Genomic DNA, 288,358 nt, shown 5'->3' on the forward strand with positions numbered 1-288,358 from the left:
GAAAACGAATTTTTTTATCTAACTCTCCATGTTTCTCCATAGCATCTCCTTTGGTAACAAGGATGAGACTATATCATTGAAAAAAATAGTTACATTACCCCATTTGGAAAAAGCTAAAATATCCACGAGTTTGGTAAAGAACAAAAAAAAATTAATACACACACCTTCATCTAAAATATGAATATCAATTGATAATAATTGGCTTGCCACATTATTGAATGCATTCAAATTATCTATCACTAATTCTCCATCCTTCATGCTTAGGTTATATAGAATTTTTTGTAGGAAAATGTTGTTGACTAAGGACTTAAAATTATACAAAGCCCCTAACTTGTTACATAATTCACCTATTATACATGCTCCTGAAACATTCAATAATAATGAATCTAAGAGACAAATTTTGTTGTTCTCTTTTACTTTTGATCCAAATTGATCAAGTCTTGTATCAAAATCTCCATTGGTTAGTACCTAGGTCCATAGTGAATTGTTTATCTTTTTTCATCAAAATATCTTCAATTTTGATATTTCACAGCTGAAAGGTCTTCCCACTAAATTTTAAAATATTTATGTTTGAATTTCTTACCATTTCTATTAACTACAAGAATAAATTATAGTGATATCCCTCTAGAATAGGATCCACCATAGGCCCAAGAAAAACCCCTTAGTTATAAAATCATCCCCTTGAATCCAAAAATAACTCTAATACCAAATGTAGGTCTTAACCCAATATAGTTACTTGCTACAAATAAATTCTTGATAATACAAAAAAAAATGCAATGACATGCACACACATTAACACAAATATTTTACCCTAGAAACTCAAATCAAGAAAATTATAAATAGTTTTCAATATATTATATATATATAGACACACCACTAGGTGGCACATAAATGCTAAAAGAAAAAACTAATCTCTCTCTCTCTCTCTATATATGTGTGTGTGTGTGTGTGTGTGTGTGTGTGTGTGTGTAAAAAGATACAAACACACCACCATGTGCCAGAAAAATGCTAAAAAAACCATGTGTTGAAAGCTAGAAAAAAAAAGGATGCAAAAAAAAAACCAAAACAATTCTCTAGGGGGAATTTTCCCTGAGCCTCTATGTAACAGATTCGACCCCCTACAACACCACAAATTAAGGGGAATGGAAGAACCTCTTTTTCCCTATAGAAAATTACAATGTGTGGAGACAACCATGAAAATAATATAATATATACCCACTAAAATGTGTTATGATTCTTCCAAATCAATAGCCAATTGATCATATTTACATGCACAAATTAATTCATTTTCAACATTTTTTATAGTACACTCATGCATCAGCAACAAATTAAGAAATCTCAATCTAATGTTGATTCACAATTCATGCCTTTTAATTCTAAAGAATTCCTAATAGACAATACACAAATTAATATCAAGGAAAAAATTCTCTTGATATTTATGGATAACTTGAGGATTCCATAGCTCAATTATTTACATCATCCTATCAGCCCAATCAATCCCTCCTTGGATAATTTATATCTACTCATTATTCCCTCTTAATACAATTCTACATTCAAATCAATAAGGGGAAAGTTCCAAATTCGTCAAGGGCTCTAGCATATTACGCATATGCGACAACTTTTAATATAGTTGTCTTTATAATTCTCAATAGGCTTAGTGGCACAAATATCTCTTTTAAAAACCCAATCCCTCCTCTTTTTCGCTCCTATACATGTAGTATGTCTCAACATATATTATACTATTATATTTGTATTTTTTATACTATTTAATATTAAATTTCTTTCATTAAAGCAGACACTATTGTTATTATTTGCACAAATCTTTCCATCCTTCTTTGTAGCCTTTCATGTTGCATTCAACTTGATTATATCATAATCAAAAGTTTTAATTTCCTTGACTAGGACAAAAATACTCATTTGGATTTCATAATCATCCTTATGAAACCCTTGCACTTAAAATGAGACTTAGTTGAATTTACGTTTCAAGTCATCCTTTTTTCACAAGGAGAGAAATAACATGTTGATTTTTCCTTTACAACTGGAAATAAATATTTACAACCTCGCCATAGTCTTATAAAATTTCATCTCACCATTAAGAGAATTTCCCTTGCTCTAAAAAATATTAGGTTATTCATCCCTCTCATGACCAACAATGACTCAATTGGTTCCTTCAACACTAATGTGCAACTCTTGCACACGTGAAAGAACCCTTCTCACCTTAATATTTTAATTTAGCTTTAACATATCAAGGAAAACACCCATGTTATGGCCCTTCTGCTCTATAGTAATGACTTAATAAGAATTCATTATTAGTTTAATTTTTCATATTAGTAGTTTAGCTAGAACCTTCCATGATCCCATTTTATTATAATTTTACCCTTTGTATCTCTCTCTCTCACACACTATGGAGACCTAGTGTTAGGATAATAAAATATTTTCTTGAACATTGTATTTATTTTAAAACGAGGTTTCCCCTTCAAATGTATATCTTACACACACACATCGTCACAAACCAAGGAGGCCTAGTCTTAGGATAATAAAATATTTTCTTGAACATTGTATTTATTTTACAACGAGGTTTCCCCTTCAAATTGGAATGTAGTTATTGGTTTATCATCATTTTTTGGGTGGAAGGTTCAAAACATTTGGTATTAGATGATATGATCCTAGCCTTTTGCTGCTTCAAATGACTCATATTGGCATTTTTTCTATAACTTTTATGAGACATTTCAGATACTGAAAATTTTAGAGTATCGAAAAGAAATATTCAGGAACATATGGTTAAAATTTTAGATATTTTTTCTTCTATAATTTCAGATATATTCTATAAATATGTTAGGGTTCCTGAATGCTCCTAAAATCAATTTCAAATAGGTCAATTTGGAATTTTCACTATATCTGTTTCTTTGGGATTTTTCCAATAGTGAAATTTGGAACATAATGAAGGAATATCTCATAAAACATATGGTTAAAATTTAAGATATTGGTTCATTATACTTCAACAGATATGTTCTAAGGAAGTTATAATTAATGAATGCTCTTGAACTCAGTTTTGAACAGGTCAATTACACATTTTCACTATGATTTCTTTTTCTAAGACAATATATATATATATATATATATATATATATATATATATATATATATATATATATATATATATATATATATATATACATATACATACTTTATGTGATATAATCTATGGAATTTAAAGTTTGTGAAGGATCTTGAAATCGGTTTCAAACTAATGAGCTTAGTTTTTTTGCAACAAATATCTTTCTATGATATGCCATACTATGAAATTTTTAGAGATATGAGGATACATAATGAAGTACCTCGGATAAAAAATTCATAATTATATTTGAATAGTAGACAAGTGGTAAGCCATATAAGTTTTCTCTTGGGAAAAGGCTAAAAATTAGCAAGGGAAAGTTGTTATAACTTCACTTTGCGCGTCAAATTTTGGTTAAGCCTATGAAATTGTAGAGAACAAAAAACTAAGTATTATAGAAAAACATAGAATAAGATGGATTATAATCTCATATATATATATATATATATATATATATATATATAGATAACGAGAGAGAGAGAGAGAGAGAGAGAGAGAGAGAGAAGGCCATACATTTAGATATTCTCCACATTAAGTTTTTAATATATGTAACTTACAATTAGCCTAGAGGGTTAGCTCAATTGGTTAATTCCACATCCTTAATGAACATTTGCTATTGAGAGGTCATGGGTTCAATTATCTAAACACTCTTAGGGTCAAGGTTCCTGATTGAGCTAACATGAAGTGATCCCTTTGAGTGGATCTTCCTAGTACAAATATTTCATGGACATAGTGGTCACCGATTTCTGTAGTCTATTAACCACATAGAAAAAAAATGTATGTAAATTACAAGTAACATAAGTTTTAATTAGAAGATCCATTTTATTTTAAGTGATTGAATGTTGTGATAAAGAGCATTTTATTATTATTATTATTATTATTATTATTATTATTATTATTATTATTATTATTATTATTTCCCCACATGCCTCCAAAGAAATATCCAAAATTTACTACATAAGTTAGAGCTCATGAAGTCTCATCCACGACTCATGAAGAAATAGAAAATGTCAACTACTAAGTAACCAAGTTAGAAATTTAATTGTCATAATTGAAAGAACTAATTAGAAGATATTTCAAACAAAAAATGGAGGAAAATAAGGAAGAAATGGATAAGAATTTGAAACAAATGGAACATAATATTATAGACTCTAAAAATGGGAGGTTCCTTAAAATTGATAACGTGTCTAAAGAAACTAATTAAAATAAAGGTAATATTCAAGTTGAACAAGTTTCCAACAATAAGATATTTTCAAGTGGATTTGACTCTAATTGTGGAGATACTCATGGATGTCTTCCTAAAGGAGTGACCTTTCCAATGTTTGAATTAAATGAGTTTGATGTCACAAATGTATTTACTTGGGTGCACCAAGTAGAAAAATATTTTTAATTGCATAATATTATGGATGATAAGTGAATGATTCAAATAGGAACCTTGAACTTTGAGGGGAAACCTATCAATGGTATTAATGGGTAGTTAAAATAAAGCCCCATTATTATCCTTAAAATTATGGATTGTTTACAGGAGACATAGAAGAAGGATATGGAGAAGCTTGGGAATAAGCCTATTTCAATCAATTGACATGAATCAAGGAGCATGCTGATATTGAAGGCTATAATTCAAAGTTTCAAGTTTTGGTCACAAGGGAGGATAACACAAGTGATGAAAAATTATTGGAATCTTACATGTTTGGATTAAAATAACACATTCAACATGAATTTTTTGTAAAAAAAACCAAAAAATGTTATGGAAGCTCTGTAGTTTTCTTTTCATAATCAATCCAAGAATAACACTACACACAAGTTTTCCATGGGAGCATACAAAGGAATTAAATATCATTTATGGTTTCATAAGAGAAACCTACCTCGATGTATTAGAATATCACATAAGAAAATGGAGTTAAGAAGAGAGAAAGATATATCCTTTGGTTGTAACAACAAATGGTCATAAAGGCATACATGTAAAGAAAAAAAATATTCACATTGGGAAATAACAATGAAGAGGAAACGGAGGAATCCACAAATATAAGTGAGGATTGTTACAGATCCATTTGGGCACATCAATCCCATCATCCAGATCAGTGTTTTAGGGCTCATCAAACCCTAATTTTAGTTGCTAAATGCCCTAAACAAGTCACCCATTTTAATGCCTCCTTCCTAGACAATTTCATGACTTGAAGACATCTAGAAATGGCCTCCAAAGGGACCAGCACAGGTAGGCCCATGTAAAGGTGCACTACAAAGGCATTAAGTCCATCCCATGGTGATATTCAATGCATTTAGGCTTCCTTTCACCTGAGCTGGGCGAGTTTTAGTGAAATTCACATAGGGTTTGGGGAATATTCTTATCATTTGGAGTCATCTAGAAGGTTCCATCACTTATCAACTCCTATGAGCTCGAAAATGGATGAAGAATGAGTTGAGATACATCCTATCCTCTCATCCCTTTCCCCCTGGAACTAATTCTAAGTATGGAAGGCCATTCAATACCACCATTTATGACAAAAACTCCAACTCCCTATATATTGACCACTCATTTAAGTGATCAGGGGTTGGAATATGTTGAATTGTAAGGAGATAATTTTACTATGAGAATTGGCTTTGAAGCAAGTATTGTAATGCTACAAGTTTTTCATGATTTTGATGTGATGTGGATGGCATCCAAGCTGGAGGAATGACTTTGAATTAGACACAATGGTTTTAATTCCTTCTTTTATTCAAAAAAGTATTTGAACATTTCTCCCATATGTTTGTATTATCTTATAATTCTTATATGTTTGAAATGTGTCGGATTCCATTCACTTATATTCAATAGATCTTTTGCTTTGATTGATTCTTTGTTTTCTATTATTTTTACAAGTAATTCTCAAGCGTATTAAGTACGGGAAGGAGCAACAGGATAGATACAAAGGAGACGAGAGGAAAGTGGAACTACAAGTAGGTCTTCTCATCTTCTCATCTTATCTATTGCTTAGAGGAAAAGACTAAAATACTTTAAACTGTTGTTCTAGATATGGCTACTTATCTAGGGAAGTAGTATTTATTTGTAGATACCAAATTCTCCAAAATAAATTGTTGACTCCGTTGGGGAAGATCCTCTTTCCTAGTAGCTTATCCACCTCCTAGGACATACTTGCAAACCCTACTTGTGTTCATTGATTGTAATTCAGCTCTTTGCATTGAAAATTTAGTCAAAACTATGTCAAATTGCCTTTTGAAATGGATCACTGTCCCCAGCGCAGGATTGTGAGAGAAACAGTGCACTGATGAGCACTCCTGGCTTAGGGACATTGCTCTGAAGTGCACTGTCTCCCATTTAGGGCCGCGCTAAGCCTCCTAGGGCCATTTTCCCACCTCTGGAATGATTTTTTGCCAACTTTTCTCTGTTTGTTTATTTGCTGATTGATCAATGAATTTCATGTCTCAGAGAACACGTTTCTATCTCATTTACTAGCCCTCCTTTGACTTAGTTGATTAATGTTTCTTAAATGTTTTCTTTGTCATTTTGATTTATAGTCAAAATTAGAATATAGGTAATTAGTCTTTGTTCGAAAGAAAGTGTTGTAAAAGTCTTCTTTTCCTTCGAAACTAAACTGTCATAAAGTCTTCGTTCTTATAAAAAGATTGATTAATTGTATGTGCATTAGTTTCCTATTTTTTAATCATAAAATTAAGGGATTTGAAAAGAAAAACTTACATCGTTCATATTGTAGTTTGTGAATGCTTGAAAGGAATAGCTAGGGAAATTGTATTAAATGTGCTCTTTGCTCTTTGCTCTATCCATAATAGCTAAGGTTTTCATTATTCAATTAAATGAAATAATGCTTATCATATTAGTTGCATTTTAGGAATTGAAAACATACATCACGTGGTGAACCTTGAAAGAAAAATTCTAAAGAAGACAAACTTAAAATTTATCTTAATTTATCTAATGGAGCATTGTCACCTAACGAAAAACATTTAGTGGTTCTAGGCTAGAGACGTGTTCTGACGTCGTAAAACAAAGAAGTTGTCGCTAGCTTGTCTGCAATACATCTCGAGTGTGATACCTCATTCCACATACGTGATTATATCATAGCTCGTCCACGTACCTTTGGGTATATAGGGCAGTGTTACAGTACGTAAAGTATATGGGAATGTTCTCACTGTGTCGTTTTGCACTGGACAACGATTATATGGATTGGGCCTCCACATGCTTTCGGGTATATATGAAAGGACACCACTAGGTTTCTATCCATCCTTAGGTAATCGAGTTGGCCGCCTTGTACACTATGATACAATGAACACAACATTCAGCGAGATTTCCTGCCCGTACTTCTTGGTTCGCCAAGAGGTATTATGCAATTCATAGTTGCTTGGTAAACCCTTTGCCTAGATTATCCCTCTTTTCTTTTGTTATGTTACTTTGATTAAAATAAAATTAGTTGACCATGGATAATATCCTCCATTCACACTCCTTAGTTTATCTTAGGTTGAGACATATGGCGGCAGATTTGGAGTCCACCGATCAAGGAATTCCTTTTGATGGGAATCCTAGTCTTTTTCCTCCTTTCAGAAATATTGGTTCTCCTTATATCACTAAATTATCCCAACCGGGATTTACCATTGGCTTACCAGTATGGTTGTTTTTATCCCTACTGGGATTTACCATTAACTTACCAATATGGGAATTAGTATTTATCCATAGATACCAAATTCTCCAAAACAAGGATGAACTTGTAAACTCAAAATAGCAGGAAATACAGATGGAAATGGTGAACAACATTGATATAGATAGGTGTGAGATATCTATTCATGCATTGGAAAGTGTGTCAACTCCATATAACCTAAATATTGTTGGTTAAATTAAGAAGAAAAGGGTCAAAGTAGTTATTCACTCAAGTAGTACCCATAACTTCATTGGCGAAATATTGGTAGAGAACCTTAATTTTTTTGTATATCTAGTGACAAAATTTCACGTTTTAGTCATTAATGGAGGGAGTATTGATTATGTGGGAAATTCTATGAAATTTAAATACAGGATAAGATAAATTGGAAGTATTGATGTATTCCATTCCAATTGGAGGTGTAGATGATGTTCTATGGATGTAGTGGTTGAGAGCATTGGGTACAACTTCCACAAATTATAATAATTTATTCATGTGATTTGAATTAAAAGGAGTTAAATATGAGCATGAAGAATTGAAATTTGGATCTTTCCAAACCATCATCCCTCATAGAATGGAAAAGCTCCTTAAAAATGTTAACGATGAATTTGTTGTTAAACTATATTCTATAAAAGTTAAGAAGGAAGATGAAAATATTCCCAAGGAAATAAAAGGAACCTTGGAAAATCACTATATGGTCTTCCAAGAAATTCTAAAAGGTCTAGCTCCATTTATATATCATGAACATCAGGTTGAATTAAGACCTGGAAGACCTCTTAATTCTATTTTTGTGGTCATTGATAGACTTAAAAAATATCCACATTTTTGTGGAATTTAAATCAAATACATAGCAATAAAAGTAGTATAATTTTTCATGAAGGAAATTCACAAACTTCATGGTCTTTGTAAGGTCACATTAATGGAAAAAGATCTGAAATTCACAAGTAAGTTTTGGAAAGGAATATGGAAGATGATTGGAACAACAATAGAAATGAATTATGTATATCATCCAAAAACATATGGAAAAAAATATATATAAAATAAAAATTTTACAGCATCATCTATGATGTTATTATTCAAATAAGAAATTTCAATGCATGAAGTGGCTTCCTCTACAAAAATGGTGGTATAATAATACCTATCATACATCTATTAAAATGGCCCCATTCGAGGATCCTTATCGATAATTGGCTCCTAGTATCTCATATTTTCCACAAGATAACTCCAAAGTACAAGAAATAAAATTTAACAGTTCTTAATGAAAACCTTCAAATGGCATAAAACATGACAAAGAGACAAATAGATCCCATTAAAGTGAAAGACAAATCAAGGATGGCGATTGGGTATTTCTGAGACTACAAATTTATATGTGACATGAACTCAAGAAAAATAAGAATTAAAAATTAACACCAAAAGTTTATAGGTCCTACAAGATTCTTCATAGCATTGGAAAAGTGGTATATGAGTCAGTTTTTTCTTCTTCTTGCATTCATAAGTTTTTTCGTGTATGTTTCCAAAAAATGGTTATGAGATAAAATGTACCAGTGCAAACAGGTATTCCATAATTAGATGAATAAGCAATGTTGAATCTTGAGCCAGAAAACATTATGGATCAACATTTTCTATCTCTTTAAAATAGAACCATTATGCAGTACCTAGTCAAATGGAATAACATGCATCTAGAATAAGCTACTTGGAAAAATGAGTAATTCATAAAGAAACACCCTCAACTAAAATCTTTGAGTGAAGAGGTTATTTAAAATAGGGGGCTATGTTATGGCCCTTGATCTCTATATTTAGGGACTTATAATCACTCATTATTATTTTAATTGTTATATTAGGAGTTTGTATAGAAACTTTCATGTTCCCATTTTAGTATAATTGTACCCTTTATTTCCTATATATATACTAAGGAAACCTAGTCTTAGGATCATAAATATTTTCTTCTACATTGTATGCATTGTAAAGGGAAGTTTTATCCTTGAAGTGGCCTATAATTATTCATTTCTTATCATTTTTAAGGTGTACAATTCATAACAATCCATCTATCCATATTTTCCTTCTAGTCTTTTGGTGATCCGGATTTAAACAGGAACGCAACAAATTACAGAGATAACCATATACACAAAGATGCAGCGGAAATAATACTTCATTTCATTAATGGAAAATACTGAAATATGCTTACAAACAGAAATGGCAATAAACTAGCTAGGGCGATGGTAGCTTATCTCTGAGAAGAGATGTGATGGCTACATGCCTGTGAACTGTGTTACAATGAGGCTCGAAGGTCTATTTATTGTTGAGAAACAATGGAAAGACCCTTAACATTCCAAAACCTAACCCTAGGAGATGAAACGCCAAACTGTGGGCCCCGTTTCGGGGTAAGTTGGTACATCAACTTCCCGGGGTCGTAACTTTGGCATATGATCTCCGTTTGACGCGTACAATAGCTCATTAGAAAGATCTATCCGAGCACTATCATTGTTGGAACGGGCAACACCAGTCCATTCCATGGACTCGTGTTGCCCCCTGATTCCCAAAAAAACGTCGTTTAGGGCCTCAAAACGGCTCCGGAAGTTCAGGACCCGGAAAACTGCTAAAAATAGTAAGTTGTGCTACAATTAAGGAAACTGAAAATGCTGATAAAGACAATGGTGGGGGTCCAGGTGGACTTGGCAGGTGGCCACCAATATCCACCTGGATCATTCCTCCCCCCTTAGGAAGCAATGGTCCCCATTGCGTTGAGCTCCTCCATGAGATGTGGAAACTTCTGCTGAACTTGTTCCCTGGTGAGCCACTTGCCCTGCTGAAGAAGTTGGCCCGCTTTGACAACTCGATACAGTTGGATATTCTGTTGGCGAGTGTTCTTGATCTGTGTGTCCATGATCCGATCAGTTGCAGCTTGTTCCATGCAATCTGGATTTAATTCTGTGGGTTTGAGCTGTTCTGCAATGTCAGATGTGTCTAGCAATGGTGGAAAGTATGGCCGAAGGCGGTCCACATTAAATACTGGGTGCAGGCCAAGGAATGGGGGAATGCTGAGCTCAAATGCATTGTCTCCCATAGCCTTAGTAATGGTGTAAGGACCATATTGGAGTGGTCTCAATTTCTGATAGGCTCCAGTAAGGCGTTCCTTTTGCAAATGCAACCAGACTTTGTCGCCCACCTGAAACTTGTGTGGCACCCGATGTTGATCATGTCGCTGCTTGTACTTGGCATTTGATTTCTCAAGAATGTCATGGACCTGCTGGCGAATATGTTGGATGTGCTCAATGAAGCTGGTGGCCTTATCTGTTTCGGACTGGACATGAGCTGAATTCATGTGAGTAGCTGCAAGTGGCATGGCCACATCAATGGGGCATAGTGGTTGGAATCCCAAACCCACCTGAAAAGGGCTATGGCCAGTGGAGCTGTGAAGAGCTCGGCTGTAGCTGTGCTGAACGTAGGGGAGGCTCTCGTCCCATGTGCGTGGATGCTTTGAGTTATACATGCGCAGAATGTGCACAATCATCCTATTGACAACCTCTGTCTGGCCATCAGTTTGAGGATGGAAGGCTATGGACTTCGTGAGTTTGGTGTCCAGCATTGACCAGAGACTGGACCAAAAAGTGCTGAGAAACCGACTGTCCCGATCTGAGATGATAGACTGTGGTATCCCAAAGTGCACCCACACTCGTTCAAAGAAGAGTTTAGCAGTGGCTTCTGTTGTGATATTCTTCTTGCAGGCCATCATAATGGCCATCTTTGAGAACCTGTCGACGACCACAAAAACACAGTCATTTCCATGCTTAGTGGAAGGAAGGCCTGACATGTAATCCATGGAGATGGATTCCCAAGGTCGACTAGGGGTAGGCAACGGGGTATAGAGGCCTTGCTTCTTAATGGTCGGTTTGGCAATGGCACAGGCAGTACATGATCGGATGTACTTCCCAACATCCTGTCGAAGATTCGGCCAATAGAAATAGTTTTGCAGTACTGCCACTGTTTTCTCGACCCCGAAATTCCCAGCAGCCCGACTGTAGTGTGCTTCCCAAATCATCTTGGCACACTCGCTTGAAGGAACACAAAGGTGACCGAGGTGGCATAATAGGGCATCCTGGAGGTGAAAATCTGCAACCTGCCGACCCTCCAAGAGTGTCTGGTATGTGTGGCCGAATTCTGGATCGCTTTTGTAGAGAAGTGGCCAATCAGAAGTCTCGTGCCTGTAAGAGTTGAGCACGGTGGTTAGCGCCATGATCGGTGGTCGACTGAGGCAATCTGCAACATTATTGGTGCTGCCCTTTTTATACTTGATATTCAAGTGAAACTGTTGCAGGTATGTAGACCACTTCTGATGGCGATCATTCTGCAATTTCCCTTGGGTCTGTATGAATTGCAGAGGTCGGTGGTCTGTGTGGATGACCGTTTCCTTCCCCAAAATGTAATGCTTCCATTGTCGGTAGGCCTGTACAATGGAATACATCTCTTTATCATAAGTGGGGTACTTCCGAACTGTGTCTGAAAGTGTTTCACTGTGATATGCCACTGGATGTCCATGTTGAGTAAGGACTGCCCCAATAGCATAGTCAGAGGCATCTGTCTCGACCTCAAATGGTTGTTGTAAATCTAGTAACGTGAGCACTGGTGTCGTGCAGAGGCGATCCTTCAACTCCCTGAATGCCTTCTGTTGAGATTCAGACCAAAAGAATTTTGCTTTCACCCCGCCCTTGGTGACTTGACTCAAGGGCCAAGAAATATGAGAAAATCCCAACACAAACCTGCGGTAGAAGTTGGCAAGACCTAGAAAGCTGCGGAAATCTGTTAGAGTGGTTGGAGAGGGCCAATCCCGAATGACTTGGACCTTGGCTGGATCGACATGCACCCCCTGTTCATCAATGATGTATCCCAGATACTGAACCTGGGTCATTCCAAAAGTGCATTTCTCCAAATTGGCACATAGCTTGTGTTGCCGCAGTGTTTGGAGAACCTGTCGGATGTGGTGGAGGTGCTCTTCCCAACTCTGGCTAAAGATCAGAATGTCATCCAAGTATACTACTACAAAGGAGTTGGTGAATGGCCGCAAGATGTCATCCATTAGCCTCATAAAGGTTGCAGGAGGATTCGTCAATCCGAAAGGCATGACCAACCATTCGAAGAGGCCCTCCTTGGATTTGAAGGCAGTCTTCCACACATCTGAGGGTTCAATTGGTACCTGGTGATATCCTGACTTCAGATCGATCTTGCTGAAATATTTCGCCCCCTTTAGTTGGTCTAGGAGGTCATCAATCCGCGGGATCAGGTACCTATTACAGACAGTAATCTTGTTCAGCGCCTTATAGTCAATACAGAGTCTCCACATCCCATCCTTCTTCTGTACCAACACTATCGGGCTCCCACAGGGCGAAGAACTCGGACGGATGTGACCTTTCTGTAGGAGCTCCTGAATCTGCCTCTTGATTTCATTGTTCTCCAGAACGGAGCGCCGATAAATTGGTCCATTGGGTAGCGGCGCACCTGGGGTCAGATCGATGGAGTGCTTGACTTGACAGTGCAGAGGAACCCCTGCCAGGGAGGTGAAGATGTCTTCGTACTCCTCCACAATCTTGTCCATCTGTAGCTGCCGTGCAGAGGGACCCCATTTGGAGGCCGCAGCCACTGTCTTCTTCTTCCCTTGAGGGCGTATCATCAGGAAAACAAATTTCCTGGTTTTGGAAATGATCTTACTGCATTGTTTTGCAGTAATCAAAGAGATGGCGGCAGGTGGTGCTACCTCTGTTATCCTGAACAACTTATTTCCCAATGTAATAATAACAGCACGGGGTCTTGATTCATACACAGCATGTCGCTTCCACAAGTATGGTTGTCCTAGTAATACATCACAAACTTCAAGGGGAGCAATGTCACACAATACCTCATCCGTGAAGGGCTTGATGTTGTATGGAAGGCGACACTGCTGGCTCACGCGAAGATCTCGCCCTTGGTGAAGCCACCCAATGGTGTATGGTTGTGGATGTGTTGTGGTCGATAAGCCCAACCGCTTCACGACCTCTGCCGAAATGAGGTTCTTTTGACTCCCGCTATCAACAATGAACTGTATCGGGGAGCCCTTTACCCACATCTGGGAGTGGAAGAGACGCTCCTCCTCCTCTGGATCTTCGGGTTCATTTTTCTGGATCTTTGCGGTAGCAACAGTGGCGCTAGGATCCGCATCAATGATCTGCTTCCCTTTTTCATACCCCTTATCAGGTTCTGACTCAGAGTCGGAACATGAATCTGATTCTGAAACCTTTAGCTCAGCCACCAGTGACTGCTTGGCCCGACACTCACTTGTGTTGTGAGTGGAGCTCTTATGGAACTCGCACCATTTTCCAGTGTCCTTTCTTGGCTTCGCGGCGTTGCTCTTTGCTTGCAGCTTCGGCTGGTTGTCTTGGGCTGTCCCGCCTTGGCTTTGTCCTTTGTTCTATGGTTTAGGGGCACCTTTCCCCTGCTTTGGATTCGCAGATCCAAAGTCTCGCTTCTTTTGTTTAAACTTCTGCTCGACCTTGACGGCATACCGGTATGCTGCGCCGAGTGAGGGGATGTTTAGGAACTGTATTTCTTCCTGGATGTACTTGTGCAGGCAGCCACGGTATTTGAGTATCAAATGTTGCTCCGAATCCTTGATACCCAACTTTGTGCGAAGGGTATGGAAAAGATTGGTGAACTCCGGCACGTCTTGGTCCCTTCCCTGCCGCAGCGTGGTCCACTTTATGTATTCATCCTCATAGCTTCCGACAGGGTAGTACTTCTCCTTGATGGCATCCCAGAACGAATCCCAGGTGGGTGCGGCTGAAAGTAGTGAGCCAGTACTTTCATCCTTCTGCTCGCAGTAGGTTTCCCACCAGTCCTTGACGTGGGGGGCTGCTTTGAGAAGAGCAAAAACAATCTTTTCCCGACTCGAAAATTCATGAACAGAAAAATAACCCTCTAGCAGATTTAACCATTTATCTACGGCATCGGCGTCTATCTGACCCTCGAATATGGGGATTTCAAAATTAACTTGTACCTTAAAGGGTGTGGCGTTTCCAGAGGAGCTGCTGGAAGCCGATGTGTCGCTTTTGGGTAGCCGCTGAAGGATTTGCGCAAATCTATCCATCATCACGTTCCGTTGTCGCTCGAGCACTTCTTCGAGCAAGATTTTGATGGGATCTCCTGCCCCCTCATCTTTCTTCTCGTCCGCCATGGGAGGCCGTCGGGATTTGCGAGGCTGGTCTTGCAAAGGTTCAACCAGTTCAAGCCCTAACTCCTTATATCCCGACCTTGTTGGGGACATGCAAAGAAAAACAGAGAAAAAGCAGACCGCTCTGATACCACTGATCCAGATTTAAATAGGAACGCAACAAATTACAGAGATAACCATATACACAAAGATGCAGCGGAAATAATACTTCATTTCATTAATGGAAAATACTGAAATATGCTTACAAACAGAAATGGCAATAAACTAGCTAGGACGATGGTAGCTTATCTCTGAGAAGAGATGTGATGGCTACATGCCTCTGAACTGTGTTACAATGAGGCTCGAAGGCCTATTTATTGTTGAGAAACAATGGAAAAACCCTTAACATTCCAAAACCTAACCCTAGGAGATGAAACGCCAAACTGTGGGCCCTGTTTGGGGGTAAGTTGGTACATCAACTTCCCGGGGTTGTAACTTTGGCATATGATCTCCGTTTGACGCGTACAATAGCTCATTAGAAAGATCTATATGAGCACTATCATTGTTGGAACGGGCAACACCAGTCCATTCCATGGACTCGTGTTGCCCCCGGATTCCCCAAAAAACATTGTTTAGGGCCTCAAAACGGCTCCGGAAGTTCAGGACCCAGAAAACTGCTAAAAATAGTAAGTTGTGCTACAATTAAGGAAACTGAAAATGATGAGAAAGACAATGGTGGGGGTCCAGGTGGACTTGGCAGGTGGCCACCAATATCCACCTGGATCATTTGGGGTAACATGTCCGACATCCCCATCATTGGATTTTCTCTTTGAAGAACAATGCATCTTAAATATCCTTTCCGTTTCTCCCATGGTAGACTATATAGGCACACTTACCAACATCATTTCCTCTTCCATGAGGAAACACTATCACAACTTAATTGCAAAGTTACTACTTATATGATCTTTATCAAAGGATGTCTTTATATGAATCAAAAATATATCCGCATTTTTGTTAGCATAATTTAATTTGACCATACTGGTAGTATTTTAACCTCCTAATCCTCACTTGCGTTAGCATTAAATCCATTTACCATGTATTCGTACCGTGCATAATAAAAGATATTCAAGGTTAATTAGGTATCCTTTGCATGCCTTCATATTCTCAAACACCAGCATACTCTTGCATATCACCTCAGAAATGATTATTCCACATATATTTCTAGAAAATATAATTTATATGGTACTATTTCCCAACTTGTTCATTCCAGAATTCTCAAAAATACATTTCAATCATTATGCCTCTCTTCTCCAAGAAATAGTTTTTCTTGTCCAATTACATCTATGAATCCTAAACAAGTGGCCCATTTAGCTTGTAACTTTTCATTTTTTCACATAGTGTAAAGAAAATTCCTTATCCTAGAATAATATCTCTAGCCATCAAGGATTTTTACGTCTATCATACTTCCCATTCTCAGGGGAATTTTCATCATAAAATATATATCATCTAACTAAGGATGAAATCATTTTAAGGTTATTTAGGTATGGCCATAACCATACCATTCATTCCAACAATGCACTCCAATATTTTCTTCATCCAAGGAATCCAAACTATCCACATACACATCCAACATGCATGCAAGTGAATTAATTACACTTCATATTTAATTATAAATGTTTGATTTCCATATCAACATCGTTCATAGGAGATGGAATCCTTAAAGTAGCCTTATTCAATGTACCTTTTTTAGGCAGGAATCTCTTTTCTCATAGAGAGGTCTTTATTTTGTGAAATTTCTCCAGTCAAACCAAGATAATGCTGTATCCTAAGTCAAATATAGGTAATAATATTGATTTTATATATAACTGTAAAGCTCTCTATATTTATTTAGTCTTGTTCCAAAGTCATTTCTATGGTATAATTTTGACCCTCCCAACCTAGTCTATAAACTATGGCACTGATACAACTCTATAACATACCCACCCTTAAGGTCACTTTATGTAGGTGGGGTGTCCATTTTTTTCTTATTTTGACCATATCAAACCTCCTCTATAAGGTCATCAACATCTTCTACTTGTCGAAATCTTGAAAATGATATAAATTTCATCAAACTCTAACAACTAGACATGTAGACATAGCCCACACAAATTTTACCCCTCTTAGTGCCATGTTAGCAACCATATCACTACCACATGGAATTCCTATGTCTACATGTTGCCACCAAATTATGGAACATACATGAGCTTGACATGTGACCTGCTAGGTCATATCTAGACCCTAGTGTACTTTGATCAATTATTTATACCTTTAGATATCTACATCTCCATATACCTACAACATTTGTTGTCCAATAGTTTCTTAAAATTCCATTTAATAGAAAGGGAGATGTAGATATTTAGATTCCCATATATCTATAATCCTATTATATATAATACATTATAAACCCATCCAATTTTAATTGACACGTCTAGATATTTGAATTCTCAGATATTCATAATATGGTTATTAGAAAATTCTTATAAAATTATTTTGATACAAATTCAAATATTTGAGTTCCTAGACTCCATATCATAATCCACCATGTAATCCACTATGAAAAACCATTTCATTGTCCACGTTAATGAGTTGACCTCTACAATTTTGGATATCCATATCTTTGGATTCCTAGGCTATCCAATATCTAGAAAAAAACCCAAAAATCCAATTTTTGGAAATTACAGATCTTGGAGTTCTAGTCTCCATGTCACCTTCCACAAAGTACACCACCTTGACCTTCACTTTATCCATAACACGTCGAATGCAATTTCTAAACTAACATGTCAACATTCCACATAAACCTAACTTGTCATTGTGATATGTGAGTAGTGATGCATTAAAATTCCATGTCAGCAACAACATGTTAGAATGTCATTTTAGCCTAACCTATCAGCATGCCTCATTAGTAGTGACACATCATAATCCTACTCACCTATATAGTATGTGGTTTACTTAAGTGGAATCCATGTATTTACCACATGCTCTACCCTACTAGCTTTCAAACATGGTATTATACTTTTAACCAAGAACTAATATTTTCAAATGTTTTGGAGTTTTAGATAGACCATGTAACCCTGTCATCAGGGTTCCTTTAGATGCTAAGTTTCACTACCATGAGTTCCCACCTATATAGCCATCCATAATTTCAATATTTATTTAATCACATTTTTATGTTTTCCCTAATGATTGGATATATGGATAATTGCACCTTGGCACATACAACAAAGTTATAAATTCCTAGATATCTAGGTATCCAAAACATCCGATCTTTATTGGTCATGTCTATCCTACCAAAATTTACAAATCTCAGGATATACAAATATCTATATGTTTATAACATCCTCTTCTCATTAAACATCCAACAACCATTTTTAGCCATTTTTCCCAAGTTCTAGGCCTCAATCAAATCCACTTCCAGGCCATGTGACTAGGGGTTAGGGCTAGTTCCTTAATCACCAAAAAAATTGAAATAAAATTTTTAACTTATTTGTCAATTGAATCAAATTTAAAAAGGGCTCAAATATTAATCCAAATTAATTTTAATGATGCCTATGATGAGCATTAGCATTGTAGCAAGAATGCTACAACTCCTAGAGCTACCAACTTTACTTTATCAACTCAAGGTTCGTACAAACTTGAGGGTGATAGCGTTGTATACACAAGTAAAAGTGATGGTTCTGCCTTTTGTCACTGTTCAGCTGGCGAGAGACCACTAGGTTTTTCAACCCAGACTTCTATGGATTCAGAAGAAGCTTTATTACTGATGAAAGAAAGAGAAATCTACTCTAGGAAGAAAGCTTGTCTATTGCAAATAAGGAAAACGACTGAAATCCTATGCTAAAAACACACCATTCTATAACTAACTGCTAATAAACTACGCTTTACAATAATTCCAAGCCAACACGTTTTAAATTCTACTATCTAAAGCATGGAAATTCAACAACCCAAACATAACTACTGTGCATGTAAAGGACCAACATAAATATGTTTTGTTCTTGTTATTCTTTTCTTAGAAAATAAATTGTAAACCCTAATCTCTTTTGGTGATGTGGCAGCTAGCTTAGTGATGCTGGTGGATGGTTGGAAGGTTTGGGACACCCTTGGGCGACCTGGTGTGGCTTCCTAAAGGTTTTCCCTCAATTCAGCCTAAAACAGGTCACTATAAGAAAACCTATAGGATTCCCTGTATTTCTACAAGATATAGCCAAGAGAAAAACGATGGTTGTTGGAGGTGATGGAAGGCTTAGGGAAGGTGGTGGATGGGTGGAATGGATTTAGAAAATTCCTAGGATCACTCGGAACTCAAAACCAAGGTTAGCAGATGGTTAGATTCGCTCAACATGCTTGGAGGAATTTCTATGTAAAATGATGATATTGGTGAAGATCTTGGTGAAAGCAAGGAATGATTATGGATGGATGACGATGGAGGGTGGTTACCTACTATGAAATTCCTTTATATTTCTGAAGCACCTACTCTGCATCAAACATTTTCCAAAAACATATGTAAACAAGAAGAATTATAACAAGCTAGAAAAGCAGAATGTAATGAACTGGCTGTCTACTGCATGCATGAGGAAAATTGCTGAATAAAATGGAATCATGGATGGGATCTACAGAAAGACTTAAGATGGAAGAGATGGAAATTGAATTCTACACTTGCAAAAAAATGATCAAAAGCTGGTTCAAGTATAGTAAACTCTAAATCTTATGAGGAAATGGAAATTTGTCTTTTTGGGGCCGCATAAGGCTCTTTTCATCAAATCATGATCCTTGAGGGAAGATGTGAAGCCAAGACACCTACTGACAACTTTGTGGTGCTCCTTTTATCTCTTTTAACCGGCTACTGAAGTAAAGCACAAATGGAAGCAAACTAATAAATAACTAATCAAATCCACAGTACCTGTAATGAGATACTTATAGAGACAATTTAACCATGAATATATGAAACTAATATAAGCATAAAGATACAAGAAGAGGAGCCTTTGCTGCTAGGGTTGGGCACTAACCCAAGAGATTCATCCCTTTGAGTTAACTCAGTGCTGGACCAAGAAAAATCTCATTTTCATTATCAAAACAAAAAATTACATCAATGTCTTCCACCAGTCTTGATCTCAAAAATAACTAGTGGTTTTACAACAAAAAATCAAATCATAATGAGGATCTAGGGCTCCTTACTTATTCAAATGAAGTCCCCAAAGACTTCCTTAAATCTAGCGAGGCTCAACTCCCAAACTCAAGATGAACTAACTCTTTGTCTATCACTTGCTCGGCTGCCTTTTGATCTTCATGACTTGGTTGACTGCACTCCAAGCTAGTGTGATTAATGGAGGAATATTCAAATGGGGAAGGAGTAAATGAGGAGGATTTACCTCCTACAATATCTCTCCCTTGTCCCATTCGAGTTTCAAACCTTAGTCTTGCCAAAATACCTTGATTTTCTCTTCCAAAGCTACATTCAATGCATATTAGTCCACCAGGAATAATATCTCACTTTAACTCATATCATTAAAATAAAATAAAATAAAAACATGTAATAAAGTGTGAGAAGAGTTGATTTAACTAGCTAGGAGGTGAATTAAGTCTCATGTAATTACCCAATGATGAGGCTCATCAACCTAAATCCCCATCAACCTATAAATAAAACCATGGGACTCCAAGTCACTATAAACAAGTATACATTCTCTCAAATAGATTCAAAAAGGCCCTAAAGAAAAATCCTCAAACTTGGACTAACTGAGTGAGATTATTCTCCCTTATTTGACTTTAATAACTTCATGTGTATATATAATTACGATTAGGGACACCAACAATATGCCTTATTTCTTTAGGAACACAATGTCCTCATAAAATCTTATTAGCTGAAAGTTCTTTATCTCTTAGCAGTGGGTCACCCCCAAGGTGGGGCTCTAACTCCACCAAAGAAAAGGGTCACTCAAAGCCAATTATAGTCTTGTAAATAGTAACAAATGAGTACTATGCCAAGTTTTGACTTTAGTATCCTCCATAACTATAGCCTCAGATCCACCAACATGTACAACCTAATATGTTTCTGTAAAACCTATCAGGCCTGGCGCAAACACTCACTGAGAGAGGTCTAAACCTTATGGAAGTAAAGGAAAAGTCTTTTCACTATCACCTCAAGAACATTTATGCTACTAATTATTGAGCTTAAACCAAAATCAATGCTTCCCTAAATCACCTAAAGAGATACTTTGATACTAAGGCTCAAGATGATGAGTTAAAGGTCAAAATTTGAATAGAGTAATGGAAATGCCTATGATAGCCTAGGTTTTATAAGCCATGGTTCAATTACTCTAATCCTAGACCACTAAATATGTTTCTATAAGCTATGGTTTGGGTGATATTTAGTAATATGAAATTAAATCTCATATAGAAGCCTTACAAAGGGCCTAAAAATGTCATTCAACAACTAAGGAGAAAGACCTTCCAAAAGAGGCTTGGTTTAGGCTATGGTAGATAATTCTATGGTTATTAGGTATGCATAAATAACCAAAAATGAGTGGTTTTCACTTTATTTACATGGTAAACATCATGCAATATGATCTAATTTTCCTTTGTATAATATTTTGATTAATTCCTAAATTTAAAAGTCATAAACATACACACAAATTTCACATTTATGTAGTTTCCCTAGCCATCTAGGATAAATAGAAAAAAATAAATTTGAATACATTTTATGTGTGATCAACACACTCTAGATAAACACCTTATCCTACTAGGGATTAATGAATCCTTTAGGAAAATTTTCAAGGGAAGTATATATCAATGTAGTAAGGGGGAGCGTGCCTACAAAATCCACTTCTAAAACCCTATCTATTTCACTTGAGAGGGGGGAAATTAAATATAGAGTTTGAACATGAACAATTTCCTTATAGGACTTAGAGGGGACAATTTTACATGCAATATTGAATCAAACTTTAAGAAATAATGAGAAACACTATTTATTTTTTTAACTCAAATGGGTAGATTTTTATTTGGAAAAGTGAAACCAATTACATGATGAGCTAAGCATATTATGTGACAGAACAAAAAAACTAATTACATGATGAGCTTAGCATATTCTGTGAGAGAACCAAACTTCATATAGAGTGGTGAGGCCAATAGATGCAGATCTTCCTGTTGTAGCTTGGTTAACGTAGAGGATGAAGTGAGCAGGGTCCTCCATTGAGACTAAAGTTTCCTTGAGGCAGCAGACAAACTTTGTTTGCCAAAGAGTTATCTTGCTTGTTTAAATCCCGCAGAATGTGGTAATAGTCAACTATGTCAAAATCTTTCAAAGTGCTTTAGATTCGTTGCAAAGTTTTGTTTAATGAAGGATTACTGTTGGCTTGTTGGGGCCTAACCCAGGTTCATTTTAATTAGCCAAAAAAATCCTTGTACTACTTTCCCTTTTGGCAGTAGTCCGCGGAGCGCGGACTGAGGTCTCGCCAAAAGTAGTATGGGAGGGTGCTGGAACTAGGTTTCCGCACCCTTGAAATGTCTGAGAGGTTCGATTGGTCCAACTATTTGTCCCTGCGCGTAGGTCACTTCGCACACTTCCTTGTTCCTCATGCCCTGATACAATGCCTTCGCGCAACCCTAACTAGGGGTTGTGGAGCTTCCGTGGTGCTAGAGTAGTGCTCTTACTTATCTTCCTATACCAGTTAATTACCTTCACGTACTTGGATGTCCTATGTTATATTTATTTATACAAAACCTTCATATGAGTTCGCGTAGAAAATAAATAGTATACTTGCAATTTATACCCAATCATACATTAAAACAGGAAAAGATACATAGAAATATGGTAAACCTCTTTTTATTGATTCTTCCAATGGTTACAGATTCGACCTGCCCTACGCACACAGCTGCAGGGGTCGGCACAATCAGCTGTGGACTACTAGGCCTCTGCTCACTCAATTGCAGAGCCTTCTCCTACTCTACAACCCAAAGGCACGCTTTACACTTCGACTTGATCACTTAAACTTATCATAACCCTATTTATTTTTCTCTTTTTTTCTACTTAGAGCCTCACTCTATTTATACAATCCCATGGTCCATGGACCATGGGTAGGACTATCCAGCTGACATTACATTGCCAAAACTAGGGCGGATAACCCTGTGACTCTATTATGATTTCACGCTCTGCGCCCACAATTCGCGGAGCTTTTACAAAAGGATTTGGTCAAAACTTAGGCTTTAAGCCCCAAAACATGCCTTGGGCAGGTTCCATGCCCAATAGGCCCCCAACACAAACATCGTGACTCACCCTCGAGTCACTCTGTCAGTGCAGAGATCTCCGCACGGAGTCCCTTCAACTCTGCTCGAACTGCTGCAAGGTCGACAACGCACTGAGTTGCTGCCTGTTGGATCTGTTGTATGCATTGCTCTAAGACCACGGTGTCAAAATTACTTCTGTACATCTGTGCATGTATCCCCTGCATCTATTTATAGTCCTGCACCTTCTTCTAGATCCTTGGATCATGAAGACTGTGCTTCTGCCAGTTAGTTATATAGTCGGGCCAGCCGTGTAGGGCTTCAATCAGTTGCCATTCACTTTGCCTGGGAAAGGCTCTCCATTTAGCTTGAATAGATTTACCACACCTCCATTTGTAACCTCCTTGACAACGTATGATCCTAGCCAAAGCATTCAAAACTTTCCCGAGAATTTATCAAACTTACTGTCATACAACAACACTAAATCATTTACCTTGAAGGTGTGCAACTTAATATGGTGATCATGCCAGGCCTTCTCATGCTGCTTTTGCACATGTTGATGGAAGCCAGCCAGGAATCATTCCTCCTTAAGTTCTTCCAATCATGTTAGCCTCTATTACAGGGCTTCGTGGTTTGTCATACCTATGAACACTGTTATGTGTAGACTAGGTACAATATACTCCATTGGCATGACAGCTTCCATGCCATAAACCAACCGGAAAGGTGTTTTTCCCATCAATTTCATGCATGTTGTCCTGTAAGCCCATAGTACTCCAGGTACGTATAGGTCCCAATCACTCTGTTTCACGTTGCATACTTTAATCAGTGCAATCTCTAGTATTTTTTTGAAATATTCTACTATCCCATTAGGTTGTGGGTGTTACAGTGTGCTTTTCTGATGGTACACCTGAAACTCTTTTATTAGTGCACTGATGCTTTTATTCAGGAAATGTGTACTGTGATCGCTCATCAAGATTTTCAGACATCCAAATCGAGTCAACACTTGTTCAAACAAAAACTTTACAATTGTGGCATCCATGCAATCTTTGACCGTTGCGCTTCTGGCCACTGAGTCAGGTACTCTGTTGCGGTGATAATGTATCTCGTGCCCATTTTTCCTTGAGATTTGATAGGTCCTACAAAGTTGATTGCCCACTTTTTGAAGGGTTGCGGGTCATTTGTCGATTCAAATGCATCTCATCCATCCGTGATGCTTTACTTGTCCTTTGACATATATCACAGGTCTTACAATGTGCTTTTCAATCTTAATGAAGGGTTGGCCACCATAACCCTACGCAGAGAATCTTTTGTGTGGTTGCTCATCCTACATAGTGTTCTCCTGTAGTGCCCTCATGCATTTTCGTGAGGATCTGACTTCGTTCAAATTTAGGTACATACCTTCATAGTATCTCATCATTACCCATTTTCTATAGGTGGTCTATGATGACAGAAAAATCAATTGCGCACACTACCAGTTTCTTCTTCTGTTGGACAGAGTATTCCTTTGGCACAATCCCCATTGTTGGAAAGTGGATTATATCTTCAAAGTGTTCATCTGCTACACACATAACAAAGAGTTGTGCATCAGGTAATCCTTCCTCCAAATTAGTAGGTTCCTCGCCTGTCCCAATTTGCAACAAGTGATCCAGTCCTGGGTTCAGTCGTCCAAGCTTCACAATGACCTCAAAATCATATTCTTGGAATAATAAAAGGCACCTACATATGCGCCCCCAAAACACATGCTTATTAACCAAGTATTTTAGCATGGAATGGTCTATATACATCTTAAAATGTCCTCCTGGCAAATAATGTTGGTATTTTTGGAGTGCGTACACCATAACCAACCCCTCATGTTTGGTTGTGGAATAGTTCTTTTCCACTTTAGACAACCTGTGACTTACGAATGTGATAGGGTGATCTAAGCCCTCTCCACCCTCTTGTGTGAGTATTGCTCCCAATGCTATACATGACATGCCAACATGGACATGAAATTCCACATCCCATTTTGGGAAGACCACCATGGGTGCGAAGGTCAATTTCTCTTTTAGTACATCTAGGCTCTTCATGCAATCATCATTCCAGTAGAATGTGACATCCATTTTCAACAGTTTCTCCTTTGGCGTGGTGATTTGAGCATAGCTTTTGATGAACTTCTTGTAGTACCCTGTATGCCCCAAGGTAGTGCGCAACTGTTTAACACTTCGTGGTGCTTCCAAATTGAGAATTACTACAATCCTCGCGGGGTATACCATTAGTCCCTATTTGCAGAGCACATGTACCAACAAGTTCCCAAAGGGAACAAGGAATGTATACTTCTTGAAGTTCAACACGATTTGGTATCGTTGACAAGTATCTAGAATCAAGTGTAAGCTCGCTACATTGTACTTAACCAATCCAAATACAGTCTAATCATCCAGATAGACCTCCAGGAATTTGTGGATATAGTCTTTGAATACTGCAATAACTATGCGGGAAAAGATGGTTGGAGCGTTCTTCAACCCAAATGGCATAATGGTGTATTGAAAGAAGCCCCAACCAATCGTGAAGGTGGTCTTTCTCCTGTCTTCTGGCATGATTTTGATCTGGTGGTACCCTCAGAACCCATCAATAAAAGAGTATGTTTCCTCTCCTCCAACATTTTCCAATACTTCATTTATGAACTGAGTTGGGAATGGGTTGTGCACACATGCGTCATTCAAATTCCTAAGGTCCACACATATTCTTATCTCCTTTTGCTTCTTTTCCTGTACTACCATAGGGCTTACCCAATCGGATTCTTCCATTGGCTCAATGATTCTAGCTACTAGCATTTTGTCTAGTTCAATGCAAACATTTCCCTTGTACTTTGGATTCAAGCGATAAGACCTCTACTTAATTGGCTTCGCGTTGGGTTTTAAGATGATCTTCATCATCCCTAAATCACCAATGATCCCCTTTAAGTCCACGTTCGTGGTTAGGAATAGGTCCTAGTACTCGCGGAGTAACTCAACCACCTTATCCACTGTCACATCATCAAAGTAGTCACTGATTGTTGCATACTTAGGTTTGACCTCCATACCAATGCTTACCTGCTTTGTCTTTACCGGCGTAGTTAGGTCAGGTTCTTGAATCAATGGCCCTTGAACCTCGCAATAGCCTTCAGTTTCTAGAGTATTAACTTTTCGTGGATCTTCATCATCTTCTTCAGTAGTCATGTTGTAACACTCCAGTGCGCAGCTTAGTTGGGTCACCCATTCTAGCTGAAGCACTTCCATTGGCTCCTAGGGTATCTTAAAGATAGCTACTTTTACTGCTTGTAGCACATCATCATCACTATCCCACCAGCGATCCTCAAATGTGAAGGTTAACAGGAATCCTTCACGCAAGATATCCCATTCGTTCATTCCATGGTGTAGCTTCGTCTCTATATACCAATTCATGGGTATAGTATCCAGGGTATGGCAGAACAGGTGCACCCACTCAGGTTGTGTCTCTTCCCCGTATACCTTTATCCATTTGGCGAGGTGTGCATGCAGATCATCCCGCCCATCATACTTGTCTTTGAGCCACATCTGAGGCTTCCCAAATCGCATGCACATCATTCCTCTGCAGTCGCACCAGTCCTCAAAACATCTTTTGTGTGTACCCCACCACCTTGCGAACGTAGCTCGTAGTACCCATTTTAGAGCATCGAAGCATTGCTATTCTGAAACTTCTCTTTCAAATTTGCTCAGGAAGTCATCCACCTCACTTAACCCATCATATGTAGGTAGGTCTCTCACCTCTCTCAATACGCAGTAGTGATCTTGTCATCATGTTACAATTTAGCGTGGTTACCTCGTGTAACCAGTTCTGCGATCATTCTATATCCTCATCAAAATCCAATGTGCAGGAGATTTCGCACTCCCATGAGATTCGACCATTCATGGTTGGATTTACCCAGTCTTGCTCGCACGCGATTATCTTGTAGATGCAGTCCAGATCATCGTTGCTGTCGTAGTCGTGCACTGGCTCAGTGTAGCGTGATCCTTCTGTAGGGTCTAAAGGTACAACTATGTGTAGAGACTTTTTCTCAAAAATCATCTTGCGCTTCTTTATATTTATCACTCCATTAATGTCAGTGGCCCAATATATTCCCAATAGTATGGGGTAGGGTTTTCTATCATCAACAATCTCTATCACTTCGAAATATGCTAGCGCACTTGCTCCTTCTATATCTACTAGGATTCCCTACAATCTCCCCATAGGTAGTACCTTTTACTGGTTCTCCATTCACAGTTGGATAGGAGACCATTACAGCACAGACCTGCCCATGCGCTCTCATGTCTGCCTTAGCAGGACGTTCATGTCCGATCCTAGATCCAGAATCACTTGGTCCATCTCATATTCCCTAATCTTCACGGTCAATCTCATATCCCTTCCTGTTCACGTTGTGTGCTTCCCGAGCTTCCAGACTACCCACAATTCTCCTGGCACGGTCCAATGCATCTATTTATGATTTCTTAGCTTCCATGAAGGTCTCCTTAGCGTGCTCCAAATCAAATTCTGGTTCCTTCATTGGAGCCTTGCGAACACAAGTACTTTCTTCAGGCTTCTTTCCTTTGACATCCCCTATTGTAATTCCACTTGAGAGCATGATATTTACATTAGGGTCTTTCTCACACAACTCAGACTTCATCATTTGCAAGTTCTGAGTCGGGGGAGGTTGGAGTGCTCCTTTATCGCAAAACCTCGCTATCAGTATGGGACAATCCTCAGTCTCATGATAAAGCAACATATAATACAAGCATGATGGTCATGTTGGATTTGTACAATCACGGGAATAATGTCATGGCCCTCCACAATTATAACATATCAGTTGTCTGCGACCCCTTCCTGGTCCCCCTCCACCTCGGTCTCATCTGCGCCCCTGAAATCGGGTGGACGCCATTCCTCCATTCTGATCAAGGGGCTGTGTTTTGACCTGAACTCTATAGGTAGGAGTTCGATCCATCATCATCTCATAACTTCTACAGTTGCACTCATCATGTCCGACTGACCTATAGACATTTCACAACAACTATATACTTCTGTAATGGATGGCAGTTATCTGTAGCATGCTTTCCGCCTATCTGACAAATCGCACACCATAGTGTAGGCACTACGTTTGGTCCTGCTTGTGCCTCTGGTCTCAATGGAATTGGCCCTCCTCCCGCAAGGTAATTTGCGAACACCAGGTAGTGGTCCTTGTCATGCCCCTGGCCCTTGCATTTTATGCAACATAGCTCATCGTGCATCTCAGGGTGGGTTGTCTTGTCTTGTTTCAAACTCTACATCTCAAGGCACAAGTTTTTCAATTGCACGTGAATCTGCCAAGCTCCCAGGTTGGGATCCTATATCAGGGTCTCGCACAATCTCATTACGACCTCCAAGGCCTCGGCCTGAGTAGTTAATTTCTTTTGTGATAAGTGAAGGGATGTTTGACAAAAAATCAGTAGCGAGAACATCATCAGAAGAACCATCCTCCTAAAACAGTTGCTGAAAATGACATGTGGCAGCCTGTTTTAAAAGAGGGTGACCTTTGATGACTTCCCCCTCCCTGGTGGATATTTCTGAGATGTGAAGATGAGCTTTGCATTGTCTATGAAAGAATGAACTATTTCTATCTCCAGCTTGTAGCCAGAGGCTGCGAAACTTGAGGTGCCAGTATTCCTCTTCCTGGTGAAAGGAGAGAAAAGAGTTGAACTGGGCATTTTGTTTGATGACCAACTGAGCTTTGGTGGTTTTAGTTTCTTCCATGCCTAACTGGATCTCGACTAAATTCTACACAGTCTTTTGTCTATTTCTCATTAGGGTGGTGAGGGGTTTTTTTGCCCAGCTTTTTTAAGGCATACTTAGTGTACTTAAGTTTTTGCTCCCACACAAGGCTAGGGGATCCTTAACTAGTTGCAACCAAGCTTGAGGAGATTAAATGCTTCCCCTCCATCAATGTACTTTGAACTAGAAATCGGTCTAGACAACCAGCAATGTTGGCATTACCTACTCTATTGTTGGTCCAGGTATAATGACCTTCTTAGGTTTGAAGTCAAGGAGGTCCCAAGCAAGAATCGGAGACTCCATCAAATCATGAAATGGATCTTTACCCCGAACTCCACCTTTTTTCTCTTTCAGATCTAAAATGATATTAAGATCCCCTACAAGTATGATGTTTGGGGGAGTTTAGATTTCTAGGAACTCTGAGAGAGAATTCCAGCAGTCCTTCTTTTCCAGGAAATTAACTGGGACATAAAGATTGAAAAGAGCCAAATAAATCTTACTTGAAAGATGTTGAAGTTCTGTGTATATCCAGTGTTGGGTTGTGAAAGGGCTTTTCAACTAAAATGTATCCTCTGGCCATAAGTTTGCAAGACCCCATGAAGCACCTCGAGCACTAACTGCTTTGCCTACATTCTTCTTCCAGTTGATTCAACTTAAGGATAGAAGAGAATCCTCTTCTATCTTTGTCTCTTGGAGCAGGAGGATATCTGAGGGTTCCATTCTTGATAGATTTTTAATTGTTTTTTCTTTCAATGGGTTCCCCGAACCCCTGCAATTCCAAGAGACAATCTGCATTATTTACTGAATTAAGAAGGAGTAGGGCCTCCTTTTGGGGGTATAGCCCTCCTATTCCCACCTAATGACATTTCAATTGTAGACTGGCATCCTTGAATATTTAATATCTCCTCCTCTTCTTCTCTGATCTCCTTACAAGACTTCCTTCCTGCTTTTTTGGTGGATCACTCAAAAAATCCTTCTTCAAAAGAACCAGAGCTATCTATCAACTTTTTATTTTTCATCATTTCTACATAAGGGGGTGGGGATATGATGCCTGCTGGAGAGTCGTAGGTTTCCTGTGGGGTTGCATCTACGTAAGGGATTTCTAAAGTGGTTGTTTCGATTTTTTCCTATGATATTGAGTTATTTTAGTGTCTGCAATCTGCTCAATATGCTAGTGCAACTCACTCTCTTCAACAACAGGTGGGGTCTAATCTTCTGGAGGGTTTAGAATAGTAAAAGGATTTGTTAAAGTGGTGGCATTTGCTATGGCATGAGCTTTAGGTAGTCTCTTCCCAGCAGTTGGTCCTCCAATCCTTTTATTCCCTCCTTTCCCTTTCGCTTTGTTGGCCTGCTTGGATGTGCCTGCTTTTTGGGCTTGTGTCCATTATTTTCCCTTCTCTTTTTCAGATTCTTCCTTAGATTTCTTCTTACAGTTTCGAGCAAAAAAGCCATAGCCGTGGCAATGTCGACACTTGAAGGGGAGTTATTCCTAGTCGAGTTTTTGTATGTGAGACCAACCAACTATGATTAACTTGATTTCCTCGGGCAACCCTATCTCCAAGTTGACTTCAACATAAATTCTGGGACACAAATATTTTTCTCTCCTTTCAACCCTATCGATGTATTTTCCTAGATTGTTCTCGATGGTTTCCATAGATTCTGGGTTCCAGTAATGAAGAGGAAGGTGGGGTAATCTTACCCAGATAGGAATGGCCGAAGGAATATCCTGGGAAGGATCAAAGTCTGACATCCATTTATTCAGATAGAGCCCCTGTGGACCCATGAAATATGGACCACTTTGGAAAATGAGATCTCAATCTTTAGTTGAGTCAAAAACAAAAACATAATAGCCTCTGCCTACCAGATGATTTTGGATTCCTTTAGAGAAGAGGGGACTCCAATTTCGCTGGACCCAACCATTGATAGCTTTGGGAGAGGGCCAAAGGCTCGTAAATTATCCAATGAGCTCACGTTTTGCTAGATTTAGTGCAATCTGGCATGAGCATTCCACAGGATGTTCAACAGAGGGGATGGAATCGACCTCCTTTACAAAATTATGTAGGTTTAGATTAGCTTTCCTCTTGCTGTAGGAGGCAACCAACTACTTGAAGGTGTCAATCTCAGGAGGTAGAGGAAGGGGAGGGCCCCCTCCAATGTCCATGGGGCTAGAACCTTGTAACAATATCGAAAATCTAGATTTCCAGATCCAAAGCTCCATCATTCTAGTTATGAAACCCTAATTTAAACACAATGCATGAAAACTATTAATACTAAGACAATAAACTTAAAAAATCCTCCACAAAAAGCATTTCTTGGAATCCTAGAACAATGTTTTCATGTAAAAATCACATCTCTAAGAAATATGAAACAAGAATGATCAGTTCTTGACCATACTAGTGAAAAAAACTAGCTCTCACTCTAGAGGGGAAAAAAATTGGATATGAGATTATGAGAAACTAAAATGAGTGTGAGCTATATTTATATGGGACATGGCCCATGCACTTGTAAAATAATTCAACTAAGGAGCCCTATTGATAAGTTTTCTTTAAGTGTTCCATAAGAAAGAGGTTACAAGCCAACCTCATATCTTAAAAATAATAACAAAGAGTGCCACAAATTCCAACAAGTGTGGGAGATAATCCTCCTCTAGCATGATGTCATCCTATAAATTAGCTCCATATGCCATAAAAGGATTTCATGTGGGATAAAAAGTGTTACATACTCTAAGACATATATCCTCGATCATGTGCAAGTATCCAAATTGCCTCTATACTAACATGCCATCTCCATGGTGCCTAATGTCACACTCTAAAGGGAAATAGGAATGACATGAACTCTCTCTCTTAGGCATTATGGTTCCAAATTGATGCGTAAGACCTCCATTTTGATCTCAAGGATTGTTGGGTGTGGAGCCTGATTATATTATGTATTCAAAGGTATCGTCATATTGGACCCCAGTTCAAAATGGGGGCGGCAACACCATCGGTAAATTTTTCGCTACAAGGGGGGTATAGGGGGGCGACGATGACCTTTAGGGAGCACCCCCCCTGGTAGAGGGGTTTCGGGGGTAGCACCCCCGAAGCTAAGAATAAATGTAAAATTTCCTTGTAAAAGTATAGTAATTTCTAGTCAATCTGGGTCATTCATTAGGCGGAGATCTGATGGTAGAAGTTATGTTTAATTTATGGTTTTTTCCCTAGAAGGCAACCCCTCACTATATATGAGGGAATTGTAGTGCATCTATGTAGATCTGTATTCTAAGTGAGAAAGAGAGAGGAGATTGAGAGCGAATAGGGTGTTACAGAAGATCTGTTGTAGGTTGTATCTCTTCAGTTTCCTGGATAATATAAAACGAAGGACTGGTTGTTTCTCCGTGGACATAGCCAGAACTGGGTGAAACACATATATCTGTGTCTCTCTTGTTTTATACGCTCTTTTTGTGTTTATATTTCTGCAATATTTTATGTGTTCCATTGCTCTGTAATATATAATTTACTAACAAGCATGACTGTTATTAGAATATTTATGAACAAGTGGGTCAAAGAGATTATTTTATAAGGTTGGTGATGATCTGGCTAACAAAAAGGAAACACAAAGAAAAATATCTTACAAACCCCTTTATCTTTAGCATTATCTTCATATATGCAAAAAAAACTGTGAGAAACTCTACAAAAACACCTATAAATACTGAAAATTATATGCTTAAAACAAAGATAATGAACCGAGTGGAATGAAATAATTATTTTTATTATTAGGAAAACAAATGTTAGACAAGTACATGCACATGGGTCTATATACTCTTCCGTGGGATGGGTCCTTTAGGTCCATACACTTGTTGTTTATTTTTCTCTCTCTTCCTAGTTGCAATGGAAAATATAGAGAACAATGGTGGAACTTGATATTGAGAGCCCATGAGTAATGTAGAATGACAATGATTACAATCATGTGTAGAGAGTGAAAGAAAACCTCTCTATTTATAATAAAATTCTAGGATACATCTAAATCTACGCAAACAGTAAAATATTATTATACCAAATCAAGATCTAACTGTTAAGAGTATTTTATTATATTTAATAGAGAAAAAGATTAATGAAATGTTAAATAATGTTTATTTAGTGAAAAAACTCAAAAAATAATGCTGAATTGAGTTAATTAAGAAAAAAGGTTAAATTAATTAAGAAATAAAAATGATTTATTAATTACTTTAAGGAAATATAATCAAAGTGAGTTAGAAATAATTACTAAATAATGGTTTAATAATCATTTTATAGGAGGAATTTGTGATGATCAAAGAATAATAAATAAATAATGATTTATTTAATTATTCCTCGGTAAGGTGGTTAGAAATATTTTTTTCTTTGGGTAGGTAAGCACCCACAGGGGATTTGAACCAGTGAACTATCACAAGGAGTGCCTTAACAGTGCACCCATTCACTGTCAATCCGAAGTCCCGTGGGCTAGGTGGTTAGAAATAATTAATAAAGAGTGATTTAATGATTATTTCAGGGGAATAATTAATAAATAGTGATTTAATGTTTATTTCAAGGGAATAATAAATAAATAGTGATTTATTTAATTATTCTTATGGGTTTTAGGTTATTTGGAGAAATAATTTAAGAAAAATGGTTCTCTAAATTATTTCCTAAGGTAAAAGTGGGTTTTAATGTGTAAAAACCCATACTACATGGCATATTTCAATCATCTAGTGGCAAATGTCTGGGTGATCACTTTTTAGGTTATAACAATTACCATTATTATCTGAACTCCAGAACAATTGATGCCCATCAAACAGTGTCATGGCTATCCTTGGGGTATCCTAGGTCCACTAGGAATATCATCAATATTTCTAACACCCAGCTTCATGGAAGCAAAAATTTAGCATCTTGGGGTCCCTTGGAATGTCAATCATCATGTGAGGTCATCAAGTAGCCAATGACTTTTCCCTAAGTAGGAAATATTGCAAAAATAAGGCCATGCTCTCTCTATATAATAGATAAAATGACCTCGACCACTCTATTCAGAAAGTAAGCCTCAAAAGGCCTCTATTTTTGTGATTGAAACACCGTGAAAATATTTTGGAAAGGATAAGTGAAAATAAAAAATCATTACATAAAATATGTTAGAAACTGGAAATATTGAGAGGGGGGTGAGCCAGTATTTCACAAGTATTAAATTATTTCTACAAATAATAAATTTTCATAATTAAACTTCAATAGAACAAGGAGAGAATCATGCACATTGTAAATCATAAATAACATCACTTGAAGACGCCAAGATTTCTTGATGGAAAACCCCTATGGTAAAAACCACCAAACTATTTTCTTCTTCCTCTTCTCTATTGATTAAAAATATTATCATTTACATTCTTCAACTTTCCTCTAAAAAAGGAGCCCCCAATCCTTATAAATGAGATATGTTGGCCACCAGCAACTTGGAGGCACCACTCCCACAATGGAAATATCAACATGCACTGAGCATGAGGCCACAACCTCAATACACAAATAGTTATGGAGAAACAATGAAATTTTTAGAGTGAATCACAAATGAAAATACAAATGATATCTTCAACGAGTAGATATCCAACTTCCATTAAGCCACTTCTCTAAAAGATAGATAAATTCTACACAGACTCCGTTCAAAGCAAGTCTTCAATCCATGCACAAAAGTTTGATTCACGCAAGATATTTGATATTTAAAGAGTTTTCAAGTTCTGCACAATCTGCTACAACCACTGAAAAATGAAGAATTATCTCCTTAGCACACCATGCACTCACACTCTCTCACACAAAAAGTAAGAAACAAAACATTCTCATAGCCTTCTCTAATTTTAAATTTTCTAAGATGGTTAAATTAGTAAATGCACTAGGTGAGTCAGCACTCAACAACTCTTTTCATATAATGCAATTGGTTCATATCGTTGAAATTTTATCCTTGACCTAATATTCCCTTATATTTATTTAATGAGAAGGATTCTTCACTTTAACTACCTTCTAGATGATAGACAAACCTTCTCAATTTTTGTTATCAGAAGTCGCAAACAAAAACCTTCATAAAAACCAATAAATATATCCAGAGTGCACAGTTAAAGTGGATAAATTCACCAAAATAAGGTAATGCATCATTCCTTCTCATCTTGTGCATTGTAACAAAGGTTCCTAATACATTACCTACATTACTAATGGTCTATAAGAAATAGGTAATTTGTGTTACTCCACTTAAGGCCTCCTTCCTCAAGGACTTTGGTAGCTCAGCTTCAGGGGGATGTTTGAGACATTATGATAGCCTTCTCCAAGTATTTTGACACCATGGAACACAATGAAAACCTTCAAAAAATGTACTTATTACTCAATACAAGGGATAAAACTCATGATTATAGGGAATGCATAAAATTGCATCAAACTTGTAACTAAACTTCAATAGTGAGCTTTATACATCACAAAAACCTTTTACAAACAATTTGACATCATGAAAACCTTCTGAAAGACATATGTAGGAATCATTACATGACATAAGACTCATGGATACAAGGAATTCATCAAGTGACATCAATGGAAGCACCAACAAGCCAACATTAGTACCTAACATAAGACTCATGGATACAAGGCATCCATCAAGTGACATTAAAGGCAACACCAACATTCCAACAAACTCCCATTTTGTCGATGATCTCAACTTTAAACTTCCCTCTTAAAGTTAACTTATGAAGTTGAGCACACACAAAACACTCTCCCCCTTTAGCATCAATGGAAATGAGCTATACATGGAAAGACGAGATACATAGAGAAGAAAGGATACATGGCCATTATTAACATACTTCCCTTGAGGGGTTATTTTTGGGTTGTGTTATATTCTTTCCGCAACTAGCCCACGTATTTAACCGGGGACTTAGAGGGGGTGCGGAGCACCCCACTTCGTTGCATCGATTTTGTAGCGAGGGGGGGGTCACTGGGGGTTTGAGGTGTACCTGTAACCCCACTTTATGGGGATTTTGGTTTTGGACCGTATGTTAGGTTGGGCAGACCCACTTATGGTTTTGTGCATGATTTTCGCACGTGTTTTTTTTTTTGGACACGATGGTTTTTGGTCCATGGTATTGGACGCGATTGTTTTTCGAACCATGGTATTGGATGCTTCGGCATGTATAAATATGTATTATAACATTGAAAGGAACATAATAAAAATCAAGCTGGTAGTCCCGGTTTTGGGATCCAAGGGAAAATCTTTGTGTATATGTGTTTTATGTGTTATGCTCTCGCATTGTTTATTTTTTGTGTTTTAGAATTCATATGCAAGTAATTTATGTATGGGGTAAAAACCTACAGTTGCATCATACACTCCTTCTGATTGTTGAATACTCTATAGGTTTTAACCCCGTACAGAAATTACCTGCTTACGAATTTTGCATACGAATTTTAAAACACAGAAAATAAATAATGCAAGAGGAGAACACATAAAACACATATACACAGATATTTTCCCCTAGATCCCAAAACCGGGACTACCAGCTTAATTTTTCATTATTTTTCCTTTCAATGTCATAATTCATATTTATACATGTCGAAGCATCCAATACCATGGACCGAAAACCATCGCATCCAATACCATGGACCGAAAACCATCGCGCCCAAAAAAATGTGCGAAAATCATGCACAAAACCATAGGTGGGTCCGCCCAACCTAACATAGGGTCCAAAACCAAAATTTTCCATGGCGCTGCCCTGGACCCCATAAATTGGGGTTACAGGTGCCCCTCAAACCCCCTGTTAACTATGTGGAAGGAATATAACACAACCCAACATTCTCCCACTTGTTGCTTTCTTTCCACAGGGGGTCACAAGAGAGCTTAGTCATTTTTCCAGCCCCAAAATGCCCATTGTCTCTCTACACTAAGAGAACTTCTCAGAGCTCACAAATTTTGTCAATGCATCTGTAGTATTCTTCAAAGTGTCCACCTTTACCAGCAACACCTTTTTGTCTTCTATCATATCCCTCATAAAGTGATACTGAACAGCAATGTGCTTTGTCTATGAATGATATGCAGGGTTATTTGCCAAGAAAATTACACTTTTTCTATCACAGTCTATCCTTGTAGCTTCTTGTACTAACCCCATACTTGAACACAATCTCTGCAACCAAACTACTTCCCTACGTGCATGAGTGGCTACCATGTATTTTGCCTTTGTAGTTAATAGTGCCACTATAGATTGTTTCTTACTCATCCAACTGACTGCACCTCCAAATAGGTTAAATGCATACCCACTTGTAGATATTCTCTGATCCAGATCTCCATCCCAGTCTGCATCAACAAAACCATGAATATCCAACACTCTGTCCAATCCTGGTCTTCCTTGGTAGCACAAACCATAATCACTAGTGCCATGCAAATACCTAAAAACCCGCTTCACTGTTGTTCAGTGCTCCTTCCCTTGTCTTGACATAAACCTTCTCAATACTCCTACTGCATGTGCAATGTCTGGTCTAGTACAGACCATTGCATACATCAGGCTACCGACTACACTTGCATATGGAACACAGGACATGTCCTCTTCCTCTTCTTGTGTCTTGGGACATTGTTTAGCAAATAACATCACACCTACAGGAATAGGAACCTTCACCGATTTACTATCTTGCATATTAAACCTCTGCAATATTGTCTCAACATACGTCCTCTGGTTTAACTAGAGCTTCCTCTTTGCTCGATCTCTTTTAATTTCCATGCCCAAAATATAGTTTGTAGCACCAAGATATTTCATGTCGAATTTGGACAATTGGATCTTTAAATCCTGGATAACTTCTCTTTCATTCCCAACCAACAACATATCATCCACATATAAGACCAGATAAATAACACGGGCACCAATTAATTTAAAATACACACAGTGATATGCTTTTCTTCTGGTGAAGCCAAGTCCCCATATAAATGTATCAAATTTCTGAGACCACATTCTTGGTGACTGTTTTAACCCATATAGAGACTTCTTTAATTTACATACTATTTCTTTCTTACCCTTCACCGCAAATACTTCAGGTTGCTTCATGTAGATCTCCTCTTCCAGATCCCCATCAAGAAATGTTGTCTTCACATCCATCTACTCTACCTCAAAATAAAAAGCAGTAGCAACAGATAAAAGTAATCTAATAGAAGTTACCTTGGCAACAGGAGAAAAAATATCACCAAAATCAATTCCTGGCACCTAGAAATAACCTTTTGCTACCAACAGAGCTTTGTACTTCTCCATTTTCCTTATGCATTTGTCTTCTTTTTGAACACCCATTTACTGCCAATGGGTTTCCTTCCAGCTGGCAACTCCACCAGATCCCAAGCCTCATTTTTGTGCAAAGATGCCATTTCATCAACCATGGCCTCTTTCGAGAGGTTTCCATCCTTTGAATCCACTACTTCCTTCATAGTTCTGGGATCATCATCAGTAACAGACAAAGCAAAATTTGAATAGAAAACAGATGGACTATACCTTTCTGGCTGCCTTCTTTCTCAAACTAATCTTCTCACAGCCGAAGTTTGTGGCTCTTCATCTTCTGATTCCTCCTCTACTCTAGAGTCTGATTCTTCCTCCTTTAGCTCAAACTCTCTCTTCTCAGGTTCCTTTGGTTGGACTTCATGTTTAATAACATCTTTCACCTCTCTGAACACCACATCTTGGTTGTACACAACCTTCCTTGTTACTGGGTTCCAAAGCTTATAACGCTTTAAACCATCCTTATACCCAATAAAGATGCACTTTTCATATTTACTATCCAACTTGGTTCTTTTCTCCTTTGGAACATGTACATATGCATCACATCCAAATACCCACAAATGTGAAAGAGAGGGTTTCTTACCTGTCCATACCTCTTGTGGAGTCTTATCCTCCAACGCTGATGAAGGTGACTTGTTGACTAGGTAACATGCAGTATCCACCTCCTCTGCCCAGAATTCCTGTCCTAAACCGGCACCACTGAGCATGCTTCTTGCCCTTTCCATCAATGCTTTATTCACTCTTTCTGCAACTCCATTTTGCTGAGGTGTATATGGAGTAGTATTTTGTCATGCTATACCATACTTCTGATAGAATTCTTCAATTTCCTTGTTGCAAAACTCTCCACCATTATCTGTCCTTAGCACCTTTATCTTCTTCTCTATCTGATTTTCCACGAGATCCTTAAATTCTTTAAACCTGTCAAAGGCTTTAGATTTCTTCTTAAGGAAATATATGCATGTATTCCTTGAGAAGTCATCTATAAATGATACATAGTACACAGAATTACCTAGTGATGGAACCTTCACAGGTCCAAACACATCACTATGCACAAGTTCTAATATATGTTTCGCCCTCTTACTACCGGAGGGGAAACTCACCCGATTCTGCTTCCCATATACACAATTTTCATAGAAATCAAAATCCAGAGAGCTATTATTCATACCTTCACCATGAAGTATTCGAAGGCCCTTCTCTCCAATATGTTTAAGCGTTTGATGCCACAACATGGTCTTTTCTCCAGAGACCACTAGATTTTCTACTCCACTTTCAGGAACCATGGAACTGTTGCACCCATCAACAACAGTGATACGTTTGCAACTTGTACAGAGTTCCAATCCAAGCTTCCCACATTAATACCAATGTTCCCCGAACCATCTTGCAGGTATCCTTCTCGAACACTATTTTTACACCTACATCATCCAACTTACTAACAGAAATCAGATTTCTGGCTAATGTAGGAATATGCAGAACACCTGGAAGTGTTCTAACCCTTCCACCTTGCAACTTCAACTTTACTTTTCCACAACCAATGATTCTAGCCTTCTTGTCATCCCCTAGGAAGACATCACCACCATCATATTTCTCATACTCGCAGAACCACTCTCTATGGGGAGTGAAGTGAAAGGATGCACTTGAGTCAATCAACCATGCCTCATGATCTACATGTGTACATGAAGAAGCCAAGTACACATCCCCACCTTCATTTGAGGTGGTTTTATCCTCTATAGAAGGAGCCTCATCAGATCCCTTTCCTTTGTCAAGAGCTTTAGATTTACAGTCCCTTTTGAAGTGGCCTTCCTTTTTGCATTTCTAGCACACCACCTTTATAGGTTTTCTTGGAGATTTAGATCTCCCTCTAGATTTAGATCCCCCACTCTATGACTTATTTTTGTTTCTGTTCTGGGACCGTCCTCGTACAGACAAGGCATCGCCATTTTGGCTCTCCATATTTTTCTGTCTCATCTCCTCCGTCAGCAAGGCTGAGACTATTTCATCAAACTGCAAGGCAGTTGCATTGTTACCTATTACAATAACCAGACTATCCCACGAATCTGGTAGAGAACACAACAAACTAATGCACTTGTCTTCATCTGAAATTTTAATATCAACAGATGCTAACTAACTTATCATAGTATTAAATGCATTTAGATGCTCTGTCACTAAGTCTCCATCTTTCATCCTTAGGTTATATAGCTTTTTCCACAGGAACAGTTTATTCACCATAGACTTAGATTGGCACAAAGTCCCTAACTTGTCCAACAAAGCCTTTGTTGTAGCTTCCCCTGATACATTCAGCAATATTGAATCTGAGACACACAATCGTATTGTGCTCTTTTCCTTCTGATCCAACTTGTTCCATTCTTCATTAGACACTCCCGTTGGTTTAGTACCCAGATCTACTACGATTCACCGATCTTTATCCACCAACAGATCCTCCACCTTGAGTTTCCACAACTAAAAACTCTGACCATTAAATTTCTCGATCTCTATCTTTCTACTGCTTGCCATCTTCTTTCACCACTAGAATCGATCTCGCGGATATCCCACTGAACAGGGTCTACCACAGGCTCGAGCGAAAGCCCTCAACAACAAAGGCGTCCCCTTAAAGCCAAATCTACTGTGATACCAAATGTAGGTTTGAACCCCGTACAGAAATTACCTGCATACGAATTCTAAAACACAGAAAATAAATAATGCAAGAGGAGAACACATAAAACACATATACACAGAGATTTTCCCCTGGATCCCAAAATTGGGACTATCAGCTTAATTCTTCATTATTGTTCCTTTCAATGTTATAATACATATTTATACATGCTGAAGCATCCAATACCATGGAATGAAAACCATCGCATCTAATACCATGGACCGAAAACCATCGCGTCCAAAAAACATGTGCAAAAATCATGCACAAAACCATAGGTGGGTCCGCCCAACCTAACATAGGGTCGAAAACCAAAATTTTCCGAGGCGCTGCCCCGAACCCCATAAAGTGGGGTTACGGGTGCCCCTCAAACCCCTTGTTAACAACGTGGAAAGAATATAACACAACCCAACACACTCTCCCCTTACATACATGAGAAGCTATACATATTGGAGAAATGAGAAATAAGAAGCAAGAAAAGCAGTTCATAATGCAATATTATACATGTGGCTAGGAAATCACTAGCATCTCTCCAAACTTCTTGTAGCTAATTTTTCCTCTTGAGCCAGCCTTGATATGGAAGCTACCTTCATGGAAAAAATCCTCAATGCCTCCAAAATGGCACCACACCTTGAAAGTATCTTAGTGATTTGGATTTTTTGTAACATGTCCCATATCCCCATCATTGGATTTTATCTTTGAAGATCGATGCATCTTCAATATCCTTTCCATTTCTCCCATGGTAGACTATATATGCACACTTACCAAAATCCTTTCCTCTTCCATGAGTAAATACAATATACACACTATCACAATTTGATTCCAAAGTGAGTGCTTATATGATCTTTATCCAAGTATATCTTCATATTCATCAAGCATATATCCTCATTTTTGTCAGCATACTTTAATTTGACCTTGCTTGTAGTATGCTAACCTACTGCTCCTCACTTACGTTAGCATTAAATCCATTTTCAATGTATTTATACCATGCATAAAAAAATATATTCAAGGTTGATTAGGTATGCTTTGCATGCCTTCATATGCTCATACACAAGCATACTCTTGCATATCACCTCACAAATTATTCTTTCACATATATTATAAGAAAATATAATTTATATGGTACTATTTCCCAAATTGTTCATTCTATAACTCTCAAAAATACATTTCAATCATTATGTCTCTATTTTCCAAGAAATATATTTTATTGTACACTTGCATCCATGAATCCTAAACAAGTGGCCCATTTTAACTTAGGCCTTTTCATTTTTTCACATAGTGCAAAGAGAAATCCTTATCCTAGCATAAGACCTCTAGCCATCAAGGCTTTTTACATCTATAATACTTCCCATCCTCACAGGAATTAAAATCATAACATATATATCATCCAACTGAGGATGAAATCATTTTAAGGTTATTTGGGTATGGCCATAACCATACCATTCATTCCAACAATGCAATCCAAGATTTTCTTCATCCAAGGAATCCAAAATACCCACATACACATATCCATACACATCCAACATGCATGCAAGTGAATTAATTACTCTTCATATTTAATTATAAATGTTTTATTTCCATTTTTTTGAAATTATAGGTCTTGGAGTTCTAGTCTCCATATAACGTTCCACAAAGTACGCCAGATCGACCACCACTTTATCCTTAACATGTCCGATGCAATGTCTAAACTAACATATCAACATTCCACATAAACTTAACTTGTCATTTTTCCATGTGAGTAGTGATGCATTAAAATTCCACATCATAAATGACATGTTAGAATGTCATTTTAGTCTGACCTAACAACATGCCTCATTAGTAGTGACACATCACACTCCTACTAACATGTACGGTATGGGGTTTACTTAAGTGGACTCCATGTATTTCCCACATGCTCTACCCTACTAGATTTCAAACTTTCTATTATACGATTAACCAGAAACTCATATTTTCAAAAGTTTTGTAGTCTTACATAGACCATGTAACCCTGTCATTAGGGTTCCTTTCGATGCTAAATTCAACTGCCATGAGGTTCCACCCATATAGCCATCCATAATTTTAATGTTTATTTAATATCATTTTTATCTTTTCCCTAATGATTGGATATATGGATATCTTCACCTTGGCACATATAACAAAGTTATAAATGCATAGATATCTAGATATCCAGAACATCCAATCTTTATTAGTGTTGTCTACGCTACCAAAACTTACAAATGTTAGGGTATATAAATATATATGTGTTAATAACATACTCTTTGTATCAAACATCCAACAACGATTTTTAGCCCTTTTTCCCAAGTTCTATGCCTCAATCAATTCCACTTCTTGGCCATGTGACTAGGGGTTAGGGCTAGTTCCTTAATTACAAAAAAAAATGACATTTTTACTTAAAAAATGAAATAAAAGTTTTCCCTTATCTATCAATTGAATCCAATTTAAAAAAGGCTCAAATATTAACCCAAATTACTTTTAATGATACCTAAATCCCCATCATCCTATAAAGAAAACCATAGGATTCCAAGTCACTATTAACAAGTATGCAATCTCTCAAATGGAGTAAAAAAGAGCCCCTAAAGAAAAATCCACAAAATTGGCCTCACTGAGTGAGATCCTTCTCCCTTATTTGAATTTTATAACTTCGTGCATATATATAATTACAATTAGGGACACCAACATTATACCTTATTTATTTAGGAACACAATGTCCTCATAAACTCTTATCAGTTGGAATTTCTTTATCTCTTAGCAATGGGTCACCCACAAGGTGGGGCTCTAACTCCACCAAAGAAAAGGCTCACTCAGAGCCAATTATCATCTTGTAAATAGTACAAAACAAGTACTATGCCAGGTTTCGAATTTCGTATCCTCCATAACTATAACCTTAGAGCCAATTATCATCTTGTAAATAGTACAAAACAAGTACTATGCCAGGTTTCAAATTTCGTATCCTCCATAACTATAACCTCACATCAAACGTGTACAACCTAATATGTTTTTGTAAAACCTAGTAGGCCTGGTGAAAACACTCACTGATATAGTCTTAAACCTTCTGGAAATAAAGGGAAAGCGTTGTCACTATCACCTCAAGAACCTTTCTCCTACTCATTAATGGGCTTAAACAAAAATCAATGATTCCCTAAATGACCTTTAAAGATGCTTTTATACTAAGGCTCAAGGTGATGGATTAAAGGTCAAAGTTTGAATAGAGTAATGGAAATTCCTAAGATGGCCTAGGTTTTATAAGCCATGGTTCAAGTACTCTAAGTCTAGACCACTAAATATGTTGCTATAAATTATGGCTTGGATGATATTTAATAATATGGAATTTAGTGTCATATAGAAGCCTTAGAAAAGGCCTCAAAATTATATCCAACAACTAAGGAGCAAGACCTTCGAAAAAAGGCTTGGTTTAGGCTATGGTAGATAATTTTATGGTTGTTAGGTATGCATAAATAACCAACAAATGAGTGGTTTTGGCCCTATTTGGGCGTTAAATAACATGCAATATAATCTATTTTTCCTTTAGATGTTTTTTGTATTAATTCGTAAATTTAAAAGCCATAAACATACACACAAATTTCACATTTATGTAGTTTCCCTAGCCATCTAGGATAGAGAAAAAGAGATAAATTTTAATAAGTTTTATGCGTGATCAATACAGTCTAGATCAACACCTTATACTACTAGGTATTAATGATCCTTTAGGGAAAAAATTCAATGTAAGTATATCAATGTAGTAAGGGGGAGGGTGCCTATGAAATCCACTTCTAAAACCTGAGTTATTTCTCTTGAGAGCGGAAAAATTAAATATACAGTTTGAACATGAACAAATTCCTTATAGGACTTAGAGGGGACAATTTTACATGCACTAATGAATCAAAATTTTAGAAATAATGAAGCATTTAGTCATGCCATGGTTGAAACCCTAATTTAAACACAAATCATGAGACATATTAATAATAAGACAATAAACATAAATAATCCTCCATTAAAAAGAACTTCCTCTAATCCTAGAACAATGCTTCCATGTAAAAAATACATTGACAAGAAATATCCACCAAGATTGATCACATCTTGACCATACTAGTGACAAGTACTAGCTCTCACTCTCTTGGAGAGGAAAACAATTGGATATGAGGAGTCCTATTGATAAGTTTACTCTAAGTGTTCCATAAGAAAGAGGTTACAAGCCAACCTCATAGATTAAAAATAATAACAAAGAGTGCCACAAATTCCCACGTGTGCGAGATAATCATCCTCTGGCATGATGTCATCGTCCAAATTAGCTCTAGATTACATAAAAGGATTTCATATGAGATAACAAGTGTTACATACTCTAATATGTATCTCCTCAATCATGTGCAAGCCTCCAAAGTGCAGTTATACTAACAAGCCATCTCCATGGTATCCAATGTCACACTCTAGAGGGAAATAGGGATGACATTGAACTCTCTATCTTATGCATTATGGCTCCAAAGTGAAGTGTAAGACCTCCCCTGTGATCTCAAGGATGACTATTAGTAGAATATTTATAAACAAGTGGGTGAAAGAGCTTATTTTATATGGTTGGTGATGATCTACCTAGCAGAAAAGAAACAAAGAGAAAAACATCTTACAAAACCATCTATCTTTAGCATTATCTTCGAATATGAAAAAAAAATGTAAGAAACTCTGCAACAACACCAAGAACACCTATAAATATTGAAAATAATATGCTGAAAACAAAGATAATGAACCCAATGGAATGAAATAATTCTTTTTATTATTGAGGGAAACACGTGTTAGATATGGACATGCACATGGGTCTATATACTCTTCCTTGGGATGGGTCCTTTAAGTCCCTACACTTGTCGTTGCTTCTTCTCTCTCTTCCTAGTTGCAATAGAAAAGATAGAGAACAATGGTGGAAGTCAATATTGAGAGGTCATGAGTAATGTAGACAAAATGATGGCAATGATTATGATCATGTGTAGAGAGCGAGAGAAAACCTCTCTATTTACAATAAAATTCTAGGATGCGTCCAAATCTAGCCAAACAATAAAATATTATTAAACCAAATCAAGATCTGAATGTTATGATTATTTTATTATATTTAAGAGAGAAAAAGATTAATGAAATGGTTAATAATATTTATTTAGTGGAAAAACTCAGAAAATAATTATCAATTGAGTTAATTAAGAAAAAAAGTTAAATTAATTAATAAATGAAAATGATTTATTAATTACTTTTAGGAAAAATAATCAAGGTGAGTTAGAAATATTTACTAAATAAAGATTTAATAATTAGTTTATAGGAGGAATGTGTGCTGATTAAGGAATAATAAATAAATAATGATTTATTTAATTATTCCTCAGTAAGGTGGTTAGAAATAAATAATAAATAGTGATTTTGTTAGAAAATTATTACAGAGCAATGGAACACAAAAAATATATTGCAAAAATTTAAACACAGAAAATACATAAAACAAGAGAGACACAGATATACGTGGTTCACCCAATTTGGAATCTATCCATGGAGAAACAAAAATTCCTTCATTTTATATTATCCAGCAAACTGAAGAGATACAACCTACAGTAGAGCTATTGTAATTCCCTCTTCGCTCTCACACAATCTCCTCTGTCTTTCTCACATAGAATACAGATCTACATAGACGCAATACAATTCCCTCATATATAGTGAGGGGTTTCCTTCTAGGGAAGAAAACCCTAAATTAAACATAACTTCAACCGTAAGATCTTTGCCTAATGAACGGCCCAGATAGACTACAAAATTATAACATTTTACAACACACTTATACATTTATTTTTAGCTTTAGGGGTGCTGCTCCCGATCTCCCGCCAGGGGGGTTATCTAAATAATCATCGTCACCCCCCTGGATTCCTTGGTGGCATACATTTACAAGTGGAGTTGCCACCACATTACGAACCAGGGTCCAATGAGATGATACCTCTGAATAAAGGAGATAATCAAGCTCCACACCCAACCAAATTAATGATTATTTCAAGTGAATAATAAATAAATAGTGAATTATTTAATTATTCTTATGGGTTTTCGGTTATTTGTAGAAATAATTTAGGAAACGTGGTTCTCTAAATTATTTCATAAGATAAAAGTGGGGTAATGTGTAAAAACCCATACTACACGATGTGTTTCAATCATATAGTGAAAAATGTCTAGTTGATCACTTTTTAGGTTATAACAATTACCATTATTGTCCAAGCTCCATAGCAATTGATGCCCATCAAATAGTGTCATGGCCATCCTTGGGGCATCCTAGGTCCACTAGGAATATCATCAATATCTCCAATACTAAGCTTCATGGAATCAAAACTTTAGCATCTTGGGGTCCCTTGGAGTGTCAATTATCATGTGAGGTCATCAAGTAGCCAATGACTTTTCCACAAGTAGGAAATGTTGCAAAAGTAAGCTCATGCTCTCTCTCTATAATAGATAAAATGACCTTGAATACTCTAATGAGAAAGTGGGAAAATCACCTCAACAGGCCTCTATTGTTGTGATGAAACCACCCTAAAAATACCTTATCAATATTAAGTGAAAATCAACAATCATTACATAAAATTTATTAGAAACTGGAAATATTGAGAGGGCGGTGAACTAGTATTGCAAAAATATTATTTTTTTTCTAAATAACAAATTTTCATAACTAAACTTCAATAGAACAAGGATATAATCATGCACATAGTAAAGCATAAATAACATCACATGAAGACGCAAAAATATTTAGGTGGAAAAACCCTAACGTAAAAAACCACTAAACTATTTTCTTCTCCCTCTTCTCTATTGATTAAAAATATTATCATTTACATTCTTCAACTCGTCTCTACTAGAAAGGAATCCCCACACATTATAAATGAATCATTTGGCCACCACCAACTTGGAGCCACAACTCCTACAATGGAAATATCAACATGCACTTAGCGTGAGGCCAAAACCTCAATTCACAAATAGTTATGGAGCTACAATGATAATTTTTGCAGTAAATCAGAACTAAAAATATAAATGATGTCTTCAATGGATAAATATCAATCTGCCATTAAGTCACTTCTCTGACAGATAGATAAATTCTCCACACACTCCCTTCAAAAAAATTCTTCAATCCATGCACAAAAGTTTGATTCAAACCTGATATTTGATCTTTGAAGAATTTTCAAGTTTTACACAATCTGCTACAACCACTGAAAACAAAGAATTATCTCCTTAGCGCACCATGCACGCACTCTCTCTCTCTCACAAAATAAGAAAAAAATATTCTCATAGCCTTCTCTAATTTGTACAATTTTCTCAGATGGTTAAATTAGTAAATGCACTAGTGATGGATCACTCAGCAACTCTTTTCATACAATGGATTGGTTTATATCATTGAACTTTTACCCTTGACCTGATCTTCCACTATATTTATTTAATGAGAAATATTATTCACTTTAACTACCTTCTAGATTATAGACAAACGTTCTCAAGCTTTGTTATCATAACTCACAACAAAAACCTTCATAAAAACTAATAAATATATTTGAAGTGCACGCGTAAAGTAGAGAAATTCACCAAATAAAGTAATGCACCATTCCTTCTCATATTGTGCATTATAACACAAGTTCCTAAGCCATTACCTACATTACATATGGTCTGTGAAAAATAGGTAGTGTGTGTTACTCCACTTAAGGCCTCCTTCCTCAAGGACGTTGGTAGCTCAGCTTCAGGAGGATGTTTGGGACATTATAACAACCTTCTCCAAGTAGTTTAACACCATGGAACACCATGAAAACCTTAAAAAAACATACTTATGACTCAATACAAGGCATAAAACTCAGAATTATAGGGATAGGGAATGCGTAACATTGCATCAAACTTGTAACTCAACTTTAGGAGTGAGTTTATACATGATGAAAACATTTCAAAAAAAAATTGACATCGTGAAAACCTTATGAAAGACATATGTAGGACTCAGTACACAAAATAAGACTCATGGATACAAGGAATTCATCAAGTGACATCAATGGAGACAAAAACATGTAAACATTAGTACCTAACATAAGACTTATGGATACAAGACATTCATGAGGTGACATTAATGGAAACACCCACATGCCAACAAGCTCCCACTTTGTCGATGATGTCAACTTTAAACTTCCCTCCTAAAGTTAATTACCAAAGCCAAGCACACACAAAACACTCTCCCCCTTTGACATCAATGACAACGAGCTATACATGGAAAGACAATATACATTGAGAAGAAAACATACATGGACATTGTTAACATACTCCCTGTGTGGGGTTGCGTCATACACTCCTCCTGATTTTTTGAACACTCTCCCCCTACATACATGAGAATTTATACATCTTGGAGAAATGAGAAACAAGAAGCAAGCAAAATATTTCATAATGCAATACTATACATGTGGCCAAGAAACCACCAGCATCTATCCAAACTTCTTACAGATGATTTTTTCTCTTGAACCATCCTTGATATGGAAGCTACCTCCATTGAAAAAACTCCTCAGTGCCTCCATAATGGCACCACACGAATAAACCATACCCATGTGTTTTTCTTCTCAATATGATCCAACTCCTCATTCATTTCCTTGATCCAATTCTTGTCTTCACTAGACTAGCTAAAAATCTTGGGTTGTATTTGAGACAATAAATAAATTGCACTTTGTCTAAGTTGTTCAACAATTTTCTCCTTGTTTGCACTACTAGTTATTTGTTCCCAAGGATATAAATTTTATGATTCTTCTTTCTAATGTGACTTGGTGGAGGCTTCTTTGTAGAGGAGGTATTGTCCTCCTCTTCCTCTTCCTCATCCTTTTCTAATACTTCTTGGTCCCCATAATGTATAAAATGATAATTAGCTTAAACCGCTTTGGAATCATTGGGAAATGCCTTGCCCAAACAACATCAATGCATTTTCTGGGCGTGGAATCCTCCCAAGGCGTGTTCTGGAGCTTAAAGCCCAAGTTTTGACCAAGTCCATTATAAAGACTCCACGATTTTTGGGCACGGAGTGCGAAGTCATAATAGAGTCACAAGGTCATCTACCCTTATTTTTTGTAATGTAATGTCTGCTTGAAAGATCTACCCATGGTAGGTGGACCATGGGATTGTATAAATAGAGAGAGGCTCTAAGTGTAAAGAACAACTAATCAAGAAAAGAGATAGATGCATGATGAGTCTAAGAGATTGAGTCGAAGTGGAGGTTGTGTATTGGGTCATAGAGTAGGAGAAGGCTCTGTAGCTATGTGGACAGAGGCCTAGTAATCTGCAGCTAAGTGCGTTGACCCTTGCAACCGAGTGCGCAGTGCAGGTCGAGTCTGTAACCATTGGAAGCATTAATAAATAGAATTTTTATCATATTTTTTTGTATCATTTCCTGTTTTATGTACTATTGGGTATAATCTGCAAGTTTATTATTTATTTGTTGCACGAACTGATATGAATGTGCTATATAAATAAATATAACGTAAGGCATCCATTTACGTGAAGATAACTAACTAGTGTAGGAAGATAAGTAAGATCTCAAGTATGACTTAGGGGAATAGTGCAAAGCACTGCTCCAGTAGCGTGGAATCCCCACAGCCCCTAGTTAGGGTTGCGTGAAGGCAAGTATATCAGCGCACAAGGGATAGGGAAGTGTGTGAAGTAACCTGCATGAAGGGACTAACTGTTGGACCTAATCAAACCCTCAGACATCTCAAGGGTGCAGAAACCCGATTATAGCACCCCCACATACTACTTCGGTTGAGACCTCAGTTTGCCTCCATAGACTGCTACCGAAAGGGCCAGTAGTATAGGGATTTGTTTGGCTAATTAACTCTAAACCTGGGTCAGGCCCCAACAAGTCAACAAATGGTTCCATTGTCAGGAGAAGGATTTGCATAGAGATGTTTGATGTTGTATCACTAGAATCCAAGTAAGAATGGAATTGAGGCTTGGTTGGATAGGAATATTCACGAGTTCGCGACGCAGGAGAACAAGAATCCACGACTATCAAAGGAAGAGTGGTTAGACTACTACTTATACACAATGATCCATGAAATTTTCTTTGCATATTTCCCTACTAAGCTATATGAGTGGATCGTGAAGCTAGCAGATATCTAAGGAAGGTGCAAGCTCGATAGACCTATTGTGTGGACTCTAGAATTGGTGTGCAGACTGGAAGCATCGAAGGATAAGATCATGCATGTTTATGTTCACTGGCTTGATTGAATTATAGGTGGATTCATCACTGAGTTCGCGGTAGATACTTCAGTCAGAGACTACGAGGTAGAGCGACGCTTCCTCAAAGGACCACTAGGTAAGTGCGTTAAGTCTTTGGACACTTGGAGTAAAATGCTAATGTGTGAAAAGCGAGTTATCCAAATAAATTGATGTTTGGGGCTACACGAAGTGGGAGAATTTACAGAAACGAAGGTAGTTCCGAAATAGAAACTAGCCCCTTGATTTCACCTCCATGAGGGGACAAGGAAAAGCTCGTGAAGGTCTAACCAAGAAGTGTGATCAATTTCATAAGGTAGAGGATTCTCCACATACCACCCCCACCCACACCACTGTTGGTTTCACCATCTTCACCCCCATCTTTTCCCATACCACCTCTGCCACCACTACAAGTAAATATGTCCAACGCGAGAAAGTTGCTAGTGTTTAAGGGAGTAGGAAATGAAGATTCAGACAAGATTTGGTTTGTGATAAAAGATATATGGGAAGTGCAGGGAATTACGAATGACAATATAAAGAAAGAAACGTTGGTCAGCGCTCTACAGGATCACACACTGACGTGGTACATTAAGCATTCTAGTGACAATCCAAATGTAGGGATTGCAGATATCCAAACTGCGCTAAACAAAGAATTTAGCAGGTTCAAGCCAGAGGCGTAGGAGATCATTAGGTTCAAGGAAATCACAATGCTACTAGGAGAGACCCTTTGGGAGTTGGATCAGAGATTGAAGTGCACAATTCATGAAGCTAATGTGACATTGATGGATGGACAACACCGTGAAAGGTTTTCGTTAATGCCGCATCTAAGGAACGCGCTATCACAACAGAGGCTAATAACTCAAGCCAAGGCCTTGAAGATCGTGATGAGACTGCACAAGACCCCGATATAGGATCCCAACCTAGGAGTTCAGTAGATTCATGCGCAGCTGAAAACTTTTTCCTTGTGATGCAGAGTCTAAAATAAGACAGGACAACTCGCCGAAAAGTGCACGACAAGGTATGGTGTGTAAAGTGCAAGGGACAAGGACATGATAAGGACCACTCCCTGGTGTTCATGAATTACCTCGAGGGAGGAGGACCAATGTTGTTGAGAACATAGGCACAAGCAGGACCTAGTGCGGTGCCTACATTATGGTGCGTGATTTGTCAAATAGGGGGAAGGCATGTTACATCAACTACCATCTGTTGCATAAGTACACACAGAATTCACAACAATTGTTCTATAATTTTTGTAGGTCAGTGGGACATGATGAGCATACCTATAGAAGTTATGAGCTAATGATGGATAGGACTCCCACCTATAGAGTTTAGGCTAGAAAGCGACCCATTGACTAGAACACAGGAATGGCACGAATTGGATTTCAGGGGCATAGATGAGGCCGATGTGGAGGAGGACCTAGAAGAGGTCGCGAATAGATGATATGTTACAATTGCGAAAGGCCAGAACATTATGCATGTGATTGTATGAATTCGATGCATCCCTCATGCCTATATTGTACATTGTTTGATCATGAGACGGAGGATGCTCCACACTAATAGTAAGGCTACGCAAGAAGGGAGTGCTCCAACCTCCCTTGACGTAAAACCTTCAAATGATGAGGTCTGAGCTGAGTGAGGAAGACCCTAATGTGAATATTGTGCTCCAAAGTGGAATTATGACAAGGGATAACAAAGGCAAGCAGCATGAAGAAAGTACTTGGGTTCACAAGGTTCCGACAAAAAAACCATAATTTGATTTGGAGCGTGTTAAGGAAACCTTCATGGAAGCTAGGAAGAGCTTCACTGGTGCGTCCAAGTCAACAAGTAGAGATAGACCGGAGCCAAAAATGGACCCATCGATGCTCACGACATTCCTCGAAACATGCATGAAGTTGCTATGCAATAGAAAGGCTATAAAGGGATTGCAGGAAGTCATAAATAGATGTGCTGCGACCGCGCCAGGGAGAACCACGCATAGTCCGAAAGCTTGGAAAGCACATGACGTGAATGGGAAGGGAGATGAGATTGACTGCACAGACTGGAGAATTTGAGATGGACCAATTGATTCTGGACCTAGGATCATACACAAACGTTATGCCGAAGCAAACATGGGAATGCATGGGAAGGCCTACGCTGAAATGGTCTCCTATCCAGTTGCGAATGGATAACCAGCAAAAGATCCTACCTATGGGAAGATTACAGGCGATCACAGTGGATTTTGAAGGGGTGAGTGTGCTGGCAGATTTCGAAGTGATAGATATTTTTGATGACAACAATCCCTACCCCACGCTATTAGGAATAGATTGCACCACTGACATGAATGGGGTGATAAATCTAAAGAAGCGCAAGATGATTTTTGAGAAAAAGTCTCTGAGTGTAGTTGTACCTTTGGACCCTGCAGAACGATCACGCTACAAGGATTTAATGCATGACTATGACAATGAAGATGATTTGGACTGCATGTACAAGATAACTGCATGAGAACAATACTGGGTGAATACAACCATGGATGGATGAATCTCATGGGAGCGTGAAAGCTCCTGCACATCAGATTCAGATGAGGAAATAGAACGATGGTAGAATCGATTACACGAGGTAACCATGCTGAACTGTAACATGATGACGAAATCATTGTGTTGCGTATCAATGGAGGTAAGGTATCTGCCTATGTATGATGGGTTAAGTGAGGTAGATGAATTCCTAAATTGATTTGAAAGAGAGGTGTCAGAACAACAACATTTCGAAGCCTTGAAATGGGTACTGCATGCTATGCCCGTGAGGCGGTGGGGTACGCACCAAGGAAGCTTTCAGAACTCGCACAAATGTAGGAGAATGATGCGCATATGGTTTGGGAAGCCTTAGATGTGATTGAAAGAAAAATATGACAGACAGGATGATTTGCGCACACACCTTGCCAAGTGGACAAAGGTCTATGGGGAAGAGCTACAACCTAAGTGGGTACACCTATTCTGTCATACCGTAGATGTTATACCTATGAACTAGAATATAGAGACAAAGCTTCACCATGGGACGAGTGAATGGGATATCTTATGCAAAGGTTTCTTGCTAACCTTCATGTTTGAGGATTGGTGTGGGATACTATTGATGATGTGCTACAAGCGGTAAAAATAGCTATCTTTAAAATACCCCTGGAGCCAATAGAAGTGATTTAGCTTGAATGGGTGGCCTAGCTAAGCTACACACTGGAGTGTTACAATGTGAATACTGAAGAAGATGACGAAGATCCACGAAAATTTAACATTCCAGAAGCTGAAGGCTATCGCAAGGTTCCAAGGCCATTGATTGAAGACCCTGACATAACCACGTTGATAAAGACAAAGCAGGTGAACATTGGCACGGATGCGAAACCTAATTATGCAACACTTGGCGACTATTGGGATGATGTGATGGTGGATAAGGTCGCTGGGTTACTCCATGAGAACCAGGACTTATTCCTGAACAAGATCACAGATTTAAAGGGAATCGTAGGTGATTTAGGGATGATGAATATCGCCTTAAAACCCAACATGAAGCTAGTTAAGCAGGGGCCTTACCACTTGAATCTGAAGTACAAAGGAAAGGTCCACATAGAACTAGACAAATTTCTCACATCTGGAATCATTGAGCCGGTAGAAGAATGCGACTGGCTAAGCGCTATGGTAGTGCATGAAAAGAAGCAAAAGGGTGAGATAAGAATATGTGTGGTGCTTAGAAAATTGAATGACGCATGTGTGTATGACCCATTCCCAACACCGTTCACAGATGAAGTACTAGAAAATGTCGAGGAGCAAGAAGCATATTCCTTCATTGATGGATTCTCGAGGTACCACCAAATCAAACTCATGCCGGAAGATAGGAGTAAGACAGCCTTCATGATTGAATGGGGCTACTTTCAATACACCATTATGTTGTTCAGATTGAAGAACATGCCCACCATCTTTTCACACATAGTTGTTGTAGCATTCAAAGAATATATCCACAAGTCCCTGGAGGTTTATCTCGATGATTGGACTATATTTGGATTGGTTAAGCACCATGTAGCAAGCTTACGCTTAATGTTAGATACTTGTCGATGACACCATCACGCTGAATCTCAAGAAGTGGACATTCCTCGTTCCCTTTGGGAACCTGTTGGGACATTTGGTTTGTAAACAGGGACTATTGGTACACCCTGTGAATATTTCAGTGATTCTAAATTTGGAAGTGTCGCGAAGTGTCAAACAGCTATGCACTACCCTGGGACATACAGGGTACTACAAGAAGTTCATCAAAAGCTATGCCTAGATCATCACACCAATGGAGAAACTGTTGAAAAAGGATCTCACATTCTGCTGGAATGATGATTGCATGAAGAGCTTGGATGTACTAAAAGAGAAATTGGCCTCCACACCAATCCTAGTCTTCCCAAAATGGTATGTGGAGTTTCATGTCCATGTCGACGCATCTTGTATAGGTCTGGGAGCGGTACTAACACAGGAGGGTGGAGAGGGCTTAGATCACCCTATCATGTTCACAAGTCGTAGGTTGTCTAAAGCAGAAAAGAACTATTCCACAACTAAATGCGAGGGGTTGGCTATGGTGTACGCGCTCCAAAAATACTGGTACTATTTGCTAGGGGGACACTTCAAGATGTATATAGTCCATTCTGTGCTAAAATACTTTCTCAATAAGCATGTGTTGGGGAGGACCGTATGCAAGTACCTCTTATTGTTCAAAGATTATGATTTTGAGGTCGTTAGGAAGCCTGGATGCCTGAACGTGGGACCGGATCACTTGTCGTGAATTAGGACGAGAGAAGAACCTACTAGTTTGGAGGAAGGATTACCTGATGCATAGATATTTGTTGTGTGCATAGCGGATGGACATTTTGAAGATATTATCCACTTTCTAGAAACAAGGATGGCACCAAAAGAATGCTCCGTCCGGCAGAAGAAGGAAATGGTGGTGTGTGCGGCTAATTTTTTTGTCATCATGGGGTACCTATATAAGATAGGAAATGATGAGATACTGCAAAGGTATGTACTTTAATTTGAACGAAGTCAGATCCTCACATAAGCACATAGGGGAACTGCAGGAGGACACTATGCAGGGTGAGCGACTGCACAAAGATTCTCTGCACCAGGTTTTGGTGGCCGACCCTTCATCAGGACTCAAAAGCACCCTGTAAGGCCTGTGATATATGTTAAATAATAGGTAAACTGTCGTGGAGGGACGAGATGTCTTTGAATCCACAAATGATGCTACAACCCTTTGAAAAGTGGGTAATCGATTTTGTAGGACCTATCAAACTTCAAGGAATGATGGGTGTAAGATACATTATCACCACGACAAAGTAATTGACTCGTTGGACTGAAGCGGAGCTGGTAAAATATTGCACGACCACCATGGTTGCAAAGTTTCTATTCGAACACGTATTGACTCAATTTGGATGTCCGAAGATCTTGATGAGTGATCATGGTACACATTTCCTGAACAAATCAATTAGTGTGTTGACAAAAGAGTTTTAGGTGTATCATCAAAAAATCACATTGTATCACCCCTAAGCCAATGGGGCAGTAGAAGAATTTAATAAAATACTGGAGACTGTGCTGACCAAATTCTACAATGTGTAGCGGAGTGATTTATACCTGCACGTACCTATAGTACTATGGGCTTATAGGACAATGTGCAAGAAATTGACAGCACAAACACCTTTTCGGCTGGTTTATGGCATGGAAGTTGTCATCCCAATGGAGTATATGATGCCTAGCCTAAGCATAATGGTGCTCATAGGTATGAAGGACCACAAAGCCCTGGAAGAGAGGCTCGCGTAGTTGGAAGAACTTGAAGAGGAATGGTTCCTGGCTAGCTTCCATCAGCAAGTACAAAATCAGCATGAGAAGGCCTAGCACAATCGCCATATTAAGTTGCGCACCTTCAAGATAAATGATTTAGTGTCATTGTATGACAGTAAGCTTGATAAATTCATAGGAAAGCTTAGAATGAATTTCCTGGGACCATACGTTGTTAAGGAGGTGACAGATGAAGGCGCGGTATAGGTGGTAAAGCTAAATGGAGAACCTTTCGTAGGCAAAGTGAATGGCAGTTGGTTGAAGCCCTACACGGGTGGCCCGACTATCTGAATAGCCAGCAGAAGCACAGTCTTCGTGCTCCAAGTAGCCGGATGAAGGCGCGGGACTATAAATAGAGGTTGGGGATATAGGAACAGATGCAGGGAATCAGTTCTAACACCACGGTCTTAGAACAACAGGTACAAGAGATTCAGCACGTAGCCACTCGGTGCGTTGCCGAACTTGTAGCGGTTTAAGTAGAGTTGGAGAGACATTGCGCAAAGATCTTTGCACTGACAAAGAGACTTGAGGGTGAGTCACGATGTTTTTGTTGGGGGTGTATTGGGCATGGAATCCCCCCAAGGCATGTCTTGGAGCTTAAAGCCCAAGTTTTGACCAAGTCCATTGTAAAGACTCAACGATTTGTGGGCACAGAGCACGAAGTCATAATAAAGTGACAGGGTCATCAAACCTTGTTTTATACCCATGAGATTATATAAATAGAGTGAGGCTCTATGTGTGGAAAACATCTAATCAAGAAAAGAGATAGAAGCATGATGATTCTAAGAGATTGAGTCAAAGTGGAGGTTGTGTCTTTGGGTTGTAGAGTAGGAGAAGGCTCTACAGCTGTGTTCACAGAGGCCTAGTAGTCCATAGTTGAGTGCGCAGACCCCTGCAGCTGAGTGCGCAGGGCAGGTCGAGTCTGTAACCATTGGAAGCATTAATAAACATAATTTTTATCATATTTTTGTGTATATTTTCATGTTTTATGTATTATTTGGTATAAATTGCAAGTTTACTATTTATTTGTTGAACAAACTCATATGAATGTTTTGTATAAATAAATATAACATAAGGCATCCATTTACATGAAGATAACTAACTGGTGTACGAAGATAAGTAATATCTCAGGTGTGACTTAGGGGAATAGTGCAGAGTGCTACTCCAGCAGTGCGGAAGCCCCACAACCCCTAGTTAGGGCTATGCAAAGGCAAGTATATTAGGGCACGAGGGATAGGGAACTGCACAAAGTAACCTACATGAAGGGACTAACGGTTGGACCCTATGAAACCCTCAGACATCCTAAGGGTGCAGAAACCTAGTTCTGACACCCCCCCATACTACTTCGGGTGAGACCTCAGTCTGCACTCAGTAGACTACTACCGAAAGGGCCAGTAGTATAGGGATTTGTTTGGCTAATTAACTCTAAACCTCGGTCAGTCCCCAACAAACTAAGTTCCCAAGGATATAACTTTTATGATGCTTCTTTTTAATGTGACTTGGAAGAGTCTTCTTTGTAGAGGAGGTATTGTCTTCATCTTCCTCTTCCTCATCCTTTTCTAATACTTCTTGGTCCTCATATTGTATAAAATCATAATTAGCTTAAACCTCTTTGGAATCATTAGATTTGGGAAATGCCTTGCCCACAAGAACATCAATGCATTAAACTACCTTTTTGGTCCTCTTGTTGTAGCATCTTTACACCTTACCCTTAATGAACAACCAAGGAATATAACTTCATCATCTGTTGACTCAAATTTTCCAAGCTTGTCTTCAGTTCTCTATATGTAGCACTTTCTCCTAAAAACTTTCAAGAGATCTACTCTTGTCGGTATCCCTTTCCACAACTCATGAGTTTTGTAATTATTAAACCTAAGGATATTTTTTTAGCCAAATATACTGCTACTTGAGAAAATTCTCCCTCAAAGGTATCTTCTACACCAATATCATCCATCATATATCTTTCCATCTCTTGGAATAACATTTTCTCCTCTCTACCACATAATCTTGTTAAGGTGTTCTAGATATGGAGTATTGCCTCTTGATCCGATGCTCCTCATATACCTCCTAAAATTATTTATACATGTAATCACCACCAATGTCAAATATAAATCACTTTATCTTTAAGTCCTTCTCTTTCACAACTAGTGCCTTAAAATACTTAAAATAAAAGCTTCAGAATTCTCCTTCATGAGCATGATCCACGTGGCCCTTCTATAGTCATCAATAAAGAAAATGAAATACCTTTCACCACTTTGGAGTTTCTTCCTTGAACATACAAAAAAAATTAGTATGCACCAACTTCAATGATCTAGAAGTCAAATAATCTTTAGTCTTGAATTGCACTCTAGTTTGTTTCCTAAGATGACAAGATTTACATATGGTTTTTTTCTAGGTTGGACAATTTTGGCAAGTTCTTAAATACTCAAATTTTTCTAATTCTGAATAGGTTATCAAAATTGACATGACCCAATATTTGATGTCATATCCATTACTCATATATATTGCTCGTGAAATGTGTATGTCTAGTGTCATGAAATATATATATATATATATATATATATATATATATATATATATATATATATATATATATATATATATATATATATATATATATATATATAGATATATAAATGTTGCTATCATTTTTTATTTCTTTTTCCACCAACCTTCTTGATTTTGAATTTCTGATTTCACACTCTTTGGATCTATATATCACATCATGAAAATTATCACACATATTGCTCACATTGATAAGATTGTGTTTCAATCCATCAAGATAGCGCACATTCTGAGCCTTTGTCTTTTTATCCAACCTGGTAGTTCCTTTGCCTTTGATGGGGACTGTAGAATCATTTCCAATGCTAATATTTCCTTTCTTGCACTCCTTTAATTGCAAGAAATTTATCTTATCACCTTTCATGTGCTTGGATAATCCACTATCAATAAGCCACTACTCATGTTAATCATGAGTGATCAATGCTAACTCACAATTTTTATAATTTTCAAACTTCTCTTTCCATCTTCTCACCACTTTTTGCTAACTGGGTCTCTCTTGAGTATGTTGCATGAAGGAACTTGAGAAGCTAGATCTACATTCACTTTCTTTATGACCAAAGTTGTTATATATGAAACACTTGATCTATTTCATTAGTCGAGCACAAGGATTTATACCATTATCATGCACCATATCAAATTCTTGAACAACTATTTATTTATCAACATCTCTTTTTTAAAACAAATTCATTCTAGAATTGATGGCCTTGTGTCTAAAATTATGACATGCAAAGCACTAACCATAAAATAGAGTAGGATACCTAAATTTGTGCTGCCACTGAGGGGCAGTAGATTTAGAGGACATTGGTTTCTTTACTTGTTGAATCTTGAAGTTTCCACGATGATTTTCTATTGAGTTGATTGGAGCATCATTGTCTTATTTCCCTTGTTGCTAGTTGAAGTATTTTCTTGAATATATTTTCTTTTCAGAACATATGCTAACTAGAGATTGGTTGAATTTTAGCATCTTATTGAGGATATTTGAACCCTAATCCATTATTTTCTTCTGGTGACATTTTCAAATTGAGAATGTTCTTGAAGGTTTCATACATCTTCACGAATATATAATTTAGAAATGTTTGAGATTTTTCCTTTGATAGATCAAATCTTAAGACGATTTCCTCTTCAATTTTGTGGCAATTTTTCTCCCAATCTCCTATCTAGTTGGAGAGCACATGTTCCATCCATTTCACCTCCTCTAGCTATGTTTTTAGAAAAAATGTATCTTCTTCATGAGAACATGCACTTTAAACCCCATAAATCTTTAGTTTCAGTGACTCATTCTCTAGCTCCACCTTGGCCAAGTTTTTTTGCCAAACCATTACCTATTGAAGTAAGGATTTCTTAAACATTTATAGTTATCCTACTTGTGTCTTCAAGGACTCATCAGAAATATGAGTCATGTTTTCATTCATTTTGCGTGTTTCCTGCTTCCACAACTTCTACTTGTTTCTTTCATTTCTTAACTCATCTAAAGCACTAATGAGCTCCCCTTCATAATCTATATTTGCATCTTCAAGATAAAATCTATATCTATATTCAATGTCCATGAGAATACATTCATTGTGATCCTCTTCCGATAATGATGACTCATTGTTATCTTTTCAAGAGTAACTTTCTTCTTTGGAGTAAAAGCTCTTTTTTTTTAGATTTCCCTTCCTAGTAGCCATGAAATATATTCTTGATATTCATCTCCTTTTGATTCTCTTCATTTCCTCCTCTTGTGAATGGATACTTTGCAGAAAAACTTCCAACCCTTAAATAATAAAAACACTTGAAGGGATGTTTTCCTTTGTATTTTCCGAGTCCCCTTCTAACTTCCTATCAAACTGAGAAAATTCTTGATATAATTTTCTCGTGGAGTAGTTTTCCTCTTCCTTGAAATTCTTGGAGGGTTTCTTGACCTTCTTCAAAGCTTTGAATGTTGCTTCAGTAGATTTTGATTTCTCCTCTCAAATTTTCATCGCATATGTTGTAAGTGTCCCAAGTAGTTTCTCCATGGTGACAATGCTCATGGCAGTTGTTTCCTCAATTGTAGAGACATTTGGATTGAACCTTGATGGAAAGGACGTCAAAATTTTCTAAATAATGACATCATCTTCAAAGTTCTCATCTATACCCTTTATCAATTTAGTTATGTCCTCAACCCTGCAAAGATACTCACCAATGCTTTCTTCTTCCTTCATCTTTAGGCTCTCAAACCTTATTTTGTAGGTTTGGATCTTCCCCTTCTTCACCTTCTCATTTCCTTCATATTTATTATGTAGCTTGTCCCATACCTGCTTCATTTATTTACACTACATTACCTTGATAAGATCATTCTCATTCAATCCTACCAAAATATAATTTGTTGCCTTGGTATTGTTTTGATAAAATCTCTTCTCATTGACATCCATAGGAAAAGTATTAGGTATTATGTATCCTAACACCACAGTGGAATAGACATCAATACCTAGGCTCATCAAGTTCCCTTGCATCCTCATATTCCATAGAATTTTGTTCTCTCCATCAAAAACAAGAATTTTAATGTCTTGATCATCCATGATCACCTCTCAGTTTTTCCTTTCAGTGGTTAAGCTACAAACAAAGGAGTCGACTATGATACCACTTCTTAGAAACTAGAAATATTGAGAGGGGGAAAATCAGTATTGAAAAAATATACAAGTTTTCTACAAATAACAACTTTAAAACTTCAAACTTCAATAGAACAAGGAGAGAATCATGCACACATAAAGAATAAATAACATAATGTGAATACACCAAGATTCTTCGGTGGAAAACCATAGGGTTCAAAACCACCATAATTTTTCTTACTTCTTCATCTCTATTGATTGAAAATATTCTCATTTACATTCTTCATATAGCCTCAACTACCAGGGATCCCCTACTCCTCATAAATGAAATCAATTGGCCACCACCAACTTGGAGCCACCATTCCCACAATAAAATGATCAACGCGCACTTAGCTTGAGCCCACAACCTCAATGCACAAAAAATTTTGGAGCTAGAATGAAATTTTAGAATGAACCAAAATTGAAAATATAAATTATGTCTTCAATGAATAAATATTCAACTACCATTAAGGCACTTCTCTAAAATATAGATCAATTATCCACATACCCCCTTCAAAAAAGTCTCCAATCCCTACAAAAAAGTCTGATTCACAATTGATATTTGATCTCTGATGAATTCTGATGTTATAAACATCATACTGCAACCATTGAAATGAGAGAATTATCTCCTTAGAGCACCATGAACACAATCTCTCACACACAAAATAAACAACCAAACATTCTCATAGCCTTCTCCTCTTTTTAACTTTCTGAGGTAATTAAATTAGTAAATGCACTAAGTGATGGAGCACTCAACAACTCTTTTCATACAATGGAATTGGTTTGGATCATTACAACTTTCTCCTTAAACTTATGGACCAGTATCTTCATTTAATGAGAAATATTCTTCACTTTAACCACCTTCTAAAATATAAACAAACCATGTCAAATTTTCTTATCAGAAGTCATGAACAAAAACCATCAGAAAAAACTAATAAAAATATCCAAAGTGCACACATAAAGCAGATAAATTCATCAAATCAGGGTAATGCACCCTTCCTTCTAATCTCTTGCATTATAACGTAGGTTCCTAACCCGTTACCTATGTTACTAATGATTTTTTATCAATTGGTAGCATTTTTTACTCGACTTAAAGCCTCCTTCCTCAAGTACTTTGGAAGCTCAACTTCAAGAGGTTGTTTGGGACATTATGATAGCCTTCCCCAAGCACTTTGATACCATGAAACATCATGTAAACCTTTAGAAAACATACTTTTGACTTAGTACAAGGAATACAACTCAGGATTACAAGGCATGAATCAAACAACATCAAATTTATAGCTTATCTTCAAGAGTGAACTTGATGCATCATGACAACCATCTTAAAAACATATATATGATTTAATACATGACATGAGTTTCATGGATACAAGGAATTCATCAAGTGAAATCAATGGAAACATCAACATGCCAACAAAATAACCATGGATGCATCATGGTGGACCATACTTAATGCTAGTGGCACAATAATGCTTCACACAAAGATCATCTTCAAATATCTAACTAGATTGAGTCTCATATAAATGTTCCCATCTTATGTTAAGGATGGTTATATGGATAACCCTATTTAGTGTTTCCAACCTGTTGTAGCAGCTATAACCACTCTCCAACATTTTTCCTTAGCTTCATTTTGGAGCCACCAACCTTTCACAACACCTTGTCTTGCTTCATCAAGTACACAAGCTTCAGTGTTTTGCTTGCACAAAGCTAGCTTGTTGATCATAGCTTGATGCATTCCCCTCACAAGTCGATCACCCAGACTTAGTGTATTTGTAGGCTGATCAAATCCCCCAAGAATTTACACATTTCAAGAGGGCAACCATCCTTCCCTCCAGAAATTGGGCAATCTTTTCTCGTAGCCTGCTAGGCTTTAGAATTGAGCAATTATGCCAGTCAACACTCCTAGTGAAAATTGCACAATTTTCCCCAGCTAGGCTGCTCAGCCAAGAGTTTGCGCAAATATGGGTGGCAGTCAGTTTCTCTGCCCAAAAATTGCACAAACCTCCTGGGCAGCCAGCCCAGCTCCCAGCCAAAAATGCACATTTCCTTCAAGCAGTTGAGCAACTACATGCATGAGCAGTTTGGTTGACGAATTCCACCCAAGACCAAGGAAACTTAACTTGCATGCATAGCTTTCTTTTCCCTAGAATAGCAAAAGGCATGCCATGATTCAGGAAGCTATTTTTAGCAGCTGGAGGTTACATGCAAAGTTATTTTAGAAACTTCCCTCCAAGTGTTGCTTTCTCCTAGATTTGTGGCATGTGTGTCATGAGCTCAAAACTTATTTATTCGATGCATAAAATAACGTTCCTTCACATCAATGTTGGAGCATTGACTTCCCACAGCACATCTAGGACTCTTCAACATGTTCGACTCAACTATTCACGGGTAAGTGGCCTCAACTTATCTCTTTCAGTATTTCTGTCACTTTTTGTGTATTTGCTTGTGTGAGTGTTGTTTTCTTGATTTACTTGAATGCTTGTTGTCTCTTACATGTGTACTAGCTTGTCCTAGCTCTGTTTCTGGTTTCATTGCTATCTCATGTTGTCACATGCATGAAACTGTTTTGCACAAACGGTCGCTGATTCGGTGACTCGCTTCACTCACATGCATGTTGATCTGTTTACTGAAACTTTAACTCATGTTGGGATGCACTATCAATCACTTCTAATTTCACTTAGTGTCACCATGCATTCACTGTCATATTTGTTTTTAGTTCTCCATCGGTGAATCGAGCCAACCTTGGCCCAGACTCTTCCTTCACTAAGATAGCATTGTGCAGTATGGGGAAGGAAGGCTCTGTCCTCCTCTCAAGAAATGCACATTTATTCCCAACACTATCCTCCATGATTGTTTTTCACATTTCTGATGGACAGTGACTACTGGTCCAAAAAGTTACACAATGCAGTCCCAGAGCATGCAGTCACTCCCAACTGGAATTGCACATTGTACAATCCCAACAGCCAACAGCCAGTCTTGGTTGCGCATTGAAAAAATCCAGTAGCCATCCTTGCCTCCCAGATAACCCTGAATTCCTTTTGCATAGTTTTGGTATTCAGTCATCCAGCCTCCTAGAATAAATTGTGCAGTCTTGCCCATTGGTTTCCCAGGTATGTGTTATATCATTCCCCAAATTTGCTTTGGTTTTCATTGATATATTCCTTGCCATGCATGTTACTTGTCTCCAGATATTTTAGGTGTTCATCCATCTCTTAGGAGTACCAGATCAATGGCCTCTAAGAGAGCGGGATCACAGGGGACTGATGGAAATGCAACTGGAGCAACAATTGAACGAATGTCCTCTAGTTTACTGATCTATTGAAGATACGAAGTTGTATCTAGAGAGGGACATCAAACTGAAGTGGCAAGAGGTCAATGAAGAATTTGCAGGTACTTTTGAGGAAGAATTCGAAGACCATCATGTGTACGTCAACATTCACAACTCTAGCTTGTACCGGGTTACATGCAGATACCCTGTGTTCCCATGTGTAAACATGATACGCTCAATTGTGTCTCACACTGATCTCAAGACAATGACCTTGAGCATTGTTAGTGGGAAAAATCTTCTGACCTTCTATGGCATGAAATTATGATGAGATTTATTAGATGTCAGAGCCCGTGACTACCATGAAGACTCCCTTAAGCTTACCCTACAACAGTGCTAACTCCAGAGACATTCTAAAGCACTGGGTAAAGGAGCCAGCTCGATTTAGGTTGACACCCAACCAAATCTACAAGACGAAGATATTGAGGAAGGCGTACCAATATTTGGTCATATTTTCATGTTGATTGTATGGAAAAGCAAGCACAAAACCCTTCCCAAAGAGTTGGGTGATCACACTTGACCAACTGGTTAGAGAAGGAAAACCATGTAACTGGTCTAGCATATTGGCTCATCAGTTGAAGGAACAAGTAACAAAGGCTCAACAGTCACCCATAGGTATGCATGCAGAGATTTACATGTCCACCTACATATTATATGTAGTCTGTACCCGAAAAGAGTTCCTAGGTTTGGAGTGGGCATGTTCATCGACGCAGAATGTTGTGAACACATATTTCAAGTTGTCGTCTGAATGTAGCTTCAAAGGAGTAATCACATGGTTGTCCAATCATTTTTTCACCCCAATGTACAAGAAGATATTCAAATAGGATCCACCCTACATGTCAAAGGAAGAAATGGATGCATTAATAGGGGTTGTAGATTGGTATGCCTCGCTGTCATTTACTTTCATCCTAATTTTCAGTGTGGAGAAGCCTCCGCATGTTCTACAAAAGTTTTCCTTGGACGTACTCTTCATGCTGGAAGTAGCATATAACATCTCATTAGGATTGACACCTAGACTGCATCGAAAGAATAAGACACCTTGGCCCTCTCTTCTATTGTGGATTGGGTTATATGAGATCTGGAGCATCAAGCAAGCAGATGTCGTAGGATAACAGATGAAGAAGTACCCACTCGACCTCCGAAGCTACAATCTGTATGATCCACATTGCATTGTGAAAGATCACTGCTCGAAAGTTCAGTTCAACTAGATCCACAAGGCATTTGATTGGGTTGAGGAGGAACCATGGAGATATTGCTATAGTTTCTCTAGACCCAATGAACAGGCCAGCTTCGCTATGGAGAGGTTAGTGAAGCAACCTGAAGCAGCATCACGGAGAGCACCAGCAATAGTAGTAGAAGCAACCAATTTTGGTAGAAGAAGCAAGCATACCAGTGCATGACAAAGGTAATAGTAATATTGTCAATTGCATGGAGGAGGAGAAAAGATGCAAGTTTTGAGTAGATCCACTTGTACAGAAAGCAGGTATGGATATAGAGGCAAAGAGGTACCAGTGCAACAAGTGAATCACGTTAAGGAAAAGGGATAAGAAGAGAATGGAAGAAGCAAGAAAGGAGTTGCATGATCTGAGAGAGAAACTCTGAAAGGAACAAGAGCTGTGCAAACAGGAGAGGGAAGCACAACAACAGAAGATACAAGAGGGCATGCAACATGTGCAAACAGACGAAGCAGCGCTCGTATAAGTAGTGGATTCACTAGAATAGATGGCATCAGGCAAACAGGGTGAACCATTGTGAGAGTAAGACTTTGCTCATGAGATAGAACGACCACTTCAACAGTTGGATGAAGACATGGAGCAACAAGAGCTGGAACAGAACACCGACCTCATGCCCCACCATAAATAGGTCTACTCACCCAATTCAATGTTTCCAAATGATGAGGAAGTCTCGAATTACCAAGGAGGCACTGAGATGCTTAGTGATAAACCGGAAGGAGAGATTCACAACATCTCATTTGATGAATCCCAACATATAGTTATGTAGTCTCGTAGAGTGTCAACTCCAAGGATCATACATCTCCTACGCAACTTGATGAACACGTGATTGTGACTGTTCTGCACAAACATCCATCTACCTTGGCCAATGCAACTAGAGTGTATGTTGAAGCCACTAGCTCAAGTGTTCACTTTCGAATAGCTGAGAATAAGTGAATGGCAAAGGGACTACATACGGCCATGTATGGAGGAGACATGGTGACAATCTCCACCCGAGCTGAAGTGAAGAAGGAAATATTAGATGAAATATTTTCCCTTGATACAGTTATGAGAGCATTGTACTCCAAGTTTGGTACCATGCAAAAGGCAGTCATCAATCTCAATGGATGGCAGCAGCGATGTGCTAGAAGAGCACATATCTTGATGAACTTGCATGTTGTTGTTGATGACATGCAAACATGGATGATGAAGTACAAGGGAGCCCCACTTCACTTGCCTTAGATGATGAGGGCCAATGCGATTGAGCTAAAGGCATGTATCGAGAGTCATACCTGGAACTATGATGAGCTCCCGCAACTCATCACTAGCATACGTGCTTCCCATGCATGAGTATTCAAGAGTATCGATGTTGTGGTGCACACAAATGCGATCCCATTACTTGGTGTTAATGGATAAAGTCCCCTAGGGCTTTGGGTCAGAACCCTAGCAGAGCAGGAGTAATCTATAGCAAGAAACAAGCATATAACTCAGGAAAAATGCTTAAATGAGAAAACTGTGTGAGGATGTGCATACCCAGGGGTCCTTCGTTCGGGTAGTTCCAGCCAGGCTTCAAACCCTTTGCAACTCCTCACGTTCTTTGAACCTACAAAACAACCAACTAAAAGACGCACAACAGCATATATATAAAGAATTATAGTGAAATCAACTTTATAACATATAAGTAGATGATTAGTTATACATTGAAATAGTCATTCATATATAAACCATAACAATAACATCAAATGCATGAACAAAGTTGATATCAGGAACAAGACAATGTTTCTTTTATTGCAGACAACTATAATAAAACATAGAAAGAGTTCACCTGAGTCTTCCTATTCTGGCTCCAAGTAGAACCATCCTCCAGGTCCGTCCAATCCTGGTCTTCAAAAGGCTCCTTCCATAACCAATACAAGGATATCTCCAACAAGTGAAAGGATATCAACTCTCAAGGAAACAAGGGTTTCTTGACCTTGGGGAAGTGCTTGAAGCACAGGGATCTTCAAACTTGATCAGGGGATAATCTCAGTAGAGTAATTCTCTATTTTCTCTCCTCCTTAAGGCCTTCCCATTGAAGTCTTTTTATACTTTTCCCAAAGTAGTTTTTTAGTTGGGAACAGTTGGGCCACGGGCACTAATAGGTAATCAATAGATAAAACTCGTGATCTCTGCCCATAATTAAAGAAATTTATTTTTTTATTTTTTTTAAGACATATACATGGGTTGATATATACTGACCTATGTATACACGCGTTTAATACAGTGCAAAGTCGCGTACAGGGAGTAAAACACTACTTTTTTAATATTTTGACCAAGTCTAGAAGGAGGGGTTGCCCTAGGCCATAAACCAAGCATCACAAATACATAAGGTGATATTTGGAGCTATAACAAATGCCCCCTAATATATGAGGTCAGAAGGGGAACATGATGGCCGAAATTTATTAAGTATATGGAAAGGAAACCTGTCAAAAACTGAGACGGACATCACCAGATTTCAGCCTGCCAAGCCAGCAAAAGAAGATCAGAAAGAAACAACTGTCTGAGGCGGGCATACCCATGCTTAGAGAAAGTAATGCATCTCTGCATATCAAGTACAAGTGGATCCACTATGTATACAAGTATAAAGAACTGAAAGTACATAACGGATCATCTAATCACGATCGAATAAGTACATGTCTGAATATCACATATAAGAAGATGATCAATGAAGCTGAAATATGAAGTTGATCACTGACGTCAGAAAATGATCCCAATAGTACCAAATGAACATGATGGAATAATATGATACTACATCGTAACTCGGATGCCAGTATATAGGATGTGACTGTGAAGGACTGCAACATATAAGGTGGAATGGTATCAACTAGCAGCAACAGGAGAAACTAACAAGTGAACCAAAGAATGTTGATGCAACCTGAGGTCTTCACCCACTGCCATGGTACATTTCTACACAATGGTAATAAATGATCTGAAGTCAACCATGTGAGAAATCGTTTGATTACCAGTCATTAATGTATACCATTAACAAACGCAAGACTACTCACCGATAATGATAATGAGAGTCAAGGTACCCAGTACAATCTAACAAGTGTGAATAGATGAGCTAAAGTCAAACTCTTGTAAGAATCTATCAATTAGGAGACAATGATGATTTCCCACTATCAATAGTGAAGGATCTGACATTGATGACTGCAAACCCCAAGGTACTTCCAAATGGACTCTATACCTTCACCCCAGAGCAATGAGTCGTAGTTGATAGGGAAAGATCCACTAGAAGGAAGGCATCAAGGCATACTTCATCAATCTAGCACGAGTGTAACCTGTAGGCCAATAATGTGGAAGGAATCGGATGAAAAAGGATGTAGTAACCCGACCGAAGCACATTTCCGACGTACACAAGATGTATCTAGTGCACGACAGAAACCCTCTAAACCAACCAATAATGAAAGCTGACACAGAGGTGACGTATCCACCAATAGGTTCAAATGGAAACCAAGGTACTGCATGAATCCCAATGTGTCATAATGAAAGCTGATGTCGAACACAAGGGAAACAACTTAGCCAAAGACCCATGATACTAATTGATGCTGAGCATAAGGAGACCTATTAATAATGAAAATAGGGTCAGGGTGCGGCTCTAGGCTTGTCCTAAGAGCAAGATGTCATCCTCGATAAGGACAAGACCGGCCAGTAAGAAGTCAATGGGGACCTTCTCAAACCTACACAAGTAAAGGACCAATATAACTAATCTGATGATTGACAAGACACTCACAACCAAGGATGGCTGACTGAAAAATAGGTCAAGAGACACCGCAGAGAGGCCAACTCAGGCTTACTTCCCTTGAACAAAAGCACGACTCAATAATGACCATGTGGAAACATATGATGACTCTGTATAAGTTCTTCATGCAGGAGGCACGAACGAACTCTCCATATGATTGGAAGAGATAGCCAACTGGAGGAGAACTGACTCAATAACAAGGTTAAGGCATACCTAAGTCAAACTAAATCCCGCCCAAATGGAGGAGAGACTTTCCTTTGAATGCTTTGTTCAAGGGTGACAAAACTAACTCCAGCTACCAACAATATATGAAAATGTTGTCATGTTCCCACTCTTTTTTGGAATATGTAATTTTTTTGTCTTTTTCTTTAAGCTCGAAAAAGAATAAAAGAATGTTATAGTACAGTGGAAAGAACGAGTGTCAGTGAAACATATTATCTAGTTCCTAGGATGGGAACTTTCCTGTGCTCAATGTAGGGAGGTGAAGCTAGTCAAGGACACTCAAAGGGATGTTCCTTCCATGGGTCTGAAGGTGTGTCAAGTTGCAAAAGCTAAGGGATTGCAGGTTCTTTTTATAGAAGACATGGTAAAAAATTGGCTTAAACACGAGTCCAAGTGAAGCCAGCTCAAGGCCAAAATGTGCAAATGGTCAAAATGCAATGCGGTAGTACAACTCAACACAAAGGATCCTCTAGGGTATAAGGCCATAACGAAGTGAAGAAGAAAAGAGGAATGAGCCTTCAATGCACAAGTCATGGTGGGACTAGAGAGGACTCCCGAGCCTACTCGATGAAGCAGCATAGGCGACCAATGTCAGTGAGGTGCTAAATATGATGCCCATGAAAAGGATGGCTCTACCATCATGTCATGGTTTAAAATTTTAGTGAGTGAAGATGGTTTACGAACCATAACACGATGGGATCAACCCTATGGCAAGTGTATTGACAAATGGAGGCTAGTATGCAAAATGCAACGGAAAGAATGGTTTCCCTAACCTATATGCCAGTGAGTAAACGATACCTACCATGATGGGTCAGTAGTCATGGAACTAACATGAAATTTCTAAAAAAGCATCCAAAATGTCCTGAAAAACAACCTATTCTCGACAATCCAAGCTCCCAATTTAAGAGATTCATGAGACGAAACAAAATCAAATTTTGAAAAAATTTGACATTTTCAAAGCTTAAAAAATGATTTTTGACTCACCATTTTTACCATTTGTGTTGAGAGCAAAAGCTATGGAGAAAAGGAATCAGACGTGCCCCTCAAAGAACTCGACTGATCAAATTGGCTCAAAATCATCAGGCAACCCCCAAATCTAGCTTGCATCAATTTGTGATTGTTTTTAGAAATTTTAATTGAGGTTTTACCATTGGAAATTATGTTAAAAATTTCAACGCGGTGTATATGTGGGTTGGTTATGAGAAACCTGCGTATACGCAAGCCCTACACATGACTGTGTATGAAATGGACCCGTGTATACATGGTTTGAAATTAAAACATAAAAATCTAACAGTTAAAATTGATTTTCTTTCAGGATGACAATCACCTAGAGGGAAAGGGAGCATGCTACTATTGATGATGAAGTTATGAATGATCAATAGGCCTTAGGTGCATTGAGGCAATGCGGTTTATTAAAAAAATTCAAAATGCTAAATATGAAGGCAAACACCTGCTTGCATGAAATGTTAATCCACTGTTGGAGTATCGAAGATGATGCATTCATGATTGATCGAATGCCTTTAAGGATAGAGATAGAAGATATTTACTTTATCACTGGTCTCTCCCGGAGAGGAGAAGTTGCACATTCAACAGGCCAGTCATGAGGTAGTCTTTCAGTGGAAGACTATGTACACATATACTATCGGGGGCATTTGGAGAAGATTGGAAGCCAAATTCTAATCAAACATGTAGAGAGTTTGTCATTGAGAATCATATTGTTCACCATAGCTAGGGTAAACAGATCAGCCTCATTGCACCAAGCATCACAAATATCCATGAGGTAGGCCATAGATTGTCTCACTACTGTGTTTGACTGGTGTTCACCTCTTCTGACCAATATGAAGAGTCATCTATCCTCCATTCAGAAAGGGCAGACTAAGAACTTCATATATCGGACCATTTTGTGCTCCTTCTTCTTCGAGAAGGTTTCAGGGTTACGTCCTAGAGTATTAGTTCCTATCAGTAGCCCCCAAGATCCTCGGATGGGTAGCTAGGCCAACCTGTTGAAACGCCTTGGAGGCGAAGACGTATCAAGGACTACTTTTGATAATGATTTCTTCTCCCGGTGGGAGCAGCAAGTCATCATTGTGGACGACTATCCCTATGCTGGCATGGATTTCAGGGGAGATCCATATTTGGTGCTGTCACTAGACACAACATGGGGAGAGATAGGTAACCATTTTTTAAAGTTTTATTATTTTTTATGATTCTTAAGTTTTTCAAATATGAAAATGAACTTAAAGATATTTTTTATGGGATTAAATGATTGATATAATGATCATGTTCCAAATGTGGGTCCGGTATGACTAGACGGATTTTAGCGGCACAAGTGTCGCAGAAGAGGTGCCAAAGAGGCAGCTATAGAGACTAAGAGAGTCTTATACACAGTCCAACAAAACTTGGTGAGGTTGACCCACTGGGTACCAATGGAGGCCGTAGAAGATCTACCAGAAGATATGCACCGTCGCGTGGTAGGAATGCCATTTGACTGGGTTCACCTTTTTCGGCGTGTGGCCAAAGCAGTGGTCACCTACTTAGCCATTTATCCTGAGCCAAGTCATTAGATGTACTGGACATGATTATGGGCATTTTAATCCCGATTTTGTATATTATTTTTGAAACACTTTATGTACACACAGGCGATTTTATGATATATATATATATATATATATATATATATATATATATATATAGTTCTCACTTTTTGATGTTTATTTTTATCTTGATGAATGAGTGATGTGCCAATCTAAATATTGATTTGTGATAGAATCTGCTAATGAATTATCAAATCGTGGAATGTACAAATAATTAATATAAACAAATTATCTTTGCAACACCCTCACTCTCAAATATTGGCGATATAAATAAGGATATTGAACCTGATAAATGTTATTTAATTGTGACACTATGAGTTGTGAATCAAGATAGACTACCAACGAATTGATTCGATAAGAAATAGCTTCGAATAGTAAATTAATGATGCCAGTATACTCGGCCATATTATTTGACGCAGGACTAATACATACTCCCATTGATACCATCAACTAACTAGTTGGATAATAGATCACCTAAGCTGCCGAAGCGAGGTTCCGAGTGTGCTGACTAGAACCATCACCGAATCCAAAATAGACCAAGTCATCCATCAACACCTGCCAAAGTAGATCAAAAAAGTGTTGATATCACAAAAACTCCCAATAAGATATGAACAAACATACAAAATATACAAAGAATCCATTGCTTGGCAGTAGCCAAGGCAAAGTACTTCTTGAGGTAGAGCCCATCAGGGGCCTCCACCAGCTTGCTCCTAGAGATGTTTATAGGTACAGTCATTGAGCCAATCAATATATTACCTTTGGCAGAAAACTGTGTTGGAGGCAAAGGAATCATACAAACATCGCTAGTAGGCTGGTTTGAGGACCTAGACTCGACTTCATGCAAAGGAGGACAGAAATATGAACGATGATGTAAATCTTCCAATGGTCAATCTACAGTTGTCATTGCTTTGAATATCACTTCGTCAGATGAAAAAATTGTATCTAAGCAATCCAAAGAAAAGGTGGAATCAAGGGTCCAAGTAGGAGCCACATCACCATCTAACTCCTTTCACAAAGAAAGAGTGGGATGGTCGTCTATAGAGTTATCGATAGATTCATATCTAAGCTCTATTGCATACATAGGAGATTCTATTCCACCCACCTTCCCTTCATTTGATGTGGTTGCAGATAAAGGTAAGGTCCCAGGATATGAAAAACAGTGAGTTCGAACAAACTCTTTCTGTAAAGGCTCCTTGGAGGATGAAATTGTATCTATTCTAGCTGTAGGAGGGGGAAGATCAAATACACCCATCAAGGAAGAGTACATCCCGACTCCTAGATTCTCGATAGGTTGATGAGGATTATCTACCAAGGGAACAGTAGAATCTGAATTTGTCCGAGGATCACCTAGAGAATAATCCAATTGATCAACTTTAACAATTCTCCCCTCGTGACGAAAACAAAGGATGCCAAATAGAGTCGAAACTATGGCTTCCATTTCATAAATCCAATTTTTCCCTAAAAGGATATTGTAATTGAGATTGGCATCAACGATTTCTACTTCGACATTAATGACCTTTCCTCCAACACATATTGGAAAGGCCGGGATAATCCCGTGTGGCCTATTAGAACGACCGTCAGATGCTGTCAAGAGAGTGGGTGAAGGAACAGCTGAAGGTGATCCAATGGCCTTCCAACATGACATAGACATGACACATGTGGAAGCTCCCTCATCTATAATTGTTTGAAAAATATTGGTTTTCCAGTAAGTAGACTTTATCTAGAAAGCCATATGATGAGGAAGTCTCTTTTTGACATTATGCATATCAAAAGTGAGAGCTAAAGAATAATTTGAATCCACTGCCCCCATTGTCGAAAGCAAAGCACTTATTTGAGCAGGACATGACTCGAGTACCTTTAAAGCAGACATCGCACATAGACTCTGAGCCAGATCTTCTACTATGGAGTAGTTCTAGGTGGCCCTAGAATTAGGGTCAATTGTCGTGCATTTGGTGGAACCTTTCGGTATCTAAGGTATAGACTTGACAGAGTGTTGCTCAATATGAAGTGGATCCGTAGTTCCAGGAATAGATTTATCCTTAAATGTTTTAGCTTCACCATAATCACGTGACCGTGTGGCCACATTGACGTGAGAACCCATCATGAAAACATTTGAGGAATTGTCCCCCTCCTTATTATCCCCTGCAGAGGAACCAGGGTTTGAATTCGCACCAACAAGCAACTAATGCCATTGGGGGAAAGGGTTAGTTAAGACAGCTTGGGAGCTAGAAGACCCTTGCTACACTAACAAGCATTGAGCATCTTGAATTTTTGGGTAGAGATGAGTCAAATGGTCTCCACTGCATAGCTTGCATGGAAACTTAACTTTCTTCTTAGACTCATTTCCACCCTCACCGACACCATTGTCGGGATTGTTCACATTACCCTTCCCATCTTGATTCTTCTTTTTACCTCGTCCCTTCCTCTTCCCATTGGAATTTTGATTTCCTTTGGGGTTAGAAGCACGAATGACATTTACGGAAGAAGGTTGAGAAGGTGGAGTAGTAGACAATGTAGCCTGATTGGAAGAAGTAGTTTGTATATACAACTGCTACAATTGGCTCAGAAGGTTCACTGCATTAGCATCAATCAATCCAACAATACCGTCAGGATGCAGGCCTGGATTTGGTTTGGCTACATCAACTGTGGATCTAGGAGCATCAGGAAAGATCTTTTGAAGGGTCCCAGGCTAAGAATATATCAGTTCTAACTGCTGGGCATGAAAGATAGCCTGCTCTTTGGAATAAACTTTGGACATAGAAACATCCCTGGAGATCTCGAGTTGTAAGGATTTTAAAAACCATTCGAGACAGAATTCAAGTGGAATTTCAACCTTGATGAGCCTCTTTCTCCATCTCCATCCCTAAATATGATCAAAAATGTGAGTAGTCATGTCCTGATGAAAATTGGCCAGAAGTTCAGTTTTGGCTTCGTAACGGACAAACAACTGAAAATGGTTTAAGAAAATCTTAGCCAAATCAGGGAAAGATGTATTGTGCCCCTTGGCAACTTTATATACCACTTAGCTACATTTCCAGTTAAGGTGCACTGAAATAGTCCCAACCTAATCGAATCATCGATGAGGGAGTTTGATGAGCACCATAAATGGAATGTGGTTACATGGTCACTTGGGTCCTCCCCACTCTTCCCTTCGAATTTTGGAATATTCGATGGAAGTTTGGTTGGGACTGGAGGCCAAGCCATATTGTATCTGATCAGATCGTTTTTCAACTTAGTTAAGTCTGGCAGATTCAGCGTTGCTAGAAAAGGAAGTCTCGGAGGACCTTGGGGATTCCACCCAGATTAGGCGGGGTCCATGAAAGTCTGAAAAGAATGACCTAGATTTTGAAATGCACCAGGTTGCCCGAAGTAAATGGTAGAACCTGCTAAACCAAGAGGTGACCCTTGTGGTCCAGCAAAACTCAAAGTTTAACCAACTCCAGTCGAAACACCTCCGTAACCTGAAACGTTTCCCCCTAACAAATTATTATAAGGAGTGGACAAACCCTGGTAAGGGTTCTAAGCATTAGCTAAAGGTGGAAAACTTCGAAATGAATTGATTGAGGAAATGGATTCCTAGTTCCGATCCCACTAACCTCAGGATTAGTCCAACTCTCAAAAGGATTAGTACCTTGACCTATGAAAGGAAAAGGCATAGACTCCATCATTGGATTGGAATGTGGTATATGACCACTTCCAAAAGGAAAACCATAAATAGAAGTCGATCCACTCATCCTAGACGTGGAGGCAGTTAATGGTGCACTCAATGGAACTGAAGGAATACCTTGAGAGGGCATTCCAAAAGGGAAGAATGCAAAACTGGATGCATGCGCCTGGGAACTTCCACTCGTCAACGGAATGGAAGTAGACCCAAACAAAGATGTGTTGGTAGTAGATCCAAATAATGATGTAGAAGGGATGGAAATAGTTCCTCCCCCTTGTACTAATATAGGAGTATGCATACTTGTAGCACTCGGGGTGGATGCCATCCTTCCAGTAGTGGTCAACGAAGGGATGTTTATGTGTGGACCTAGGCTTGAAGGCCTGTGTGTCGGAGTTCCAACGTATAACAATATGTCTAGATGATCAGAAGTGAGAGGAGAATTCGGAGCCGCAATCGACTCTGAGAGCTCTTCTACCTCAATATTATCTTATGACTGGAAGAGTACTTGAGAAAGAACCAATGTGTTCTTCTCTAGCTCTGTGGTAGTACTAGGTCCACCTTGTACACTGATGCCCCCAAGCGAAGGATCAATCTTCGATGTGCCAGCTGCCACTGGTTGAAAACCACTGGAAGAATCGCTCCTATGCCTTCTAGGAGAAGGTTCTTGACTCGCAGGTGAAAGCCCATGAAGTCTACGGGACTGTCTAAGTGATCGGTCAGTAACTTTGAATTATTTAATAAGATCTACTTAAAGACTCAAGAAATTTGAAAGCTAGGTTGATTAGGAACATAGAACACACACTAAAAATGTCCCTAAAGAATTCCGCAATCAAACAACTTTCAAGTATTTCCGCTCCAGGTGATTATAATCGAACACCAAAATATAAGAAAGTTAATAAAAAGGGCCTTCCCAAAATAGACTGGGGTGATTACACTAGGTCTACTAGTGAAGGTATCAGAGGAAGTTATGCTGACCTCCAAACAACAACATTTTCCTATGCAAACCCCCAAGCTTCGCAAGGGTGCCCTCCAGAAGTACTTCTGAAAGTGATGCAACATCAACCTCAGGTGCCACGGGATTCCCCACTGCAACCACCTATGTAAATCCCTAGGATAGGCAACTAAAGCTACCAACTTGTATCAGAAGCTAGGTGAAACAATCATGAGGTAAGATCCGATAAGTAAGAGAGGGGGTATCTCTCATCCTTATCTTCAAAAACCCTCGTGCTTAACTCCCAGTCACAGAGCTTTCCCAATCTCCCTAACACTATTGGATTTTCACTCTTTATTCAGACTTCCACGTTTGAAAATATAGAGTGACCTTGGAGAATTTACTTTCCTCTCGCCTAATCCAAGGCCCAAAATAACCTAAAACATGTTGGTGTACTTTATTGACAATATAAAAAGATCTAGTTTATTTTATTAGTGCTTGATTTTAAGTGGTTTTTTTTTTAAGTCAAAGGGACAATACGGAAGTGAAACTAATGGTGTTCGTTGACACAAAAGAAATTAATGAAAAACTAACTTATATTCAATGCACTTGTTTTTTCTTCAATGGAAAGCAACTTCTACTTGGGTTCTAAGAAACTTCTATTAAAGCAATAAACTTTTTTCCTTTTGTTTTCATGTAACAGACTTCACACTCACAAAAACTAAAAGACTATTGATGCTCTAATGATGCAAAACTACCCTACTTCAAGGTGTACATGATAATACAAAAATCCTAGATTACTCTAAAAAGAAAACGAAAGTAATTTTTTTTATAATCCAACTTAAGTGCTTTGAAAAGAATAAGAATTTTGAACACAAAATCTTTCCCAAAACAAGAAGAACTAAAGAAAAAGATCCAAAATCACTCTAAAAAACCAAAAGAAACTAAACACAAATTCGGCAAAGAAATAAAAAATAATGTTTTTGAAGGACTTTTCTTTTTCAAAAAAGCAATAAAAGCAACTTTTCAAAAGTACTCAAAATGCTACCAAAGGCTCAAAGAACAAAAGCAAATCACAAGGAAACTTTATAAGTTGTCAACTCAACACGAATGAAAAATTAACAAAATAGGTGTTTCAAGATAAACTAAACGATCCAAAAGCAGCAAAGAGAGGTTTGAGACACTGATCAAGAAATCAGGAAAGGCATGCTTTCAAACTTGTCAACAAAAAATTTCGAAAAGCAAGAAGAAGTGAATGGCCACAAAATTAATTGGAAGAAAAGCAAGCAAACCATAAAAATGAAGTTTGACACAAAGATTGCAAGCAATCTTCTGTATGGGAAGACTAGAACAATCAAGAACCTCTAGAAGAAGCCTTGTGTGTTCAAACACAAATAATAACACTCACTGTAAAGAAAACCGAGACCAAAAACTCTTCAAAGCAAGAGAGGACTCGAGATAGTAAGATCACTGAAAAAGTAAAATCTGAAAATAGAAACTAACCACTCAGGAAGCACACCGGCCCATAAACAAATCTTTCCAGATAAAAAGACTTGAAAATATCATGCAAAACAAATGTATATGCGACTATGTCTCTACACAGCTATGTGTACACGCGTTTCAGCCGAAAGAAACCCGCGTATACACGGTTTTAGTTCAGAAAAACTAGCATGTATATGCTTTTGTAACCCGACAAAGGTGCATATATAAAATTTTATAAGAAAAAACAAAAAATGAGGCCTAATGAAAAGGATTAGACTTGCAGACTGAATTCCTACAGGAGCAAACAGTACAATCACAACAAGCAAACTGAAAGTTGATCCCTAATTGGCACTAAATAACCTAAACTAGGAACAACAAGATTGTTGTCCCTAGTGGAGTCGCCAATTCTGTTAAGGGATAAAGTCCCCTAGGGCTTTGGGTTAGAACCTTAGCAAAGCAGTAGTAATCTATAGCAAGAAACAAGCATATAACTCAAGAAAAATTCTTAAATGAGTAAACTATGCGAGGATGTACATACTTGGGGGTCCTTTGTTCAGGTAGTTCCAGCCAGGGTTCAAAACCTCTGCAACTCCTCACAATCTTTGAACCTACAAAACAACCAATTAAAAGATGCACAATAGCATATAGATAAAGCATTATAGTGAAATCAACTTTATAACATATAAGTAGATGGTTAGTTATACATTGAAATAGTCATTCATATATAAAGAATAACAATAAGATCAAATGCATGAACAAAGATGATATCAGAAACAAGACAATGTATGTATTATTGCAAACAACTATAATAAAACATAGAAAGAGTTCACTTGAGTCTTCCTCTTTCGGCTCCAAGCGGAACCATCCTCCAAGTCCGTCTAGTCCTGGTCTTCTGAAGGCTCCTTCCATAACCAATACAAGGATATCTCCAACAAGTGAAAGAATATCAACTCTCAAGGAAACAAGGGTTTCCTGAACTTGGGGAAGTGCTTGAATCACAAGGATCTTCAAACTTGATCAGGGGATAATCTCAGCAGATTAATTCTCTATTTTCTCTCCTCCTTAAGGCCTTCCTATTGAATTCTTTTTATACTTCTCCCAAAGTAATTTTTTAGTTGGGAAACAGTTGGGAACTATTGGGCCATAGGCACTAATAGGTAATCAACAAGTAAAACCTATGATCTCTACCCATAATTAAAGAAATTTAATTTTTTTAAGTGTTTTAAGACATATACGTGGGTTGGGTATATACTAACCCCCATGTATGCGCGTTTAATACAGGGAAAAGTCGCGTACAGGGAGTAAAACATTGTTTTTTAAATATTTGGACCAAGTCTAGAAGGAGGGTTTGCCCTAGGACATAAACCAAGCATCACAAATACTATTTGTAGCTATAACACTTGGGTCTCTCACCCAGGTGAAGAAAAAGAAAGAGGTTTGACTAGAGCTTCACTCGTACTTCGATGAGTTGATGCACATTGCCACCAGCCCAGACTTTCCCATTAGTGTCGACATCCTGCACAAGTATGTTGTTAGTCAGGACACATTGAAGATAATGATGCACATGCTTTCAAATGAGTTGGATAGAGGAGCCCTAGCAGTGTACCCAAATGCTATGGAGGGAAGAGTCAAGTTTCAGACGGATGTCACGGTGGAGCACACAGACACCATCAAGGACTACCGATCTTGGCATTAGTATGTTATTGTTGATCAGAATGAAGACATTGAGGAGTTGGACTTCCATGGTTTTCTAAGTCAGAGTGATGTCTAGCATGGTTTGATCAAGCCATTTTGTTTCACATGGGTACATGTGCATTGCAATGTTAAGTCATGTCAAGTGTCAATAGTTGGATGTAAAATTCATAAAGTAGGTGAAGAGTCATGAGGGTAGATGAATTGTCACAAAGGGGAATGTCAAGGGTCACCCCACCCTTTTCTATAAACAATGCCTCATAACTCTTTGTAGAGGCTTTTGGTCAGCCAATATTCTGATAAGACTATCTTGGAGAGAGCTTGGACAATATTGTAATGCACCTTGGCTTCTCCACTACACGACACTAGTACATCTCTTTGGAGAAGTAGACGAATGTGGCTATAACGTTCCACTATTGGAGCTAGTTGCTGGACATGGATGTATTATATGACTAGAACTTACACTTCTTTATATAATCAGAGCTAGGACATTTCATGCATATGTTGTATTGTATTCCAACTATCTTTTTTACTATAAATGGCATATGTATTTTCTTTCTTACACATGCATGTATGGACTATTCTGTATGATTGTGTATGAATCTTTTTTAAAAATGTTGTTGGTTTAACCATCACTTTATATTGCTAGCTAACTTTCTTTCCATCTTGTGATGCATCTTCGCTCATGTGTTCCCTTCCCATCCAAGTACTATTACAGATTGGCAAGGGGTGAACCCATCTCAACCCCCATGAGTTAGAACCTCTCATGCACCTTCCTTGACTCACTGCAATTGTCACACCCTTGCTACCAATAGAGTTATCTTACTTGCCTCTATGCAAAATCACGGTAAAGGAATTATACTATGACCCACTGTTGGGACTCCTACACCAAACGGTATAAGTTCTAATTGGTACTTTTTACTGGGGAGATCCCCTAACATGTTGGTGGGTCCAACACCGTAAACATTTCTAGCTCTAGAAAGAGGGCCAAATGACAAGTTGTATCCTCTCATTTGGTTTTGAACCTTTGCATATCTTTCATGGATTCTTGCACTCTTCTAACTCTGTGATGTTTTTTGAATCATGAATATGTCACCATCACAAGGGAGTTCTTTGATCACTTGTACACTTACACATATGATGGTGAAGGAAAAGTGACATGGCCTAAGTACTTACATGACTTTATCTCCATGCTTCATGAGGAAGATGGATGTTCCGACGAACATACTAGCTTTCTGCTTGCATACACACTTCACAAATCTCCACTTAGATGGTTGTGCAACATACTAGCTGATAGATTGCACTCACTTGAGCACTTATGTGATCTCATTGAAGGCACTTTCTATCATTTTGATCTAGACCATCTTGATTGAAAAATGCTACAACAATGGAAGGCTCCACATGAATTGATCATGGGATTTTGAAAGCGCTTTCGTGATTTGCAGTTTCAACCTTTGAGGAGCCAGATGAAATTCTCCTATCTTTGGGACCGATTTGAATATTTCCTTAAGAAACCTGCTCATCCCAAGAAGAAGCTTGAAATCAAGCCTCGCTCAACATTATTCACTGATGGAGCTGCACAATCTCATGTGGATGCAGTCATTGTCTCGACTAACTATCTGTCATCCCCTCATTCAATAGCTCCACCACTTTCGAGTGATATGGAGGATCATGCTCACACACCTGTTTAGCCTTCATATCCTCCCAACATCACTTCACTTAATTTTTGCACAATGTTGGCAGTGAGTCCTTCGAGTTGTCATATGCATTCTGTCCCATGATCTTCATCTTCACACTTGGTTTTTCCTTCGAATGATGTCATCTTGTGTTCTTTCATTTCAGACTCTTCACTTGTTATGAATGAGAAACAAGCCATTGACGGAGTTGGTGTTTCACAACCAACATGTGATGTCATTCATGAAGAGTATGAGTGGGAGCTTACGCATCAACAATCATGAAGGATGACTCCCTTCTGTGTGAACCCCCTCCATTCTTTCCCTAACATCTTTAGTGAGCCTGGCATCCATGATTTCACATGTGTGTCTTCATACATGGATAAACCCATTGCTGATCACTGGCAGGACTCACCAGATGTTGTTCCATCATTCGAAAACAAAGAGGAGAAGAAGTTATCCATTGAAAATCAACCTGATATTTCATCTGTCCTTTCAAAAAACATAGAGGATGACTTTGTTCGCTTTTCATCTACCCCTTTATTTGATTCATGTGATCATGAGGATGTGATGAATTCATTGATTTTTCTGATCATGGAGGTTGTGATCCCTTTACTCCCATATTTTATCATGATCATGACTCTATCATAGTTGATCTTATGAAGCCACCGATTTATGATGATCTATCTAATGATGGAGTTGAAACACCCAAGACTATCGAGGCACTTCAGCCTGAGCTTATGGTTATGTCAAGTTTGCTCTCTCTTGGGGCTAGTCTTACTTCCAATCAAGAAACTGTTCAATCAACCACGACTCCTCTCACTCATCTGTATGCATTGAAGATCAATATCACACACAGATCATACTTCCTCTACTTGAATGGCATGATCCCATAGCTCATGCATTGGAGGAATCTTATTGCAAGCACTTTTTCACAACACAAGTTATCTTTATTTCTTTCATTTGCTTGCATGTCATAGTCAAGAGTGTGCTTATGCTTTAAAGTTGCATGCATTTTCACACAGCACTATGATAAGTCCACAGGCTACTCATCATGCACTTGCACTCACTTATGTCCTATGGTCACTTTGAAGCACGAAGTGTGGTTTTCTTGATTGTGATATCTTTCTTTCTTGCTGGTTCAAACAATCGGGTTTCTCATGAACCAATCCTTAACCAACATGGGTCAACCAATGCACCGGTGGCTGAATTGGAAATATCTCTTCACGTGATTAGGCCCATGCACCGTTAGTGTAGGAGTAGGATTAGTGTTTTTTTCTATCAGTTTGCTTGAATTATTGTTTGCTTACTCTCTTTGTTTGTTTCTTTCTTTGCTTGCTTGTTTCATTACTCACTTTTCTTTCACTCGCTTCTACTTTTCCTTTGCTTTGTTGTTGTTAGTTCGCTTTTTTTGTTCGTAGGTTAGTTTCACATGAAACCATGTATGACTCTTGAAACAAGCTAGGTGAAGTTCAAGAGGGCTTATACAACTATCACCACTTGGTTATTTTTCTTCTTGCCTCTGTATGAAGAACTTGTTACTTTTAGTCTATGATATGTCGAAGCAAAATACATATTGTTCGAAGTGAACCTTGGTGAAAACAGAATGCTTGTGCACTAAATAGTGTCACCTTCTCTAGTCAGTTGTTTTTGGGTTAACCCTTGTCACCTCAGTGAAGTAGAGTAAGGTGAGGGGGGAAACCTTAACAGGCATGTCAGAGATACAATAAACTACTTCTCTACTAGAACAACCTCTTCTTCTGTCAATAAGTCGGGATCCCTCTTCCACCTCTGAAATGAATAAGCGCTATGCACAGTTGAAAAAATGAAAAAGTCAAAAATATCAAAATGAAAATGAATAAGGTGAAAGAAGAGAAAGGATTCCTGCACAGGGACATGATGCAAGTAACTATGTTGGGGTACTAACTAGGCTCGCTGGTAGGAGAGCAATATTTGTGTTCCTATATGACTTTGTCGGGGTACTGTCTAGGCCTGCTGGCAGAAAATACTCTGATGACTATATTGCTTGTGCATCAATATACCCCTCAACCCCAATTGAAAAAAAATGTGTTTACTTTTCTTTGAATGTGTGTCAATTGAAAAATATTTTGGCAGATGCTACATCTTTCAATCAAGCTAGTGTGAAACCAAGATGAGTTGAGAACTAAACAATACTTCTGGAGGTGTTAGACTTGCTTTTCACAAACAAGGTCCATTCAGAGAGTTGCAGTTCTACCATTGTGTCACCAAGTGTTGTAGCGGCTACAACCACCCTCCAAATTTTTTCCTTAGCTTCATTTTGGAACCTCCCTAACAGCCTTTCTTAGCACCTTGTCTTGCTTCGTAAAGTACACAAGCTTCAGTGTTTTTATTGCACAGAGGCAACCTTTTGATAATAGCTTGATGCATTCCCCTCACAAGCTAATCACCCGGAATTGGTCCAGCTGCAAGCTGAGTAGGTCCCCAGAGAAATTGTGCATTTCTGGAGGGAAACCAACCTTCCCTCTAGAAATTAAGCAATCATGTTTGGCAACCTGTTGTGCTTCCGAATTACACAATTCTGTCAGTCAACACTCCTAGCGAAAATTGTGCAATTTTCCCCAGTAGGGCTGCTCAGCCCAGAATTTGTGCAAATATGGGTAGCAGTCAGTTGCTATGACCGGAAATTGCACAAACCTCTTGGGAAACAAGCCCAACTCCTAGCCAGAAATGCACATTTCCTTCAAGCATTTGAGCAGTTGCATGCATGAGCAGTTTGGTTGACAAGTTCCACCTGGGACCGAGGAAACTTGACTTGCGTGCATAGCTTTATTTTTACTGGAATAGAAAAAAGAAACATGAAAAAGGAATCCCATGATTCAGTGAGGTACTTTTAGCAATTAAAGGTTACATGCAAAGTTGTTTTAGAAACTTTCCTCCAAGTGTCGTTTTTTCTTAGATTTGTGGCATGCGTGTCATGAGCTAAAAAATTATTTATTCGACACATCAGAGCTCATTCTTTCACATCAATCTTGGAGCTCTGACATCCCACAGCACATCCAGGACTCTTCGACACATTCAAATTAACTATTCATAGGTAAGTGGCCTCAACTTGTCTTTTTTGCATTTCTGTTGCTTTTTTGTATTCGCTTGTGTGAGTGTTGTTTGCTCGATTCCTTTGAATTCTTTCTGTCATTTACATGTATACTATCTTTCCCTAACTCTGTTTCAGTTTTTGTTGCTATCTCACTATTGTCACATGCATGAAACTATTTTTCACAAACAGTTGTCGATTCAGCAACTCACTTCACTCACATGCATGTTCATATGTTTACTGAATCTTTCATTAATGTTGGCATGCATTTTCAATCACCTCTACTTTCACTTAGTGTTGCCATGCATTCACTATCATATTTTCTTCTAGTTGCCCATCGAAAAGTCGGGCCAACCTTGGCAAAGGCTCTGCCTTCACTGAGATAGCATTGCACAATCTGGGGAAGGAAGGCTTTTTCTTCCTCTCCATAAATGAGCATTTCTACCCAACACTTTCCTCAATGATTATTTTGCATATTTCTGAGGGACAGTGACACTTGGCCCAGAAAATTATGCAATGTAGTCCCTAAGCCTACAATCACTCCCAGCTGGAATTTCATATTGCACAATCCTAGTAGCCAGCAGCCAGTTTGGATTGTGCATTGTACAAATCTAGTAGCCAATCTTGCCTCCCTGATAGCCCAAACTTCCTTTTGCGTAGCTCTAACAGCCAATCACCCAACCTATTAGAAGAAATTGCGCAATATTGTCCATCCATTTCCCAGGTATGTGTTGTGTCATTCCCCAAATTTACTTTGGATTTCCCTGACAGATTCCTTGCCATGCATGTCACTTGTCTCCAGATCTTTTAGGTGCTCATCCATCTCTCAGTAGTACTAGATCAATGGCCTCCAAGAGAGGGGGATAACAAGATAATGATGGAAATGCAGCTGGAAAACAATTGAACGAATGTCCTCTAGTCTACTTATCTATGAAGATACAAAGTTGTATATAGATAGGGACATCAAACTAAAGTGGCAAGAGGTCAATGAAGCACTTGCAGGCACTCTTGAGGAACACCTCAAAGACCATCAGGTGTACCTGAACATTCACAAGTCTGGCTTGAACCAGATTTGCATGCATATACCCTGCATTCCCACACACAGACATGATACACTAAATTGTCTCTCACACTAATCCTAAGACAATGACCTTGAGCAATGTCAGTGGGATGAATCTTGCGACCTTTTAGGAATGATATTATGATGAGATGTATAAGATGTAAGAGCCCGTGACTATCATGAAGAATCCCTTTAGCTTACCCAATAACAGTGTTAACTCCAGAGACATTCTGAAGAACTGGGTAAAGGAGTTGGCTCGATTCAGGTTAACACTCAACCAGATCTACAAGACAAAGACGCTGAAAAAGGTGTACCAATACTTGGTTATATTTGCATGTTGATTGTATGGCCAAGCAAGAATGGAAACCTTTCCATAGAGTTGGGTGATTGCACTGGACCACCTGGCTAGAGAAGGAAAACCATGTAACTAGTCCAGAATCTTGGATCATCAGCTAAAGGAACATGTAATGAACACTCGACAGTCACCAGGAGGTATTCATGCAGATATTTACATGTCTTTCTACATCTTATATGCAATTTGTGCCCCTGACAAGAGTTCCTGGGTTTGGAGTGGGAATGGTCACCGGCGCAGACTACTGTGAACACATATTTCAAGTTGTTTTCTGAATGCAGCATTAGAGGAGTAATCACATGGTTGTCTGATCATTTTTTCACCCTATTGTAGAAGATGATATCTGAATAGGATCCATCATGCATGTCAAAGGAAGCAATGGGGACATTGATAGGTATTACAGATTGCTATGTCTCACTGTCTAGCACTTTCATCTAAATTTTTAATGCGAAGAAGCCTATGCATGTTGTACCAAAGTTTTCCTTGGGCGTACTTGTCATTCAAGAAGTAGGATATCACATCCCAGTAGGATTGATAGCTATACTACACTAAAATAAGAAGGCACCTTTTCCCTCTCTTCCATTGTGGATTGGGTTATATGAGATCCAGAGTATCAAGCAAGCAGATGTCGAAGTAGAACAAATGAAGAAGTACCCACTCGACGTCTGAAGCTACAATCTGTATGATCCACATTACATTATGAAAGATCATTGCACGAGAGTTTAGTTCAATCGGATCCACAAGACATTTCATTGGACCAAAGAGGACCCATGGAACTATTACTACAGTTTCTACAGACCCAATGAACATGTCAGCTTCGTTGTGGAGTGTAGCGAAGCAACATGAAGCAGCATCATGGAGACCACCAACAACAACAGTAGTAGCAGTGGAAATAGAGGCAAGCATACCAGTGTGTGACAAAGGTAAGAGGAAGATTGTCGATCGCATGGAGGAGGAGAAAAGCTGCAAGTTTCAAGCAGATCCACTTGTAGAGCAAGAATCTATGGCTATAGAGGTAAAGAAGCACCAATGCGACAAGCAAATCATGCGAAGGTAGAGGGATAAGAAGAGCATGGAAGAAGTAGAGAAGGAGTTGCATGAGCTGAGAGAGCAACTCCGAAAGGAACAAGAGCTTCACAAATAGGAGAGGGAAGCACATCAACAATATATATAGTATGGGGTGAAACATGTGCAAATAGATCAAGCAACACCCATACAAGTAGATGATTCATCAGAACAACTAGCATCAAGAAAACAAGGTGAACCATCGTAGGAGCAAGACTTCGCTCATAAGATAGAACAAGAATTTTAACAGTTGGATGAAGACATGGAGCAACGAGAGTTGGAACGGGATACTGACCTCATACCTCACCATAAATAGGTCAACTCACCCGCTCCAATACATCTAGATGATGAGAAAGTATCAAATGACCAAGGAGGCACTGAGATCCTTGGTGATCAACCGGAAGGAGAGATCCACAACATCTCATTTGATGAATCTCAACATAGAGTTGTAGTCTCACAGAGTGTCAACTCCTGAGGATCATACATCTCCAACGCAAGTTGAGGAATGAGTGATCGTGATTGATGTGCACAAACATCCAGCTGCCTTGGCTGATGCAACTAGACTATAAGTCGAATCCACTAGCTCAAGTGTTCACTTTCTGATAGCTAAGAATGAGTGAATGGCGAAGGAACTATAGACGACCAAGCAAGGAGGAGACTTGGTAAAAAAAAATTCCCAAGTTGAACTGAAGAAGGAAATACTAGATGAAGTATTGTCCCTTGATACAATTATGTGAGAATTCTACTCCCTCTTTGGTACTGTGCACAAGGCAGTCGTCCATCTCAACAAATGGTAGCAACGATGTGCTAGAATAGCACATATCTTGATAAACTTGCATGTTGTTGTTGATGGAATGCAAACATGAATGATGAAGTACAAGGGAGCCCCACTTCACTTGCCCAAAATGATGAGGGCCAATGCAGTTGAGTTGAAGGCACGTATCTGGAGTCAAATACAGAACTATGATCAGCTCCTGCGACTCATCACTAGCATACACGCTTCGCATGCATGAGTATTCAAGAGTATGGATGTTGTGTTGTGCACGCATGTGACCCCGTCACTTGGGACTCTCACCCAAGTAAAGACAAATAAATAGGTCCAACTAGATCTTGACTCATACTTTGATGAGTTGATGTGCATTGCCACTAGCCCAGACTTTCCCATTAGTGCTGACATCATGCGCAAGTATGTTGTTGGTCCGGCCACATTGAAGACAATTATGCGCATGCTTTCAGATGAGTTGGATAGAGGATGTCGAGCAGTGTACCTAGATGCTATGGAGGCAAGAGTCAGGTTTCAGACAAATGTCACTGCAGAGCACATGGACACCGTCAAGGACTACTGATCTTGGCATCACTATGTTACTATCAATCAGCATAAAGATGTTGAGGAGTTGTACTTCCATGGTTGTCTAAGTTAGAGTGATGTCTAGCATGGCTTGCTCAAGCCATTTTGTTTCACATGGGTACATGTGCATTGTACTTTTATGTCATGTCAAGTGTAATTCAAGTGTCAATAGTTGGATGTAATAGTCATAGAGTAGGTGAAGAGTCATGGGAGTAGTTGAACTGTCACAAAGGGGAATGTCAAGGTTCACCCCACCCTTTTCTATAAATAGTCCCTCATAACTCATTGTAGAGGCTTTTGGTCAGCCAAGCTTCCAATAAGACTATCTTGGAGAGAGCTTGGAGAATATTACAATGCTCCTTGGCTTCTCCACTACACGGAGCTAGTACATCTCTTTGGAGGAGTAGGTGGATGTGGGTGTAACATTCCACTATTGGAGCTAGTGGTTGCACATGGATGTATTGTACGACTAGAACTTACAATTATTTATATAATAAGAGCCAATATGTTTCATGCATATGCTGTATTGTATTCCAACTATCTTGTTTACTCTAAATTGCGTATGTATTTGCTCTCTTATGCATGCTTGTATGGACTATTATGTATGAATCTTTTTGAAACATGTTGTTGGTTTAACCATCACTTTGGATTTCCAGCTAACTTTTTTCCAGTTTTTGATGCATCTCCACTCATTTTTTCCCTTCCCATATGTGTACTATTACAGGTACCCAAGGGGCACACTTATCTTAACCCCCATGTGTTGAACCTCTAATGCACCTTCCTTGGCTCACTACAATTGTCACACCCTTCCTACCAACAAAGTTATCTTACTTTCTTCTGTGTAAAATTGTGGTCAAGGAATTACCGTACGAGCCATTGCTAGGACTCCTACACCAAATGGTTTGAGGTCTAATTTGGACTTCTTACCAAGGAGATCCCCTGACATCTTGGTAGTTCCAACACCGTCAACACAACCCCAAAGAGAAGGTGGCAGGTCCAAAGTTATCCAATCAATCCATAGGTGTGTGAGATTATTGTGGCAATGGAGTTGGCATGACTTTAGCGTAGGGTATCATAGCCACGTTGAATAGCTAATGGTAGTCCAACATCCTAAGTGTATATATGTAAGGATGGAGTAATCATGGAAGCATGAATTACCACTTTCCTCCACCTATTTTTTCCACCCCTAAGGAGCACCTTTTACTTATTCATATTATCCTTTGATTTGGGTGCATAGCTTAGGAGAAAAAGATTATTTTTGAGATTTATCATTTAATACCCCTTAATGATGAGGTACCTTGTCTCTTGTTAGGTTTATGACCATACAAGGGTTATTTTTATAGATGGAGCATCATTTTCTTGAGGCACTGGGTGATGGATGATGAGGAGGGGTAGAGCTCACGCTACATATTTTCCCACACACTAATAAAATGTGTTAGTCATATTTTTACTTTTATCCTCCTCAATTTGTTTTGGATTTCTTATGATTTTAATTATCTTTTAGTAGCATCAAACTCCATGAAAAAAAATTATTGTCCAAACACAAGGGTGAGGATAAGGGGGTTCCAATCCCCATGACAAATGACCATCATCCTCAAGAACGGATATGGAATAATGGAAAAGATGGAAAATGGTGAGTATGGGATATAATGGACACACTACTACAATCATAACCTCCCTTGCAATGTCCTTCCTAGAACCCTTAGGCATGCCTAGAGTAGGTCCCATTATAGTAGAATCAATGAGTAACCTCCCAGGTGAGATGATGGAACAAGAATACAGTCAATATCAGTCAATCATCTAGATCACCTTTGATTTATATGATTATGCCTAAACCATTAAGTGAAATCACCAAGGAAAATATGAGGGGCTAGTATTTGTAGGTGGGATAATTTTCTATTCTTTTTCCAAAAAAATGATTCACCAATTTCCTTTTTTCCTAAAAATGATTCACCCAAATTTTATATCATAAAATTAGTTTATCTTAAAAATCGCTAAAGTTTTATAGAAACTATATAAAACGATTAGAAATTTGAATAATTTTACAAACATACCGCTAAACATTTTATACTTTGCATGTTAGGGACTAGTAATATTTTCCAAGTTTTCTAAACTTTAAGATAATTTTCCATCCTTGAAATTTTCCCTGAAAATCACATCACTAAAAAACCGGTTAAAGTACATATTGATGGATGAGCCACCTTCCATCAAGAAATAATCCTAATAAAAGAGATAAATTTGATAATAGCAAGAAGTGGAGGATCTATGGCATCATGCCATGTGCTAATCAATAGAGATACTAACTGGCTTATTTTCCAAGGAGGAGAAAAGTTTTATCCTATGGGTTACCAACTTTTTGGTGGGTCACATATATTTCCAACTCATTGACATGTTCTCACTTATAGATGCTCTTGAATGAGAAGCACATGATAATCCTAGCAATCCGAAGGAATTCATAGACATGCTTCCTATATACTCAAAGAAAATCATTGATGGTAACAAAGTAGGGTGTTAATTGTCACCCTCATGATATAGGATAAAATAATATTAAAATTGAATTTTTGCTAAAAGAATGCATCTAACTACTATGCATGCACACCAGAATGAACAAAAAAAAGTAAGATGAACACACAGTAATGCAAAACACACAAAAGGAATGTAATTACCTAATCATGATTACATTATGCTCCATTGAATAAGGTGAGGCTCTTTCCCTCTACATGGGAAGAAAAAAGCACAACTTCAAGGTTTTCTATGTAAAACCTATCCCTACTTTACCATGGACCTTAAAAGGATAATGGTTATCAACAAATACTATATCCCCAACTTAAGATTTTTTTCTTGCTTCACAACATATTTCCTCCTTTTATTATTTTAGTATGTCTATGTTTTACTTTGATTTGAATGCATTGACTTGATCTATTAGAAATTTCCCCCTAATTCCTAAACTAGCTTAGGTATTTCAAGGACATTTGGTTCAAAATGTTTCCAATATACCTACAGTTTGGAAGGAGTTGCAGTATGTGGGGTCTTTATAGGATTCTTAGGGAAAGGGGAAGGATCAATGTCCTCCACATGATCAACCATGTGTGGTTCTCTATAAAAATAAATGGTTTCCCATCAGTAGTTGGTATTGTAGCATATGATAGATCCATTTGTAATTGTACACCAACATAGGTTCACCAATTTCTAGAAAATAACATGCCCCATCCATATGGAATGTCAATGGCTACTATGTCCGTTAATATAGATATATCTTTGTTAGAAGATAAGGAGATATTAACATAATTAATTAACCCATGCATTGAAACAAAATGACATTCATTCTTATAAGGCCTAGTAATTTTCATTCACAAGTAATTCATGACTCTTAAAATGCATAAGATTTGTGAAGGAGGTACAACACTAAATTGCATTCCCTACACTTATTTTATCATTATACATATTTTTTAACATAACAAGAGGGTCCTTGGACTCCTTATGTTGGTTAATTATTTTCTTGACTTTACCTCTTTTGGGTTCAAGCTTGGTAAGTACCAATAGTGGAATTGGAACATTTATCTTTAATGATGAATTCCCCATGTCTAGATCTAATGATGCTCTTATTATTTGCATTGCAAGGGTTTAGCTTGGGAAAAGGTCTAGGGGCTAAAGGTGGTTTCACACTCTTTTGAGGAATAATGTTTCTTACTTAAGGGTGGTATGGTTCACTATTATTTCTAGTATAATGAAACCCTTTGAATATACCCCCATATTCAATATAATTAATTGGATCACCATGTTCTTTATCAAGCTCTTCAATGGAGTAGAATCATTGATAAAATTCAATCTATTTGGACTATCCTCTTCTTCAACTTGATTATAGAGACACTCCTCAAAATGGAATTCATTACAAGTTTGACACCAAGAAAATCCCTATTGGCTAACCATGTTTGTATGGGAAAGGATGTTAGGGACATTCTATTGTAAATAATGATTTCCAGTATAGGGATTTCTCATTTGAGCCCTAATGTTATTGAATTGCAGTTTGGGAGGATAGATTGGAAAGGATCCTCTTTACCCATTTAAGATTCATAGTTTTTTAATGACAACCATCTACACTTTCATCAACTCATTGGTAATCTTATCAAACTTTTGGGAAAAATATTTCAAGGTAGGATCAAAGTGAGTACTTTGCTTTGACATACCCTCTAATTTCATCGTTATATATGAGAGAATATCAATATTAGACATGATTAATTTACATTCAATGGTAACAATATTGTTTTTGGCTTTAGCAAGGGTTTTAGGTTTCTTATCCTTTCATGAATAAGACAAATGTCCAAGGAAGGCTTCTATATCTTGGTCAAGGATAGTTTTATCTATAGGTTTGTATAGAAAGGGAAAATATTTTAGTAACTTATTAAAACCTTTGTGTGAAATACTAAACACTTTCATTGTTAGTCTTCTTAGATCCCTAGAGCTTATCTAAGATTTTTACATTGTCCTTCATCATGGCCCATCTTTTATTGGATGCTTCAAGGAGATTGTCCAAATTATTAAGTCTATAGGAAAATATAGATATTTTTCCATACCACTTACTTCCAAGGATATGGAAAACAAAGTCATGACAATATCCATTTATTCTATTAGTTTTCCACCAACAATTGAATAAAATTTAGGAATATATATTTTTAGCCATGATTTCACCACTCCTATTGAATTTGGGAAATCATTCTTCATACTTTTTGGAAATTTTAAGAGGAGAATCAGGGAACCCACTCACATCCAAGGGCTTGAATGTATTGTTGGCCCAAAGAATTATCCTTAAAATACATCCACTTTCACTCTATTTAACATCCACTTTCTCTCCATTCACACATTTTCTCACTTCTATTCCACCACCATGTCATCACATTAGCTTCAGTTTCATCATTAAATGGGTTATCATTATGTTTTCCAAAATATTCTTAATTCTTAGTATTTTTAAGAGAATTTATGGTTAAACTTTAGAAAATAATACCCATATATTTATACGTTAGAATTAGAATGAGTTTTTTGACATGTGTAGGTACAAAGGAAGCTTCTAAGGTACACTTATGCAGCACTCTATGTTCAAATTCTAATTTGAAAAGATCATGAACCTCATGGATATGATCATGGATCTCATGGATAAGATCATGGAGGATAAGTTTATGTGTCACCATTGGTTGAGAGACATGTGGATTTGAAGAGGGAATAGTGGATCCACATTTATGAGTTCGTTATCATAACTTTTTTATAAATAGGATTGTTATCTCATTCATTTGTAACTTTGGAATTTAGAATTTAGAATTGAGCAGTTAGAATTTAGTACTTTAGGATCTTATAAGTTTTTAATGAGAAGTTAGAATTTGGAATCATTGTAATGGATATTTTAGAACCTCTTGGAATGTAGAACTTGTAATTGAAAATTGCAATTGAAGATATATAAAATGGAGCTTCTTTGATGTCTACATTTGGCTTCTCTTTTGATGTTCTTGTGAATCCTTGGAAGCGCCCCCATTGTCTAGCAAGTACACTTTTGTTTTGGTAAGATTTCATTTTATGTTTGTTTGTAAATTTAATTAAGTTCATATATTTGAAATATTAACGAATGACATTTCGTAAGAAAGTATTAATGCTTCTTTCAATGAATCTGATTTGTTATTTAATGTTTGATTTCATTAGTTTAAATAGTTTGTTGATTAAGATGATTAGAAATATTAATGAGAAGTCTCCAGTAAGGGAGCTTTAATATTTCTTACACCTGTCACAATGTCTTTAGATTTCATTTTGATTAAATGACTAAATAGGTGTTGGAGATCCCAATGAAAGACCTCCTGTAAGGGAGCTTTGGCATTTCTTCACCTAGCTTAGTTTAGCTTGTCTCTAAGTCCATATATATTGGATGATCCTCGAAGTTTACTTACTCGGATTGATAGTAAATGAAACTCTAATTTGCATCTGCATTTTAGACCAAACATTTTGGCATCATTGCCGGGGAGGATGATTTTGAGATAGACTTAGGAAGTCGTTTTTATTGCAATTTCTTTTTATGGAGTAACTTGTGAAACCTGGTGACAGTAGGATCTTCATAAAGTTGTTCAAGTTGAGTTTTTTTATTTTTCATACTTAGTTTGATTTTAAATTCAATTTTTTAATCAAATCCCCCATTTCTTACTAATTCATCTATGGATGAGAAATTTGAAGATGTTAAACAGGTACATCTTGGAGAGAAAGGACAATATCAAAGATTGGTTTCAAAATAACCTTGGCCAACTCCAAGAAAAAAATAAGTCACTCACATGTTTGCAAAGCATAAAGTAAAAAATTTAAATCTAGATGTGAGCATTTTTAAATTTTTAGTCTGTAGATGGCTTCACTGGAAGCATTATTTTAGCTAGGATAAAAAGATAAAAAATCTTTCAAGCAAGTTAAGGTAGAATAGATTATAAAAATAAAATGAGATCTCGCTAGAGTTTTTAGTCTTGTTTTTGTTTGAAAAAAACATCATATCATGAACACATTTACACTTCATCCAAGGTAACCTGCGAAAATAATAAGAAAAAACAAAACAATAAGTTAATATGCTCTCTTCCTGTGCTTCTAGCCATCAGGAAGATCAGAAAATCTATCGATCTACTTTCGAAATTAAATAAAAAATCTCTTGCTAGGAATTTGCACAAATCATTAAAACTACAACATTATAAGGAATTATAAGGAATCGAAATCATTTTTTTTAAATTCATTTACTTTCAATTTCAAATTTAAAAATTAAATGTCTAGTTTAGTGATTTGATAATTGTGTTGGTAAGGATGAAATGGTAGGTGGTGTTTTCCACAACATTTCTCACTCATTTTCCTTGACTAAAAGATTTTTCACTAATGTTCCTTGACTTGAAGATATCATTATTGTAGATTGATAGAGATTATTTCAAATTTGTTCAGCGTCTATAACCAAGTTGACTCTGTATTATACTGTCAAACTCATTTAAACAAGTATTATGAAAAAAAAACATTAGAATGTCAAAGTAGCTGTTAACCTAACTATTTCATTAAAATCATATTAGGTTGCCACTCTCAAGACTTAACATGAAAGACAGTGAATAATGATAAGAATATGGTGAAATGCTTGAACTTGACATTTTCTTTTGGTCCATTTCAATGGAGTCCACCAAACACTGAAAATTGAAAAAATGCATTTTATTAATAATATACCGAATAGATGTCTTCCAGTCCGCAGTACAAATCAAATCCAGTGGCATTAAATATGAGTAGAATATGTGAAAGTGATGGTCACAAAAAAATTTGAATAGAATTCTTCAATAAATAGTGTACGCTTGATTTGTGGTCTTTCAAAACATCAATAACAACAGACAGCAAATCAAAAACACATGAGAGAAACTCAAGATTACTTCCTTGGTATTTTGACCCTGTACAGCAGTCAAACTCGGTGAGATAATGAGCAGCAACTCGTGGTTCTCTTCAGCATTTGTGGCACGAATTTGAGCAACAATTTGAGTGATTTAAGTGATTTTATGCATATTTTGTGGCACGATTTTACCGATTTGATAATTATCGATTGCATGCAGATTTTGTAGTTATTGTTGATTGTTTAAAATCTCAAAAAATTAAAAATAACTAAAAAATTGTGCCATATTTATCCACTACTACTTGGTCATATGCTACTTACCAAAAAATTACTAAGGTTCACTTTTGATCTCGAATTGGCTCTTTCTTTAGACAAAGGAAAGCCAGGACAAGAGGGTATGCCAGGCAAGGTGCACGGGGTGCTCTTTTCACTCAGTCCATAGAATCTAGTGTTGCTACTAGTATATCTATTTCTTCTACTAGTGTGGAGTAAACTACTACCTCTATCATTCAATTCTTCACTTCCAACCACTTCTTCCTACACTTAAACAATCACCGAAGGAAACAAACACTCAAAAGAACAATCTCTCATGAGAGAGAAGAAGAGGACCTTAGAACGAAGGCCTTTTAATGCTTCAACCTGCTCCTTTTTCATGGGCTGGGTGAACATTATTCTAGAGTGGTGATTGGTGTAGCTATCTGGTTAGCTCAATCACTATTGATTCGATGGTGTTGCTATATTGATATGTTAAAGTTTAGTTGCAGCCGCTCTCTGCATGGAAGTCTATATCAGTCCATTGATAATGTTGCAAACCTAATTCTTGCTGCAAGTTTTGCTAAATTAGCAGAGTTTGTCCTTTGCACAGGTTTCCATTCATTACGTATTAATAAAGATGAAATGGATTACCTCATAAATGGAGTGGAAAGATCTATGGTTGAAACAGATACAAAATGCCAATGTGCGATTCCCCAAAGCTCAAACTCTTATATAGAAGTAGAGAAGCAATAGTACGTGAATATAGGCTCTGATGATCGATAGTAGATGTTAGATGTGTTTGACGAAGAATTTAGGAAATCGAATATTTTTTCATGTTAATAGCAGTGTGGGAAATCCATGTGCTGCGATTGAGATTACTGCAAAAAGACTAGGTCTCTTGCTGTATGAGCTTAGCATGGAGAAAACACGTTGCATGTCGATCTTGTTGACTGTTGAAGTGTGGAGATCTTCTGTTGTTTACTGCATTGCAAAGGATGTGCTTGTGGAGAGAGCGCCAAAATTTGTTGCACGTGAGCTGAGAACGTGAGATTACTTCCATCGGACTACTAATTTACATCATAAGAAACCAAGGTTCAACAGAGGTATTTTTTCCACAAACATGAAGTATATTTATTTTTCATGGATATTTATAAAAAATGGATTATTATTAATGTCATGAATTGGACTAAAATTATGCTTTTGATTTTCCTTAATCTGTTTCATTTGGCATTAATTTTTTCATAAGAATCATCAAGGAATTGGCCATTCCTTTTTGAACACACTAATGTTTTTTATGCCAAGGTTTTTTTTGCAGATTTCAGATGATCAACTGATCATTAAGGAAACTAATTGTGTGCACAATTGGTCTTCACACTAATTTCATGAGAAATTTTAAAGAACAAGTCCATGATCATACATGAGATTTCCAAAAAATTACAATTTCTTGCAACTTCCTGTAATAGCTTAATGGTTTGACATGTTGCATGACAGATTAGAAAATTCGAAGAGCTTGGATTTGTTCCTAAATGTACAAGGATGGTGAAATACCTATCCACACTTGAATTCGACATCAACAGGAGGTCGGTTAGCACTGGTCAAACTCAGCTTTTTTAGCAAAAAGTCCAGAATTAAGGAGTAGCTTTGCTATTTTTGAGATTTTTCATGCCATAATTCACTTTTTCCCAACAAGAGTCATTATCCATTCCTCACAATCCACATACACTTCATTACATTTTCATCAATATTAACCCACCAATAAAAGCAACCATGCTCGTTTACAAGCTTTTTGTTCCACTTTACATATTCATTGTCAGTTTCTTTTTTCCTACACTTGCAAATAAAACCTTGCTTCCATACACCATTGGGTCCATAGTCCTTGAGTCTAAATATTATTCTAGAAACACATTGAAGCTTGCATGCCTTAACGACAATCTATCATGCAGATAAAGAAGGGAATACATCAATGTCCCTTGTTCATCGGATCTTCTGAGTATTCAACAACAACAAATTCATTCATACATAGAAAGATGTGTTCGAGGCATCTTGGCTCTCATCCACATCAAAGATGGGATCTCTCGTGTTGACTAGTGGCATCCATCAATGGCCACTAAGTTAACAATTTCTTGTTATGTTTGACACCAAAAAATTTATTCACATGACAAGAATTGTGCCAATGAGTGTTGAAGGCTTGGAGACCAATCATTTTGTAGTAGAGGAAGCAAAATTACTTTCATTACTTCTCAGTTTTTGATAAATGACTTTAGGACAAGTCAATAAATAACCCTGGGGGAACTGTAAATTCTAAATTTTGTATACCTTCCAAGCTTTATACATTTTCAGCTGCATTTAGTAGCAGATTCCAAACATTCAACAGAAGATCCAACAGGAGACTTAGCAGCAGATGCAGTAATAATAAAAGATTCACTTTTTCGACTTCATCCACCATTTTCATAGCCAAGTGAAGAAGACTATGATCATAATTTTTCAGCCACACATGCACAACTCTCATCCATTTTTGAAAGGGTAAGTTGTGGCATGATATTTTCTAACATTTAACCATTTAATTCCTTGAAAGCTAAAATGATAATTTTTGGAAAACAACTTCCTTTCCTCATTTCATAAAATTGCCAAAACCATCAGTTTGGGGGAGGGATACATTTACATTCATACTTTGTCACATTCATATTTCACATTCTAAAACCCACATACTTTCAAAATATATTCACTATTACATGAGCATATAAATGGCTTTGTAAAAAGTACTTAAAAGCTAATTGGATGCAACACAATCATGGTTTGTACACAAGAACCAACCATGATGCATTTCAACAAAACACTTTGCAATGAAAATCAAATTATCATTATGCAAAGTTCATACATTAAAATTTAATGAAACAAACAAAATATGGTTGAAACACAAGAACCAACCAAGTTGCAATTCATCAAAAACACTTTGCAAAAGTAAAGTAAATAATATCATGCAAATTTTAAGCCAAAGCTCAAGTATCAAAAGTAATGTAATAGATTTCATGAGGACATGCAATACCTTCAGTTTGGGGGTATGTTGGGCCTAATAATTATCCTTAAAATACATCCACTTTCACTCCATTTAACATCCACTTTCTCTCCATTCACACATTTTCTCACTTCTATTCCACCACCATGTCATCGCATTAGCTTCACTTTCATCATTAAATGGGTTATCATTGTGTTTTCCAAAACATTATTAATTCTTAGTATTTTTAAGAGAATTTGTGGTTAAACTTTAGAAAATAATACCCATATAGTTATACCTAACAATTAGAATGAGTTTGTTGACATGTGTAGGTACAAAGGAAGCTTCTAAGGCACCCTTATGTGGCACTCTATGTTCAAATTCGAATTTGAGAAGATCATGAACCTCATGGATAATATCATGGATCTCATGGAGAAGATCATGGAGGATAGGGTTATCTGTCACCATTGGTTGAGAGATATGTGGATTTGAAGAGGGAATAGTGGATCCACATTTATGAGTTTGTTATCATAACTTTTGTATAAATATGAGTGTTATCTCCTTCATTTGTAACTTTGGAATCTAGAATTTAGAATTGAGAAGTTAGAATTTAGTACTTTAGGATCTTATAATTTTGTAATGAGAAGTTAGAATTTGGAATCATTGTAATGGAAATTTTAGAACCACTTGGAATTTAGAACTTGTAATTGCAAATTGCAATTGAAGATAAATAAAATGGAGCTTCTTTGGTCTTCTACATTTGGTTTCTCTTTTGATGTGCTTGTGAATGCTTCGAAGGGTCCCCATTATCTAGCAAGTACAATTTTGTTTTGGTAAGCTTTCATTTTATTTTTGTTTGTAAATTTCATTAGGTTCATATGTTTGAAATATTAACGAATGACCTTTCGTAAGAAAGTGTAAATGTTTCTTTCAATGAATCTGATTTGTTATTTAATGTTTGATTTCATTAGTTTAAATAGTTTGTTGATTAAGATGCTTATAAATATTAATGAGCAGTCTCCTATAAGGGAGCTTTAATATTTCTTACACTTGTCACAATGAATTTAGATTTCGTTTTGATTAAATGACTAAATAGGTGTTGGAGATCCCAACGAAAGACCTCCTGTAAGGGAGCTTTGGAATTTATTCACCTAGCTTAGTTTAGTTTGTCTCTAAATCCATAGATATTGGATGATCCTCGAAGTTTACTTACCCGATTTGATAGCAAATGAAACTCTAATTTGCATCCGCATTTTAGACCAAACATGTACCATTAAACCACATCCAAACCCAGCCATATCCTAACCATTGTATTTGAGGTGAAAGACCTACCGAAGGGGTTCCTTACTATGGGGGAAGGGGAAATTTTAGGGGAAGGTGAAGAGGCAATGATATTACAATTACATACTCTCTTTCTAGGAGAAATGGCTTCATTGAGCCAACTACTAGGAGAAAAGGAAAGTGGTTCATTTTTAGGATTTACTAGATGAGATGTTTTATTATAGGCTTCGGGATACTCTCATGAAAATTTATTGAAGCATATAATTCAAATTTCAAGGGGGTCTAATCAAATCCTTCCTAACATTATCACTAAATATGTTGCTGCAAAATATACTAGACTTGGTGCAAAGCCTCACTAGGCAAGGGATAGACCTTATGGCATAAAAGTGAAAGGGTTTCCACTATCACCTCAACAAACTTTCTCCTAAACATTTGTGGGCTTAAAGAAAAAGGGATGCTTCCATAAATCACCTAGAGAGATGCTCTAATACAGAGACTCGAGATGGTAAATTAGAGGTCAAATTTTGGATACCTTATTGGCAAGGCCAAAGATGGCATAGTTTTTAATGCTATGGTTTAAGTGCTCTAAGTCTAGAGCACAAAATAGGCTGATATAAATTAGGGCTTGGATGATATGTAATAATATGGAATTCAATGTCATATTAAAACCTTATAAAAGGACTAAACATGATATTCAACAACCAAGGAGCAAGACCTTCCAATAGAGGCCTTATTTAGGCCATGGTAGATCATTCTATGGTTGATAGGTATACATAGAAAGAAACGAAAGGAGTGATTGAAGCCTTATTTTGGTGGTCAATAATATTTAATATGCTATAATTTTCCTTTAGATAAGTTTTATATGCAAATCCTAAATTTAAATCCAAAAATATGCATTCAAATTTCACATGTATGCATAAATCTACCTTATAAATGCTAGTGACATCCCTAGCTATTTAGGAGAGAAAACAAATAAGTTTTAATAAGATTTATGGGTGATCAACACACTCTAGATTGACACCTTATCTTTATAGTGTTTAAGGGGGTCTCTAGGGTGAAAAATAAACAGAAGGATATTGATGAGGTATGTGGGGATACCTAGGGAATGCACTTCTAAAAGCCTATCTATTTTTCTTGTGAGAAAAGAAATTAAATATAGGTTCTACAGATTAAGAGTTTCCCTATATGTCTTAGAGGAGACAATTTTACATGCAATATTGAAGCAAAATTTCAGTGATAATGAAGTGTTTAGTCCTAGCATAATTGAAACCTTACTTTAAACATAAATAATGAAAAATATCAAAAATAGGAAAGTAAACATATAAAATCCTTGATAGAATGAACTTATTTCAATCCCAGATAAATTTCTGCATCAAAAATCACATTGATAAGAAATTCACACCAAATACGTTCAGATATTTGCCATAATAGAAAAAAAACTAGCGAATTTTCTCGTTGAGAAGAAAATAATTTGATATGTGATGATGATAAAGTCAAATGAGGCAAGGTTTTATTTATATGAGACCTATCCCACTAATTTTTACAATCTCTACTAAGGAACCCTATTGACAAGTTTACTTTAGTTTTTCCGTGATAAATAGGTTGCAATCCCAAGTAATAGCTCAAAAATAATATAATAAAAGTAGCATAAATTCCCACACATGTGGGAGAAAATCCTCGAGTAGTGTTATGGCATTCTGAAAATTAGATTTAGATGTCATAAAAAGGTGTCATGTGGGATAATGAGAGATCAACACTCCAATATGTATATCGCAGATCAAGCATCCAAAGTGCCTATATGCCAACATGTCATCTCCATGGTGCCCAACATCACCCTCAAAAGTGAAAAAGTGGTGACACGGCACACTCTAACTCAAGTGTTAGGGCTCCAAAGTGATGTGCAAGACCTCCCTTATCATCTCAAGGATGACCATCATAATTTGGGATTTGGAACAAGTGATTCCAATCAATCAATGTCAAGATGAGCATGGAGGCACCATGGGTCCACTGGGAACATATTTAATGTCTCCAACACCAAGATTCATGGGCATAGAATTTCAACCTCTCAGGATCGTTGAGAATGTCAAGAATCATGAGGGTTCATCAAGTCACCCAATGTTATTCCCTTGATAGGAAATGTTACATTAACAAGGTCACATTCTATATCTACAATAGATAAACAACCTTTATTTCTCTGCTAAGTGGAGCAATCACCTTAAGCGACATCTACTACTATGATGACAACCACTTGACAAAACCATATAAAGATAAAGTTATAATTAGTAATAATTAGGTACAATAACCATTGATGAATTATATAGGACCATACTTAATACTAGGTGCAGAATTATACTTCACGTAAATATCACCTTCAAATATCTAACTAGATTGAATCCTGTATAAGTGTTCCCTCCTCATGTTAGGGATGGTTATATGGATAAATGATATCGATTGTGGCATCCACTTTTCCCACATAATAATTTTGGTTTCTTTCTCATTTAACAATGTTCATGATTCAAAGGTCTCAGTCAATCATTGAACTCTGAAATTTTATCTTTTGAATCCCATTTTAAAATCATGATTGTGGATCATCTTTGATTAAATGAAAAACACCATTGAAGCTTTCCTTAACTCTCACAAGATCTATAAAAAAACACAAAATTTCACGTCAACCCTAAATTATTTAGCCCTTAGCGTCATGGCTCAATAATATAAAGGATGCAACCACAACTAAAACTAAGTGCTAGGTCTAAGTGGTGCTAAGCCCTATAAACCCCTCACATGTCAACAATTACCCATTATATTTTAAAGTGCTAAACCCCAAGATTTAAACTATAGTGCTAACCTCATTCCACTAGCATATGACCAAAGCTAGTTACTAAGGGTTATGACTGATTCCTTATTAGACTTTGGGTCTCATATTATTATTTCCTTTGCATCGCCATTCATCAACAACTATTCTAATCGATGAGCTTCAAAACAAATTTGACGACATAAATTACATATGTAGAAATTGATGGATTTTGATGCCTTGATACTAGTTCCAATGGTTTATCAGTATTACAATATCAGTTTGATATAATATATTGGGTTCTTGGACCTCTACAAAATTAATCTTTGTTGAGGTTCTGATGCCCTCAGGTTTTGTAATATGGACAATGAAGGGTGGGTTTTCTCCTTTTCTCAAGTCCATTATATGATGACTCAACCATAGCTCTTGGATCTAAGACTTTAGAAAGAATTATAGGCACAAGTTGGAGTTTCCAATCACCTAACCACCAATATACAAGAAGGCCTCACAGGAAGCTTGACAACACTATCAACTGATGGACTTCGAAAAGCAAGAGTTCGGCTCAATTAATTCTCTATGTTTTAGTCTCTTGTTATTTTAAAGGAAAAACTCTACCCTTGATCACTAATGTCGAGGCCGATTTATAGGTCTTGGTCATTGATACATTACCAAAAAAATATTGTATTACTCTAAAATCTTAATGTACCTTGGCTTTAGTATGCTCTTAATTCTGCAAACTCTATTCATCATCCACATGGATGTCTTATTAAGTTAATCATTCAAATCTACTTTCCTGTGGGAATTTGACTAATTTCACACATAGTCTCTTATCACAACCTCACAAACTTACCATTCACAAAATATAAACGCATGAAATATAAACATGGATAGAAAAAATAAATCAGGGAGAGTATTTAAACTATTTTTTGTTCACATGTACTTTATAATTTGACCCGATTACACTCAGTTCATGGGTTTTTCTCACCTTAGCTACACTTATGTCCATACACTTAAAAATGTCTTATGAAAATAGGTATGAACTATAATTGGTTTCAAATCACAAATTAATGACTAAAATCCCTTTTAACTAATCTCTAAAATCTCACAGATCTGAGAAATCATATAGATACTCAATGAATCTCCTCAAATAATATATTACATGTAGATGCAAAGATAATTCCCCATTTCCCAATTAAATCTCTATTTCAACAAGAAAATCAAATCCCTTTATTTTAATTACGTAAATTTGACTTACATTAAATTAAGGGGAGCTACTCAGTTTAGAAAATATTATAAGATATCCTAGGTCTTGTTGACTTGAAGAAATAATTCTGCATCAAAATCCCAATGTGAAAATAATCCATGGACTCATGTCATGAGTTTTCTAGGGTGCATTTACTACAATTTCTCCTCCTCCTAGATCCAAAACTCTACTTTGTTTTTGTCCCCACGAATGAATGCAATGTTTTTTTTTTTTTTTTTTTGTTCTCAATCTTCTAGGATTCTAAGATTTATACTACGACACTCCACTTTCTTGGCTAGTGCTCTCTCTCATGGTCAACTGATTTTTATTTTTTACTTTTCTTTTCACTTCAGTATGCCTTTTCTTAAGCACTTTCATCATCATCTTCCATATTTCATTAATTTCTATGTTCAATTAAGTCTTATGCTAGTACATGTCATCATTGCAAACTTGTCATTGTGCCTCCATGCATAGAGCTTGTATGATTTTAGTTTTCATGTCTTCATCACTTGCAATAATCCTAATTCATACAACAACTTACTCTTTGTTTCCCATATATTTGAATCATCAAAATATAATTTTTCCCATGCATACTAGACACTACCTTCAAAATACTCAATTGACTCTTCCTACTCTATACTCTTCTAGCTACTTTGTGAAATATTCACTCTCCCTTTCTTATATAAGTATGTATTCTATTGTTTCTTCATGTGCATTAATGTCTGGTCATTCCTACTGGTTACATTCTACATTATTTTATTTAAAGAAAATATATCGTTCTACATTTCATTATTATTTTCTAGTCTGCAATTTCTTCCTTTCTTTATCTTTGTCTTCCTTAGATAACTACACATTTTTAGGTTTCCTGTGTTCTTCTATTTTTGTAGCCATCTGCTCAAACAATTTTTATTTTTATTTTTAAATAAAATCTCCACTTACTCTCTCAATGGATTGACCACTTCCCTCATGTCAGACATTATTAAATAATGTATATCTACAATGACTATGTAATAGTTTTCAATATTTGGGTTTATGACCCATTCTTCTATTAGTTTTAATTCTTCATCATAAGTTGTAACTACAATATTGTCATACTTGATGCAACATGTCACAATCTTCTCAGTTCTATCATCATCCTCTTGTTCCCAATGAAATAAAATTTCATTTTCTTATGATAGTTTTGCCTCTTTCTTCCTTATCTCAACTTCCTATTTACTTGTATATACACACTCAATTTGAAAAAACTCCTCTTTCTTCAATAGATTTTCCAACAATTTGATTTCTTCATCAAAATCTATCGCCATCACATCTAAATCTTTTTTTTTCATTTTTGTCATCTTGGTTTTGGTTATTTTGACAAGTTTCATTCTTTGGTTGTGTACAAGTTACTCATTGATATTTTTATGAGACAATACTATCTCTTCCATTTTTATAACAAAATTACAATTGTGTCATTTTTTAATGCATAGGAAAAGCATTCCTTCATCTTCTATTTATATTACAAATTCTAATTAATATTCATTATCTTCAAAACCTATAAACCTTGCATTCACACACGAAGTATCAATTTTAAAAACATAAGGCTCTCTGTCGTCCTTTGTTGTTTATGTTATCAAATATTAATGTTGATAGGAACCTTTCAAGTCATTCATAAGACTCTCATGAAACCTCTCATCAACATCCTCATCATCATCTTCCCCAAGGATTGAGCATTTTTCTTGCTCAAAATAATGAAATTCCTCTGCCTCATATCTTCGATTTCCTCTTCATTCAACCAAACACTCATCTTGTGCTTCAACTTCTGCTGCATCTTTCTTATAAAAAAATTCTTAACAAGACATGTAACCTATTTCTTCATTCTCCATCCATATATATAATCTCTTCCACTTTCCTGCACTAGCATCATCACTATATTGATTTTTTGCTTCAACCCAACCACTTTGTGGTCAAATTCCTCTTGAATCATCCTCTTTATCATTATTCCATTTTCCTTGTTTCTCTCGTCCATTCTATTGTGGTTTACACTTGAACCCTTTTCATTACAATCAATAGTCATCTTTGACTCTTCCTTTGTGAAACTTTCCTTTTTCATCTATGAGATACATTACGCCTCTACAATAGAAACTCTATTTCACTGTGCTACAAGTACTTCATCAAGCTTCTCTCCTTTAAAATTTTCCATTTTGTGACTAATAGCCCTCATTATTGCAACAAGAATGTTGGAACTTCTGAGGGTCTCAAATTTAATTTTTGACCTAAATTACATACAAACTTAAGAGGGATTGGAACTATGTGCAACATGTAATGTGTTCTTCCTTTAGTGACCCAATGCAACTAAAAGCAACTAAACAAAAACTAGGTTGCATAGAGAACACTTTGTTATTTATGCTACAAGAAATACTCAATAATTGTAGAAACTAAAAGGATAACAAGTAAACCTACTCTAATTGCAAGAAAGGATAGCAAATCAATTCAAGAAAATTGAGCCAAAAGTAAATTTATTCTACTTTTCGTTGGAAGTAAATTTCCAGTCGAAAGAGAGTGTTGAAATATCAAATCCTAATCTGCAGAACAAGGTAATTATGCTATCAAAGCTAGCCTATAAATTCTAATAGGTATTTGAGCTTCCAAATTCCACCGTTATGGTCTTAATGAAATTGTAATCTTCTAAGGAATGACGAAAAATATTTGGGGTGTAATTATGGACGTGTTCTGGTGCAATCTGTGGACCGCTATAAGATGCCCCTATTTTTCTATAGCAAAAAAATAAGAGCAATTTTATACATTCTACTTGTCGTTTGAGAGATGAATCAGGTAAAAGATATCTAAGGAGATTTCAAGAAGGCCTTCCCAAGTCCTTATGCCCATGATGAATCAATTTATTCTTCGAAAGAGTAAATTTGGAAGTTCATATAGGTTTGCGAAATAAGAATTTGTTTATTAATAGATTGTAGAAATATGTGAACAACAAGTAAAGAAGAGCAATCAAAGCAGGTTAGTTCATGAGAAAGAATAGTAAATTGCATAAAGGAACTATGGATAAATTCACTAAGACAATATTCAAAAGAAAACTCATAAACAAATTGTTTTATCGACCTATAGAAAAAAATTATCTATTAGTGAAATCACATAAATGACTAGCTGAAATATTTCATGGAAAATAAAAGCATAAAGAGGGGGCCTGAGCACCTGCGTTGGACCCTAACCTAAGGATACTTTTTTACCTAAATAAAAGTTAGTTTAGAAACCAAAGAGTGCATCTCATTGACCAATAAATTTGCTCATACATGAAATATTATAGAACTAAAATGTTAGGAAATAACCCTCACTTGTTGGAATTTTGGTGTTCACGGTTATAGATAGCTAGTTTTGGTATTAGTTTCATGATGACAAGTAGTTTATGTTGGAATTCATGTCAACCATATGATGATCTATTTGATGCATTGAGGCCACCATTGTAGGTGATTGGTTTGGTTGCATCTAGTTGAGCTCACATTAATTTTATTGTGTTGGTATTGTTGTCAACCTTATGATGTCACACTTATGATGATGATGGAGATGATGGAGATGTGCTTCAAGGTTGTTCAGAGGAGTTGTAGCTTGTGTAGGACATCCTACAGGTGTTGGCATTCATGGATAATCTGTGGAAGAGTTATGTTATTCTATGGAGGTCATTTGTTGTAGGATATGAGTAGTATGAGTTTTATGCCCTTGTTTAGGGACTTACGCTTAGTAACATGATGAGATATTGCTTGTGGAAGATGAGCATGATGTCCTCAACATCCTCCTGAAGTTTGGTTGGCAGACAGTATGAGGAAGAAAGGTAAAGGAGGACTGACATAGGTTGTCAGTAAGCCAGATATCATTACTAATTTTAGCCATGGCTTGGAGAAAAGAGTTATAACATAGTCCAGGAAAGAAAGAAAAGTGTTACTTTCTTTTGAAGGGTTTTTCCCCTCAATTCCTTGTGCACATCAGATGTATTTCAATATATAAATTCCTAGAAGCTTCTAAATGAATTAAATAAGGTTGGGAATGGTTTGAAAATGTCCTCCAATGATGTGAACACCTTAAGTTCACAAGTAGTGGTGATGATGTCTTGATTTCGTCAACTTTGTGCACTCTTGATCCCATTCCAAAAGTGAAATTCTCCCTGTATTTTTTATATTCTTAAATTTGGAGCTAAGTAGACTTGGTTTAATGATTGTGTGAGTGAGAGGAAGTTGATGAGAGGAGAAATGTGTTAGGCCCCTATACTACTAGTGTAACCCCTTATTATTATTAGTATAACCCACTTATTATATTGATGTACCCATGTAGTGCTCATATTGTTACTATTGTGCCCCATAGAAGCCCACTATTGTTATTATTGTGCCCTTACATTATTATTGTTATGTCGGCTTTGATTATGTTATGACCCCTTAGACTCCTATATATAGAAAGGAGGTATTTTCATTTGTATCATCCAAGAATTATTCATTTATGTAATGTAAATGAGGTTGCCCCCTCGAAGAGGCTGAATTATAAGGCGTTGATATATCTTTTCTATCTTTTCTTGAGCTGGTTTCATAACATTTGGTATCGGAGCTTTGGATTCTAGGGTTTCGCTACTCCAAACAGGTCATCGTGGCATTTTCACTATAACTTTTTTTCTATGACATTTCAGAAGTCACAAAAAAACCCATTTGAGAAGCAAGCGCACTGAACCTTGGGTCCGAATTTCAGAGCTTTTTGCGTGATATTTGCGGAGATATGATCTGAGGAAGTTGGTCTTTTTCCAGACTCCTGAATTACATTCAAAACATGTGACTTGGGGAAAATTGTCATAACTTTCTCTCTGGGGATCAGATTCAAATTTCGTAAGAATGTACAGAACGAGGACATACTGTAGTTTCTTGTATGCATTTTTCAGATCCAAAGGCTCAAACAATGACTCGTGGCATGTCATACAATTTCGTTTTACTGAACTAGGCTATAATCAGGTCATCTTGGGAGATTGTGCATAACTCTTTCTTGGAGAATCCAATTTGGATCAGACTAGTGGCATTGGAAAGAGCACATAGAGGGCTAATACAAGTCATAATTTTAGAACTTAAAGATCCAAAAGTACAGAGTTACAGTCGTTTCAAGGTAGAGCTCCTAAAATCAAGAAAAAGCAAGATGAGGAAGTTTGATGGCAAGGATCTGGTAAATTGGATACTTCAGATGGAGCAATATTTTGATATACATTGTGTACAACTGTTACAAAAGGAATGTATTGCATCTTCATATTCAGAACCAGATCAATTTTTATGGTACAAAGGGCTTTGTTCTCATAGACAACTTGTTACGTGGTCAATTTTCACGGAGGAAATGGTAGCACATTATGAGGATACAAAGACCAACACCATCTTTAGAGCAACACCACAACAGTTGGAAACAGTAAAAGGGCTTTGTGACATAGTGGAAAGCAAAATTACGGAAACCAGGAAGTGTACCCCTCACAACTATAAAGATGGAAGTGTTGTTTCTCCTAGCCTTCCACAACCTACAAGGGTTACACCACAACAATTGGAAGAAAAAAGAAAAAAAGGGCTTTGTTACAATTGTGATAGCAAATGCACTAAAGGTCATAAGTGTGCTGAGAAGAAATTATTTTACATAGAATATGAAGAGGAGGAAGAAAAGGATCAAGAAACAACAAAAGAAGAAGATATACGCCAGGACCCCACCCCAGAGAAAGAAGAAATGAATCAGACCATATCTTGTAAAGCATTGGCAAGAATTACCTCTCCTCAAACTCTCAAGATAGAAGGACATATCAAGAAGAAAAAGGTGCAAAAAGTGAAAGATCACATCGAGAAAGAAGAAATGAATCCAACAATATCTTGTAATTCATTGTTCGAAATTACCACTCCTCAAACTATCAAGATAGAAGGACATATAAAGAAGAAAAATGTTCAAGAAGTGAAAGATCACATCGAGCATCAAGCAATAAATCCGACCATATCTTGTAAAGGATTGGAAGAAATTACCACTCCTCAAACTCTAGAGATAGAAGGATATATCAAGAAGAAAAAGGTTCAAGCAGTGAAAGATCACATCGAGCATCAACAACAAGTTCTCCAACTTTTAAAGGATAACACCACCTCGGTGCAAAATCAAACAAAACAACAGGCACTTAAAAAATGGCGACCTTACCAAATGGGAAGACTCTTCAAAGATGAGGATGTGGAAGCACTGTTTTGTGCTATTTATATTATCCAACCAGATTGGATAAACGAAGCAAGGGATGAATGGAAGAAGGACGAAGAAGTATGGCCACTTATTCAAAAGTTGCAAAAGATCCCAATTAAAACAATATTGCCAAAAATTAAAGAGGAAGGAAAAATCGTATTGGAACCTGGAGCAGTCATAGAAACAAGAACCCGACAGCTACGAAATCGATCAATTTCATAGTATCTCATCAAGTGGAAGAACTTACCTGCTGAATATTTTACATGGGAGGACAAGAATTTTATACAAAAGCATCAAGAACTACTCAAGCATTGAGGACAACGCTTTTTGAAGGAGAGGGGCATGTTAGGCCCCTATACTACTAGTGTAACCCCTTATTATTATTAGTATAACCCACTTATTATATTGATGTACCCATGTAGTGCCCATATTGTTACTATTGTGCCCCATAGAAGCCCACTATTGCTATTATTGTGCCCTTACATTATTATTGTTATGTCGGCTCTGATTATGTTATGACCCCTTAGACTCCTATATATAGAAAGGAGGTCTTTTCATCTGTATCATCCAAGAATTGTTCATTTATGTAATGTAAAGGAGGTTGCCCCCTCGAAGAGGCTGAATTCTAAGGCGTTGATCTATCTTTTCTATCTTTTCTTGAGCTGGTTTCGTAACAAAATGCTTTAGAATTAGTTGAGAGCATAGGTGCTTTAGTGTATGAGTGTCAATGGCAGTAGAATGAGAAGATTTATTTGTTAAAGCAGTGTATTGATTCAAATCTTCATATTCTAGATCAGAGATGCAGAGAGTTGTAGAAAATTTTATGGTGGAGATGGATAGCTTGGTAGAGCTCCAAGTTGGTGATTCTCACATTTTTTTTGCAAGTGTTGATAGTGCATTTGGCAAATATCCATTGTCTTTTATTTTGTTGATTGTACTATGTAGAAAACATATTTTGGAGTGAGGCTTTGTTGTTATGGGTAATGTGAGATATGTTATTCAGATTTGATGCATGTATTACGAACACTATTTTTCTCAAGTGGAAAGTATATAATTGTGGTGGTTTTATTTGATTTAATGATGGTGTCCCACTCTTGGATATCGTATTACAGACTTGAATTGAATTAAGGAGAAAGTCTTGGGATGAAGTGTAAAAATATATGAAACGAGGTCCTCATAGAGTAGAGGAGTTGTGACTTCATGAGAGTGGAGCAGTGATTTTGAAGCTTTAGCAAAAGGAACAGTTTCTCCATCCAATATGAGTTGAATAGTCCAATCGGTGTTGGGAAAGGATCACAGATCCATGTGAAAACATAGACTTCTAATATGATCAGTAGAATGGAGTATCATGTCTTATGGGAGTTAGTTGATTGTGCATGAGGACAAGTACCCATGCTAATATGAGTTATAAGATCTATGTAAAAGATATCATTTTCTTAATATAATATTCAGAGAAACACAACAATAACAAGGGTGGTTTGTTTCTGTTTCCCAGTGAATGGTTTTCCACCAGATAGCTTGTCTCTCTTGTGTGATAGCCTTTTTGGTTGTGTTTGATGGTTTTGTTGTGTATGGTTTCTCTCATGGTTTTTTTAGTTTCTTACATTATTTATATTCATATGACGATATAATGTGTTTTTGGTGATTTCCTAAAGAAGTTTAAATTGGTGAAAATTGGTAATAATACACTACTAATTCACCCCCCCCCCCGAGTAGTGCTAAAAGGTTTCTAGCAATCGGTATCAGAATAGGTCTCTTGGTTGCGGCTTGATTTCTTGAGAGTAGATCTGGGGTTTTTTGGTGGAAAACTTGATTTTTTTTAAATAACTTCTCAAGGAATAGTTGTCCTTACTGCTACAAATTTCAAGGTATGGCACAAAAATGTTAAATCTCATTTTTTATCTTGTGGATCTAACATTTAGAGACTAGTATGTGAAGGACATGGCAAGGATCCAATTGCAGCTAAAGTTTTACAACATGATGCACTAGCTAGATGCATAATCTACAAGAGTATTCATGATGACTATTGAAGAAGCTAGTAGGTTTGAAATATGGAAAAGAAATGTGGGATAAGCTAGAATCCATATTTGGAGATGGTACCAGCAGCAATATGGAGAATGAGAAAAAGCATAACCAAAATAAGAACAAGAATAAGAATAAGAAAAAGGGTCTTAAAAATCAAGAAGTTCATCCACAACAGTTTCATCTTCCTAATATGATTGGTTCAGCCAATAATGTGTAGAAATCAGATGATCAAGAACAAAAGGTATTATAGAAAAATGAATCCAAAGGTATATATGCTAATGATTTTCTTTTGAGTTACCATTTCTAGGATTCAAATTTTTATTATGCTGAAGTGCCTAGTGAATATGGAAATGATATTAAGGTTCTTAGATTTGAGATTTGTAGACTAACAACTGCATGCAAGGAAAGAAAAGCTATTGTAGATCTGTGATGATAAGGAGGTCAAGCTCAAGGAGACGATTGTCAACTTAAAGATTAAATTAGTAGATCCAAAAAGAGTTGAAGAAGGTATGAGGAAGCCATACAAAGAGAAGGAAGGAATATGAGTGCAAAGGATTAGAGGTTGAAGTCATGTCCTTGAGAAAGAATCGAAATATGGAGAAGAGCATTGTTGCCTTAGACAGTTTTATTAAGATCATGAGATCACCATCGTATAAATATGGTCTTGGATTTCAAAAGGGTGATTCTACTTTGCATGAGGGTAAAAACACCAAATATTAATCAAAAGAACCTATAGAAAGCAAATTCCAACAACAAGAGTAGAAAAAAAAACCACCAACAGATAAAGTAGCAGAACCAATAGCAGTTGAGAAGAAACCCTCAAGGAGCACCTATATTTAGAAAATATTTTTCTCCAACAAAGGAACATGGCAGATCTATAAAATTTCAAAGGAACCAAAGTCCCTTTGTTCCTTTCATGCATAAGGTAGAGTGTTACAACTGTCACAAGTTTGGGCATGTTGTAGCTACTTGAAAGAGTAGAACATATATATCTAATCAGTAATTCTTGCTGCAATATCAGTAGCCAAGAAGATTAGGAAATAGGTACAATCATGATTTTTATGGTTATTGTTACTCTCGTAACATACTTGACCACAAGGCAATCAATTTCATATCTAACCAATGGAGGAGAATAAAATTTCATTCAAGGTATATATCTGGTATGAGAAACTGTTGCACAAAAAATTGTCACCTTGGCATTCTGCAATTTGTGTGAGTCCATTACCACTCATACTTTCCTCCTTTGCAAGTCTTAAGCCTCAGTTATTCATATCAAGCCTTGAAAATAAGAGAAAGTCCTCAAAAGTCTCTAAAACTCTGGTTTCGCACTTTCTCTTAGCATTACCTGCGGTCCCGCACCTAAAGGTCATGTCCCCTACGCACCTGACCGCTCTGTCTTTGTGTTATGGGTTCAGACCCCTGTAAAAGTTAAAAAGGTGCAAGTATATTCTTAAAAACTCACTTTGAGTCATTTCTAGAAGCTTCTGGAAGGAATCTTGAGGTGGAAAATTTGCTCCCTTAAGGTTCATGCCTCCCGTACCTTAAGGAGCTAACCCCTTGATGTGAGGAGCTTATCCCTTTGAAGGAGGACTCTATCCCTTCATAGGTGGGCCTGTAACCTCCTTCCTCTGCACTATAAAATGAAGCATTGGGCTGGTTACTTGGGGGTTGAAAGCTGAATATTTTTTAGGTGAAATGTTGCTGGAACTTAGTCTTCCTAATTGAGCTTTTATGAGGAGAGATTACATACCTCTTTGATCTCATTTGGAAGAGTTTAAGGCTTGTAAAAGTAAAGGAGATTCCTGTTTTGGACCCTGGGAAGAGCTTGTTCAACATCAAGGCTAAAAAGGTTGTAAGTTTCTTCTACTTCAAAGATAATACAAATAAGTTTGTTTTTCTCAATAAGCTATGTTTTATGGTTTATTTTATGGATTCCTTGATCACCATAATGAATATGGTTTATGATATTAGCTATGTAGGGGTTATTTGATGTTTTCTTGTTTGTGATTGCAGGTTCTCAAAAGGAAACTTTTTCAGACGGTTGAAGGATGGCTGCTACAAACTAGCATTGGACTTAAGGTAGGGTCTAAACACCTCTATAGTTTTTATTAATGAATCGTATATGTTTAGAGAAAGATAGATTTGCTTGTCTGATTGTTGCTAGATATCGTTTGATACTAGGGAGATCGGCCTTGTCCGCAAGATCGATTTATCTGGCCAACAAATTGGCAACTCTGCTGGGGACTTTGAATTTGGTTTTTGGTTTTCCTTTGCCTTTGATGTGAGAAACTTGTTCTCGGTTCTGGTTTTTTCTTAATGTGTGTGGGATTGGGTAGTTTTTAGGATCTGGATTATTTTTTGTTTTTCTGAAGTTTTCAAGGGACCGCACATTCTCTTTACAAACAGTGCAGGCATCTCTGCACATTTCCTTTAGTACACAGAGCGGTACCGCGCCTGTTTCTTCTGGAAGCCTGCAAACCCTGTAAAAATTTTTGGAAAACCTAAATTTTTTTCTTCTAGTTAAGTTTAGGTTTTATTTATGGCTTTTAGTGTCTACCCAGATCTGCATGTGTTCTGTCAAAAATCTCTTGTGAGTAAGTTGCATTGGTATTTTTGTTTTAGATGATTTTCTAGAAGTTTTGCATGTCTGGAGTGGTTTTCACCTGGTCTCTGTAGTGACTCAAAGATCAGAAGCCTAAGAAACCTCAGATTACCCAGGTGTCTTTTTTTCTTCTTGATGAGTCTGACCTGTTTGTCAAATATGTCCTTTATGAGAAATAGATTTACTTTTCTCCTTGCAAATATTTGAACGAACTTGGTTAGAAGTTTTGAATTTCATTTTTATAAAAGAAAACATATTTGGATGTTTTTTGATTGATTTGTTATTCTGAACGAATGAATCCTTAGTTTCCTGAATAACTAAGTAAAACTTCCTCAAAAATAATTGAAGCTTTTATTCAACTAGGTTTTTTCAAGTTTTTAGATCTCAAAATTAGCTTTTGTAGTTTTGAGTGTTTTCTAGAACTTGTAGATCTCTTTTGAAGAGAATTGTTTTTTGTAGTTCCGAGTTTTGAAAAGAGAAAGGGATTTATTGTGAGCTTTAATTAGTAGTCTCGTTTTTAGTTCTTAGTGAAAAAGACAAAAAGATTTTATTTTCATTTCCATGTTGAAAGAAAGACTAGTTTCTTAAAGAATTGCATTTTCGAACACTCTCTTTTAGCTAGAATTTCATTGAAAGAAAAACAAATTGTTTAACATTTTAGGTGCATTTTTTTTTAGTGTTTTTGGAGTCGAGCCTTCACACCATCAAAGTTTCATCTCCATACCTATTGACTTAAAGAACAAATTATAAAAGCAATGCTTAATTAAAATTGATCTAGTAATCTTTTTTATTTCTAGGGCCCTTATCACCAATATAGCTTAGGCTAGTATCTTGGAGTAGGGAGTAATTAACTCTCCAAGATAGTTAAAACAAACAAGTAGCTATATATTACGGTAGCAAATAGTTCCAATTGTAATTGATACATTTTGGGAAGCTTCTCTTAAAGGAGTCAATCATGAGATCATGTCCAAACCTTTGAGACAATCAAGCCTGTTTCATTAGGAAATATAGAAGATTTCAGATTAACCATTTTCGAGGAGCCTAGGGTCATTTGTTGGTAAACCTCAGATTGATCATGTCGAGGAGCCTTCAAGGGGATTGAGCTTTGTTACTCTGCCCTTGCACATAGATCGGATCGTAGATTGTTCCCCTAGTTGTATTTGTTGTTGTTGGTAACCTTAGTTTCCAAAAACTTAAGATTATTTCCTAAGGTGATGGTGAAGGACGGGTCTCACTATACCTGGAGCAGACGTCGACTAGACTCACTTGGACTCTCTGGGGGGTTCTCTTCACTCAAGATGGTTTTGTGAAGAAACATGTGCCAGTCTATTTCATTAAGCAGGTTGTTGGGGTAACTATTCCATCCGCCCTTTCTATATTAAAATTCTACGACATTGGATTTCATCACCAACTAGTGTTTTCAGTACAGGAAGTTACTGTTTGTGTGTGTTTTGAACTCTTAGACTTTTTAGGCGTGTGATTCAGTTGTTTGTTTCTTTACAGACTTTAGGTGCTTTTATTGAAATTTTCTTTGTTTGCGTGTGATTATTTTCATCCTACACCCAGAGATTATTATCCTTGATCAATCATGTCAAGACAATCATCTATGTTTTCCCAATCACCGGAAACATTTTTATATGGCGGTCCTACTATTCCTTTGGGGTACCAGTCACTTTCTGGTATTTTTTAAGGAACAACTCCTCGACCGACTGAACATCAGTTATAACCTGGTAATAATGGAGCTAAAACATTGAACGCAGAGCAGATTTTTATGATGTCAGGTAGTATTCCAAATCCTCAACCTCAAGGTAGTTAGTTACCGCCTGGGGGGCAACCTCAGGGTAGTCAGTTACCACCTAGGGGGCAAGGTAGTCAGTTACTGCCTGGGGGCAACCCAAGGTAGTCAGTTATCACCTGGGGGCCAACCCCAAGGTAGTCAGCTTCTACCAGTAGGGTTACCTCAAGGTTTCCAACCTTCAGGATAGTACATACCCCAAGGTCAATGCCAAACTCAGTATATTCCTTAGGATGCTTATCAACCTCAGGTTCAGTATATGCCTCAGGGTTATCAACCTCAAGGTCAGTACCCAACTCAAGGTTTCCAACCACCTTCTGGTCAGTCATTTTTACAAGGAGCTGGAAATGTGCCTCCTAATTATCAGCCCTACGTTCAACTAGTTTATGGTCCTCCATATGTACAACCTTTTATGGGTTCCGGAATGAATATGGTGCGGGATCCATCTAAAACTCAACAGACTTTACAGCCTAATGTGTAGTTACCTTATCAAGCTGGACAGCCTTTGGTTTCTGGTCCAACCCAACAACCTATCCAACCTATGGTTCAAAGCTCTGCACCTAGTTAAGTTCAGCAGCCTAGGCCTAGCTCACCTCAGACTCCGCCTCGAGCTGCTGCTGTAACTATTGCATTTTCTATTCAACCTACCACACCTATTTCTAGAGGATCTGTAGCTCTGGTTTCTACTATCCCTACATCAATGCAAACTTCTCAAGTCTCTATGCCCCAATCAGGACCTACAGTTCAGACTTCAGTCCAGATGCCTAAAGGACAAGCTGGTCCAAGTACAATTGCCACGAGTCAACCGTACCAAGGACAGTATCAATCCGGTCCGACTGTACAAAATCTAGTTTATCAGTATCAATCGCATCCTGGCTATACTTATCAACAACCTCAACAACCCCAGTTTGGTCTGGTTAATCCTAGTTTTCCATGAGGTTATAACATTCCTAATGGAAATCCAATTCCAGGTTATCCTGGATATCCTCCTCCTGGAACAGGTCTCATTACTCAAGGTTTTCGTGAACCTAACTGTTAGTTACCATTTATTGCAACTTTGGATTTACCTCGTTTGTCACGCCTTACAAATGATCTGATTTACTATCTTCCATATTGGTCACCAATGCCTAATAAGTTGCCCAGTGATATCTTGAAATTCAAGGGTAAGTCATGTGAGGATCTGTTAAATCATGTTATGACTTATCACCTCTGGTGTGCATCTAATTCAACCATTGATGATTCAATTCGATTGTGTCTTTTTCAAAGAACTCTTATTGGTCTTGCTGCCAAATGGTACATTGAGTTACCACGAGGCTCTTTTTATAATTTCAATCAATTAGCCACCTCTTTCCTAACTCATTTTTAGTTGCCTGTCAGATATGACAATGGCACATAACTGTTAGCTTCACTAAAACAATCCACGTCCACATATATTTCTAATCATATTCATGAATGGCGATGTAGACGGCGATTGGTGAAAGTTTTCATTCCGGATCAAATTTTAGCAAAATGGTTCAGTAAATCATTGTTACCTAAAATCATTGGAGATGTAGCTAAGGCAGGAGTTGTCACTGAAGAGCAAGTCATTGCTTAGGCTCAGTACCTTGACCTTGTTTATACACAGTCAAGTACTTTACATGAAAAAATCCCTAATCTTCTAAAATCTACAGCTCCTTTAGGGTCTCATGCCGCTCATGGTATGATTGGTTCAGTTAGTATTAAAAGAAAGAAGAAATCTTCAAAGAATTCTTCTCCTACAATAATTTTACCTGATTCCCGAAAGGAGATTCTTCTGCTGAAGTTTCTACCGACGTCCATGTCGTAGATTCATCTATGACCAAATCCGGTAGTAAAGAGAAGGGGAAGAACAAAAACAACCAAAATTCAAAAGATAAAACAAATAAAAATGAATCTATTGACGAAAAACAAAAACCTCGCTATCCTTGTTTCGTTTGCAATGAGGATCATTTTACCAATGAATGCCCATATCGAGCAGAGTTTTTGAAATTTGTTAAAGGTTCTCAAACACCTGTTGTCTTGAAGGATCTTTCTCCTACTCAAGATAATAAATTGGTTGCTTCTTCCTCGAATACCTCAGAAGAACCCATTATGATGATGTCTCATGTCAGGATTGCGACGCGATCGCAAGATTATGGTAGTAAAAATCATGTTGATGGTAAAGAAGAAGAATCTTCTAATTCAAACACATCAACTTCACCTCCTCCTAGTTCCGGTCTACTACATATCGAGAAACCTAACCCTGACTTAGTAATCAAACCGCCTGCTAAAGGTATATTTCGGAAATCAGCTTTCAATCCACATGCAAGAGCTACTTAGAATTATAACATTGTTGAAGACTTAGCTATTGCCCCTTCAGCAATGTCCACTTTGGAAGTGCTGCAATCATGTCCAGCACAGCGTAAATTACTATTGTTTGTTATAGGAGTTGTTGATATTCAAGATTCGAACCTAATAATCTTCAATTTAGAGAATAGTACACCTCACCTTCCTCATGAAATGGCTTTCCAGATTCCAGTGTTAGTCAAAAATAGACCTTGCTTTCAAACTGTGATTGATGAATGGGCTTCTACGTGTATTATGTCGATGCAGTGTTGGAGATCACTTGGTTCTCCTACACTCAATCAGTCTCTGACAATTCTAAAGGCTTTTTATGGCCGAGGGTTCCATCCTTCTGGTATTTTGGAAGATTTACCTATAGGGGTCGAAGGCAAAACCATTAATCTAGATGTGGAAGAGGTTGATGCCCCTCTAGATTACAACCTTCTCTTGGGTTGCAGTTGGTCTTATGCTATGACTGCTATTGTTTCATCAATATTTCGACTTATTAAGTTTCCTCATAACGGAAAGATCGTTACGATAGACCAGCTAAGTTATTTCTCATCTGACCCAGCCTCTTCAGATAGTATTCAGCATGTTCATAAAACAACTATCCCTTACGAGGATGTTGGGGTAGGTTTGATTAAAGATTCTGGTTTACTAGGAACTTTTTCCTTCCCTCCTCCTAAATTATCGCCTTCTACTGCAACTATTCATATGATTTCATTGAATACTATTACTTTTGATGATCCTCGGATCGTACCTTCTGATTTTGAGGTGGATTCATTTCATGGCGCGATGCCTATGAGTCCCTTTGAAATTTCATATCAGGCAGTAAAGTCGTTTTTCGATTCCTGACCTATCACAAGGATAGTTTCTTCCTATATCAACCTTGTTAAAAAATGAAACCGAATATCTCGAGGATAGTTTGTTCCTATCTCAACCTCATTAAAAAATGAAACCGTATGTCTAGAGCATAGTTCCTTGTCTTGTGTCAAGCTCATTAAAAAATGAAACAAGGAGTCTAGATCATAGTTCCTTGTTCTATGTCAAGCTCGTTAAAAAATTAAACTAGATGTTGAGAGCACAGATCCTTGTCTTATGTCAAGCTCGTTTAAAAAATGAAACAAGGGTTATGAAGAGAGTTCTTTTCCTATGTCAACCTTATTAAAAAATGAAACAAATCCCTTTCCAAATCGATTCTTTGAGTCTTTCCAAGATTTCAAAAGTGAACCTTCATTCCATCCACCTGGTTGAATGCAATGAAGCTTGGGGGGCATTACCTTGATTTTAGTCATTATGTTGGGGGCATGCAAACTTATAACAAGCATAGTTTTTCGTTTCAAGCTTACATAAACATGAAACTGAATCGAAGCAGAGTTCTTTATGGTTCAAGCTTGTATAAAAATGAACCCATACCCATTTTACATCTCGTGATTGCCATCTTTATCCACTAAATTCTGTTAGATGAGCCTTGGTTGTTTTCATTCCATTGCCACCATCTCTTTGGCTGATCATATGCTTTCACTTGGTTATTTCTCCTTTCCTGAGGGACCATAGCTATGAGTGGTTTTGTTAGCCAGCCTCTTAACCATTACATGTTTTGAGCAGTTCCACCATTGCCGGAACCAGTTGCTACCCTTTATACCACTCGTTCCTCTAGGACGAGTCTTCTTTAAGCTCTTTTTTGACTCGTAAAATATGAAAAGATTGTCGAGTTTTTCCCTTTTAACTCGTTAAACATAATAGAAAGGCAGTCCACTTAGAGCTCTTTTCTAACCATATAAACATGAAAATATCGACGAACTTTTGTTGTTTTGAGTTTGATACTAGTTATGAAACGACGTGTCTTTGATCACTTTTTTACTTTTTCAGATCGAGGCCACTAATTATGAAAAGTACTCCTTCATCGTATTATTTTATACTTTTTGAGGCTTGGGGGACACAAATTTATGAAAAAGGACACCCATGTAGTTTTCTTAAGTTTTTCTTCTGACTCCCTAAAATTGAAAAACGATGAGTTTCTCCTATACTAGACTCGTTAAAATTTAACAGTAAAGGACCTGTTCGATTTTAAACAGGAACGAACCACTCCTTCTTAGGGTTCTAATTTTAAACTAAGTTGGACTCATCCAAAGCATGAGCTTATAAACAAGCAAATATTATCCTCCTCAAGCTTGTCAAAAATAAAGAGGTACTTTCCAGAAATGGTGGGGGAAAAGAGGGAAAAATGAACTTCTTTGTTACACTTTGTGTTTTAGAAAAGCAATTAACCACTCTTGAACACGACACTTTTTGTTCACCTGGGTTGGGAAATCCTTTGTCTAACAGTTAATCAAACCATATTGAAAGTGTTCAGCTGGTTTTTGGGTATTTGCTGTGGCTCAATTATCACCAAACCATCTGTAGTGTCGTTATGTGTTCAAGAGGTCAGTTCAAATAAACCATTCATCTGCAAAATATCTGTCATCCATTTTGACCATCCCTGAGTTAGTCCTTGCCAAATATATTTCTTCAAAACTTGATCTATGATTTCGTGTTGTGGGATTTCCTATGATAGATCACTTTCTATCGACTTCAGCTCATTATCTAGAAAGATGATCTAGAAATCGTCAGTACCTTGGAATCTAAATGCCCTAATGGCAGGCTTCTCACCTTCGACAATAGGTTGCATCATTGACCTTCGATCAAAGGACTCTATGACATATTCGACATCAGCTCATTTATTCACATTTCATGGATTGTACTGAGTACTTTGAGAGCCATTGACATTACTGGTGGTTTCTTTCACACTTGTTAATAGTTCACATCTTTGACTGGTAATCAAGTGGTTTCTACCATGTTCGACTTCAACACATTCATTCACATGGATAGAATCATACTAGTTCAGGAAGCAAAAATCAAGACCTTGGATCTAGTTTCTACCATCCAGGATGCAAGGAATTTTGTTATTCATTATACAGTGGACTATTCATAAACAGATGGTTGTGCCCATACTGTGTCTACATGTGTCTATACTCTTAGTGTATTACAAAATCATTCATGTATCAGAACACTTCAGTCAGTTTTCTAGTCAGTTTTGATCTGAGTATGGGAATGCCTACCTCAGCGATGATATGTGCACATATATATATATATATATATATATATATATATATATATATATATATATATATATATATATATATATATATATATATATTGCATTGAATGTTTTTATAGGTTCCGACTGGGGTGTTCACAGGATGATCCTTGAAAAGATAAAGTACTTCACTCTTCGTAGATGACAAACTCTATCTTCACCTATTATCGACTTCGCACTTTAGGGGGCAATCTGTTGCATAAAAAATTGTCACCTTGGCATTCTGCAATCTCTATGAGTCCATTACCACTCATACTTTCCTCCTTTGCAAGTCTTAAGCCTCAGTTCTTCATATCAAGCCTTGAAAATAAGAGAAATTCCTAAAAAGTCTCTAAAACTCTAGTTCCACACTTTCTCTTAGCATTACCTGTGGTCTCGCACCTAAAGGTCATGTCCCCTATGCACCTGACCGCTCTGTCTCTCTGTTATGGGTGCAAACCCCTGTAAAAGTTAAAAAGGCACAAGTATATTCCTAAAAAGCTCAATTTGAGTCATTTCTAGAAGCTTCTGGAAGGAACCTTGAGGTGGAAAATTCGCTCCCTTAAGGTTCATGCCTCCCATACCTTAAGGAGCTAACCCATTGATGTGAGGAGATTATCCCTTTGAAGGAGGACTCTATCCCTTCATAGGTGGACCTATAACCTCCTTCCTCTACACTATAAAATGAAGCAATTGGATGGTTACTTGGGGGGTTGAAAGCTAAATATTTTTTAGGTGAAATGTTGCTGGAACTTAGTCTTCCTAATTGAGCTTTTATAAAGAGAGATTACATACCTCTTTGATCTCATTTGGAAGAGTGTAAGGCTTGTAAAAGTAAAGGAGATTCCTGTTTTGGACCCTGGGAAGAGCTTGTTCAACATCAATGCTGAAAAGGTTGTAAGTTTCTTCTACTTCAAATTTAATACAGATAAGTTTGTTTTTCTCAATAAGCTATGTTTTATGGTTTATTTTATGGATTCCTTGATCACCATAATGAACATGATTTATGATATTAGCTATGCAAGGGGTTATTTGATGTTTTCTTGTTTGTGATTGCAGGTTCTCAAAAGGAAACTCTTTCGGATGGTTGAAGGATGGCTGCTAGAAACTAGCATTGGACTTAAGGTAGGGTCTAAACACCTATATAGTTTTTATTAATGAATCGTATATGTTTAGAGAAAGATAGATTTGCTTGTCTACTTGTTGCTAGATATCTTTTGATACTAGGGAGATCGGCCTTGTCCGCAAGATCGATTTATCCAGCCAACAGAAACATGAGATTTGATCATCTTGCTTCATATCTTATCCATGTGGAGTGCTACACATGCCATAACTTTGTACATATGGCCAAATACTACTTTGTTGGGATAGGGGTCCCCTAGGGTCAATTTTGGGGCAAAAGCCCAAGTTTTGTTATGTAAAGTGTAAATTCTCTGTAGGTTGCAGTCGTAAAGCACATAGATGGTAAAGTGTCATAGAGGGTTTTACCCTTCATTTATGTAAATTATGTCAGCTTTAGTAGATCTACCCATGGTCCGCAGACCATGGGATTGTATAAAAAGGAGAGTCTTAGAGAGTCTAAGGCAGTTTTATGAAGAAGATATTAACGAAGACAAATGTAATGGGTCATTAGAAAAGAAGAGTGAAGATTCTTAGAGTAGAAGAGAGCCTCTACTGCTACGTGTGCAAAGGCCTAGAGTAGAGTCCGCAACTGAGTACCCAGACCCTTGTAGCTGAGTGTATAGGGTAGTCTTGAGTCTGTAAGCAGAACTGAAGTATCAATAAACAGATTATCCCAGGAATATCTGTGCTTTGTCTATTTTCTTATGTTATCAATGAATGTGTTTATGTTGTAATGAATGATGGGTTTATGATTTAATATTGTATTGACGCATGATTCTAAATGGTTTACATTTTTATATGAACGCAAGTAATAATATCTATTTATGTGAAGAATATCTTAATGTATGTTAAAGTTATCAGATACTTAAGCTGATCTGTGTAAATACCGAAGTAGGAGTAATCACATAGGTGCGTAAGTAGTTTATTGACCTGTTTAGGGTATGAAGAAGACAGTCGTATACCTTCACAAAGGTCTAGAGGTAGGTTCAGGGCATAAAATGAGATTACACTAATCTCTGGGTGCGAAAGCTTGGTTCCAGCATCCCCCCATACTGCTTTGGTTGAGACTTCAGTCCATGCTCTACGGATTGATGCCGAAAGGGGGCAGTGTAGGGATTTGTTTGAAAAAACTAACTTTGAACCTAGGTTAGGACCCACTAAGCCAAAAAATGGTTCCATTGTCAGGAACAGGATCTGCATAAAGAGATTTGTGATGTCACATCACTAGAATTCAACTAAGAAGGAAATTAAGGATTGGCTGGATAGAAAGATCCAAGAATTCACAGCACAAGAAAACAAAAATTCATGATTAACAAAATAATAGTGGTTGGATAGGTATCTATACACAGAGATACACAAAATTTTATTCTATTCCCTCCCAGTCGAACTATATGAGTGGATTGCTAAATTGGTAGATGGCCAAGGAAGGTGGAGGCATGACGGTTCGATAAAGTGGACCCTGGAGTTAGTGCGAAGATTGGAAGCCTCTGAGGATAAGATCACACATGCTATCAATCACTGGCTTGATCGCATCATAGGAGGATTTGTGATAGAATTCATGGTCGATACCTCAGTTAACTACATCGAAGTAGAGCATGTTTCTTCAAGGGACCGTGAGGTAAGTACTTAAGATCTTTGAATACTTGGATTAAGATGGTGATATGTGAAAAGCAGGTTATGCAATTACCTTGATGTTTGGAGCTATGCGAAGTTGAAATATCTTCACGGATAGAGGAAGAATAGGCCCTAAATATAGCACAATGATTGGACCCCCTCTAAGTAACGATGAGGAAGCAATCGAGGCTTCACCGCAAAGTGTTATCCAGTTAATATGACAAGGTTTCCTGTGAATAACCCATCCACCTACACCACTTCTACATTCACCTCCACAGCATACAACTTCACCCACACACCACCACCTCTACCACCATTTAATATGGTGAATGCAGTGAATTTTCTCGTTTTCAAGGTCTTGGGAAATGAGGACCCAAACTAGCTTTGTTTCATTGCGAAGGTCATGTAGACAGCCCAGAATATTACATATGGCCAGATGAAGAAAGCAACATTGGTTACTTCTTTACAGGATCACGCGCTAATGTGGTACATTAAGTACTACACTAATAACCCAATGGTAGCCTTGGCAGACATTCAAACAATGTTGAATAAGGAATTCAGTAGGCCCAAGTATGAAGCACAATAAGTTGTTGGATTCAAGGAAATTATGATGAGACCTAGTGAAACACCCTAGGAGCTAGATCAGAGATTGAAATTCCATATCTGTGAAGCTAATATGAATCTTATGGATGGGTAGCACCGCGAATGGTTGCCTCACCTAAGGTTTGTGTTATCACAGCAAAATATTGGGACCCAAGTGGAGGCCCTGGAAATTGCGATGAGATTGCATGAGATGTTGATTCAAGATGCCACTTTGCGAGTTTAGTAGATCCATGCGAAGTTAAAGAAACGTTTCCTAGAGTTTCAAAGTCTGAAGAAGGATGGAGTGGCTCAGCCAGAGGTCTGTGAAGAAGTTTGGTGCCTGAAATGCAAGATTCAGGGTCATGAAAAAGATCACTGCCCAATATTTGCAAATTATGTTTTAGGAGGAGGGTCGATGCCTCTAAGGTCGGAAGCTCAAGTAGGGCCAAGTATAGGGCCAGTGCTATGGTGTGCTATCTGTCAGCTATCTAGAAAGAGTGTCACAAACAATTTTCACCTACTGCAGAAATTTGTACATACACCACAACATCACTTCTGCAAATTCTATAAATCGGTGCGTCATGAAGAGCGTAACTACCATAGCTATGAGCTAATGATGCAACGAACGCTTGTGTATCGAATGCAGATAGAAACTCGGCCTCTAGATCAAGGCGCTGGGGGAGCACGAGGAGGATATCAAGGAAGCAAACGAGGTCGAGGGGGAGGAGGACCCGGTAGAGGTCAAGAACAAGTTATTTGATACCATTGTGGAGTGTCAGGACACTACGCATGGGAGTGTAAGAACCTGACACACCTATCATGAAATTACTGTACTCAGTTTGATCACATCATAGAAGACTGCATTGTATTAATAGCTGAGATGCAGGAAAAGGGGACACAGCCTCAGCAGCCTACCCAAAACCTATAGATGATATGGGTTGCGCCCCACAAAGAGGATCCTAATGTGAATATCATGTTGGGAATCGAAATGACGACTAGAGAAGATAAAGGAAAGTAGCCTAAATAAAGTGAGTTGGTCCACAAAGCTCCAAAAAAGGAGGTTGGGTTTGACCTAGAGCACGCAAGGGAAACGTTCATGGAAGAAAATAAAAAATTTGCTAAGGCCTCTACCTCAAGAAGTCAGGATAATATATTTGAATAAATGGACCCCTCTATGATTACTACCTTCTTGGAGACCTCTATGAAGCTGCTATGTGATACCAAGGCTGTGAAAGGATTATAGGAATTGATCAATAAGTGTGTCGGAAAATAAAATGCTCCTGAGGGACCACACGTAGTCAGGAAAATTGGTAAGTATAAGGCTAGAACAGGGTGTGAGACGAGGCTCACTATGCAGATAGGAGAATATGAAATGGATCAAGTTATTCTAGATTTGGGGTTGGATGCAAACATTTTGTCTAAACAGACTTGAGAAGGAATGGGGAGACATGTGCTGTAGTGGTCTCTGATTTAATTGAGGATGGAAAATCAGCAGAAGATTATCCCAATGGGAAGATTGTAGGGAGTGACAGTAGACATTGAAGGCACAAGCACATTAGCTAATTTTGAAGTGATAGAGATTGTTGATGACAATAATCCCTACCCTACACTCCTTGGGATCGATTGGGCTATTGACATGAACAGGGTAATCAATTTGAAAAAAAGGACGATGTTATTTGAAAGAAAATTTCTCCGCATAGTAGTACCTTTGGACACTTCAGAAGGGCTGTGTTGTACAAAACTAATCTGTGATTATGAAAGTAACGATGATTTGGACTAGATCTACAAAATAATGGAGCGAGACCAGAATTGGGTGAATCCGATGGCAGATGGACATATTACATGGGACCGTGAAAATTCCTATACATTAGATTCAGATGAGGAGTTGGAATATTGGCAGAGTTGATTGCACGAAGTATCTACACTTCGTTGTAATATGATGACTAAATCGGTGTGTTGTGTATTTTCAGAGGTAAGAAGTTTTCCTTATTATGATGGTTTAACTGATGTTGATAAATTTTTGGATGTATTTGAAATAGAACTGCCATAGAAGCATCACTTCCAAGCCTTGGACTTGGCGCTATATGGTACGCCCGCAAGATGGTGGGGTACGCATAAAGATAGTTTTGATGGCTGGCGCATGTAGAGAAAAATGATGAGGTTGTTTAGTGCCCAAAAGTTTGATTAACAGAGAAATATGATGGGAGGAATGATCCACACGATCATTTGGAAAAATGGACTAAGGTTTATGGAGTGAAGCCACAACCTGAGTGGGTGCATTTATTTTTTCATACTTTAGATGTCATACCGATGAATTGGTACCTAGAAACAGAGCTCTACCATGGCACTGAAGAGTGGAATGTTTGAGACATGGATTTTTTATGACATTCATCTTTAAGGATGGATTCAAATGTATTGATGAAGCATTGTAGGAGGTCAAGGAAGCAATGCTCAGAATACCATTGAATCTTTTAGAGTTGATTCAACCAGATTGGACCACCTAGCTGTGCCATGCACTGCAGTGCTACAATGTGACCGTTGAAGAAGAAGCCGAGGATCCAATGAGCATTAATATCCCAGAGATAGAAGGTCACTACAAAGTTGAGGGACTGCAAATAGAGAATCCATATATCACCGCACCACTGAATACTAGATAAGTGAACATTGGCATAGAAGCAGAACTAAATTTCACAAAGATTGGGGACTATTTGGATGATGTCACAGTAGATAAGGTCGCTGAATTGCTCCGCGAGTATCAAGATTTTCTCCCTATGACATTTTCAAACTTGAAAGGGATAATAGGGGACTTGGGTTTAATGAAAAATACTTTGGAGCTGGAGGTGAATTCGATTAAGAAAAGGCCCTATCGCCTTAATTCAAAGTATAAAGAAAAGGTTCACTCAGAGTTGGATAGAATTCTTGCAACAAGTATTATTGAACTAGTAGAGGAATCTAATTGGGTAAGCCCAATGGTAGTTCAGGAAAATAAATAGGACAAAATAAGGATATGCATAGATCTCAGGAAGCTAAACGATGCTTGTGTTCATGATCCTTTTCCAACTCCATTCACCGACGAAGTGTTGGATAATGTTGGTGGTCAGGAGGCCTATTCATTCACTAATGGGTTCTCTGGATACCATTAAATTAAGATCGCGCTAGAAGATAGGAGTAACATGACCTTCACAACTAAGTGGGGATGTTTCCAGTATACTGTAATGCCTTTTGGACTTAAGAATGCGCCAGAAATCTTCTCGCACGTAGTCATCACGACATTCAAAGAATTCATTCACAAGTTCTTGGAGGTATGCTTTGATGATTGGATGAGGTTTGGACTGGTAAAGCGCCATGTAGCTAGTCTACGCTTGATGTTGGATACATGCCGGAGGTATCAGATCACATTAAACCTGAAGAAATGTTTGTTTTGTGTTCCTTTCGGAATCTTGATGGGTCATGTGGTATGCAAGCAAGGATTAATGGTGGACCCTACTAAGATCGCAGTAATAATAAATTTGGAGGTGCCAAGGAGTGTTAAATAGTTGCGCACAATGCTGGTTCATACTACATACTATAGGAAGCTCATCAAAAGTTATGCCCAGATTACCACACTGATGGAAAAGCTCCTAAAGAAGGATGCTATGTTCTATTGGGATGAAGAATGCAGAGTCTAGATATATTAAAGGAGAAAAGGGTCACCGTGTTGATCCTAGTCTTCCCAGATTGGAAGAAGGAATTTCATGTGCATGTGGATGCAACATGTATTACACTGGGAGTAGTTCTAACAGAGGCCAGTGAGGGTGAATTCGATCACCCTATAGCATTTGCATGTAGGAAGTTGCCTAAAGCTTAAAATAATTATTTGACGATAGAGTGTGAAGGTTTGGCTATAGTGTACGCGCTCCAGAAGTTCAGACATTATTGTCTAGGTGGTCAATTTAACATGTATATATACCATTTTGCATTAAACTACCTAGTCAACAAGCCTGTGTTGGGGGGGGGGGGGGATATGCAGATGGCTGCAATCGTTTCAGGAGTACGATTTCGAAGTGATTGTGAAGCCAAGGCGATTGAATGTAGGGCCAAATCATCTTCCATGCATTGAAACAGGAGAGGAGCCAACCAATTTAGAGGAGGGGCTTCCTAGTGCACATCTCTTTGTGGTGTGCTTAGCAGATGATTCCTTTGCAGATATTATCCACTTCCTGACCACAAGAACGACTCCAGAGGGATATACTAGTCAATAGATGAAGGAATTGGTGTTGTGCTCAGTATACTTCTCTGTTATTTTGGGACATTTGTATAAAATGGCATCGGATGAAATACTACGACGTTATGTCCCTGATTTTGAACAAAACATTGTCCTCATTGATGCTCATGGAGGAGTTTTGGGAGGCCATTATGCGGGAAAAGCAACAGTGTAGAATATTTTATGCGATGGGTTGTGATGGCCAACACTGCATAAGGATTTCAAATCTTATTATAGGGCTTGTGATGCATGTTAGAGAACCAACAAGCCATCGAGGAGGGATGATATACCTTTTAATCTGGAGATGTCATTGCAACAATTTGAAAAATGGGTGATTGATTTTGTAGGACCAATTCAGCCTCCAGGAAATAAGACAGGTGCGCGGCATATCATCACGCGACTAAGTATTTAACCAGACGGGTAGAGGCACAACCTATGAAGGATTGTATAAGGGTAACAACGGCAAAGTTACTATTTGAATATGTGCTGACCAGGTTCGGTTGCCTGAATATTTTGAAGAGCGATCATGGTACGCATTTCCTTAATGAAATGAACAACATGTTGACATAAGAATTCCAAGTTTATCATCAGAAGAGAAACATGTCATCAACTAGTTTAGCGTCGGGGACCACTCAAGCAGCAGAGCTGGTTCGATCCTTGGATCTCTAGGTAGTCGTGCTACCTAATGGAGCTATGAGTGCGGAGGTGGATGCTGACAAGGCTACTGTCAACACTCTAAAGAATATTGGTCTGAACTTGGCCACGCTCCCCAGTGAATTCCTTCACACACTTCAAGCAGGTGTGATTGTAGAGATTAAGGCCCAAGAGCAGTGCATGCTAAGCCTGATCAGCAAATATAAAGTCAATAACAAGCAGATTTTCATAGAGAAATCAATGGCAATAGAAGCTTGGAAGAAAGCTCTGGACAAGAATGAGTGAACTGCAGTCATGGTGGCTGAGGCATGTAGAACAGTTCTTGAACCGCACATACCAGAAGAAGCGTTGTTGGAGGCGAATATTAGGAAGCTGGCTGCAAGCGTGCACGATGCAAAAATAGAAGTGGGCAAGGTTCAATTGGAACTGAACCTCAAGATAATAGAGTTTAAGTTCAAGTCACAGCCTTCAACTCCACCAGAGGTTAGAGAGAAATGTGAATCCACTGTAAAAATGGAGTCGCCGCAGTTGATGTCACAGTGGTGGAATGCACTGCGTTGTTCGAGCAATCTATGGAAGTACTTACAGCTCTGCAAGAAGATACTAAGATGCAAAGGTTAACCACATAGGCCTAGGAATTAAAGCAGAAATATGATGAGGCAAGGGAGACAGTGCGCACCATTGTTATAGTGTAAAGATTGGAAAAGTTGCAGGAGGCAAAACAACTGCTCGAACATGTGGAAGCAACGCAATGGAAATAGGTAATCCTCAAAGGCCACTTTGGGGCCTTGGATGGGTGAGTCCTATGTTATCTCCACTACCATTAGGGAGAATTTGGCTAGCCTGCATAGAACATAGTAGAAGATCCAAAAAGACAATGCGGGACTAGCAACAAAGTAGCTACTGGAGCAGATCAAGCAGCCAGCCACGCAGAGCGCAGCTGACGTAGTAGTAGCGCAAGTGGAGCTAGGAGGTCCCTGTAGTAAGATCTCCACCCCAACAGAGTGACTTGAGGGTAATTCAGTAACTTTGTGTTGGGGTCCTATTGGGACAAGGTCACCTAGGGTCAATGTTGGGGCAAAAACCCAAGTTTTGGGGAAAAAGCCCAAGTTTTGGGGCAGAAAACCCAAGTTTTGTTACGAAGGATGATAATTATCACATATCGCATCTCGCAAAATTGCATGACAGACACATAATGATTTAACGATTAAGTGATCTGCGATCTTTCGGTAGCACGATCAAGCAACCTTGCGATAGCACAGCACGATGAAATTGCGGTAATGTGATACAGCGAAATGCGATACTGCGATGCAAATCGCAGAAACATTCCATCGCAGATTTTCCCAGCTCAATATTCAAGAAAAAGTTGTCCATAAACCAAGAATTGGTTACGCGCTTTAATGATAATTAATGAGTTATATGCCAGTTGTTAATTAAATATGGTTTTGTGTTGTTCGAAGAGCCAGTTCACGTCAAGTGGCGTGTTTTTGCATATCCGTAGCATTTAAAACTTTCCTGTCATTATTTACTATCATTACTCTCTCCTCACCTGGGAACTACAGGAATGAAAAACAAAAGTTACACAAAGCAAGGCGTAAGAAGCTATGAGGAAAAAGGGTAAAGCTCCAATGATCAAAGACAGAGAAAATACGCCCTCATAAACAGATATCGCATGGAACAGAGCCGCAGATTCACAGAATGCTGCTGAGCCATCCATTACAGATCTTTCATATACAGCCATGGTTGAATGATTATTGAACGATGTTGATATCAACATGCAGTTTAATTCTCAGGGTCAAGAGCTCACGATGTCATTATTTTTACAAATTTTGAAGCTTTATACCGATAAAGATGAAGAGGCACAAAAGGAGAAAAATGCATCAGAGAAGCCCGGATCAAAGAACGGAGGCAGTTTCCGATGCGCGATTAGTGCCTAGCGCTAATCGCGCATCACTGAGAAAATTTCTCAAGAAGGAAAGCCCCTAACTGCTCAGTCACCTGTAAGCCCAAAAAATGGAAGAAAGCAATGGTAAAGAACAAACTGGAAACAGAACGCTAAAGAAAAGGCAGAAGCAATCCAAAGGGTTAACCAAGTTAAACTGAGATTATTACTGGGTATACGCAGTAAAGCCACATAGTCAGAGGATGACTCTCGAGTATATCATCGATTTTGCTGAGAAGATGGTGCCATCTCTTACTAATTCTGTTTGCTTAGATCAACAAAAAGCAGAAGACAGTCAGCCGACTCTACCCAGGCAAATACTGAATGCTTGCAATATTAAAGAGCAAATGCAGAAATAGTTAGATATTAGATTTAATTTTTAGAAATAGTTTTGTTTTATTTCTTCTTAGAAAAAGGGTGGTCATTTAAACCGTATCCCGAATCTGTGTAAATTAAGTTATTTAGTTAGTAGTATTTAAACCCTTCTCATGCATTTAGAGAAGGGTCCAGAAATTTATCAAAAACTTGTCCTCAGAGCATGCACTTTTGCACCCTCAGAGGAGGTTTTGGTGAATGAATGGAACAGGATTTGTTGATGTTTGCATTTGATATCTACTACTAATGTTGCACTTCTGTACTCTTAGTGGATGTTAGAGCAAGGAGAGATAAATCATTGTCGCTTGAAGCTCATGAGTAGGACTAGTCATAAATGGTACTTTTATCTCTTGACCATTGCTGCTTATGTGTTAAAGTGATATACAGTTTTTAGTTGTTTATTTATTATTGCATGAATGCTTGAGTTATCATTTGGCACTTTTGTACGGTGATAGCTATTTATTTATGCTTAATGTATGAATAGCTCATTATGCGATATGTTTTTCACAACTGTTTCGTCTAACTTTTTATGTGAAGTGGTTCATCCTTATTGATTTCCTTTCTTATAATAGCTGAATGACCTTTATTACCAATTGTTATTTGAAATCTTTTTAGATCGAATAATAGAAGAATTACATCCTGGGTTAGTATAGACTTAGATGTTGCTTCTTATTAGATTACGATAGCATAGAATTAGATTAAAGTTAGAATTAGAATATCTTAATTAGGAACTATTAGATCGGGAACATCAATTTCTACACACACACTCATAGATTGGGAAACTGGTCCCATATCCCCAGTCGGACCCGCTATACCAAACGGATAAGGAGCTGCCAACCAAGGTCCGGACCGGGCGGGTATCCCCCTTTTTGTAGACCCGATTTTCAGGGCTTCAACAATATTTGGCGCTAGAAGGAGGGCCTGAACTATGAATGGCAAGTAAATCTAAATTAGAATACCATTCTGAGAGTAAATCACCCTCACCATCTCCCCCGACTTCTCCATTACACTTAAATCCAGAGTTAGAAGTCGCTCGAGTATCAACCGTTGCTACAAACCCTGACATTTCAGAAAAATCTACTGTTGAACTTACTGAAGTCGAAACTCTGATTCACAAACTTCAACGATTTTCCATTTCTCCTCAAAGGTCTGATAAATCTCAAGGCAGCGTGACTTCGCAATATAACCCTGCTCATCCACTGACTAGGCTAAAGAGTGAAAAATTTGGCATTCAGCCAACCAAATTACCTCTTCCCACCAGGAAAAGAGCAAGGAAATCACCTAAAGAGTCTGATAGCGAGACCTTTCGTCAGCATCATCCATCTCAAATTCTTCACCGCGAAGTCAATGATCCACTCCACCACTCCAGATCATCGTCCATCCATCCACTGGAACCCCCACAACTCTTCCTCAATCATCTACAATCGTAGTATCCTCATCTTCCCAGCCACAGGGATCATCTTCTGCACTTTCCTCTGTTAGCAGTACAGCAATGGCCCAATCTCCATGGAATAACCCTGGGGTAGTCTTAATGCCTGCACCCTCGAGTCAAATACCGGCCCATCCTGAGAAATGGCTGCCTAAATTTAATCCCGAGGTAGGCATGCTAGCAGAAGAGCACATAAACAACTTTATGCTTTCCATTAATCTCAATGGGGTTACTAATGAAGATGCTATTGTTCGTCTCTTTCCTTAAACTCTGCAAGGAACAGCTGGATCATGGTATTTTTTATTACCCTATGGATCTATCACTAGTTGGGATATCTTCCAGGAGCAATTCCTGACCAAGTTTAGTGATGACAGGTCTACGGCAATGTTAATCAATGACCTATCCAACCTTAAGGCCGAATCTAGAGAGCCTATCAAAGATTTCAATTTACGTTTCAACAAAATCCTAAACAAAATTCCTACTGCTTCCCAGCCCAGCGAATAAGTACGATGTGAATGGTATATCACTGCTCTACCATCAAACATAGCAATATTCGTGGACAGGGCTAATAAAAAAACCTTAGCTAAAAACATGAAAGAAGCAATAGCAGTAGAGAAACGTGTAATAGCCCTGGAAAAGAAATCTGCGATAGAGGAACGTAAATCCAAGAAAGTCACTGTTGCGTCCCTATAATACTAGTGATTACCCCATTACTATTGTAGTTATACCCCTTATTTATATTGTTGTGCCCCTATTACCCCCATATTGTTATTTATGTGCCCCATAGAATCCCTCTATTGTTATTTTTGTGGCTTTATATTATTATTGTTAGGTCGGCTGGATTATATTGTGACTCCTTAGACTCCTATATATAGAAATGAGGTTTTGTCATTTGTATCATCCAAGAATTGTTCATTTATGTAATGTAAAGGAGGTTGCCCCCTCAAAGAGGCTGAATTCTAAGGCGTTGATCTATCTTTTCTATCTTTTCTTGAGTTGGTTTCATAACATTTGGTATCAGAGCTTTGGATTCTAGGGTTTCGCTGCTCCAAACAGGTCATCATGGAATTTTCGCTATAACGTTTTTTCTGTGACGTTTCAGAAGTCTCAAAAAAAACCCATTTGAGAAGATATCACGCTAAACCTTGGGTCCGAATTTCAGATCTTTTAGCGCGATATTTGCGGAGATATGCTCTGAGGAAGTTGGTCTTTTTGCAGACTCCTGAATTACATTCAAAACAGGTGACCTGGGGAAAATCGTCATAACTTTTTCTCTGGGGATCGGATTGAAATTTCATCAGAAGGTATAGAAATAGGACGGACTATGGTTTCTTGTATGTGTGTTTCAGATTCAAAGGTTGAAACACTGACTCGTGGCACGTCGTACAAGTTCGCTCTACTGAACCAGTCTAAAAGCAAGCCACTGTGGGAGATTTCACATAACTCCTCCTTAGAGAATCCACTTTGGCTTAGACTTGTGGCATTGGAAAGAGGACGCAGAAGGCTACTACAGGTAGCAATTTAAGAACTGGATGATCCGAAATTACAGAGATACATCAGATTCAATATCAGGCTTCTATAAAGTGAAAAAAGGTGTGTAGTTTTTTTTTAAATTTTTATGTAAGCTTGGTTTAACGGAATTCAAAGGGCATAGTAAAGCATTATTATCGGTAACTGATGCCCCGAGGAAAGAAAATGCAAACACCTAGTAAGGAACCTGAAAGCTCTAGCATGACTCATGAAGAAGAGGAAGAAATGCTACATGATATATCAAAATTACAAGAACAAGTGCAACAAATGTCACGCTCACAAAAGCTAACAAAAGCTAAGATAAGTGGCGTGGAACCTAAGATAAATGGTGTGGAATCTAAGATAAATGGCGTGGAATCTAAGATAAATGTCGTGGAATCTAAGATAAAGGGCATGGAAGCTAAGATGGAGGATTTGATGGTAAATTTGAAGATAGATTTGAAGACAGACATGGAAGAATTGAAGAACTTGCTACAAGAAAGGGTCACTAATGGTGAAAAGGTAGTAAAGGAAACTCATGATGAGAACAAAAGAAATGTTAGTCATGATTCCATAGACTCTAATGTTGGATCGAAGACTCACCATGTTTCAAAAATCGATATGAGGAAGTTTGATGGCAAGGATCCCGCCACATGGATATTACAGATGGAGCAATTCTTCGATCTCAATAATGTGCAAAACACACAAAAGGTACGTATGGCAACTTTATATTTGGAACCAAATCAGTTTGTATGGTATCAATGGCTTTGTTCTCGTAAACAATTTATCACTTGGGCAATTTTTACGGAAGAATTGATAGCACATTATGAGGATACAAAAAGCAACGCTTTTTTTAGCCAATTGATAAGTCTCAAACAAAAGGGTTCAATAATCGAGCACATTGAGGAGTTCCAAAAATTGAACATAAGGGTAAAAGACATTTCAGAGGAGCATAGGATTGATGTGTTCATAGGGTCTTTAAAGGATAATATCCAACATGATGTGCGCCTTTGGGAACCTGATTCATTAGAGAAGGCATTCAGGTTAGCAAGAAAAATGGAAAGCAAAATTATGGCAACTAGGAAGCATACCATTCACAACTATAAAGATGGAAGTGTTGTTGCCCATAGTCTTCCACAACCTACAAGGTTGACACCACAACAATTGGAAGAAAAAAGGGCAAAAGGGCTTTGTTACAATTGTGATAGCAAATACACAAAAGGTCATAAGTGTGCTGAGAAGAAATTATTCTACATAGATTGTGAAGAGGAAGAAGAAAAGGAGCAAGAAAGGTCAAAAGAAGAGGATATATTCCAGGAACAAAGCCTAGATGAAGAACAAATAAATCCAACCATATCTTGTAATGCATTGGCGGGAATTACCACTCCTCAAACCATCAAGATAGAAGGACAAATCAAGAAGAAAAAGGTAATAGTGTTAATTGATTCAGGAAGCACCCACAATTTTATTCATTGTAGGGTAGCAAAAGAATTGAATTGCTTCCTATATCCAGCACCAGAGTGTCAAGTGATGATTACAAATGGAGGAACAATAAATTGTTCTGGAAAGTGCCATAATATCAAGCTATCCATGGGAGAATATGTATTGACTAGCCCAGTGCTTTCCATTCCAATGGGAGGTGCTGATGTTGTACTAGGAGTCCAATGGCTACAATCCTTGGGTACAATAGCTTTTAATTTTCAAGAACTTTTAATGAAATTTTCTGTGGAAGGAAAGGAAGTTGAATTAAGGGGTATTGCAGGGAAACCAGGAAATATAATCAGCTCTAATGGCATGACAAAGCTTCTAAAAAAGGAGCAAAGAGGTGTAATTTCACAATTATGTTCGCTAGATGTTTCCACATTGGAATCATCTATTTCTCGAGATCTCCAAAAAGTCCTGGACAATCATTCCAAGGTATTTGAGACTCCCAAAGGTCTCCCACCGATGCGTGATCATGATCATGCTATTCATCTGATTCCAAGAAGTGTTCCTCCAAACATCAGGCCGTACAGATATCCATATGTCCAAAAAAGTGAAATTGAACGTATGGTTGCAGAAATGCTAGAGGCTGGTATAATTCAACCGAGTCAAAGTTCTTTCTCAGCTCCAGTAGTATTGGTGCACAAGAAGGATGGATCATGGCGCATGTGTCCAGATTATAGGGAGCTCAACAAGCTCACTATTAAAGATAAGTTCCCCATTCCTGTCATTGATGAATTACTGGATGAATTGCATGGATCAATTTACTTCACCAAGTTGGATCTTCGTTCGGGATATCATCAAATCAGAATGAAGATTGAAGACATTCCGAAAACGGCATTTAGAACTCATGAGGGTCATTATGAATTTTTGGTCATGCCTTTTGGCCTTACCAATGCACCTTCAACATTTCAAGGTTTGATGAATTCAATTTTCAAACCATTACTTAGAAAATTTGTGTTGATATTTTTTGATGATATACTAATCTACAGCAAGTCTTGGAAGGATCATGTTGAACATGTTGGCAAGGTGCTACAACTATTGGAGGAGAAACAATTATATGAAAAAAGATCCAAATGTTTCTTTGGAGTCTAGGAGGTGGAATATTTGGGTCATATTGTATCTCATGAAGGAGTTAAGGTAGACCCTAGCAAAATTAAAGCCATTAAGGAATGGAAAATCCCCACATCCATAAAGCATCTGCGAGGATTTCTTGGGTTGACAGGGTATTATCGCAAGTTCGTTAAGAATTATGGGAGAATAGCAGCACCTCTAACAACATTATTGAAGAAAGATTCATTTTCATGGACTCCGGAAGCAACAAAGGCCTTTAAACATCTTAAAGAGGCAATGTGCCAAGCACCGGTCTTAGCTACACCGGACTTCACAAAAACCTTTATTGTGGAATGTGATGCTTCAGGAAATGGAATTGGTGTTGTTTTAATGCAAGATGAAAGACCCATTGCTTTTGAAAGTCGTCCAATCAAGGGAAAGTTTTTAAGCAAAGCTATTTATAAGAAGGAAATGTTGGCAATACTCCATGCACTTAAGAAATGGCGACCCTACGTAATGGGAAGACACTTCAAGGTAAAAGCGGATCATGATAGCCTTAAATACTTTTTAGAACAAAGATTATCCTCTGAAGAGCAACAAAAGTGGGTCACAAAGATGTTGGGTTATGACTTTGAAATCATCTACAAAAAAGGGAAGCAAAATGTGGTGGCAGATGCACTCTCAAGAAAGGATGAGGATTTGGAAGCATTGTTGTGTGCCATTTCTATTATCCAACCAGATTTGATAAAGGAAGCAAAGGAGGAATGGAAGAATGACGAAGAAGTGTGGGCACTTATTTGAAAGCTACAACAAGATTCCATTACTTCTGATACATTTAGCTGGCAAAATGATTCATTATGGTACAAAGATCGCTTATACCTCTGTAAGAATTCCCAGCTAAAACAAAAGATTCTTATGGAATTGCACACTTCTCCCTTAGGAGGGCACTCAAGATTTTTAAAAACTTACCACAGGGTTAAGAAGGAATTTTTTTGGGATGGCCTTAAATCAGATATTCAAAAGTTTGTGGCGGAATGTTTGGTTTGCCAACAAAATAAAGTTGAAACAATTAAGACATCGGGTCTATTACAACCTTTATCCATTCCAAGCCAACGTTGGGAGGAGGTTTCAATGGATTTTATCACAGGTTTACCCAAGTCTTAGGGAAAGAGTGTCATCATGGTGGTAGTTGACAGACTTACCAAGTATGCACACTTTTGTGCATTATCACATCCATTTAAAGCCAGTACAGTTTCTACTGCATTTATGGAAACAGTTCAAAAGCTACATGGAAACCCAAAGATTATTGCAAGTGACAGAGATCCCATTTTCACTGGAAATTTTTGGACAGAATTATTTTCTTGTCTTGGTACTCAATTAGCTCATAGCTCATCTTATCATCCTCAATCTGATGGGCAAACTGAGATAGTAAACAAATGTTTGGAAGGATATCTTCGTTGCTTTGTATCTGATAAACAAACACAGTGGGTCAAATGGTTTCCTCTGGCTGAATGGTGGTATAACACTTCCTTCCATACAGCAACAAAAATGACCCCATTTATGGCACTTTATGGCTACCAACCACCATCAATCACATCATATTTAAGAGAAAATTCTAAGGTTCAGGCAGTGGAACATCACATCGAACATCAACAACAAGTCCTCCAACTCTTAAAGGATAACCTCGTGTTGGCACAAAATAGAATGAAACAACAGGCAGATCAACATCGCAGTGAAAGAAGTTTTGATGTAGGTGATTGGGTATTCCTACGGCTACAACCATATAAGCAAATGTCCCTAAAGCAAGCTAAGAAGGATAATAAATTATCGCCAAAGTATTATGGTCTGTATAAGGTGTTGGAAAAGATTGGTACTATGGCATACAAATTAGAGCTTCCTGCAGCTTCTCGATTGCACCCAGTTTTCCATGTTTCATGTTTAAAGAAGGTTATAGGCGACAAGCTCCCAGTTCAAACAATATTGCCAGAACTTGACGAAGAAGGAAAAATTATATTGGAACCGGAAGCAGTCACAGAAACAAGAACTCGACAGCTACGAAATCGATCAATTTCAGAGTATCTTATCAAGTGGAAGAACTTATCCGCTGAAGATTCCACATGGGAGGATGATAATTTTATGCAGAAGTATCCAGAACTGCTCAAGCGTTGAGGACAACACTTTTTTGAAGGAGAGGGGCATGTTGGGTCCCTATAATACTAGTGATTACCCCATTACTATTGTAGTTATACCCCTTATTTATATTGTTGTGCCCCTATTACCCCCATATTGTTATTTTTGTGCCCCATAGAATCCCTCTATTATTATTTTTGTGGCTTTATATTATTATTGTTAGGTCGGCTGGATTATATTTTGACTCCTTAGACTCCTATATATAGAAAGGAGGTTTTGTTATTTGTATCATCCAAGAATTGTTCATTTATGTAATGTAAAGGAGGTTGCCCCCTTGAAGAGGCTGAATTCTAAGGCGTTGATCTATCTTTTCTATCTTTTCTTGACTTGGTTTCATAACAATCACCTTCAAGGAGCACTCCAAGAAGAAACAAGCAAAAGATCCATTTGATTTGGAAGGATTGCAGAAAGTTATAAAGACCATGTCCAATGAAATGGTCGACATCAAAAATCAAGTAGCACAAACTTCTTCAAAAAAGCCCTACCAAGCTTTTAAAAGAGGCCCTTCAACGGATTCAAAGCCACCCAATGCTATTTCAAATGCTAAATCCTAAGAAGAGGAAGAGGAAATTGCCACTGAAGGGAAAACTGATGAAGAAGAGGTTGTGGAATTACAAGGAATGTGGGATTTCATCCTCCCACGAGAAGAAGATCAAGAAGTATTCCCAGTTAGCACACGAAGCAAAAATCAGCTTGATCCTCCCCAAACTATCCCTAAGCCAAAGAGCGCAAGCTCTGCAGTAAAGGATAAAGTCACAACAAAGAAAACGACATCTAAAGCGACTCAAACCAGCCCAGTCCAAACAGATGAATCAACTCCATCTAAAACACTGATCGTGTCGGATGAAATGGAGTACAATATTATAGAAGATATGAAAAAGACTAGGGCCAACGTCACCCTTTACGAACTAAGCGAGTTAAAGCATCAACAGAAGATAATGATGAAAGAATTACATGTTGTTCCAGTTGCACCTTTGCCTGTCGCTGTACTTTCTCAAGCTTCTCATAACATGGGAAGACCTCCAACTAATGCGATCAATAAAATTGATCCAAATGACATCGCTCTAATTGGAGGAAGATCGAGATCTCATACTCCCCCGTTTCTCCTTACTTATGAAATTTTCAATAAAAATGTGCACAATTGTTTGGTAGATTCTGGTGCTTCATCCAATATTTTACCAAAGTCCATATGTGCCAAGTTAAACGTTCAACCACAGAAATCCGTTGTGCGCATAGTTCAGCTAAATCGATCTCAAGTCGAAGTGATTGGCGAACTAAATCAAGTAACCATAAGGCTATCATCCAACCCAAAGCTATGTCAAGGTATTGACATTTTAGTTGCTGATATTCCAGAATTCTATGGCTTAATTCTTAGCAGGGATTGGTCAGAAAAACTTCATGGATACTTTGCAACTGATTGGTTGCACATGTGGCTGCCCTACAACGGTAAACCGAATCAAATAAAAGTTGAACAAGAATTACACCAGAAATACATAGTAACGGAGCTAGAGGGGGGAAATGAACCAGTAGCGTATAACAGTAGCATTATTGGCAATTACGCGGTAGATTCTTTCCTCGGAAATTTCAATGCTCATGCATCACCCTATTTAGAACACTTTGTTTTGTCCCAAGTCGAAAATTTTTCTCAAACTGATAGTTCGAAATGTATCAATTTTTTAGATAAACCTGTAAATAAATCTTTGTTTTGGAAATTATTTTTTGATGGTTCTAGATCTAACGAAGGAGCAGGAGCGGGATGCATTTTGATTAGTCCAGAAGGAGATAAAATCATGCTAACATGTAGACTCAAATTTGATTGCACCAACAATACAACAGAATATGAGGCTTTGGTCCAAGGGTTGTATAAAGCAATCGGGTTAGACGTAAAGTACCTTCAAGTTTTCGGAGACTCTGAGATTGTGACTAGGCAAGTATGTAACACTATACATTGCTTATCAGGTCATTTAAAACATTATCAATCCTTAGTTCAAGATCTGACTGAGCATTTCATACCATTTAATATCTCTTCAATCTCCAGACTCCAAAACGCAAGTGCAAACCTTTTGGCTAACGTAGCTTCTAAGCTTTTTCCTTCGGAAGATTTTAGTCTAGATAGATTCTCAATAGAATTAATCTTTAGACCATCCATTCCTGATAACATCACAAATTGGAGAGTATTCAATGACGATCCTGATATTGTAAATTTCCTCACATCTGAAGGATCCTACTCCAATCAAATAATTGACGAAGACCAACATGATCGACAATTACAGCAAGATAGCACTAACAATGTTATACCTAAGTTGGTAGTCAAGTTAGAAGAATTGTACGATTTGAAGGATAGGTTTAAAAGGTCTACCAATTCAAAACTCCAAATTTTAACCTTGAACTACGAATTAGTAAACCTACGAACTGATGCCAAACCACAAAACATTAATCTAGGTCTCGGCCTAGCCCCTGAAGAAAAATTAGTGTATATTCGTCTTTTGAGACAATATAAAAATGTTTTTCCTGGAATTATGATGAGCTGAAAACATACAACACTTCCATCATCCAACATACTATTCCCATGATCGATAATGAAAAACCTGTCCAACAAAAGCTGAGAAAGATCCATCTCAATTTAGAAAATCAGATTAAACTGATCTCAACAAGTTATTGGAAGCCAGAATAATCTTTCCCATCAGACATTCCAAATGTGTCTCCAATATGGTACCTGTTAGAAAGAAAAACGGAGATATTAGGATTTGCATTGACTTTCAAAACCTTAACAAGGCCTGTCAAAAAGATAATTTTCCTTTACCACCTATGGAACAGATATTGCAGGCAGTGGCGGGCTCAGAATTAATGTCTTTCTTGGATGGATTTTCAGGATACAATCAAGTGTTGGTACATCCTGATGATCAATTGAAAACCACATTCAGAACTAAATGGGGCACATGCGCATATTGAAAGATGCCATTCGGTTTTATTAATGTAGGTGCCACATTTCAGAGAGCCATGGACATCGCATTCAAAGGTTTAGTCAATAAATCTATAGTAATTTATTTGGATGATATAACAGTGTATTCCAAGAAACGAAGCAACCATATTAAAGATTTGAAACAAATATTCCAAAGGTGTTTAAGGTATGAAATTTCACTTAACCCAAAGAAATCTTTTTTCGCACTAAGTGAAGGGAAACTTCTAGGATTCATAGTGTCACAATCTGGTATTCACATTGATCCCAACAGAATCAAAGAAATTTCTGAAATATCCCTACCTCACAACAAAAAAGCCATGCAATCTTTCCTTGGTCAGATCAACTTTGTAAAGAGATTTGTTCCAGATTTTTCACGAATCATGTCTCCTTTGCAAACCATGATTAAAAAAAACTCAAATTTTAAATGGGGCCAAGATGAACACGAAGCATTCAACCTGATCAAACAAGCTAATATTAATGCTCCATCTTTAGCAACTCCTAATTTTTCAGAGCCTTTTATTTTATATACATTTTCCTCAGATAGGTCATATGCTACGATTCTCACTCAAGCAAATCAAGAAAAAGCGGAAGCCCCAATTGCGTTTTTTAGTTCAAATTTACAGGGCACTGAATTAAATTATTCAGATGTGGAAAAATAGCCTTATGCTATTTTCAAAGCAGTCAAATACTTCAGACCTTTCTTACTCAAGACCCATACTAAAATTATAGTACCATTTCCAGCGGTAAGGAACCTTCTAGTACAGAAGGATGTGGATGAGAAAAGGGCCAATTGGGTTACTGCCTTACAGGAATATGACATTGAGTTTAAACCATCAAACATTGTAAGAGGTCAAGGCTTTTGCAAAATGTTGGCTGGAGCATCGTAAATTTCTGAAATTCCATCTGCAGAGGTACAAATGTGTGAGGTAAGCCTAAACGATGTCGAGTCATTATACGCTGATATCGTTTATTATCTTAAGAACAGGTATGCTCCTTCACACCTCGATCATACTAAGAAAAGAGCTCTAAGGTTGAAATCCAAATAATATCAGCTCATAAATGATATTCTTTTTAGAATAAATTATGATTTTGTTCTTCTTAGGTGTCTTGAGAACTCTGAAGCTGAAAAATTTTTGCAGGAACTCCACGATGGGTCGACAGGCGGACACTATGCTTGAGATGCTACTGCACATAAAATCTTGCGCACAGGATATTACTGGCCCACGTTGTTTAAAGACTCGCACAGTTACGAGAGGAAATGTCAAGTTTGCCAAACTACTGCTAGAAGACAAAAGAATCCATCCTTTCCACTAAATCCGGTTAACATTGAGCAACCTTTCAGTCAGTGGGGATTAGACATAATAGGTGAGATCATTCCACACTCTTCTAAGCAGCATAGATACATCCTCACAACAACATATTATTTTACTAAGTGGGTAGAAGAAATTCCACTCAAGACGGCTAATGCTGAAAATATCAGAGTTCATAGATCAATTTATAATCACCAGGTTTGGATTGCCTTCCGCTTTAATGTTTGATAATGCATCATACTTTTCTGGAAATTCAATGACTGAATTTACACTTAAAAGAGGATTCAAACTTAAATATTTGGCCAATTATTACCCACAAGGAAATGGGTTAGCTGAGTCCACAAATAAAAACCTAATCAGGATTATCAAAAAAACAGTTGACCAAAATCATAAAAATTGGCATAAGGCTTTGATATATGCTTTATGGGCAGACCGAATAACGCAAAAATCTTCTATCGGCACTTCTCCCTTTAATTTGGTTTATGGGAAAGAAGTGGTTCTTCCGACTCATTTAAAAATTCCCTCTTTGTCTCTAGTTCAATACATTGATGAAGTACCCACTTCCTACTTACAGCTAATACAAATGGAAATAATCAAATTAGAAGAACAACGAGAATAGGCTAGGAAAATGCATGCTCATCATCAAGCACTAGTGAAATCCTCTTTTGATTTAAACATAATGACCAGAAAAGCTTTTCAGATGGGAGACTTAGTTTTAAAGTGGGACAAGGCTCATGAAGGGAAAGGAAAACATACAAAATTTCAAAGAATGTGGCTTGGTCCTTTTCAAATTGTAGAATTCCTAGGTCCATCAATGTTTGTGTTACAGGATTTAGCAGGTAAAAGAGATCCTTTGCCTGTTAACGGACAAATTCTCAAGAAATATTTTCCATAGAAGATTATTCTTCTATTTTTTTTGTAAAATAGTGGTTTTTCTTTTCATAATAAAACCAGTTGTGAGTGGTTACATTACAAATTTATGAAAAAGATACCAATTCTCTTTCAGATTTTGAACTTTTCGCTTGTGTAAATAGCAAATCTTTTGGAAAATTGATCTTTATTATTGATAGATACAGTTAAAAGACTCTAGCCTAGATATGATACTAGTTTTAACTTCAAAAAGTTTGATGAAAACAACCTTTAGTGAAGAAATTTTTTTATCTCAGTGCAATGAAAGGTATCAATAAAAAAATAAAGATTCTCTGTAGAACATTTGTTTCCAAAAACTCTATTATTGTCGTCTAGAGCTATCTTAAGGAAACAATGACTTCCTCCCTGCTAAGGAAATCACAACTTTCAGAGGAACAACCCAAGGATACACTTTATCTTGAAGAATAAGAGGTCTCATCACGAGCCGGCTTATCATAATCACAGATATTATAACTTGCTGACTTTGCCAATACTATACACCACAACAGTGAAATGACTCAAGATTGTTGCAATCAAAAGACAAGGGGTCTCATCACGAGCCAGCTTGTTCAGCAAAGATATAAATCAAGGGAAAGATTGTGTCATAATCTAGCTACCAAACCAAGACATTGTTCTTTAAGAGTAAAAAAGAAAATCAAAGCAATAATTGTGAATATGGATTTTTCTTTGAAATTTGTAGGCTGCTTTAAGTAGGATACAGGATCATTGCTGGGTAACAGGTAACCCTGTCGAGGCTATAAATTCCTGTTGGCAGCAGAGGCTCTACCTACAACAAATGAGCATATTTAAAACTATTTACAGAGAAGACTTTGTTTTATCTTTACAAGACTAAGTAATGACTAATGTAAATACAAGGACTAGCCTGAGGAAGCAAATAATCAAAGTGAAAAATAGTTGAAACAAAATATCATTGAAAGGTTAGAGCATAATGTACTTTATCTTTCCATAATAAAGTTTAATTTTCTGAAAAAAAAATTGTTTTGGAAGTTTAGAAAATTCAATAGAAAAATAGAGATAACTGGTTCTTCCAAGTGAATCGCCAATTGTTGTGGCCACCAACAACCCCCCTCCTTATTTAGTTTTAGCAACAACACTATGTAAGTGGGGACCCTTAGTTAAAAAAATTCAAAAAATCAATTAGTGCTCATATATGTTACTCCTTAAGAAACATCGCATCGCGTAAAGAATGATAGGACATTTTCTTATGAGTCAAAATGGTAAAATGCGAGATTCCGACGCGAACTCCATCGCATCGCATACATTAAGAAGCACTCACGTTGGAAAACCTTAAAAAATCGCCGATATGTGATATCGCATATCGCATCTCGCAAAATTGCATGAAAGACACATAACGATTTAACGATTAAGCGATCTGCGATACTGCGATCTGCGTTCTTGTGGTAACACGATTAAGAAACTTGCAATAGAACAGCACGATGAAATTGCGGTAATGCGATACAGCGAAATGCGATACTACGATGCAAATCGCAGAAACATTCCATCGCAGATTTTCCTGGCTCAATATTCAAGAAAAATCTTTCCATAAACCAAGAACTGGTTACGCGCTTTAATGATAATTAATGAGTTATATGCCAGTTGTCAATTAAATATGGTTTTTTGTTGTTCGAAGAGCTAGTTCATGTTAGGTGGTGTGTTTTTGCATATCTGTACCATTTAAAACTTTCTTGTCATTATTTATTATCATTACTCTCTCCTCACCTGTGAACTGCAGGAACGAAAAACAAAAGTTACACAAAGCAAGGTGCAGGAAGCTATGAGGAAAAAAGGTAAAGCTCCAATGATCAAAGACAGAGAAAAGATTCCCTCATAAACAGATACCGCATGCAATAGAGCTGTAGATTCACAAAATGTTGTTGAGCCATCCATTACAGATCTTTCATATACATCCATGGTTGAATGAGTACTGAACGATGCTGATATCAACAGGCAGGTTAATGCTCAGGGTCAACAGCTCACGAGGTCATTATTTTTACAAATTTTGAAGCTTTATACCCGATAAAGATGAAGAGGCACAAAAGGCGAAAAACGCATCAGAGAAGCTCGGATCAAAGAACGGAGGCAGTTTCCGATGCGCGATTAGCGCCTAGTGCTAATCGTGCATCATTGAGAAAATTGCTCAAGAAGGAAAGCCCCTAACTGCTCAGTCACCTGTAAGCCCGAAAAATGCAAGAAAGCAATGGTAAAGAACAAACTGGAAACAGAAAGCTAAAGAAAAGGCAGAAGCAATCCAAAGGGTTAACCAAGTTAAACTGAGATTATTACTGGGTATACGCGGTAAAGCCACATAGTCAGAAGATGACTCTCGAGTATATCATTGATTTTGCTAAGAAGATGGTGCCAGCTCTTAGCAATTCTGTTTTCTTAGCTCAACCAAAAGCGGAAGACAGTCAGTTGACTCTACCCAGGCAAATACTGAATGCTTGCAACATTAAGGAGCAAATGCATAAATAGTTAGATATTAGATTGAATTTTTAGAAATAGTTTTGTTCTATTTTTGCTTAGAAAAAGGGCGGTCATTTAAACCGTATCCTGAATCTGTGTAAATTAAGTTATTTAGTTAGTAGTATTTAAACCCTTCTCATGCATTTAGAGAAGGGTCCAGAAATTTATCAAAAACTTGTCCTCAGAACATGTACTTTTGCACCCTCAGAGGAGGTTTTGGTGAATGAATGGAACAGGATTTGTTGATGTTTGCATTTGATGTCCGCTACTGATGTTGCACTTCTGTACTCTTAGTGGATTTTAGAGCAAGGAGAGATAAATCATTGTCGCTTGAAGCTCATGAGTAGGACTAGTCATAAATGGTACTTTTATCACTTGACCATTGCTGCTTATGTGTTAAAGTGATATACAGTTTTAGTTGTTTATGTATTATTGCATGAATGCCTGAGTTATCATTTGGCACTTTTGTACGGTGATAGCTATTTATTTATGCTTAATGTATGAATAGCTCATTATGCAATATGTTTTTCACAACTATTTTGTCTAACTTTTTATGCGAAGTGGTTCATCCTTATTGATTTCATTTCTTATAATAGCTGAATGATCTTTATTACCAGTTGTTATTTGAAATCTTTTTAGATCGCATAATAGAAGAATTACATCCCGGGTTAGTATAGACTTAGATGTTGTTGCTTATTAGATTACAATAGCATAGAATTAGATTAAAGTTAGAATTAGAATATCTTAATTAGGAACTGTTAGATTGGGAACATCAATTTCTACACACACACACTCATAGATTGGGAAACTGGTCCCATATCCCCGGTAGGACCCGCTATACCAAACGGATAAGGAGCTACCAACCAAGGTCCGGACCGGGCGGGTATCCCCCTTGTTGTAGACCCGATTTTTGGGGATTCAACAAGATGGCAGCCCAACTAGGTCTAGATCTCACCAATGCACAGAAATAGATATTGCTCCAATTGAATGGGTTAGATGAGTTCATAATGCAGGCCCTCCTACACATATAGGTAACTCAAATTCAGAGGAAGATCTGGCATGACAAGAACATCAAGGACAAGCAATTTCAAGAAGGTGATTGAGCTTTCTTATATGATTCTAGATATAAAGACTTTAAGGGAAAGTCAAGGACTAGATTGTTAGGGCCTTATGTCATAGAGAAATGTTATGATAATGGTTCAGTGCAAATTAGAACCATAGATGCAGAGGCCATTCCTTTACTAATTAATGGGAACAGATTGAAAGTTTACAAGAGTCCATTGTCAATGCAAGAGTTCGTTTATCGTATCAGCAAAATAGTGATGGTGGTGGAGCAAGTCTTAGCTCCTACCTCATCAAGCCACAGAGAAAAATAAAAAAAGAAAAAAATAAGAGAAAAATAAGGAGACTTAGGTGAAAACCTCCATGAGGCACCTGAGTCCCACTATTGGGTTGAAAACCTCTTGAGGTGGCCCAATCGTGTCAAAAAAAATAAATAGAAATACAAAGATATCTGGTTGAAAACCTCCCTTGAGGCACCCAGGGCAAGCAGCAAGGATGAAAACCTCTTGGAGGCAGACTAGTTGTTTTCAAAAAAAAAAAGGAGAAAAGAAAAATTAAGAAAATATTGTTTGCAAGTCAATAGGAGGATGATCAGAGCAACAATGGATAATCAAAAGGGGCATGTCCATCTCATGTTTTATTTCTCCATTCGTTATCCTTCATCATTCCATCATTCCTTCCATTTTTCCACTCATTTGCCTCTGTTTGCAAGGGTTCTCTGTTTTCTATAGGATTCCCTGAAAACTACAAGATGATCCTATAGGATTTACATTGTCTTGGGAATCCTAAAAGAAGTAACCCTAGAGAAAGGGAATGACCTACCCATGTCAAAAAAAAGATCCCTACTTTACCATCTCATCACCATATCTCTCTCCACCATGATCACCCCTGCATTCATCACAAAAGTCAGTTTTCAAAAAAATTACAATTGTCAAGGAAAAAAAACACAAAGGAAAGAGGATGAAGATAGAGAGCAAGGGGACAAAACCTGAAGGTTACTTTTCCTCATGCACAAATCCCTATACCTCTTCTCTACCCATGCCAATCATCCTTCGGTACCAACAGTAGAAAATGATTAAAAATTTTTAGGGAGAAGCAGCAACAGGACAACTTGTAGGAAATCCTGTAGCAGCCTATCCCACAAAACAAAAATCACAGATTGCAATCAGTTTCAAGTGTGTAGATCCAAAGGTATAAGAAGCTCCTCTAGATCCTGGCAGTAGTATCAGCATCAACATCATCAACACTAGGTATCTACATATAAAATAAAATCATCAAAGGAAAATTAAAAAAAAAAGGGAGAAAAGCACATGCAGCCAACACACAACAAACACCTGATTTCTTCAACAAATTGCATCAAGGTATCATTACCACAGGTAAGTATCTCACTTTCACTCTCTCATTCACATAATGTGATCAAATGATGTAAAGTTGTGAAAGAGTTGGTTTATAAGCAAAAGGTGGCCAGTTAACTTGGCCACCTTTGTTCAATCAGCGAGGACAAAGAAGTTAGTCCTTTCACACGTGGAAGTAGTCAAGTTAAGGAAAAGAAGGATGAGGTCGAATGTAGTTATGCTACGGATGCTTGAAGTGGAAGTTGATTACGAGGTGAGTAGAATGATTATGTGGTAGTGGCACCAACGGTCCAAAAATAGATATTCGTACCTTGGTTGTGAGCACACCACCTCAATCAAATCACCCATATGAGGGAAAAAATGTTGATCCCCATGCATATAAGCATTCACATTCTCGAGGCTCACACTAGAAAAATTGCTCTCAACCCTTAAACAATGTACAGGAAAGGAAAAAATTATTCTCTTCCTACATAGGACCACTTATAGGATCCTACCAGATATAGTCAAGCAGTCTACAAGATGGGCAGTGAGCAACTTTAGAAGGGAAAAATAGAGGGTAGTTTCATCAAGCAGTGTTAAGGAGGTAGGCTTACATTTCCCCACATTTTTCCAAGTGAAAGGAACATAGAAAAATCTTCTGGTTTGTTGAAATTGGTTGCAGTATAAGGGAGTTGTATACACAGAAAATTCAATTAAATTTCCTCCTTCATTAAATTTTATATCAGACATCTACACTTCTTCATCCATCAGAGAAAATGACAGGGGAGTTTAATAGAAGGGATCCCATCAACACCATGAGGATTCATCAGCACCCTCCTATGCTAAAGATATTCACAAGGCATAATTGGATGGGTTTCTTTGAGAAATTGAGGGGGTATGATGATGAAGTAGCCAGATGTTTTTCTCTCTCCCTCATTCCAATGACTAGGACCCATGCCATTGTTGTGGTGAGAGGCCTCTCCATAGAAATCACCCATGAACTAATAGGAATAATTACCATACTTCCCTTAGGAGTGCATTGGAGAAATGAGGACAAGGGAAATAACCAAATTGCAAAGAGGAAATTCTTTTTAGAGGGAGAGGAGGCCATGGAAGACAAAAATGGAGTGAAGAAAGCAAGCCTACGCTATCCTTGGAATGAAATTAGCTACCACCTTATAAAGTATATCTCATGTGAAACTAAGTACAATATGGTATATGGATACCACTTTAGGCTTCTTGAAGAATTGAGGTTTGGTCCAGACACACCTCCTCAACACAGACTCAACATACCCTAATTCCTTCTTCAATCAATGATATATATGAGTGCCATGAAGGTGTAGGAAGGAAACCATGAAAATCTAGACCATCATGGGTTAATTAGACTCATCATAGAAGATTCCCTCCAACAGCTCAGAATTCCTATCACATGGGCAACTTTGAGAGACATGAAAATATAGGAAGATATAAAATCCCTTGAATATGACAAGAGCCCCATTTCCAGTGAAAAAGATGAAGAAGAAGAAGAAGAGGATGAAGGAGAAACCAGAAAAGAGGAAGAAAAAATAAAAAGGGATGAAGAGGAAATAGATGAGGAAGAAGAGGATGAAAAAGACAAGGGAAGTGGTAAAGAGACAGAAGAAGATTCCAAGGAGGAAATTGATGTACAAAGTGAGGAACTAGAGGGAGAAGAAGAGGAGAAGGACAAAGATATAAAGGGGAATGGAAAAGAGGAGGAAGAGATAAGGAGGAATCACCGATGGTGTCCCCAGAACCCACTAATAAGGAGGCAGCAACAGCCCTCACTTCCCTTAGTACCCCTATCAAAAAAAAGGCAAAAGGCAGAGACAAACTCCAGTGTACTTTAGTACAAGAAAAAGTACAAGAATAAGGAAGGGAAAGCCTCAAACTCCCACCAAGGTTCCCATTGTTGTTGAAGACTCACCTAAATAGCAAGAGAATATGGTTCCTCTTATGAAAAATCAAGGAGAAGGATCCTTAGGACAAGCCTCCCATAAGTCTCCTATCAGTTATGTGAGAATGCCTATGACTAGATCTGCCTCATCCAAAGGAAAGGGCATCCTACAAGATTCACAACAGGACCTACAAGAAGCAGAGGCAATCCTACAGGAAACTCTGCTAAACCTAGAGGAAACTCAGAAATTGGATAAAGAAGGGAGTATGCAACAAGAAGCAAAGATGGAAGATCCAGAGCTAAGGGAACCTAGTCCTCAACCTAACCTTGACTCCTACTACAGGTTTATTGAAGTGGGTAGGGTCATTCTACAAAAATTTTCCATCCCATTATTCTTTGAGCTTGATAAAGAAAGAGTAAGAACACATAGATTGAGGTAGATTGCCAAGTCCAAGGGAGTGGAGGACATAGGTCACATGGAGGAAAAGCTTAAGGGGGCCGAGAACTATGCAGCCTGAGGGACAGAGAGACCATAAAGAAAACTTAGTTAGAGGCATAAAATACATGGTTGAAAGGACCACTATAAGAAAGAGAGAATCAATTGGCATCCATGACCAGTCTATCCTTAGAGGCAATCCAGTGCAAGATTCCAGCTAATTCCTATGCATTATACCTTAAGGAACAGTGGTTGCAGTTCCAAATCAAGACCCTAGCAGAGAGAGGCACTATGCCATTCCAGGATTATCGAAAATTCATTGATCTTTGTGATCAAAGCACATTGGAGGATAAGGCTAATCTGAGTTCACTCAACTCCTAGATTTAACCAAGGCCTTTTACTTTAGTGATGTGATTAGAATTTCATTTAAATTTCCATAATTAAACATATATGCATGTTGTAAAGAAGAAGGAACATGACGAGAACCAGCAACATAAAAATACAAGACATTGATAATAGAGTTCATCCAGGATGGACTACGTCTCCTGGCCCCAATGTCAAGATGGTGTAGGCCGTTGCATTAAGTGCTGGAAAGAGTGATGATGTACATAGGTGGTGACATCACTATCATATAGGGAAAATTCCCTAATGCACGAGTGCCTCCAAAAGATGTTCCGCTACATGAACTCTCATTCAAAAAGGACTCCTATCAGTATGACCTAAACTCGTGCATGATGATAATGAGCATCCTGCCAACATGGCACAAAACAGATCTAAGTGAAAACATACATGCCGACACATGAGTATCCCATTAACATAACAACAAATGGATCTCAAACAAAACATGATGAATCATGACAACAAGTACATCCCACAAATGATTCCGCATCACATTAAGAAGGAATCATGAAACAAGTAAGAAAACAAGATCCCACATCAAACATCAAACAGGGATCCATGCAACACAATGCATCTAATAGCAAAAAGAAGTACATGAACACACTACATATACCTCAAATCCTAGGGCCATCTAAAGAAAAGGATGTCAAACTACTGAAGCCGGTTGTACCATCAATCTCATGGCCTCGAATCTCATGGAATGGCTGCTCGCACGTTGAATGCTGACCCCCGCACTCCACTTTGAAAAGTGGCTAAAAAATGAAATGATCAAATGGAAAATCTCAATGCACCATCAGATTTGTGGGATCGAATAGTGTAAAATCAAGTATCAAATTTCTGAATTCTTGACAAAGTGAAAATGTAGGGCTTAAGGAATCTTTTAGATTCCCCGTAGATTTCCCAAAGATTCCCTCCTCTGGGTCATCTGAAAATTTGTTGCTCAGATCAGAATTCTGACTGTGCTAATAGGTTCATGTCCCTGAGAGGTGTAACATCTGTTAGAACCTAGATTTGTCTCAAGCTGAAAAGACAAGGTTCTAGGTCCACATCAAACCACGCTTAGCCACGTAGCTAGCCCTACGAGGACAGGAGAGGGCTCTCTCTGGGTCAATCTGGGCAAAAGTTAATCAATGAGGCTCGAGATGACTAAATTTGCAACTGATCTTAGGCTAGGTATTAAGTGCAGGGATTTGATTTGGTTTTTTGAGGGTTTTGTTGAAAAAATGGGAAAGGCAAATTTGGGCTCGGGGATGAGGCACAGTTTCTGTAGAGGTCTGATTGGGGCAAGGAAGGCAATCGTTTTGATGCTTTAAATTAAGTGAGATGGACAGATCAGACAGGTGAGGAGCTAAGGAGAGCAAGAGAGTCTCAAGAATTCTCCTTAAACAGATGAAAACTTGAAAATTTAAACAAATTCAAAGGCAGAGCATAATAGTTATGGATTCTACCTTAATCACTCATCTGTTCAAATTCAGAAGAAGAAGCATGAAAATGATACACAGAACACTATATAAACTTACAATTACTTAGAGAAGCACACCATCAAAACATAAAGCCACATGGATCCCAAACAGTGCTGCAAAACCCTGGTCTTTCCTTAGCCAAAAATGCAGAGATAGAATGTACAATAGAGTGCCAAGCTTTTCCCAAGAGTCCAACCCTGAAAATGACTTAGAAAATACATGATATAGACTAGCCCAACCCATTTCCTTGCCTCCAGGGGTCGAGCTCATCATTCTAGGAGTTGTTTCAACCAATTCTAAACAAAGCACTAAAATCTAGGCAATCAAAACAACTTGCCTCTATAAGGTAGGGAACTGATTCATTCATTAAATTTTCACTCTTTGGTGAATGAATCCTCTAGAACAAGTAGCTAACTGTCAAAATTACATCATGTTCATCCAACTACATCATGATAAGTCAAAAATTACATCACAAAGCAAAACTGGTCAAACTGGCCGAATTTCTAAGCTAGAAGGTGAAAAATTGGTCAAAAAACCTCTGTGCGCCGCGCCAAAATCTGTATGCGTTATGCCACTTTGGAGCTGATTTTGAGGCACTTTCTGATATCCAAATTGAGCCCAAGTTTTCTTTCTGGAAAACCCTGCCTATCTACTTTCCAACCCAAGTGGAATTTCGGAATTTGGTGCCCATTTTCCCCTCCAAAACCTCAATCTCCCAAGACTGCTTCCTATAAGTGAAATTAAGGGTAGAGAAGTCATTTTTAGGGTGTTTTTGACCTCCTGAGGACTAAAAACTTGCCCAAACTTCTTGGCCATGCACCAAAAATCATGATTTCTCATGAAAAATCCAAAACTATAAACTTTTTTGCATTTAGAGCCTCCTATTGTAAGCGCGTGCCACATGGCGCGGCTCACAGGGAGAAAAACCCTACTTTTGCACAAAAATTTCCAAAAATGCCAAAAATGCCCCAAACTTCTTGAAATTTGGGCTGGAGCTTCCTTATCAAGTGTTATTCTAGGCTAAAGAGGCTTCGGCCAATATCTAAAGATGATCGAGCTCCCTTGGCCTCTTTTGCTTCTTGATTGCCTTCCTCAATTTCGCCTTCAAATTCCTGATTCAGGCCTTGCACACCTTGTTTCGTGCCATGTAGTGAAAATACATGTATCTTAGTAGTTCATGGTCTTTTTCGGCCTTGTCGAACAGCCTCTCTAGGTGCATGTTAACTCTCTCGAGATTTGCCTCTCGATCCTCATTAATCTCTTGCTCCAAAGACGTGAGCTCAACTCTTCTCCTTTGTGCAGCTTGTCTATGCTCACGAATGTTTTGTTGCTCCATGATCTCTTGCTAATCCTCAAGATATTTGTTCCTTTGCTACAAGTATTTCATGGTCCACTTAGCCCTCTCCAAGTCAAGGAATAAGGCCTCGATCTTTGATTGCTGCTCCTGGATGATTTCTCTAAGTTTGGCGCTTTGTGGACCCATATATGTATCATCATCATGAAGGAGAATGAACTTGGTCTCTCGTTCACTTGATGGCTCACCTGAAGGCCCCTCATCTTACATTGGCCCCTTGCATTTTTCCTATACCTGTGATTCTGATGGAGGAAGCAAGGCCCCTTCCACCCGGGGTGGAGATAACACTCGCTTTGCCGCTGCAAACAAATTTCTGGTGCCTCTCTGATATGTGATGAAAACCGGCACGCTAGCAGTCTCATGGCACTCATAGTGATGAGAAGGTTCACCCTCATGCTTAACCTCTGATACTCCCCGTGAAGCTTTGAAGAAGTCACGAGAGATGAAATCATCCCAAGTGATGCCCTGCAATCCAAGCTGATGAACCACCAAAATCTTAATAAGAGAAAAATGATATACACTGTTAAGTTGCTGCTGAGGGATTTTATGTTGTATAAAGGTGGTCATCCTCTCTATGTTCCGGCAAATGAAATATGGAATATTCATCATCCATACCCTGGTGAAATGCATGAGCAACCTGATGTGATAAGCATAGAGATGAGAGAAGCATCCCTCACAGCTGAAATATTTCATGATCAATCTCATTAGTGGAGCATATTCATCTTTCAGATACCGGAATGGGAACACTCTCTTGAGTTGCCTTAAAAATTTGGTTTTGATGTATGGCTCATAATACTGCCGATCAATCTTTTGTTTCTTGTGCCATGGTTCACTGATGTTCAGTATACTGGTTGCTAATGAGACAGACTCTGGTGTAAGTGTGAAGGTGACACCAGCCAAGATAGCTTGATCTCCGTGCAAGTGCAGCACAAAAAGATGAGCCAACTCGTGATGAAATTGGACACTAGCCACCTTTTGACAAAACTCATAGCATGACTGATGCTGAAAACACTGCATAGCTAGAGAGAAGGCCTGCAATTCTGTAAGGGTGGTCGGTTCTTCCCTAACATGTCTGCCACTTTTATGAGGCCTCTGGGGTGCCTGTTTTTCCAAGGGAGAGTCACTTTGGGTTTCCACCTCATAGTCCGATGAATGCTCAGATGCCATGACTGCTAGATAGAATACCTCAAAGACAAAGCTACTATTGTATATAAACTGTACTTGGACTGCTCTTTTTGGTGTTGTATTTCAATTTCTGCCACCTAGGGAAAAAAACAAATGCAACAGGGACTGTTAGGGATTGTTAGGAAGGGGAAACAATATTGAGGAATGAGAATTATTGGGATAATTTTAATTAGGGAGAGGAGGGGGATTTTATATGTGGGATAAGGTTTAGGGTTTGGGATTAGTTGTATAGGGTTGAGGAGATTTTTTATAAGGGCTAGGGTTTTGGGATTTGAATGTAATGTAGGATTGATCAACTTAGTGGGGGGGGGTAGGAAATGTGGAAACAAGGGAGAATGGGGAAGGAGGAGGGTCCTTGGTGAAAAAACTGTGACCTCTGAAACCCAGGCAGAAAATTTGTTTGTGTTGGGTTTGAATTTTTGTTTCAACCTTTATCACCCTTACACCACCATCTCTTATCATAAAATTTGAAGCAATGTCAAAATAGAAGGCCCTACCTGACAACTCCACGCAAGGGATGAGCAATTTGAAGAGATTTGACACAATTTCGGGCTTTGAACTGTGTGCACTGCGCCAAGAACCCAGTGCGCCGCACTCTCAATGTGTGTCATGCCCATTCAAATTAACACTAGGCGGAAACTCCCAGTGCGTCGCGCGCTCTATGTGCGCCGCGCCTCCTGTTATATGCATCACGCTACCTTAAACTCACATAGTCGAACTCTTTCAAACACAGTTTTTCTCTTACACTTTCAAAACACGATTTCTCCCTTGGATTCTGAAAGACACTTGTTACAAAGGGATAAATAGCTTTGAGAAATATCTTGACAAGAGATGGTTTTGATTTTTACTTCTTCAAAACCCATTTCTGAAATGTTTTGAATTTGGCACTTTTTGACAATTAATAGAACTCTGAATTTTTGTTTCCTCCTTGATTTTTCGGTTGAAATGATGAATTTCTTGGCAATTTTTTGTAGGGATAGCTGACATGGGATTTGGAAAAGGAGACTAGGGTTGTGCTTGAAGAATTCAAGAACTGAAAATTTTGGAAAATTATTACAAAAAACGAAATGTTGACTTGTCTTCAAAATAGAGTTTTGAAGAAAAGTCATAATCCATCTATATGACGATAAAATCTTTGAAATAATAACTTATCAAGAACCTCCCTCTGCCCTGTTGGCTTTATTAGACTCTATCGAAGACCAACTTGACTAACCCTAGACCTAATGACTAAAATGACTGTTATGATCTAGAAACTGAAACAAGGACTGCAAATGACTTTTAAGATTTGATTGGACAGACCTGAGCTAGCAGTGCAAAGCATGAGGGGAATGAATGAAAAAAGCCCTTCCGTCAGATTTATGGCATGCTCCTAACGAAATGCAACTGATCGAGAGCAAAGGGACACCTAAACATGAAATGCAAAAAGAGTTTTGATCTTTGACGGAGGGATGACCAGGCCAACTCTAACATTGGCTCCAATGGGGATGGTAGCTCCTTGGAGGTGCCAAGAACGGTAGATCTCTGGAAGAGCTAGACAGTGCCTTCATCCATTGGGCTATGGAATCATTATTTTGACAAACAATACAAGATTCTGACTCAATTTATTTGACTGAAACTTGACTCAAAAGGACTCGATAATAACACTAAAATGACTGCAAAAACGGACTCGACAAACTGAACTCAAAACTGAAATATTTCTTCAGAATTATATCCTTCACTTCGGGCCCCAGTCTGAAGAAAAGATCACAGCACACACTTGCAGTGAACTGAAATAAAATGGTATTTACAATGACAATGATGACAGCAGAAATAACTCAGAAAAGGTACCGCTTGAGCAGCCGACCATTGACCGGGCCTCCTAGACAATCTTCCCTGTTCATCTCCTTCAAAAGAAAGGCATTCTGACCCCTGTATGCTGCAAGCTTAAAAGGACCTTTCCAGAGATTGTCAAACTTGTCGTGCTTGCACTTTTCCTCATTCCTTGCATCCCACATTAAAACCACATCATTAAACTGAAATGTGTCCACCTTTTCTTTTCTGTCATAAATCTTTTTTATTCTCTCCTGCAACTTGAATATGTTTTGAAAAACATCCTCCTGTGTCTACTACAAGTGTATCATTTGATTTAGTCTTCTCTGCATTGGATCCTCTTCACTACCATCCTCTTGAAGAAGTTTGACTACCGGAGCTGCAAGAGAGGTAGGGAACATTGTATCAACTCCATAAACTAGCTCAAAGGGGGACATACCAATGGATTTCTTTTGACTCACACTATCTGCCCAAAGTGCATGGACCAGCTTCTTATGCCAACTCTTCTTATTGATTTCCAACATATTTTTAATGATATTAACCAAAGATTTGTTGGAAGGCTCTGCCAATCCATTACTTTGTGGATGATAGGCAATTGAGTGCCCCAAGGTAATATGATATTTACTGCAAAACTCAACCATCCTTTTTGACTTGAAAGCTGTTGCGTTATCAGTGATTAACTTATTTGGGCAACCAAAACGAGACAAAATATTATTCTCAAGGCATGAAATTATTACCGCATCTGTAGCTTGCCTAGTGGAAATTGCTTCGATCCACTTCATGAAGTAATCTGTCATCGTGAGGATCCATCTATGCTGACCTAAAGAAGAAGGATGAATTTCACCAATGAAATCCAACCCCCACTGCTGAAAAAGGGCACTCACCTCAATGGGCTTAAGCGGCAAAGGCTGTAATTTCGGTTTTCCCTCAAAAATCTGGCAGTTATGACAGCTCTTAACAGTCTTGAACACATCAGCAAACAAGGTCGGCCAACAGTATCCAGCTCTCAGAATTTTGTTTGTCGTTGTTTTCCAAAAAAGGTGACCGCCACAATCTCCTTTATGGAAATCCTCCATGACCTGCTTCGCTTCTTCTTCCACCAAACAATTTAACAAAACGCCACCAGGATCTTTCCAATAAAGTGCAGAATTCAAAATACAAAACTTGGCAGCCTTTAACTTAAGAGTTCTCACATTTTTTCTAGCCATACCCAGTGACGCGGACAAATTCTGAAGTACATATATGATATTTGAATACCATGGAGAAAGAACAAACATTTCTGATACCTGAAGTGAAGAACTTTCCTCATTTTCATCAGACATAGCAACAATCATATTTATGTCTAAGACATGCAGATTTGATTCAGCCATCAACTTCACCAAACCTTGACCTTTAACAAGCTTTGTGGGCCTTATCTCTGCATCATACTCCAACAAAGATGTTATCCAGTTGCCACATCTTCCTTCAGGATCGATCTAGACCAAAACATCTTTGACAGCAGCGTTAGGAACATAAGCTAAAATATGGGAATGCAAAATTTATACACGGAAATCTTTCAGTGCTTTTACAAGTGCAAGGGCTTGCTTCTCAATAATGTTGTATTTCAAAGCGGCATCTCTTATAGTCTGGCTGAAGAAAGCAATGGGTCTTTCATGCTCATCTTTTTTCTGCATTAACACCGCTGCCATAGTATGCTCCGAAGAAAATGAAAACAATATAAAATCCTAAGTATAATCCGGGCTTATTAGAACCAGAGCTGAAGAAAAAGCCAATTTTACTAAATTGAAAGATTTTATAGCCTCTTTCATCCATGACACTTGGCTGTTCTTCTTAAGCATGTTTGTAATCTCCCTAAGATGTTCAACAAGATTAGGAACAAAGCGGCACAGAAAATTCATCTTACCATTAAAAGATTGTATCTCCTTCTTATTCCGGGGCTAGTCAATTTTTTGAATTGCTTCCACACGTGCTAGATCAATACGGATGCCATCTTTTGAGATAATGTGCCCAAGTATTTTGCCTTCATCCATGGCAAACAAGCTCTTCTTAGGATTCAGCGACACACCATATTTTCTTCACTTTTCAAAGACAATTTTCAAATGATACAAGTGTTCTTCATCTAATTTGGAAAACACGGTCAAATCATCAAGGTACACAACCAAGAAGACATCCTTCTCATTTGCAAAAGCCAAGTCCATTGCCTACTGAAAAGTGGCACCCACGTTCTTTAAACCGAAAGGAATTTTGGCGTAATGAAAGGTTCCCCACGGAGTGGTGAACGTTGTTTTGTCTCGGTCATCCTCATGGACTAAAATTTGGTTATATCCGAAATAACCATCAAGTAGTGACATGCGAGATTCTTCACTACTCGCTGAAGTATGTGATCCATTTTGGGAAGCGGATAATTATCCTCCAATGAAACTTTGTTGAGATTTCGAAAATCAATGCACAAACGAATCTCACCGGTCTTCTTTCGCACGGGCACCAAATTAGATATCCAATCAGAAAATGGATGGGAACAATGATTCCTGATTTGTACAACCTATTTATCTCCTTCTCAATCGATGGTAGCAATTTTGGATTAAGCCTTCTTAACTTATGTCTGAAAGGTTTTTGATTAGGCTTAATAGGAATAGTGTGCTGATTTATAATTGTATCATATGTCTTCAAATCAGAATAGTCCCAAGAAAACACATCAGCAAAAGATGACAAAAAACTGATATGTTTGGCCTTTACCTTCAGTGGCAATGCTTTGGACAGCTTTACCATCTTTGGATGCTCGGCTGTTCCAATGTTCACGTCTTCAACTCCCTTTTCTGTTGGTTGCAATGTTGGTTTTCGGGCTACGTCATCATGATCAAAAAGCTCTTCTAAAGGTATCAAGCCTTTAGGAATCACATTATCCTTGAGCTGCAACACTTCCATTTGATTGATATGCACATCATGTTTTATGTCATCATGCTCTACATCAATTGAGGTATCTTTGAATTTACCTTTGTTTTGCATAAAATCGTTAATCTCTTCATCATCTTGAAAAACTTGCCAATATCTCTGATTGTACAGGACAGTAAGACAATGCTTCACATGGATTTCAAATTTATTGCTTGAGTTCATAGGAATCTTCAAATTACTTTCTACCTTAGCAAGTGCATCAGCAATACTATTTTGAAGACGGGGCACACACGTCAAAGTGTAATCTGAAAACAGCTTCAAAATGTCTAGAACAACATTCTGGTATGCCCGCATCCGAGGATTCTTTGCTTGATATTTGCCTTTAAATTTCTTAATCACCAATTTAGAGTCGCCATATACAACAATCCTCTTAGCATTCAGCTTTCTTAGGATCTTTAGGCCAACAATCAAAGCCTCATACTCAGCTTCATTGTTTGAGCAATCAAAAGCAAGTTTGTAAGAACATACCCGCACATTACTCGGCACTTTGTTTGGAGCTGAAAAAGGACTACGTACCCAAATTCCAATTCCAGCGCCATCATTTACAACTGCGCCATCGAAATCCATGGTCCACAGGCCATCTTCCTCTTCTTCTAAGTGCTGAAACTCTTTTTCCTTTGTTTTTTCTGCTTGATGTCCATCATCTTTGTCTGATTGTTGAACGGTATTTCCATGTTCTTCTCCTTCTCTCTTCAAAACTTCTCTAAAATTCCCTGCTATTTCTGGAATATCATCTGCTACAACTAACTGGCTATCAATATCATTGAAACTATCTGAATACAAAACAAAAGACTCTAGATCTATATGTACATAATTAATCGGATGATTAATTGGTTTCTCCTTGCTTGTAATCATGTATTTCATTTTCTGTTCACGATACAATTTTCTCATTTGGCCAAACACTGGAATCATTGCATAGCAGAAATCAAGCTGCATAGTTCCTTTGATCTTTGCTCCCCAAGACCTTGAAAGAAGCATACTGAATTAGGGAGGAATGTCTACCACAACAACATCCATCAAAATATTCTTAGCCGGAATCTGATCCAAACTGACCACCAAGTATTTAATAAGTCCAATACATCTCACCCTACTGGAATCAAATGAATATAGATCATGGTACTTCCTAGTAATGTCCAAACCCAACTTCTCCATGATATCTTTTGGCATAAGATTGTGGGAGGCGCCAGAATCGAACATGGCATTATGCAACACAAACTCATGCACTCTCAAACTGATATAAAAAGGAGGCACATCACTGTCTGGAGACTCGTCATTCAATGCTGGTCCAAAAATCAGTTCAGGTTTATCATCTTCCACACTCACCATGTCAGACATTGGATCAAAATTTATAATTTTGGAAACCTGCCCTCTATAATCGTTGTTCCTCATCAGCTCTGTCAAAGGAATAGATACCTTCAATTTAGAAATTTCATTTTCTAAACTAAAAGTGGAAGTCTTCTCTACCTCTTTTGCTGGAACCTCTTTCTTCTCAACTTTATCTTTCAGTACAATGGGCTGATTGACTCGTTCATTTGCTGATGGAGATTTGTTAGGCATAGGATCGGTAACTTCTTTGCCTTTATATGGTACAACCGGTGGCTCATTCTTAGATGTTGGACCTTCCTTTCTCTTTTGGATTGGATTGATGGGGACATTTATGTTTCTTAAGGAATACTGACGCTGTTGGGCAGACAAGGCATGCATATACCCTCTTTGATACTCATCCGACTCCTCTTCAAGAGCTGTGTCATTCGACAAAATAAAATCTACATCATGTTGTACCGTTGAACTTTCTGCATACTCATCATCTTCAGTGATAAATGTGGGCATATCATCAGGAGTAAAGAAGTGATTTTCTTAGAAAACTTTCAAAAAGGAAAATCGCGTGAGCCTGCGCCTGCTCCCCTGACCTAGCCTGCCGCCCCTGCCTCCCCCTGCACGCCTGCGCCTGGCAGCCCGGCTGCTGGGCCGCCTCCTTCTCTGCTCGCTCCCCCTGCCACCCTGGGGTCTCCAGCCCGCACCAGGGGCCTGCGGCCCTCACCCTCTTCCCCAGCTCGAGAACTGCGCTCCAGCAGTTCTCAGACGCGATGGATCCGCCTATCAATGAGTCGGGAAATATGGAATCTTTGTTTGCATCTTTAACCAAAGAGTCTTCTTCAGAAAAGATCCGCCCTTCAGCTTCAAAGTTCATCAAGAAGCTTGCAGAAATACCTGAAGTCCCGCTCCCTCCCGGCCTTCCGAGGAGAGCTGCAGTAGCCTTAGCAGATCGAGGCTTGGTGGGTCAGTTCACTGGGCTATGGCCGTCACCTCGCACTGTCCAACGCTGGGTGGAAAGAAACTGGAACTCAATGGTCCAAGGGAAGATAGCAATACGGTTTTGCGGAAGGGGCTTCTTCACCTTCCTCTTCGAAACTGTGGAAGATCGTAACCTCATATTCAGAAATGGCCCATATTTCATGGACACAAGAGGACTATATCTGAACAGGTGGACCCCTGACTTCGATCCGGAACTGGATGTTCCAAGCGCTGTCCCAGTCTGGGTCCGTCTCCCCCACCTGCCTCTTCATTGCTGGGGAGATGAATCGGTCAGAGCTATTGGAAACGCTGTGGGGAAATATATTGATAGATCAGAGCCAAAGGAGAACATGCATGCATGCGCTCGGATATGTGTAGAAGTGGATCTTGGGAAAGGACTACCGGAAGCAATCAAGCTCAGAGTGGATCAGTGGACGCACATCCAGCAAGTGGACTATGAACAGCTGCCGTTTAAATGTAAGGTATGTCATGAATACGGCCATTTCGCTAATAGATGCAGTAAAAATAAACCAATAGAATCTGAAAATGCTGAAACAACGGAAGAACCATGGGAACAAGTCAAGAGAAAGAAGCCAACCCCAACCCCGGGAAACCCCTCCAACCCCCCCCTTGAAACCCCTGCCTCTCCTCCCCATCCCTCAGGAACGGGTCCAACCATTCCCACCTCCTCTAACCCTTTCGAATCCCTCTCAGCCGAGGACCCCCCATCCCCCCCCTCTCCGCCAAATGGTCCTTCAATCCCCCCTCCCTCCCCTCCCCCATCCTCCCCTCCCCCAACGGTTGAAAGAATTCTAACCAGAAACAAGACAAAGGAAACTATCCCGTCCACCGATCCACCCAGGAAAGTAGGAAGAAAATCAAACAAAGAAATAAGAGATGAGAACGCAGCAAAAGAAATGGCTACAGGGACCCAACAGCCAATGGATACCTTTCTAGATAAGACCAAAGGAAGCGGGGAGAAGATGAAGGAGAAAAGTGGACCACACAGCAAACACTGTAAATGATGAAGCTGGTCTCTTGGAATTGTAGGGGGATGGGCTCCTCCCTAAAAGTCAACGCAGTCCGAGATCTAATCAAATCGGAACACCCAGACTTCCTACTTCTTCAGGAGACCAAAATTAGTGAACAGGACTTCCAAAACATTGTAAAGAGAAACAGAAACTTAGAAGGCAAAGGCCTGAGTGCGGTAGGTGCCTCAGGGGGTCTAGGAACCATATGGGACAAAAACCAATGGAAGCTTAAGGACACTAAGCAAAATAATTGGTGGATAAGGACAGACATGCAACACACTCTCAATAAAGAAGAACTCACAATTTACAATATCTATGCTCCTCCTCATTACAGAGACAAAGCCTCTTGCTGGGACTCAATCACCATGGATCTAATGAGTGCACAAGATCGAAATATCTTCCTGGGTGGAGACTTGAATTTAATAAGAAACATAGATGAGAAGCTGGGGGGAAATTTTTACGCAGACCCCTCTAGGGAAGCTTTGGAGAATATTATCCAAACATACAGCATGGTTGATGTTCCTCCACAGAATGGGCGATTTACATGGTCGAACAAAAGAGCAGGCAGAAACAACATTAAAGAAAGGTTGGACCGCATACTGGTTCAAGAGAGCATCGCTGCCAACTTCTCAAGGATCCAGAGCACGATAATTCAGGGTTACTTCTCAGATCACAAACCTGTTGCCTTGCACCTAGTTAAAGGAGAAACCATGGGACCTTTACCTTTCAAATACAACAGAGAATGGGAAAAAAATGAAGATTTCATGAAACTGGTCAAAGAGAATTGGGCAACAGAAATTATCGGTTCCCCGCACTACATTTGGGAAACGAAAATCAAAGTTCTTCGGGCAGCTATTAAACAATGGGTAAGGAACTATGCAACAGAAAGGGAGAAAAGGAAAATAGAGCTTCAAGAGAAGCTGACAGATTGGAACAAAGAAAAAGAGAAGAGTCAAGATACAGCTGAAGACTTAAAGGAGGAAACCAAATTGTACATAGAGATGTATAAGCAGAACCGCGCAGAGGAGGAAGAGCTGAGACAAAAATCGCGCTGCCTGTGGATCAACTCTGGAGACAAGAATACTTCATTCTTCCACAACAGCATCAAGCTTCGGAGAGCAGGAAACAACATTGGTAAGATCACTAAGGAAGGCAGAGTCTTAACAGAACAATGGGAAATTAAAAACGCAGCCACCAGCCATTTTCAAAGTCTCCTTTCCACAGACCCCCAGTACACAGAAAATCCGGACTTCCTAAATATAATAGAGAGTAAAATCACAGATGATCAGAATGGAGAACTTGACAAGGAGGTCACGCAGGAAGAAATAGAAAGCACAATCCTAAGTATGCCCTTGGATAAGGCGCCTGGGCCGGATGGGCTCACTGTGGCCTTCTACAAAACACATTGGGAAACTATAAGGAAGGACTACATAAGAATGGTCAAAAACTTCTTCAAAAAATGCAAGATGGGCAGCAGTGTTAAGGCCTCACACCTAGCACTCATCCCCAAGGAACCGAATCCCCAATCCTTTGATCGATTCCGCCCAATCTCCTTATGTAATGTATCATACAAAATAATCACAAAAATCCTGGCGGAAAGGCTAAAAAAGGTTCTTCCCTCCCTCATATCGGAAAATCAAGGAGGTTTTGTCCCCAACCGACACATAACGGACAATGTTATCCTCATTCAAGAAGCAATTCACAGCAGTATCACTAGGCAGGAGAGGGGTATGATCATCAAGTTGGACATGGCGAATGCCTTTGACAGGGTAAATCACTCCTTTATCAGGGCAGTCCTCATCAAATTTGGCATCTCAGATTCCTTCACAAGTAGGGTGATGGAATGCATTTCTCAAAACTGGACAGCTCCTCTCATCAATGGCAGACCTTGTGCAGCCTTCAAGAGCTCAAGAGGACTGAGGCAGGGCTGCCCCCTTTCGCCCTTCCTTTACATCATAGTGGCTGAAACCCTCAGCTTGCATCTTGAGAACAAGCGCAAATTAAAAGAAATTATAGGGGTGGAAATTACCAGAGGGACCAAAGGAATAAACCACTCCCTCTTTGCTGATGACACTCTTCTAATAGGGGGAGCCTCTAGCCTTATGGCTCGAAGATTCAAAAGAATCCTGGACCTCTTCCTTCAAGCGTCAGGAGGAAAGTTAAACAACAGAAAGTGTATGATATACACCTGGAATGTGCCAAGAATCATAATCCAAAGAATCTCCACTATAATGGACATCCCTGCTCAAGGAAATTGGTCCCACTTCACATACTTAGGACTCCCCTTAGCCAAAGAATCAGTAAAAGCTGAGATTTGGGCAAAAATTATTGAGAAGATGAGAGGAAAACTCCAGAACTGGGGAATGCACTGGCTAAATTTGGCTGGCAGAACCATCCTAGTCAAAGCCATCCTTTCAGCCCTCCCAATCTATCAATTTGCCTCCACCCTCGCCCCAGCAAGCACCCACAATCATATGGAGCAGATCATTAGAAATTTCCTATGGCAAGGTGGCAAGCAGGAAACAAAAAAGTTCAGTCTGGTGAGCTGGGACAAGGTCACCCTCCCTTTGGAAAAAGGAGGGCTTGGAATCAAACTTCCAAGAATTGCAAATATGGCTCTGGGGGGCAAGCTCGTCTGGAGAATCCTCAACGAGAAAGGAACTTGGTGGACAGAGGTAATAAGAAGGAAATATGTTAGTGGAAGCAATAACAATATCCTGACCGGAAATATCACAGAAAGACAAGGCACTCCTGTCTGGAAGCTGATCAAAAAGACACTCCCCTTCTTCACTCCAAATATCTCAAAAGCCCCAGGAAATGGTAAGGATACCAACATATGGGAGGATAAGATTATGGGCTCGGAACCAAGGGCAGCTCAATCAAGCTTCAAACCTCTTCAGAGATGGATGAAAGAGGCAAAAATCAAATCGCTGTATGATATTTCCCTCTGGGATCAAGATCTTTGGTCTGGTTGGAGACCTCTCCCCCTCCCGGAGATCCTGAAGCCCCTCTGGGATGAACTCAAGAGGTCCTTGGCGGGCTCAGCCCCTACTAACAGGATGAACGAGGACAACCTTGTTTGGAACCCTAGTGGCAGCAAATATACAGTCAGAGAGGGATATAAAGCTCTGCATAAAGCTTCAAATATCAATGACTGGCCCCTTCATAGGGCAGTCTGGAAAATTGAGTGTATTCCAAAGGTCAGGTATTTCAATTGGACCCTTCTTCACTATAAAATTCTCACAGCTGAAAACCTTAGGAAGAAAGGCATTCAAGGCCCGTCAATGTGCTACATGTGTAAGAACGCAGAAGAGAGCATAAATCACCTCTTCATTGAGTGTCCCTTTGCTAAGGCTTGCTGGAAAGCTTGCACAGAACCCTTGAGCACCATTGCTCTTCCCAATCATATCACAACTCTTCAGAAGCAATGGGGAAACAACCTCCCGGGCCCTGGCAACTACAAAGGTCCAATCAAAAGGATTTGGAGAAGCATTCCAGCCAACCTCTGCTGGCAAATCTGGCTGGCTAGAAACAAATATATCTTCAAGGGCAAACAACCAAGCATTCCCAATGTCCTTGCCAAAACAATAGCTCTAATCACCGAGACCATCGAGGCAAATGGCTACAACAGGGATGAAGGAAATCAATTGGATGTAAACGCCAAAGAATGGATCAGCAAGTTCAATCTGAGGGAAGGACACCAGAAGAGGAGAAACACAGTGAGGGAAATCGAGGTTTGGAAACTTAGGGGAACCAAGGAAGAAGTCAGCAGATGGATACACTGTCAAAACCGCCCCACTCTATATTTTGATGGGGCCTCTAAAAACAATCCAGGACTAGCGGGAGCTGGGGGAGTCCTCAAAGACTGTCAAGGGAGGACCTTAGTCACCTTCGAATGGGGGTTGGGCAATATGACAAATAACAGGGCGGAAGCTTATGGCCTTCTTCTTGGGACCTCCATAGCCAAGAGCTATGGTCTGAGAAATCTTCTAATTCTAGGAGATTCGGCAATTCTCATTGCAGCCATGGCCACAGGGAAGGACTTCAAGCAAACAGCGTTAAACAACATCAAAGCAAGGATCATGGGAAATACCAGGTCCCTGGGCAATGTCACATTCAAGCACGTACTCAGAACCAACAATCAGGAAGCAGACAGCCATGCAAATAAGGCCTCAAACAGGCAATTTTGTGAAGTTAAGGAGAATGATAGAATATACAAAAAGGATATTCCCTGAGCAGGACTCCCCTGCCCCCTCATCCATCAATCAAAGCCACATCAGGCACACTCCCAACCGACCCAGGCCCATCATCCCCTCTAGTACCATTAGCAGCTCTCGTAATTCAAGATGTCCTCACAATCTGAACTCCATCTCTGTCCCTTACCCCCTCGGGATTTCCCTTCTGATTTGCGCAGCCATTCTCAGGGACGGGAAACGTGACTCACCTCTTCTCACAAGACAGGCCTGCAGCCACATCAAATCGCCTGAATGCCCCCCTCCCATCAACAGAGCCCTTTGGCGCGGCTTCAAACACACAAGGCCCCTCCAGTTCTCTATATATGACAGTAGAGCCACGAGCATTTTCGCAAACCAGTTCACTTGTCCGCAGTTTGATCTCAGCTTAAGAAGGCGCATCGGGGGAATTCTCAACCCTCTCCAGGAGGAAGCGACCCCCAAGTCTGTGGTTAACTCTGTCGTTCGCTCTTCTGGCTTTCTCTCGTTAATCTCTCTGTTTTTTCAGTGCTGCAGGGACTCTGTGGAATCTCTTAAGAACTCCCGTGGCCCTCCAAGACCTTCGTTCCCCTCCAATCTCTCTCAGCGGTCCATCGCCCTCTTCCTCAACTCATCCAATTCCGGCGCATATCTCTACAGCAACCTCTCCCCTCCACCCCCGTTCACAAATCTTCTCTGTCCCGCCCCTCTGCATTGCGAAATGGCAGAGCCTCAACCCCCCGCTGAGACGGGCCAACCCAGCAAACTCTTGGACAACCTCTTCAACAAAGAATGCACAATGTGCAAAGCTCACACTATAATGATCAACAGTCTGACCAGACAGCTGAAAGAGCTTCAGGATGACTATCACTCTGATAGAAATTCTAAGAGGAAGAAACTGGACAAGAGAAAGAACGAGATCGAAGCATTGCAGGACCGTTGCAGTCATCTGGAGGCAGCTATGGAACACATACGCTCTCTCACTCAAAGCTACCAAGCGGAAACATCAACCAAAGCAAGTGCTCGGAACCCGGAGGACTCAGCCACCCAACACTTCCCTTAAGGAATGCACTGCAAATACTGCTGGATAGGAGGCTCTTTTGTTAGACAGTATAGTCGTAGCTGTTTTAGTTTTTGCTTAAATCAAAGAAGTAGGGAGGAAACCGGGTCTGCGTACCCACTTTTGATCCTCACCCTTCACTTAAACTCTCCGGATGTATTGAAACGCTGTATTGCTGTCTTTTTATAATACAAAAGTACCCGATTTGGTTAAAAAAAAATAAAAAATAAAAAAGAAGTGATTTTCTTCTCCTATTACATGGTCTTCATCATCAGATTCAGGACCAACAAAATTCTATTGAAGAGGTGTCTTTACCTTCTGTTGTTGCGATGTCGTTTCTTGTGCTCACTATTCACGTTGTTTGATCCTGAATTGTGACTGCTGCTGGCCATGGAAATTGGGATTCCAAATCTGCGATTCAGGCTTATCAAGTGTCAACCTTTCAATCATCTTTTCTACCTTGCGTAGCACCTGATCTGAGGTAGAAGCTTCTTCTTTTATTGAGACTTTCTTTTCAGCTTTCATTCTAGCTCTTTTGTCATTCGAATTTGCCTCAACGCTAACGGCAATTTTCTGCATTTCTTCTAATGTAGCTGGATCTCTCTCCCTTAATTGATAAGCCATATCCAGATCAAAACCATCCGGCAACTTAAGCAAATTTGATCTTCTAGTTGGCTTTAAATCATCCGGAATTGCATTATAAACCACATTGCATCTAATACAATAGTATTGAATGGACTCACCAACATTTCACTTGATCTTGGTATATTCAGGAGTGATTTGCAGCGGATCTTTCTTTACTTCCCAACGTTCCAAAAATTGTCTTTTAAGCTCTTCTAATGTAGGAACACTTCTGGCCGGCAAATCTCTGAACCATTTTATTACCTCGCCATCAAAATTCTACACGAATAACCTCATGGTCACATTTTCTTCATCGATCTCATGTAGATCGAAGAAATCCGTCATTTTGTCGACATGTTGCTGAGCTGTGATACCCTGAGGTGTGCCATCAAACAAAGGAATTTTGCTCTGATAATCTGCGGGCATGTCATTCAAAACTTGAGGCAGTGCAAGAGGTGCAAACCGAGCAACCATTGCTCTTGGTGGATTTGGTCTGGGGGATGTTGGAGGAGTGGGAGCAGCTGATGTGTGAGGGGTATGAGGTGGTGTATGCGGAGGTGAAGCAATTTTAGATGTAGAAGGAGTAGATGGAGGTGAATTTACAGCAGACTTTTGATCAGTAATATTAGGCTGCGAGGGAAGGGTGGGAATGAACGGTGGTTCGGTAGGGATTTTTAAAGAGGATGTCGTTACGGAAGATCCGAGGGTTGCAGATGCAGCTTCTAGGAAATTAGCGATATTTGAAACGTGAATTTCTCTCTAAAGGTGCCTTAAGATAAAATTCTCAATTGATTTGTTATTTCTTTCAACTTCAAGAGCTGCAGCAAAGTCAGGATTTGGAACTATCGAACCAAAAGAACTTTCAGATTTGGTTTCAAATAATGAAAATTCAAACTTTTGATCAAAATCAAGCTCTTCAAGATATTTAAAAATTGCAGGACATGAACAAGATTTAAACACGGGAGTGACGGAGGTTTCTTGGCAAACAATTCTTGAAATCAGATTAGGATTATTGTAGAAAGGAGGAGGTTTTGGATCTGGATTAGCTCTGGTATATCTCTTTGAAGCCAGCGTGTTATTTTCAAGAAATCAAAGGAACATAGACAACTTGATCAGCCTATCAATCCTAAACTTATCATCCAAATCTTAGAATTCTCAAATGTACTGGGGCGAATTACAGGTCAAGTGTCACAATACAAGCTAGACCGGAGATTGACTGAAGCAGCGTTTATCTACTTGCGCTAATGCAAAGCAAAAGCGTTTCGAAGGCTACCTAGCATAACTTCAGGCTCTGTCCGTAGCTTAGAAAACCAATGACATCAACAAGCAAACCATTTTCTTCCCCAGTATGGTCACCACTATGTTAGAGCCTAGATTTGTCTCAGGCTGAAAAGACAAGGTTCTAGGTCCACATCAAACCACGGTCAACCTCGTAGCTAGCCCTATGAGGATAGGAGAGGGCTCTCTCTAGGTCAATCTCGGCAAAAGGTAATCAATGAGGCTCGAGATGACTAAATTTGCAACTAATCTTAGGCTAGTTATTAAGTGCAGGGATTTGATTCGGTTTTTTGAGGGTTTTGTTGAAAAAATGGAAAAGGCAAATTTGGGCTTGTGGATGAGGCACAGTTTTTGCAGAGGTCTGATTGGGGAAAGGAAGGCAATCATTTTGATGCTTTAAAGCAAGTGATATGGACAGATCAGACACGTGAGGAGCTAAGGAGAGCAAGAGAGTCTCAATAATTCTCCTTAAAAAGATGAAAACATGAAAATTTAAACAAATTCAAAGGCAGAGCATAACAGTTATGGATTCTACCTTAATCACTCATTTGTTCAAATTCAAAAGAAGAAGCATGAAAATGATACACAGAACACTAGATAAATTTACAATTACTTAGAGAAGCACACCATCAAAATCCTAAAGCCACATGGATCCCAAACAGTGCTGCAAAACCCTGGTCTTTCCTTAGCCAAAAATGCAGAGATAGAATGTACAATAGAGTGCCAAGCTTTTCCCAAGAGTCCAACCCTGAAAATGACTTAGAAAATACATGATATAGACTAGCCCAACCCATTTCCTTGCCTCCAGGGGTCAAGCTCATCATTCTAGGAGTTGTTTCAACCAATTCTAAACAAAGCACTAAAATCTAGGCAATCAAACAACTTGCCTCTATAAGGTAGGGAACTGATTCATTCATTAAATTTTCACTCTTTGGTGAATGAATCCTATGGAACAAGTAACCAAGTGTCAAAATTACATAATTTTCACCCAATTACATCAACATAAGTCAAAAATTACATCACAAAGCAAAACTAGTCAAACTGGCCAAATTTTTGAGCTATAAGGTGAAAAATTGGTCAAAAAACCTCCGTGCGCCGCGACAAAATCTGTATGCATCGTGCCACTTTGGAGCTGATTTTGAGACACCTTATGATGTCCAAATTGAGCCCAAGTGTGCTTGTTGGAAATCCCTTTCTGTCTACTTTCCAACCCAAGTGGAATTTCTAAATTGGGTGCCTGTTTGCCCCTCCAAAACCTCAAGACTGCTTCCTGTGTGTGAAATTAAGGGCAGAGAGGTCATTTTTAGGGTGTTTTTGACCTCCTGAGGACTCAAAACTTTCCCAAACTTCTTGGACATGCACCAAAAGTCATGATTTTCATGAAAAATCCAAAACTATAAACTTTTTTTCCTTTTGAGACTCCTATTGTAAGCGCGCGCCACGTGTCGCGATGCACAAGGAGAGAAACCCTGTTTTTTGCACAAAATTTTCCAAAAATGCCCAAAATTTCTTGAAATTTGGGATGGAGCTTCCTTATCAAATGTTATGCTAGGCTAAAGAGGCTTTGGCCAATATTTGAAGATGATCAAGCTCCCTTTGCCTCTTTTGCTTCTTGATTGCCTTCCTCAATTTCGCCTTCAAATTCTTGATTCGGGCCTTCCACACTTTGTTTCGTGCCATGTAGTGAAAATCCATGTGTCTTAGTTGTGCATGGTATTTTTCGGCCTTGTCCAAAAGCCTCTCTAGGTGCATGTTAACTCTCTCTAGATTGGCCTCCCGATCCTCATTAATCTCTTGCTCCAAAGACGTGAGCTCAACTCTTCTCCTTTGTGCAGCTTGGCGATGCTCACGAATGTTTTGTAGCTCCATGATCGCTTGCTGATCCTTAAGCTATTTGTTCCTCTACTCCAAGTATTTCATGGTCCACTTAGCCCTCTCCAAGTCAAGGGATAAGGCCTCGATCTTTGATTGCTGCTCCTGGATGATCTCTCTAAGTTTGGCGCTTTGTGGACCCGTATTTGTATCATCATCATGAAGGAGAATGAACTTGATCTCTCATTCACCTGATGGATCACCTGAAGGACCCTCATCTTTCATCGACCCCTTGCCTTTGTCCTGTACCTGTGATGCTGATGGAGGAAGCAAGGCCCCTTCCACCCTGGGTGGAGATAACACTCGCTTTGCCACTGCAAACAAATGTCTGGTGCCTCTCTGATATGTGATGAAAACCGGCGCACTAGCAGTCTCATGGCGCTCATACTGATGAGAAGGTTCACCCTCATGCTTAACCTCTGATACTCCCCGTGAAGCTTTGAAGAAGTCACGAGAGATGAAATCATCCCAAGTGATGCCCTGCAATCCAAGCTGATGAACCACCAAAATCTTAATAAGAGAAAAATGATATACAATGTTAAGTTGTTGCTGAGGGGTTTTATGCTATATAAAGGCGGTCATCCTCTCTATGTTCCGGCAAATGAAATACCGAATGTTCATCATCCTTACCCTAGTGAAATGCATGAGCAACCTGATGCGATAAGCATAGAGACGAGAGAAGCGCCCCTCACAGCTGAAATATTTCATGATCAATCTCATTAGTGGAGCATATTCATCTTTCAGATACTGGAACGGGAACACTCCCTTGAGCTACCTTAAGAAGCTGGTTTTGATGTATGGCTCATAATGCTACCGATCAATCTTTTGTTTCTTTGGCCATGGTTCACCGATGTTTGGTATACCAGTTGCTAATGAGACAGACTCTTGTGTAAGTGTGAAGGTGACACCAGCCAAGATAGCTTGATCTCTGTGCAAGTGCAGCACAAAAAGACGAGCCAACTCATGATGAAATTGGACACTAGCCACCTTTTGACAAAACTCATAGCATGATTGATGCTCAAAACACTGCATAGCTAGAGAGCATGCATGCAATTCTGTAAGGGTGATTGGTTCTTCCCTAACATGTCTGCCACTTTTATGAGGCATTCGGGGTGCTTATTTTCCCAAGGGAGAGTCACTTTGGGTTTCCACCTCATAGTGCGATGAATGCTCAGATGCCATGACTACTGGACAGGATACCTCAAAGACAAAGCTACTGCTGTATATAAACTGTACTTGGACTGCTCTTTTTGGTGTTGTACTTCAATTTCTACCACCAAGGGAAAAAAACAAATGCAACAGGGACTATTAGGGATTGTTAGGAAGGGGAAACAATGTTGAGGAATGAGAATTATTGGGATAATTTTAATTAGGGAGAGGAGGGGGATTTTATATATGGGATAAGGTTTAGGGTTTGGGATTAGTTGTATAGGGTTGAGGAGATTTTTTATAAGGGCTAGGGTTTTGGGATTTGAATGTAATGTAGGATTGATCAACTTAGTTGGGGGGGTAGGAAATGAGGAAACAAGGGAGAATGGGGAAGGAGGAGAGTCCTTGGTGACAAAACTGTGAGCTCTCAAAACCCTCGCAGCAAATTTTTTGTATTGGGTTTGAATTTTTGTTTCAACCTTTATCACCCTTACACCACCATCTCTTATCATAAAATTTGAAGCAATGTCAAAATAGAAGGCCCTACCTGACAACTCCACGCAAGGGATGAGCAATTTGAAGAGATTTGACACAATTTCGAGCTCTGAACTGTGTGCTTTGTGCTAAGAACCCAGTGTGTCATGCTCTCTATGTGCGTCGCACCCATTCAAATTAACACTAGGTGGAAACTCCCAGTGCGTCGCGCGCTCTATGTGCGCCGCGCCTCCTGTTATATGCGTCGCGCTACCTTAAACTCACACAGTCGGTCTCTTTCAAACACAGTTTTTCTCTTACACTTTCAAAACACGATTTCTCCCTTGGATTTTGAAAGACACTTGTTGCAAAGGGATAAATAACTTTGAGAAATATCTTGAAAATAGATGGTTTTGATTTTTACTTCTTCAAAACCCATTTCTGAAATATTTTGAGTTTGGCACTTTTTGACAATTAATAGAACTCTGACTTTTTGTTTCCTCCTTGATTTTTTGGTTGAAATGATGAATTTCTTGGCAATTTTTTGAAGGGATAGCTGACATGGGATTTGGAAAAGTAGACAAGGGCTACGCCTAAAGAATTGAAGAACTTAAAATTTTGGAAAATTATTACAAAAAACGAAATGTCGACTTGTCTTCAAAACAGAGTTTTGAGGAAAAGTCATAATCCATCTATATGACGATAAAAATCTTTGAAATAATAGCTTATCAAGAACTTCATCAAGAACCTCCCTCTGGCCTGCTGGCTTTATTAGACTCTGTTGAAGACCAACTTGATAACCCTAGACCTAATGACTAAAATGACTGTTATTACCTAGAAACTGAAACAAGGACTGCAAATGACTTTTAAGATTTGATTGGACAGACCTGAGCCAGCAGTGCAAAGCATGAGGGGAATGAATGACAAAAGCCCTTCTGTCAGATTTATGGCATGCTCCTAACGAAATGCAACTAATCGAGAGCGATGGGACACCTAAACATGAAATGCAAAAAGAGTTTTGATGAGGGATGATCAGACCGACTCTAACAAGATCGACATAAAATTTGTCCAATTTGGACACTGGAAAAATTTCGCCCTCTTGAGAATTTGGCTCAATCATGGTTCTGCCTGTGTTTTTCCTAGGTTCATGGTTCCACCTATAAAAATTAATTAAAAATTCATGCCTCGATTTCCGTGTCGCATCCCTTTTTTCCTCCCCTAAGCGCACTAAGAAAATGAGTGTTTATATGAATGAACGGACAGATTTTCCATAGAAGTTGGTTGGCACGCTGGCTAATATAGGCAATTTGTTAAGGGCGATTCTAGGTTCCAAACCTGCTCACACCTATTTTTAACACAGATTGTGTGGTTATGATTTTGTATTAAATTTGGGGTTGATTGGCATATATTTAATTTTGGTTGGGCTGCCCGTGGTGCGGATCGTCCACACGATCGGGCGGGTTCAATTCCCGCTGACCCATTGTTATATATGGAATATGCTTTGTTGTATAGAGGTGGGGACATGGTCTGGGTCCACCAGAGGTGGCCCACCCATAGCCCTAACCATAAATTTTTTATTAACATGCGGTTGGGAAGGGAGGTGGCAGGGATCATGGCCCGCCACCTTATGATTTTTTTTGTTTGTTTTTATAATATAATAGGCATTTTTTAACATTTGAAAATTGACTGTAGGAGTGCTTTTATCCATTCGAAAATTTCGCCCAGAATATGTCCCAAGTTGGCTGGAATCTAGTGGGCGGGTTTTGGCAAAATTGTTCCCTCCTTAAGCCTGTCAGTCACCCAAGTCAACCCTGAACTTTGACTACCTCTACATTCACATACGAGCTTGGTTTGATGAACCATTTGCACCATTGCGATCAGGACGAAGAGATATAATCTTTGATCTTGGTTTGACAACATTCTGATCACTTTATTTTTTTGATCCTTTGTGAGTCCTTTGGGACTTATGCTTGTGTCTAGAGCCACCTGGATCAATCCTCCTCACTGAGGAGCTTTTAGTCCTTCAAAAGCATGAAAAATAATCTGCAACTTCTCTGTACCTTGTCTACATCACAAGTGTCCTCAAAAGGTCTCGCTTCCATCTCCTTCACCTTTGTTCTTCGGAGCCTTAAGCGATGAGCTGACACCTGCAACCTCTTCAACATGTAGTACATTGTTATTGCAAATTACATGCTTGAATTTAATGACCAACTAATTACCCAAGCATCCTATCTTTGCCACAAGTTTACAACACCTACTCGGTGGTTAAGTTTACATCAAAATGGAAGCAACACCCCAGCTACCAAAACAAGGCCAACATATCATGGTTGCTTCAACAAGTGATGGAAAACACATCATCACTACAACACATGATTTACAAAAATAAGGCCAAAAACTATTTTTGTCTTGAAAATTGATGGAAGCACGACATCACTTTCACAGTTTATCATGAAACAAAAAATACGACCACACATCATTGTTGCTTAACAGGTGATGGAAAACACTTTATCACTTTTACATCTTAAAATGAAACAAATGATTTACAAAAGCACGACCATGACAAGCTAACATATCTAGAAACCATTTTCACTTATCAACACGGATGGGTCGCCTCCTTGTGGAAGTTTTGCTTGTCGAACAACTGCTTCATCTCGTTCATGCACTGACACTTTGTCTTTAAGGCGCTGCTTTAGATGGAGCCTCCAACATGTGGCTCTTTGATGGCCACCTCTATTGCAATGACTGCAATACATCTTCTTCCTCCAGATCTGCTTAACATGTTTCTTCACCTGTTGTTGAGAGGGTCTTTCATGCGTCCTCATTTTTTGTGCTACTATTCTTTTCCAACACTTAGAAAATGTATGGGTATGTAATCCGCAAAAGGTACATGTTTTTCGATTCCATGTTTTACGTTCATCTTTAACAACATGATTATAGTCAAAATGAACATTCTAATATCGAAACTAGTTATACCTTTCCTTCTCATCTTTGGTGTCATTATGGCGATGAGAGCTTGCCATAGCTCTTTTCCTGCAATGGGCACTACCATGGGATGATGGGGATGTGTTCCCATCATTCTCTTTCCTCGACAATTTCGACATTCTCTCAGAAGAATCTGACACCTTTCAGCATTCTCCTTTGATGTATCCCAAGCCTCTAAATCAAGGTCTCTTCTCAACCTCCAATGGTTAAGTTATGCCTTGGTTATTAACACCAAGTTCTTCTTTCTCCTTGTGCCTTGTCCTGGTAAGGAGCCTCATGTTTGTCCCTGTAATTGGGACCTCCAAATCTCCAACTGAAACCATACTATGTGAAGATTAAACCGAAATGAAATCAACATATTTTACCTTCCCTATTAAATTGCAAAGAACTGGTGAGGGCTTCTCATCATATGTTGTTGGTGCGTCACTAGCCACCTCGGTCCATTCCCTAACTTTCTTTTTGACATACCCAAGTCCTGCCTGACAAGGTAATTCCTCTATTTTGATGGGGTTGACAATTCATTGGCTATTAATGCCCAAGCCTTTTCCTTCATAACCCATTTTCCTTAACAGTTTGGAGCCAATCCTTGTGGTATGATTTTCAAGAATAGAAAAATCATCATCAAGAAACATACATGAATTTGGAGAACTAATTTTTACCTCACATGGGTCACGCTACAGCTTTTCCAAGGCCTCGTCCTTAGCTTGCAATTTTCATAGCAAACTCTGCTTTTCCTATTTCTCTTCATGTAGAAGCATATTCAATTCAACTTTCTCCATTTGAAGATTCCGGTTGTTGTGCTTCAGTGCTTCTAGGGCCTCTTCCATGGCTCGCAACTTAAGCTGCAATTGCTCCTTTTCCTCTATCTATTTTTGTAGAGCTTCATACATTATTTCCACCCTTTGGGAATTTGAGCATGGTCTCATATACTTCTTTTTCATCCTCTGTCGATGCACGTTCCATTGTTCACACTTGCAATTAACATCCACGCAAAGACCACTCTGATACCAAACTTGACCTGAGTTGACTCAACTCGTAGATTTAACCAAGATCTTTTACTTTCATGATGTGATTAGAATTGCATTTAAAATAGCATAATTGAACATATATGCATGTTGTAAAGAAGAAGGAACATGATGAGAACCAGCAACATAAAAATACAAGACATTGATAATGGAGTTCGCCCAGGAAGGACTACGTCACCAGGACCCGGTGTCAAGATGGTGTAGGCCGCTACATTAAGTGCTCGAAAGAGTGATGATGTACATAGGTGGTGATGTCGCTATCATACAAGGAAAATGCCCTCACACAGGAGTGGCTCCAAGAGATGTTCCGCTACAAGAACTCTCATTCAAAAAGGACTCCTATCAGTATGACCTAAACTCATGCATGATGATAATGAGCATCCCTCCAACATGGCACAAAAGGGATCTCAATCCAAACATACATGGTGACACATGAGTATCCCATTAACATAACAACAAAGGGATCCCAAACAAAACATGATGAATCATCACAACAAATACATCCCATAAATGATTTTGCATCACATCAAGGATGAATCATGAAACAAGTAAGAAAACAAGATCCCACATCAAACATCAAATAGGGATCCATGCGACACAATGCATCTGATAGCAAAAAGAAGTACATGAACACACTGCATATACCTCACATCCTGAGGCCATCTAAAGAAAAGGATGTCAAATTGTTGAAGCTGGTTGTACCATCAATCTCACGGTGTCGAATCTCATGGAATGACTACTCACACGTTGAATGTTGATACCTACACTCCACTTTGAAAAGTGGCTGAAAAATGAAATGATCAAATGGAAAATCTGAATGCACCATCAGATTTGTGGCGTTGAATAGTGTAAAAACGAGTGTAAAATTTCTGAATTCTTGACAAAGTGAAAATTTGGGGCTTAAGGAATATTTTAGATTCCCCCTAAATCCCTCAAAGATTCCCTCCTCTAGGTCATCAGAAAATCTGTTGCTCATATCAAAATTCCAACTGTTCCATCAGGTTCGTGTCATTGAGAGGTGTAAGATCGACATAAAATTTGTCCAATTTGGACACTGGAAAAATTTTGCCCCTTTAGAATTTGGCTCAATCATTGTTCTACCTGTATATTTCCCAGGTTCATGGTTCCACCTGCAAAAATTGATTAAAAATTCATGCCTCGATTTCCATGCCACATCCCTTTTTTCCTCCCCTGGGCGCACTAAGAAAATGATGGTTTATATGAATGAAAGGGCGGATTTTCCGAAGAAGTTGTTTGGCGCGTTGGCCAAGATAGGTAATTTGTTAAGCACAGTTCCGGCTTCCAAACCCCCTTACACCTATTTTTAACATAGCCGTATTTTTTTTGTTCTTAAAAATAATGCATGGTTATGATTTTGTATTAAATTTGGGGTTTATTGGCATATATTTAATGTTGGTTGGGCCACCCATTGTGCAGGTCGGCCACGTGGGAAGGTGGGTTCGATTCTCATCGGCCCATTGTTATATATGTCATATGCTTTGTTGTATAGAGTTAGGGGCATGGGTCAGGTCCATTGGAGGTGGCCCACCCATAGCCCTAACCATCAATGTTTTATTAACATGCAGTTGGGAAGGGAGGTGGCGGGGGTCATGGCTCGCCACCTTATAATTTTGTTTTGTTTGTTTTTATAATATATTAGGAATTTTTTAACATTCGAAAATTAACCGTAGGAGTGCTTTTATCCATTCAACAATTTCAACTAGAATTTGGCCTAGGTTGGTCTGGATCCAATGGTTTGGTTTCAATGAAATTGTTCCCTCATTAAGCCTGCCTAGTCACCCAAGTCAACCCTGAACTTTGATTGTTTCTAATTTTCACATACGAGCTCAGTTTGATGAACCGTTCATACCATTGGAATCACTATGATGAGATCTATGCATTGGTCTTGGTTCAACATCATTTTGATCAGTTTGATTTTTTAACCCTTTTTTAGTCCTCTGGGACTTCTGCTTGTCTCTATAGCCACCTGGATCAAGGGCTAAGATGTTTGAGTTCTACCTACATAACTTAGAGTTGACAGATCTAAATGTATGGGACCTTAATGCAAAACTAGGGGATTTATAGTTGATGGCTTTGGCCTCATGGATCAACCATGAGGAAGCAAGGGCCACAAAAATGAAGAAGATAATGGTAAGGGAACAAACAAAGCCTTTAATGATAAGAGTTGAGCAGTCAAATCCAATGGCTGTCATCGTCACACATAACTTAATTGCAAATGATCCTCAACTTGCACCCAGGTATATTTCTGCCCAAGAGCAAGAAATTACACATTTTGAGGATATGTTCAGGTTGTTAGGGAATGAAAGCATGCAATCTTGCCAAAGGAGATGGAATACTTTGTCGTACAGTTTGGAAATCATATGGTACCATTCTCCCCAAAGAATGAGAGAAGCACTGAACAGGACACCCATGTACAAGTAAACCATCCAAAGACTCAAAGCCAATTGGATTGGCTTGAAACTCAGTCCACCACTACTCTTAGGATGTCAGAAGGAAGGAAGGAAGAGGAAGAAAGAAAGTAGTGGGAGTAGATAGAAAGGAAGGTAGGATTCTATGCACAAGAAGAGGAAACTACAACAAAAGCATGGGATTTTAGGGAGGCCACTAGAGCTATGAAAGACATGGATATTGATTGAGTTTCTCAGAGGATAAGCAACACTTTTAATAGGGGTTTGATGATGAGCCTCATCATTAGGTAACTATATGGACCTTAATTCACCTCCTAGCTTAGGAAAACCAACTCTTCTCACAATTTCTTACATATTTTGATTATATTATGTTTAATGACATGACTCAAAGTGAGATATTATGCCTAGTAGACTAATGTGCATTGAATGTAGGTTTGTGAGAGAAAATCAGGGAATTTTGACTAGATTAAGGGCTGAAATTCGAATGAGACAAGGAAGAGATATTGTAGGATAAAACCCTAAATTCCATGAGAAACTATAATTCTGTCTTTCTGGGGTTGTGCACAATGAAGGGGGGGCTCCACCCGCCTTCTAACCCCCAGGTAAACTATGTGGGCTAGTCGTGGAAAGAATATAACACAACCCAACAATGTGCTTTGAATGCAAGTTTGTGAGAGAAAATCAAGGAATTTTGGCTATATTAAGGGCTAAAACTCGAATGAGACAAGCAAGAAAGATTGTAGGAGGTAAATCCTCCTGATTGACTCCTCCCTCATTCGAATATTCTTCCATCAATCACACTATTCGGAGTACAAGCAACCAAGTCATGGAGATCAAAAGGTAGTCGAGCAAGTGATAGTTAAAGAGTTATTTTATCTCAAGTTTCGGGGCCGAGCCTCCCTAGATTTAAGGAAGTCATTGGAGACTTCAGTTTTATAAATAAAGATCCCTAGAGCCTCATTAGGATTCTAATTTTTGTTGTAAAAACATTATTCATTTTCGAATTCAAGACTTGTTGAAGACATTGCTATGTAATTTTCTGTTTTGATAATGAGAATGAGAATTTCCTTGACCCCGCACTGAGTTAACTCGGAGGGTTAAAGCTCTTGGGTTAGGGCCCAACCCTAGCAACAAAGTCTCCTCTTCTTGTATTTTATGCTTACATTGATTTCATAGCTCAATGTTTGAATTGTCTTTAGGATTATTCCATTGCAAGTAGTGTAGATTTGAGTAGTTTTCTTATCAGTTTGTTTCCATTTGTGCTTTACTTTAGTAGCAGTTTAGAAGAGATAAAGGAACATCAAAAAGATATCAATAGGTGTTTTGACCTCAATTTTTCCTTCAGGGATCATGATTTAAAGAAATAAGTCCCATGTAGCCCTAGAAAGATAGAATTCTAGTTTCTCATGGAATTTAGGGTTTCCTGTACTTAGACCAGCATTTGATCAGTTTGCAAGAGTAGGATTTAGTTATTATTTCTTCCATATTTAGTCTTACATTAGATCTCATCAGTGATTCCTTCTTATTCTGCAATGTTTCTTCATGCATGAAGTAGACAGTTAGCTCATTAAACTCTCTTTTCCTAGATCATTGAAATTCTTCTTGTTTACATTATTTTTGGGTAAATGTCAATGTTTGATGTAGTGTAGGTGTTTCAGAAGTATAGATATATCTCATAGTAATAAACCTCCTTCCAACTTCATCTATTCATGATCATTCCTTTCTTGCACTAAAACCCTCACCAATTTCATCATTTCACAAGGAAACTTCTCCAAACTTGTTGAGTAAATCCAGCTATCTTCCAACATTAATTTTGAGTTCTTGAGTGATACTAGGTATTTCCTTGTCTCACTCCATCCACTAACCACCTTCCCTAATCCTTCCATAAAATTCAACCCCCATCCTTTTTCTCTCGGCTGTATCCTATAGAAATACAGGGAATCCTATAGGTTTTCCTGTAGTGGCCTGTTTTGACGCCGAATTGAGGGAGAAGCCTCTAGGAAGCTAGAAGAGGTCACCTATTGGTCTCCCCAACCTTCTAACCATTCACCAGCATCAGTAAGCCACCTTCCACATCACCAAAAGAGATTAGATTTCACACTTTTCCATAAAAAATACAAAAAGGAGAAACATATTTGTTTTAGTCATTTACATGCACAGTAGTAGAATGTTTGATGTTTTGAATTTACATGCTTAGGATAGTAGCATTCGATACATGTTAACTTAGCATTCTTTTTTAAGCATAGTCTCTTAGAAATTAGTTAGAAAATGGTGTGTTTTTAACATTTAATTTTAGTCTTCTTCCTTAATACAGTAGACAAACTTTCACTTAGAGTAGATTTCTTTTTCTCTCATGAGTAATCAAGCTCCTTCTGAATCCATAGAAGTCTAGATTAAAAAACCCTGGTGGTCTACGGATAGCTAAGCAGTGACAAAGAATAGACCCATCACTTTTACCTACGTTTACAACACTGTCACCTCCAAGTTTGTATGAACCCCAGGTTGATAAAGTAAAGTTGGTAGCACCAGGAGTTGTAGCATTCTTGCCTCAATACTGGTGCTCATCACTAGGCACAATGTATTCCATCGACATTATAGCTTTGACCCCATAGACCAATCTGAACGACGTTTTTCCTGTCGGCTTCTTACAAGTAGTCCTATAAGCCCATAGCATTGTAGGCATGCATACATCCCAGTCATTGTGTTGCGCGTTGCAGATCTTCATCAGCACGTTCTCTAAAATCTTGTTAAAGGCTTCAATAGTTTTGTTTACTTGAGGGTGAAAGGGTGTACTCCTATGATGGTAGACTTGGAATTCCTTAGTCAACGCACTAATCATTTCATTCCGAAATTGAGTACCCCTGTCACTCATCAACACTTTCAGGCATCCAAATCTTGTTAAGACATACTAAAACAAGAATTATTCTGTCGTAACCCCTGTCAATCCTTTACAGGATGTGCTTCCGCCCATCTGGTTATATATTCCATAATAGTGATAATATAGCCTGCACTACTTTCTTTCTATTGGGCTGAATTGCCCCAATAAAGTCAATCACCCACTTATCAAATACCTGCAAAGATACCTGAGGATGTAGTGGTAGCTCATCCCTTCGCGACGACCTGCCAGTTCTTTGACATGCATTGCACGCCTTACATTATGCCTTGTAATCCTTGTGCAATGTTGGCCACCATAGACCTACACGCAAAATATTTTGCGCAGTTGCCTTGCCTACATAATGGCCTCCCATAGCTCCCCCATGAGCTTCGGCGAGAATATTGTCACGCTCAAAGTTAGGCACCTATCGTCGCAATATTTCATCTGCACACATTTTATACAAATGCCTCACAATGACTGAAAATTCATCATCATGCACTACTAATTCCTTCCTTTCCTAACTTGTGTATTCCTCTGGCACCATGAATGTAGTTAAGAAGTGAATAATGTCTGCAAAATGGTCATCCACTACATGCACCACAAAGAGTTCCACATTTGGCAACCCTTCCTCCAAATTACTCGGTTTTTTGCCTGTTTCTATTCACGATAGATGATTAGGTCTTGCATTTAACCTACCCGTCTTCACAATGACTTCAAAGTCATACTCTTGAAATAATAACAACCATCTACAAATCCCCCCCCCCTCAACATAGGCCTGTTGACGAGGTATTTTAAGGAAGAATGATTTGTATACATATTGAAGTGCCCTCCTAATAGATAATTCCTGAATTTTTATAGGGTGTAGACCATGGCCAATCCTTCACGCTCAGTCATTGAATAATTTTTCTTGGCCTTCGATAATTTCTTACTTGCGAAGGTGATAGGATGGTCCATTTCTCCTTCACCAGCCTGTGTTAGCACTACACCCAATGCAATGCAAGAAGCATCCACGTGTACATGAAACTCATTTTTCCAATCAGGAAATACCAAGATTAGTGTAGTTACCATATTCTCTCTCAACACATCCAAGTTGCGCTGACATTCTTCATCCCAATAGAATATCGCATCCTTCCTTAGCAGTTTCTCCATGGGCGTGGTAATTTGATCATAAGCTTTGATAAATTTCCTATAGTATCCCATGTGTCCTAGTGTCGCACACAACTACTTGACATTCCTAGGGGCCACCAAATTCACAATTACCACAATATTTGCAGGGTCCACCATCAATCCTTGCTTGCACACAAAATGACACAGCAAGATCCTGAAAGGGACAAAAAATATGCTTTTTTTTAAATTCAGTGTTATTTGATATCTGCAACATGTATCCAGTATCAGGAACAGACTCGCTAAATGGCACTTCACTAACCTAAACATCGTCCAGTTGTCAAAGTATACTTATAGAAACTTATGAATGAACTCCTTGAATGTTGCTATGACTACGCGGGAAAATATCGCAAGCACATTATTTAGTCCAAATAGCATCATAGTGTATTGAAAACAACCCCACTCTATTACAAAGGTTGTTTTGATTCTATCCTCTAGCATGATCTTGATTTGATGATACCCCAAAAACCTGTCAGTAAAGGAATATGCCCCCCACCCACCAACATTGTCTAACACTTTCTCTGTAAACGGAGTGGGAAATGGATTATGAACACATGCATCATTAAGCTTATGCAGATCTACGCAAATCCTTATTTCACCTTTTTGTTTCTTCTCTTAGACCATCATCGGGCTCACCCAATTGGATTCTTCGACAGGTTCTATGATACTTGCCTCCAACATCTTATCCAGCTCTTAGTGAACCTTTTCCTTATACATAGGATTAAGGCGATAAGGCCTTTATCTAACAAGCTTCGCGTCTGGCTTCAATGTGATCTTTGTAACACCAAAATCACCAATTATGCCCTTTAAATCCGAAAATTTCATGGGGAAGAAATCCTGATATTTGTGAAGTAATTTAGCAAATTTATCTATTATAGTGTTGTCCCAATAATCTCTTATTTTCGCGAACTTTGGTTCTTCTTCAGTGCCAATGTTTACTTGCTTTATTTCCAATGGTGCGGAGATGTTTGGGTTTTTTATTTGTGGGCCTCCTACTTTGAAATGCCCTTCTATCTTCGGAAAATTGATGTTCCATGGGTCTTCTTCTTCTTCTTTAGTGGTCACATAATAACATTCCAATGCATGGTGCAAATGGGTGCTCCAGTTCTTTTGGGTCCATCCCATAGGTTCCATTGGCACTCTAGAGATAATTGCCTTCATCTCTTGCAGAGTTTCGTCAATTCTTGCAAACCCATCTTCAAAACTGATAGTCAATAAGAAACCTTCCTTCAATACATCCCATTCCGCAGTGCCATGGCGGAGCTCCCTTTCAAGATACCAGTTCATGGGGATTGTATCCAAGGTATGACAAAATATGTGTACCCATTCTGGCTACGGTTCTATCTCGCATGCCCTAGTCCACTTCACCAAGTGATCGCAAGGATCATCCCTTCCATTATACTTCTCAGTCATTATGGTATTAGCACATCCAAACCGTAGCTTCATCATTCGTCTATAATCTTGCCATCCAACAAAATTATCGTTATGTGTACCCCACCATCGTGTAAATGTAGTGCACAACACCAACTCTAATGCTTGGAAGTAGTGGTCCTCAAGGAATTCAATCTCAAATTCATCCAAAAATAGATCTAGGTCAGTTAAACCATCATAATAGGGTAATTTTCTCACCTCCGATGAAACACATCACAACGAATTTGTCATCATATTGCATCGCAATGTAGAAACTTCATGTAAGCGATTTTTCCAATGCTCTAATTCCTCGTATGAATCATAGGTGTAGGAAATCTCTCGGTCCCATGCAATCCACCCATCTTCCATTAGATTGATCTAGTCCTGATCTCACGTAGTTATCTTCTAAATTTGATCCAGTTTATCATCACTTTCTTCATAATCACGGACTGGTTTAGTATAGTGCGCCCCTTTTGCAAGGTCCAGTGGCACTATAACCCTAAGTGACTTTCTTTCAAATGATATTGTCCTCTTCTTTAAATTAATGACCCCATTCATATCAATATCCCAGTCAATTAACAGGAGCGCAAAGTAAGGATTATTGTCATCGACAATTTCTATAACTTCAAACTCTTCCATTACACTTGCACCCTAAATATCCACCGTTACTCCAGATAATCATCCCATGGGGATGATTTTCTGTTGGTTCGCCATCCTGAGCTGAATCGGAGACCAATGCAGTGTAGGTCTCCCCATCCTTTCCCATTTCTATTTCGATAAAACATTTTCATCAGACCCCAGGTCCAAGATTACCTAATCCATCTTAGAATCACCTATCTGTGCTATTAGCATCATCCCTCACCCTATATGTGCCTTATGCTTGCCAATCTTTCTGACCGCGCATTGTCCATCAGGGGCATTTTCTTTACTGGTGCATTTATTTATTAATTCTTGCAGTCCCTCCACCGCCTTTCTATCATGCAACAGATTCATGAAAGTCTCCAAAAACATAGTGAGTACAGAAGGATCAACCTCTGCAGGTGTGATAATTTCTTGCATCTTTCACTGGCGTATGAGGAGGAGGCCTCCACAAAGCTCTTCTTGGATTCCATAAAAATTTCCTTAGCACGATCGAGATCAAAGCTGACTTATTTCTCTGGATCTTTGTAGACCCATCCCTCTTCTTTAGGTTGTTTACCTTTATCAGTGCCAGTCATCATTCCACTTCTCAGTACAATATTAACGCTCTTATCTTCTTTGTGGGGCTCATCCCTCATCATTTGTAAATTCTATGTCGGTTGCTGAGGTTGTGTTTCCTTCTCTTGAATTTTAGCTATTAACACTAGGAATTCTTCTATAGTATGATCAAACTATCTGTAGTATTTCAATGATGGTGTGTAGGATTATGGCACTCTCTCGCATAGTGCTCTCGCTATCCGCAGTTGTAGTAGATAAATTGACCACGACCTTTACCAGGTCCTCTTCCTCGGCCCATCCTCCGCCCTGAAAACCTCTACACATTCCTCCGACACCTTGATCTTGAGGCTAATTTTCTACTTGCATACAGTATGTATGGGTTCTCTCCATCATTGTCTCATAGCTTCGACAGTGGTGCTCATCATGGCCCATAAATTTGCGGAAATTATAGAACAACTGCTATGGTTTCTGAACGAACTTCTGAAATAAATGGTAATTATTCATCACATGTTTCCCAGTAACTTGACAAATGGCACACCATAGTGCAACCCCCATGCTCAGTCCTGCTAGGGCTTTTGGCTTCAGGGGAATTGGCCCCCCTCCTATAATATAATTCACGTACATGGGATAATGATATTTATCGTGCCCATGGTCTTTGCACTTCAAACACCACACTTCTTCGTGCATGTCAGGATTAGTATCCTTGTCTTTCTTCAAACTCTGTAATTCTAGGTGTAGGCTTGCTAATTGTGAGTGGATCTATTGCACCCCCAAGTTGGTGTCTTGAATAGGTGATACATGTAGCCTCATCGAGATCTCCAAGGATTCTTCCTGTGTATCTATCTTCTTTTGTGACAGAGCGATTCTCAAATGGGGTAGAGGCGACATGATAAACTAGTCGTGATGTTGGAGATATGTGATCTGCATGTTAGCTTGTCTGATCTGGAACTTCAACCTCTAATCAAAGTCCCAAGGCGTATCTTCAACCTTCATTATGATATCTTTAAATTCAACCACCGACTGTGAGTTAGCTTTAGGCTTACTAAACTATTTTTCCAAAGTTGTCTTAGTCTCTGCTAGCATTGCAAAAGTATTATCAATGCAATACTTAATGTGCCAGGTTAACGCGTGATCCTGCAAAATGGTAGCCAACTGTGCCTTCTTTATGTTATCATCAGTGATCTATTGTGTTGTCCATACAGTATTCGCAACAAAGAATAATTTCTCTATATCTTCACTTCCTATGCCCTTTAAGATCGGCGTGTTCATTACATTCACCATGTTGAAATGTGGAGGTGGAGGTGGAGGTGTGGGAAAATGTGTATGCAGTGGAGGTGGAGGTGGAGGTGGACTGGATGGGTGATTTGTTCTAGGAATCCCCTGATTTATTAGCTGAAGAGTGCTTCACGGCGGTTTGTGCCTCGCCCCTTAATCGTCACTTGAAAGAGGTCCAATTAGTGGACTATACTCTTGTTCTAATCCTTCTGGGTTTTTAAAGAATATTCCACTTCGCATAGCTCCGAACATTAAGGTAATGGCATCACCCCTTTTCCACATAATAGAATTTTAATCCAAGTATTTAACAATATTAAATACTTACCTCACAGTCCCTTGAAGAATCTTCACTCCGCTTGGCTGTAGCTGACTGAGTTATCAACCACAAATTATGTAACAAATCCTCCTAGAATTCGATCGAGCCAATGATTGATAGCCCTCGTGATCTTGCTTTCAGAAGCTTCTAGTCATCACACTAATTCTGGAATCCACACTATAGGACTATTGAGCTTCGACCTTCCTTGATTGTATGTCAATTTATCTAACCACTCATACAGTTCAATGGGGAAGGTGTGGACACAGATTTCGTGTATCTCTATATAAAAATATATATTCTACAACTCTTCCTTTGACAGGCGCAGATTCCTGTTTTCTTACGCCGTGAACTCGTGAATCTTCTAATCCAACCACTTTTCAATTTCTTTCTTGGTCAGGTTCCAATGATGTGACATCATCTATCTCTTTTAAGAAAATCCCTATCCCCAGAACAAAACCATTTGTTGGCTTAGGGGGTCCTGACCTAGGTTCGGAGTTAGTTGCACCAACCAACAAAACCCTACACTATTGGACCTTTCAGCAACAACTCGTGTAGCACAAGGTTGCATTCTCACCTGAAGCAATATGGGGAAATGCAAGAACCAAGCTTCTGCATCTAGAGATTAGTGTGATATCTTTCAGCACCTTGGATCCATCTCCGCGTAGATCAACAGACTTCTATGGCACAGTACTGTAACTCGGCCAATGTTACAGGGAAAAGTGTCTATATAGAACTGCTCTATCCCACTAAGGTGTGACAGCTGCCTTAGAAACAAACAGAGAAAAGCTACTTTCATTTTTCCTTTAAGAATTATAGATAGAGAGGAACAGAAATACCAACCTCTGTCTTGCGCTAATCTCGTGATTCGATTCCCCTCTTCTTTGATAGTCTTTAGCTACCTGCTCCCTTGCATGCCCAGCTTCACAAAGTACCTGTAAGATCACAGGAGCATAGCACTATACAAAGACATGGATCTATAATCATAAACAATCTAGGATCATATGTAAATTGACCATACAAATGTAACAAGCATCAATGACACAAGAGCATGGAGGAAAACTTGAATAGCTTTTATTGATAAAACAAGAAAGAGCCAAGAGGAGTTACAACCAGTTTTTCTGACCCAACATCAACCTCCCAGCAAAGAAGCCCCTCTTCACCTCAAACAAAGCTTAGATCACCCAACAATCTGATGTTTGTCTCAAGAAACCAACAGTGATTCCTTACAATATGCAAAATTCCAGCCTCTGGATCTTTGGGATGAGGGATCCATATATAGATGTCTGTAATGGAGATGAGTCAGCTCATGGTTTGATTAGTGTCTTCCCTCTGATAGTTCTTGCTTCCACTTGGATATTGATGGTCTCTTACTCATCCTTGGTTGAATTCAGTGAGGCAAGTGTCATAGGAGAAGATTCTGGAAGCTTCCATTGCCTCTCCACCTCGCGGAATGACACTGCCATTTGTCATTTCTCGCCCATCGCACCCCACAGAAGGGATTTTTGAAATGCAACGCACCCACACAGTGTATTTAGGTGAGATGCAATGCACTTGGCTAGTGGAGCAGCTGAAATGATCCTGTTTTGACCAATTCTGAGTAGTTTTTCATGGAGAACTTCTGGGAGAAGCTGTAATCTGTTGACCTTGTTCCTTTAGGGGTTAGAACAACACTTTTAGGGACTTAGGAGCCCTTGGTTTATGGACATTTCATGCTTGGGGTTGTAGGGCCCAAAAATGTCTATAACAGTTCCCTAAAGCATGAGGTCATTAATCTTTTGGTGTCAGGTGAAATGCTTTATTATGAGGATCCGAAGTTCTTTCAATGTCGGGAGGAGACCTGTATTAAGATACAATACAATACATTATCTTCATAATATTTTCATGATCTAGCTGAGACGGGCATTCCCATGCTTAGCTTTATAAATTCATTTTCATGTACATAGGACAGACAATCTTCTGAGCGTAGACTGATGATTCTAATAGAGCCATCATCCTTTTGATTGGATGATTATTTGTGTGGAAATGATGTACATTTGATGTCTTTATTTCCCTGAATATATATCGCAACCCGGATGGATGAAACTAGATCTGGGGTCTTCAATCTCGTTCGATCTTCACTCGAAGTACAAGTCGATCCATGTGAAAGCTATTCTGGAGTCGAACATGGAAAGACATCGCCTGATTACCAGCCAATGATGTAAGCTGTTAATAGGTGCGAGAGGAATCACCGATAATGATAATGATCCTCAAGGTACTGTAGTACAATTCACGTGGTGTGAATAAAGGACTTGGCATCGAACACCACACAAAATCTTTTGGTCGAAGGCCATTGATGTAAACTTGTCGCCGGAAGTGAGAAACTTGCCATTGAGGCATGCAAGCTTCAAAGTACTGAATGGGGTGTTCCTAGATCAACTTCTTGGATAATGAGATGATGTCGACAAGAAGTGATCCGTCACAGGAGGGCCTTAATGAATCCCACATCAATGACACGGAACGGAGCAAATGATTTTAATGGAGGTGAAAATGATTTGGTGATATAAGGTTCAGGGTGGCAGTCATGAAAGAATGGAGTATAAATGTATGGTAGTGGGTGAGACACATGTGAATTCTCTGAATGACTTCTCTTGAACATATCGGCGACACTGATGTGATGGATTGGTAGAATTAACCCCAAATGTGGATGGTATGATGGGACCATGGTGATGTGACTAGTGAGTGAAACAACCCAACCCGACTCGGACGCGGAGTGGAAGTGTCATGTTCAAGAGCGACTTGCTACCAACAAAGTTTCTTCAAGTTTTCTTCCCAATTTTCCCCAGTCATTGCTGACCAGTACCTCTTTACTTTTGTCAAGCTTGAGGAGGATAACATATGCTTGTTCTATAATTTTCCCATCGGGCAAACCCATTGCTATGTTTTCACGAGCCTAGCGATAGTGAAACTTGTTCTCTTCTATAGACAAGTTTGTCGCTATTAAAATTTTAACGAGTTTAACGACAAAGATAACTCGGTCCTTTTCAATTTTAGAGAGTCTGAAAAGGAACGTAAAGGTAACTCCAAAATTCCTTTTTCGTCATCTAATCCCTTAATTCCAAAAAAGTATAAAACAATACAAAAGGGATGAATTTTCGATACTTTTAACGAGCCAAACAAAACAAGCGCTTGATCTTTTTGTGTAAGAATCCCTCAAGTCCAAAAAGATTAAAATTTAGAGGAGGGATAGCACTTCCTGTCCCTTTAACGAGCTGGAGAGGCCAATGGCTCGGCAATCTTTTCATATTTTACGAGTCAGTTGAAAAGAGCTTAAAGGAGACTCGTATTTTGAGGAACGAGTGATAAAATGGATAGCAACTGATTCCAGGTAAGGTTTGGAATTTTCCAATCACGACAGTGTTACAAGGATGGCTAGTGAAATCACTCTTCGCAATTGTTCCTCAAAATGGGTAAACAATCAAATGGAGGTGAATGATCGGCCAATGCAAAAAGTGGAGGTGATGGTGCAAACACGACCAAGGATTTAATGGCTGAAGTACTACATTCACGATGGTCATTTACCAGGGAATAGTTCATTTTTAAACGAGCTTAAACGCGGGGGGGAAACATTTGCTCATGGCTTATGTTTATTTTTTAACGAGCTTGAACTATGTGCTAAAACTGCTCGACGTGGCTTTATTTTTTAACGAGCTTGAACCTTGCGGTAACATTGCTCGATTAATCCAGTCGTGTGATAAGAATGTCTCATAAAAATGGAAAATTTTAGAGTTTTTCCCCACATCCTTTCTTAATGCAAGTTAGGAAACGACCAATCCCTAAAACAGATAAATGATCGCTCTTTTCTTGCATGCCAAAAGGTTTGCATGCCCCCAGGTATAAAACAGAGTTTCAAGGTTGCCCCTTCTTTATTCCATTAAAACATTTGTTTTACCAGGAGAGGCCTACCTCTTACAGGTCACCCAAATATTGTTCTATTCACAGCGCAAACAAAACACTTCTTCGGCGATGCCTACCGAAATAGACAAAGGTGAGTGAAGGAGGCTACTCCACTTATGTAACTTTGACAAGAGAATCTTGTTCTAGAATAACCCCCTCTTCCAATCACGGACGGGAGTATAGACTAGTCATATTTTCTCGCGGAAACCTACCCTATACCCGAAGTTTTCTTGCTGAAGCAGACCAGGGTGCATGCCCCCTGGGTTTCAGTCACGTCCCCTGAATCACTCACGCTCATCAGGAGGGCGGACTGGAGATTGAGACATTTCTTGCATGAAAACACCATTCAAGGATGGTATATGACTATTTGTTATGCGTGAACCGGGGAATGAAAGCTGGTCTACGAGCTTGACCACTCTTCCTTAGTGCGGAAAACACATTACTCTAAAGAGTGAGGAGACAATGGCTCCCATGTAATAAATATAGTCTCGTCCAAGGAGTAGATTATAATCCAGGGGTCCTTGAACTACCATTATGTTCATGTGAACTTTTTTCCCTCTCAATGTTATGGGCACATTAGGAAGGATCCCTAACGGTCGACTGGTTCCTTTATCAAAACCTGTTAGATTTCTCATCTCAGGCAAAAGCGATGGTGAACCAAGCGCTTTCCAAGCAGTCGAGGAAAGGATACTCAAAGAAGCCCCTTCATCTATGATGGTACCAGCCATAACCATTCTATATATTTGAACAATGATTCGGAATGGTACACTAGCGAGTAAACGAGGTCTGCCTAGTTGATTCCAGTCGAAGGAGACAACTAGGTTGCTTGGAGGTAGGACCGAAGACCGGAGTCGCCATTTTGTTACAGGGAAAAGTGTCTATATAGAACTGCTCTATCCCACTAAGGTGTGACATCAAGGAAAAGTGGTTTCAAACAGACATATATTGATCACAGACAGCAAAATTCAGGAATAGAACTGGAAAGAATGAATCACAGAAACCAAAACTACATAGAACCTAGTCTGATTAGCGCACATGTAACACAGAGAATTTGAAATGCAGCACACCTTGTCCACTCAGGAAGTGCGCTGAAGTTCAGATTCTCTGAACTGTACCTACACTGGGCCAGAAATGAGACTCTGTTTGGGTTCCGGGTCACAGTTTGCAGTTCAGTTCTTGGGTTTTGGCCGAGCAAAAAGCAATCAGTAATGCAACAATCAGGGGTAGATATAAGGAGGATCTAAGAGCTATCACAAGGGCAATCAGATAGTTTGTGAATCAGTTGTTTAACTCATAAACAGATCCAGTAGATGGATTGAAATAACAGTTATCTACTTTGCATTTGTTATGGCAAATGCAGTTCGAATGCTACTTGTAAGTTTATGAAACAAACAACAAACAATGATAAACAAACAAACTAATTATCTCCCCAGCGGAGTCGCCATTTTGTTACAGGGAAAAGTGTCTATATAGAACTGCTCTATCCCACTAAGGTGTGACAGCTGCCTTAGAAACAAACAAAGAAAAGCTACTTTCGTTTTTCCTTTATGAATTATAGATAGAGAGGAACAAAAAGACCAACCTCTGTCTTGCGCTAATCTCCTGATTTGATTCCCCTCTTCTTTGATAGTCTTTAGCTACCTGCTCCCTTGCACGCACAGCTTCGCAAAGTACCTGTAAGATCACAGGAGCATAGCACTATACAAAGACATGGATCTATAATCATAAACAATCTAGGATCAGATGTAAATTGACCATACAAATGTAACAAGCATCAATGACACAAGAGCATGGAGGAAAACTTGAATAGCTTTTATTGATAAAATAAGAAAGAGCCAAGAGGAGTTACAACTAGTTGTTCTGACCCAGCATCAACCTCCCAGCAAAGAAGCCCCTCTTCACCTCAAACAAAGCTTAGATCACCCAACAATCTGATGTTTGTCTCAAGAAACCAACAGCAATTCCTTACAATATGCAAAATTCCAACCTCAAGATCTCTGGGATGAGGGATCCATATATAGATGTCTGTAATGGAGATGAGTCAGCTCATGGTTTAATTAGTGTCTTCCCTCTGATAGTTCTTACTTCCACTTGGAGATTGATGGTCTCTTACTCATCCTTGGTCGAATTCAGTGAGGCAAGTGTCACAGGAGAAGATTCTGGAAGCTTCCATTGCCTCTCCACCTCATGGAATGACACTTCCATTTGTCATTTCTCGCCCATCGCACCCCACAGAAGGGATTTTTGAAATGAAACACACCCACACAGTGTATTTAGGTGAGATGCAAGCACTTGGCCAATGGAGCAGCTGAAATGATCCTGTTTTGACCAATTCTGAGCAGTTTTTCATGGAGAACTTCTGGGAGAAGCTATAATTTGTTGACCTTGTTCCTTTAGGGGTTAGAACAACACTTTTAGGGACTTAGGAGCCCTTGGTTTATGGACATTTCATGCTTGGGGTTGTAGGGCCCAAAAATGTCTATAACAGTCAAGCAGCCTTTAGACCTTCATGAAGGCCCATGATCAACCTTTGTGTACCTTTGACAATTAATCTACCTACTTATGCACATGAAAAAGCAATCCTAAGTAGGAGTTCACACATATTTACTTTATTCATCAGAAAACATAAAAGGGATCACCAAAATCTTTGCAAAAGTTGCTAAGCATTCATTTCATACATTATTAAGATAAATTCAAGATTGTTGTGTAGCATTTAATCAGTGTTTCATAAAACATGTTATTCATCAGCCGCATATAACATTAATAGGTATAAACAGAAATACTCAATAATTCTTCGGAAAATTGTCTTTATTGATCTTCAATTCACTGGTTACATACTAAAACTACCTTGTGCACATAGTTACAGGGGTCTGCACACTCAGTTGCAGACTCTACCTAGGCTTTCATGCACTCAGTTGTGGATCCTCCCTTTATTTTCATAAGCGCGGGAAGCAAAGCCTTCCTACCTTAGCTCCTACCCAAGACTCTCTAATGAACTCAATTCTCTATCTAACTTACTTCTTCCTTTCACTAAGACTCAACTATTTATAGACTTTTCCATACAATTCCATGGTCCACAGACCACAGGTGAATCTCAAAATTGACTCAACATTTTACTTAAAACAAGGGACTAAGCCCTTTTGACTCTTATTCAACTATGTAGTCCACATCCACAAATCGTGGAGACTTTATGTCTTTTACAAAAATAATTACAAAAATTGCCTATTTAATTCCATTTTTTCCCTAGTGACCCCATCCCAACATGCGAATAAGTGAGTTGAAGTCGAACACTCAAAATAATATACCAATCAGGAGACATTGATGTATTCTCACTTTCGATAGCAAAGGGTTCTGCCACTAATGACTGTGTACCCTAAGGTACTGGCAAAGGACTCTAGAACTTATTCCCAGAGAAATGAGTTGGAGTCAATGGAAAAAGATCTGCTAGAAGGAAGGCATTAAGGAATCCCACATAAATCCAATGCTAGCATGACTCGCATGCCAATAAATTGGAAGGAATCGGATGAAAAAACCTAAAGTAACCATACCGAAGCATGTTCCTAGTGTACACAAGATGTGGCTAGCGCACAACAGAAACCTTTAAACTAGCCAATAATGAAAGCTGACACAAAGGTGAGGAATCCACCAATAGGGTCAGTGTGTGATAATGTAAGCTGACATTGAACACAAGGGAAACCACTCAGTCAAATACCCATGATACTAATTGATGTTGAGCACAAGGTCACCTATAAATGATGGAAATTGAGCCAGGGTGTGGCTCTGGGCCTACTCTGAGAGCATTTTTTTGAAGTCGATAAGAGCAGACCCACTAGAAAGAATTCAATGGATAATTTCTTAACTAGCACGAGCAAAGAACCAAATAGTTGATGTGATACTGAACATAACTCTGACAAGAAGGGTATGATCGACTAAAAATAAGTCAAGAGAGACCACAGAAAGGGAAAATCAGGTTTACTTCCCTTGAACAAAATCATGACTGAAATGTTACTGTATGGTAGCATATGATAACTTTGTATAAGTTTTTCATGCAGGAGGCATAAACAAACTCTCCATATGATTGGAAGAGATAACCAACCGGAGGAGTATCAACTCAATGGAAAGGTTATGGCTCTCCTAAGTCAAACTAAAGCCCATCCCGATGGAAAAAAGACTTTTTTTGAGTGATTTTTTCAAGGATAACACAGCTGACTCTTATTTCCATCAACTATGGAAGTAATATCCCATTCTTGCTCTTTTTTTCAGTATATATTTTTTTTGTATTTTTCATATTAAAAAGAATGAAAAATAATAAAAAATTTCCTATGGTACAGTCGAAATAACGAGTTTCTAAATACAAATGCACTAGTTCCTGGGTGTGGAACATTCCTATGGTCAATACAAGGTGACAAAAATGATCAATGACACTCAAAGGAATGTTCTTTCCATGGGCATAAGGTGTCAAGTTGCAGAGGCTAACTGGTTGCAAGGTTGATTTTGTAGAAAGACGTGGTAAAAAGGTGGCTTATACACGATTCCAAGTGAAGTCAGCTTAAGGCCAAAAGATACAAATAGTCAACATGCAATGCAGTAGTACAACTCAACATGTGTGAACCTCTAGGTTATAAAGCTAGAAAAATAGAGAAGAAGTAGAGGAATGAGGCTTCATTGCAAATTCATTGTGGGACTAAAGAGGACTCTTGAGCCTAAGAACAAAATTTCAACATGGGTACCAAGTGACAACAAGGTACTATCTAGGGCGCCCATGATAAGGTAGGCTCTACCACAAAAGTTATGACACTTCTAAGCAATGATAAGGTCATGTGTCATAGCTTTGCAGGGTCGATCCTAAGGCCAAAATGGAAAAGGAAATAGATAAATGCAAAATGCAGGTGAAAAACCTAACTTATATACCAATTTCGAGAACCAATACCTGTGAGATTGGATCGAGCATAAAAATGCCCAAAGGAGAAGTCTTCCAAGTTCTGTAGACATAATTAGGAACACTATACAAGAAGTTAATACATTCCATATATAAACTTCGGATAAAATCTTGTGTTATAGAATACAAAAATTGAAAATGTGTATCTTATATGTACAATATGGTATAGGGAACCATGCATCCTTACGACTTACACATAGTAGTTCTTGACGACATGCCCCTTGCGAGGCTCAGGCCAAGGACTCCTTTGGTAGTTAAAATGCATGGCTTCAAAAATATCCTCTTGTGAAGGAAACTCAACTTCCAAGAAATCATGAGAACTAGAAGGATCAAAAGAGGGAATTAAGGGGTCCCATGTCCCCATAGGATAAATCACTCGGTCAACTGCCAGGACCAAGTCTTGAGAAGGAAAGTAATAGTTCAAAGGATCCCTCTCAGAAGCAATTAAACATTGAGGATACAATGCCACATAGTTCACCTATGGCCTAGTAGAGTCTACCTGAACACTTGGAACATACCAAGGGGTATTTTGTCATAAATTTGAATTGGGGGTGATTATCGTATGCAAGCCGATCAACAGTGAAAATATTTCCTTTATGAGGAGAATATATCACTCGAAAGAGTGAAGACACCACAACATTCATATCATAGACAAAATCACACCTAAGTAGCATATTAAATTCTAAAGGGTGATCAACCACCATCATATCGATTAAGACAGTCTTCCCACCTAAAGTAATAGGAAATTTAGGATGAACACCCATAGATTCACCAGGTCTTCTATCATAGGCTAACAAATGAGTATCACCTGCCAACAACTTTGGAGAACCCAAATCTTTCCAAGTCAAGGAGGATATAATACTTGCAGAGGATCCTTCATCCACCATACATTGATAGACGTTTGTGGAATTAACTCTAACCCTTGTTTGGAAAGGTGCAATGGAAGGAACACGAGGCTCGACAAGATTATCCCAATCAAAGGAGACACTCCTACAACTGGGAGGGGGTACACTCGAAGAGGCTGGAATGCCTCCTAGACTAAAAGATTATGTACTAGAAATAAAGAATACTTTGTTGTTAGGCACTTCAGCCCCCAAAGAGGAGTGGAATCAACTAGATATTTCATTGGCTCAACCACTTCATCAACAAATGGTTGATTATACTATTGAGAAACCATAACAAATTCAAGAGTATAAGAACTGTCAAACTCGTACCATAACCTTTGTACCATTGAAATACGAGGGCACAAATGAGTAAGATAGTCTCCCTTACATATCTTACAAGGCAACTTTGGTTTAAATATTCTACGCCCAGTTTTCTAATTAACATCCATTCCACTAACATGACTAGGAGTAGTTGGTGGAGAGTCCCCAACAGGACTCGCAGAGGTTAGTGACTCTTTCCAGACAGAGATTGGACTTTTGCCCCCAATCCTACTCACAAAAGTCGGTGAGTCAACAAAAATATGACTCACAGAGGTAGGTGACCCATTGCTAGTATAAATTGCAGTGACTAGATTTCTGCCCCACGTCCTACTCACAGAAGCAGGTGAGTCAACATAAATATGACTCACATAGGTAGGTGATCCATTGCTATTATGACTTGCAGTGACTAGACATATGCCCCAACGTGAATTGCAATGGTTGAAAGCTCATCTCCAACATGAAGTGCAGGGGTTGGTGATGATTCATGAATGGAAATATTCTTCTTCTTCTTCTTCCTATTTGTCATCTTTTTAAATCTCTTATTACATGAGGGAGGAGAAAAAGGAATCATATATTTCTCTTTTGAAGAAGATGAACAATTAACACCCATTTGATGCACTTGAAATAAAGCATTCATCTGAGAAGCTTCAAGGAAATTTGGAATATTTGGAGGGGACCACAACCAAACTAGTAGTCCAACATTCAATCCAGGAATATTCAAAGTGGCCATCAAGGGGGTACCAACATTTCCAAAGAAATAAAAATCACAAGGATCCCCTTTTAGAGAGGTCCCTTGGTTGGCCTCCATAGGAATATTGGCCATACCCACCTTATACGCAGATCCTTCCCTTATGGGATCGTACAAATGACTTTCCAAGGAAGAGAGATGCACAATTAAACCTTTTCCCTTAAGGAGGAAACTCCACAGCTTTTAAAAGAAATATTAAGAGACTTTCAAGGTGAGTGGAGAGGTTGCTCAATCACTTAGAATCTAAGGTCCAAAAGTGACAAGACATAAGGAACTAAACTACGCTTATGTTTTGTCTTCAAAATATAAGCCATGTTTATAATTCATTTTGTAATAATACTATTTCCATGACTTAGGAACAATGTCATGGTTCCACTCGCTTACCTTACACCTTTTTGGATTCATGGACCCCATATTCTTTCTTTCCAATGGTCTACATTCATGGTGTATATAAGGAAATTTGTAACACTAACATGATGACCCCTTCTATGATGACCCCTTATATAGATAAGTATTTTTCATGCAATGTTATATATGAAGTTGATATTTACTTGAGGTGGTGGCTTATCACTTGTTACAAGCATAAAAAAATTGTATGTTTATTTTTCTAATAAATTTAAAATTTCACAATTGAATATATACACACATGGTTTTTCTCATGGTGCAAAATTAATTGAAAAATAGTACAATAAAATAGATGTAGATTAATAGTCATTTTCATTAACATTTAAATATTATAAAACATACTAATGGTATTCAAATGAATAATTGATTATAACTATAATAAATAATAATAAAATATTAGTAAATTTGAAATAATTAAGATAATTACTAATAATTAATAATTGTATTGAATTTTTTGAAAAACCTAATAATAATAAATAATAATTAAAATAATTGCAGTGATAAGGATAAGGAAATATAATTGATATAATATAAACACAACAATGAAAGACATAAACTTTAGATGATGTCAAAAGCATGTATTTACAATACCAAAAATACATTTACTAAATAAGTTGTAAACACAAAGTTACAATGTTGAAATTTTAATTGCACTAAATTATTTGATGTTATTGTCTACATAATGAAGCAATATCAGCACACATGAAAACAAAATTATGCATAAATTGATGTTAATATGATACCCGAAATACACTTAAAAATGTAAAAAAATGTTAATGCTGGAAAATAAATGCCATGTGATGTCAAGGCACAAAAATAAGACACAAACAACATGACCATACATTGAAATATATTTATTCCATGATATCAAGCATACACAAAGATTAATATTTTGATATAGAAATTGAATTGAAATATATTTATTCCATGATATCAAGCATACACAAAGATTAATATTTTGATATAGAAATTGATATGAAAAACATGTTGATTCAAACACATCAAAGTTATTAACATAACCTATAAAATTTAGGTCATGTGATATTCAAATATCATGAAATGAAATGAAATGAAATTATATATATATATATATATATATATATATATATATATATATATATATAACAAATGACAGTACAGATATTATATTATAACATTACAATTTGGGTTGAGTCATTTTCTCTTGGGTTTCTATACTTTGTGTAATTAGGTATTATTAAATTTGGCAGAGGCAAAATATGATAAATAATAGTTTTAATATATTAGATCACAAACTCATGTATATCATTAAACCACACATCCACTATGTCTTTTATCTTTTACTCTTTTGGACTTAGGGCTTGAATACATAGAAAGGTTTGTTGGAATCATTAATAAAATTCTACATCAAGATTGAAACAGTACACAATGTTTCGATCATAATAGTTTTAGCAGTTTAGATTGTAAACTCATGCATATCATTAAACCACACATACACTATGTCTTTTATCTTTTACTCTTTTGGACTTAGGGCTTGAATATATAGAAAAGTTCATTGGAGCCATTAATACAATTTTACAGCAAGATTGAAATAGTACAAAATGTTTGTTTGAACTATTACAATTCCACATGAAAGTTTAAATGACACACACTTTGAAAGGTGAATTAAATTGGGTAATTGAAACATGAGTTAAATTAGGCGCAAAGGATGATAATTCTTCTTAACAACTTTAATGATTGGACTTCACTGTCACATATCATGGATTATTAAGTGGATAGAATTTTGATTTGGAAGGAATTCCCATGATTCCCTTGCAGTGGCCCAAAGATGAGTTAAATTGAGCCCAAAGGATGATAAATTATTCTTAACAACTTTAAAGATTGAACTTCACTGTCACATACCATGGATTATGAAGTGGATAGGATTTTTGCTCTGGAAGGAATTTCCATGATTGCCTTGCAGCAGCCCACCCTCATGGTGAGATAGCTAAATGTTTTTTAAGGTCGACTCTCATAGTGAGATAGCTAAATGTTTATTAATGGTTGGTGAAAACCCTACCTAATACCTAAAGGAGAGAGTTACATTCAATTGTACATCATCAGTCAAGATATGGTTTATGAGGACTTCGAGACAATAATAGAGCAACAGTCAAACTGGGGCTCAAAATTTTGCCAAATTTCATGTGTTCCCAAGGAATCTAGAATCTACAAATAATGAATGCAATACACTTTCATTATATATTTTGATTCTTTTGAAAGCCTAATAGCCATACGTGTCCTTAAGATTTGGTGGAGCTCTGAGTTACGCGACAGTGTCATGGAGCTTATCTGAGTGCGGGTGCATTGTCATCTTATGTCCCCATTATATTTTTATGGCTCCCTGGAAACTTTCCTTCGACACTCTATAATACTGCCAAATGTCATATGCACTGGCAATGGCAAAGGTTAAGCCCCATGTTGATGCGAGGTTTCAAACCTTTTGATCCATATGATCAATCGGTCCAAATTGTTGTGATATACAAACAGTGGGAGCTTGCCCGGGCCCTTATCGAAGAGGGTGCACATTTGTATCTTTTGCTGGTCACTAAGCGAGCTCGTAAAAATCCATATATGCTTGGTTTTTTTCCCTTATAGATCGGTCACTTTTGTGATTCGTGACCTAATCAGAGAACACGCACTAAACACAAAACACAGAACTTACTTGCCTCATTTGATTGGTGAACAGGTTTTTATATACAACAAAGAATTTTTTGGAGTCGGTGGCTTCTCCAGGAACCTATCCAGCTCTCGAGACATAAGCCGAATTCTCCAGAAGAGACTAGCTACTGCATTTATTACAGGTGGTTGGAATTAATGTCTTCCAACACTCCCCCTTAATTCCAACCATATGACAAATATACTATAGCACAATACATAAGATAGTGTAAACATAATCTTAATTGTCATGCCCACTGGTCTAAGTCTCAGCTAGGCTTACAATATAATCTTGATTTTCTACAACACATAACTTACTTCTACAAAACTCAAATTTTTCCTTCCCAAGAGGCTTAGTGAATATGTGAACTACATTCTCATTTGTATTACAGTATATTAGAGAAATTTCTTTTGATTGGACCTTTTCTCTTGAAAAATGATATTGTGTGTCTATATGTTGTGACCTTGCATGACACATAGGATTATTCCCCAGTTTGATGGTGCTTTAATTGTCACATCTAATCACTGTAGGTTCTTGTTGACCTTCACCAACATCTTCAAGTATTCTTCTGAGCCATATAGCTTCACAGGTGCCACTACATAATGCTTTATATTTTGCTTCAGTTGATGACAAGGAAACTGTTGCCTGTTTCTTACTTACTGCTCCATGATATAGCTCCCGATCCTATATTGAAGACGTATCCAGTAGTGGATTTCCTGTCATCTGGATTTCCAACCCTGTCAGAATCAGAATGACCTGTCAATTCAACATTACAAGCATTAGTATATTCAATATCAAAATTGATAGTTCCCTTTAAATATCGAAGGACCCTTTTTGTAGCTATCCAATGGCTTTCATGAGGCTTAGCCATGAATTGACTAAGTATGCTTACTGCATAAGAAATGTTTGGTCTAGTGGTAGTGATATAATTCAAACTTCCCACTAATTGTCGATACAATGTTCCATTCACCTCTTTTGTTCCATCATCACTTCTTAATTTGATATTTTGTTCCGATGGAGTACTCACTGCTTTACATCCATTCATATGAAATATCTTTAGTACTTCATTTGTATATTTTCTTTGTGTGATTAAGGTTCTTCCATCATTTCTCCATACTTCAAGACCTAGACAATAGTGCATCTCACCAAGATCCTTCATCTCAAATTCCTATGATAACTTTAATTTTATATCTGTAATTAATTTATCATCACTCCCTATTATTATTAGATCATCAACATATATGGAAAGTAATATTATATCCCCATTTCTATCTGTCTTGACATACAAATTAGGATCATTTTTACTCTTTTTAAATCTTTTCTAAAATAAGAATTTGTCGATTTTATCATACCAATATCTGGGGGCCTGTTTTAGTCCATATAAGGCCTTTTTTAAGTTGCATACAAGATGTTCTTGACCCTTCTTTACAAATCCTTCTAGTTGAACAAGATAAATCTCTTCTTTTAAGTCACCATTTAGAAAAGCTGACTTTACATCTAATTGATGTAGCTTCCAATCATATTTAGTTGCTAGTGCTCTCATTATTCTGATTGTATTCATTCTTGCAACCAGATTAAAGGTATCTTCATAATCTATACCTTCTTTTTGTGAATAACCTTTTGCAACTAGTCTTGCCTTATACTTGTCTATGCTACCATCTGCATTAAATTTTGTCTTGTACAACCATTTTGATCCTATAGGGAATTTATTTTCAAGTAATTATGTTAATTCCCAAGTTTCATTTTTCATTATAGAGTCATATTCTTCTTTTATATCTTCCATCCATTCCTTATGATTTTTGGCTTGTTCATAATTTAAGGGCTCAAAAACAGTCATTACTTGAGACATTAAGGCATAATCTTTATACTTGATGGGGGCTTGAACCTGTCGTGTTAACCTTCTTATAGGTTCATTACTTTGTGGAGTACCTTCTCCTTTTCTTCCCTGTGGAGTGCCTTCATCACTTCTTTGTGGACTTTGATTCCTTGATGTGTCCTTTGGAATGTCCATGTGTTCTTGAACTTGAGTTAATTCCACAACTTCTCCTTCTTCCTTAAACCTTTCATAAGGAGACTGCCATGTATTATGTTTATCTTCTTTTATTTGTTTATCTACATGTTCATGAAATATAGAATCTCTACTTGCAAAGACCTTGTGAGTGCTTGGATCATACATTTTATATGCTTTTTGATCAGTGCAATATCCAATAAAAATACATTTGATGGCTTTGGCATCTAACTTTCTCCTATCCTCTTTAGGAATATGAGCAAAGGTCATGCATCCAAATAGCCTTAGATGACTAATTTTAGTTTTAAAACCATAAAATGCTTCAAATGGTGTTTTGTTCTCAAGATACTTAGTAGGGCTTCTATTTTTAAGATATACCTCTGTATTAATGGCTTCATCCCAAAAACTATTTCAAAGTCCTTTACCTTTTAACATACTACGAGCACATTCAACTAATGTTCTATTATTTCTCTCAGCTACTCCATTTTTTTGAGGTGTATGTGGTACTATAAATTGTTGCATAATTCCATTTTGTTTGAAATATTTGATAAAAGCTCCTGAAGTGTACTCACCACCTTTATCTGATTGAAGAATTTTAATGCTCTTTCCTATTTGCTTTTCAACCATACTCTTGAATTCTTTAAAGTATTCAAACACATCACTTTTGTTTCTTATAAAGTATACCCAGGTGTATCTAGTGCTATCATCAATAAATATAAGAAAGTAATATGCTCCACCAAGTGACTTAGTTTGCATTGGACCACATACATCAGTATGCACTAGTTCAAGTATTTCACATTTTCTTCTATTTTCATGCACAGGAAATTCTTCCCTATGTTGTTTTCCTAGTGCACAACCTTCACATTCAAAGTGTTCACCCTTAATAATTGGAAGACCTTCTACCATCAATTTCTTTTGTAGTAACATTAGGTCATTATGATTTAAGTGTCCATACCTTTGATGCCAAAGCTCTATAGTTGACATGCTTGTTGATGCCAAAGCTTGATGCCCATTCTTCATTACATCCAACTTTTATAAGCCTCCAACTCTCATTCCTTTTGCAACAACTTTGTAGTTGTCCTGCACATCCTTTACCAAACAATGTGATTTCACAATTTCAACTTTTAAATGTTTATCTGTGATAGTAGAGACTAAAATTAAGTTCTTCTTTAATCCTGGAACATACACCACATTTTGAATTTGTTTTTCTTGTCCATTAGGCAGCATAACACTTATATTACCATATCCTTTAATTTCATGTGATCTATTATCTCCTAAATAGATATGTCCACCATTATTAATCTCATGATAAGTATCAAACCAATCTGTTTTGCATGACATATGGATTGATGCACCAAAATCTATAAACCAATCATTATCATCATCGATTTATACTGATAAAGAAACATTGGACACAAACAATTTAAGATTTCTAACATCTTGACTAATTATTTCATCTCTATCAACATAATTTCCTTAATGCCTTCTTTGTTTAAATTGATCAGACCTCCTTTTCATGCAATGCTTAGCAAATTGACCAGGTTTTCCACAGTAATAACACACATCATCTCTACTTGATTTGGCATTTGTCCTTGGTAAAGGGGTACCTTGAAATGATTTTACCTGTGGCTTTTTGCCTTTATTTTTCTCCCATTGCTTGCCTTTGAAGGACTGCTTCCCTTTTGCCATCAATGCCAAATCTGAATTGGGAGATTTTTGTTTAGGCTTCTTCTCCACTCTTCTTCCTGCATCAGTATACCTGCCAACTCATCAAAAGTAGGAGCCTTCTCTCTAGCTAAAAGACCAGTTATAAACATTTGATATTCATCAAGTATTCCATTTAATGTCACAGTAACCAAGTCTGTACTAGATACTGATTCACCCATGTCACCTAATTTATCCTTTAGATCTTTAATTCTAGAAATAAAATCACTAACACTTTAATTTTCTTCCATCTTAACTCAAGGAAGCTTACTCTTTATATACAATATTTGATTTTTAGTCTTCGTCTCATATAAATTTTTGAGAGTGTCCCATGTCTCCTTGGATGTTTTTCACTCTCTAATGTGTGGAATAATGTTGTCCTTAACCGTCATCTGCAAAAGCACCTTTGCTTTGTTTTCCTGTCGCTCACAATCTTGAATTGTAGCATCTATGGCTTGAAGGGACACTTTCTTAACTTCAGCTCCAGACAGAATCACCCATGTATTGTTGCCTTCCATCAAAGTCTGCAACTTAAAATTCCAATTTGCATAATTTTCATCGTCTAACTTTTTAGAGTCAAATAAATAATATTATGCCAATACATTAGCCATGTTACTTATTTTCACCGTACCAATCACTAGAAAGAAATTACTAATTTTCACATAAAATTTTATAGCTCCCCCCCCCCCGGCCCCCTTTTTTTTTAAACAGACTAAAACCGGCTAGCATCATCATTTGTTTATTGAAATGTATTACAAAAGCACAGAATTCAGGCGATCACACAAGTAACTGATAGACAGAAAACAGTCCAACGCCCACTACGATAATCACAAAACACACTATTTCACACTCACTACAGTCGGCACCTATAACTAATAGTATAGAACTAAGGAAACCAGCCCAGATTCCATAGTCACAAAATGCATTAGTTCATAGACTAACTATAGCTCCAATAGTATAAAACTATGATAACCAGCCCAAATTCCATCGTCAGCAAAATTTATCAGTGAACCTTGGAACAGTCAACATTAGGAGAGATAAGCACGTTGAGATCAGTGACCTTGCATAGACTCCGCAGATTGGTGGCCTTTCCCAACTTTAACAAATGTTCTTAGCGGTTCGGCTCCCTCCAACGAACCACTCCTATGCACCAGCATAATCTTATGCACAACTTCAGAGCAATGGGTTCTTACACACAACTTTATAGCAGCAAAAAACTTTATAGCAGTAAAGAAAACTTACACACGGTCCTTCGTCCAGATCGCCCTTCCACACAACAACGTATTGCAACTTTATAGTAGCAAAAAAAACTCACACATAGTCCTCCTACACAGCAATCTCTTACTCTTGGTCTGATTGCTCACAAACAGGAACCTTCTCTCAGCAATCAACCTAACCTCACTCCGATACCAAATTAGAGAACACACACTAAACACAAAACTCAAAACTCACTTGCCTCATTTGATTGTTGAACAGGTTTTTATATACAACAAAGAAGTTTCTGGAGTCGGTGGCTTCTCTAGGAAGCTATCCATCTCTCGAGACATCTGCCGAATTCTCCAAAAGAGACTAGCTACTGCATTTATTGCAGGTGGTTGGAATTAATGTCTTCCAACAGACCTCTCCACCGTGGAGAATCCATTGATTCAACATCTAACCTTGTTCCAAGGATTCTGGATTTTCTTGGTTGGGTGCATCTTTAAGCCTCATGAGTGGTGGAGATTGAGATGAAGGGACGACTTAGATGTGTGTGCGCCTTGGTATCGTAATATTTTAGCATGGAACACCATTACTATTTTTACGTTTAACATTACAATTCTACCATCCATGAAGACCTTTTCTCAATCCAAGTTTACTAATAACTCAGACTTGCGTCTTGAAATTATATTGTTTTCCTCAATAAAGGAATGTAGGAAAAGCATCATCATGATCTCCATACTCCTTTTCCTTGATGATGTGGTCCTCTCAGTCTCCATGAAGGCTTAGAAATAGTTTAATATTTTTGGAGTGTGACTTTTGAGAATTAATAGTTAATTTTGGGAAAACAAAGGGAATGATTTTTAGTTGTTTAAAGAGTCTCGAAGACTTTTTAGACTCTTCACTTTTATTTTAGAGAGGAGGTTGAGATTGTTGTTGTAAACACTTATTTCTAGAATAGGTTTTATGGTTTAAGTTTATTTTGAGACAAGCATTCTAAGAAAGGGAAGAGGTTGAGATTATTGTTGCAAACACTTCTTTCTAGCATAAGTTTCATGGTCTAGGTTTAAATTGAAACAAGCTTTTTTTTAAAGTTAACAAGATCTTCTTTGAGAAAGTGGCATGAGTATTGGATTATCAGAAATTAATAAAAATTAATAAATAATATAAATTAGTTAAATGGCTGATTATGATTTGTCTATGACTTGTTTACTATCAATTTTTTAATTCTTTCACTTGTATTTACCAAAGAGAAAAGATTAGTTATATCATTTTTGTTCTAGAATGATAGTAGAGACAAAATGAAGAAAAGTGGTTCATAATCAGAATTTTGCACAAACACAATATAAAGTGTAGAAGTTAGGGGTGTCTTAAGGAGGTAAAAAGTCCTCATACTATGGGATAGGTCCTCTTTGTGGGGTGCACAGAACTATATGAGGGGATGAGGAAACTAGTGCCTTAATTCATTGGGTGAGGGAACCCAAAACTATTAATTTTTGCAAAACCAATGTAAAATAATATTGATACTTTTTTAATTCACTAGTTACTTAATTGTTTAGTTTGCACTTTTCTTAATATTCTTTTGGCATTGATCTCAAAAGGTATCATCACACTTCCACATAGCTTTTTCTTCAATGTAATCCTTAGTACCATTCACCTACTTTTGTGGTCATTTTTAAGGCATTGTTAAATTTATCTTATATATAAGCATGAATAGGTGCAAAAATATGCACATTCTTTCAATCAAGCCAAGAAGTTGTCATTTAAAGTCATCTTTTGCAAGTATAATCTCATTCTTATGCTAATATAGTAAATTAATTTGTAACATTATGGAATATGGATTTGTGTCTTATTGTATGCAATTAAATTATTATAGTTAAGGTCTTATTAAGGAAGAAATAAATTACACTTTCAAGATTTTTTATGAGAGAATCATTCAAATTTACCACTCATGTCCAGAATAATTAATTTCTAATTATGTATTTATTTTTTTAGATTATATATAACTGAAATTATTTTTAAGTATTTGGATTATTATTATATTTCTTAAGCTAAGGATGGTAGAGGAATCAAAATATATTAACTATTTTTTAATCTATATTTGTTGCCAATTTATTATTTTTTCATATTCATATTCATTTACTGTGTTTTAAGAGTCACTAAAAGGAGTAATGAAGGAATTAACAACAATTTAATTAATCTTTCATATCAATTTCATATCATTTCCTTATATGAGTAAATATTTGTTGTATATGAAGTTGATACTTCTATAGGATAGTGGTGCACCACTTGTTACAAGCTTTAAAAAGTCACATAATTATTTTTTAAAATTAATTTAAATTTTCATAATTGGGTGTTTGTGTGTGTATGAATATGGTTTTCTCTCATGGTGTATAATTAAAAATTAGTATAATAAAATAGATGTAGACTACTAATCAATCTCATTGATATTCAAATATATAAAAAATAGCAATAATACTTAAATTAATAATCCATTCTAGCTATAATAGAAAATATCCTATATGGAATAGACATAATGGTGACACTATGCACTCTTAAGGAACTCTTTGTGTTATGGTCCTAGGTTTTAAACCTTAAGAAAGCAAATCCAACCATGTTAAAGGTTGTTATTATCAAGGCATATTGTCATCGTGGTGATTTTGAGAGATTAATCATATTTAAATTATTAAACAAAAATAGTAATTAAAGTAACCACACTAATAAAGAAATATTTTTGATGTAAAATAAACACAAATTTTAAATTACACAAACGTACATATTCACAATACCAATAACGCATTTATGATATAATTAGCTTGCAAATACAATAATACAATGTTAAAATTTCAATTAAACCAAATTATTTGATATCATTATTAAAAACATGATTCAATATCAACACAGAAGAAAAACAATTATGGCTGATAATAATAAGATACTCCATTGACATTAAAAAATATATTAATAACTCACAAAAGAAACTTGTATACAATGTCAAGTGATATACATAAGGCATAAACAACATCGCAATAACACTATATCTAAATATATGCATTCTGTGACATTAAAAACAACACATTTGTGATATAATTAGCTTGCAAATACAATAATACAATGCTAAAATTTCAACTAAACCAAATTATTTGATATCATTATTAAAAACATGATTTAATATCAACACAAAAGAAAAACAATTATGGCTGATAATAATAAGATACTCCATTGACATTAAAAAAATATATTAATAACTCACAAAAAAAAATGTATACAATGTCAATATCAAGTAATATAGATAATGTCAATATCAAGTAATATAAACAAGACATAAACAACATCTCAACAACACAATATCTAAATATATGCTTTCCATAACACTAAAAACAACATTATATCAATAAAATATATATATATTAACATAAAAATTAATTAAGAAAAAATTCAACTCAAACATATACGAAATTATTAACACAACCTCTATTTCTTATAATGTTCATGTATCATAAAATACATACATATTTATACTAGTATTGAAATTATTAGCACAACCTCTATTTCTTATAATGTTCATGTATCATAAAATACATACATATTTATAAATATAAAAAATACTAGTTAATGACACAAGAAATAATATTATACTATATTATTGGAACACTTTTTGTCAAATCACTTTTCCTGGGTTTTTAGACCTTTTCCTAATTACAAATTTACCAATTTTTTTTTATAAAAAATATCTCTAATAACTGTATTTAAAACATTCAAGAACATAATCATACATTTCATTAAACCACATATCCATTGTATCTTTATCTTCTACTCTCCATAACTTGGGCATGAACACAAAGGGAGACCATTTGCTTGAACCATTAGTACAATTCCTCATGAAAGTGGAACAACATTTACTTGAAAGGTGAATTAAATTTGATAGAAAGGTGGTCAATTCTTCCGAACAACATTAAGGAGTGGACTTCACTGTCACAGATCATGGATTACGGAGTGGATAGGATTTGTGATTTGGAAGCAAAGTCCCTTATGGGCTACCCTTAGAGTCAAAGAACCAAATGGTTCTTAATCGTTGGTGAAGACCCTACCATGATGCCTAATGGAGAGAGTCAGAGGGCAATTGTGCATCATCAGTTAGTCAAGATTGTTTTATCTCGGCATGTATGAGGACCTCCGGACAGTAAGAGAGCCATTGTCAAGCAAGGGCACAAAAAGCTGCCAAGTGCTATGTGTTCCCACGGAATCTAGAATTTTTAGATAAGGATGCAATATCCGATCATTATATATTTCCATTCTTTTTAAAGCTTAATAGCCATGCATGCTCTTATGACTTGGTGGAGCTCTAACTTACTTGACGGTGTCATGGAGCTTATCAGAGTGGGGGCGCATTGTCACTGCATGTCCCCATTGTCATTTGATGGGCCCGTGGAAACTTTTTTTAGGCTTTCTCTAAGATTGCAAATGTCATATCTGCGCTCACACTGGCAAAGTTCAAGCCCCATGTTGATGGCAAGTTTTCATTCCTTTACGCCATTTCGTCAATCTGGCCAAATTGTCGTGATATACAAACAATGGGAGCGTTCCCGGGCCATTGTCGAAGAGGGTGCACATTTGTATGATTTGCTTGTCACTAAGCGAGCTGGTGAATAACCGTATATGCTTGGTTTATTTTCTTTACAGATCGGTCATTTCTCTCACTGTTGATCTCACTGCTGACCTCTCCACCAGAGCATCCATTGATTCAACATCTAACATTGGTGCAGGGATTGTGGGTTTTCTTTGTTGGGTGCACCATTATGCCTCATTGGTGGTCGAGATTGAGCCGAAGGGACCACTCAGATGCGTGTGCACCTTGGTATTGTCCTCTTTAACGCAGGTAATGCCATTAATTTTTTTAAGTTGAACTTTGCATTTTTATCATTCATGAAAGGTTTTTTCTTCACTGAGTTTTTTAATAATTAGACTTGTTTTTTGAAATATTTGAGTGGGTTTCATGATTAAGAGCATGTGTTTCTTTTTAAGAGATTACAGGTTCAAATCTAGATTGGGTAGGTATATTTGACTTAATAGACTTTAGAAGTTAAATCATTTTAGAAGTTAAATCATTGTGTGGAGGTGGATCCTTTGTTGCACAAATAAAAGTCTGTCATACACCAACTTGGTGTTTGGCTTCCCTGTGACATTATTATTATTATTATTATTATTATTATTATTATTATCCTCACTAAAATAATGTAGGAAAGACATCATCTTGATCTTAGTACTCTTTTTTGTTGATGATGTGGTCTTCTTGGTCTCCATGGGTGAGGGCCTAGAAAAAAGTTTCATTAATTCGCAATATTTTGTCACCTTTGAGAGTTGATAGTTAAATATGGGAAAATCAAGATAATGAACTTTAATTGCTAAATTAAAACCCTTTCAAGGTTTAGGTTTTATTTCATGTTGAAGAGGTTGAGATTACCATTGTAAACACCTATTTCTAGAAGGGTTTTTATGGCCTAGGTTCAAGTTGAGACAAACTCTCCAAATCTAAGTGAATAAGGGGTATGGTTTTGTCACTCTTAATAGAAAGATAGTGTTTCCAACACCATTTTTAAGATATATCATCTAAATTGAACATCATGAACTCCATCATTTTCTTGTTTTTGTGGTTTGGGGATCTACCCTACTCTAATTGAATTGAGCCTGCATTGACATAGTTCAAACTTTCTTGCTCTACGGAATTATGAAATTTATCATCTACATACATTCATTAAACCATCAACAAGGCCAATACCCTTATCTTGTGTATTCCTCATTGAAGGTCATTTACCAATCTAACCCCTACCCCCTCAAGAAAGCATGGTGTTAGTGCTCAAGGGTTGTTTCTATTTATCAGTTAACTCATATATTCATGCATTTTATTCCCCAATTTTGGTGCTCTTTAGATGTCCATGTCAACCTTTGACCTAATAAGCAATAAATAAATGAGATTATTAAGAATGGTATTAATAGGAGATCTATCTAGGTCACTTGGATAGCCCCACTAAGGGGTGGAGACTCAAGATGATATTTAATGCAAAGCATTTATTTGAGCTTAGAGATGCTTTCATAGTATGGCCCTTGTACATGCTTTAACACTAGATGCATGGGCTTAGCATCTCCACAAAATTATTCAAATTGGGTTCTCATTAGTCTCAAGTAAAACTTAAACATTAAATTCCACAAGAGGACATCTTATGTTAGATTTACCATAGATAGAGATAGAGGAGTTTTTTATATTCAAAATCCCTCAGTACTAGAAAATATGTGCTTAGTCCCATTTATTGTTCAAAGAGTCTCATAACTTTTTTTCTACCTTCTTTTGATATCTAAATTAGTAAAGCATATTATTATATTTTGGAGTACTTTTTAGTCTTAGATCTCAATCTTCCAAACCTAACTCAATTAGACATTATTCCAAGTATTAATACATCCTTCCCCATGATCCAAGACGATAGGGGCTCTGGTATGTTTTGAACCTTTATGGTAAGAAATCCACACATAGATTCTTTATAATATAGAAAAGTCAACAATAACATTTACATACAATACTTAGAATTTACAATGGAAACCCTTAACTCAAACAACTAGAAAATGTTTATAATCAAACTTCGAAATCTCATTGTATTAACTTCACCAATTATAATACAATATATAGAATCATGTAGCATCCAAAACCTTAATCCATTGACTCAGATTAGATTACAGATTGAATTACTTAACCAGCATTAAAAATTAGTGGGCTGAAAAACTGTGTGCTAAAGCTACCAAAGATAACCAAAAAACTACCCAAATTATTTTTTGAGGGTTTTGTGTCTAAACCTTGTGATAAGGGGGGGGCTTAATGGCTCCCCTTGTTACCCTTATTGGTTTGGTGCATACATAAAACATGTGGGGCTAGTCATGCAAAGAATATACGGCATGCCCATCAACACTAAGAGGCAAGTAGAGAATAGCATCATTTCATTCCCTAGATCTACGAAACCTTGGGAGACTAAGAGGCAAGTAGAGAATATCATCATTTCATTCCCTAGACCTATGAAACCTTGGGAGGGAATCTAATATTTGACACTAAGACCCATTTGGAATTATCGATTAAGATACCAAGATAATTTCTGGTATACTAATAAAGAACCCACCTCCATTAGATCTTGATAGTGGGTCAACTATTCAAAATAGAGATACATCCCTTAGACCAAATTTAACACTTATAGCCAATCATATACACAAAGATTGTTTCCTTTGGAATTGGATGGTGAGAGAGTTGAACACTCAAAATTAGAGGAGGAAAACCTCTCTCTCCTTCATCTTACAGTGATAACTTGTAACTATGAGGTTATTTACCTCATACTACATTTTAGACCATTCTAATTCTTCTTGACATTAACTTAGTTGAGCTTAGATATTCTAAATTTACTTTTGTATTTACTTTCATTAAAGTTTGATCTGGATTGAATCATTATATTGTTTTTCATTTGGAAAAAAGTGGAGGAATCAGGTCATGGTACCATTTTTACTGGTGGGACCCAATTTGGCGAAACAGGGTCTGAAAACTTCTGGGAGCATTTTGAGGCATCAAATGACATTTTTTGGGGGTAAATATTTGCCACTTAAAAGCAGCACCATTTCATGTTATTCTACACACATAGATCTTTCTAATGGTACAAGAAGCACGACAATCGAAGTACATATGAAAAGTTATGTCACTGAGAAGTTGACCTTCTTATTTTTACACCTATTGTTTAGGAGGATGTCACGTCGGCCCCCATTATTCATGGAAAAGGGGCTAGTCACATGTTTATGATGTAAAAGACTCTATAATAGTATATATTATAACTCTAGTTAAGAGTTTATGTAGTCAAAATTAACCACTAGTAAGTTATTGGGTTGTGTTATAACAAGGGCACTAGGAAGAAAAGGCATTCCATTCTTTTGAGAGCATTTAATTCCATAGTTGAGCAAACATAGCCAGGAGAGATAGGAAGTAGAGTACACACAGAGGATTTGTGCACTATAGTAGCCCATGGGCCACACGCATAACTTCTTTCCACTTGTAGCCATACTTCCAAACAGAGAAAGAGAGTGAAGCGGCCTCATCTTCAAGCTAGGTTTTCTGCTGAAACCTTTTCCCAAAGAGAATATATTGTGTCTTATGTGTGTGTGTGTGAGTTTATTTTTTTATTCCCTATTTTTCTACATAATTTCTATTCTCATGCATGCACTAATTACAGTTAAGTTAATAAATCTTAAAGTTTAATAAAACTGTAATAGTGTATAATTTTCAGATTTTTACTATAAGATTGTCATATTTGTTGTGACAAACTATCTATTGGAATATCCACAATAGTTTATGGATCATTTGGTATAAGAGAAGGTTTATTTGGGTATTTTGTGGAGATTGCAAGGATCTAGATCGATGGGACTGGAAATCATTAAATCCCAATCATGGCTGACGAATCTGTAAATGAACCTCATGATCCTACGAAGATGAGGTTTTCACAACTTGAACAACAATTCATGGATATAAAACACAATTTAAAACTCCTCATGGTGGCCCTAACCAATAATCTGGGGATATTTGGAGAAGATGGGGGTTTGAATGTAGAGGAAAAATTAGAAGGGGGATCGGGAGATCAGGAGGACATGGAGAACCAGTTGAAGAAAGAACCCAGAAAGAATCAACCTAGTTCGAGTGTTGTGAATCAATCCCTATTTAAAATGGAAGAAAAAATTGATATCAAGTAGTACCACTGCGAGATCGATGCTCTGAAGCTGAACCACTCATTGTAGGAACTAAAAGTTCATTTCAGCATCCATCACATCAAGGAAGGGAAAAAGATATTATTCGCCTGACTGAAATTAGAGGGTTATGCACTGACTTGGTGGGAGAGCCACATGGAAACCATGAGGTTAGAGGGAGCACCTCCACTGACTAAGTGGGAGGATTCCAAAATGCTCATTAAGTAATAATTTTATCCCATTGAGTACATGGAGGACTAGAGGATCTAGTGGCATTACTTCAAGAAAAATTTGGTCGAAAGCATGGAGGAGTACACCACAGAATTCAAAAATATGGCTATAATGTTGGATATCTCTCCAAATAACCCAGATGTACTCCTCAAGTATTTGGGGGGTTTACACCACCATCTACATGAGAAAGTGATGTTTTTCAAGCCCAAATCGATGAACGAGACTTCTATATAGGAACAATACTTGGAAAACATAGGCCTGAAAAGAGCGCAGTCAAGTGGATCAAAGAAGAAGGAGAAATAGGAACCTTTTAAGGAGGGGAAGAAGAAGAAAAATGGGGGAAAGATAAAAAAAAAAATGGTGGCCACAACACACTAGTGCAAAGAACCTAACAACCACTGCAACATTGATGGCCATACAGAGGACAAGTGTAAAGTTACATCCAAAGATAAACCTAAAGAACAAGAAGAAAGATAATAAAATGAAGAATCTCATGGCTATGGATTCAAGCAACCAAGTTGAAATAAGCTCATACCTGGATAAGAAGATCGTCTACACTTCAATGGAGAAGGAGGTGAATCTGAGTAGCCTTCAGCAACAAGAAGAGAAATAAATGACCAAACTCTTCCATATAAAGATACAAGTCAAGAAGACAAAGATTTATACTCTATTTGAATCAAGCTCATAGGTGAATCTCACTGCAGTAAAGTCAGTCAAGAAGTTCGGGTTGGAAGTTTGTGATGGACATGGGTAAATAAGGATGCAGAGCTGAAGGTAACTAAACAGTGCAAAATTAGATTTACTATCACTATTTATTTTATTGATGAAGTAGATCTAGATGTTGTTCCCCTTGATGTATGTGGAGTCGTGTTTTGGAGTCCATAGATGTACAAGTGTGATGCAATATTAATGATGAGAGCCAACCAGTATTGGCTCATCAAGGATGGAAAATCGTTCATCATCGATGCACACAAAGGCAAGTCAAAAAATGCACTTGTAAGTGCCAATCAAGCCAAGAAATTGATCAGTTCCAGCAAGAAGTATGTTTTATTGTTTCTAAGAGAAAGTCGGTCTAAAGAAGAGTCAATAAGAGGCAAGGAATCCATGGAGGGCTATACTAAAAGAAAAACAATTGGAGGAGTTGTTACAAGCAAACAAGGATTTCAGAGAACCTAAATGGTTACCACCTAAGAGAGAAGTGGAGCATGAGATCCAACTATTGTTAGATAAGCAATCTATTATAGAAGCAAGTGAGGTAAATAAATGGTTGTAGCAGCTACTGGAATAGGGTTTCATTCGACTGAGTACATCACCATGTGGGTCACCCATCATCATTGTGCCAAAGAAGGATTGGACTTAATAGATGTGTATATATTACAGGGCATTGAATAAAATTACGCTCAAAAACAGATACCCCTGTTCAGAATGGATGATCTACTAGATCAATTGCAACAAGAAAACTATTTCACCAAGTTAGACTTGAAGTCTAGATATCACCAGGTTCGATTCAAAGAAGAAGATACATGGAAGACCACCTTGAAAACTAGGCAAGGTTTGTATGAGTGGTTAGTTATGCCATTTGGCCTATGTAATGCACCAGCTACATTTATTAGATTAATGAATGATGCACTACACCCTTATATAGATTCATTTTGTATTGTCTATTTGGATGATATACTGGTATATAGTGCTACTTGGGAGGATCTTATTTCACATTTGACACAAGTGTTGGAAACATTGAGGAAGCACTAGTCGTTAGAAAATATCAAGAAGTGCGAGTTTGCGCAGCAATATCTGGTGTATCTAGGGTATGTGATCGGTGGAGGATAGTTGAATATATATCCTTCCAATATGGAGGCCATCATTAAATGGTTGGTGCCTACTAACGTTTCTAAGGTCATTAGTTTCATTGGGAAGCACAGTATCTGAGGAAATTCATATACTTGTTTTCAATGGTTGCAACACCACTCCATGCCATAACACCAAGTGGAAATAGTTTCTAGTGGGGAAAAGGTCAACAAAGGAATTTCGAGGAGCTAAAGAAGAAGATCAGTCAAGCATTAGTTCTAGTATTACCAGAGTTGCAGCAACCATTTTAAGTGGATACAAATGAGAGTGGGTATGTTATGGGAGTTTTCTTGATGCATTGATGAAGGCTTGTATTCTACCATTCTGAAGTATTTCATGGGGAAGTTCTTAACTACCCTACCTATGATAAGGAGCTCTCCATCATGGTGAAACTTGACAAGAATTGGAAGCAATATCTTATGGGAAAGGAGACAGTAATCCACATAGATCACTAGCTATTACAATACTTGCATGCCTAGAGTAAGCTACAACAAGCTATACATTACAAGTGGATGAGGTTTTTACAGTAGTTTCATTTGGTGATCAAGTATAAGAAGGGAAACACCAACAAGTTCGTCAACATGCTTTCAATGCCACCCACATTGAAGATTAAAACTTTGGGGACTCTTATGCACATGGAGCCATTTACCCATGATGCATACAGAGAGGCATATTTAGAGGATGGGGACTTCAAGGAGGTGATTTGCAGTTGCAGATTCAGAGTCATGTGCATGATGGTGACAACACCGTTGATTACCATCTCCAGGATCGGTTACTCTACAAGCTGGATAAGCTATGTGTTCCTAAATGTGAGTGATTGCAATTGATCAAAGAGGCTCACACCTCCAAGGTTGCAGGGCACTTTGGTGTAAGGAAGATCGTGGCTAACTTGCAGAGGTATGTGTATTGGCCTAAGATGCAAGAGTAGGTAGCTCGGTTCATATGAGGATGCATGCTTTGTTGTACCATGAAGCTTAGCAACAAGAAACATGGTCTATATCATCCTTTACATGTACCTACTCATCCTTGGGAAAGCATTTCCATGTAATTTGTGGGAGGCTTACCAAGAACCAAGAAAGGACATGACTACCCATTCATGGTAGTTGACATGTTCAGTAAGATGTGTTTAATCATGCCTTGTAAAAAGACCATCATTGGGAGAGAAGTAGCAAAATTCTTCTTTAGATACATCTCAGTGCACTTTGGGATACCAAGGAGCATCATTTCAAACAGGGATACAAGATTTCTCAGTGAATTCGAGAATACATTGTGGGAGAAGATGAACATGAAGTTGAAGAGATCTACAACATTCCATCCACAAAAAATTGGGCAAATAGAAGTAGTCCACATGACTTTGGTGCATCTTCTCAAGGGATACAACCAGAAGCATCTGAAGACATGGGATGAAAATTTTGTATATATAAAACATTCTTACAACAGAACAGTCCACACTTACAGTAAATTCCACATTTGTGACATGTTTTGGATGTTTTCCACCTCCACCTTTGGATATTTCATATGGGTAGCAAGGAGGAGTGAGGGAAGATTTATAGGAGATGCTTTGAGGGATGAAAAATTATAGAGAAGATCAGGAATATCCATATATAGGTACAAGACACACTACATAAGTCAACGGAAAAGTATAACATCATGCATGATCAGCACAAAATAGAGAAATCATTCAAGGTGGGTGTTAGGCCCCTATACTACTAGTGTAACCCCTTATTGTTATTAGTATAACCCACTTATTATATTGATGTGCCCATGTAGTGCCCATATTGTTACTATTGTACCCCATAGAAGCCCACTATTGTTATTATTGTGCCCTTACATTATTATTGTTATGTCGGCTCTGATTATGTTATGACCCCTTAGACTCCTATATATAGAAAGGAGGTATTTTCATTTGTATCATCAAAGAATTGTTCATTTATGTAATGTAAAGGAGGTTGCCCCCTCGAAGAGGCTGAATTCTAAGGCGTTGATCTTTCTTTTCTATCTTTTCTTGAGCTGGTTTCATAACATTTGGTATCAGAGCTTTGGATTCTAGGGTTTCGCTGCTCCAAACAGGTCATCGTGGAATTTTCGCTATAACTTTTTTTCTGTGATGTTTCAAAAGTCGCAAAAAAAACCCATTTGAGAAGAAATCGTGATGAACCGTGGGTCCAAATTTCAAAGCTTTTTGTGTGATATTTGCGGAGATATGATCTGAGGAAGTTGGTCTTTTTGCAGACTCCTGAATTACATTCAAAACAGGTGACCTAGGGAAAATCGTCATAACTTTCTCTCTGGGGATCGTATTGAAATTTTGTAAGAAGGTACAGAAAGAGGACGGATTTTAGTTTCCTGTGTGTGTGTTTCAGATTCAAAGGTTGAAACAGTGATTCGTGGCACATCGTACAAGTTCGCTCTACTGAACCAGTCTAAAAGCAAGTCACTGTGGGAGATTTCACATAACTCTTCCTTGGAGAATCCAATTTGGCTCAGACATTTGGCATTGGAAAGAAGACACAGAAGGCTACTACAGGTTGCAATTTCAAAACTTAAAGATCTGAAAGTACAGAGTTACAGTCGTTTCAAGGTCAAGCTCCTAAAATCAAGAAAAAACAATATGAGGAAGTTTGATGGCAAGGATCCGATAAATTGGATACTTCAGATGGAACAATATTTTGATCTACATGGTGTACAACTGTTACAAAAGGTATGTATTGCATCTTCATATTTAGAACCAGATCAATTTTTATGGTACAAAGGGCTTTGTTCTCGTAAACAACTTGTTACGTGGTCAATTTTCACGGAGGAAATGATTGCACATTATGAGGATACAAAGAGCAACACCTTCTTTAGAGAAACACCAGAACAATTGGAAAGATTAAAAGGGCTTTGTGACATAGTGGAAAGCAAAATTATGGAAAGCAGGAAGTGTACCCCTCACAACTATAAATATGGAAGTGTTGTTTCTCCTAGCCTTCCACAACCTACAAGGGTCACACCACAACAATCGGAAGAAAAAAGAGAAAAAGGGCTTTGTTACAATTGTGATAGCAAATGCACTAAAGGTCATAAGTGTGCCGAGAAGAAATTATTTTACATAGAATATGAAGAGGAGGAAGAAAATGATCAAGAAACAACAAAAGAAGAAGATATACGCCAGGACCCCACCCCAGAGAAAGAAGAAATTAATCAGACCATATCTTGTAAAGCATTGGCAAGAATTACCACTCCTCATACTCTCAAGATAGAAGGACATATCAAGAATAAAAAGGTGCAAGAAGTGAAAGATCACATCGAGAAAGAAGAAATGAATCCAACCATATCATGTAATTCATTATTCGAAATTACCACTCCTCAAACTATCAAGATAGAAGGACATATAAAGAAGAAAAATGTTCAAGAAGTGAAAGATCACATCAAGCATCAAGAAATGAATCCGACCATATCTTGTAAAGGATTGGAAGAAATTACCACTCCTCAAACTCTAGAGATAGAAGGACATATCAAGAAGAAAAAGGTTCAAGCAGTGAAAGGTCACATCGAGCATCAACAACAAGTTCTCCAACTTTTAAAGGATAACGCCTCTTTGGTGCAAAATCAAATGAAACAACAGGTAGATCAACATCGTAGTGAAAAATGTTTTGATATAGGTGATTGGGTATTTTTACTGCTACATCTCAAGCAAGCTATTTATGAGAAGAAAATGTCGGCAATACTATATGCACTTAAAAAATGGCGACCTTACCGAATGGGAAGACTCTTCAAGGATGAGGATGCGGAAGCATTGTTTTGTGTTATTTATATTATCCAACCAGATTGGATAAACGAAGCAAGGGATGAATGGAAGAAGGATGAAGAAGTATGGCCACTTATTCAAAAGTTGCAAAAGATCCCAATTCAAACAATATTACCAGAAATTAAAGAGGAAGGAAAAATCATATTGGAACCTGGAGCAGTCACAGAAACAAGAACTCGACAGCTACGAAATCGAGCAATTTTAGAGTATCTCATCAAGTGAAAGAACTTACCCGCTGAATATTCCACATGGGAGGACAAGAATTTTATACAGAAGCATCAAGAACTACTCAAGCGTTGAGGACAACGCTTTTTGAAGGAGAGGGGCATGTTAGGCCCCTATACTACTAGTGTAACCCCTTATTGTTATTAGTATAACCCACTTATTATATTGATGTGCCCATGTAGTTCCCATATTGTTACTATTGTACCCCATAGAAGCCCACTATTGTTATTATTGTGCCCTTACATTATTATTGTTATGTCGGCTCTGATTATGTTATGACCCCTTAGACTCCTATATATAGAAAGGAGGTATTTTCATTTGTATCATCAAAGAATTGTTCATTTATGTAATGTAAAGGAGGTTGCCCCCTCGAAGAGGCTGAATTCTAAGGCGTTGATCTTTCTTTTCTATCTTTTCTTGAGCTGGTTTCATAACAGTGGGAGACAAGGTATGGCTACAATTGAACAAAGAGACGTTGTAGGGGCTTGGTAAGAAAATCAAGGCTCTGAGGTATGGTCACTTTGAGATACTAAACAAGGTACGCAACAATGCCTGTCGACTTAGTTTACCACCATATATGCTCATTTACTCAATTGTGAATGTAGAGAATTTGCAACTCTATAAGCCTTCCATGCTAGATTAGGGAGAGGAACATGTCTTGCCTTTTGTGGAGGATTTGGCACCAGATGCTCAGGAAAAGTTGACAGAAGATACAATTTTTCATAATAGGTCCAAAACTATAAGACATGAGCAGCATGAGCTTTAGCAGATTGGGTTGAAGGGACAGTTTCCAGGATAAGCTAAATGGTACACCAAAGAGGAGGTGGACGAAAAATTTCCTCATGTCATTCAATAGAATATTTTGGGGACCAAAAGCCTCCCAAAATTGGGAGGTGTGACCCAGATTAGATCATTATAAATTTTTTTCATCCATCTCGATGCATTCAGAGTGGAAAAAAGTGGAGGAATTAATTCATGGGACCATTTTTACCGTGGGAACCAGTTTGGTGAAATGGGATCTAAAACCTTCTGGGATTGTTTTGAGGCATCAAAAGACGTTTTCTGGGGGTAAAACTTTGCCTCTTTAATGCGGCACCATTTCATGTTGTTCTACACACATAGATCTTTCCAAAAATGCAAGAATCACGTTAATCAAAGTATGTATGCAAAAGTTATGCCACTCAGAAGTTGACCTTCTTGTTTTCAAAACCTATAGTTCGGGAGGATGCCGCATCAACCCCCATTATTATTGGAAAAGGGGTTAGCCATGTGTTTTTGATGTAAAATACTCTAGAAGAATCTATATTGTAACTCTAGTTAAGAGTTGATGTAGTCAAAATTAACCACTGGTAGGCTATTGGGCTATGTTATAATCAGGGCAATAGGAGGAAGAGGCATTCCATTCTTTTGAGAGCATTTTGTTCCATAATTGAGTAAAGATAGCTAGGAGAGATAGGAGGCAGAGCAGACACAGAGGATTTGTGAACTATAGCAGCCCACAAACTAGAGGCATTACTTCTTTGTACCTACAGCCATATTTCAAGACAGAGAAAGAGATCAAAGCGGTCTCACCTTCCAGCTCCCGAAAGGGTTTCTGAGAGAGCATATCTTGTGTCTTATGTGTGTGTGCATGTTTATTGTTTTCTATATTTTTATGCATAATTTCTATTCGCATGCATGTACTAATTATAGTTCAGATTTTAAAATTTAATAAAACTATAATAATATAAAATTTTTGTATTTTTACTATAATATTGTCAAATCTATTGTGATGAACTATTCAGTGAAATATCTATAACAGTTTATGGATCAAAATAACATTTTCACTTTAGTATGTTTCATAACTTATAGATTAAACAATATTATTGATCTACTTTGATCATAAAACGTTAATAAAATTATCTCATCTTGTACTATATTTCCATATATTCTATTATAAACTTATTTTATGAAATTTGAATGGAAATCTTATTCAACATAAATAACCCTAAAAATGTATCTTTAAGATACAATAATTTATCTACGTGTTATAAGCATGTCCTTTAATTCAATGAAGCGTATTACTATCTAAAATCTATGATGAAATGTGAAATGCTTGAATTGTGTCTAGTATATGGAATTGGTGTATGAATTGTTCATGTTTTTCGTGGAATTATAAATGAAAATAAATTAATATATTCATTATCAATAAATTTGGGTAAGGATTGTATTTAAAAAATAATAATAATATGTTTTGAGAACCAAAGAGTGGGTTTGAAAACAATACATTCTACCATCTTTCCTTTATTCATGTGTGAAAAAATATTCATATAGACAACACTACCTTTTACTCAAACCATAAATAGGATACCTTTTTTTTAGGCCATCTAATATAACTAGGGAAGAAATTTTCAATTGATATTGTTTTCTTTTATTTAATGTTATCTTGGACTAATTCTTTATCTAGATGAACCTTTTCTCAAGTAAAATAATAAACATGTTTGGTATGGAGTCGTTTAGTTTTTCCATGAAAGATACTAATTTTCATGAACCAATTCGAAGGGTAAAATAATAAACATTTTTAGTATGGAGTACCTAGTTTTTCCCCTGGATCATTTTTCAACATAATTAACATATTGAGTATGAATTTTTAAATTTTTTTCTTTTCTTAAATGTAACGTGTATTTATGAAGTATTTGATAATTTTTCTTATGGTTATATTTTTCCTTGTTTTAGATAATTACATTTTTTTTATTTACACATTGAATTCACCCCACAGCATTATAACGTTATTGAAACACATATATTATTATATAGAAGGGAAAGTATCGTCATCAATGCAACAAAACATATGTAACAATAGAATAAAAGTATTCACACATAATGACGCTAGGATTGGTCGGAGACCAAGGAAAAATTCCACAAGGGGTAAAGCCCTTTCAAATTATTCTTCTTATTAGATTTTCATAAAATGTTTAGCAAAGAATATAATAACCCAATTCACTAACAACAATGCATCGTCAAATCTTCGACCATACAACAAAATTAATATCCAAAGTCCAATAGATGAGCCCAAAAGTGAAGTCTGACCAATTTTCCAAATCTGCAATTCTTGTCGAAGTCAATAGCAATTAAATATATCTGTGCACTTCTTGTGATAGCTTTGCACTTCATGTTCAACCTTCACACTTCCTGTGATAGCTTCGCACTTCCTGTTTAACCTTCGCATTTCCTGTTTAACCTTCAGTCTTCATGTGGTAGCTTCACACTTCCTATTCAAATTTCACAGTTCTTGTGACAAATTTGCACTTATTTTTCAACCTTTGCACTTCTTGTTACGACTTCACACTTCCTATTCAAGCTTCACACTTCCTGTTACAACTTCACACTTCTTGTTCAACTTTCGCACTTCCTGTTCAACCTTCGATTTTAGATAGAATGAAGCTCCAAAAATAGAAGAAATGATAAGTGATGATGATGTCCAAATAAGCTTGATGTCAATTGTATTTATATGAAATATTGGAGGAGCAATTTGACTTTAGGCCAACCTAATCAAATGTGCCATGTGGGTTTTCACATTAAAATATGTTTTTCCTTAATCAAACTAAATTCTTACAAGGGGTAGGAGGGGCTTTTCTTGATGAGGAATAATTTCCAAAGGAGGAAATTTTTCCCTGACCTACCAAATTACACTCCCTCTCATCTAGGGAGAAATTATTGATTGCAACATGTGTCTCATCACAACTATCTCATCATCAACAAGTATCACCATTTCCATCCCTGCTCATCTATGCTTATATGCTCATATCTGCTCTTATATGCTCATATCTGCTCTTATATGCTCATCTTCACATCTCTTCTCATATTCTCATCTCTGCTCATATGTTAAACACTCTCGAATCTAAAAGAAGAATAATTTGACATCGAAGGGAAGCCCAAGCTACCACCCTCTATCCATCAAGGAGCCACTACTACCACCTAGAAAATTCTGCTAGTGGGGAGTCTAATGCTACTACCTAGGAAACATCAGAGACCTTAACATCATGGAGTCATGCTCAACTTGAAACCACATTGAGGAGCTCTTCTCAACCCAGAATCCAATGACAATGAGGAAGGTCCTATGGGACACTCTCACCTCATGTCTATGATAGTGGGGAAGGTCATATGGGACACTCACCCCAAGTCATCTCATAGGGGAGCATATGTCTTCCACCTTATTTCAAGCAATAGGCAAGATGCCACTTACCAAGCAAGGATCACAACCATCCCATTATGTAACCAATGGATGAGATAACACTTTCTATATGAGGTTAGGATCACAACCATCCTATTTCCTACTAATGTTCCCAGTAATGACACTCAATAGTCATGTGGTAGAACGCCTACATCTCTAGCTTGAGCAAGATGCCACTTACCATAAGTGGTAAGGATCACATCTAACTCAAATAGCCAACACCCATTGGCTAGATGGGTGGGAAAGACAGGTGCCAACTGGGGTATACTCTCTTAGACCAAGATAGGGGAGAAACAACTTCCACCCTATGGGTAATAGATAGGGGTGATACCCTATTTTCCATAGATCCCCCAACCCCAGGAGCCCTACATCTCAATTCCTCACCCTGGAAGCTTGGAGAGGACAGAATACTTAACTCAATGTCCTTGATCAGTCATGCTCTCTGCATATCAGAAACATATCAACGTGCTCATATTTGATGCTTTCTTAAACAAATCACTTAAGAGTGCAATCATACTTCCTCATACATTAACAAGAGCAGCAGTCCTTTGTTTTCCCTATTAATGCAGGACATCAAATCAAATATTACATTAGAACAAATACATGCCATAAAAGGATACCTTATTCATCCTTTCTTCCTCTCATAGAGGTAGCAACCACAAGCCTAAGCTTGTCTCATATAGCAATAGTATATGAATTTATCTTAGTCCTAATAATATACGAGATTTTCTACCAATCAGATCTCGTTTTTTATTATCGCAATGTATCACTATCATATCCAGAACCTACTCTACTAGCTCTCCAAAGAGCTTCCTCAACCAAACTACCCCACAATTGGCTATGCTAGCGATAATGTACTAAACCTCAGTCATGCTTGTAGGCTATGAACTTTTATTTCTTGTTTATCAAAATGTCATGGAAGATCCCAAGCTAATGTAGCACCTAGATGTGCTCTTCCTGTCAGAAATGTTTTCCAACCTATCAACATCAATGCATCCATGCAGTCGTACATCTCCTGTAGTATATCTTAGATCAATATTTATCATCCCATGCAAATATCTCAAAAAATGTGCTTATTAGAAATCTAATGTGTATGAAGTGGCTTAACCATGAATTGAATCAGGTTGTTCTTTGCAAAACATGTATCTAGAGGGGTGTTCACAAGGAACATCAATACCTCAATCAACTTTTAATTTCTAAGTTAGGTTTGACAATATCTCTGCATAACTTCTTGAAATTCAATTCCATCGACGTATCCAAGGATTTGCATTTCTACTTTCTAATATCTTCACGACATATTTTTTGTATTTTATAAACTTTAGAAATTAATTCATCATTTCAATATTCTTTATATCAAACTTCTTAGGCCAATTAAGTCTTACTTTGATCCTCAAAGGCTCATTACCCATCAAGAATAGATTGTCAACATAAAAAACCGAAAATATAAGGCATATCTTGGACCACTTTTGAAGTATTGATTCGTATTAGCACATCTTCTAGGCTTCACCAAGTAAATGACAATGCGGAAATGCCAGGCTTGGGAATATTTATTTAAACTATACAATGCTTTCCGCAAATTTAATAATGATCAAACTCATATACTCAGCCTCAAACAAATTAGCACTATGCAATCAAATAAACTAAGTTTGTTTATCAAACCTTAAATTCCAAACCAAAATTCCATTAGCCTATCTACATGATCATAACATTAATCATCTATGTAAATGCATACACCAAGGATAAGTAATATAAGTTCCATCCATTCATTGTGATATTTCGTTATCACTATGAATTCAATCAATTCATAATCCAAATCTTGTTAAACCCTTGCAGCTTTTACCAAATAATGTAATTCATCAGCAACACTGTCAGCTTATGGAGTCAAACTATATTAGGCTCTAAAACATATATTCATCATATTCATAACAACACATCATCAACTTCTTCATTGTCACATATGAACATGTCATGAAATATTTATCAAAATTTAGTGTCATATAATTAGGGAAGCAGACAAGTGTATATTCATACTTTTAGAATCATAATCACAACATTACTTATTTATCACATTACTAAATCAAGTCAAGGCATCCATTTTTGTAGCATGGCCAAATTTATTAAACTTATCAAAAACCTAACAAGGTCATCAAGAGGATCATGGGTAATCATCTTATTGTTACACTTTTATCATTAGGATTACCATGCTTATCACAAGCATTGATAGTATCAAGTTGCCATATATCAAAATCAATGTATCCAGCCAACAAATACAATATACTAGAAATAAAACTTAATTGCATGAGTCATTTATGAAGGTGATGTTCTTGTCACACCTTAGGGATTAACTTGACATGCAATATTGCAGCTCAATCACAACACTGAAACAATACATACATTGTAACATTTGGATACCTTTGAACGTGTAGTTCTCATTTGTCATTAGAAACTGTAATACGTGTATATTGTATGCTACAATTATCCAAAAACTTCTTAGATACTTCTTTTCTATTCCACCACCAACATTTCTCCTCTTGCACTAGCTCTATTTTCTCGGACCTTAGATGATCCTAAAGAAGGATTTTCTTATCGCATCTCATCTAGAGGTTAGAAGCATTAGATATTCAAATATTCATGCAGGAATTATAAGCAATGAATAAAACAATAAATCTAAACAAGAATAGTATCAAAAATAATTAACATAAATCTAAAAGGTAATTATCTTTAACTAGAAGTGACTAGCTCCCTCTTGAACCAACCTTCAAGAGTCATTATTGTCCATGTTGCCTTCAATATATCCAGTTGTCTTCATCAAAAACTAGGCCTAATTGAGACTAGAGCAACTAGACCAACTAGGCGGTATACTAAATCTATCACCAGTGCTAGAACAACTCTTTATTCACCGTGCTAGGGGTTAAACACTACACAACTCAAACCTTTATCATATTCCATGGTTTCTTCCAAACCCTAACCTCATGATATCCATAAAACCCTAATAACCAGATTACATAGGGTTTCCTTCAAACCCTAGTATTATTTTAGGTCTCCTCCATATTCTTTTGCTTTCATCAATGGTGTATTCATAGGGGTGATCATAATGGCTTTTCTTCAACTCAACTCTCATATTATGTTAATTTTTCTTACAGCTATATTGTTCTTTGCTTTATATAATTGCATTTCATTATTTACAAATTGAATTCAACCCAAAACATCATAACATGATTTAGTAACATATGAAATTATATAGAAAGAACAATATCATCATCAATGCACTAGAACATAAAAGAACAATAGAAGAAAAGTATCCACACATAAAGACACCAAGATTAGTCGGAGACTAGGAAAAACCCCACAAGGGGGAAAACCCTTTCAAATTCTTCTTCTTATTAGATTGTCATAAAATGTTCAATGGAGAGTAGAATAACCCAATTCATCAACAATAATGACATAGTCAAATCTTAGACCATACAACAAACATACCCACGGACCAGACTGCAAAATTTAACGATCCCTATACAAAGAGATCACACGAATTGAAGAATGAACAAAAAATATTGTGCTGCTTGTGAAAATATATTGTACATGAACCTAATTTATAGGAGCAATGGAAGCTTCTAGCAATAACTAGAAGATAACAATGACAACGTAGCAAATGAGGATGCCACATAAGATTACAAGTTTTAAGGCCATTTTATTGGAACTCTAACACCCACAAAGCCATGCAAGGTTATTAGTGACTATTATTGTTAGTGATTAATATTTCCATCCATCTCAAAATTTGGGAAATGTGGCGGGGGGGATTTGTGAAGCATTGCTAAGGTATTAACTTCATTTTGAATAGTCAAGCAAATTTATTTTCCTAGAGAAAAATGCCTTGATTTCAAAACTGTGTATGCCATCTCCTTTTCTTTTCTTTTATTTTTTTCAAGTCTTTAGATGAAGAAAAAAAATTTGCGCAAAATCAACAACTACGCCAAGCTCATACTTACATGGTAAACACAAAATCTAAGCATACAACTTACAAGAGTTTTTGAAACACTTCCCTAACTTTACAAACTTATGATAGGGTTCCCAATTCTTACTCTATATTATAATAATTTGTTCAATTAATTGCCCATATTTTATGAGAAAGGAATAGATAGTTTATTCTCTTTGATACATCAAAAGCATTTGTTTTTATAGGTATAGCTTAGCTAATATATGTTTTGGCATTTTCTATTACAATCTAACAATACAATTTTAAGTGAGATTGAGATTTATTATTATTTAAAATGAATTCAATGCCCTGAAAAACCACTAAAAACACTTAGATTCTACAAATTACACAACTCAAATCTACACACTAAAAAAAATAAAAATTTCATATAAAATAAACTATATTATTTTTATACGTAATAATTATAATTTAATATACCTTAACGAAAATAAAAGAAATTTTATACTATTAAAATAATACTAAACTATAATAAAAAGTCTCAATTAACTGATTATAGTTTGCTATTTCTCCGCAAATATAAAAAAACATTTTTCAAATTTTGCAACAATTAAGCTCTAATAAAAGTCCCCATAAATTCAGCCTGGAGTATGCCGTAAAACTGCTTCTGCTTGGCTAAGAGCTCGTCTTCCTCGGACGTAAGGAAACAGGTTAACGGCCCAAGACCCAGAGGCATCTGGCAGGAGTGAGAGCCTGCTCCCGATTACGGACCACCAGCAGGGTTATGCCAGGTGGCGTGGTTTTCCTATTTAACAGTGATGAGTCAAACCCAGCATTCGCGGATAGCAGCCAGAGATGGCTGTCCTCACTGTTGGTTTGACACCTGAGTTGATAGGTTTTACCACCTTCGGAAAAAAAAACAAAAGTCCCCATAAATAAATTAATTAATTAATTATATATATACGAACTGTCCTTACGAACATTTCCTTGAGGTTTGCTTTTACGATCGATCATGTTTAAATTAACTTAAATCAATATCTAGAAATAACATAGAATCCATACAATAGAGAAAAATGCAAAGCATGTAAGAAGGGTTGCCCAATAAAGGAATAATGATATTCGGTTTTATTTAGCAAATCATAATGCAAAAATATATAATTTCATCTTGAGAAAGATATAGAGCTAAGATTTAACAACAATATATACTATATTCGGTTTGGATTTTGACAAATTTCCAGTAAATTGGTATGAAGTGGCCACTTCCACCACAATAGTGAATTTTTAAAATTTTAATGTAAGGTAAAGTCTTTGAAAGAAATAATGGTAGCTGTATTGACCATAAAGGGTATTTTTTATGACACTGTTTCATTTTCGTATTCAATTAAAATATTTACTTTATAATATATCTTTTGAGTTATTCAAATCAATCATTAAAATGGTTCAAAATCTATTTTAACTTTATTTTAGGAATAATGTTAAATTCAAATAAATTTGAGGATATTAAAAAAATTTAATAACTGCAACATATTATTGTTTTTACTTTTATAGTTAATTAATTGATTAAGGTAATGTGAGGTTTATGTTTTGTCGTTATTAAAGAATTTTTTGTTTTGGAAATAGTTTCTATCATTTGTTGTAATTCAGGTCTTCGCACCTCCACATTATGCACAATAAAAGACAACTTTGCATCTTTATAGTCCACAAATGAGGCCCTTCAACAATTTATCTTAGAATGTAAAGAAATATTGAGATTTGCACATTATCTCTCGCCACTATTACCATTAATACATTGTGTGAAGTATGGAGGTGTGGATTAATACATTGTGCACAACCATGAAATTCATATTAAACAAATATTAAGCAATATTATATATAAGTCTTTTGCAATTCTAAACATATACACGTTCACACTCGACTCCTCTCCAAAATCAAAGCTTCTTTTGCATATTCACACTATGCTCAGTGAAATCATTCTCTATACCTTTGCATCTCCCCACATTTGGCTGCCCAATAATCCATATTAGAATTATAACAAAATATAAGTCGAAAGAACATATATCGGTATTCACAGTTTTTGAATACTATGTGTATTTGGTATTCACTGCACAATCTTGGTACTTATTATCGAATTTTAAATGAAGTATCTTTTTAATAAGTATGAGGAAGAGGTCTTCTGCAGCAAAATGAATGTGTGGAGAAAAAAATAGAAACATTAATAAGCAATGTTCATACCTCTAAGATAAGGGTGGGAAATCATACATTTTTGCATAGGGGTATTTATTAGAAGATGTGGGTTCCTATATTTGCGGATCTTGGAAATTCATATTGAGAAAATACTTAGCAATTTCATATATTAGCTTCTTTTGCATCTCCGCACTTGTGTATGTTTGCACTCTACATAGTGAAAACTTCCTGCCCACAATGAAATCTTTCTCCTGACAATCAAATCTTCTTTCACATATCCACACGCCCCATAAATATCCACACTCGACATAATTAAAAATTTCTGGGTAGCTTCACATTTGGCACAAGGAAACTTGAACTCTCGTATATGATAGCAAAATTGTACAAAGTAAGTTCATACCTGAAAATTCATATTTAGCAATTGGATTAAATGAAGGTGAGTGAAACATTCAATAATATTATCTAGGGTTTTCTTCCACACTTCCACATTTTCTGATCTCTGCAGAATGAAATCTTCCTTCGCATATCATTTGTGTTTCTTTAGCAAATCTAAACATTCCCAAAGTGTTCTTCATACTCAATATCATAAATTCCTTCATAATCAATACCATATATTATAAAACCAAATATTGCACTGGATCAGTTCGTAGCCATATAAAGAGCATGAATAAAATTCTAGTTCCATTTTCATGTATTGCAAAGCACATGATGATAATTTGAATAATTGTAAATATTAAGATTTGCATATATTGTGTGAAGTATGGAGGTGTGGATGTATACATTGTGTGGAGCTCAGAAATTCATGTTGAAAAAATAGTGAGAAATATTATATATCAGTTTTTTTCACACCTCCACACTATGCACAATGAAAATATATTTTCGCTAATATTCCTCCTCACCCCCACCCACAATTTAATTCTCCTCTCCACAATGAAAGCTATAGACCATAATGAAAGATAAACTTTAAGATATGTGGTTGTCCCAAAGTGCAATACATGTGATTTCTAAACAATTCATCTTATAATTATAATGGAATATTAAGATTTTCATATTATCTCTAGCCACTACTACTATTGATACATTTTGTAGAGTACAAAGGTGCAAATTCATATATTGTGGGTGGATGAGAAATTTATATTGAGGAAATACTAAGCAATACTATATATTAGTGTTTATTACACTTCTATACTCGCCCCTATCCGCACTTTTGATCCTCTACAAAATCAAAGCTTCTTTCATATATGTGCACTACACAATGAAATCTTTCTCTGTACCTTTGCATCTCCCCACAAGTGGTCACCCAACAATCTGCCTTAGAATTATAATAGAATAGAAGTAGAAATAACAAATCTTGATATTCATGCCTTTCAAATACTATGTGCATTTGATATTCAAGGCATAATCTTGGTACTTATTATTGAATATTAAATGAAGTTTCTTTTTAATAAGTGTGAGGAAGAGGTGTTGTGTGGGAGAATAGATGTGTGGATAAAAAAATAGAAACTTTCATCCACAATATTCGTACCTCTAAAATAAGGGTGGGAGATCATAGACTTGTGAGAAGGGATATTTATGTGGAGGAGAAAATTCATACACTATGCAGAGCCTAGAAATTCATATTGAGAAAATACTTAGAAATACTATATATTGGCTTCTTTTTCACTTCAGCGTTTGCGCGCATGTCCACACTCCACATAATGAGAACTTTGATCCAATAGTGGAATCTTTCTCCACATAATCAAATCTTCTTTCACATATGCACACTTCGCATAATTAAAACTTTCTTCATAACTCCACATTTGGCACAATGAAAGTTGAACTCTCAAATATAATGGAGAAATTGTAGAAAGCAAGTGCATACCCAGAAATTCATATTAAGAAGTTTATTTAAATGGAGACGACTGAAACATTCAACAATATTATCTATCATCTTCTTCTACACTTCCACATTCATGGATCTCCAAAAGGTGAAATCTTCCTCTACATATATTTCATGTTTCTTTAGCAAATATTAGCATTGCCAATGCTTCTTCATACTCAATATCAGAAGTACCTTCATAGTCAATACCAGATACTATATAGCTAAGTATTCTAGCAGATGATTAGGTCCTAGCCATATAAAAAGCATGAATTAAATTCTAGTTCTAGTTTCATGTAACGAAAAGCACGTGACAACAATTTGAACACTTAGAAATATTAGTATTTTCATATTATTATGTGAAGTGAAGAGGTGTGGATTTATATATTATGCGGGCTCCAGAAATTCATGTTGATCAAATACTAAGCAATATTATATATCAGTTTCTTTTGCACCTTCTTACTCCACACAATGAAAGTATGTTTTCTCTAATATTCCCTTCCACCCCCACCTACAATTAAATTCTCTTCCACACAATGAAAGCTATAAGCCACAATGAAAGCTAGAATTTGATATATGTGACATTCCCGAAGTGAATAGTATACATTAGTTTCTTCACCACCTCGATGTTCGTGCATCTGCACCTGCAAATACGTTTATACTATTAAAAAGCACACAAATAAATGATCTATAAAATCAAACACTTCTGGAACACATGCAACATTCACAAATTAATTAGACCAAATATTATTTCTATTATTTTCTTCTGTTGATAGATTCACATATCACTCATATGCAACCGACCACTAAAAAATCTCATTGATAAGACCAAGTGAGTTGATAGTATCTGTGTAAGTATCTCCTTTCCTTCCTCTACTAGCCATTTTCACTTTGTACTTTCAAAATATTATCTCAATCAACAGTGTTTTCAATGCCCTTTAAGTGTAGATTTCTCGATATGTTAAATAATCACCATTTGTTACAATTTGGTGTGTTAAATATATTTTACACGACACTCTCAATAAATAGTAATTCAAGATACCAAAGCCATTATTTATGGGAAACCATGTCCTCCATTTACTTTGCACTTATTCTTTTTTTAATATCATTGATATACGTACCCTAAGTATCTCAAGCATTCAAGATGAATTAAATGTGAATTATTTGTGATAATGATAACTAGCATACAAGCTATCAATAACAAGTCTAAGTCAAAAGGCATACAAGGACAACCGAAAAGAAATATTTTGTAGAAATGTGCGCAATCATCTCTATTGTGAAGCAAGTTGATATTTGGGCTACCACCAAGTACTATGTCGGTGTTAGTTGGCTTTATTTTATAGAAATTATTTTTTTATGTGGAAGCACTTTTTGGTTTTGTTTTGATTGTTGTATGTGGAGTGCAGAAAGCTTTTGTTGTGCAAAGTTTTTTTTGCACCTCCAAATTCCGCACAATGAGAAAACTTCCACACAAGATAATGACATAATAGATATAGTGTAATTTTGATTATTAAAACTAGATAAGCTATGAAAAACATAAAGTTGATAATTAGTTGTTTTTCAAATTTATGATTTCTTGAAACATAAAAAAAATAAAACGTATAACTTTTTTCGAACTTTATCAAGTAAACATAGAATATATAAGAAGCAAACACTTACCGATATTATATACCAAGTAAATACATATTGGGAAGGATAAAATTAATACATCTATTTCACTCGAAGATATGGAAGAAGATTTCATTGTACGTAATGCAGAGGCGCACAACTGCACAATTATGCAAGATGCGTAATGAAACCTTACTCCGCACCTCAGCATTCTAAGGAAATATATTTTTTATTTCTTATGAAATATATTTTATAGAATCTTGACCAAAGATATAATACAAATATGAAGAAATATCAACATGGAATATAACTATGGATGTTTTCAATATATCTCTAGAGGTTTGTTTATGCAATTGTTTTCCAAGTGATATTTTAACCATGAAGTTCTCGAAAGAACATGTATTAGTATACTATAAACTATACTCAAGTTGCCCACTGCCACTATTACAATATCAAGTAATTGATTTGTCATTTATTCCATAGCATCATTTACTAGGTTTATCGGTTACTAAACTGGAGAACTAACAATAATTGTGCTAGGTGAAAAGTCATTATATCTATTTTAGTACATGTGTATTGCTTGTTGGAAACCAAAAATTTCATAATGGTATCATGGGTTGTGTTCACGCATGGCACAATTATTTTATATAAAGGAAATTCTTTATCTATTGTGAAGTTGAGGAAATGCTTTTCTTGGAGAATACATTCCTAATGTTTCTAAAAACTAAAAAGAGATTATAATATTAATTCATGGGAAATATTTGCAAAGAGTCAAATGTGCCTAGGATTGAATGTATTAATGTAATACTAATATATGTGACAAAAATTGTATACTTTTTTTTTAACTCAAAACCCCAATTTAAGATATATGAATTTCAAGTTTGAACAAAGTAAAAATTACTTGGCAATAGAATCATTGATGCATAATATTTCAATTTAGCATCATGTACAGTGGAGGAATCTTTGATTGTGCAAACTATGGGAGTGTGAATGAAGCACAATGAAAGATTTCTCCACACATCCTTGTTGAAATTGTAACTAGTTTCGGCTGTCATAATGTAATGTAACTTTATATTTAACATATCCATTATTATTATATTTTATTTTTGGTAAAATCATGTTTTTCATGCTAAAAGATTCAAAAAGAGCCAAAAGAATATATTATGACTCAAGAATAAATTGTATTTGAGCCATGTCCCATATGGGCATTTGTAAGAAAAAGGAATTTGAATTTTTGTTTGAGTCAAATTCCACCAAATGACCAAGTTAGACCTCCTTAGGACAAGTTAGCCCAGTCCTCTAATAGCCACCTATTCAACCTCTTGGACAACTATATGTAAGAGGCAATTCAACTCATTTGGTAGATCATCCAATCATACAACTAGAAGTACATCTAAGCCATACAAAGGAAAATAAGGAGAAGAAGTCAAGAGAGAGAGAAAGTATTGTGTTAACCAAAAAATTTTGATGTGGAAAACTCACATGTGTGAGGACAAAATTTTGTGTAGAGGCCAAACTTTTTTTGCTACTACGAGCCCAAAATTTTAGGGGAAAAAATTTCAAGAAGTTGACCTGTTTGACCTATGAATCTGACCTAAGTTGTTACAAGGCTCCAGATCATTTTTCCAACCAAGGCTCCATGAACTAATAACTCAACCCACATCCACAGGAACATGAGAACCAACCAAAAAACAAAAGTAAAGCCCATAACAACATGGTTATCTATGAAATGGCAAGGCTAGGCAAAACCACTATCAATCTAAGAAATCCTCCATGTCAATGATAAACCATAACCAAGAAACCACATGAATATGTCATGCATGCAAAAAGTAGCAAGGAAATCATACATGCAACTTGGTACCTGCAAGAAAAAACACTGTAGTTGTTGATTCTGATTTCCTCCTGCATTTTCCTATTCAACCTTTACCTTCTTGCTCCAAAGCTATAAGTATTCCACAGTCCTCTAAGAGTGCTCCAATAAAACTCTAATTTTCCAAGAGTATGAGAGAGAGAATAGAGAGAGAGCTCCAAAAATGAACTGAAAAAAGTCTGCAAACTAATCCTCATAAGCCTTTTTATTAATGAGGTCTCTATTTTCTTCATTTTCCATTGTTTTCCTTCATTTTCCTCCTTACAGGAAATATGTAACCTTTCACCTTACTTCTCTCCTAATTTCCATTATTTTCATAAATAAAATGGCAATTAATGCTTCATGCCTTTCCAAAGCCTTTGCCATTGCCTTTGCCAATTTCTTTAGTCTTTACTTAATCACAAGTGATCCCATCACTATGTTTTTGCCCAAAAGTTAGCTTGGAATACATGTCCCATCACCATGGTTATTATTTTTCCTTTAATAACATTGTTACATGGAATTTTCACCAGGGTTGTTACATCTTAATCCGTACATTTGGTTGCATACCTATGAAATTTGGATCAATTCCTATAGTACTTCTCTGAGGTTCATGTGAGTCACCTATGACAATTTATATCAAAATGTATAAGATCAAATATAGGAGGGACTACATGAGTCAAAGAATTATAATATATATCCTTAAAATATTATTCAAATAAATATGAATTCTATAATATATAATGGCTCATCACTATTCAAAGTGACATTCAATTTTGTAGCCAGTTTGAGCATTTTTGTGATAGATTAGTAGAAAGCATCTAAATTTTATGAAAGTTTAATCTTGAGAATAAGACCATGCATGGCATCCTAATTTGTGGAAGTTATCTCCTTGAAGGCATCGATGATGACACTAAAAAACAATATCATGTGTCCAAGATCTAACCCATACAAGTCGTTTGAAATTGTTTTAGTCAAGTCTGGGAATTCAAATAATGAATTTCTCTATGGAAGGATGTGAATTTTGAGGCACTATATGTGTTTATAAGGCACTGTAATCATATGAAAGGTCCTGAGGTCATTTTTATATGGTTATATAAGGATTCTAGGGATGTTAGTTTGTAATTTACGAGAAATACATAGTTTCAACAAAGTTTATGTAAAGGACAGAACTTTGCAACATGTACAAAGGTCACCTTGTTGTGGTATACAATCTATGGAAGAGATATAAACTATGTAAATAATCTATGTAGTTAAAGGTTGATACTTTGGGAGCTTTGTGGAAGAACTATGATAAGATATATGAAGGTTTATGAAGCTCATATGTGTGACACTGGTATATGAAGAAACTGTGCTACCAAGATTTCCTTCTTATACATGAAAGAAATACAAATTACATCAACAAAGTTGACCTATCTGATTCACAGTAGTCTGCAAGATCTGAAGTATCTTTTTTAGAGGAAAATGATACATGTCAACTGGAGAAAAATTCAAAGGATCATATCTCTACAAGGATGGATAAGGTAATATTGAAATATTTATGCATAATCTTTGTTCATTTTCAAATCTTGTACTATGTTAATTATAGTTCATATAATACTAAGATAATAATCTAATGCTCCCTTGAAGGAAAGTAGTAGTACATCGTAAAAATGGTTTTTGTAGATATATTTTAGATATCATTGATATGTTAGTGTTTGAGGTATTTTCTTGTATACAAATACTAGGTTTCTAAAATCAAGGAATGAAATTAATTCCATCTCACATATAGAGAGATTGCTAATGATATTTTTAGGGTTTGCAACTAACTCATTAATATTCTTGTAAATTTGCAATTCTTAAATGGTATACCTTGGAGACATTGGAGAATCTAAGGTTTGTAAAACATAGCATCGGTTTGAATTATAAAACCCTTGGAACAAAACCCTAACTAATCATTTCCACTATAATAAGATCTAGACCTTGAAGATGAAAAAAATGACATCATGCTAATGTGGGAATAATGTTGGTGAATAGGTCCAAGATTAAGAGGGAGATGACCTTCCTCAAAATTGTAAGTACTCTAGATCATCTTTCTTTGACTACTACTATTGTTATTTTTTCTACGCGCTTTGCTTTTTGTTATTTCATAGTCTTCTAATAAAGTTTTCAGGTCAAAACAAGAAGTATCTAAGCTTTACTATTAGATGGAAGAATTGGAAGAAAATAGCAAACACAATAGACGTAATTGAAGAAGGAGAAAGAATTATGAAGTATGCATCAAAAGAAGTCAATTATATGGTAGCATGAAAGAAAGACTTAATAAAAGGAAGAAGAGGGAGTTACAAGATCTTGGATGGATACAATAGTACTTGAAGTTTGGAAAAGAATCTTGTGATTAAAAGGATAGATTAAATATTTATGTCAATACCTTTAGCAAGAAGTTGAAGAGTTATGATATTGTTGATACATAATAATACCGACATATTATTGGTTCCCTTCAATATTTGATTCAAGAACATAACGATTGGGTTGATGTTGATAGAAATACTACTCATGGTTGGGAGCTAATATGATTTCTTGGAAGAATGTGAAGTAGAATTATGTTGCAATTCGAAGGAAGAAGATGTGAAGGTTGGTACAATCAGCTATGAAGAAGTTTGGTTCCATAAGATGTTTGATGAACTATTTGTAGACATGTTGAATTCAATTATGATATTTATCAAAGCTACATGAAGATTGTTAGAGAACTAGGACGGTCAAGGTCACCTTTATGATTCAAATAGGAGCCAAAACGTTACAACATATCACCATGAAAGAACATGTAACTGATGTAAGGGAAGTATGAGTACTCCTAGAAAAAGCTTGGGCTTGTGGATATCTCCTCCCTAGTTGAGAGGGAGTGAGGATGTCCTCCCTGGTTAACAGGGAGTGAGGGCGGACACCATGTTCTCCATGTGTCACGTACTATGGTCAAGACTAACACTCATAAGACTAGTGCATGAACAATGGTAGGGAGAATGGTGGACGGATAAGCATCAAGGACATACATTCTTGAGCCAAGTATTGTGGTTGACTATGATTAACATCATAATTTGGATACATGGACTTGGTAAATAATGGTCTTTAGGATGTAATTTTTATTGGATAAGGAAATAATCTTGTGAGATCATACCTTGGGAACACTCGGGTGGGATACATGTCTTGAGAGGTAGTGGTGTCTAAATTAATGCCTCCTAGCATTATTCTCTAATCTAGTAGAGAGATAGAGTGTGCTTTTCAAGGCTTTAGTAGTTTGAAAATGCTAGTTATGATGATGTAATCATCATTGATGCTTATCAATCTAGATTCTTTCTTATATGAAAATTTCAACTTGAGAATATCATGTTGATTCATTATGAATGCCTCCCTAATTAAGAGGGAGTGTTGAAATTGTAACTAGTGTCTCTTCATAATGTAATGTAAGTTATCATTGACATATTCATTATTATTATATTTTATTTTTTTTGAAAGAATGTTCTTCATGATAAAAAAGTCAAAATAATTTATTATGAGTCAAAAAAATTGTATTTGAGTCCTATCCCATTTGGAAATTGTAAGAAAAAGGAGTTTGTATTTTTGTTTGAGTTAAAGTCCACCAAATGACCAAGTCAACTCTCCTTGGAACAAGTCAACCTAGTTATCCAAGAGCCACCTATTCGACGTCCTGGACAACTATATATAAGATGTGGTTTGACTCATTTGGTAGATCATCCAATCATACAACATGAAGTACATCTAAACCATACGAAGGAAATCAAGGAGCAGAAGTCAAAGGAGAGATAAATAATTTTATTGACCAAAAAATTTTGATGTGGACAACTCACACATGCAAGGACAGAATTCTATGTAGAGGTTGAATTTTCTACACTACTACAAGCCCAAAATTTCAGGGGCCGAAATTTTGGGGAGTTGACCAATTTGACCTATGTTGACTTTGACTTTGGAGGTGACTTGGAGGAGGGATGGACTTGGAGTTCTAGTGGAATTTATGGTCTTGGTCTTAGTCTTGGATATCTCATTTTCTTCTAATTTTATAAGATAAAGATTGTTGGGTTCCCCCTTGTGTGGTTTTTCCCTGGCTTGGAGCCTAATTTTGGTCTCTCTTGTCTCTTTGTTTTTATTCAAAAACTAAACATTTGTATAAGTTATTGATGAGGAACACCTAAGTAATAAGAAGACACTAAACATTCACAAATAATTATCAAGTAAGAGGAATCAAGCCTTAACTACCATATTCTTGGTTTCTCAAAAATCCATGCCCTTCGCTTTCATACTCCACAAATTGAAATTAACTCAATACTAAACACATGACATGTTTTAAGCTTCAAGACATTAATTTATCATGTTAGGATTGTATTATTGAGAGATGTATGTACAAGATCTGAAACTCTTTTCAAGTGTTCATTTTCATTTTAATAATAACACGAGATTAGGTATAATTCAAAGGTTGAAATCCTATGTTCAAAAAACTATACAAAAAATCATCACAAAATTGGAATAGACTCAGAATTGGAACACAATAAGCATTATTTGTGCTTGATAAGTATTGAAGAATAATAAATACAGTTACAGTAACAAGAAATGTATGTAGATTCAAATGCCAGTTACCATAGCTATAATTTAATTATATACAACATCATATTCCAAACATTATGTTAGGATTGTTCACCAAATTGATGAAAAAAGTCAAAACAGGAATAACCAAAATTGAAATCCTAATACATAATCGTAAAATTAAGTGCATTTGTCCCAATCGGGACTGGGATTTGGATCCCGTGAATAGTAATATGAAAAATTCATCTGCAAGGAAAAATAAGAATTTGTATACAGGAATTAGCTTAGGTCATGATAACTCAACCAACAATGTTAAATAATTTAATACTAGTAAATAGAAAAAGGAATTTTGAAGGATTTGAGAACAATCATAGAATGTAAAAGCATACATCGTGATTGTCTATCTATTAGCTATCTATTAGGTTCATGATTACTTCACTAAATTTTCTACCAAATTTTTAATGAAATCTTTGATAGGAGTGACTGTAATCTCCATTTTGACGATTTCATTGAATATCTCTTTCTCAACTTTTCTAGCCTCTTCTTACAATTGTGCAGCCGAGGCATATTTTTATTCATTGATACTAACAAAAGTAATTATCCATTCGCTAATTTCTTCTACAGTAAAATTAGTTATGTCATCAAATTATGGTTCCTTTGACTATTTTAGCATGTCTAATTCAGCTATTAGCATGTCTCTTGAAATTAAGTTAGAATTTTGTATGATGCATAGACCATTTAGGTCCTGAATAATATTTGTTGCCTTGAGAAAGGAATCACATCTTATAATATTTATTCTTTCACATTAATAAATGATGTTCTCTAGTGTCCTTATTGTCTCAAATCATCCATCTCCCACTTGTTTCATTTGATTATCATATAGGATTCCTTTGGTTTCTTTCTCTATATCAAAGATTAATCCAAGCCTATGACTAAAAGTAAGTAACTTATTGTCAACAAACTTCCTTTCTAGCTTAATATTACTCTTAACCAAATAGACAAATGACTTAATTATTGGAAACTAGGACAATACTAAGAGGGAGGGGTGAATTAGTATTGTAGCAATTTTACTAATTCAAAATTTATTTATACTTTGTGTGAGGACAATAAAATAGTAAATAGCACTTTCAACAATAAATATGATAAACAACTAATTCAGCAATCAATGGAATATTTAAGGAACAAATAACTTCAAAGGATGCTTCTCCATTTTATTAATGGGGGAAAGCTACAACCTGAGAATACAATGTTCAGCCTACAACCAGTAGGAAGCTACAACTTCCTAGTTTATCAGTTGCAATTTAATGGAGCTACAACCCCACCTATTCTATAGCACCCATTGGAAGGAGTCTCAACCCCTAATCAACAAGCTACAAATTTCTTTAACACTCAATGTTCCATCTTTCCTCAATTTTCATACTAGGATCAATTATTGCCTACTCTACTTTCAAAAACAATTAAATATCTGTGACTACTTCAAAAAAAATACCTACAAAAATCTCTTATTACTATGAAAACCATCACTTCACCATATCAACACCTCGTTGCACCAGAAGCTCTATCTCAAAAAAATTTCTATTCATTCTTCTTGCTTAGACTTTCTTTTATAGTTTTTTTCTTCTGTTAACTTTAGCTTTGTTTGTTTTTGAATTAATGCATGAATCCTTTATTTTTTCCTTTGTCCTATTTAGATTAGTCCTTTAGACTTGTTCTCCATGTTACCTAACCTCAATATCCATTCTCTACAAGTAAAACTGAATTTTTCTTCTTGTTTTAGTCAATATTCCTTTTTATAGGATTTAGTAGTCCACATGTTATCTTTATCTATAGTTAAGTTGGCTTAACCACCAATTCCACTTTAAAAACTATCATTTACACTATTTTGACCCTAAGCCCCATTTGTTGGCTCATTTTCCTACTTTTTAGTCATAAAATTGGTCTTCGTGACCACTGGATTAGGCCATGGGTGCTAAGCCCTTTTAAATCCTATCGGGGCCCTTTTTTCTTTGTTAACGAATCCTGACTCTTCTTTTTAATTGTAATTATTTAAAAGTTAATGAATTCTAGGATCTTCAATGAGTTGGTCGGTGGGATCCTCCTGACCCTCTTTTCATTGGTTGTCACTCTGTCCCTTGCCATCTATGTCAATGTGTACTCTACAACCTGGAACTGTTGCCAAACTTTTGAGATGACCCCTCCAGGATCACACCTAGAGCCTCCAGAGTGGTGACACATGTCACCCAGAAAAGGGCAACTTGAGTTCCCAGAAACACCATATATGCATTGCGTGTTCCACCTCCTATTGATTGTGCTGACATCACCTTTCACCATTGTCTAGCCAAATTTCATTCTAGCACCTATCATGTTGTAAGACAGGAGAGAGAAGGTCCTTCGAGGCATGTTTTGTGACCATTTTCCTTTGTAATCTATTATTTTCAAAAACAATTGAGTTCAAGCCCTTTCCAACTCAACATCAACCCTGAGAGGTTTTCGGTTTTGGGAGGGGTGTCTTTGGGATAGATATCTATCATTGATATACATGATCAATAGAGCAGGAAACTAATCCTCAATTCCACTACCTCTCTCCAAAGGCTCGTCTTTGAGTGTCATCAGAATGCCGCCAAGTGCCCTTTACCCCAGAGTTGAACGTGTTTCTCGGTATGACTTGGTCTTGTGACAATCGGTTGGGTGCTTAGGCGCTAAGCCCTTCAAAGACTTGTTGGGGGAATTATTTCCCTTTATAATTCATTTTTCACCCTTGGTCCTCCACTGCAACATGGAAAGTGTGTCTAGCACTAAGGTTGGAGCTCTCATCTTTTTCATTAATTTGAATTCTAAATAGGTTACGGGATCTAGGATTTTTGGGGTTTTGGGATTATGCCCGAGCCAATGGGGTGCCTTATTGTTGTGTTGTTTGCCACATCTACTTGGTCCCATTTTTGTATGCACCTCCATTCTTTCCGCTAATGTTGTCACTTATGCCAACTTTGGCTATGTGTCAAAGGGTCCTCCAAAACCTCTGTTAACTTTTTTATTTTGGACTTGGGGTCATAGAGCTTTGACTAGCTCTATCTTTCAATCCAGGAGGCCATTTTGGGACTTCCTTATACCATTGGAAAGATATTTCAGAGTAATTTCCAGTTGAGTGGGTCTAATGTGGCCTTTGATCTCATATACTACATAAAAAATGGCTTCAAACTCTTTGATATTATTTTCACCTAGACCTTTTTTTGTGCCTAGAACCTGCTCCATCTTTGACATCTGTGCCTCTTGATACCACCTGCTAACACTTGTTGACATAAATGAAAACATATTTCCAACATTCTCCCCCTTTGGCATTGTTGGAAACACTAAAATAAAACTAAACACCTCTTTCTCTTCTAGAAACACCCTTAGCAGAACATGAGTGTTTCTCCACCTAAGATAAAGTTTTGTTGTTGTGTATTATTGTTTTGCTTGATGTTTCTCTCTCACTTTATATTTATCCTTCCATATATCTCTCCCTTAGTTTTAATTTTGTTTGATTTCACTACATCTATCCTCCTTTTAAATCAATGGCAAAGACACCAACATACTCCCCCTGTCACCATGCTTCTCACATCTACAATCCTTTCTCTATCATGTTGATCCTTGTGGACCTGGCAGCTTCACCAATATATGCTAAAAAATATACCAGTTTCCTTGCTTCTTCTTGGAGGAGGAGCTTGTGAAGGGAGGCAAAAGAAATAACTCCCTATCTTTGCCTCAAGTACCCAAACTATTGTCTGAGGAGTGGCTTTGTAAAAATATCAACAACTTGCTCTTTGGTAGGTACATACTTTAGTTTCAAAATCTGAGCTACAACTTTCTCTCTAAAGAAATTATACTTGATGGGGATATGCTTGGTCTTAGAGTGAAAGACTAGATTCTTTGACATGTTTATTTCACTTGTGTTGTCACAAATAATAGGGATCGGTTGATCATAAAACACTTGTACATCTAACAAATTTTTCTTCATCCATAAAATTCGGGTACAATAAGGATGTTTTACAGTATACTATGCTTTAGTTTTAGATAAGGAAATGGAAGTTTACTTGTTGGTCAACCATGAAACTAGACTTTCTCCAAGAAATGAAGCGCCGCCACTTGTGCTCTTTCAATCATCAACATCACCTTACCGATCAGCATCAGTATAAAAAATAAATGAAAATTCAATACCTCTTGGGTACCACAGTGTTGGAAATAATACTCAGAGGGGAGTGAATCAGTATTTACAAATCTATAACTTTTTCATTTCCATAGTCAGATTTATATATGCTACTTCATTGAAGGTAACTTACGTGTACACGCAACTGTATTTAAGGCAACCAGCGTATATCCAACAGACTTATGATTTAGTTAATTCATCATATGTTGATCTTTAATCAGTGCATGAGTACTTCATTAACCATATAAACAGTAACCATGTGCAGTAATAACAAAACAAACCATCACACATAAGAAACACACATGAAAACCAAGATTTAAGGTGGAAACCCAATGTGGGTGAAAACCACCTGCTGTTGTCATCTCTGTCTTCTTTTAATAATAATAAAATCTATTTACAATCTTGTACTGGTGCAGACTCATACGAGTACACAGGCTTCTACCTGAAGAAGGTTACAACCATCTCTTGTTCTCTAGCTTCTATTGGAAGGGAGCTACAACCCCCTAGCTCTTGTACTAACCAATATGTTTACTAGTACATAGGTGCAAGCCTACAAAAATCTCCACTCTTCCACCAGGGACCACGGTTCATGAATTTTCAAACTAGATGCTCCTGGCACTTATCAAAACATATGAAGACCTTGACTCATCAATAACCCATCAGAAATTTAGAAACTCAAACTTCATCAACCAACATGTACTTAATCTAAAACAATCAGATCACTGTCATCAAAACGTTGTGCTAAACCCAGAAACCTGCATCAACATTCAGAACCAACTGAAACCTCAAAAATTCATGTGTCAAATTATATACGTTACTTCAATGAAGAAAACCTGCTTGTATACTCTACTTCCTTCATCCCAACCTGCGTATACCTCTAAATATTATGAATCATAAAATCTCTGAATCACAAACTGTACCAACCAGTAGTATACTGAACATCTACTGTCAACTTACAAAACTTTACACAAGCAGGCAATAGGAAACACTTCTCACTTATACAATCAATCAAATATCAACCTCCTTATGCATTCAGATTTACATTCATATCTAAGAAGACTTCATTGACAGACAACAGTAAAATAGCAGCAGCAATAAATCAGCAATATTGATTGGATAGATCAGTCATCTCTGAACATCGAGCCTTTCTTTTGTATACGCTACTTGAAAGAACAGAACCTACGTGTATATGCTCTTTGGCCAAGACGAACCTGCGTACAGATATGCAAATATTGACTCAGAACTTTGATGCAATTCCAGACTTCAGACAAACCCAGATCATGATAGATAACGAATAAAATAGGTGCAAAACATTAGATCTAGCCTCAACCAATATCAGATCATTCAATAATAATTCATTTCAGGTCTCATGATTCTAACCCAATATTGAACTCAAGTTGCACATAAATATTTTAGATCTAGTCCCAAACATAACCCTGCAACATAAAATATACTTCAGATAGAAGTATTCCTTAGAAACTTATTCACTTACACATTGGCCTTATGATCCTCTCTTCTTCTTTCTCAATACCATGGACCAAATCCACATAGGATCAATACCTTGGATCAAATACCATGGACCGAATACCTCGGACTAAATACCTAGGGTTAATACCATGTTCCAAAGATACCTTGGACCAAAACCATGGTTTCCAACATGTACGCGCTTTTCCTTCTGTGGGAGTGTGTGTGTACATTATACACTTTTTCTGTTCTGAATACCTGTGTGTATATGCTGCTTGGACTAAGTGAACCTGCGTGTATCTCTTAAACTGCTCTTTCACCATCTTCTTCCTTCAACTTCTTTATTCTGATCAATAGACCTTATTTCCATCTTCCTCATCCTCTGTACCACTGCCCTATTGCCTCTGAATATTCCTGTTAGCCTCTTATCAAAACTGAGTTGACCTGTAGAGTTTCCATCAAGGACAATACTTGTATCATAATGCCAACAATCTCCCCCTTTGGACTTGATGGAAACCATGATGGTGTTGACTACTACAAGATATAAAGACTATTAGAGATACCATACAACACCAAAATACCAAAATACTCACCCCATTTGACATCAAGGGCAAAGGGCGGACTAGTCTACTCTCATCCTTTGCATGTTGCTATTCATACTCCCCCTAAGTACATGTCGCGTCTGCAGAGAGATGATTCAATATAATAACATGACACTATAACTCAACAAAGTGAGTATGACCTCCCTATGACCACGAATACATACATTAATCACCCAACCAAGTGGGTATACACCATATTTGACTCATATGCCCAACCAAGTGGGGATATACCATAGTTTATACATGACAGAAATACAACAATTATTACATCATCCATCCCAAGGATATTGGGGAAATAAATTACATCATATGACCAATAGAACACATTGAAATATAGACCATGACATATGCAAATAAGAAATAGTTGAGTTCAGTAACCATAATGCCAACAATGTGGAATGTGAACACTCCCCCTGAACCTGTGCTACCTGCATGTACCCCTGAAAAAAAAAAATACTGGATTTAACTGTAGGATGATGCAGCAACAACTCCCAGATTTTGTCTGAGATATTCAAATGTTAATCTAGGCAGTGGCTTAGCAAATATATCAGCAACCTGTTCTTTGGAGGGGACATAATCCAATTTGAAATTTCGTTCAAGCACTTGTTCTCGTAGAAAATGGTACTTGATGGGTATGTGCTTAGTCTTTGAGTGCATGACTCGATTCTTTGAAATATTGATGGCTCTTGTATTATCACATAGAATGGAGATGGGTGGAGTACATGTGATTTGAATGTCTTGCAAAGTTTACATCATCCAAAGTACTTGTGTGCAGCAAGATGCAGCAGCCACATATTCTGCTTCAACTGTAGATAAAGATATTGAACTTTGTTTCTTACTGAACCAAGACACTAACCTGGAACCCATATAGAATGCACCACCACTAGTGCTTTTTCTATCATCAACACTTCCTACCCAATCTACATCTGTATATGCGTGAAAACTAAGATCTACATCTCTAGGATACCATAGTCCAAAATCTTGAGTTCCTTAAAGATATTTCAAAATTCTTTTGATTCCTTTGGATTTGCTTGGAATCTTCCAACTAATCCTATTGCATGCATGATGTTAGGTCGGGTACCTATTAGATAAAGTAGATTGTCAATCATGGATTTGTAAGTTGGTTGATGTACTGTTGTTAATTCATCATTTGAGCTGAGACTGCATCTTGTTACCATTGGGGTACATATAGGTTAGAATCTTCCATTCTGTACCTTTTCAAGATATGTTTGAGATATTTAGTTTGTGAAAGAAAAATACCATCTTTAGTTTGTTGAACTTGTAGACCAAGAAAATAGGTAAGTTCACCAAGCAAGGAAATTTCAAATTCTTGCTACATTACTGAAGAAAAATTCTGACTCATGGATTCTTCATTGCTACCAAAAATGATATCATAAACATAAACAATAATAATTAGCAATTTATCATTTTCAATCTTTGTATATAAATTGTTATCTACAGAACCTTTTGTAAAACCTTGTTGGTGTAGATATTTGTCAAGGCAGTAATAACAGGCCCTTGGAGCCTATTTTAGACCTTAGAGATCCTTTTTGATTCTGCATACAAGTTTTGAATCATTTCCAAGAATGAATCCTTCTGGTTATTCAATATAAACTTCTTCTTCTAATTCTCCATTAAGGAAGGTTGATTTTACATCCATTTGGTATACTTTGAATTTCTAGAATCTGGAAAGAGCAAGAAACATCCTTATGACTTCAAGTTTGGCAACAGGTGCAAAAGTTTCTTCAAAATCTATACCTTCTTGTTGACCATACCCTTTACAAACAAGCCTGGCCTTGTTTCTAATGACTTCTCCATTTTCATTCAGCTTGTTCTTGAATATCCATTTAGTTCCTATATTATTTTTATCATGAGGTCTAGGAACTAATTCCCATATCATTCTTTTCAATTTTCTCAAGTCCTTCATCCATGGCCTTGAACCAACATTCATCTTTGCATGCTTCATTTACATTTTGAGGTTCAGTGGAGGATAGTAAAGCTAGATAGCTTGAGGTCCCTGTAATAGTTCTTATTTTCTGTACACCAGCCTCCTTTTTCACTAAAATTTGAGTTTCTGGATGATTTTCCTGAACATACCTGGACGGAGTCTTTTCTTCTACCATTATATCTTCTTCTGGTGCTTCATTGGCTTCTTCTTCAATATAATTTTGATTTGATGTGGGAAAGTAATCCCCATCTTCCTCATTTTCATAGTATTCTATTGATTTTATCTGTTTTGGATTTTTGCATGCTTCATCAACTACAACATCAATGCTTTCAACAATTTTCCCAAGTTTTTTATTGTAACATTTATATCCTTTACTTTTGGAAGAATAACCAAGAAGAATACCTTCATCTGCTCTTGGTTCAAACTTACCAAGTTTTTCATCAGTCCTTTTGATAAAACATTATCTTCCAAAAAATTTGAAGTATTTTACAGTAGGAGTCTTACCATACCAAAGTTCATGTGGAGTTTGAGTGCTATTTACCCAAACATTTGCTTTGTTGAGAATAGTCACGACAGCGAATGCAGCTTCACCCCAGAAGGTGTTGGCTAGTTGAATTGTTTATTAGTTAAACAATCAAGTACCACATTAATTGTCAACCAGGGAAAGTCTTTTTATTCCAAAGGCTACTGCGTACTGTATGTACTTAAATTCTAAAAGCATTAAAAAGCTGTAGTATACGTAATTCTTACGCTAAGTCATCACAGTCCTGATAAAATGAAAGTAATTAATTAAAACTACAAATCTGAAAAGCAAAGTGATGGATGCTCTGTTGGCAGAGGATCAGGACCCTATCCTCCAAGTGGGGACGTTCAGCACCTGCCCCTGTAACCAGATTGCTAATACACACTGCACTCTAATTCACCGGTGAGAAACAACTTCGAGTAATTAATGAAACAGAGTACTAGCAAAACAGAAATACCAGAGGTAATGCTACAGAATCCAAACAAAGTACCAGCAGAAAGAAACTATTACACACTTACACACTTGACAGAAAAGTAAATGGGTGAATCTTGTGAGGAAGGTGGGCCCAGTCCTTCTCACAAGATTCCCCGGGACACGAAGGCTAGATTAAGTGCTCAGAACAAGTTTATATTCATCTGCCAAAAGATTTAAGTACAATAAAGTTCAGACTTTCTGATGTCTCTCAAAATCTCACTTACAGACTCTATATCCCCCCTTCTCATGTAGATGTCTCCTCTTTATAGAGGAGACATCTATTACAATAGAGTATTACAGTTCATTCAGTTAACCCATTCTATCAAAAATAAGAATTACAGAACGTTGTTACAACAGTATAATAATATATTCTTTCTTAGGTTTTGGCTGTTACACGGCTGGTAACCAACTTCGACCGTCTTCTCGGGATCTTCGCATCCCTTTGCCGTTTCCCCATGCTGTTCCTGATTTAGGCAATGGTGACTGTGTTCTACCCGCTTTAGACATCTGCTTGATTATGTTGCGTCAGAGTTCTTCAGATAGTTGCCATCTGTTATTCGCAGCTGTTGCAAAATAGCTTGCTTTAGATGATTGATGTTGCTGACTGTAGAAACTGTGGAGTTGCTGCTTCTGGTGTTGCAGCAACTGCATAGTTGTCGTTTCTGGTGTTGCAGCAACTACGTAGTTGTTGTTTCTGGTGTTACAGCAACTATAAATTATAATTCCTGCAAGCTTAAGACAATTACTTGACAATTTGGTCAGCTTTTCCAAGGATAAATATAAAGATACTCACAAATATGCAATGAACAATTAAACATATAGATATGCGGGAAGTTACTTCGTACCTTGGGGTAATTAAGTCATTATAAAATCAAAAGCTTTCAACCTATGACTGAAAAAGGGTAATATTATAAAGTCAAAATTGGTCAATTCTGAGTCCCAACATCCCCCCCAACTGAAGAAATTGCATGTCCCCATGCAATGGCTACTCTGAGTCTGAGTCGGAGAACTGGGATGAACAATGTAGATTACTGAGACAATAGCTATAGGGAGTGGCATCAAACTTCTTCCTGAACCCACAAACAGTTTGTATATGCTTCCATGTTGCTGCTTCTTCCTTGTTGGATAGTCCAAACTGGCCCTTATTTGTTCACCAGATAACAATAAAAGTGGGAATTTAAATTTGTAACTCATCCAATTTTCAGCACAGTGTTGCATGCATTTAACATAATGAGGTACCCTTGAGAGTGCTACCTGCAAATTTGACAGATGATAAGGGTGATATTCTTGCCTCTCCGTGGGGCAGTTTTCCCAAAACAGTTTATTTGCTTTGACAGCCAAGGATGCCTTAGTCTTCACATAATGCTGACAGTCTCTTAGGACCACTGTTTGCAGTTGCCTGACATGGTCCTTCATTTCGGGATCACTTACCATTCTTAGGTGTTGTGCAATGAAAGTGGCAGCGTTCTGCGGTTCAGCTCTAATCCACAGAAGACAATTCTGTTCATTATGTTGAGCTGAGACAAAGGCATTCTGCCAGGTAAGTTGATTAGCCAAAAAGGAGATAAAGGCTCTCAGCTGTATGTCGCCAACTACAGGTATCATATTCATGTTTCTTTCTTCGGACATGGCTTCATTATGGAGGTACAGTTCACATAACAAGTTTTGATCATTTTTAGGTGCCTCTGCAAAGGTCTGCATAAACTGCTCTGATGTGACTACCTGATGAGGCCTTCCCTCTTTGACAGCCTTTATCTGTAGAAATGTGAGTCTTTCCCTCAAAAATGTGGCATAATTAAAAGAGGGTTTCCTTGTGGCAAGCATTCTTTGAAATAATTCAAACATTTGGGACAGTCTGGCTTTCAGTTCCTTGATTTCTTTATACTGGGCTCTACACTGCTCCAGTGCTTCCCAGTTCTTATAGGCATGATTGAACCAGGTCCCCTTTTGCTGTTCGAATGCTTTGCCTTGAGACTGCTCATATTCTCTCCACCACTTTCCTTTTAATGCCTGAAAACTATCTGTTTCTGTGCATACATCACTAACAGAGGGGAGCTCTGTTTGTGTAAAGGCATCAACAAGGATAATCTGCTCTGTTGGAGTAGGCTGGGATGATCCAACATCTTTCTCTTCATTTCTGACTAGCGTCTCTTCTTCCTGTTGTACTAATTCGTTTTGCTCCATGGTGATTTGGGTGGGCCGGGGTGAGTCTGTTCCTTTTTCCTCATTTCCTTCTTCTTCTTCTCGCTCCTTGGCAATTTGAATAGGGCTGGGTGAGTCCAATTTTTCTTCATTTCCTCCTGAAACTATTTCTTCTTCCTCCATAACGGTTTGGGTAGGTCGGGGTGAGTCTGTACCTTTTTCCTTATTTTCTTCTATTTCTTCCTCTCGTTCCATGACACTTTGAGTGGGCCGAGATGATTCTGTGTTTCCTTCTTCATTTCCTGATTCTTGTGTAACTTCTTCTTCCATAGCAATTTGGGTAGGCCGGGGTGAATCCATATTCTCCTCTTTCTTATTCCCTGTTTCTTCCTGCATAGTGTCAGCAAGCTCTTCTGTTTGTTCTTGTGCAGTCTCTGGAGAACTTGCTGGTTCTTGTGTGTCAGCAAGCTCTTGATCTTGTGCAGTTTCTGGGGAACTTACTGGTTCTTGTGTGTCAGTAAGCTCTTGTGCAGTTTCTGGGGAACTTACTGGTTCTTGTGTGTCAGTAAGCTCTTGTGCAGTTTCTGGGGAACTTACTGGTTCTTGTGTGTCAGTAAGCTCTTCTGTTTGGTCCTGCATCTTCTCTGGAGAGCCTGTTGGTTCTTGTGTGGCAACAGGTCCTTCTGTCTGCACTTCTTCTGGAGAGCCTGTTGGTTCTTGTGTGGCAACAGGTCCTTCTGTCTGCACTTCTTCTGGAGATCCTGTTGGTTCTTGTGTGTCAACAGGTTCTTCTGCCTGCATTTCTTCTGGAGAGCCTGTTGGTTCTTGTGTGTCAACAGGTTCTTCTACTTCAGCAGAGGATTGTGGGATTTCCGTCTGTGTATCAGCAGGCTCTTTTGTTTCATCTACAGCAGCGGAGGCTTCCTTCATTGGTTCTGCCACTACCTTATATCCTGCCTGAGTATATATTTCGCCACAATTGGTACACATATATTCATTATCTTTACTTTTTTCTGCTGCAGACGCTACTCGTGCTAAAACATGCAGGCTGAATTCATTCTAATATGCTTCCTTGACCCTTATTATTTCTTCCTGATAGTCCTGAATCTGATATTTCAGAAACTTAATTTCTTCCTGTAGGGCAGGTATGGTAGGCTGATCCTGTGGAACGGTAGATTCCAATGGAGGCAGAGATTGTGTTTCGTCAATTTGATCAGTATTCCCCACAGGTGGTTCTTGAGTGTCACCTGGGGTAGTGGCTGTTTCTTGTGTTGCAGCCACTTGGTCACTATTACCTTGGGTGTCGGCAGCTGGTTCTTGTGTGTCAACTGTCTTAAAATATGATGTCACGAAGCTATGAACACTCTGCATCTCAGCTTCAGTGGGTGAGGGAGAGGAGTTTTGAGGACTGGTGGGAGTGCGGATTCTTATAGTGATGGGTGGTGAACTGGAGGAATTAGGAGATTCAACTGCTACCGATTTTTGCTTTGGTAGAGAAGCAGGGAATTCAGGCGTTTTTCTCTTCCGGCTAGCTTTCTTTAAGATAGGGACAGTAGCCGGAGTAGCAGGTGCTTTAGCTGAAACCCTAGTTCTTCTTCTTTTCGCTGGGGTTTTCTTTCCCTGCTGCATTTTTCGTTTAAGCAGGGTAATTGGGATATTATCATCGGAATTATCAGTAGAAATACTAAGTATGGGAATGGAAGGATTGGTTCTTTTGGGAGATGTGGTTATTTCTACTGCTGCTTGTTCATTCTCAGCAACTTGCGGGGGTGTTTGCTGGGGTTGTTCAGGAATGTGCTCTGCTTGCTGAGGGTTTTCCAAAGGGATTTGTTCAGGCATGTCCTCCGTTTGCTGAGGAAGTTCTTCGTCTTGCTGAGGTATGTCCTCAGCTTGATGAAGAATTTCCTCTTCTTGATGAGGAATTTCATGCTCCGGCTGTGGGATTTCTACCTCCTGATGGGGATTAATGGGGGGTGGAGGGTTATTTAGAGCGAGGGCTCTATTAATCAGCAATTGGGCTAAGCGGTGGTGTTTTAAGGAGAGAAGTGGATGCTTCGCTTTCATAGCATAACGTGACATATTTTTGAGACAACCCAATAGATAATATGGCATGTTTACTAACTGACCATTTCTCAAATGATTTAACAGGACGAAATCGTGCTGGTAAATTACCTGGTAGCGGCCTTCGCACGTCAGATATTGCTTGACAAATTCAGCGACTTTCGGCCATGGTTGAGGTAACGACCGAAGTGCTACGCCTCTGCCCTTGGGCTCTACTTGCTCGCCTGGTCGGAGAAAATCCTGCTGCGCATTCAGAATCAGGTGCTTTCTGCTGAACCACCGTGTGCCATTGGCTGGTAGCCCGGTAACTTCGGCCATGATTTCCTCCGTGACTGGAACTTGAACTCCCTGGACGACAGAGAATCCTTCTGTTAAGTTGCATGCGAATTCAAGGACTTGCTGCTCGTCAAAGTCCGGAAGTCTCCTGAAGTACTCTATCCATCCTGCTTGCAAGAAGATTTGATAAATTTCCGGAAAGAGTTCCAGGACTGCTGTCGTGCCAGGTTCATGTGTAATGAGGGTTCCTCCCATGGCTGTTGTTTCAGTGAATTTCAGAGTTCAGAGTCGAGCTTCCGATTTCAATTCATAGTAAAACATCGCAAATGGTAACATATCGTGATAGGGTGGCTATTACATATTACCGGGAGAGTTAAGGGTGGCGGCAGTTGGCGTAGTATGTCATTATGAGAGTTGCTTTGGTAATCCCCCCCCCCTCCTACGTGTAAATGATATGATTGGAAGTGCAATTATTTGATGGTCCTATCAACTCCTCCGCATTATCTATTATTTAATGTCCATACATAATCATGCGTACCTTCGTATTTTACCTTTTTTTGATTGCTGCGTGAAAAAGTCTTATCTTGTCTTCTGCTGGATCATAATGATTGTCGCGGATCTAAAAGCATGTGAATATGGGTGATTTGTAATGATAATGACGGGAAGTGATAGTAGGGTGCTGTAATCATCACAAGAAGTGGTATATTCTATGAAGATTTGTTCCTTGGGGGCTGAAGTGGTAAGACTGGCGTTTTCGTACATGAGAGAATTTGCTGGGAAGGGTATTTCATGATCGAGAAGCGATGTTGTGGCATTGGGATTGGTGTTGCAGCAGCGGAAAATTGTTGTTGTGGCAACAGGGACTGGTGTTCTATCATCGGGAAAAAGACGGGAAATGTGCTGGAGTAATGGAAATGGTGTTGCAGCAATAGAAATGGAGTTGGAGCATCAGGAAATGGTGTTGCAGCAACGGGAATGGTGTTGCAGCAACGGGAGATGGTGTTGCAGCAACAGGGAATAGTGTTGCAGCAATGGGAGATGGTGTTGTAGCAACAGGGAATGGTGTTGCAGCAACAGGGATTGGTGTTGCAGCAACAGGGATTCCGAGTCCGCACAGTAATTCATTTGAAAATTTTGTTCTCAGCTACTTCCCAAGCTAACATCTGCAAAATACTGAAATATAATATTGCAATCCTTGGCAGGATTTATTAGTTTCTTAGAAAAAAAAGAATATCTAACCTAAGAAAATTACATAAATAATAGAAATTCAAGTGCTTTGAGGGACAGCAAGTTCCCCTGGAAAAGAATACTGTTTTATTGCCATGCAAGTGGCTTTAAAATCTTCTTTGGAAACCGGCCGCTAATATAACCGAAGTCGGTAGCCATTCACTAACAGTGGTGTTCTGTCCCCATCAATTGCTAAAAGTCTGACTGTTCCATTTGGAAAAACAGCATCCACTTCATACGGCCCCAACCACCTTGTTCTTAGCTTCCCTTGAAAATTCTCGAAACGGGAATCATAAAGTAAAGCCCAGTTACCTTTTTGGAACTACTTTTGCTTTATGGTTTTGTCATGCCATCTGCTTCTTTGTTGTTGTATCATAGTTGTTTGATGGACGGCATCCAGTCTTTTCTCATCCAATTCCTGAAGCTGCTGCAACCTGGCTGTCTGTGCATCAGTTAAATCAAGGTTAACAGCTAAGGCAGTTCTTAAGGTTTTAATCTCAAACTCTACAGGGAAAATAGCATTCTTTCCATAAACTAATTCATAGGGTGAAAAGCCTGTTGTATTCCTCCAAGTGGTTCTATAGGCCCATAGAGCCTCGGGCAACCTTTGAAACCAGTCCCTTCTATTCTCCTTTATCGTTTTTGTTAAGATGGCTTCTATGACCTTGTTGGTACTTTCCACCTACCCATTTGCTTGGGGGTGGTATGGTGTGGTCATTTTGTGTTTACTTTGATATTTTTGGAGCGTGTCTTTGAAGCCATGAGAATTAAAAGGAGGTCCTCCATCAGTGACTAATTCTCTGGGTAGTCCAAATCTAACAAATATTTCTTCAAATAAGAATGTTAGTACTGCTTCTTCATTAGCTTTAATGAGTGCCTTGGCCTCTACCCATTTAGTCATATAATCCGTGCATACTAATATGTACATTCTTTGATTAGATGGAGGATTAATGGGACCTATAAAATCTAATGCCCATTTCTCAAAAGGTTCAAGAGTTACCTGGGGATTAAGTGGCATTTCATCCCTATGGTTAGGCTGGCCCATTCTTTGACAGTTGTCGCAAGCCTTCACATATTTTCTAGCATCTTTAAAAAGTGATGGCCAATAATAACCCATTCTAAGTACCTTGTGTGCTGTTCTTTTGTCTGCAAAATGTCCTCCACAAGGACCATCGTGACAAGCTTTTAGTATATCATAAATCTCGTCTTCCCCAATGCATCTCCGGATTTCTTGATCTATTCCTGTGTGGAACAGACACCCGCTTATCCAGCTGTACCTAGCACTTTGCTGGATGATCTTTCTTCTTTCCCTGTGTGATAGGTGTGATGGTAATTTTCCTGTAACTAGATAATTGGCAATGTCTGCATACCAAGGTGAGTGAGCAGATACTGCAAATAAATACTCATCAGGAAAAGAATCATCTACTGGAGCATTTTCATCAGTTTTTAAATGAGAAAGGAAATCAGCAACTACATTTTCTTTTCCTAGCCTATCTACAATTGTGATATCAAATTCTTGTAATAGTAATAACCACCTGGTGACTCGGGCATTTGTAATTGCTTTATTCATTAAATACTTAATGCCCGAGTGATCAGTATGCACAAAAGTAGTATAGCCAGTAATATAATGTCGAAATTTGTTAATAGCATAAATAACTGCTAGAAATTCCTTCTCAGTCACTGTATAATTTAGCTCAGCTGGTGTCATGTTTTTGCTAATAAAATAGATGGCATAGGGGAGATTGTTTTCTTCCTGACCCAGGACAGCTCCAATTGCCGTGTCTGAGGCATCAGAGGATATATGAAAGGGTAATGCCCAATCAGGTCCTCTCAAAATGGGAGTTGTGGACAACTGATGTTTAAGTTTATTGAATGCATTTTCGCAGTCATCAGTCCACTTGAATTCAACATTTTTCATTAACAACACAAATAGAGGAGAAGCTATTTTGGAAAAATCCTTAATGAATCTTCTATAATATCCGGCATGTCCTAAAAAGCTTCTCACCTCAGTTTGTGTTTTGGGGATAGGAAGGTTCTGAATCACCTGTATTTTAGCTGGATCGACTTGAATTCCTAAAAATGAAATGAAATGACCTAATACAATACCTTGATTCATCATCATATGGCACTTTTCAGTGCTTAAGGCAAGGTGTGCTTCTATGCACCGCTTAAGTACTTTTTCAAGGTTTTGCGGTGCATCTTCAAAGGTCACTCCATAAGGAGTAAAGTCATCCATGAATATTTCTAATGAATCATTTAACATATCAGAAAAGATTCCTATCATCGCTCTTTGGAATGTTGCTGGAGCGTTACATAGCCCAAATAGAAGTACTCTGTAAGCAAAGGTCCCCCATGGGCTAGTAAATGTGGTCTTGTCCTGGTCCTGGGGTGCAATCCAAATCTGATTGTATCCACTAAACCCATCCAGGAATGAAAAGAATTTCTTACCTGCTAAATTATCCAATACCTGATCAATAAATGGTAAAGGGAAATGGTCTTTTTGGGTGGCTTTATTCAATGATCTGTAATCCACACATACTCGCCATTTCCCATTCTTCTTCGGTACAATTACAAGTGGGGAAACCCACTCACTATCAGATATCGGATATATAAATCCTGCATTTAAGAGTTTTTGGAGTTCCTCCTTCACAATTTCTCTAAGGTTGGGGTTCATTCTTCGCTGGGGTTGACAGACTGGCCGGGATCCCTCCTTAATATAAATACGGTGAGTGCATAGTTCAGGGGAGATCCCTTTCATGTCTGTGTAGTCCCATGCAAATGCCTCTTTATTTTCTTGGAGTAACTTTATTAATTGTTGTTTTTCATTATCAGCCAAGTCAGGATTTATATTTAGTGTTTTACCAGGCTCAATTTCAATTGTTGTGCTCTTGGAAGGGCTGCCTAATGCTGTCTGGAATAAGTTTTCATCTTTCATATTCTGCTGGGATTCAGATTCTAAGATTGCAGTGAAGTGATTATATGTTTCAGGGTTAACCGAAGAGGGTTCAGAAATAAAGCTGCTGATTAGTTCATCTTCGGTGGAGTCCTTAAAAGTCAAGGCTTGTCCAATAGTCAGTATTGGTTGGGTTTCTTCATCCTCATAGTCTACCCATACAGAATTGTCACTATTAATCATGGGTGTGGCATGAGGATAGAGGGTAAGCTGTTTAGTTTCCTGCCCATTGGAGATGGTCATTGATCCTGATCTACAGCTGATGAAAGCATCTGCTGTAGCCAGCCAAGGTCTCCCTAGAATCAACGGATGACCCCCCAACTTTGTTTTAGTTTGTAGCACCACAAAGTCAGCCGGGTAGTTCCAGGATTCTACAGAAATTATAAGATCTTCAATGACCCCCTCAGGTTTAATTGTAGATCGGTCAGCCAACTCTAAGATTGTTGGAGTTTCCCTAATTAAGTTTTTCAACTGAAGCAGTTGTGCTGTTTCGAGTGTCATAATATTTATTGCAGCTCCTAAATCTACTAGAACTTTAGAGATAAAGGTTTTTCCAACCTGGACTGTTACTGTAGGGTGACCAGGGTCACCATACTTCACAGGATAATCTTTTTCAGTCATTAAAGCAGTTAATTCTCCCATCACATGAACTGTGAGGGGATCCTTAGCCTTTCTTCCCGGTTTTTTTATACAAATGTCTCTAATAGTTCTAGCATAAATAGGAACATCTCTTAATGCTTGCAATAATGGGATTTTAACATACAAATTCTGTAACTCTCCTAAAAGGTTAAAGGTAGGTTGCTCAAGTGTTTTCGTGAGAGCCAGTCGTTCAGGAAATGGCAGATCTATTGTTTGATCATTATTATTAGGTGCTGGTTCTGCTGTTTCAGCATTGTTGTTAGGTAATTTTTCTTTTCTAACTTCTTCTTTGTCAGAGTCAGTGATATCATCTATAATGGGTTCAACAATTCTCCCTGAGCGAAGATGGATATCGTTACATTGCAGGGGAGAGACAGGTTGATTGTGAATGTCAATTACTTGCAGGGCTTTATTGTTATTCGGATTGGGGTTAGGTTGTACAGGCAGCTGTGGTCTAATTGCCTGATTATTTGGAGGAGTATTAGATGGTAAGGAAAGAGACTGTTGTTGTTGAGGAAATGGCATCTGTTGGGCTGCCCAGTTTGGATTCCATTGATTGAAATATGGTTGTTGGGGAGCCCAAGGATTCCATATAGTAGGATCATGGAAAGGAAGATTTGGTTGCTGCATAGGTGGAAAGTTCATTGTATTAAAGGGTGGGTACTGCATTTGGTTCATGGGTGGGTAGCTTGTTTGAAAAGGAGGATTATTATTCCAACGACTGAATGTTGTGTTAGAGCTCATACCTTGTCTTTGTGGCCATTGCCTCCTCTGTGTCATCAGGTACACTGCTTCAGCCTCTTCTTCAATTGACTGCAGTGCTGCTTTGATTCCAGGCAGAGAGGGGCATTACTGCGTTTCATGGTCCTTCTCGCAGATTGTGCAGATAGGTATCTTAGCCAGTGGGCATTCCCTCAGTGGGTGCTTTTCTCTGCATTTGGAACAGAAGATAGCTAGAGCAGCTTCTGCTTCCGCCTATTTCTTCTTAACCTGCAGAGCATCGATTTGTGAAGTAAAAGAGCTTAGCATCTCAGTTTTAAATTCTTCTAATAAGTTACCTATTTCGGCTCTTGTTGCTCCTCCACTGGCTGACTTCTGAACTCTTGAATACACATTATCCCTGCTCTTTGATCTGCTGCCTGCTCCTCTTGAGCATCTCATGCAGAGATTGATGATTTCATCAAATGATTCTTTGGAAATGTCCCCTTTTCCTAGCATGTTCAGCATGTCCAAGCAGTCATCTCTTACCCCTTTCAACAATATGGTTTTTAGAATATCTTTACTCATATTGGGATGGTCAGACCTCTGCAGATTATACTGCAGTCTTTCCACAAAATCTTCTAAGCTCTCGTCTTCCTTCTGAACCATTTTGAACAGTTCTTCCTTCCTTTCTCTCGTTCGGCAGTAGTCTTGATATTTGGCCAGGAATCCTTCTTTCATCTGGTCCCAGGTGGTGATTACCTGAGCTCCTAAGCTCATGAACCACCTCAGCGCATTCCCTTTTAGTGTTGCTGGAAACAATTTAAGTTTCTGATTAGGATTCACATAATCATAACTTCTGCATAGTATGTCGAATTCAAAGAGGAATTCATCTGGGTCTTCAGAGGATAACCCATGGAAGTTGGGTAATGCTGAGAGTGGAATATTTTTCATAGGGGTTGTTCCCCTCGGGAGCTCCCCAATAGGGAATTCCAGGGTAGAGAGCGAATTTTCCCCTCTTCCTTCTGTTCTGTTATCCTCCATTGGTCTTTTTCCTGAATCACTTAGTTTGTCTTCTGTATCTTCAGGTTCTTCCACCAGTTCCTCAGTGTATTCTGGTGCTTCTAGCTTCCTTTCAGGTCCCAGTACTTCCTCCGTCTGTTGGTCTGTCTGCGAGGAGTATTGGATTTGCGATCTCCAGGAGCTCGTCCTCTATGATGTTTCGGCCTTTGAGATGATCTCGTCAATAAAAGTCTTTCTTCCTCCCCTGCCGCCTGCGAAATTAGGTTTCTTGCATCCTCTCATGCACCTGTTATTTTCACAAAGAAACCATTAATGCTTTTAGAAATCTTTAGTTGCCTTCCCCGGCAACGGCGCCAAAATGTTGGCTAGTTGAATTGTTTATTAGTTAAACAATCAAGTACCACATTAATTGTCAACCAGGGAAAGTCTTTTTATTCCAAAGGCTACTGCGTACTGTATGTACTTAAATTCTAAAAGCATTAAAAAGCTATAGTATACGTAATTCTTACGCTAAGTCATCACAGTCCTGATAAAATGAAAGTAATTAATTAAAACTACAAATCTGAAAAGCAAAGTGATGGATTCTCTGTTGGCAGAGGATCAGGACCCTATCCTCCAGGTGGGGACGTTCAGCACCTGCCCCTGTAACCAGATTGCTAATACACACTGCACTCTAATTCATCGGTGAGAAACAACTTCGAGTAATTAATGAAACAGAGTACTAGCAAAACAGAAATACCAGAGGTAATGCTACAGAATCCAAACAGAGTACCAGCAGAAAGAAACTATTACACACTTACACACTTGACAGAAAAGTAAATGGGTGAATCTTGTGAGGAAGGTGGGCCCAGTCCTTCTCACAAGATTCCCCGGAACACGAAGGCTAGATTAAGTGCTCAGAACAAGTTTATATTCATCTGCCAAAAGATTTAAGTACAATAAAGTTCAGACTTGCTGATGTCTCTCAAAATCTCACTTACAGACTCTATATCCCCCCTTCTCATGTAGATGTCTCCTCTTTATAGAGGAGACATCTATTACAATAGAGTATTACAATTCATTCAGTTAACCCATTCTATCAAAAATAAGAATTACAGAACGCTATTACAACAGTATAATAATATATTCTTTCTTAGGTTCTGGCTGTTACACAGCTGGTAACCAACTTCGACCGTCTTCTCGGGATCTTCGCATCCCTTTGTCGTTTCCCCATGTTGTTCCTGATTTAGGCAATGGTGACTGTGTTCTACCCACTTTAGACATCTGCTTGATTATGTCGCGTCAAAGTTATTCAGATAGTTGTCGTCTGTTATTCGCAGCTGTTGCAAAATAACTTGCTTTAGATGATTGTTGTTGCTGACTGTAGCAACTGCGGAGTTACTGCTTCTGGTGTTGCAGCAACTGCGTAGTTGCCATTTCTGGTGTTGCAGCAACTGCGTAGTTGTTGTTTCTGGTGTTACAACAACTATAAATTATAATTCCTGCAAGCTTAAGACAATTACTTGACAATTTGGTCAGCTTTTCCAAGGATAAATATAAAGATACTCACGAATATGCAATGAACAATTAAACATATAGATATGCGGGAAGTTACTTCGTACCTTGGGGTAATTAAGTCATTATAAAATCAAAAGCTTTCAACCTATGACTGAAAAAGGGCAATATTATAAAGTCAAAATTGGTCAATTCTGAGTCCCAACAGAAGGTTGCAAGAGTTCCAGATTCATCTAGCATGGCTCGAGCCATTTGTTGCACTGTTATGTTCATCCTTTCTACTACACCATTTTGTTGAGGTGTTCTTGTAGTGGAGAATTCCTTTTTTATTCCATGTTGTTCATAAATGTCAAAGAATTCATCCGATATAAATTCCCCTCCTCGATCAGATCTGAGCCATTTGATTTTTCGATATGATTCATTTTCAACCAAAGCTTTGAAGGCTTGGAACTTTTCAAATGCTTCATCTTTATGGTTTAGAAGACCTATCCAACACATTCTAGAAAAATCATCAATGAACAAAATAAAGTATTCTTCTCCACGAGGTGACTTTTCCTTGTTGGTCCACATAAATCAGTGTGGATCAGTTCAAGAGGATTACTAGCTGACCCTTCTTTTTCCATGAAGTGAACTATGGTTTGCTTACCGATTTTACATGGTTTTCATATTGTATTTTCTGGGATGCTAATATCTGGAAGATCGCGAACAACCTTGAGTCTACATGCTTTTGTTATTTGAGAAAAGCTTAGATGTCCCAATCTTCTATGCCATAGCCAGTTTTCATCATTTTTGCTTAGATAGCATTGTTTTTGTCCTCATTTGAGTATGTATAAGTTGTTTGGAGTTATTGTACCTTTGATCATGGTCTCTCCTGTATCAAGCTCATGAACAACACATCCGTTTGATCGAAACACCACTTCATTTCCTTGATCACACATTTGACTGACACTCAACAGGTTATGCTTTAAACCATCTACATACATAAAATTTTCAGATTTAGCCTTTTCTTTCAAGAAAACAAAACCTTTACCTTTTATGATAGCTAGAGTGACATTTCTAAATGAGACATTCTTTTCCTTTTCTAAGGCATTATATGAGTGAAGTTTCTCTTTGTCACTTGTCATGTGTTTGTATAATCCACTGTCGATGTACCATTGATTTTCTTGTCCTTCTGCATACAAGGCTATACCACATCTTTCTGTTTGAGATTCTTTCCTTCTCCATATCTTGGGATTTAATGGCATTTTCTTCTTTTGAGGTGTTTGCTGAAATTTGCGCCTGCATTTAGATTATTCATGACCAAAGTTGTTATAGATTGAGCATTCTATTTAATTTTCAAGAGGAGAAAAGTTATTATAGGAACTTCTCTTAATCCCTGTTACATTCCTTTGATTTTGTGCTTCTCTAGTCATGATGGTTTTGTAAGAAACACATTGAGCAGCTTTGTGCCCAAAATTATGACATGAAAAACATTGCCCATTAAAGAAGTTTTTGCGATTATCGAATCTATTTACCTGTTGATTGTAGTTTCTATTGATATTCATCTTTGGAGCAAATTGAGTATGATTTGTCTGAGGTTGGTTGTGGCTTCTATTGATATTCATCCTTGGAGAAAATTGAGTATGATTTACTTGGTGATCAGCTTTATGCCTTTGCTCATGATTGTCATATTGTTCACTGGTCTTTGATGCATCAAGATAGCTTTTGGTGGAGGTTGATGGCTTCTGTGATTAAGACGATTCTTCAGTATATCCAAGACCTATCTTTATCAGAGGAGAACACTAAACTTTGATAATTTCAGCTAAAGTTTATGATCCTTTAGCAAATCTAAGATTGAGATATTTTTTTTTCTCAAGATCTTTTCTTAGACCCACAATTTTACATTCTAGTTTTTCATTGTGTTTTTCTTTTCCAGCAAGTTGGTATGTCAAAGTATCTATGATCATATTCTTTTCTTCTAGATAGATTTTGATTTAGAGATTTCTTCATGAAATTTTTCTTCTTCTAAAGCATCCCAAAAGTCATCATTGTCATAAGCCATGAGAATTCTATAATCATCACTATTAGATAAACCATCACTATCCTCTTCTAAACTATCCCAAAAATCATCGCTATCATAAGCCATGAGAAGTTTATAATCTTGTCCAGTTTCATCTTCATCACTATTAGTTAAACCATCGCTATCTTCATAAGCATAGTAACTCCTTCTATTCACAACTTGTTTCCTATTCCCTTTTGCATATTCCTTTCCTTTTTCATATTTCTATTTATGAGGACATCTGGCAGCATAATGACTGGCTCTACCACAAGCAAACCATTTGAAAGGTAGATTACATCTGAACCTTCCAGAACCCCATTGAAGCTTCTTAACAAAATTTACCTCATCTTCTTCTTTTGAAATGTGTCCTGATTCATTATGTTCTTCCTTTCCTTTTCCTTTTTCTGAAGCTTTAAATGCGGCTTCTCTCATATCTGATGGACCTCCTTTTCTCATCTCAAAAGCAGTTAGGATTCTGTGAAGCTGTGTCATAGTGATATTCTACAGATCCTATTTTTCTTCTATGGCAAACACTTTTGATTCAAATTTAGCAGACAAGGATCTCAAAATTTTCTCAACTAAGGTAACTTCCTTTATTTCTTCACCTAGATTCTTCATACAATTAACAACCTCATCTATACGTAATAAGTAACAAGCTATACTCTCATCACTATACATCTTAAGAGTTTCATACTGAATTCTTAGGGTTTGAAGCTTAGCACATTTTACCTATGAGTCTCCTTCATAGCTCTGAACAATTTCGTCCCATATCTCTTTGGCTGATTTGAGCTGCATGACTTTGACAAACTCTAATTGTGACAAACTTCCTAGTAAAGTATTGACAGCTTTGGCATTGGTTTCATATTGCTTTTTACCTACCGTGCCTGTAGGAATTGGTGTTGGAAAATTATATCCTCCTTCCAAAATTTCCCAGACATCTATTCCAAGAGATTGTAGATAGGCTATGGTTCTTATTTTCCAATAAAAAAAGTTCGTCCCATCGAAGATTGGCGGTCTAATGGATCCCATTCTTTCGTGATTATTCATCTTGATGGATCTTCCTTCAAGTGATCAAGCTTCTTCTGAAGGACCTGCTCTGACACCAATTGTTGGAAATAATACTTGGGGGGGCGGGGGGGTGAATCAGTATTTACAAATCTATAGCTTTTTCATTTCCATAGTCAGATTTATATATGCTACTTCATTGAAGGTAACTTGCGTGTACACGCAACTGTATTTAAGGCAACCAACATATATCCAATGGACTTATGATTCAGTTAATTCATCATATGTTCATCTTTAATCAGTTCATGAGTCCTTGATTAACCATATAAACAGTAACCATGTGCAGTAATAACAAAACAAACCATCACACATGAGAAACACACATGAACACCAATATTGAAGGTGGAAACCCAATGTGGGTGAAAACCACCTGTTGTTGTCGTCTCTGCCTTCTTTTAATAATAAGAATATCAGTTTACAATCTTGTACTGGTGCAGACTCATACCAGTACACAGGCCTTCACTTGCAGAAGGTTACAACCTTCTCTCATTCTCCAGCTTCTACTGGAAGGGAGCTACAACCCCCTAGCTCTTGTACTAGCCAATATGTTTACTAGTACATAGGTTCTAGCCTACAGAAAACTCCACTCCTCCACCAGGGACCATGTTTCATGAATTTTCAGACTGGATGTTCCTAGCACATATCAAAACATATGAAGACCTTGACTCATCAATAACCCATCATAAATTTAGAAACTCAAACTTCATCAACCAACATGCAGTTAATCTGAAACAATCAAATCATTGTCAACAGAACACTGTGCTAAACCCAGAAAATTGCATCAACATTCAGAACCAACTGAAACCTCAAAAATTCATGTGTTAGACTGTATACGCTACTTCAATGAAGAAAACCTGCATGTATACGCTACTTCCTTCAGACAAACCTGCGTATACCTCTAAATATTTTGAATCATAAAATCTCTAAGTCACAAACTGTACCAACCAATAGTATATTGAACATCTACTATCAACTTACAGGACTTTACACAAGCAGGCAATAGAAAACACTTCTTCTCACTTATAAAATCAATCAAATATCAACCTCCTTATGCATTTAGATTTACATTCAGATCTAAGAAGACTTCATTGACAGATAACAGTAAAATAGCAGCAGCAATAAATCAGCAATATTGATCTGATAGATCAGTGATCTCTGAACATCAAGCATTTCTTTTGTATACGCTACTTGAAAGAATAGAATGTGCGTGTATACGCTCTTTTTCCGAGATGAACTTGCATACAGATATGCAAATATTGACTCAGAACTTTGCTGCAATTCCAGACTTCAAACAAACCCAGATCATGATAGATAACGAATAAAACAGGTGCAAAACATTAGATCTAGCCTCAACGAATATTAGATCATTCAAGAATAGGTCATTTCAGGTCTCATGATTCTGATCCAATATTTAACTCAAGGTGCACATAAATATTTCAGATCTAGTCCCAAACATAACCCTGCAACATAAAATATACTTTAGATAGAGTTATCACCCTAAAATTTTTGTTTCTAAGATTTGGAAAGTTTTCCTTGTTTCTAGTCATAGTCTTATAGGTTTTGAGTCGTCTCATCTCAATAAGTGTCATTCTCTTTTCCAAAAAAAAGTTTCACAGCCTCATTCCATGTCCTAAAAGCCTCACCATGTGTTTTGACATCAGTTTGATCCCAAAGGATTGATGTTAGTCTTGGTCTAGTCTTTCCATGGTTGTTTTCATGTCTAAGATCTAGAAAAGAGTCTTGTTGGTATGGTCAAATAGGGTCAATGCTCCGTTCTTGCCCATCACTAATCCCACATCACCTAAAATTCCATGTGTCAAACTTGTGTCAAGGTTTTCATAATGTAAAACTCACTCTAGGTGTTTTCGTAGTGCAAAACCAAAAATTTTCATTGGCTGTGCTACGAAATCAGGGATTCTGAAATAGGAGTTTTCGTAGCATGCTACGAAACCCTTGAAAAAACATGTTTCAGCATAAAAAACTCTGTTTTCAGCTTTTACTACTTAACTTACAGAAGGTTTCTTGAGCAGCTGAGGACTCAATTTTGAAAAATGAAAGAGGTTTTTCTTCCTAACATGCTGAAATACAAAAACCTCTTTCATTTTCTTCAAATTAGTTCTGATGTGGGAGCAATTTATGGTTAAACTTGCACTATGAAACTGTTGAAAGTCAAGCTTTGTCTTCTAGTTTTAGCAGTCTTTTCCAAGATCTGTTTCTGGTTACAGGAAAACATATTTTGGAATTATGAGGGAGGTTTCTCTTAATAAAATCTCTAAATAAAATAACCTATTTCACTTTCCTCATAAGTGTTTTCAGTTTGGAGATACTAAGCTTTCATTGAGACCATAATTTCAGAAAACGGATTTTTCCTATTTTACACATGTTTTTCAAGGACAGATTTTGGACAGCTGGAGAAGTTTTTTAAAAAACAAAGAGAGGTTTTTCTTCTACACATCCTGGACTACAAAAACCTCCTTCAGTTTCAAAAAATGTGTCACGGATGGGGAGATAAAGGCTCTGTACCACGTGCCAACTTTCAAGGATCCTAAACCTAAAAACAGGGAAACATGTTCCCTAATTTCTAGGGTTTGTCATCAGCAGTCAGGTGATAACGTGGGAGGCTTCATCAAATTTGACTTCATGAGGTTAAATTTTTAAAAGAAGGCATTTAATGTTTAGTTCAGGTCGTTTAATCATAATAAGGAGTTACACTCCTAGTTGTATTAGGTCTCTAGGACTGCTAGTTAGCTGTCAGTTGCATTTAATAGTTATTTTTAAGTATCAATAGGTGTCATAGTAGGATAAATTCGAATTCCCCTCATGTTAGAGGAGAAATGTAAGTTATGTAGTGAACTCTATATTTTTGAGAAGATGCAATACACCAAGGGTTGGCAATTTTTAAAGAAACAAGCACATTGTGCTATTGTATGTGACTGTATGTTTTCAAGTTAATACAATGAGTTGCTTTCAATACTCAGGATTCAGAAAGGGTTTCAATGTTTAATTTTCCTCATGGATTCCTTCATATACTTACTTGCAGTGGTATAGACACATGTTACTTAGAATTCATTTGATGATTCTCTAACTTCCTTCATGTGTTTGTAGGCTATGTTCTCTATATTATATCTCTGTTTTGCTTTTATGTTAAACCCTCTATGCCCTGAATTCCATGTGCAATTGATCTTGTTTTTGTACTGAAACACACTTTGACTCCATAGCCCAATGGAAGTTTGTTAATTGGTATTTCAACCATTTATACACTGTTGTTCGAATTTTCCATAGAGTTAGCCATCTAATCTTCAAAGTAAAATCTTTAATCCAGTGAGAGAGCCCTCTCAGGTTGAGGAGGCTAAGCCTCAGCCAAAAGTTGGTTTGAAAGAGTTACACAAGGTCTACCTGATCAACAGCCTATCAGGGGCTTATTTTGTGATAACAGATAGAAGTATTCCTTAGAATCTTATTCACTTGCACATTGTCCTTATGATTCTCTCTTCTTTATATGTTTCTTGGCCTTTCTCAATACCATGGACCAAATCCAATTAGTATCAATACCTTGGATCAAATACCATAGACCAAATAGCTCGGACTAAATACCTAGGGTAAATACCATGGTCCAAAGATACCTTAGACCAAACACCTCGTACCAAAACCATGGTTTTCAACATGTACGTGCTTTGCCTTCTGTGGGAGTGTGTGTATACGTTATATGCTTTTTTTTCTGAATACCTGTGTGTATACACTACTTGGACTAAGTGAACCTGCGTCTATCTCTTAAATTGTTCTTTTATCATCTTCTTCCTTCAACTTCTTTATTCTGATCAATACACCTTAGTTCCATCTTCCTGATCCTGTGTACCATTGCCCTATTGCCTCTGACTATTCCTGTTATCCTCTTATCAAAACTGAGTTGACCTGTAGAGTTGCCATCAAGGACAATACTTGTATCATAATGCCAACACACAGTCCATAGTCCATTGTTGCTCTAACATATCTGAGAATTATTTTGGCTGCAAGGAGATGAATTTGTCTAGGAGTTTCCTGAAATCTTCCAACTATTACAAGAACTTGGATGATGTCTAGCCTTAAAGCTATCAAATACAAAAGGTTACCAATGATGAATCTATATAAGCTCTGGTCCACCTTTGGAGATTCAACCATCATACTAAGCTTGCAATTTTTCAACATTGGAGTGCTCACTAAAGAGCATTTTTCTATAACAAATTCATTTAGAATTTCCTTGAGATACTTGTCTTGAGAAATAAAAATGCCTTTAGGGGTCTATGCTATCTACAATCCAGGGAAATATTATATCTCCTCAAGCATAGACATCTTGAATTTTTCCTCCATATCAGCTGCAAATTCATTATTCAGCAAATCTAAATTACTTGCAAAGATTATATCATCAACATACACTACCACCACAATGAGTTTTCCATCCTTTTCTTTGACATATAAATTGTTGTCAGCTGCTCCTATTTTAAATCCACACTTGATCAACTAGTTTTCTATCTTAGAATACCAAACTCTAAGGGCTTACATGAGACCATACAAAGCCTTCTTAAGTCTACAAACATAATTTGGGTTTTCTATCAGTTGAAAGCCTTATCTCTACTCTATGTAAACTTCTTCCTGTAGCTCTCCCTTAAGAAAAACATATTTGACATCCATTTGATATATTTTGTATTTCTTAATAAAAACATATGCCAAAAACGTTCTTATTTCTTATAATATATCAATAGGAGAAAAAGTCTTATCAAAATCCAATCCTTCTACTTGAGCATAGCCTTTGCATACTAATCTGGCCTTGTTCCTTACCACTTTTCCACAGTCATTTAACTTATTTATGAAAACCCACTTGTGCCAATGACATTCTTATTTGCAAGTCTTGGAACAAGTTCCCAGGTCTGATTTTTCTCTATTTGGTCCAACTATTCATTCATGGCCTTTAACCAATGTTGATATTTAATGGCTTGAACAATATTCATGGGTTCCTCCATGGACAACAATGCAACATGTTCCTGTGTGATGGAATCTTGCAACCTCCTTCTTGTCTGCACTCCAGAATTTAATTCACCAACTATTTGATTGGATGGGTGATGTTTTTGTACATACTTTGGGGGATCTATGGCTTGAGGAGTATGGGGTTATTCATGGTTTTCCTCTACAATTTCCTCATCATTCTCATCACCAATTCTTACTAAGTCATCAGCACTAGCTTTTTCAAGTTGTTGTAATTCTTTATTATCGTGCTCATATACTTTCACATGTATATAGTCAATGATTCTCTTGTTGACTTTATTGTAACATCAATCACTCTTGTTGTTATTTGAATAACCCAAAAAAATTCCTTCATCTTCTCTAGCATCGAATTTCCAAATTTTCTCATCATTTTCCTTAATGTAACATTTTTCGCCAAACATTTTGAAGTTTTTCACTATTGTTGGTCTGTTGCACCACAACTCATAAGGATTTTTATCACTGTTGGGTCAAAAATGAGTTTTGTTGACAATGAACATTGTTGTATGAATTGCCTCTTCCCAAAACCTTTGTTAGACATTCTTTTTTGTCATCATTTCTCTAGGAAACTACTGCACTAACCTATTTTCTCTCTCTACCACACCATTTTGTTAGGGAGTCTCTGTTATGGTAAACTTCCTTTTGATGCAATTTGTCTTACAAAATTCACCAAACTCCTTTGAAGTGAACTCACCTCCATTGTTCTACCTGATGCTTTTTATTTTGCAATTAGTTTCAATCTCAGTCATAGCCTTCAATTCTTTAAACTTCTCAAAAGCCTCACATTTCTCTCTAATAAAGGAAGCCCACATCATCCTTCTAGAATCATCAATTACTAGCATAAAATAAATCTTACATGTGGTTTAATTCATTATGGATGGTCCACACAAACCCATGTGCACTAGCTGCAATGGCTTTGCTGAAGAGCTTTCCTTTGCCTTGAAAGGAACTCAAGTTTTCTTTCATAGTTGACAAGATTTTCAAATAATGTTTTCTAGTTTTGAAAGCCTAGTTGGGTCCTTGACTACATTTTTCTTGCTAATATTGACAATCTAGTCAAAGTACAGATGTCCAATACTTTTGTTCCATAACCAGCTCTTAACTAAATCTTAACAATCTAGTTAAAGTTCAAATGTCCAATACTTTTGTTCCATAACTAGCTCTTAACTATCTTTTATAAGCAACATTATTTTGTCTTTTCTTTGAGAACATATATGTTATTTTATGTTCTTACACCCTCAACAACTATTTCACCTATGCATGTGGGCTTGATTTGACAAATTTAGTTTTGAAAACCACATCGTATCCTTGATCACACATTTGAGACACACTCAGCAAATTATGTTTCAACCCATCAACATACAAAACATTCTTATCTTTACATTTTCAATTTGAGAGATTGATCATTCCTTTTGAAATTATTTTTCCTGGAGCATTGTTACCAAAAGTAACATTACCTTTGTCAACTAGATTCCAAGTGAGAAACGTGCTTTTGTCTCTTGTCATGTGCCTGGAACACCCACTGTCCACATACCAATATCTCCCACCATTGTGTGCATACAATGCAATATCACATTGCTCTAATTTTTATTTTTCTTTCCATTCTTTGGGCTTCTGTCCAATTCAATAAATGGCTTTGTCTTCTTTTCTTTAAGCTTGCAATTAATTTCTATATACCCAAAATTCGGAATTTTAAACATTACACTTGATAATTTAGGGGAGAAAATTAATTATTATACCTGTCTCTGCTTCTTCTCTACTGAATTCTTCTATTGGATCTGAGTTGTCTGTATGATCAATTAACTATGCAATTTGCTACTTTGTGGCCATAATTTATGCACATAAAAAAATATCCGGGGAAGACATCATTGTACCTGAATGGCTACCTTCTTCACTAAGCAGAATTTTGAGCAAATCGATTTGCATGGATAGAGTGCCCCTTTTGTTGTTGTTGTTGATTTTTCTTTGGCTGAGTATTGTCTTTTAGTTTTTTTCTGGGCCCTTCTTTTGTTGGGGGAATGAAGGTAATTGACGTTTTATCGTTTAGTTCAGCTTTTGCATTGGACCCACCATCAAAACAAAGACTAGTTTGATCTTTAGAGATGTGTTGAGCCTCCAAAAATTAATTTACATTTTCTATCCTTTTGTTGAATTTTTTATTAAATATGAGCTATGTTTTATCCTTTTCAAGCTCCTTCTTCAACAACGCAATTTCTCCTTCCAACTTCTCACATGTTTGAGCCTTTCAACCAACTATTGGTACAAGGAATCTCGTATTTTATTACTTTCTTATAATTGCATAAGCAATAGCTCAAAAGTCTCAACATTATCCTTTAATAAAGACTGCTTTTGGGTTTTTTTTTCTTGCTCAACCTTTCTATTTCTTCAAGAGAACTTCTCAATTATCCTTCAAGGTTGAATTCTCCTTCTTCATTATCAGATTTAATAGCCTAGACTTGTAAATTTTCAATGGCCATTAGCATGAATTCCTTAGGGATCTCATTATCTTTGTCCTCATCTGAGGGTTGGCTAGTTTTAGTTTCTAAATAGCTCTCATGTTGAGAATAGAAGCCTCTCTTCTTAGCCTTCTTTATATCCTTCTGAACTTTCTTAACTTTTCTTTAGGATCATAATCATTTTTCTTCTTTTCAGGGAACTTTGATGCATAAAAACCAACTTTTCAATAATTAAAACATTTAAATGGCAACTTACATTTATACTTATATGATCCTCTCTTGAGCCTCCACATAAAATTAGCATCTTCTTCATATGATTCACAACATGCATGTTCATCCTTGTACTTCTTTTCTTCTTTGAAGGTTGATTCTTTGGCTGCAAAATTTCCTTTATAACTCCTCATTTCATAGGAAGTGAGTATTCCAAGGAGTTGATCTAGAGTGGCAGTGTTCATATTTTCCATTTCTTCAATAGGTGACACCTTGGGATTGAACTTCTCAGGAAGAGATATCAACACTTTTTGAACTACCACATCTTCATCTAGCTTCTCATCAAGCCCGCTTATGGTGTTCACAACTTCATCAACTCTTAAAAAATACTTTGAAATTTTTTCATTGTCATGCACGCTTAAAGATTCAAATTTCATCCTAAAACCTTGGGGTTTATCTTTCTTTACCTTGTTGTCTCCTTCATAGTAGTTTCGCATCTTTTACCAAATAGATTCAGAAAATGTGCAATCAATCACCTTGATAAGTTATTATTCAAGTAGGCCAACAATAAAGGCATGCATTGATTTAGCATTGCATGTGAACTCCAACTTCTAATATTTGGTAACCAATGTTGGAGGTCTTTGTTATTATTCTTCCTCAACATCCCACACATCAACCCCAAGTTATTGAATATAGGTCTTCATCCTCTTCATCCTCACTTTCCAAAACACATAGTTTGTTCCACTGAACATATTTGTCTTACTGATAAAACCTCCTTTCTAGTTTTCCATGGTCCTTGATCTTTCTTCCAGCTGTTAGACTAATTAGAAGAAACCTACTCTAATAGTAATTTTTAGAAACTAGGACAATAGTAACAAGGGGGGTGAATCAATATTGTAGTAATTTTACCAATTCATAATTTCTTTTTACTTTGTTTGAGGACAATAAAAGAGTAAAGATACCTTTACATAATAAATATGATAAAAAACTACTTCAACAATCAATGGAATATTCAAGGAATAAATAACTTCACAAATTGCTTCTCCATTTTATTAATAAGGTAAGATACAACTTACAAATGTGATGTTCTGTCTACAACCAGTAGGCAACTATAACTTCCTATTTTATCAGCTTCAACTGAATTGAGATACATCCCCACCTATTCTCTAGCACCCACTAGAAGGAGCACCAATCCTTGATCAGCAAGCTATGACTTTCTTTGACAGTGATTGTTCCATATTTCATCCATTTTCACACTAGGATCAATGGTTGCCTTCTCTGCTTTCAAAAAAAAATTAAATCTCTGTCACTACCTCGAAAAATACCTATAGCAACCTCTAATTACTATGAAAATCATCTCTTCACCATATCAACACCTCGCTTGACCAGAATCTCTATCTCAAAAACTTGTCTGTTCATTCTGCTTGCTTAGGCCTACTTTTATTGATTTTTTCTTTTTCTAACTTTGCCTTTGTTTATTTTCGAATTAATGCATGAAGCCTTTATTTTTTCCTTTGTCTTGTTTAGATTAGTCCTCTCGACTTGTTTTCCACACTGTCTGACCTCAACAACCATTCTCTGCATGATAAGTTAATTTTTTCTTCTTGTTATAGTCAATTTGTCGTTTCACAAGATTTAGCAATCTAACTCTTACTTTTATCTTTAGTTAAGTTGGCATAGTGGCCAATTCCATTGTCAAAAATGTGAGTTCCATTGTTCTGATCCTAAGCCCCCTTAGTTGGCTCCATTTCATACTTTTTAGCCATAAGACCAATCTTCATGATCATTGGTTTAGGCCCTGGGCACTAAGCCATTTTAAATCCTAGCGGGGGCCTTTTTTTCTTTTTTAATGTCTCCCAACTCCTGGCTCTTCTTTTTTATTGCAATTATTTAAAGTTACGAGATTCCATGATCCAGGATGAGTTGGCCAGTGGCATTCGCCCGACCCTTTGTTCATTGGTTATCACTCTACCCATTGTCATTTGTGTCAACGTGTACTCTACAACCTAGTACCACCACTAATGTTCTAAGTTGATCCCTCAGGGATGACATCATGCTCACATCATCATGGAAACCTGTCACCTCTGGAGTGGTGACACGTGTCACCTAGAAAAGGACCACTTGAGTGCCCAAAAATGTCATATATGTGTTGAAAAGTGTGCAACAAGAAATGCTAAATCTAGGAAGTGCTAAAAATAGAACTGCAATAGCACTTCTAAAAATAGCAGTTTGGCCAATGAGAATTTTGGCCACCTTGGGTGAGAGGTGAAACTACTAAAAATAGCTTCTTCTAAAAATAGCATTTCTAGGTCCCTTCCTATTTATAGCAGTCCCTGGTCTATCTATAGGAAGTAAATTCAAATTTGGTCTTACCAATAGTTTCGAATATTAATTAATTAATTCTCCATGAATTAATTAGTTAAGGAAAGGCAAACTTGAAGTCTTTGAGAACATGCAATTATTTCTCCACTAATTGGGGAATGTGTCCTTGATTTACTCCACTGATTGAGGAATTAAGGATGAGTTCTATATTGAGAGGATCAGTTGACTTAGTTAACTTAGTCAAGTTTAGTTAGATTAATTTAACAAGTTGTTAAATTAATGAGATATAGTTTGTTGATGCTTGCATGCATGTGATAACTATTATTTTCAGATAACTATGTATTCGCTCATGGATATCTCATGCATGTCAGTTCTGTTAGAAACCCAGTTGAGATCAGAGAAGGGACAGTGTGCTATCAGTTGGAGGAATATTTTTCCTATAAAGGAAGCTCATCCATGATGAGGATTTATCTCCTTCAAGTTTGTGCAGTTAGATCAGAGGTTAGTGAGTGTGTGAAGAAGCCAATTCACACAGGTGGCAGCACTTGACCCCAAGGAAACTACACAAGGAAATAGGAGGCTTGGAGGGCAGAGGAGAAGGTTTGTGAGAAGCCTTTAGCTGTCTATGAGCAGCAGAGAGATTGTACTGAGAGCTGGATAGCTTCTGAGGTAAGACTTTGTGTAATTCGGACTATATTTCCACTTGTATGATAATATAGAGATGGGGTTTTAGGCAGGTGCTTTCCTTGGGTAAATTCTTCTATGTTATGTGTGATTGATTCCTTCTTATCAGTTATATGTGTTCATGCTTGATGTTTCTCATGGTTAGTTAAGCTTCCACTAAATTGTTTGTAGAATTATATCAAGTGTTTTGCTTTAGTACATTGCATTACCATGTTGATCTACAGGTGGGAAAGTTCTACATGGTATCAAAGCTAGCTGATTTGTAGGAAAAATTCTACAAAATTTTTCCTATAAAGGAAGCTCATCCATGATGAGGATTTATCTCATTCAGGTTTTGTAGTTAGATCAGAGGTTAGTGAGTGTGTGAAGAGGCCAATTCACATAGGTGGCAGCACTTGAACCCAAGGAAACTGCACAAGGAAATAGGAGGCTTGGAGAGTAGAGGAGAAGGTTTGTGAGAAGCCTTTGACTGACTATGAGCAACAGAGGGATTGTACTAAGAGCTGGATAGCTTTTGAGCTAAGGCTTTGTGTAATCCGGACTATATTTCCACTTGTATGATAATACAGATTTGGGGTTTTAGGTTGAGGCTTTCCTTGGGTAAATTGTTCTGTGTTATGTGTGATTGATTCCTTCTTATCAGTTATATGTGTTCTTGTTGATGTTGCTCATGGTTGATTAAGCTTTCGCTAAATTGTTTGTAGAAGTAGATAAAGTGTTTTTCTTTAGTACATTGCATTACCAGGTTGATCTACAGTTGGAATCTCTGCATGGTATCAGAGCTAGCTGATTTGTAGAAAAAGTTCTACATGGTATCAGAGCACAAGTGATCAAGGAAGAACAATATACAAGAAGAGGAGATTTCAAAGTTTTGAGTTTTGGGCCGAGAGTTTGCAGAGAAGATATGAAAATTTACGTACAAATTTTTCAGAAAAAAAATAGAATATTTGGATTCCTTGTAGAAAAATACCCAAATTCAAAAAAAAAATCAGCTAAATCGGAGTTCGAATGAGGGAGATGTCACTTATTTAAAATCAGCTCTTTTTTATAGAAAATTTCATGACAGCGAGAAAGTGGAAATAGATTAGTGTGTTAGCCAAGAACCTGTATTCACTTGAGGTACAAGATGCATGAAAATCATTGAGTAGCAAGGCAAAGGTTAGATACTTGGTGGTTGAGAGGGAGAGTAAATTACCTCTCAAAATACAGAGCCAGAAGAAGTCTCAGACGATTGTGGAGGAGCCACGATTGGTGCAGCAGCTTCAGGAGGTTTTGGAGTAGCCACAACAGGGGAAGCTTAGTGGAGATCGAGTAGAGACATCTACTCATCCAAAGACCTCCAATAGTGGGGAACTTTGAGCCAGGTGGGCTGAGGGATCACATGCAGCCATACCTCCAGGTAGGAGGTGGGGCGATGTGAAATGATCGCCCCAAGGAGGAGGCACAGGATCCTTGAGGTACCCAACCTCTTTGATTCGACTTTGCTACAGGAGCCTCGATGTGGAGTAGTAGGAACTAACTGATTGGATAGAGACAGATGCAGATGGAACGGCAGAGAGAGCTAGAGTGCAGGGAATCCCAGGACAGCGTAGAGTATGCAAGCTGCAACAATGCGAGAGGCACAAGTCTGTTGCACAGTGCAGGGTAGCATAGAGAAAGGTGCAACGGTGCGAGATGCATGGAGATGTTGCAGTAGCGCAGAGGTCAGAGAGGGAGCACGTGTCAGCAGCAGGTAGAGCTTCAGCATCAGAGTATGTTTCTAGCCCAACAGAGAGGTCATTTGGGAGTTCTTTTTGTTCTGAGTGTTTCTAGAGAAATCACACTTCGTAGATGTGTTGCATGCAGAACATTCCAGAGTTACAGGATCGGGTTTGAGAGGAATCCTTTCTTGTTGAGAGGGAGTGTTGAAAAGTGTGCAACAAGAAATGCTAAATTTAGGAAGTGCTAAAAATAGCACTTCCAAATAGCAGTTTGGCCAATGAGCATTTTGGCCACCTTGGGTAAAAGGTGAATCTACTAAAAATAGCATCTTCTAAAAATATCATTTCTAGGTCCCTTCCTATTTATAGTAGTCCCTGGTCTATCTGTAGGAAGTAAATTTGAATTTGGTCTTACCAGCAGTTTGGAATATTAATTAATTAATTCTCCATGAGTTAATTAATTAAGGAAAAGAAAACTTGAAGTCTTTGTGAGAACATGCAATTATTTCTCCACTAATTGGGGAATGTGCCCTTGATTTACTCCACTAATTGAGGAATTAAGGATGAGTTCTATATTGAGAGGATCAGTTGACTTAGTTTAACTTAGTCAAGTTCAATTAGATTAATTTAACAAGTTGTTAAATTAATGAGATATAGTTTGTTGATGCTTGCATGCGTGTGACAACTATTATTTTCAGATAACCATGTATTCACTCATGGATAATTGATGCATGTCAGTTCTGTCAGAGACCCAATTGAGATTAGAGAAGGGATAGTGTACTATCAGTTGGATGAAAATTTTTCCTATAAAGGAAGCTCATCCATGATGAGGATTTATCTCCTTCAAGTTTGTGTAGTTAGATCAGAGGTTAGTGAGTGTGTGAAGAGGCTAATTCACACAGGTGGCAGTACTGGACCCCAAGGAAACTACACAAGGAAATAGGAGGCTTGGAGGGAAGAGGAGAAGGTTTGTGAGAAGCCTTTGACTATCTATGAGTAGCATAGGGATTGTACTGAGAGCTGGATAGCTTCCGAGCTAAGGATTTGGGTAATTCAGACTATATTTCCACTTGTATGATAATACAGAGTTGGGGTTTTAGGCTGAGGCTTTCCTCAGGTAAATTGTTCTGTGTTATGTGTGATTGATTCCTTCTTATCAGTTATATGTGTTCTTATTGATGTTGCTCATGGTTGATTAAGCTTCCACTAAATTTTTTGTAGAAGTAGATCAAGTGTTTTTCTTTAGTACATTGCATTACCAGGTTGATCTACAGTGGGAATTTCTACATGGTATCAGAGCTAGCTGATTTGTAGAAAAAGTTCTACATGGTATCAAAGCTAGCTGATTTGTAGGAAAAAAATATACAAAATTTTAAAATATGCATGCCATGTGTCCACTTCCTATTGGTTGTGTTGTTGTCACCTTCCACCATTTTTCAGCCCAATCACATGTTTCCACATGTCGTGTTCTCACAGATGAGAGAGAAGGTACTTTGAGGAATTTTTTACAACCATTTTCCTTTGTAATTTTTTCTTTTCAAAAACCAGTAGGTTCAATCCCTTTCTACCTCAACACCACCCTTGAGAAGTTTTTGGTTTTGGGAGGGGTGTCGTTGGGGTAGATCTATGTCGTTAATATATGTAATTGACAGAGTAGGAAGCCACTCATTGGGACCATTAATTCTCTCTAAAGGCTTGTCTCCAAGTTCCATAGAGATGTTTCCACTTGTCCTTTAGCTCCTTTAGCCAAAAAGATAAAGGTTTTTCTCCATATGGCTTGGTCCTATGACCATTGGTTGGGTGCTTAGGAGCTAAGCCCTTGAAAGTCCTTTTGGGGGCCTTATTTCCTTTTATAATTCATTTTTCACCCTTGGTCCTCCACTGCTACATGGAACCTGTGTTTAGTGCTAAGGCTGGAGCACCTAGACTTTTTATTAATTTGAATTCTAAGCAAGTTACAGGATCCGGGATTTCTATGCTTCTGGGATTCTACCCAAGCCAATGGGGTGCCTCGATTTTGTCTTGTTAGCCACATCTACCGGTTCTCTCTTTGGCCACATCTATAATATTGAAATTGAGGTTGTCACTTCTACCATATTTAGCTATGAACCAAAGGGTCCTATAAAACCTCTACTAACTCTATTATTTGGTACTTGGGGTCATAGAGCTTCGACTAGCTCTATCTTTCAATCCAGGACGCCATTTTGGGATTTTCGTATACCATTGGAGAGATCTTTCAAATTACTTTCCTATTGACTAGATTCATTGTGGCCTTTGAGATCATATATTTCATAAAAAATGGCTTCAAACTCTCTGTTATTCTTTTCACCTGGACCTTTCCTCTTGTGCCTATAACCTACTCCATATTTTACACTTGTGCCTCTTACTGCCACCTGCTACTAGTTGTTGACATCAATGACAACATATTTCCTACATTAATTTCCTATGCTAAATGCAGTAAATCAAAAGTCACTTTCCATGCATGATCAAAAGATTCCAATATTTTGCATGTGTTATTAATGATATATGATTTCGTTTTAGTAAGGATGTTGATGGATTTAATAGATCTATGCAGTGTAGCAGGGGTGGAAATTTGAAATGGTGGTACTTATATTTCCAATGGAGACATTAACAAAGGACCCGGATTCAGAGTGTATTATAGTTATTTTATTATTTTTTTCAGTCTCAAATTCTCTATTTGTTCTTTGCCAATAGACTGTGTAACTGCCTCACCAATAGATTTGTTGTCACTCACTACATTGTGGGTTTAAATTGGTCAATGTTGCCCAAGAGCAGTGAAGTTAAAGCCATTTTTCAGTCAACAGAAGCCATTAGAACTTAACTGAACCCTCCCCATTTCCAATCTCTTAGTAAACACTTTCCAACGGTATATTGAAGTCCAAAAATGGACTCCTAGGGCGGAAGATAAATCATTTTGAAGATTACCTTGGAAAAGTCGAGGTGATAGAGAAAAATTACTAAGTGTAGAAGATAAATTACAATCAGAGGTCTAAGCCTGATCGCAATTGCCAATCGGGTTTATTAGCAAGTAAGGAGCACTGGCAAAAGTAGAAATAGTGATTCGTCAATCGCCAATATCGAATATTGGCATTCGGCGGATCAGGGCTTAATATTCATCGGCAATCGGCGAGGTTTTAAGTCCCAAAACTGTGCAGGGGGGCAACATTGCAATGCAGTGTTACAGTTCCAGGGAAGGGATGAAAAAGTTAACAAAGGAAATGCTCGACAAAACCAAGGCGAGCAGCCCCCTTTCCCTCTCCTCCACGTGGCATTATCGATCGTTGCTCAACGGATCAACTGGGTTTCAAACTTAAAAACACATGTAAACTATTGATATTGCAAAAAAATGGTGCATCGCTAGGGGGCGAGAAAACTGAATACAAAGGAAAGCATGAAAAAACAAGGCTCAGTGGGCCTCTTTCTCTCTCCTCCAGGGGGCCACGTGGTGGCCTCTGATTGGTCCACCGAGTTGACATGGTAGTTGACGTCAGCGATGATGTGGAAAGTATGGATGATGATGTGGCAATGGACACGTGTCACACATTTCTTATGTTTTTAGTGGTCCAATGGTGTTGTTTCTGAGTTCCACATGGAACCACTCAGAGGGTGACATGTGGCAGTGTGATGTTAGCAATGATTTCACCCATCGTAATCGGTGATCACACAATGTAAAGATTTCTCTTCCACTGAATCTCCTCCCCTGCTGCAACTATGATAAGAAAAATGCCCCCTCGGATGTGATGTCCATAGGCTATATTCCATAAATAACTTGCATCCGAACTATCGGCCCGTGCTAAGGAAAAAGGTAAAGGGGTCTCCCTCTCCATGGTTTTGATTGTGATAACAAAGGAATAAGGCCCCCATGCAATTCTTTAGAGCCTTAGCACTCAGAGGACTAAGCCCTTGGTTCCAGCCCCTGGTCATATGTAGAAAGTTACAAAAGGGGCTAAAAGCATAGGCGCTAAGGGGAAAACTAAAAGTGCCTGCCTGTTTCATCCATTTTTAGTGTTTAAAGGCCCGCGGCTGAGAGATTTGGTTGTCACACTTCAGCAAGGGACTGATAGTGAAGGAAAGAGGGAAAAAGGGCGTGATGGGTTGGAAGTTAAGGTAGACAGTGACCAAGAACTAGCCAGGAGAGGATTAGCCATGAATTAGTAGGAACAAGATAGGACTAGAGGCCAGCGAAGAAGAGTGGCATGAAGATATTTCCAGAAACCATCATTTCAGTTTTGATGGATGTTTTGTTGTTTTTATCACTGTATTGTTATTCTGTTTTTCTTTCAAGAAATAAATCTCCCTGCTGTAATAGTTAGAGGATTCATGTTGAGACGCCCATCCATACAAATAGTTGTAACTTCAGATGGAAAGATATTTTATGTGACTAATTTTCTTTCCCTCCCTCTCATTATAAAAGGGAGGAAGAAACATTGAAGAAAGGCTTTGAGTTCTAGGAAATAAATGTATGTGCTTCTGAAGTTGTATGGATTCTAGATCTACATCTTTCTTAATATGAATGAAATAGTGGTGATTCCAATGTTTGAGTATTACATTATGTTGTTTTTCTGTTAAACTTCCATTATGTTTGCACTTCCTCTCTGATTTCAAGCAATTGTAGCTACCATAAATATCTCTTATATTCTTACATATTCATTGGTGTTAACTAGTTAATACATATGCATGTACGAAAGTTTGATATTATATCTTTAAATGTGTGCTTCCTAAAATAATATCATTCACTCTTCTTACATACACCTATCTATATTTAGTTCATATAAGTATAGAACTCTTGATGTTTCATGCTCTATGTGATGAGTCATTATTCTCTTTCTCTTCTTTCATTATTCTGCAAAATCTGATTAAAATGTAAGTCCTTGATTACTCGACCTCCACTTGTTTTTGCCTTATTCTCGTGAGTTGTATATGTGAAAGGATACTAGAAATTCATGGCTTATATCCTTGGATGAAGGAACCAACCCATTTTGTTATGTGTATATTTATATATTTGTAATTCCTATGTGTAGAAGATGCATATGATGCCTTCGGTTTCTTGAGGATCATATGAGATACTTAGAATTTAGATATCCCAGGCATTGGTCTTGTAAGAAATCCAAGGTTCTCTTGGGAGAGACATCTTTTGACGCCATTGTCGGGGAGCTTATTGAAAGATTTTCCCCCAGGATATGATAAATTGAACACCCTTCGTATAGGTGAGTGAAGTCTGT

This window comes from Pinus tabuliformis, chromosome 3_1 (assembly GCF_031772625.1).
Source record: "Pinus tabuliformis cultivar Carrire ecotype Pingquan chromosome 3_1, CPIR1, whole genome shotgun sequence".
Classification (NCBI taxonomy): domain Eukaryota; kingdom Viridiplantae; phylum Streptophyta; class Pinopsida; order Pinales; family Pinaceae; genus Pinus; species Pinus tabuliformis.